Consider the following 265037-nt stretch of genomic DNA (forward strand, 5'->3'; position numbering starts at 1 on the left):
TTTCAGCTTCCCCGTTGCTATGTAGAAAGTGATGAAGACGTGACATGCTTGAATTGGTACTGACAAGCAAACTCTTTGAATTGGTCACTTGTAAACTGTGTACCGTTATCTGATACCACAATCTCCGGTATAACATTACGTGCAAAAGTGTTGTTTGAACACTTCAATTACTCTTACGCTAAACATTTTTTTTTCCGTTTCTGATGATAAACTGGCCAAACTGCATGAGCAAACTAGTCACCTCGATGGATTGGCACGGTGAACCACATGTTTGTAATCATATAGAACAAAATTTGGTGACTTCATTTCATAATGCTATACCTCGAATGGATTCGACATTATTTTTTTTTTTTTTTGGATCACCATTAATGATAATCTGCAAATTTATTACAAGTATATGGGTCAGAATTTTGAACGATGTACAATTGAGCCAAAACAAGGCAAAATTTAAAAAGTAGGAAATTCTCCAAATCATTCATCTTACCTGAAAGAGTATAACCCAAGCTTTAATATGAACCCAATTATACTAGGATTTTCCCAGAGGAACAAGTTTTTATTCACCGCTGAAGTTTACCATGCCCAAAGCAGCGAACGTCCGTGAGGAATAGTACTGCACATACATTTGAATACCATTTAACATAGTTTCCAAAGATCTGATTCAGTTCAAAATCCGAACGAAATATCTTAAGGGACATGTGTACGTGATTGCAGAATATTAAGCTAGTACTCGTAACCTGTACGTAATGGTAGACAACTGATGATTTAACTAAATTCGTCATTTCTGTGAAAATATTGCTCTTCCGCTAAACACTTTCTCCACTTTACGCGCATTTTACAGAAACTCAATATTTTCACCTCTTATTTCACTATCCTATACTTTAATCCTCGCTCCCAAATAATAATATACCTTTTTAAGATGTATCTCATCTGGGCAGTCTCTATAACCCAACAAACATAGCATAGTTTTCATCACGGAGGTTCGCATGTAGCTCACGGACGTTCGGAACAAACAAGATATTGAACAATGCAGCTCTCTTGAGTTGGAAACGTATTCTACTCACAACAAACAGCAATTACATGTCGAGAACAAACTCCTCTGCAAAATCCTGAATAGATATTACCAATTCTCAATTATATAAGCTTGTTTATCTTCTCATACTGAGGAATCAAAGAAAACAATTTTCCATCTCTCGTAAATGAACGTACAAACGTACGTGTAATCTCAGTGACGTATAGTCCATCCTTGAGAACGAATATATTTATCACAATTTCGCTATCATGAATTAAATATTCAGGTCCTAAACTTCAATAAAGTCTACAATGCAAAATTTGTTTTTTATATAACGAACATGGTCACAGCTAAAATTATGACAAAGAATTAATATAGAAAAACAACAGAAATGTGCTCCGTTATAGAAATACGAAGTTTAGCTGGGGAGGGCAAACGAATACGTTAGGAAGAAATCCCTCTGTGTTTGCTCCTTGTGTTACACACTGTTACCGAAAAAAAAAAATTGTGTTATTATATTAGTCAGAAATGATAATAGGTTCGACACTGCGAAGTTTCGTCATAACAAGACACAATAAGTCCATATATCTTGGATGGATGTTTGTGACTTCGATATTATACAATAATGGTTTGTTATAACAAACCTTTTGTAGCGCGTCATTTCGGAGGCACGTTATTCATACAGTTTGCCAATACGAAAATTGATAGAGTTCGTATAATTATGAAGCTTTTTTATTCGGTAAATGATAGGAATCTCCGAAGGTTGACCGAAAGGCTTATTAATTGGAACATGAAAACTTATGTTCGCTTATCCAAATGTGGAGAAACAAGTTAACAACTAAAATCCTCCAATTTCAAAACCTCATAATAACTGTTTTCACCGAAACGAATATCAGGCCCATTCTACTTTTAAAAGAACGGACCTAAAAATAATGATCCTTAATATCTATTTTTCGAAGAACATTTCTAATAACAAACCTCCTGAACTAACTACATTTTTTTTTCATTTTAGAATGACAAACCTTTGGACATCGGAGTAACGAATCTTTGGAAGAGCGAACGTATCAAAGAGCAACCTTAAACCTATTCTTAATCATTACTTTTTTTAACATGTGTTTTCAAAGTAAGCACAAAAGCACAACCAAACTGACGATCTCTCTGTCTCTTAAATGTAAAATGAAAAAAAAAAAATCTTGGAAAAAATTACAAATGAATATTGCTTTTCATTGATGAGTATAAAACAACACCATGTGATGATAAGCGATGGATTTGTGTGTTTTCATCAGACAATGATTGTATACTGCATGATTTTTTGTTCGCTTGTGACGGCATTTCGATGAATAAAAAACATAAACAAACAGACAAAAACTTCTCCAGAGGAATTTGGTATAACGGGAGTGCACTGGCAATTCTTTTCTCTGTGTGTTGGAGCTCGATCCTTTCTCTGTTTCTCAGTCATTTTCATTCAACTGCTTCCACGTCCTTTTGAAACTTTTCCGTTTCTCATTCAACACATGCTCATTACAGACTTCTTCCGTCATTATCCTGAATGTGATTGCGTAGCACTTTTCGGATTTGTTTTGGTTTGTTTTGTTTTGTTTTTGTTTTCTGTTTGGTCGCAGCATGTGCAGGCTATTGAGGAAATGAGAGAAAAATCGTCATGAAGAGAAAAATAAGAATGAATTAAGGCATTTAATATCATGACAATTACAGCGAACGTCCGTTATGGAGACCAAAACTGGATGTGTTCTGTTTGAGACGGCAGCTACCATACTCAAAAGATAAACACTTAGAGCACCTGACACTAAAAAGTGGCACTGATCCTCTTTCTCCTACTATGTAATCCAATGACTTATTCAACCAACGAACATCCGTGAAAAAAACGTTTTCCGTTTGTTATTGCAGGTAAATTGCGTGCTGAACGCTATTCACTTTCGGGTATGAGCGGCTCCGTGATTTGGTAATATTTTCAACTGACATTAATCTTATGTGCAGTGATATATTTGTAATTGTCAGAAATTTCCTTTCTCGGACAGAACGTCCGTGAGCGAAACTTTTAGAACCTGTAACAGTACAAATTGTCTCCAGAACCTCATTAGAAAGAAATATAAACGCACAGAAATTACAGATTACGCAAAGTTCCATTTTCCCATAACTTTGTTTTAAGTGTTTAGCTGTTTTTGTATAATTAGAGGGAAATCAAGCGTAAAATTGTGAGTAAATTTTCAATTGTTTGTTCATCATGATCACATAACGCCTTAAAAATTCTGAAACTACTGCTCTAAACTCATTGTTTACTTTGTAAAACTTTATTTGTCGCTATTCGAGCCAAAAGTTTTAAAGAATACAGGACACTTTCGGGACAAGTTATCCCTATCGGAGGGATTGCATACGTCACGGACGTTCTCTGGAATTATCACGGACGTTCGTTCTACTACTAGGGTCATGTTCCAGGACGGATAACTAATCGGCAGAGAGTACCTAGCCTTCCTAACTCTTTCAAAAATTTGAAAAGGTGTTGTCAATGCAAATTATAAGAAATTTGACATCCTTACAACATATGTATTGCTCAGAGGGGGATCAGGAGGTGAATTTTCAGAGAAAATATCAATTATTTGCTTGGTTTTTGGTGAATTGCATGGTCCAAAAACTGCGGACGAATCTCAGTCCGCTCCAAAAATGGCATGCAGCTCCTCGGCAAGAGAGCCAAAGGTAAAATGCACCTTCGCCATCAAAGCAAGATGGTGTCCCACTCGAAAACGTTTTAATCATCACGGACGTTCTTTTTTTCTTGGAGGTTCGTCTAGAAATACAACTTCGGTTCCTATTTGACAAAGGATGGACAGAAACTCAAAACAAACATATTATCGTGTTGCTAGATCTTAGTTGATTACGACTCAGAACAATATCGCCAACAACGTTTCATGGGCTACGATCTTTATTAGAAAATAGCGGAAGCACGTCCGTGACGAAACCTGAGTATAATTTTGCATAAAAGAATATCACGTCCCATGTAAAGCCAGCAGACGTACAATTTTTGCAGGATATGTTCATTAGGTGGAACACCAAATTTTCGTATACGTTACAGTTGAGACAACAAAGTAGAATTTGCAGCAGCGATAGAAATAAAAGCATCACGGACGTTCGTCTGTTTAGGACTTTGATATTTCAATTGTTCTCTGTAATTTTGTACGTGCTCATAAAGTTCTTATAATTTTGTGGTACATACTCATGATATGTCAGATCCAGAACATGGTCAGATATTCGATGCCACGTACCATTAAAAATGCACATCATTAGTTTGAAAAACAAAAATTATTGTGAAAATAGCGTTTTTACCGTATTTTTACGCTTTAAAGGGGAAGGCTAGTAACTGATCAGTGGGAATCGGTGGAAATGCTGGGAGATGATTGATCTAATCCTTATGGGATTCATTCAAGAGTTAATTGTATATCTTTTGTTGTGTGAAAATGATTTGCTTCAGAACGGTCTCATATTCAAGTAATGTGCAGATTAATGCTCCGTCACTGACCAGGGACGCTAACCTGGAAGCATTAAACTGCACATTACTTGAATATGAGACCATTCTGAAGCAAATCATTTTCACACAACAATAGATATACAATGAACTCTTGAATGAATCCCATAAGGATTGGATCAATCATCTCCCAGCATTTCCACCGATTCCCACTGATCAGTTACTAGCCTTCCCCTTTAAGTCCTTGTGAAATGAAAAATATCCGATAAAAGTCAACCAAACCATATATTTCCTGAAAGGAAATTTACCAATCTTTGAGATGATATGAAAAAATCTGGTTTCTTAGAGCATCCTGGCGTGTTCTAAGGGAAAGAATGTCATAAGGTACGAAAATTGGCAATTGTACATCGTTCAAAATTCTCACCCATATAATATATAAATTGTATGTCTTGGCGTTTGTATAATATGATTAAATTGTAATAACAGGAGATCTTTTTATGACTTTCTTAAGTTGTGCGTGACAGGTCAGAGTACGAGTTCTGATTGCAAACAAAAGAAAAGAAAACATGTACTGTTTCAAAATCAACGGCTTGGTCCAATATTCGACAAGGCACATCTTGTTACTGGCTTCATAACTTTAAATATACTCCAAGCAAAAATTTACCTTCCTCCGCCACGATTTATCAGTGTCCAAGATACAAGATCAAAACTTCCGTCTACCACCTCTCTGGTCAGAAACAGAAACAGGAAATCCAGTGGCAACCGAGTTTCTTGATTTGGTGCTACAGAGTTTACGGTGTGTCCTCATGAACATAATATTTAGCGACCTTTAGATTTGGGACGCTAATGGTTATGATGCACATCCTTGTAGATTGGACCATTGGAATAGCAATGCGCATGTGCAGAACAGTTTTGTGTTTCCTGATAACAGCGTCGTTGGATTGGAGGCGCAAACTTAACGCTCTCTACTGCGATGCCAGCACACCCGAAAGCACTTACTCTGGTTTCACTCTAAATGTCGAAACTCACACACCGGCAGTTGCAGTAAAAATTATTTCTTCTTCAGAAGTATGTATCAGGGTTGTTTCAAAATTAAAGCAGAGCAACTTGTACAGGAAAGTGACAACAGTTAAGCTCGTCTCGCAAAACATTATATGGAGTGACCGAATCAAAGGTATGTGTGACAATAAAACCCTGTCTTATACTGTATATGTATTTTTGTTCTCTTTCATTTTACCAATAAGACTTTGATAAATATGACCGTCTTTGACAAGTACCACTCAAATTATGGCATGCTGATGATTAGGAAAGTTCAAGCAAATCAATTTAACCCCTTTGCTACTTTCCTTAACATACCCGTTTCTTTTTCTCCCTCTCTTCACCTCTTCAATATTTGAAGATATCACCTATTACTTCATGCTGTTTTAAAGTAACATTAAATCTAAGGATGAGATTAATAATCATATAAATAGTATGTTTCGGAAAGAACATTTTGATATATTTCTTCCAGAAGGCCCTGTTTAATGTGGACATTCAATACAACTTTTTTCGCCTAGTCATGTAGTACATTTTACTACTTGTGGACAGACCTTATAGGTGTGCCTTTTGTTATTGTTTTGTTTTCTCTTGCAAGGTTGACTTGGCAAATTTGCGAAAGTGGCTTCTATAATGCAGCTATGAATATCTCTTATTGCAGAGGCGTCGATTTGCTTTAAAGGTAGGGAATCCCATTTGCATGCCTTAAATGAAGAGTTGTATTAAACACAGTGGTATGTTGAAGAGAGTATCATTTTAGAAACTCCCATAAAGTATTGAAAGTGGAAGGTAACATTTAGTACATTTTTAATGACCGTTAGATTTTGAATTGATTTTTTTTTTTTCGGGGCTCACCGTAAATTCCAGTACATTACTAGGCTACCTTTGCAGACCCATGCACTGCATGTGTGTCCATCATGTATATTTTGTGAAGAAAGTTCATCAAAACTTACAAACATTTCTATATATACATTCTTGCCACACACTCTATTATGTTATTACATCAGCTCTTATACTTTTAGATTTGTGTTTATATATAAAAAATACAGAAGACTGCAACAAAAAGGCTTGGGTGTGGCTGACACACAGAACTACAGAGTAGTTGAGTTTTGTGCATTATTCAAATTGTAGATAACTGTTGACTTCCAAATTTCTAAACAGTGGCCTAAACAAGTCTCCCCTGAGGTTCATATTTAATGTTTTGCTGCATTTTGGGAGTTCTGTAAAAGGTATTCCCTACATTTAATACTTTATGTGCCACGTTCGCACGTTCTCACGCCCGACTCAGTTGACAGCGTGCCTACTTTTATGTTCTGCCCAAACGCATAAACCCGCCCAAACCGATCGATAAACCTCCAAAACTAGTGCCACAGTATAATGTAGCTGTTCAATTCCAACGACATGTACCTTGAATTTCTAGTGAGTATCAACTATGTGTGTCCTACTGGATATGGGAGTAATTCTGAGTGTCTTTGTTTTGAGCGGGGAGAGGGTGTGTTACGGAATTATATCCTCCTACCACACGAGGGAATTTTCTATTTTTTTTTTCAGAATTAAAATCAAACGACCTGGGCCCTGTTTTATCAAAACCTATAATCCAGTATAAGTCCCCCAAATTAATGGGAATCTGAGTTGCGCGAACGACAAATTAATCTCTAACAGTGTCAAAAAGGTTATACATTACGACAGATAGGTGTAAACATTGCTTGCCTGCAAGTTGCTTTCAATATTAATGGATTGACTATTGATATGGCGGGAAACGATTCCTGTGTGACTTGTATGACGCGCGATTTCTTGAGCATCGTTATGGTCCTTTTGGTGACGCGACGATAACGTTTCCTAACATGATCCTTAAATGCTTTATCAATCTATGAAAACCGTCTGAGATATGGATTCTGAACAGGTTCTTCTGTTTCTGATGATAAACTGGCCAAACTGCATGAGCAAACTAGTCACCTCGATGGATTGGCACGGTGAACCACATGTTTGTAATCATATAGAACAAAATTAAGTGACTTCATTTCATAATGCTATATCTCGAATGGATTCGATATTAATTTTTGTTGGTTTTGGATCACCAATAATGGTAATCTGCAAATTTATTACAAGTATATGATACATCAATTGTATTTTCTTGGCATTTGTATAATATGATTAGATTGCATTAACAGGAGATCTTTTTATGACTTTCTTAAGTTGTGCGTGACAGGTCAGAGTACGAGTTCTGATTGCAAAAAAAAAAAAAAACCGAAAACATGTACTGTTTCAAAATCAACGGCTTGGTCCAATATTCGACAAGGCACATCTTGTTACTGGCGTCATTAGCTTTAAATATCTCTAAGCAAAAATTCAATTCAATTCAATTCAATTTATTTTCATATTTCTCGATGAAAAATTACATCATATATAACAAAATTAAATGAAATACATGACATACATAGAATATTGCACATAAGGAAAACATAATAGTGGTCGATCTGTTAAGTATGGAATCTGTGAATGAATGCTAAAGAAATATGAAGGAACCTACTTAAAAGCGAGCTTGTTGAGTGTAGGTCCCGGTTAAAAACGAGTTTAAGATTGAGAAGGGGAGCACGGGTACAACAATGACCGTAACATAAGAGAAGAACAAAACAAAAAAGTACAAATATACAGTTATATAGCAAATTCTTCTCTAGTGCAGGTTAGGGGTCGGAAAAGCCACATGCTGTATATAGGCGGATGAACCATTGTCGTTCTGGCAATACAATATGACTTAATATAGTTATAATAACAATGATACCGTTCAGACAGTATTAGAAATGTGTACATTGCTTGTATTAAGAAGGGAACACATGCACCTGCAAATCCATTAAAAAAAGACATTCAACAACCAGTTGCAGTGCAGTGAGAATATGAAATACCAGCTGTTTCCTCGTCCCAGCTATCTTTAAAGAAGGAAAAATATACATAAACACAGTGATAGAATTTAAGGGCGCAAACAGCTGGGCTCTTAAAGTCTGGTTTAACATGACAACAACCCTGGAGTACAGTATAACGGGATAGTCCTGGACAGCACAAAACAGAATTTCAATGAGCTGATGTAGCGTAATTATTCAATAAATACTGTCTTAATTTGCATTTGAAGGATGATAGTGATAAACAACCTTTGAGTTCAGGGAGAGGTCGTTCCAGTATTTCGGTCCCGCATACATAATTGTTTTCATCGCGAAAATTGTGCGAGTACGTGGAAGGTGATAAGCGTCCCGTTGGCGGGTGGGATAATTGTGAACTGAGTAGTTTCTTTTGAACATATGAAAAAAAAAAAACATCAGGAAGATCATTCGTTGAGTATTTATACATGAAAATACCTAGATTGTAAGCAAACAAATCAATCAATTTCAAAATTGTATTCTTGTGAAAAAATTCATTTGTATGAGATAAATATCCGGCGTTATTGATAATTCTGATGGCGCGTTTTTGAAGAAGGAATAGCGAATCAAGCAAAAATTTGGACGAAATACCCCATGCTAAAAAATGTACCTTCCTCCGCCAAATAATTTATCAGTATCGAAGTTACGAGAACAAAACTTCCGTCTACCACCTCTCTGATCAGAAACAGAAACAGGAAACCCAGTACAGACGGGTTTCTTGATTTAGTGCAAATGAGTTTAAAGTGTGTCCTCATGAACATAACATTTAGCGACCTTTAGATCTGGGACGCTAATGGTTATGATTCACATCCTTGTAGATTGCACCATTGGAATAGCAATGCGCATGTGCAGAACATTTTTTGTGTTTCCTGATAACAGCGTCGTTGGATTGGAGGCGCAAACTTAACTCTCTCTACTGCGATGCCAGCACACCCGAAAGCACTTACTCTGGTTTCACTCTAAATGTCGAAACTCGCACACCGGCAGTTGCAGTAAAAATTATTTCTTTTTCGGAAGAACGTATCAAGGTTGTTTCAAAATTAAAGCAGAGCAACTTGTACAGGAAAGTGACAACAGTTAAGCTCGTCTCGCAAAACATTATATGGAGTGACCGAATCAAAGGTATGTGTGACAATAAAAACCTGTCTTATACTGTAAATGTATTTTTGTTCTGATTCATTTACCAACAAGACTTTGATAAATATGACCGTCTTTGACAAGTACCACTCAAATTATGGCATGTTGATGATTAGGAACATTCAAGCAAATCAATTTAACCCTTATGCTACTTTCCTTAACATACCCGTTTTTTTCTCTCTCTCTTCACCTCTTCAATATTTGTAGATATCACCTATTTCTTCATCCTGTTTTAAAGTAACATTAAATCTAAGGATGAGATTGATAATCATATAAATAGTATGTTTCGGAAAGAACATTTTTATTCATTTCCTCCAGAAGGCCCTGTTTAATGTGGTCATTCAATACAACTTTTTTCGCCCAGTCATGTAGTACATTCTACTACTTGTGTACAGACCTTATAAGTGTGCCTTTTGTTATTGTTTTGTTTTCTCTTGCAAGGTTGACTTGGCAAATTTGCGAAAGTGGCTTCTATAATGCAGCCGTGAATATCTCTTATTGCAGAGGCGTCGATTTGCTTTAAAGGTAGGGAATCCCATTTGCATGCCTTAAATAAAGAGTTGCATTAAACACAGTAGTATGTTGAAGAGAGTATCATTTTAGAAACTCCCATAAAGTATTGAAAGTGGAAGGTAACATTTAATACATTTTTAATGACCGTTAGACTTTGAATTGATTTTTTTTCGGGGCTCACTGTAAATTCCAGTACATTTCTAGGCTACCTTTGCAGACCCATGCACTGTGAAGAAAGTTCATCAGAACTTACAACATTTCTATATATACATTCTTGCCACACACTCTATATGTTATTACATCAGCTCTTATACATTTGAATTTGTGTTTATAGATAAAAAATACAGAAGACTGCAACAAAAAGGCGTAGGTGTGGCTGACACACAGAACTACAGAGTATTTGAGTTTTGTGCATTATTCAAATTGTAGATAACTGTTGACTTCCAAATTTCTATACAGTGGCGTAAACAAGTCCCCTGAGGTTTATATTTAATGTTTTGCTGCATTTTGGGAGTTCTGTAAAAGGTATTCCCTACATTTAACACTTTATGTGCCACGTTCGCACGTTTGCACGTTCTCACGCCCGACTCAGTTGACAGCGTGCCTACTTTTATGTTCTGCCCAAACGCATAAGCCCGCCCAAACCGATCGATAAACCTCCAAAACTAGTGCCACAGTATAATGTAGCTGTTCAATTCCAACAACATGTACCAACAACTATGTGTGTCCTACTGGATATGGGAGTAATTCTGAGTGTCTTTGTTTTGAGCGGGGAGAGGGTGTGTTACGGAATTATATCCTCCTACCGCACGAGGGAATTTTCCTTTTTTTTCAGAATTAAAATCACACGACCTGGGCCCTGTTTTATCAAAACCTATGATCCAGTATAAGTCCCCAAAATTAATGGGAATCTGAGTTGCGCGAACGAGAAAATAATCTCTAACAGTGTCAAAAAGGTTACACATTACGACAGATAGGTGTAAACATTGCTTGCCTGCAAGTTGCTTTCAATATTAATGGATTGATTATTAATATGGCGGGAAACGATTCCTGTGTGACATGTATGACACCCGATTTCTTGAGCATCGTTATTAGGTGATCCGAGTATCCTCTCGGATCACCTTCTGTATCTGTACTGATTCTTTATTCTTCTTTCTTTATTTCTTTATTTCTCCTCAAAAGTGCATAAGGCCGAAGCCACGGCTCAGACAGTCATTCGGTTGAATGAATTTTGAAGTATAAACTTAGTTGTATTTTAACATTGCGCTCATAATACGCTCATGTGATTGGATAGCAATGATTTAATATACTGTTCAACAAATTTGCTTTTATACTGACAGGAAGAAAGTGTCTTCCTGATTTTTCCCACATCTTTTCTAATATTCAGCAATTGCAAAACAAAAAAGAAAAGAAATGCAAAACGTCATATGCCTTCTTTTCTAGTCATTGACTTACTATATCCGACATGAAAAAAGAAATGCAAAGCGTCATACGCTTTCTTTTGTAGTCATTGACTACTAAATCTGACATGAAATAGTTCAGTTCGTGTACTTCGTTAAGACTGAATTAAACATAACCTCTGTCTTTTTTATTTCACAACTTCATGAAAATGATATCATATTTCATATGTAGTGAGAAAAGACGTAGATTGCAAATGACGTTCATATTTTGACTGCAAAGGATTTTTTTTTCAAGTTTGGGGAGGGAGGGGGTGGCTGCGGGTAATATCTGGAGAAAACGGTTTATAGAAGACATGTATGTAAGCAATTTCTTTCTGATTATGTATTTTTATGTGTGCTTCGAGTACGCACACGACACAGCGTTTGATCTTCGTTTCTACTTAGATGTTGTTTTGTGCTCAGTAGTGCTTGCTTTTTGCCTTGACATACATTCCCTGTACGCTACACCAAATCGATCTCACCTGTGCGTACCAACAATTTGATTTTTCACAATTATGCCAAGTGCATACTTATGAAAGTACGTATAGCCACATGTATTTTAAGACCTAAACAGAGAACTGGTTTGTCATTTTCATTATGTAAAGTACCAGTACTCCGTATACCTGTCTATATTGCTATTTTCACGCCCACTGTGCTGTCTCTCTTAGCGAAATTCACAAAGATTTACATAACAATGTTAACATGCCGTCAATCCCTCGTTTGAAGCGAGACCCCGCTTAACGAAGCTAACTGGGGTGCTATACCCCCTAACGATTCTTCGTTTGAGAGTTGGGAGTCGAAGTATTTGTCCATTGCAAATTAACTTTCTGCTCAGGCGTGACAAACCTGGAGGCCAAGCCAGGGTTTAATGACTACAGCAGCTGTCGTGTTACATAAGAACATGATAAGGATATCTGCCTGTGGCACACCATTCAAAGTGAACTCAATTTTCTCTATCCTTTCTAAAGTTTTCAATTTTATATTCTATTGAGAAATTCTATGGTCATCCATTTTACATTTCGAGCGAAAAAAAAAATTGACCCCGTAAATAACGAAAATACAGGAATAAGAAGTTGCCGGTGCTGCTCACTGTTGGGGAAAAAGTACAAGCCGTGGATGAGTTGGGGAGGTGGGCTGCAATACAGGCATGCTCTGTCTGCATACGCTGAATGTCTACACTCACACACACACACACACACGTACACACACACGCACCATGGAGCTACATAGCCCATGCCAAAACCAAAACAATCTCCTCCTCTCGCGGTGCCCCCCCCCCCCCCCCCCCCCCGTGGCGCAGTGGCGATGACTGATGCTTAGATTAGGCCAAGGTCAAGAAACAGGTGTTTTATATCTCTGGTTTTTAAGTCATTGATTGCCAAGATATACACTGGCATTATTTACAGGGGTGTAGCCTCTTCAAGCGAGAGATTTGCGTCATGATGAACTTCCTATTGCGTATGCAAAAATGTGTTATGCTGGCGCTCTCCACAGCTACCAACTTGTCAGCTTTCAGCAAGCTGCCATCCTTGTGTATGCAAAAACGTGTTATTCCGGTGTCTTTGACCGCTCAAACCAACTTACTACCTGTTCTCAGCTATTTGTTATTGTATATGCAAAGAGTATTACCACGGTGCTTCCAACTCCTTTTCAGAAATGTGTTATTAATGTTTATGCAAAAATGTGTCACCCTGGTGTATCTGACTCCTCTATGTAAGTTGCCACCTACCCTGAGCAAACTGTTATCCTTGTGTTTACACAAATATGTTTCTACGGTGTTTTCGACCACCCCCAATAATTTATTGTCTGTTTGCCTTTGCAATTACCTCTCTGAACAGTTACTGTTCAGTGCATTTGTGCCCTCCTATAGACTAGTAACAACCACATTCCCTACGCATTATGGTCACGCAGATACCGTTGAATTTTTGACATGCCTTGTTTTGCGTACGGAAACTGAACATTCATTAACCGTCTATTATCAGGGTAAATGGTCTTTCACCTATTTTCCTTTAAAATCCAACAGCAATGTATTTTTGAGCACCTATTTTCTGTTATCAGCCTATTTTTATATTCACCTATTTTGTATCATGCGCAATGATGAATCCAAATACCACTGTTAACTCGAACGCCGCTGCTGTTAGCATGCTTTATCCTCAGTCATTTGCTGATATGACACCAGCCATTTCAGTAAACAGCGAAGATAGCGAAGATTCCGACATCGTCACTTTCTTAAATAAGCAAACTTCTGAATCAAGACTAGATTTCGACTGTAACGATGCCACAGTCCAAAATGTATTCACTCACTATCACACAGAGGATGAACTTCTTTCACTCACTCATAATCCTGATAATGACGTAATCTCCCTGACTGATAATGACGTAACTCAACTTTTTGTTTCACTAAAATCAGAAGCTTAAATAAAAACTTTGATCAATTTCTTTCTGTTGTGAGCACGTTAAAAACTGAATATAATATTATCGGGCTCCGTGAAACTTGGTTAAAGGAGACATCACCCTCTTCGCTGCTTACAATAGACGGCTTTAGACTCATGACAAATAATAGAACATGGAAGAAAGGAGGAGGGGTCGGATTTTATGTGTCACAGAATTAAGATTGTGTTTTTTGGATAAATACATGTATAGCGTGATGTCAGAAGTTTTTGAGAGTGTATTTATTGAGGTCAAAACCTTGAATAAATGTAATATTATAATTGGGGAGATTTATAGACCACCCAGCTCAAACCCTGCTGAATTTTTAGAGTTATTTTGCGGCCTTATTTCGAGCAGTTATTTTGATAGTAAGACATGTTTTGTCATGGGTGACTTTAACCTCAATCTTCTTAATTACAATGATAATCTTATGTGCGCAGATTTTCTGAACCTTATGTTGTCGAAATCATTTATTCCCCTTACAAGAAAACCGACTCGAATAACCGATGATGTATCTTCTCTTATTGACAACATTTTTGTAAATGACTTATTTTCTGACATCACATCTGGCATAATAGTTTCTTACGTCATTGATCATTTTCCAATCTATGCCCTTGTGTTGAATTTATGACTGCTAATTTTTATTACACCCACAATCCGGGTATTCGTGTAATGTCTGAATTCAACCTCAATAAACTTAGGGAGAAATTATTTCAGAAGATTGGTCCACTATACTCTCAAAGCGATACTGATTCACCATTTGAAAATTTTAAGAATATTTTGACCCCTAACTATGAATCTAGTGTTCCTCTCCAAAGGCCTTACCATTCAAATTACAAAAAAGTACCTCGACAACCATGGGTAACAAAATCTCTTTTCAAGTCCATTAACCGCAAGAATAGTCTTTTTCATAAATATCGCAAAGATCCATGCCCTCGAAATAAATCAAGATATACTCGATATCGGAATATATTGACATCCTTAATACGTGTTGCTAAGCGGAATTGTTTTTCGCGACAGTTTGTTAAATATAAACATGATGTGAAGAGTACGTGGAAGGTGATTAACGAGACACTCAAATACAAAACCAATACTGATCTTCCCAAATATAAATTTCAGTGGACGGCCGGCAGATTAACGATCCTGTTATCATGGCGGAATCTTTTGATAATTATTTCGCAAGTCTTGGTCCACATCTTGCCAGTAAAATCCCAAAATCCCCAACTGAATATCATAGATATCTAGGTAATAGGAATCCTCAATCAATATTTTTTGAACCTATTGTTGAAGAAGAAATTGTTGATATCGGAAAGAATCTAAACGCTAAAAAAGTTAAGGATATGATGGAATTACACATTTTCTTTAAAAAAATGTTTTGAATCAAATCATTTCTCCTTTAACATACATTTTTAATCAATCTTCATCCAATTTTAAAGTCCCCAATAAAAAGAAAGTTGCAAAAGTTGTCCCTATCTTTAAGAAGGGACAGAAAGTTTTGGTGAATAATTACCGACCAATTTCTTTATTAACTTCAATCTCTAAAATCCTTGAAATGTTTGTTTACACGCGATTATTGAAATTTCTCACAAATCATAATATTTTATCAGATTCTAAGTTTGGTTTCAGAAGACATTATAACACAACCCATGCTTTACTTACTTTTATAGACAAGGTAGCTCATGCTATAGATAATTTTGAGCATACAATTGGAGTTTTTCTTTTCTCTAAAGCTTTCGATACGATAGATCACGAAATTTTATTTTCTAAACTGTATCATTATGGAATTCGCGGGCCACCTCTCGAATGGTTTGAGAGTTACTTAACTGATAGAAAGCAATTTGTTAACTTTAACGGCTATGATTCGCAGTTAAAATTTATTTCATTTGGAGTTTTTTGCATAACTATTGCGTAATGTGAAAGAAGACCCGCTCTTTCAGAAAATATGAAAAAGTCAAGTTCGGCTAGGTTGACCCATTTCACTTATTTTCAGTCCTCACGCAAAATCAGTGTGTGCGACTTGTTTGTTTGGAGTTGCACAGTCACATATTATATAACTGCCTAAGTGTATGCAGTATGCCAAGTCCACGCACATGCGTACAAAAAACAACTTGTTCATTGATAGTCTTTGCTCAAGTGACACAATTAGCAATTTCGACGGGTTAATGTTACGGAAAAGATAATCGCGTCCGGGGGGCAGATGCCCTAAGGGGGAATTGTCCGGGGGGGGGGGGGGGGGGGGTGGTGGGAGTAATTATCCGGGTGGTAGTTATCCGGAGGGTGGTTTTCCAGTGGGTAGTGTTCCTAGACCCGTCGGTGGCAAATATATGACTGACAGAAGTCAGTCATACGTCCCTTAAAATCTCCTCGTAGAAAACAATAAATATCACGCCGTACGTTCTAGCAATCAACCTTTTTCTTTTATTTTATACATCCTTGCTAATGGCGGCAGGTTGTTGGATTAACCCCATGTGCTCGCGCGTGTAAAACCTCGTTGGTTACGTATCTCACTGGGAATTCCTATCATGAATGCGCTCTGTGGACTTTGTACTTTACCTTTGTACTTCACATCCCTTACGAAAAAGTCCTGTGGTACTCCTGTGGTAACTACCACAGGACGGTACCACAGGACAGTACCACAGGAAAGTACCACAGGAAAGTACCACAGGACAGTACCACAGGAATTGTCCTGTGGTATTTTGGGACATACCACAGGACAGTACCACAGGAATTCCTGTAGTATTTTGGGACGTACCACAGGGCAGTACCACAGGAAAGTACCACAGGACAGTACCACGGGAATTCCTGTGGTATTTTGGGACGTATACCACAGGGCTGTACCACAGGAAATCCTGTGGTATTTTGGGACGTACCACAGGGCAGTACCACAGGACTAGTACCACAGAACAGTACCACAGGAACTGTCCTGTGGTATTTTGGGACAGTACCACAGGACAGTACCACAGGTCGATCATTACCACACAGCATTACCACAGGGCAGTACCACACAGCATTTCGAAAAAAAAAATCTGGGAGAATTTTAGTCACATATCAAGGAATATTCCTGATAGGTGAGTGATGGATTTCAGTACAAACATGGCCCTAGTTGTCCTACTCCTATTATAACCTTGAAACGAGAGTCTAATGGCCAAGTGCCAATCTAGTCCTATAATAGATCTATATAGTAATATTCGATTCCTAGGTAGCCATCGACCGTATCAGTACATATATATATATATATGGCCGTCTATCCGTAAAGCATAAAGCATGGTTTCTAACTCGATTATACTTTATTATCAAGATATGAAATTTTGTACACTTTCATAACAATATTTATGATATTGGGAATAACATAACATAATTAGACAATCTTTCATACAGCTCAAAGTAAGTTCCATCATTAATACTTTGACTTTTTAAGTCATATATGTATTTTCTAAAATCTAGAGTGCTTTTTATGAATATTCATGAGCTATGTAAAAATTTGTACCACAGGAGTACCACAGGAGTACCACAGGAGTACCGTACCACAGAAGTCCTTATGAAATTTCTCATGCTTTACATCAGCACTTTCACTAAATAGGTAATACTGTAGGAGTATAGGACAGGATAAGTAATGGCAAATCAATTGCTATAATTCACAGTATAACTCATCTATCAATTAATTGAGAAATATTAATATGTGCTTTTCTGTTTGTATTTTTGTGTAGAATTTCAGTAGATTACTGCCTTACAATTTTCCTGTGTGGTACTGCTGTTTGATATTCTCCTGATGTGATAGTCCTCTGGTATAAAATGGTAAGAAAAAAAAAGAATATCCTGTAGCAATTTTCTGTGGTACTGTCCTGTGGTACTGCCCTGTGGTACGTCCCAAAATACCACAGGACAAGTCGTGTGGTACTGTCCTGTGGTACTATCCTGTGGTACTTTCCTGTGGTACTGTCCTGTGGTACGTCCCAAAATACCACAGGACAAGTCGTGAGGTACTGTCCTGCGGTAATATCCTGTGGCACTGTCCTGTGGTACTGTCCTGTGGTATGTCCCAAAATACCACAGGACAGTTCCTGTGGTACTGTCCTGTGGTATGTCCCAAAATACCACAGGACAAGTCATGTGGTACTGTCCTGTGGTACTATCCTGTGGTACTTTCCTGTGGTACTGCCCTGTGGTACTGTCTTGTGGTACATCCCAAAATACCACAGGACAAGTCGTGTGGTACTGTCCTGTGGTACTGTCCTGTGGTATTGCCCTGTGGTACGTCCCAAAATTCCACAGGACAAGTCGTGTGGAACTGTCCTGTGGTACTATCCTGTGGTACTTTCCTGTGGTACTGTCCTGTGGTACTGCTCTGTGGTACTGCCCTGTGGTACTGTCCTGTGGTACGTCCCAAAATACCTCAGGACAAGTCGTGAGGTACTGTCCTGTGGTACTATCCTGTGGTACTGTCCTGTGGTACTGTCCTGTGGTACTGTCCTGTGGTATGTCCCAAAATACCACAGGACAATTCCTGTGGTACTGTCCTGTGGTACTGTCCTGTGATACTTTCCTGTGGTACTGTCCTGTGGAACTGCCCTGTGGTACTGTCCTGTGGTACGTCCTAAAATATACCACAGGACAATTCATGCGGTACCGTCCTGTGGTACTTTCCTGTTGTACTCTCCTGTGGTACGTCCCAAAATACCACAGGACAATTCATGCGGTACTGTCCTGTGGTACTGTCGTGTGGTATACGTCCCAAAATACCGCAGGACAATTTGTGTGTATACTGTCTTGTGGTACTGTCCTGTGGTACTTTCCTGTGGTAATGTCCTGTGGTACTGCCCTGTGGTACATCCCAGAGTACCACACGAGCCTGTGACACAGTACCACACAGTTCCTGTGTTAACATATATTTGTGTGGTACATTGTGTAGTACCAACCAGTACCACAGGGAGTACCACATGAGCCTGTAAAACAGTACCACACAATTCCTGTGGTAACATTTACTTATGTGGTACATTGTGTGGTACTGACAAGTACTACAGGGAGTACCCTACAAGCCTGTGGTACAGTACCACACAGTTCCTGTGGTAACATTACAAGTGTGTGGTACATTGTGTGGTACCGACAAGTACCACAGGGAGTACCACAGGACTTTTTTGTTAGGGATTTATCCCTTTGCATCAGTATGCTTGTCGTCGCAGCAGCACTGTGCTTTCACACTCCGATTAGTGCACTGTGACTCGCTTTATTAATTGTGTTTGTGCAAAGTAATCATTCATTTACAATCAACGGTTCTTGTGGTCATGTAGGTGTGCAAAATATGCACGTCCATGGATGAAAATCGCCGTTCCTTGCATTTTTTTTTTTCTGAGACTAGTATTCACAACTGGACTACTTGCTATCTGTGTTTCGAAAGTATAACTGGTAAGTAGGCAACCTACGTGACCCCGGACATCACTAGAAAAAACAAAATGTACTTGATACTTATACTTCTACTTTTGTTCTACAGAAGCCATGTGGACTGTTCACCAAGGGGTTATAGGGCTTGGCATGGCTTTATTTCCAGGGTTGTAGGGGAACTGTTAATCAAATGCAATATTATATATTTTCATTGGTTGCATTGCATAAGGGAGGGGAGTGGGCTGATAGACCCTTTTCAAAGACGAAAACTTTTCTCAAAATGGCTACTCTGTGTAACGAAATGGGATTCCCCGTTGTTTGTATGCCTCCACTCAGCATAACGACGCTGCAGTTTGCATGGCTGCGCACGCATTACGGTAAACGCGACTGCAGCCTGATCTTTTTTGATAGGAATGACCCTGAAGTTTTGTTGTTGTTGTTTTTTCACTCAGGGGCAATCAAGACACTTTTCTTGTCCAAAAATTGTCACTTTCATAACTGATATAACTAGTTTTTCACTTTATTAACAAGCTCTCTTCCTTTCTCTCTCTCACCCTCATCCTGCTAATTGTTTTTTTTAGTTTCATGTTCATAGTGCTGTAATTTTTTTTTCAAAATGTCTATAATTCCCTAAATAATGGTTTGGCAATGCTCTTTAAACCCGACTTTATGGTATATGATTTTGCAAAATGTCCATAGAGTGTTATGCCTCTGGGGTATAACATCCTACCCCGCTCAGTCTCCTTGCTCTCTCGCCGAGGATCTCACAATATTCTCCGGCCAGATTTTGCTCGCCAAAAGCTAAAAGGAATTCTTTAATTCGCTGTAAATGCGACTTCTATACTACATTTTCTTTATAGTCACCCCTCCCATACCCTCACTCCACTCGCTCTCTTCGCTCCCTCGCAGAGGATCTCACACTGTCACATAAATGTGCCCCGTCCAAATTTTGCTCCCAAAAAGGTAAAAGAAATGTTCTAATTTCATACTGTACTAGTATATTAAATTATTGACAAAGAGTCCCTACCGTGGGACGGAGGTATCCACCCTCCCAAAGCTCGGTAGCTTCACTCTCTCGCCGAGGATCCTACACTAGTACATAATGATGTGGCGCGCTAAATCTGGGATATTAATATCAGGGCTTCACAGTAGTTTAAATTTTGATCGAGACCAACTTTCAAATTTGAATGTCTGACGCCTGTTTGATAAAAATTGAGGATAAGTTGCGATCAATCGCAAATTGCGTTTCATAAACAACTTTGCAGTTGATCGGAAGTTACGCTTTATCTATTCAAATTTTATGCGTGATTTTTCATGTGGGTATGAAGTGTGTCTTTATGAAATATGACTTAGGCTCAATAGTGAACTTACACTGGATTCACCAAGTTACGCTCAATAAATCGAGCATAAGATCAATCGTTCTTCTCTATGGAAAAAAATTCCACTGAGAGGATTATTTTCTAACTTAATTGGCAACATAATTTTAAGCAAAATACGTGTTTTTTAATATCAAAGTATCGCCATTCCAAATTCTGTTTAATTTTGGTCGAAACCCACTCGAGAGATGGGATTGCATTGGGATCATTTTCCTAAAGAAATAATGCAATTCATATTATAGAATGAAAATACATGACGTTTCTATGCAGCCATATGAAGGGTTTCCTGGCAAAACGGCCTAATTCCACACCAACCGATTTGTGTAGGTTTTCCAGGTCAAATATCCGCAATATCAGATCAAGCGTCACATTAGCTAATTCGAATGTCAACAGGGAAATCAACTGTCCATTTAGCAAACCAATATCCTGTAAGGTAAGTAAGATGTCCATAGCCATGTCAAATATCCACACAATGTAAATTTTCGCGTCACCTCAGGTCAGTAAGAGCATTTCCTGTCATTCATGGGTGATTCAGATGGCACGTAAGTAATTTAGATATCAGTTGACTCCAAAACACAGCAAAAAGAATTATCATTCTCAAGAATATGAAATATTGATGAACATTATCAGGCGCAGACAATTGCGCTTTCATTCACAGACAATCTGTCATGACTTTATTAAAGCAAAGCGAGTCTCACTAATTTTTTCCTTTTTCAGAAGAACACTGTTTTTCTTTTTAACCAGGGATTTCAAAAGAGTGATGAAGCATATTTTAGAAATTGGAAACTTGATACGCAATTTTGCATTTGCAGTAAAATGACAGGAAAACATTGATGAACTGCAAGAAAATGAACAAAAGAAGTATCATGTTATCATAGGGTGATGCAAAAGAGTGAAGAATCATTATCACGAAGAGTGACCTCCTGTATCTTTTTCTGACCAAAGGAAATTAATAGTCCGACCTTAGAAAGTTCCATTGTCAAAAACTATGAGATATTCGATGGAATTCCTATCACAAGATTCACATATATTTTTTTTTCGGTAATTCTGTGTAGGTGTGCAAAGATTTTCTTGCCACCGTAGTCTGGCATTTGATGTATGATGCTCTGCACGCATAACAATATAGGATTTCTGAATCAAATTCTGTAGCGAAGCAAGTATAATATAGTCATTCTAATGCCATGAAGGGAATCAAATGTCCATACAGGTACATAAGCAGTCCATAGTCAAGTCAAATGTCCACACAATAGAAATTCTTTCGTCATCTTAGGTCAATGAAATTATCGTGTCGGTCATAAAGAATTCATGGTAATTCAAATATCCTTTGACTCGAAAATACGATAATAAGTGTTGCGTGTGGAGACTATGACAACATTATGCAACACGGTTTCAGAAATAACTTCGTTTCTTGTTGATTTTCTATTTCCTATCTGGAAAAACAAATCTAGAAATCCAAAAGAAGGTCTTCCGAAGTGAATTGCAAGGTATCATTTATACCACTTTTTAGCCGAAAAAGAAAAGAGGAGGGAGAAATATTGGGAAGAGAAATGAGAGAATGGAGGGAGAAGAAAAGAGTTAGAAAAAAACACAAGAAAGAAGATAATTTGGATGGTGATAAAGGGTAAATGGTTATAGCCCCGACTGAAACCATCCCACTTTCAAATTCCGTCCGACAAGCCTGAGAGAGAACGCTCTTTAGAAAACTGAAACTTGAGAAATTGACATCAAACGACAGGTTAACAGTTCTGGTCGTTCTGTATATACAAATATATTTAGTCAACTATTCTACTCTATGTATGAGATGATGCAAAATATCACAAAAGAACAGTCTAAACAAAATGACTTCCAGTATATCTTAGATGATAAAAGTGAATAGTCTAATGCTAGAAATGTTCATTCTTTAAACAATGAATTGCACGTAAGGAAGTCACACCGCTATCATGAGATTCATGTCAGTTTAGTTCTATTGATTTTTTGTGTATGCATTAAAAAAAAGTTTCAATAGAATATGTTTTTATCTTGACACCGTAAGGACCTGCGTTTGTGTATGTAGCAAGTACATGCAAGACTGATTACTGAGGAATGCGTTTCTGCATGTATAAGATTATACGATTTATATGGTTTAAATAAACAGTTTTCAAGACTATAGACATTTGAAATCACAATGTCACATTTGATCTCCCTTATGGGATATTGCTCCAGTCATTTGGATACTTATTTGGCCATGCGATATTTAAACTGCCTAGTCTGATATTTGACATGTGATACACGGACAATTGAACTAGCTATTGCTAACCGCATTGTATTGGGGACATACATTCATCTCTCTTACAATTCACATGAACATTTGAACAATGTGTTTGAGCCAGTGGAAATTTCACTTGTAAAACATGTCCTAAACGATACAATTACCTATGTGAAATAATGATTTTTTTTTTTTAATCAAGAAAGCATGTATAGTAGGGAATGGACATTTGAAAACATTATATGACATTGGTTTCTAGGAGCATTGTTCTCTGTAATATTTTGCTACGCAACATTTGAACTGCATTGTTTCTTGTCTGAGATTTGATATATGCTATGCGGACATTTCATACCTAAGTGGACATTTGAGTTGCCTAATTCGATACCATATTCAATCGTGAACATTATTTAGCTGTATGGACATTTGAACTACCTATTTGGCAATGATGGTTTATATCTGTGGACATTTGACCTGGAAAACCTAGAGTACATCATGGTCTATATGTGACAGTGCACCTCAAAACAAACAAAAAGTCGCCAGATATGGATTTTTAGTTAAGTCCACATTCTGAAAGAACAGACTTTAAGCTTTAAAATGATGTATAACTCAAATCAAATGGACTCTCCTAACCCATCTAAATATTGGAAAGAAAGCACAAACTCAGGAAAAGTGTGAACTGAGAAAAGAGGCTCTGAAGTACAGTGTCTATTCAAGTGCTTAATCTTTACCAAACCGTGCTGGCTGTGCGATGAACGGGACAAAAAACAGGAAGTAAACCACCAGAGTAACAACAATGAAGGGATTATCAGATTGAACTGAAATTAAGCATGCCTCATTAACACATTCTGTCCATAATCAATGCCAACTTTCAAAGCAGTAGCACTATCCTTTCAAAAGTTACTAGAGTTGAAAGTGAAGAGTGGGGACAAGGTTTTTCATCAATGAAAAAAAAAGGATTCTAAAGACACACATAACCACACTATTCTACCAAAAATGTTCGAGATAAACTGCTAAAAAAACACACTTTCCTGCCCGTTTTATGATACCAAATTTTAGCATAATGTAAAAGAAGACCCGCTCTTTCAGAAAATATGAAAAAGTCAAGTTCGGCTGGGTTGACCCATTTCACTTATTTTCAGTCCTTACGCAAAATCAGTGTGTGCGACTTTATGTTCGTTTTGAGGTGCACGGTCACATATTATCCAATCAAGAAGTTCTATTATGTTTAACAGGTAAATACTCTGTGAAGGATAACGCCAGAATTCCCTATACAGGATAAAACGGGAGCGAATCTGGCTCAGACCCAAGCGATTTGCTTTCACGTGTAAAGTCTATGGCAACCGATTAAACCGCTTCGACTTACATGCGTTTAAACACTTACTGTATTTCCGCAAAAAGTGCTCACTATCCTAAAGAGTAAGGACTATTAGTCTTCTCTTTTACAGACCCCTTGCAGGATAATTTGCGGCGAGCTAAATTCACACGCTCTCTGTTATAGCACGACATGTTCGAAAATTTTGTACCCCCAGTGAAAAAGTGAAATTTTAACATGTTTACTTGACCTTTTGAACTTTGGCCTTTAAAGGCATAATTTACCATTTGCAGATGAAACGAAAACCCAGCGTTAGTGCTTTAAAATAGTTCCAAAATGTGAGTTTGGGATAAAAACAACCACAGTAAAAATTTGAATCGGTAAAATCGATGTTAAGTATTGTTGAATATACAAAATGTGAACAATAGTTATAATAAAAATGTTTCCAGACTAAACCGTGTACAGTTACGTTTTATTGAGAAAAATACAGATATGTCCTTATATTTTAGGCTTTATTGCGAAAATTTTATATGATAGGATGTTTTGTGGTACAACAGACCTACACATATGCATTAAATGTCATATCTGGAAAAGAAATTTAAATCATTGTTCCCAAAGGTAAACTGGACCTTTAACCTAATCAGCTAAAAATCTTAATTTGAGACAGTACACGTATACACTAAGTTCCAATAAAATATCTTCAAGCATTGCACAGATATGACATGGTCTGAAGGATGCTCTGCTGAGCAACAATCATTCAAGTTCCACGGGGAGTTATGCTGAGTAATCCCCACTCAGCGTTTGAAGGATGCATTGCTGAATAACTATCATCACTTTCTGGGGGGGAACTTACTGAGTAACTACCATGGCTGACAGTAACGCACTGAAGTTGAAACGACGAGGTGCTAAGACCAGGTTCACCAAGTTCGGTCAAGAGGTCAAGACGATAATGGACATGGAAAGACCACGTAAAGAATTGGAAGCAGCATTCAACAAATATGAGCAGGCTTATACTGACTAGCAACGAGCTTACAACATAACTGTCGAAGATGATAACGAGTTCGAGAAAGAAGAGCAGTTGATCATCGAATGTAGAGAGATTTTCTTGAAGATCAAGCTTTCTGTCAACGATTACACCGTGACCGACTCGACTAGAAGCAGTGCTGACGAGATAGTAGAGTCCGCGCCAAAGGTGTCACCAACCCCTGTCACACCTGGTCCCTCAGCATGCGTCATACAGAAACCCAAGCTTCCCAAGTTTTCGGGCAACGTGAGAAACTACAGAGTTTTAAGGCCAGACTTTGCCCACTTAGTCGAGTCAAGATACAGTGAGAGGGATGCCATCGCAATTCTTCGTACAACCCTACAGGGTCAGCCGTTAGACATCATTCGAGGGATTGGATCGGACTACGACGCTGCCTGGGAGCAGTTAGACGCAATCTACGGGGATCCAAGATTCATAACAGATGCTATCACAAATGACATCAATAGATTCAAACCGCTGAAAGAAAGTGAAGATGGCCACTTTTGTGAACTAGTCCATCTACTTAGAAGGAGCTACAACGCATTAAAGGAGACTGGACAACAGTACGAAACGAACAATAATCACATATCATCCTTAGTCGAGAGCAAGATGTGGATTGATGACAGGGAAGTCTGGTTCCGGTATCAAGAAAGCCAAAAGGATCCTGCATCACTACAAATGCTACTTAATTGGATGAGTGTGGAAATAAAGACCAGGATCAGATGTACAGCCCCCTTCAAAGTGATCATCGCACGCAGTCAACAGTGGGTCATGTTGCACGCTCCCTAGACAAGAAATAGCCAGACCAAACATCAACTCAGATGAACAGTTGTCCACAGTCTCTCAAATGTTGGAGCTGCGAGATTTCAACTCACTGGGTTGACCAATTCAGGAAATTATCGGAGAAGACGCCACGAAAACGATGTTAGTACATGAAAGGGCAAGTAAAGACTACAATATGTCTACTTGTAAACGCACAAAACAATGTCTTGAAGTCAAGAATGGGGAGAGATGCAAATTCTACCATCATCTGCTCCTGCACACAGAAGATGAGGCTACAGGTAATCAAGGCAATACCAATGACAACAGAGTTGGAGTAGCATCAGGGAGCCCAACTAGTGCTTTACTTCCGCTTGTGACAATTGAATTGCATGGACCCAGGGAACGATTTTCAGTGGGGTGCCAACTATACAATCACGATAACCAAGATTGGTGAAGAAGAGGAAAGTCTTGAGACACAAAAGTACACTAAATTGTACATAGTGCCCATCCGAGAGATGAACAGTAACAGTAAACCTTTCCTGGTAACTGCAGTCGGAATACCATGCATCAGCGAAAATATTGCTGGAGTTAACATAGAAGATCTGGCCAGGAAGTGTGACATACAACCTGGGGATCTACACAGAGCTAATGGAGCCGTGGATTTACTGGTCGGGATAGATCATGCAAGGCTTCATACCAGAGAAGTACGAGAGGCTGGACGCTGTTGTGCTAGGAAATCTCCAGTTGGATGGGTCATCTTTGGAACACACCAAATGATGCTGTAGACAGTCATGCAGTACTACATGTAAAACTTGCAGGTCCTGTAGATCTGACGGAGTTTTGAACTGTTGAAACCGAGGGTATCCAAATCGAGGCTTGTTACTGCAAGGAAACAGGTATGATTCACAAGGAAGCTGTAGAGGAGCAGCTGATCAGATCGTCTGCTCGCAAAGTCGGGAAGCAGTGGGAGATTGCTTACCCATGGAAAAAGGACCCCAAACTACTGCCAGACAACAATATCCAAGCAGAGCAAGTTCTCCAGTCTACAGAAAAAAGGCTTGAAAGAAACTCAGAGTATGCAGAAGTTTATGATAAGCAGATACGAGAGATGGAGCAGATGGGATTCTGTAAGAAACTTTTTGTTCAGAAAATTAAAGAGTATAAAGGACGGTTCACTACATCTCGACCATGGAGTAGTGAGACCAGAAAAGAAGAGCACGCCTATCAGGATAGTGTTTAACTCATCAGCTTCATACCCCGGCCACTGTTTGAATAGCTACTGGATGAAAGGCCCAGATCTCCTAAATAGTTTGTTTGGGGTCCTACTGAGGTTCAGAGAAAACTAGGTTGCTGTCTGTGCAGACATCTCCAAAATGTATCATCGGGTGCTCATCCCAGAGAGAGACCAACTCGTACACAGGTTCCTGTGGAGAAACGTGGATTGTAAGAGAGAACCAGATGTCTACAAGATGCAATTATGGTGACATTCGGCGACAAACCTGCACCAGCAATGGCACAGTTTGCTTTGCGAAGTTATCTGCCGAACAAGCACAAGGTACTCATCCTGAGGTAACAGTTACATTGAAGAAAAAATGTGTATATGGATGACATTTGCGATTCTGTGAAGTTCGTGGCACAGGCAGAGATTAAAGCAAACGGCAGATGTAGATCAGGTACTGGCTGATGGAGGCCTCAAAAGAAAGGGCTGGTCATTAAATCGTCAACTTGGAGGAGAAGTCCAAAATGGAAAGGTGAAACTTTTGGAGGAAATAGCAGAGGAGAAAGTGCTTGGAGTGTTCTAGGACAAAAAACCGAGATACGTTTTCATACAAGATGTAGCTGTCGGGAGATGTGACATCAGCCGATAATGACCAAGAAACGCCAAAGTTGACAAAGAGAAAGGTATTTGGTCAAATTGCTCACATATTCGACCCAACTGGATACGCTGCACCAACCATAGTCCGAGCAAAAGTTGGTTTGCAGAAACTCTTGCATAGAGGCTATGATTGGGATGATCTTTTGTCTGGAGAACATGAAGCGGAGTGGAGAAATCTGTTTGATGAAATGCAGAATCTAAACGAGGTCACTCTAGATCATTCGGTACCTGTGCTTATAGGAGATGGCGAATTAGAAGTGATGACGACTATGGAATGCGGTTTCTAGCATTGAAGTCAAAGGTTGCACCACTAAAACCATTGACGATTCCTCGTCTAGAGCTACAAGCAGCAGTCTAGCAGCCAGGATGTACAAGACTATGAGTAAAGAGTTGAGACTGCAAATGGAGAAGGTGGTTCTTTTCACTGATAGCATGATAGCACTACAGTGGATCAAATCTTTCGCATGGATTGCCCGGAAAGGTGCGACGCGGCCTTTACAAACGTCCCGTGAGAAAACGAGTACGTTGCAAGCCCAAAATAGCGTTCGATCCCGATACTGGACAGGATTGAGCCAGCCAGCCAACCAATCAGCGATCATGTCCGTCATGTCACGTCCTAACAGGAAAGCGAAGCTGCTTAAGGCCATGTCACACCTTTCCGGGTAAGCTACTCAGGAGGGATTTTTCAGCACGCAGCTGAATTTCCCCAGAAGGACAAGAATGTTAGCGAGTTTCGCATGTTCGTACCTGCGTTGGAGTTGCCTGCGAGGTACTGCAGGAAAGGGTCTCCTCCTGGTGTTCTGCGTGTACCTTTGCGAGTGAACTCCCACGACTCATTCGGATCAAGTTTCGAGTAAGCTCAAGGCCTTGTCATACCATATCTGGGGAAGTTTTGCGGCTTGATTTTCGGGAAACAAATTTGCTACCCGGAGCTCTCCGCAGTTGCTCCGCGCTTGCTCCGCGCCTGACAGTACCTAGCGCGTATCTGACCTGAAGTTGCCCGGAAATGCTCACGCAAGTCCCATTTACCGCAGCCAAGTTTTGAGCATGGCTAAAACATTTTCCAGGTGAGTCGCGGAGTGCCCAGAGAGGTCCACGCAAAACGCCCGTACGATGCCGTTAGCGGCAGGCAACTCCTACGCAGGTAGTTCGCAGTCCCCGTATGCAGCCAAGATAATGACATTCTGTGGGACTTCTGCCATTCCTTTAGAAGACTTCCTTCATTGAGTTGTCAGCATCTATGCGACTGGTACAAAGGTCACACAGTATACTCGCAAGTACAATTTAAGTAGAGCGCCTCCAGCAAGTAAGACACATGCTTGTCCGGTATGCTGGAAAATCCGCACATAAAACAAGCCCGCGTAGCATGCCCAGAAAGGTGTGACAGGACCTAAACATGCTTGCGGGTAAAAAGATTTGCGTGAGTACCTCCCAGCGAATACGAGTGACATACGTGCTAAAAACTGTCATTTGCGGGTGATATGCGGGGAACTCCGGGTAGTAAAAAACTGTTCTGCACAAATCGCAGGCAATGCTTGCCCGAAAAATTTGACACGGCCTTTAGATATGGGGACGGGAATCCGAGTGCGGGGACAGTCACAGATGATTGCTTCCGCGCACTCTCGGGTCTTCTCGTCGTGTACCGAACACTGGGTGGGATTTCACGGAGCACGCGAACGATTTGCGAAGGACGCGAATGACAAAATCCAACATTCGGAAAAGTTTTTCTCCGAATGTTTTCCGACAATGAAGCCGAAAACTATTCTTGCGCAATTTGTGCGAAGTTCCCACGACGTATGTGCGATTGTCGTGTGTATCATTGCTAAAGTACAGCATGTTACGTACACGAAGAAGACGCGACGGAAATGCGAACAACGAAACATTTTCAATAATCATGGGAGAAAATGTAGCAAGGAGAGGTGGAAGCAAGATAAAAATCAACTCAAAAAGCTTTCTTGAGTTGATTTTTTTTTCTTTCCTATATTTCTCCTTTCTTTTTCTCTCATTTCTCTATCGTGTGTTTGCCTACATTTTATTCCCCCTAGGACGTATCTCCACTAGTAAAGCATTTGTTCTTTTTTTTTTGTTGCAGTTCCTCCAACACATAATCTCTATAGTTCAAATGAAATTTACATACTTAAAGGGAAGGTAAACCCAAAGAACAATGTGGAGTGAGTGAAAGCAGCAACATTAGTAGAACACATCAGTGAAAGTTTGAGGAAAATCGGACAATCGATGCAAAAGTTATGAATTTTTAAAGTTTTGGTGTTGGAACCGCTGGATGAGGAGACTACTAGGGGATATGACGTATGAGTGGACAACAATACAAAGAAAATATAAAGGAAATTCAACAAAAATTCACTTTTCTAGAATTACGAAAGAGCAATGGACCAACCGCTTTCAGAAAGCAGGAAGAATAATTGCTACCCTTAACATATGTCAATATCAAGTTGATGGAATTTGTAATTTTCATGAAAAATGGATTTTTGCAGAATTTTCTTTATATTTTCTTGGTATTGTTGTCCACTCATACGTCATAACCTCTAGTAGTCTCCTCATCCAGCAGTTCCAACATCAAAACTTTAAAAATTCATAACTTTTGCGTCGATTGTCCGATTTTCCTGAAACTTTCACTGATGTGTTCTACTAATGCTGCTGCTTTCACTCAATCCACATTGCTCTTGGGGTTTACCTTCCCTTTAAGATTGATTTTAAGTGTATTCTGCGATTTTTTTTTTGTATATCAAATATTCTTTCTCTTTGCTAGTCTTTAATTTCTTTCGTTACTATAGTTGTTAATATTTAATTGTTTGATGTTTAGATGTATACTACGATTTTTATTTGTAGAAAACGTACAGGGCATACATCCCTCAAACGTGCGCTAAACGTTCGCGAGAATGTCTCAAAAGGTACGCGAACAGTTCGCGATTACGTCGTAAAATGATCGGAAAAACTTCGCAGATTTCGCGTAACATACGCGAGACATTCTCCGAAGTTTCGGAGTCTGTTTGGGGTTTCACGAACATTTTGCGAACATCGCGCGTGTCTTGCGAAGGTCTTGCGCATATGACGAAGCTTTAAAGACACTTTCGAGAACAATTCACGAGCAAATCCCGACTAAGTGTGCGGAAAAGGTTCGCAAAAAATTTCAAACTTTTTTGAAATTATCGCCGAAGTAAAAACGACATTCGCGAACAATTGACGACGCTTCCGAACCCTCACGTTTGTTTGGCGATCTTTTGCAGACTAAAATGCGAATGCTGGATTTTGCCATTCGCGTCATTCGCAAATCGTTCGCGTGCTCCGTGAAATCCCACCCTTACGTAGAGTAATACGGCATGTGCTTGTGAGGATTGCAGCTCTCACGTTTCGATGTGTATTGGTCGAAATCATAAAAGATGACTTTACTGTTCTAAATTATCTCAGGATTATATCCAAATTCTTGCTTCTTGACCTCTAATCTCGTCTCTGGACTGCCATTTAAAGGAGATATTTTGTGTACAAAACAGCTGTTGTTATCTCTACATCACGTGTTTTTTCTTCACTGTCCCACTTACTGGAATGTGAACGGTTTGCATGTCGTATTGTGAACGAATTGAATGTGAACGGTTTGCAAAGTAGATTAGATATTGGAATTTTGGACTTACATTTGCTAGCATAAAACTTTAGAGAGAAAAAAAAAACCAAAAACAAACAGACACACCAGATCTGTCTCAATCTCATATTTGCGATTTTTCAGTGTTATAGGATGGCAAAATATTACAATAAACATATAGTCTAGCAGCCAGAAAGGGTCCCCGTGCACCCCCCCCCCCCAAAAAAAAAAAAACAAAATTCTACGATATGTTCGAAGATCGTCAGAACCTGTATTTTCCGAATTCGGTTGTCGCCAGCGGAAAAAAAGGTTGCGCGCGCGTCTTATTTGCATATTTCTAAGATGGCCGCCGCCCGTTGCTAGGAGACGGATCATTTTTTAATAACTTTAGTTAGGAATAACAAATTACCATAAAAATGGTATCATTTTGAAGAAAATTACATTTCCTACAAGCTGATACCCCATTTGATGGGATAAATAGATGTTGTCATGAAATATTAAGGAAGGAATTATGTTTTTTAGCATTTTTCTAAAAAGATACGGAATTTGGTTATAATGTTCTTTTTCATACATTTAATATGCATTTACAAATAACATTTGAATTTTCCTATAATTATCCCCCAAACATAGCTATTATCATGTGAAAACGGCTTTCCAATACATCAATTCCTTTAAAAGTTACACGACATTAAAGGGGATATGGTTCAATAGGTTTTACAGCAATATCTAAGGGTTATAATGTCTCCGCGCGCAATTGCATAGGTTCTGTATGTGGGGTTTGTTGTAGATCACTGCTATCTATTATCAAATTTCATCGAAATCGGCGAAGAAAGAAAGAAAAATTACACTTTCTATTCCTTATATGAAATAAAAATGTTTTTTTTTTCTATTCTGTGTTACCAAACTCAATCCATTCAGCTTCCCATATGAAGAATTTCTTGTCTTTTTGGATTCCCTCCAAGAACGTGAAATTAATCACAACTTATCTGATATTAAAAAGTTAAAGAAAAAAACATTTACGTGACAGTTTCCTCTTATAGGAAGATTAAAGTGAAAAAAGAAGAATCTTATGCTAAAAGCCCTGAGAAATAAAAAACTTGTTAAATGGCCTTTCAGAGTTTAAAATGAAACATGGCTATCTTATTTTTTCATAACAAAATGAAGGGAAGTATCTGTGTAGTTCATGTCGGCCCAGACTGGGTTACATCATAAATTCTTCAGAAATGGTCCCCGTGCACCCCCCCCCCCCAAAAAAAAAAAAAAAATCTACGATAGGTCAAAGGTCAAAGATCAAGTGAAATACATGCTCTCCTATTCATCCAATTAAACCTAGGTCAAGGAAGGTGACCATTCAACACATTTGTGACAAACATGCCATTATAATATTTTGCCAATTTTGTGAAAATGTAATCACACATTGTCCACATGTACTATAGACCTATTAGGAGAATCATGCATTATGGCGGAGGCATACCAGTCGTCATAGCGACATTTCTAGTTTAATATTACAACGAAGATTACGACTATTATTAGCAGTTGGTAATTAAGTGGTGTACGAAGACTAACTCAAACAATACATCATTATATGAGTGGCTATAATGTACAATTGATAAAAACCCAATTAAATCTGGGTTTTTTTTCAGGTTATACAGTGCGTATCAAAAAAAGGTAATCCAACTTTGGCGGGCTACTACTTTACAATTGTCAGCTATGGAGAGCTCAATGTTTTAATTCTAATGATATCACAAACCATCGAAAGCTATGCTGCGCTGCCGGCTGAAAGCAATAACAAATTTACTTTTTGTATATTATAGAAAGAATGGCCACGCGAAAGTAACAAGATTAATGCTCTGTTACTGGGAATTTGAAAACAATAATGACATTGTTTCCATTCCTGTTGTGTCGTTGGTTGTTGGCGTGTTTCCTTTCAAAGAGTGAAAGTAGTAGTAGGTTAATAGATGTCGGCGTTACAGCTTGTACAATATAACAATATTGGTCACAGTTTATTATTCCGAAGGTTCATTTCTTTTTCCCCCAAAGGTTCGTTATTCCGGAGGTTCGTCATGATATAGATAAACGGGCCCAAATTAGTTATTGCTGAAAGCAATAACAAATTTACTTCTTGTATATTATAGAAAGAAAGGCCACGCGAAAGTAACAAGATTAAATACCCTGTTACTGGGAATTTGAAAACGATAATGACATTGTTTCCATTCCTGTTGTGTCGTTGGTTGTTGGCGTGTTTCCTTTCAAAGAGTGAAAGTAGTAATATAGTAGGTTAATAGATGTCGGCGTTAAAGCTTGTACAATATAACAATATTGGTTACAGTTTATTATTCCGAAGGTTCATTTTTTTTTCCCAAAGGTTCGTTATTCCGGAGGTTCGTCATGATATAGATAAACGGGCCCAAATTTGTTATTGCTGAAAGCAATGACAAATTTACTTCTTGTATATCATAGAAAGAAAGGCCACGAGAAAGCAACAAGATTAAATGCCCTGTTACTGGGAATTTGAAAACGATAATGACATTGTTTCCATTCAAAATTCAAAATGGTCACCTTCCTTGACCTAGGTCTAATTGGATGAATAGGAGAGCATGTATTTGGGGATTTTAGGACTTTAACTTGACTTTGGCCCTTTCATAAGTTTATGCATTAAGTAATTTTCAAGAAATTGGAGAAAAGTGCAATTTTTGTATTGTGTAGAAAATTGTTACCATTTTCATCTGGCCTTTGACCCTAAAATTCATAAGAGAATCACCGTCAGGCAGAACATGCTTAAATATGTACTAAGTTTCAAGATGCCATGAGCCACTTTCGAGACATGGAGGAAGAAGCAAGTTCAGCACTTTCTCTTGATCTTTGATCTTTGACCTTTTTGGCAAAAAAAAAAGAAAAGAAATTGCCAGAGAATCTCTATTTTGGGTTATACATGCATACACCAAGTTTAAAAAAAAGTCCTACTGGCATTGCATAAATATGAGGGAAATAGTAAAATTTTAAGCATTTGACCTCGACCTTTTGACTTTTGACCTTGAGTATGTGCACCCAAAAGTTGATAGGCAGAATTTCACCCCCAATACACATACGTGCCAAATTTCAGGTTTTTTTTTTTTTTTTTTTTTGTTACGCTGTCCGCAAAATTCATTACGGACGGAGAGAAGGACGGACGGAAGGACGGACAACCCGAAAACATAATGCCTCCGGCACCACTTCTTGGCGGAGGCATACAAAAGAATCTAGATTACATAGGTGAAGTAATCTTTGAAGATATGTAAACATTGATATGTACGGTATTGAAACTGTCGTGTTGATTATCCTTATGGTACGTTACCACTCTCGTGGAATTCACTAAGCTGGGTCTACTTTCTCGATTCGCCCGAAATCGTGGTCTTACTCGGGGACTAATCGTGCTGATCATCAGATAATCAAATCTTGATGTCAGTCAAAGACATTGTGTTGATTGTAGTAATTTTTCGAACAGTCCAATAATTCTTCTACGATCAACACGATCACCACCATAGACCTCAAGATGTGATAAGCCATGATAAGATCACCACGGTCACTCGTAGACTACAGAATCGATTTGTGGTAGATAGTATACATGTATTAGCATATCGAGACTCGCGACAATGGCAACCTAGTGAAAGTGTTTAACGTGCAATGTCAATAATCTTTTGGGTATCGATAATGCACACTTAAACTTACTCTATCTAAAAAGGACCGGCGGACGAGTAGGGCATGGATATCTGAAAACATTGGATGGTGTATTTAATTCATGCATGAGTTAAAATGTTATTCCAGCGGAACTTACATGCGCTCTAAAAGTGGATTGCACGTCAGATGCGCCTATAGCAGATACACTTCAAATCATTTTAGCAACTAATTTCTGTGGAAAACATGAAAATATTGTATTCGTTGTGGTTAAACATTTACACTCTGAATATGTCTACTGTTTAACACATTAGTCATACACATACATCCTTGAACACAAACACACACAACACAAAAGTATACAAACCTGCATAAATATAAACGTGATATATATATATATATATATATATATATATATATATATATATAGCATCGCCTTTGAGTTGAAGGAAGAAGGATTAATAATCCCCTAACGATTATAACATTATGTTTCAGATTTCAATGCCAGAAACATTAAATTGTCACTATTTTTTGTACACGATCAATGGAAAATGGAGAGGTTATGACATGGTTAGCTCACTCATTTGCATATTCTTATCCACTGTACAAAAACCTTATTTGCAGAAATTGGCAAAAATTCAATAAGGCAGTTAAGTAAGGGTGCAATTAAACATAATTAAGGGTTCAAGTGTGTCCTGCCATTGTTTCAAATTGGGTGCAAATTATTTGAACCTTTACTTCTTAGCGTATAAGCCTCAAATTTCACAGGCTCAAAAGCAAACGTAGTGACGGGCATTAAAAACGGAGTCGACATTATTACATTGAACTAAATTACTCCTTCATTTGGTATTCAATGTCCTCAATCAGTGCATAGTATCGACTGTGTCGCTTGCGACACCTGAAACCGGGGTTGGGAAAGTCATTATTGTGTAAACAGATGGCACCTCCAAGATATCCGTCCGGTCTTGCCAGTATTGTACCACGGCTGTGGTCTGGAACTTGTAGGCTCCATAAACATGACTGAGACTAAAGATCCTAAACAGGATATTCGGAGTGTTTACAATCCATCCGGTCTTCCCATCTTGCTGTAAGAAAAAAAAATAGAGTAAAACTGATATTAAAGTTAACTTGCCATGCACTGGAGCAATGTACGCACAAAATGAACGTCTCTGATCAAAATTATAAAATCAACATTGTTTTTAGATTGCGCAAATTACCTAGAACAATGTATGTATACGAGGGCCATCTACTGTGGAATAATGAAAGATCTACTCCCAATTGTAGTAGTTGAAAATATGTAAAACGTCCCGTATAACGTCTCTGACGTAAACATCTTTGCTTATCAGTACTTAATGGGTTTGATTTTTACAAGATATTAGCATTATATTTGGATTGAGGAACCTATGTGCTACAAACGTAGGCAGCAATTCGCCATGATGGGTCATTAATATTGGTTTGAGAACAGATCTTATTTGTTCAGAGAACGTCCCTGACCTAAACCTGTTTTTCTTACATTTCTGCTTCTCTCACAAAAAATACGTAATTCAAAGTGACTACTACATTATAATTATAGACTACTGACCTATTACTAGTCATAAAACACAGTTTCTGTCCAGGCAATGTGTTTACACTTGCTCAATCAACAGAAAACCTTAAATTTGAAACTCTTCTACATATTTCCAACATCTTTCAGGAAGCTTCATTTTTTCTTAATATTATAACACGCCCGTGTAAACTTCGTTCTTCTTGTTCCTATAATACTGACCGCACCCATCCAGACCTAATTTTACTTTAATGTTCTCATAATTTGTAGAATGGATGTCTTTATTTCATGAAACAGTAATTATCAGAGACATTTTTCATTTTGCTCAGAGACGTGCGGTCTTTGATCTTCATGTAGAATCTTACATATTTACTGTCTATCCTTCTTTAATTTATTTCTAATCCAAAGGTTAAAATACATAAATTCACAGATGACACGAATTGGCAAATCTACGGAATGATAACTGTTATAAATCGGCACAAACACCAGGAAAGTTTTTGTTATTACTCACATTTTCAGGATTTGTGGGCATTTCCGTTGTTGAATTATGCCGACTCGATTCCAGGATGGCGCGTCAGTGCGTAATATAAGCGCGCAAATAAAGTATCATGCAGTGTGTAAGTGTCAGATGAGGGAATATCCCTTTAGAGATTTTCAATCAGAGACATTCGCTTTGATCAGAGACGTTTGCCAATTTGGATTTTCAACCAGAACTCATTTTTATGGACAGTATGTTGCTCTTGTTGCCAATCATCATAATCGCCTGGCTCACACTGACGTACTGATCACCAGTTTTTATCTCAAGCATAATCAACTTTCATTAATGACACTAGTAAACAATCGAACATCTCTGATGGTTATTCAGTATAATTTTCTTTAACGAGCCACCACGCGATTATTTTATACAGCTCACTCACAAATTTTGATGGAATGGTAGTATGGATAAGACGCTAAATAAATATGGCCTTACATGTTTTCATATTCATCCTGGAATTTTGCGTCAAGGAAAAGATAATTCATTCAGAGACGTTCTTTTTCAGACATGAGTGAATTCAAAAGTTCCTGATAAGATAAATAATAAACACGTTCATGGCAGAAGTACTTGATTAAATAGTTGGAGTATGTGGGCTTACTAACAAGGAAAAACAAAGCTGTAGAATTGGATAAGAACCAAAATTGCGACGTCTGATTCTGGGATTTTTTTCATAAAATATGTATTTTTGTCAATTTTTTCAGCTTTAAGGCATTATTTTTTAAGGAAATGCGGTAACAACAATACAAAGTGTATATTTTCTGAAAGGCACAACCTTCCCCTACCAAATGATACATAAAACTATGAAAAACACCCACAGGTGACAATTTTACAAGGGTTTGAATATCGCAAAGCCCGAAAATGGCCAATTGTACATCGTTCAACGTTTTCACCCATACATGCATATGTATATATATATATATATATATATATATATATATATATATATACATGCATATATATATATATATGTGACCGTGCACCTCAAAACGAACATAAAGTCGCACACACTGATTTTGCGTGAGGACTGAAAATAAGTGAAATGGGTCAACCTAGCCGAACTTGACTTTTTCGTATTTTCTGAAAGAGTGGGTTTTCTTTTACATTACGCTAAAATTTGGTATCATAAAACAGGCAGGAAAGTGTGTTTTTTTAGCAGTTTATCTCGAGCATTTTTGGTAGAATAGTGTGATTATGTGTGTCTTTAGAATCTCTTTTTCATTTCTGAAAAACCTTGTCCACACTCTTCACTTTCAACTCTAATACTCTTGACAGGATAGTGTTATTGCTTTGAAAGTTGGCATTAATTGTGGACAGAATGTGTTAATGAGGCATGCTTAATTTCAGTTTAATCTGATAATCCTTTCATTGTTGTTACTTTGGTGGTTTATATCCTGTTTTTTGTCCCATTCATCGCACAGCCAGCACAGTTTGGTACAGATTAAGCGCTTGAATAGACACTGTACTTCAGAGCCTCTTTTCTCAGTTCACACTTTTCCTGAGTTTGTGCCTTCTTTCCAATATTTAGATAGGTTAGGAGAGTCCATTTTATTTGAGTTATACATCATTTTAAAGCTTAAAGTCTGCTCTTTTAGAATATGGTCTTAACTAAAAATTCATGTCTGGCGACTTTTTGTTTGTTTTGAGGTGCAGGGTCACATATATAATCCCAGTGGAAGAGTGACGACGATGCAATATTTAAACAGAAAATCAAAGACTCGGCTGAGCTAATGTGTGAAAATGTGGAATTTTTTAGATGGGAATGCAAATCAAGATATTATTGATATTTGTTACTCACAATTATGCGATATGTCCGTCCATATTGCAGAAGATGTTGGCATTTGTAAGGTAACACAATCTCGTAATAATCTAAACACAAATGAGACTGTTAATAAAGAAAAAACATCAAACCTGGTTTGATGCAGAATAAAGAGTTGCCTGGTGGGAGTATTTGAATGATAAAATGGATTAAAGAGGACGCTAAGATTTCTGGGCAATTCAGAAGCTAGTTGTCTATTGAATCATTATGAATCTACAGGAAAGCCTCATTTAAAGGGGAAGGCTATGTAACTGATCAGTGGGAATCAGTGGAAATGCTGGGAGATGATTGTTCCAATCCTTATGGGATTCATTCAAGAGTTCATTGTATATCTATTATTGTGTGAAAATGATTTGCTTCAGAATTGTCTCATATTAAAGTAATGTGCAGTTCAATGCTTCCAGGTTAGCGTCCCTGGTCAGTGACGGAGCATTAATCTGCACATTACTTGAATATGAGACAGTTCTGAAGCAAATCATTTTCACACAACAATAGATATACAATGAACTCTTGAATGAATCCCATAAGGATTGGAACAATCATCTCCCAGCATTTCCACTGATTCCCACTGATCAGTTACTAGCCTTCCCCTTTAAGACATAAAAGAAGGACATTTCATAGAGATTCAAATGAATCACTCTGTTCGTTGCGGGCATCCAATCCACAAGAATATTGACAATTACTCAACAGTAATAATGAACGCAAGGTGAAGAAAATAGGAACTGTTTCATCAGGAAATTTTGTTGATCATTTTAGCCTCTTAGTTTAAATATCAAAGATGACCAGTCCACGGGCCTGGAAGATATTACTTCAGTTTTTTTTTTCTTTCTTTTTTTAGTCAGATGGTTCCTTGGATGTCCCCGTCACTTTGGAAAGGAGCACTAATTAAAAAAAAAAAAAAAAAACTTAAAAAATTCTAAAGCCTGTGGAAAAGATAACAAGAAATGAATTCCTTCAGCATGGATTGTCCCGTAGAGATGCTGCTTCATGTGTTGGTAAACTTCTTTGATATGGTACTGGACAGTGGTATTGTTCCAACTGAATGGTGCATAGGGATTATCATTCTTTTTTTTTAAGAATAAGGGTATAGACACAAATTGTGATAATAATAAAAGAATAACTTCTGAGTTGTCGAGAAAAATTTTATTTCCATTTTTAATCGTCGAATCTCAGAGTTTTTTCGAAGCTGCTAATATGTAAGGTGAAGAACAGGCTAGCTTTTGTTCATATTATTCTACAATTGGTAATATTTTTGTTTTGAAGATGTTTATTTATGTTTATCTGCAAAATAAAAAACGCTTATACTGTGCATGAATTGATTACAAGGATGCATTTGATCTAATTGATATGTCATCTTTATGGTATAAAAATAATGTTGAAGATGGTACTTACGGGTAAACTGTTTACTGTCATTAAGAACATTTATGAAAGTTCTAAATCAAGTGTGGCGGTCAGGAGGGGGGATGTCGGGGGGGGGGGTTAATAGTAACACTGGTGAACGAAAACTTATCCTCACTTTTATTTGCCATAAACGAAATGATTTTCAAGAGTACATTAGAAAATCATGTGGTGGACTGAAATAGTATTGGAAAGTGAGATTTCTGACCACCTGGATTATGATGTCAAGAAAGCTTTAAATCTTTCTTGTTCAATACTTCATGAAGACGATACAATAATTTTAGCAGAAACTCCAAAGGTGTTGATGCTGTGGATATTTATTGTCAGACATGGCGCTTGACTGTTAATGCTAGCAAGACTAAAATTGTTATTTTCTTCCGTGGGAAGGTTGAAGAATTTGTGAATGTGTTTATGCTGGTGATCCACTTGAGGTTGTAGATGACTTTGTGTACCTTGGAGTAAAATTTGGTTATAATGGTAGTTTTAAAAAGGCACTTTCAAAACAAGTCACACGAGCTAGAAAATGACATTGGTAAAGGCTATTAAAGAAGTTACAGCTCCCTGTGGTCATACAGTGCCATTTACTTGATCATTTTGTTTTACCTGTTTTACTCTATGGTTGTGGAGTCTGGGGTTATGAGTGCATAGACCAAATTGAAGTTTTCCATAGAAAATTCTTAAGAAAAGTTTTGCTTGTGAACAAATGTACTCCTGATTGTATGGTTTGTGGTGAAATTAAACGTGGGGTATTTTTTAAACCATATTATTAAAAGTCGAATGATTGGTTTCCGGTTGAGATTGTAAAGGGAAAAGAAACCAAACACCCATGTACAATTTTGAAATGTCTTCTGCATTTACAAGAAGACATACACTCCGTCAAAATCACAATGGTTATTGTTAACATCGCAAATATTTCTGATTTTGCAGGGCTAGGGAATGTGTGGTAAGCACATGGGGGTGGATTTAGTGATGCATGAATTCCACACACTCCATAAGTTAGACTCTTAGATATGTTTAGTCAACAGTGGAGAGCAGCCACATGGTCAAATAGAATCTGTATCACAGAGAATGTTTAAGGATAATTGGTTTGATGTTTGAGAAGTATTTACAGGTCATGTGTAAGAAAGATTAGTAAATTCAGGTGTCGAGCCAATGGATTACCTGTTAATAAGGGCAAGTTTGATGCAAGCCTGACAGATGAATTGCATTGTACTATATATTCTTTTGCTGATATAGGGGACGAATTTCATTATATTTTTGTTTGTTCCTTTTTCCACAAAGAGAGACTATTGTTTTTACCTAGTAGTTTGACGGCCAGTAGACCGACCAGGTGCATTACATATGGCAAAAGTATTCAATTCAGCTAATGCCTGCCATTTGAAAACTAGCCAAATTTGTCAGAATAATTATGCTTTAGTTTTCCTCAAAACCAAGGAAAGACAGTAGTTTTGCAAAAAAACGATAAGAATAGAAATAAGTAGACGTGAATGTGTGCACACGTAATGGTAGAATTGTTAAACGTCCTTTAAGCCTCGTTTTGTAAACATGTTTATTCATATCTCTTATTTTCACATGTACATGTTCATTATCACTTGCATTTTTGTATTCATATAATTGTAAATATGTTTGCACTCTCATACCCTGAGAGGCTGGGGGTCAAGAGAGTCAATAAAATCTTACAAATCTTACAAAACTGGTGTTGTCAGATGAACAATGCATGCACGGCTCTCAAATTTCTGAAGATGCGCCGGTAACCACCGATGAAAAAAAAAATTGACGAAATCATCACAGCTATGCCTCTTTCATCGAGATGACAATAACTATAGTAGCCACCCTGTTCTGCGAGGTGGTACACCCAAATGAAGTCCACCAATAATGATTATGGTCTGAATTCAGGAAGGTGGTACAATCTTGTCCATAGTTTAAACCGTAGACAACCGTACCACCTTCGTGAATTCGGGCGTATATATCTGAGTTACGTTGTCATGGTCATGGTCTGCTTTAAATAAGCCGCCATGTTCGTATCCAACCAACACTGCCCGCATACGCGCAACAACATACACGTTATTACACACATATCATCTTCAATATTTTTCCTTCACGTTTATACCCTATGGATAAACTGTTAAACAACTTGAAAGTGTGCGTGAAAGCCAATGAGAAACAGTAGAACCAATCAACAATTAATAAAGAACGTTACTCATATCTACTATTTTTTTATAGCTATTGTATCAATTTCTTCAAAAATCAAATTTTTATTTGCTTCATTGCTTTGGTTTTTCTTATTCTTGTTACGATATCAAACCTGATGTTGAAAAAAAAGAGGTTATGATGACTCAAGCACAAATCTGTTGCTATGCACACACCTATACACACAGAAAAAAAACACACACCAAACACACAAGAGAAAAAAAAAACAAAGAGCGTCGTGAATAAAGACAGTTAGCGAATCTCAAAAGAGGACTTATTCATCACCATCATTATCATTTTTTAATCTATGTTATTGTTACTAAAATGCAGATACAAAACAAATGCCTAATCGTTTAATAAGAATATCTCCTCTTTGACACTGTGGAGACAGATACCCCGCACAAATATGAATTCAACCAGTCAATGGCAAATTAAACAGAGTTATGTCTTTTGTCTTTCCAGGTCATAGACTAAAAGCTTATTGCGGTGTGGGAAGTAGTGTCCGGTAAGGTGTGATGATCAGTTCATCCATAAACCGGTCCTAGCCACGCCCTACTTCCGGTCTATTTTGGCTCACCACGTGGGACTGCCCATAACCCTGGACCTCCTCCATCTGTCTCGTCTTCATGCAATCTGGGCATCACTATCTGGGTGACCCATTTTGTCAGCACATAACAAGAAATCATGTCTGAAAAACGTGCGCTGACACCTGAGAGGGAAGAACAGCCGGCCAAGGCTGCAAGGCATGCGGAGCCTCAACCCCAGTCTGATGAGAAGAGGTAAGTCATGCAATTGCAAAAGCGGGATATTTCATTCAGATAGGAACGTCTTATGGAAATCGTGACATGCATATGATGATAACTCTCAATGTTAATGCCTCGGGAGTGGATAAAAGTTTAGTGAAGTGTCCTTAAAGAATAACAAATGAGGAATAGCTAAAGTAACATCAAGTTAAGTTGGGGAGTAATAACTTCACTATTTCACTTCACTTAATCAATAAAAGTGGTTTTGAATTTATATAGAGTTTCACAATTTTCTTTTCTTTTTTTCTTGGTGGGACTAATTCATTGCACAGCTAGCACGGCTTGGTAAAATAAAGCGTTCGAATAGACCCTTTACTTTGGTACCACTTTTCCAGAGTATGTGTTTTCTTTTATATAAATAGGTTATTAAAGTCCTTTTGAATTAAGTTATGCATCACTTTAAAGGTTAAAGAAGAAATCACCCAAAAATCAATAAAATTCTAAAGAAAGGAAATCCGTACAGAATGATACAGAAATAACACACACACACACACACACACACACACATGGATAGGAAATAAGGAAGGTACGACTTTTTTCCCCATTTCCCATTTTTGGGGAAAATATTTCTTGACCAGTCCTTATGAATATTCAAATGAGCGAGCTGACGGTGAAGCACCCTACCAATTTTGGGGTATTTGTTTAATATGAAATTCGGAAAAATTTCTTATTTTTAGCTCATAGAAGCAAAAGCATGTTCTCGTACCAAGATACACATGTATATCAAAGTTAACATTTTTTTCTATTTTGGGTGGCTTGAAGAGAAGTTTTATAGTTATACAGCTGGAACGTGTAAAGGGTCTCTGAGAAATGAAACTGGGACACCAAGGGGTTGTCGGAAATAAAGTGTAATCAATTGCAAATAATTGCAAATTGCAATCGATTCCGTTGCGAAGAAGATGCAATCAACTGCAAATCAATTGCAGCACGCAACTGACTGCAAGCTTGTTCAAATTGCTCTGTCCGAGATAAAAAAGAATCCAAGGAAAAAAAATAGGGTTCGCGATTTCGTGTTACTTTTGTAATGCACGGTCACACATTATTTTGTGCAGAGGGGGAAATGATTTATGAGAAGAAACAAGGCAAGTGCTAAATTGTGTCTCGCCCATTCGCGTACAAGAAATTAATATTTTTCTAACTCCAAGAAGTTCATTGACCAGCCTATGACCTTTGACCTTATGGTGACCTTCACGTCCCCAATGGACATCTACCATCCAAGTTTGGTCACAAAGGGACAAAGGGATCAAAAGTTATGAGCCATAATCAAAACGCGCCACAAAAACTTAACGTTTGGCCCTAAAAGTATGTTGACCCCTGTCTGTGACAGTCTTGCAAGTAAACTTTCACGTATGACCTCAAATGACCTTTGACCTTATCATGTGGCCTCTTACGGCACCATAACATGAAGGTACCCCCAGTGCATCCATCACCCAAGTTTGATTGCCATTGTAGCAACATGCGTCGAGTTACGTGTGATAAGAGACTCTTGCAAGTAAACTCTAACGTACGACCTCAAATGACCTTTGACCTTATCCTGAACCTCCAACAGCACCATATCATGAAGGTACCCCCGGTGCATCTGTGAACCAAGTTTGGTTGTAATCCAAGCATCGTATGTGAAGTTATTTGTCAAAGGAGAGTCTTGCAGGTAAACTTTAATATCGGAAAAGAGAGTCTTGCACGTACTTGTAATAATATATGACCTCAAAATGACCTTTGACATCATCACATGACCTCTGACAACACCATTTAACATAAAGATACCCCTAGTGCTTCTATCACCCAAGCGTGGCTGCCATTGCTTCAACAGTTGCCAAGTTATGCATCATAAGAGAGTCTTGCAGGTAAACTTTAACATTTGTGACGGACGACGGACGGACGACGGACGGATGACGGACGGACGCCATTTGGATCCCTTAGTCTGACTCTCGCCTTCACCTCTGGTGGGTGAGACAAAAAAAAATCTGTCATAGCGCACCTTCACCCACCTGCATTAGTAATATTGCTTTCGTTTAATAATCCTTTTATACCTCTGACCATTTATCCGAATGTCAGAGCCTTGATGTTCCAAGTTAATCGTCGGCAACCAGGAATAACCTGATGGGAGAGTCGCTGCCGAAAAGTTAGCTGACAAGTTCTAATCCCAATCCCTCACCCACGTTTGCTAAAAATGTTGATCAGCAGTTGTGATGGTACAAAATGGATACATTGTCCAGTGTACAGAGAGCTTCAATTGATTAAAAAAAAAACATAAATGTCATTGCACAATTTATTGCAGGAGGGCTGCGGAACAGTCAAGTGATATCGACTCTTATCTGAGAGCTGTTGCCGGTAATATCACTGACAATGAAGTCATCAAGGATCTTGGGAGAGAACTGGGGTTCTCAAGGGGAGATATCAAGAATTTCATACGAACTAATTACCGTGACGATGAAATAACAAGCTATGGTACCTTGTGCATGCTTCGCAAGTGGAGTGAGAGAGTGAGTCAGTCGTCACTTCGATCGGACCTGAAAGAAGCTCTGAAGAGAGCCGAGGAAGGACGGACTGCCAGGGCACATCAGCAATCCGGTGAGTCATCTCACTGTTTTAACCATTAAAAGACTAGAAGAGTTAAAAGTATGTATTTGCAGGGTATCGTTAAGAAATGAGATGTCATGTGATCTTTCTGGATACAGCTATTCAGAAAACAAACATCATATCATCAAGTCAATAGTCCTCGGTAGAATTGCCTTCCGGCCGTTGGAGAACAAATGCCACATTCAACTTTTTTAAAAATCAGTTTTGTGGCATCTTATTGTAATTTATTTTCAAAAGTGAAATTAAAATTTAGCAGCTGACTGTGCACGCTGTCGTAGGCTATTATTTTACTTTGCTGACTAATTAGCCTTGTTTAAGGAAAATGAATAGACTTCCGTTGTGTCACTTTCATTGTTTTTAATAAAGAAATTAAAAAAAAAACACTTTTAGAAGATGTGTAATCGTAGATTGTCAGGATCAAGTATTAAGTATCATAGGTTAAGTATTCAAATACGCAAATACGCACGGGAAAAAAAAATCATCGAGGGCTGAATATTTTATGAACGGTTCCACACACACACACACAAATCAAGCTCATTTTCCTTAAAATACAGAAGGGTTCTTCTACTTGTGTTCAGGCTGCTCTCTACACAGAATAATGGTCCAAAGAGTCAGTACACACTGGTCTATTGTTCAAAAGAAGGTACAGCGATATCACTCTCATTTTGACAAACCTCTTTATTATGTTAAAAAAAAAACTCACTGCATATTTATGTATCTTTTTGTTTATTATGGGTTATGTTTATTTGAAAGCCTATTAAGACTTTATCAAGGGAATCGTGTATCACAAAATTAATTTTTACATACTTTTATAGAACTTTGACCTCTTTCAATTCACTGATTACATGCTATATGGACACAATAAAATGAAGATCTGAATATAAGAACGACCCAAGTCCAATTTGTGGCCAAATTCAGTTTGTCATGGGAAATTGTAGCTTATGCATGGACTCATCTAGTGTATAAATGATAAATCCTAATTACCCCCGGAAGTGCCCGAAATGAATGAGTTCAATCTTATTTTAATGTCAAAATGAAGGACTTGGGTCATTCTTACATTCATATAATAGCGCCCTCTCTCATCCTTCTCTCATCTCTATAGCAGAATATCATGTATATGAATTAAAGAACGACCCAAGTCCATATGAACCAAAGAACGACCCAAATCCACCACATAAAATGGCCTCTCCACAATTAATGTAATTGTTAATTGTCATAATAATATATGTTCTAATTTGTTTATACAATGTTACCTTCCCATCACATTTAAATAGAATATTATTGGACAAATAAAAAAGATATGAAGTTGTTTTTTTAGTTTACTCGAAATAGTCTTCCGTCCTACCCTACTTGGGTCGTTCTTATATTCATATACTCAAATAGTAAAGCATAAAACTTAAACAAAAAACAGACAGGCGTTCTGGGGAGTAATAAAACGGGCGTTTTCAGGCGGTTCAGTTACTGACGGGTCAAATGAGTGGCAAGTGGTATGCTGAAATTAATAAATGAAAAAAATGACGAAACTTTGAAATGCTGTTCAACCGAGGCTATAGTTTGATCTGATCAGATCGACATCATAGATTTTCACTCGAACAAATTTCCAGTCTTTGTTGATTATAGATCGTAATCTGACTATAATCATTATTACATACTCAGCTTCGTGAATACTCTGTTAACTTTTTTTGAGGAACAATTTTCAATTCAGCTTTGTTGTAATATTCATCAAAATGCCTGTAAAGTAAAGATTGAAAATTAGACATGTAATTGAGTAATACACAAGAAGCAAGAATAAAACAGCATGTCATCTCTACGATCAATATTGAAACTGGGATTGAAACATAAACTAGCAATGACATTATCATTCTGCGAAAAATCGGGGAGACTCCGTGCATATGATACGTGGGTACATCAGGGAGAAAGAGGAGAATTATGAAAGGCAAGCAAATACAAAGAATGCTTAAAAAAAGTAACATCAGAAGAGACATGAACGGTTATAGCAAATAAATGGTAGGAAAAAAACAAATTGTTACAACAAAGTCTGGGCTGCTTACGTTTTCTGATGCAGATCTCAGAACTGCAAAATTATGAATGCAAATCCATCACGGAGAAGTGATTATATTGGCTACCCAGACATCTAAAGGATCCCTAGCATAAAATTATTCACAAACTGATAGCTAATAAGCTTTTTGCGTCAAAATAACTAATTCAGGGCAATTCTCAAATTCAAGAGTGGCTAACTCTTTTTCCCTGCATATCAGGGATATTAAAGGCTTCAGAACCCAATTCTTACGTGTCATCTAGTCAGTGGCATGTGCTATTAACGTCAAAAGCATTTTAACAGGCAAATAATGTATAATAATGTATTATGGCCCGTTGAGTTAGGAATACAGGTGAAAATAAAGTACTGTCGCTACTAAACAATATTGTCGGTGTGATTTATTGATAATAAGAATTCAAACAATAAAAAGAGGTTATTTACATGTACAATCTATTACAGACATTAAAGATATTACTTTTTGTGATTTGAATGCCGTTTTTCACCACCTGTTACTTTCTCCATTTTTTTCTGTTAACATACATGAGCATAAAATGTAAAATGTTGATTGAACGAAATGTCAGATATTGTGTGTGTGTGTGTGTGTGAAATAACCATTTTCGATTTCACAGTAGTCACTGATAAAACCGATTGCATCAACACTGATAAACTAGAATGCCTTCCATCACGTAAAACAAAGTTATGTTATACTTATAAAATGTATCTTAATGCGTTAAATTTTCATGGTTTGTGGAATTTCAGAACAGCACATCCATGAACATAATATAGAAGGTAGAGTCGAATAACAAACAAGAAAAACACCAGCTCTCTACTCAGTGTATGACACTTTACCAGTCTTTAGTTACACTTCTGTGACTGTATCAACTTTCATGTCATTTTTGTGCCTCCACGAAGTGGTGCCGGAGGCATTTTGTTTTCGGGTTGTCCGTCCGTCCTTCCGTCCGTCCGTTATGAATTTTGTGGCAAGCGTAACTAAAAAACCTTTTGAGGTATCCTAATGAAACTTGGCATGTGTGTGTATTAGGGGGTGAAATTGTGCCTATCAACTTTTGGGTGCACGTGCTTGAGGTCAAAGGTCAAAAGGTCAAGGTCAACTACGTAAATTTTCATTATTTCCTCCATATCTATGCATTGCCTGAAGATATTTTCTTGAAACTTAGTGTGTACATGTATTACCCAATTAAGATTTTCTGGGGGTTACGCCATTTCCTGACCCACTTTATCTGACACACTCTTTCTGACACACTTTTTTTGCCATTCACTTTGTACACGGGGCAGTTTTCATGAGACGGCGTCTGTTATTGGCTACTGTGCTAATGAATATTCAAGACTATGGTATGGCTTGTCGAACGTCGCGCTCAAGGCCGGCCAATAAGAGGCGGCCAGGAGCTGGTGAGCTGGAGGCGCGCGGCAATTTCTAACCTCATCCACGTGTAGGCCTTGCTACTACGTGGGCTTACAGTACCTTTTTTTTTTTTTAGCTGCTTAACCCATCCACGTACGGGCCTCTGTGTACTAGTAATCTTCGTGCCTGCCTAGTAAGTCGGCAGTGAACTTGGGCGCGATCTTCCCTACGGCGCGATCTACACGCGAAGGGTATTCATGCTCCCAACCCCCCCCCCCCCCCCCCCAGATAGCTCTGGAACATTCCATTCAATGACGGGGGGTTTATTTTGCAATGTTATCAAATAACTCTCATGTAAGCAAATTCTTGCCATAGCTAATCTATTTTAGAATAAAATCGTAATCCATCTATGATTAGATAACCTAATTCAAATTGGCAGAGACATAGAAAAATATTTGTTTTACAATCGTGTTACGTTCAACTACTCATCTGTGCTGAAATCCGCATGTCTGCTCCACACATGTTATCGCTATCGCTCAAACTTCGATCGCGGTGCCGGTGGCTTGTGTGTGTTTACAACATGTGTGCATATGGAGGAAGCATGGGGCTGAAAAAACAGTACCACGTGGTGAGGTAAAAAACAAATCGGACGTAAGAAGTCGTACATTCGAGAGCTAAACAGACAAATAGCGAAAACAAAGTTCACTGAAAAGGTCTTGACACTGTAATGTATGTTCCAAATTCATGTCTGGCTTAGTTTCGAGAGAATTTTCTACACTTGTAAAGGTTTTCTTTGCAAGAGATCAGGAGTGAGATCGGTGAAGTAGCTAAACATGTACTCTATGTGACTGTTGGTGACTGTTGCATGCATGCTTGCACGTGGCTGGGAGAGTGCGGCAAGAACGCTAGGAATGCACCACCAGCACGTACGGTGGGCTGCAAATTCTTGGGGCAAAATTAGACTTCATTGTTCAGCCCGTCTAGTATTTATATATTCATAATAATTCTAATTCTTCATGAAATCACGATAAAAATTCTTCATATTTATATTCATAATACATTTAAGAAGCGTAATATGAAATATTTTGACCTTTTTTTTTAAATCCAAAGAAAAAAAATGTTTTGAATAAAAAATTGATAATAAATAATAGTTCTTGACTCAAGTCTAAACTTCGTGCGTCTTCTTCCAGTTACCCCGCAGTTGCCCATGGATACGACGCATAAATAATCAGCTGTTTGCTGAGTCATTCCTACCCTACTGCCTCTGTTCGAATTGAGAGCGATTGTGATTTTATCGGTGGCATTTATAGTTTCATGACCTAATCCAATAAAACTAGACAAATTTAAACATCAAATGTTGTGACAGTTTTTGTCAGAATTTCCTATCAATATCACTTGTTGCCACGATAGTTTTGAGATTTCACTAGCTTCATTATCGAAGCTGTTCTGAGGCTGTTGGACATTTGAAAGAACTGCTTTGTAAGAAATCACCTTTTATTTATTATCTATTTTCACACACAAGAATTTTGATGACTTACATAATCTTTTAAAACTATTCTAATGTCATAATATTTCATGATGGTATGTGTTCTGTCTTTACATGGCAAGATGGGATTTTTTTTTCTTCCGTCCAGGGTCAAAGAAGGAAGTGACAGGAAGGAAACCAACACGATAGGAAGGAAATGAAAAGGATAGAATGAAACACCTGCTCAGCGGGCTCTTTTTTATTGATTTTTACAATGGTGAATGCAGTACATCAGAATTTAAGTAAATTTACAGTTCTAAATAATTTATCATTTGAAAAATGAGCAAAGAAAATGGGATATAATCGAGTTCTTAAAATGAAAACTAAATTAGCATCGCCATTTAGATCTAATATTTACTAAAGAATAGCCCTGAGGCAACCTTATTGTCAAGCTTTTGGTTGAGTTTCTTTAGAGAAACGAATTTTTGGAGCACTAACCCAAGTGAACAACCAAAAGGTTAAGAAAAAAAACTGATTAAATGCAGGTCTCTAGGTCTAGACCACTCCTGTGCATGAGCGAGCAACAGCCCCCGTGGACAGTGTCACTCTCGTCCTTGGCCTAGGCTAGGCTACTCGTGTCGTTCTCGCCATCATCAATGATCAACGTCATGGTCACACGAAATAAATTGCATCATCAAAAGGGTTCGTATATCATCACCAGAATCATTATGATCATCATCACTATCATCTCAACCACAGCAAAACCCTGAATATCATTCCCACCATAGTCACTCCCAGCTCACAAAAACACATCAGCATATAACTATACACAGCCCAGTCGCTGTACATGGTACGTCGCATAGCGTAACAGCGTCTGGTCGGGCTAATCAGCATACAGACATCGCAGACTTTGTAGCTAACTACGTTAGACTTTATCAATGTTAGTTGTACACAAAATGAAACGGAGGTGGAAAACTAGTAATGAATACACGGAGATCATCAACGATGGCATTTTACCGTAGAAAAAATACACTGAACATCTTGCACCGCAAAAAAAAAAAAAAAAATTGAGGTAAAAAACTACGTTGAGGAAAACTAGGGTGAAAACTCGCTGCTTGGAAGACGAACGATGAAGACACTGTACGGTAAAAATGCACACGGAAACAAACGAGTGGGTACCATGAATGTTCTCGCACACACGTAGATAATCTACATCGTGTTCAATCAAAAAACTCAACAAACACTCGAACAAAAACTCACCTCTAAATTGTTGCAAACGAGATAATCACTTCAAAAAATGGGGGAAAACACTTGTGGTAGTACGATTGTACTCTAAGAATAACAGAGATAAGATGATACGAAAGCAAAAGAGAGAAAAAGAGAGAGAAATGGACAGGAAACCTGCAGAAGTTATGCCACACTCACTGGCACTAAAACGCAATTCAACACACACACGCACACTGGTAATCAGATATCGTCATGGACCCCCCTGAGGAGATCGATATCACGCGTAAGTCAATAGCTAAAAGCCAATCACAAACACAGAATCAGACCGAGTGACTTATTATGAAAAAATTATCGCAAGGCTGATGAATATTCATTAGCACAGTTGCCAATAACAGAGGCCGTCTCATGAAAACTGCCCCGTGTACAAAATGAATGGCAAAAAAAGTGTGTCAGAAAGAGTGTGTCAGATGAAGTGGGTCAGGAAATGGCGTAACCCATTTTCTGGTGAAAGTTTAAGGTCATGAGGTCAAAAGTGAAAGATCAAAAGGTCAAGTAAAAATACTAAAATGTCACTTTTTTCTCAGTACCTTGATGGAACATAGTACATATACATGTACTGACTGGCAGTGATTATCTAGAGAATTTAGAGTTCATGGGTAAATGGTCAGGGGTCAAAGGTCAAGGGCAATACTTCAAAAATTTACTACGTCCCTCCTACTGTATTTATGCAATGCTAGCAGGATTATTTCTTTTACACTTGGTGTATGCATGTACAACCCAATAGAGATTCTCTGTTAAGTTTTGTTTTCTTTCTTTTTTTGCCTCAAAGGTCAAAAGGTCAAAGATCAAGTGAAAGTGCTGAACTGTTTCCTCCATATCTAGGAAATGGTTCAAGTTATCTTGAAATTTACTACATGGTTATGCATGTTCTGCCTGACAGTGATTATCTTAATATGAATTTTAGGGTCAAAGGCTAGATGAAAATGACAATTTATTATTCAATACAGAAATTGCACTTTTTTTCCATACCTAGAAAACTACTCAGTGCATAAACTTATTAATAACATACCATGGATAACATACCTTGGATGTGGGCGTAAAGTTATACTTAACTTATTTGCCCCTCGGTGTCGTGATTACATGATATTAATAACTTTTAGTTAGGCGCTGTGCAGCATAACATGGACAAAAAAATATTGTTGCGACACGGATTGTCGCCCCTACACGGATTGTCGCCTCCTGCTCGGGGCGACAATCCGTGACGAGCGCTGGCGGCACGGATTGTCGCCCCCTACACGGATTATCGCCTGGCGACAATCCGTGACGCTTGTGCAGTTCCCAGCTTTTGACCTCGAAGGCGACAATCCGTGTTGGCAAAAAATTTGTTGCGACACGGATTGTCGCCCCGTCACGGATTGTCGCCCCGGGCTCGGGGTGGTTCCTCCGGTGTTAAGCTTTGGTGGGATGGGTATGACTGGTAAGTTATGCGTATGTGTGTATGTGTGTGTGTGTGTGTGTGTGTGTGTGTGTGTGTATTGTGAGCTGCATGATATGAGACGAGTATGATTTTGTTGTGTGTGTGTGTGTGTGTTTGTGTGTGTGTGTTTGGAGTATAATAATACAATACGTAGAAACTGTGCATGTGTGGTGGTTACATAGTGGTAGTGGTTTGTTTGTCTGTGTGTATACGTATGCCTGTGGCCCATTCTCAGTAAAAGCGTTCAAATACGGAATTTTGGTGTCGCCGACATTCCATGACAGTTTGCGGTTCCCTGAAACCTATTAGATACTATTTAAATGTTTATAATATATCACGAGGACTTTATTTGTTAAAAATAAACACGATCAAATGCGGTTGTCTGCCTTTTTGTATAAAATTTTGCTGTTAAACTTCGTTAAGACCCCCAAAACGCAGTGTCGCTGGCTATTTCAGAATTATGTTTTATTGCTCCTCTCCGTCCACAAACACACTTTCCAAATATCATTTTCATGGACGATGAGCATATCATATGTGCTAATCACAGTACTCAAAAAGTTCCAAAATTTTTATTGACTTCTTTTTTTATAGCCTTTTGAAACCTGTCGCCAAGTTCACCGCCAGATACGTTACCAGTTTCTTTAGTGTTACAGCATTGAGAAAATAACAAGACTATGCAATGCCCCTGTGTATATGAAACCCTGAGGATATACTTCATACATTGCAAGTACTTAGATTTTTTGTGCAACAGCTCTTTATTGAGAATACGGTACAATGTTTGAAATATCGGTTTTCTACACTTTTATTTGGACAGATACGTTACATACTTTTCACGCCACCCACTGCGACAGATATTGCAATGTCAGACAAATGGTATATTATACATTACTCCTCGGAATGACGCATCGATTCAACATTAAAGTTTAGTACAAGTGAGAAATATTTGGTAGATATCGCTCTCATAATAATATGATCGACCATATACGTTACCACAGATACGTTACCCCAGATACGTGACCGAATTTTGCTCATTGGTCTTGTGCTTTCTGGGGATCAAATCTGGTCAAAATTCATCCCTACACATTACATGCTTCGTTTTGTTGGACCTCAGGATTATATTCTTACACCAAAAGGACAGAGAGGTGAAAGAGAGCAGCACTTCCACATGATTTTTCTTTCTACGTCAGTGTCTCACAACTTAATGCCAAGTTTTCCGACAGATACGTTACCACATAATCAAAATGCTGAAAAGAAATTGTAAATGTTTTTACAAACAAATCGTTGTGTGCTAATAAACTCCAAAGTTCTAATCTATAAAACCCAGCCACTTTCATATTCTATGCAACAACTTTGAACGTTTATTTTACAAGACGAAGCTAAGATTCAGCATATCAGTTTTTTGCTTTTAAGATTTAGCAGATACGTTACGTATAATTCAGGGCACCCACGGTAACAAATAATGTTATGTAAAACAAAGTGTTCATAAAACAATTCTGCATAGAATGACGCTTCCATAAAAAATTAAAGTTATGTTCAAAGGAAGAATATTCAGTAGAAATTGCTCTGTAACTTCACCGACAGATTCATTTACGGTACGCCAGATACGTTACCAAACTTTGAAAGAGTAAAAAGTAGTTTATGAAACGCTTCCGAGAAAAGTTTCAGTGTTCTGTTGCATATTTATTCTAGTGTTTTTCAACATATCGTCGACGACCATCCGAACCGTCGTATATGTCAAAATTCGGTAAATTTTTCGAATTTCAGATTTTGCCGTTTTAAGAAAGCCCAGCACACACTCTTTCTACTCACAAAATTTTGGAACCGGATTTTGTGTTTTTAACAGAGAAATTTGATATACGTCATTTTGCCTGAACGCGAATTGGCTGAAGGCGTTCATCCGAACCGACGTATCGCTATGTACGTCGGTTCGGGTGGACGCGAAACTTCGAGTCGCGTTCAGAGGTGTCGTATCGCCCCGGATCAGCCAGAACTGGCAGAAGCAGACGATGGAGCGTCAACTGGACCCTCCCCAGGACCGGTGAGTTTTATTATGAGTAGCTATGAAATCATGCGATTTCAATTAAAATGAACAGACCCAAGCAAGTTCTATCCATAAGATTGTCACTTGTCAAGATAAATACGCAGATTGTCGTGGGTTTCCCCAAATATTTCGTCGTGTTGTTAGGTGTAGTCCTGTGTATAGATAAATATGTGGGTACAAAGGGATACTCTAGTAGGGTTTAAAATCATAGACCCTTACTAATCTAGAAGAAAACAACGTTCACAATGATCTCACTGAGTTGGCTTTATGTGCTCATGGTCCATATATGGACCTCATACGTAGTGGGTGTGGGCAATGCCAAACTGTTAACAATTCAGGGTGAGTTGTTTGGGAATTACCACAAAAAGTACGAGATTACTAGACGAGTCTAACAATTAAGTTACGTAGAGTCGTAGTCACAGCCAACAATTTAGAGCCGCTAATCGCTGGTTCATCATTGAGTGTAGGACCCTAGAGTTCTGATGATAGGTTCTACTTACTTATATTTTTATGGCCGATTGAGCCCCAAGCTTGCAAACACACACAAAGAAAAACGCCCAAATCTGAGTGTAATGTATCTCATGTGAATTTGCCAATGTAAGCCGAGGATCTAGTAGTAGAAGGGCCTAGTATAGGCTATACTGGCTATAGTAAAATGAACGATTATAAATTACCAACGTCTGTAAATTCATCTGATACTAGGATTCCTAGGACTCTAGGAGTAGGATTAAATTATGCTGGCCCATAAATACATGTGTGTTGTTCAGAGATCTAGCCAACTGCAAATGCTTTGTACGGTACCGGTACTGAGTATGAATTTTTATCGCATGCATTTTTATGGCGCTGTGAGTGCCAAGTCTCCATAATATTGAAATCACTGCAATGAAGGCTTTAGTGTGTTAACAGGCCAGAGGGCGGTACTTGAGTAAGCCCCTCCTGTGATATCTAATAGTAATACGTTGATGTTCTACAATTAAAATATATAAATTGAGGTCTTAATGCAATGTTCCAATTGTCAGATCTAGCCTAGCTAGGCTATAGGTGCCCACACATTCTAGAGAGTACAGTTTTGCAGTACCATAAGCACAGGGGATCTTCGCCCTCTATCCGTTTATAATATGAGTTGAATTGTGCTTTTGCATTTTTATGATCAATGTAAAAATAGACCACTAGATAGGCGTGAGGTAAAACATTTCTGCTAAAATTAAAAAATATATTTTTAATGCACTTGTAGTGAATGTTTTTGTTTTTGTTTGTTACAGCTCTTTGTCCTCAGGGAAACCAACAGATGTTGAAGTCCTTTGGGACAAAGATGGTACAAGGAATACCGTACCTGATGATCAGCTGAAATTCAGGAAGGGCATGCTTCCCACGACTTGGAGTTTGTGTGTCAATGCGATGGCACAGGAAACTGTGGAAAGGCACAGTTACTGCTGTACGTGTATGGGGGAAAGAATTCTGAAAGCAGTAGCGATGATGGAAACACAAGCACCGCAGACAGCAGTGACGAAGATGATACTTCTGATTATGACGATGATGACAGCATTTACCTGCCGAAATTAGGTAAGATTGTGCGCACACAAACGAATACATACTTGTAGTAAAAAGTATGGACAGTATATATAGTGTGTGTGTTTATTCAATGCCTCCAATAACTTCATAACTGTGCTGCAATGTTAGAAGTAGCTTACTCCATACTGTATGAATGCAATGAAGTAGTGCCTGGTATATAAGGTTTCCATGGTGTCAACTCACAGACAGCACAACCTGGTATACCAAGTTTTCACAATAAAGACATGAGCCTGTACTTGTGTAGCCTTAATTCATGTTTATTTGTGTTATGCCTACAAAAAAAAAAAAAAAAACTTTAATGAACAGATTAGACCTTCTATCAGTTTCTTTTCTTTTTCTGTGTCACATCTGCTTGTAATTTGTGTTAGTTACTTTTTCCAATTTCATAATGCCTTGTTTTGCTGCAAAACTGAAAATCTATGTGTGTAGCCAGCAAGGCTGAGTTTAAAGAATTTTGGCTTACTGACCCCATTCGGGTGCCCTATACGTAACAAAAGAGTTTGTAAGCCTATCAGCAAATGCTATTTTTGTGCCTCACTTCCAATGTTTTTGTATTCTTCATAAGCACATGCAATTGACTGTGGAAAGAGGATGCATGTACCGCTTGACTGCTTTTGCATTTAATGCAGATCACCACAGTCTGTCAGATCTCTGCTGATGGGCAAAATTAAAACTCTTGTTTGTGGACATTTACATAGGGCTATCTGAAAATGTGGTATTAAAAGGTTAATCTTAATTTTTTTTTTTAAATCATCTTTAAAAAAAAATAGGATAGTAACAGTGTAAAATCTATGCACTATGTATATTTTGTTTTCCTCATTTACAGTTGGCATCAAAAAGGACATCAGCTGCATTCTAGAGATACCAATGCTAGTATTGAACAGTGAAGGAGAACCGTTAGATCCATCCCAGCAGAATGTCAGCTCTGACCAACTTCTCAATGGTGAGTGTTTGTAAAGCCTTACTAGTAATCTTGTTCAGAAACCCAAGCAGATATGGTTGAATCAATCTTGTTGGAATATCAATTAGTAATCCGGATTAAATTATGCTATTGCTGTCATATAATAGCAAATAAAAAGAATGACATCAACTATACACAAGCAAAGACTGTAGCATCCTAGCTACCATGTACCATTATTTTTTGCAGTTGTCAGGGGTGGGTCAAGGAATTCTGTAAATTGGTGGGGGGGGGGGGGGGACACATGCACATCCTCCAGTTTTTCTCTGTTTATTTTTTGTTTTAAAAAAGGGCATCTTAAACCCCATGTGTCCCTGAGCGGATCCACCATGGGTTGTAATCTGGATGACAAAGAAATGATAAAGCCAATCTTTCAATAAATATGATTTTTTTAAAAAATGCAATATTAATGCACCATGTGTATTTTCTTTTTCTTTTTGTTTTCTTCATTTCCAGTTGGCATCACCAAGGACATGGACTGCATTCACGAGATACCAATACCAGAATTGAACAACGAAGCACCAGGAGATCCATCCCAGCAAAATGTCAGCTATGACCAACTTCTCACTGGTGAGTGTTTGTAAAGCCTTAATCTTGTTGGGAAACCCAACCAGATATTGCTGCATTAATCTTGTTGGAATATCCATAATAGTGATTAAGATTAAATGATGCTATTGCTGTCTTATACACTTTAATAGCAATTAAAAAGGATGACATAAACTACACACAAGCAAAGAATGTAGTATCCTGGCTACCATGTGCCAGTGTTTTTTGCAGTTGTCAGGGGTGGGTCCAGGAATTCTGTGAAGTCGGGGGGGGGGGGGGCACACGCATGTCCTCCAGTTTTACTGTTCATTTCTTTTGTTTAAAACAAAGACAAAAATAAAGGGTATCTTACACCTGATGTGCCCCACATGAATCAACCACTGGTTGCAATCTGGATGACATGTTATCCTTCTTGTCATATTGTAGCAAATGCGCAAATGGCTAACACACAACTGGAGAATGTAGCTTGTCTGCAAATTGTACCTGGACCTTCCAAGCAGAGTGATAATTAATCTATGAGCAATTCTCAAATGAGGATGCATGTACCGTTTGACTACTTTTGCATTAATGCAGATCACCAGTCTGTCCGATCTCTGCTGATGGGCAAAAAAACCCCTCTTGTTTGTGGACATTTAAATAGGGCTTTCTGAAAATTGTGGTATTAAATGGTTAATCTTAATATAAAAAAGATAAATTCAATCTTTAAAAAAAACCTGTTAGAAACAATAAAATAAACATAGGCTATGTATATTTTGTTTTCCTCATTTACAGTTGGCATAAAAAAAGACATCAGCTGCCTTCCTGAGATACCAGTGCTAGTATTGAACAATGAAGGAGCACCGTCAGATTCACCCCAGCAGAATGTCAGCTCTGACCAACTTCTCACTGGTGAGTGTTAGTACCGCCTTAAACCTTGTTGGGAAACCCAACCAGATATTGCTGAATCAATCTTGCTAGAATATCAATTAGTAATCCGGATTAAATGACGCTATTGTTGCCATATAATAGCAAATAAAAAGAATGACATCAACTATACACAAGCATAGAATGTAGCATCCTGGCTCCCATGTATCAATATTTTTTGCAGTTTTCAGGGGTGGGTCCAGGAATTCTGCAAATTGGGCAGGGTGGGGGGGGGGGGACCACACGCATGTCCTCCAGTTTTTTTCTGTTAATTTTTTTGTTAAAAAAAAGGGGGGCATCTTTAAACCCTATGTGTCCCCGCATGGATCCACCATGGGTTGTAATCGGGATGATATTTTGTCCTTTGAAAGAAATGATAAAGTCAATCTTTCAATAAATATGATTTAAAAAAAAATGTAATTGTTATGCACCATGTGTATTTTCTTTTTCTTTTTGTTTTCTCCATTTCCAGTTGGCATCACCAAGGACATGGACTGCTTTCACGAGATACCAGTACCAGAATTGAACAACGAAGCAATGTCAGCTCTGACCAACTTCTCACTGGTGAGTATTTGTAAAGCCTTAATCTTGTTGGGAAAAACCCAACCAGATATTGCTGCATTAATCTTGTTGGAGTATCCATCAGTAAGTAAGATTAACTGATGCTATTGCTGTCGTATACACTTTAATAGCAATTAAAAAGGATGACATGAACTACACACAAGCAAAGAATGTAGTATCCTGGCTACCATGTACCAGTGTTTGTGTTGTCAGGGGTGGGTCCAGGAATTCTGTGAAAGTTGGGGGGGGGGGGGGGACCACACGCACGTCCTCCAGTTTTTCTGTTTATTTCTTTTGTTGAAAAAAGACAAAAATAAAGGGCATCTTACACCTGATGTGCCCCACATGAATTAACCACTGGTTGCAATCTGGATGACATGTTATCCTTCTTGTCATATTGTAGCAAATGGCTAACACACAACTGGAGAATGTAGCTTGTCTGCCATTTGTACCTGGACCTTCCAAGCTGAGTGATAATCTATGAGCAATTTTCAAATGAGGATGCATGTACCGTTTGACTGCTTTTGCATTGATGCAGATCACCAATCTGTCCGATCTCTGCTGGGCAAAAAAAAAAAAATCTTGTTTGTGGACATTTACAAAGGGCTACCTGAAAATTGTGCTATTAAAAGGTTAATCCTAGTAAAAGAAATTGTCAAGTCAATCTTTCAATAAATATGATGGAAACAAATAAAATGTTTGTGCACCATATGCATTTGTTTTTCTTTTTGTTTCTTCATTTCCAGTTGGCATCACCAAGGACATGGACTGCATTCAAGAGATACCAATGCTAGTATTGAACAATGAAGCACCGTCAGATCCATCCCGCAGAATGTCATCTCTGACCTGCAACTTCTCACTGGTGTGTGTTTGTAAAGCACTTAATCTAATCGGAAAACCCAACCAGATATTGCTGACTCAATCTTGTTGGAATAACCATTAGTAATCCGGAATAAATGATGCTATTGCTGTCATATAATAACAAATAAAAAGAATGACATCAACTATACACAAGCATAGAATGTAGCATCCTGGCTAATATGTACCATTATTTTTTTTTTTTTGCAGTTGTCAGTGGTGGGTCCAGGAATTCTGTAAAGTGTGTGTCTGGGGGGGGGGGGACCCCACACGCACGTCCTCCAGTTTTCTCTGTTGATAATTTGTTCAAAAAAACAAAAACAATAAGGGCATCTTACACCCCATATGTCCTCGCATGGATCCACCATGAGTTGTAAGCTGGATGACATCTTGTCCTTTCAAAGAAATGATAAATTCAGTCTTTTGATAAATATGATAAAACAAATGTAATATTTATGCACCATGTGTATCTTGTTTTCCTTTTTGTTTTCTTCATTTCCAGTTGGCATCACCAAGGACATGGACTGCATTCAAGAGATACCAATACACACTTTGTACCAGAATTGAACAATGAAGCACCATCAGATCCATCCCTGCCAAATGTCAGCTCTGACAAACTTCTCACTAATTATTGCTTGCCTATGGTGCCTACAGTTGTTTGTGCATACAAAAGCAATTTAGTCTATGTATTCAAATTTTTGATAATTTATCACTCCGCACTATCTCCCCACCACAATTTGCCATGTTATGATTTGTCTATTCTATAGCTATTAAATATTCTATGATATCATAATAAGCTTTGATATTTCTTTAACAATAATTGTCATATTTTTTCATGTGAAAGATGTACATGTAACAGCTTTATTCCTCCTTCCAAATGTGATTTGATTTCTGTAGGACCGTTGCGTAGATATTACCGTTATATCGAAATGAAAGTACAATCACAAACATGCACAAATCATACAATGTACTTTTTTTTTAGCCCTAAGACCTGAGTTATTAGAGATTCACTAATATTAGGAGGAAGTTGGCCTTCTGCTTTAAGCCATTTCCATCTGATGAATGTTTCAGAATGTTTTTCAATATAACTGTATTGTGTACAATTTTCTCATGTTAAAATCGGTTTAACAATTGATTGAGATCAATATCTATTTAACCAAAGACATTTTGATTTGTACATTTAAAAATGTTCGAGGAAATGTAACCATTGTATTAAAGGACATGTTCATTATCAATGAATTTAAATCAATATCTATTTTACCACAGACATCTTGATCATTCTGTAAATTCAAAAATTTTTAATGAAATTTTACCATTGTATTTAAGGACATGTTCATTCCTTTTCTTTTCTTTTTGGATGTGAGATATGGATTGATTTTGAAATAAATATTGCTGCATTTTAATGCAGCCTTGTCTCAAGACTCACTTTCTTTGTTTTGTTTTGTTTTTCTCTTCTATGTACTGTGATCTCATATCGTGAGGAAATCATAATATTATGCTCACTAAAATGTCAGCATATGTAATTGGAAGTGAAATGATATTCATAGTACTACATGTACTTGAATATCATTTAAGTCTGTAGGACAATACACCTTTTATTATTTGTGTGAACAAGTACAATCCATGTTTGTGTGTGTGGATGTTTCTGCGTAGAAAATTAATTTGCATCTGTTTCAGAGTCCTGAACGTATATACATGTATAATTATATTAAAAAAAACAATAATGTGAGACAGACGTGTGGCTAAATAAATTTTTTGCATGTTATTTCTGATGAGGAAGTTGATAATTGAGTTTTACCCAACTGAATGATCATGAATTATGTCTGCAATGCATGTAAGCTATAAAAGAAAATCTTTATTCATGGGTTAAAATGTACAGTATTCATCATGGCAGCTTAGAAAGAATGAAAGTTAGGTCATTGCAGTCATGATTGCGGCATGAATTATCACAAAGAATAGCAAGGCTTGGATGTGTGATTTTGGTTTTTGTTTACATTATTGGAGAGTGGGAGAGAGGGTTAAAGCCTTGCAAGGGAAAGAGAAGAGGTGGAGGAGAGCAGTGAGAAGCTGAAATGAGAGGAAAAAGAAGAGGCAGGCTGCAATGAAAAAGCAATAATTTCATAGGCCCCACCTCTTTCACAATACATGTATAACCACTTTTTGCGTGATACAAATTAGATACAAACTGATCAAAGATAATGTGTCCTAAACATGGAGTGGGTTTTTTGATTGTTTGTTTGTCTGTCTGTTTGTTTGTTTGTTTTTTACATCAAAGGAACTCTCGTCTGATGCCTGAAGCGTAATTCATGTCAAAAAACAAAACAAAACAAAACAAACAAACAAAAAATCTGCAGAGGAATCTCCCCCTCCCCTACCAGTGTTTCATCATGCATGCCAAAACTAGACCTTGGACATACATCCTTGTTGTACTACATCTTATGAAATTATGACACAGAATAGTTGCATGGCACAAAAATATGCACGAAATCACTCGTTTTACAGATAAATACTACGTAACCATGCATATCGCATAGACGCGCGTGTTATAAGAATAGGATACGTCGGTTCGGAGATCGCACTTTCGGTACGCGCGTTCAGCAAACTGACGTATCACCCCGATACGTCAGTTCGGATGACCGCGCGTACTGAGAGTGCGATCTCCGAACCGTCGTATACCTGTTTTTCGACTCTTCCTGTGCGGAGGCCTTTCTTTTTGTGAACGTAGCATTAGTTTTATTCATACATGATTTTAAATACATATATTATACGAATCGTCTGGAATTTGCCTTTCTTTTCATATAAAAAGATCGAGAATAAAAGCAAGAAATTTCTTTACACTATAGACTTCAAAGGACCACCAAACTTCAAACGCGTTTTTCTCGAAAACGTGTTCTCGCACGCCGCTGACAGATACGACGGTTCGGATGGTCGCCGACGATATGAAGAACTACTCAAGATTCATTTATAAGTTGAACAATTATTTATTCATTTTCATTAAAAGGGATGAGCCAAATACGTTACCATAGGTCAAACAACTGTTTAGCATATCGAGTTCATAGAGACTGTACCTACTTCCTTCTAAGTGCCTGCAAAAATATATTTTTTAAACCTTGTTTGCATTATCCATCAAAACTTAATGAATATTTATAGTCAGATGGATAAATACATTCAGACGTAAGATGAGAATATTCTGTGAATGAAGAACTCAGCTTTCACATTTAGGGCTCTTTTCCACTGCATTTCATAGTTTAAATATTACGTACAATGTTTAAAATGGTTAATTTGGGCTTACGTCATTCATTTTTACATCAATTCATGAGGTAAATAATAAAGCAGGTGATATTTATTAATTCATACACAACTAAAATTATTACTTATATTTTACCAGATACGTTACCAAAGGTGATTCGATGTTTTTCAATAGTTATTTCCCCAGGAAAGCAATTCATATTTGTTTCCTGTGGAAATTCCAGATCGGATCGTTCCCTTTGCATGATTTGTGGGATTCGAAACTTTATTTGTAAGCGAAATTTGCTAAAAATACAAAGTGAATCTTAAGGTTATATTTCGTTTCAGCAAAAAGCATATTTCAACCTACCACACAGAAATAATTTCTACCAATTAGCAAGGGATGACAACATCTTTACCTCTTGAAAAACCCCAATATCTTTAGGGGGGACAAAATGTCCTTTCCTGAACAGAAATTGGATCAAAACAATAGATTTAATTCAGAGTTAGGAGTCCATTACAACATGTAAATTTGCGGTAACGTATCTGATTGGTGATCAAAAATCATATATGATGCTCTATTTCAATTCATTTTTACTCAATGAATGGCCATCATTTAGAATGTTCCACTTTTTGTTTCGTATTTGACCGGTTTTGAGATTTCCGAAAACACATCTTTGAATGTATTACTTTGTGGTTGATTTTTCGGTTTTACTCACATGGAATTGAACACTTAATCTGAGAATGGCCCCTGTATGTTTGCGTGTGTATGTGGAATATAGTGGCGCTACTGTGGCAATACAAACGCCTTCAGAGTGTATGAGCACGTATTTAAAGAATTCACACCAGCGTTGATCTAAAAATAGTATGGGTGTGTCAACCAAATATCAGCGGTGAGGCGGGCTAGGCGAGAGAGAGACCGAGAGAAAATACATACGAGGGAGGTACCCTCCCCAAATGTTATTTGTCTTTGTTCATTTTTCCCTGCAGTCATTTTCTTCCATCAGTCTTATAAACTAGAACGTCCATACCACTATTCTTTGTTCCAGAATAGGTTTGGCATGCTTTATGCATGAGCGAATAATTTCCACACGCCGTAAAAAATTTGTCAATCGTTACTTGATTTTAGCACAAACGAACTGCCATTGCACACCGCTAATACATATGTAATACAAACAAACACCAACAAACGCTCAAACAAACCTCATAATGCAAACAAACCAACTCAACACTTTTTTCTTTGATATTTATTGATTTCATTCAAATCATTCATAAATCGACCCATTCTGGGTGCAACATGAACAAAAACAGTTACAAATGGCAATTCGAAACAAAAGCAAATCCATGTGTCAATTTATACCACAAATAATCTCACTTCAACATAGATAACTCGATTATAGACCAACCCTACTAATAATTTCTTCACGAGAAAGTTTTGACATGTATAGGGCCCTACCAAACCTATATTCCTTGAATATATTGGTTTGGATTATGTAACACCTTCTTACTTAAAAGGGCATATACATAAAAAAAACACAAATATATTACACAAATCTAGAATGAAATCAGTCATAAAAAACCCCACCACCCCCTCCCCTCCCAAACCGAAACAAATCTAGGGCCTATATCTATCCTAAATAATAAATCCTACCAACATCCGTCATACCATTTATAACTATCCTTCTTCAAATCCAATCCCCAACCAACCAACCCCTGATTAAACAAAACCTAAATCATCCCACACCCCATTCACCGACCCAAATACATACACACACACACACACACACACACACACGAAGGTTCGTTATTCCGAAGTTTCGTTCTAGTGGTTCGTTGATCCAAAAATGAAATTCGGAATAACGAACCTTCGGAATAATGACCCTTCGGATGAATGGGCCTTCGGACGAATTAGCCTTCAGAATAACAAACTTTTGCAATAACGAAATGTAATCCCCTTCCCACATACCGACGCACACCCGAACCGATACCACATCCTTCCTGATGAAACGATTTCTCAATGTTGATAAATAAGACATAATGGACCGTATGCAGAAAAGCAGCATCCGCCCGCACGCAAGCTCCACTCCGAATTCATATACAAATCTGCCAAACAAACTCATCAAATTCAAAGCTGCTGATAAAATCAATATCAATGTTTATGTCAGCAACAGCTTACTAGGTATCCCTCCCCACGTGCAGCTAAAAAACACATACGCAAAAAACTGACATAATAAACACATTCTTCCATCACACACACACACACACACACACACGCACACGCACAAATGGACACTAAATTATCATGTGCACGCGCACATACACACTTCCTTGAAACCTCACCATGACTTTTTACATGGCATGTTTGCATGGATGTAGCCATGTAAGTTATGTGTTAGTATTTCAATGATTATGTCCAGAACGATATTACCCAGCAAAATGTGCTTCGAGGGCGGGCGACAATCCGTGTAGGGGGCGACAATCCGTGCCGCCAACGCCCATCACGGATTGTCGCCCCGAGCAGGTCAGGAGGCGACAATCCGTGTAGGGGCGACAATCCGTGTCGCAACAAAATATCCCGTCGGGGTTGTATTTGTTCTTGTCTTGACTCCAGAACCTTTCTAAGTTAGACTTGAAACTATTCACGGATGGGCTGTCGACTACAAATGATGGCAACTTATTCCACTCACTAATAACTCTTTGAGAAAAAGAGCACTGTCTCACTTTGGACTTTACATGTTTCTTCAGCATCTTAATCTTATGACCACGCGTCCTTCCTCCAACTGAAAACTCAAACAAATCTGAGGACTTCTTTTCATCAATCCCATTCACAATCTTAAAGATCTGTATCATATCGGCTCTATGCCGTCTATATGCCAATGAAGGCAATTTCAAATGTTTAAGTCTTGCTTCATAGCTCAAAGGTCTGAGTGGACGTATCATTCTGGTAGCTCGACGCTGTACATTCTCTACTTTTACAACATTCTTCTTCCAATGAGGATGCCACACTGATGAACAATATTCTAATGTCGGTCTAACAATAGACTTGTACAGTTGAATAAATCCTTTCTCATTGAAAGTAGAAAATGTACGATTGATAATTCCAATCCTGCGATTCGCTGCAGTACAAATTGTGTCCACATGATGAGTAAAATCTAACTTCTTATCATAATTTACTCCAAGATCTTTTACATATGTAGCTACTGGAATGGGCGGGTTTGTTTCATCCATTGTATAATTGACACATGGGTTATTCCTTCCATAATGGATAACTTTACACTTTTCCTGGTTAAAAGGAAGCTGCCACTTTTTTTGACCATTCCATCACTCTAATTAGTTCAGCTTGCAGATTCAGTACATCATCATTATCATATATCTGTGAATACTACTAGGTGTCATCAGCAAAGAGCTTAACTTCACAACTGCCACTTAACAACACATCAGGAAGGTCGTTAATACATACAACAGAAACAAAATCGGCCCCTAAACACTACCTTGTGGGACTCCACTAGATACTGCAGTTTGTAAAGATGAAACACCATTGACCACCACTCGTTGTGATCTTTCACTTAAAAAAAGACTCGTAATCCACTTCAAAAGATTCCCAATGATCCCATACGTTTCTACTTTCCTAATCAGTCGTTCGTGAGGTACACTGTCAAACGCCTTACTATAATCTAAATACATGCAATCGTCGTTTCCACCATTGTCTAATACATTTGTCCATGTTTCTGATACAGATAATAACTGTGCACCACAGCTTCTTCCTTTTCTAAAACCATATTGGTCCTCTGTAAATAACAGATTTTAGTCCATGTGTTGTACAATCTTATCTCTGACAATGGTTTCCATTAACTTGCAAATATTACTAGTCAAACTCACCGGCCGATAATTTTGGTTTCTTCTTATCTCCTTGCTTGTAAATTGGAGAAACATTAGCATTCTTCCATGCCTTTGGAAGTTCACCTTTTGACATTGACATAGTAAATAAGTCTGTAAGTGGTTTCGAAACACAATCCACAGTTTCTTTCAATATACGATTCTGCACATTATCTGGACCGGGGGATTTTGTTTGATCCAGTTTCAATATAACATCTTTCACAACTTGTTCTGTAAAAATGACTGTATCTAATTGTACATCATGAATTCTGGTATCCAGAACTGGAACATTCGATAAGTCTTCGTGTGTAAAAACAGAGGCAAAAAAGTTGTTCAGTGTTTCTGCCTTTTCTGCATCACTTACTGCTATACCTCCACCTGGTTTCTCCAGAGAACTTAAACAGGGCTTGAATTTGGTTTTGCTTTGCACATACCTCCAAAAACGTTTGGGGTTACAACTTAATTCAGATATCAGTTTGCATTCAAAATCCGTTTTTGCTCCAGATACCACTCTAGTTACTTCATTTCTAGCTTTTCTGTAGCAATCTCTGTCTTTCTGACTTCTTGTCTTTTGATAACGATTCCAAGCTTTATGTTTTTTTGACAATTGCTTGCTTAACAGAACTATTCAACCATAGATGTTTCTCCTTCACTCTTGGTTTGACTTTCGGTACAAACTTATCAGTAAGCATTCCAAGTACATTCACAAAAACATCATTTGCAGAGTTAATATCTCCTTCTGTATCCAACACATCAAAAAGGTCATTGACACAAACATATTTCCTCATACCATCATAATTTCCTCTGAAAAATGCATAACGTTCAGGTTTCTCAGTAGATAAGTAGCAACCTGGCAAATAGAGTTCAAATTCAAGAACAAAATGATCACTCTTGCCTACTGGGGAAGATGTGTGTAAAGATTCCACCATATCTTCTTGGTTAGTAAAAACAAGATCCAAGATGTTTGACCTCTGCCCATCTCTTAATCGAGTAGGCTCATTTACTAACTGCATCAGAAATAGATCCTGAATAACTTGAACAAATGCGTTTGCAAAGTCATTTGCACCTGTTCCCTGTACAGCAGGGATCTCCCAATCAATATTTGGCAGGTTAAAATCACCCACGATAAGCAAATTCTTGTACTGAGAATTCTCAACTTCTCGTAAGAGTTGTAACAACGCTGTATTATTCGCTTCGAGGCTATTTGGACTTCTATAAATGCAGCCAAACAATAACTCTTCATTGTTGTCCTTCAGGGAACATCAGACACTTTCTTCAAAATCAGATTTATCAAAGAAAACTTGTTTACAGTGAAGACTCTTTCTGTAATAAATGACAACTCCTCTTCGACACTTGACAGGTAATAACGGACTGTATCCTGGCAACTGAAGTTCACTCTCTTCTATTGAATACAAACTGTTCTTAGGGTATATTCCACCAATGCTATAATATCTGGATTGGTAATGGAAATCCTTGCTTCCAAAATAGATTTCTTATTACTAAGAGAATCAACATTACTCAATACACATGATAAACGATTAACACAGTTTCTTCCTGAAACATGTGTATTGTCACTAAAAACATGACTATAAACCTTACTGTAAACCCAACCTTTAACATCTGCAGTATTACTGCCTGTACTCTTCTCGAAAGGGCTGGCTTCCCTTGTGGCGGGCAGGATCCTTTCTATACTGGGACCTATATAGTCTCCTTTCTTGACTATCTTGTTTCCTCGTATTGTAAATCCACTCTCCTTCACCTTCACCATGTCTTCTCTTCAGTTCCCTAACCAGATCTCTCCTTTCAGCTCTTTCCTTCTTCGTTCTGTCAGGCTGGATATACAGTTTCTTGAAATCATTTGTAGCGAAGCGTAGTTTGCTTGCCCTTGCCTTAGTAGCGGTACAAGATTCAACAGTTGAGAACTCTACCAGTAGAGGGCGTGGACGGGATTTCTCCGATTCAGACTCCTGTTCAGGGTTCCTCTTGCCTAGCCGCCTGCCGCTGCACTCGCTTAACTTGGTAGTCCACCTCGAGATACTCTAAGACTTGGCAGACTTCGGCTCTATCGTGGTATGTACGCTCCTTTGGATCCTCGGAACTAAACTCTGACAAACCTTGTATAATAATGTTGTTTTCTCTTTTCCCTTTCCCTGTCCTCGGCCATCTTTTCTTGGACGATAGACTCGACGGTGGATTCAAGGGCATCGCTATGGGATTCAAAAACATCGCCATGAGTTTTTACGTCTTTAGACTTTATGGTGTCTTTCAAGTCTTTCATGTCGGATTCAATTTTTTTTTGCACAAGTCTTCCACCTTACACCATTTGTCACTTATAGCCTCCAATTTGTCTAACCTCTCAAGTGTCCCTCCAAGGAATTTCCTGCAGCGTTCCTCCACTATTTGGTCAGTTCTCACCGCTTCCAATGCCTTGGCCTCACAAGATGTACAATACCAGTGTGCAGATGATACACTGTTAAACAGACTGAATTCATCTGGTGACAGAGAGCAACAGCTCATGCAGAACCAGTTCTGCCATCTCTCGCACTCAATACTGTTATCTGTGCCAGAGAGAATTCTGCCGCATACACCACAAGTTGTATCCGTGGTTTGCTCATTCAGAGCGCTCTCAGTAGTGGTTTTAACTACTGGAGTGGACTTCTCCTTACCTACGATATTTGTGCTACCCTTTCTACCCTTACTTCTTGTCTGGGTGGTAATTCCCACATCAAACTTATTGGCAGATTTACTACTACTGGGCGCACTCTGAGATCTATGAACCTTATTTTCTGGGCTCGCCACCATTTTCGTACGACTCCTTTGTCTACCCGTGCTTCTCTGGTCTTCCATGTTCCAAATATCTACTGAATACACAACCGTATACAAATTTTATGTCTGGGCATCTATATCAACTAACACAAAGCTGTTATAACGCTGACTCAAATCATAATAATCTTGTTAATAGTAATACACATACCAGCACTAAGCTACCTTACAAAATACAGGTAAAGAACTTCCCAAGCATCACACTACACCATAAACTGTGTATGTAACAAATATCATTCACATACGTGAGTGTTGTGGCATATACTTGTATAATAATCGTGATAACCGAGATCCATAGTCCTATATTCAATTGTCTATAGCTCAATAAAAACTAAATTAAATTAAATTCAGTGAGCCCGAGTGTCTGAACTACGAAACCAATGTACGGTACTGTTACCGGTACTGTGGGGTGTGTAGACCTATACTAAACCAGGCAAATATAACATCCACAATCCGGTATCTTTAATCCTAAACACAAGACTCATAAAACAGTCCCTAGCTCTTTTAAGTTTTACACAAGAGCCACAAACACAGCAGTGAACTCTACTGTATACACAAAAAACCTTCAATCCTTAAATATGTAATTTCCGAAACTCAAAACCAAACTCACGCTAATTTACTCCAGCCAGCAAAAATGTCAGAATTTCAGAACTGGTAGTGGTGCTGCCGCTGATAATTTATGCTAGTAGTATCATAAACTTTCCATAAATAGCCTATAAATACAATCAATCCAAGCATTGCCAGAAGCAGAGATTATATTCTTTCTGCACTGATGAATAAATCTAAAATAAAATTCAGAACCATAATTGTCTTATACTATGTTCTGAATCATATCCTAATAACCAGTGAGTGGCAATGTTGAATGTGCAGTGGCCAGTACAGTGTTGTTCACACTCATTCATAATAACATTTCTAAAAAAAAAAACCACACACAATATCTAAATTACTGCAGCATACGTAATGTTGCATGCAATTCTAGATTCTTATATAACATCACTTTCAATAAGCAACTTATAACTACAGTATTCCATTTATCGTTACATTACGTCCAACAGTGTCACACATTACACAGCAAGCCTATACCAGACATAGTATGAGGCTACAAATTACAATGCAGCTTCATGGTCATGCTACATGTGTACATTCAGTACCCGTGTGTACCGAGTACATTTACACCACACAATGTACAACGGGTATAAACAACATGCATGTGGATATTATAGTCTAGTGGGATTTCTGAAAAAGGGCTCTCCAAAAAGGTGTTAGAGGCATTTTTTTTAGTCAAAGTTGGGAACCAGTCTCTTTTACCTAATTTGAGTATGCTGAATCCGAAAAACCCAGTTCCCAAGCGAAATTCACCGATCTTGACCATCTAATTTGCATTAAAAAATGGCTGCCCAGCCACAGAAATTGTCAGTTTCAGACACGCATTTTGTAGAAATTCTTTGCAAACGAGCTGGATAAAAGTGATTTGAAATCTTTGTACACAGAATGGAATCATAAATCTAAGGGATAAACGTTTCTCAGGTAGTACGTAGTATATTTTATTCATGATTATGCAAATTAGTACTGAAATATGCAGATGATCATATATATATATATATATATATATATATATATATATATATATATATCCATGTATATTAACACTGGAAGAGTATTTATTTTTTTTTTCTTGAGAGGCAAGTTAAACACTAAGATAAGTAAACTTTATGGTTTGGAGGGTTAGAAAAATCCGTTTCCCAAGTGAAATTCACCGATCTTGACCATCTAATTTGCATAAACAAAATGGCGTCCAAGCCGCACAGAAATTTTCAGTTTCAGACATGCATTTTGTAGAAATTCTTTGCAAACGAGCTGAATAAAAGTGATCTGAAATCTTGTGTTCATATAATGGATTTGGCAATTTGAGGGATGTTTCTCAGATGGTAAATAATATATTCTATTCTTGATTATGCAGATTAGTACTAAAATATGCAGATGAAATATATATGTACATTTATAGTAACACTGGAGGAATAATTTTTTCATTTTTTTTTCTTGAGAGGCAAGTTAAACACTAAATAAGACATGTAGACTTTACGGTTTTTAGAGTTAGAAAAAAAAAATCCGGTTCTCAAGTGAAATTCACCGGTCTTGACCATCTAATTTGCATAAACGACTGCCCAGCCACAGAAATTGTCAGTTTCAGACCGGCATTTTCTACAAAATTTTGCAAACGAACGGGAAAAAAAGTGATTTGGTATCTTTGTACGTAGAATGAAATTAGCAATTTGAGGGATAAACGTTTCTCAGGTAGTAAATATGATCTTATTCATAATTATACAAATTAGTAGGCCTGCTGAAATTTGCAGATAAATACATATTAACACCGGAAGAATTTTTTTTTTTATTTAATTCAAGTTAGAACCCGATTCTTAACCCAAATTGATTGCGCTAGGGGAAAAAATCTGGTTCTTGTTCAAGTGAATGAACTTTAACACCTAATTTGGATAATACATATACAAAATGGCTGCAATATAATTGCAAAACGAATTGATGAAAACTCTCTTTACGCGGATCATGACTCAACTTTTAGGGGGGTGGAAAATAATCATCGATCAATGCATTTTGTTCATATGCAACATATTGTTCCAATATGCATATCTGTGGTATCGGCACGGATATTCTATTTACTAGTGAATCAGAGTATGGTAGTCATGACACAAAGTATTCATCATTATTTTCATGTTTCATAACACACACGTGAGTACCACAAGTGTCATGCAAATAACTTTCGGTTTTAGTGATTATATATATCATATTATATCGCACACATTCGTCTACAGGTTGAAATGGGATATAGTGGTTTTACTCTATTTTCTCTTGAGGCATTTCTTTTTTGCACGTCGAAGAAAAACACCTTTAATTTTGCAACAAACAGTGCTGATGTCCCAATAAATGATGTTGTAAGTCCGTTATATGAAATGATATATATTTTATTATATACACACTGACAAAAGATCAAGAAGTTTAAGATCGCGATCTCTTAGATTTCAAAAGGTTTGTTCAGATTGGCAAAATATCGAAAAGTTTAAGATCGCAATCTTTAAGGTCTTGAGGTTTTACAAGTGCGTATGACTGCAAACTTTTCGCGAATTTCCCACTACAACTAAGGATATTCATTTCATCCTATGCCATCCCAAACTTCTCGATCCTTTGCCAGTGTGACCGGACAACAAAACTTGAGATCGCGAAGATTTCGCGATCTTAAACTTTTGCCTAACTTTTTGCCAAACTCTTTGCCGAACTAATCTTTTGCCACTCTGATCGTGCCTTTTCATAATAAACTTAGATAACGATGTTAGAATAGCAGTGAGGGCGAAGAAATGAAAAAAAGACATGTGGCATACATCTATACAGTAGCTATAGATTTGATCCTTTTATACATCTGTTATAAGAATGTAATTTAGTCAACTTCAAAGATAGTTTGAATTATAAAATTGTCTCGGCCATTGCAATCTGCGAAATAAGGGGTTTACACCTCCATGGTCCTTTTTGCTTTTTTTTTCTTCGATATATGTGGATAACATGCCGCCAGTGATATCCATCACGTATTAATGCATTCAATTTATTCTTAACTGGAGGACGCCACGTTTATTTGTCTGTCCCACTTTTGCTAAATTGGTAGATTAAGAGAAGTGATGTACCTTATAATCCGCTTCCATTGATTTATGTCATTTTCTGTATATAGATCATATAATTTTAGATATCAAGCTTAAGTCCATGCTCCATGTTAGGCTATAAGACACATTTGTGATAGATCTCACCAGCTCTGAATCAGATCATAGAAATGACATTCCTAGGAAATAGGCTGGCTAAGAACTAATGAATACTGAATACTCATAAGGAACGATGTTACATACAGAATATTCCAGTTCGTATAAGAGGTAAATGGTAGCTGTTTTGCCCCTCATTATATGCTTTATCAAGTATAGTTTTTGAATATCCATGTTGTCACTTTAATTTCTGCCCAAGAATTAGGACATGGATCTTTTACGGAGGACCAGGGTTTTCAACCACCTTTATTGCGAACGAAGTTACTTTTGTTCCCTTGAGAGATAACATCGATCCGATAGCTACTTTAAAGGCTTTCTTCCGTAGATACTGGAGTTGTGCTTTTTCTGCCAGACTTATACTGACAGTAGCGCTCTTAGTAAAGCAAATGATCAAGAACTCACAATCATCAAGGATGCTGTTTTTACGAAAAGAAACTAGAGGATTTCAAGAACATGGTTGCCATCAGTCGTCTTTATAAGAATAAACTTATAGTCGATTCAAAAGATGCATCACGCAAGCTCGTTTGGCACAAAATGATTATGTTCCGCCCATTTTACAGACAAAAGTAAACTGAACGCTCACGGAAGCAGCTCAAAGACAATACTCCTGTATTAAAAAAAAAAATAATAAGAAGAAAAACCTGCTCACTGTGCCAGTATACCCCAGACAATGGGTGGGAACGTTTTGACTGGTCTACAGCCTGTGCTGATGTATCTAGCTCCAATCCTGCAGAGTTGCCTTGAGATGAATTCATGTGCATGCGAATGTTTCGATGCAAATGTCACAAATCAGGCCTACGATGTACAGCAGTGTGTGCATGTTAGATTAATTCAGCTCGATTGAGAAATAGACTTTTCGACTCATATTATGTTTCTTCGACAGCCAACATATAAAGGTCTTAATGACTGACGAATTATTAAGTCATTAATTCTTTGTTTCTGTTTCCGAGATTCCAGGATTTTTCTTACAATTTCTTTTCTTTTTTTGTCTTTTTTTTTTGTTGAGTCTGCAGAGTGGGTAAAGAGATGACTAAAAAAGATATAAATCATGTTCGCAGACGAGATTTATGAAAGTTGCCACTTGATTCTACATTCAACTGCAGATTAAAATAAATATCAATTCATCCAATGAAAAGGACAAAGTACAGGGAAAGATAAAGTGACCTTGCACTGATTTTTCGAGCAATGTTGATAGTGATGTGATTACCCAATAACTTATCCTTCTTTCATGACGCCATGATACACTTTGATAGCAAGACCTCGTTTTGGTGGAAATATGCATAGAACATTGGTAAATATTTGCATAATTTATTATACAAATGATATGATAGAGATGTGTTGTTTAGTAGTTGCAGTTAATTTTTGTATCTCTTAATCACACCAGGAATCATGAACAGGTCTTGATGTAATAACTGTTATGAACATATTCGTATATTGCGTATAGTGCATATAGTGCGTTGTAGAATCTCGAAACCCGACTGGTCTACGGCGTCTTGAATACCAATTTGCAAACAAATTTCCGAAAGTGTTATTCAGTCTGTTCTTCTTTATTGATTGATTCCAGTACTAGATTTACCTCGGACCCTGACGACACTATAATGTGCACCTTGTTTGCCCGATAACTTAGATGTTTTTCAGTTCGCCAAGGTACATTTTGATGGGAAGACTGTATTTTAGGGCTAATATTCATATAAATGGCCAACTATTTGGATAATTCATTATGCAAACTAGATTAATACGGTATTTCTAATCGCGTTTTTGCTTGTATCTCTTTATCACAAAAGAAACATGAACTTAGGTGTTGATAATATGATAACTATGATTCAGATTCGCGGAAATTTGTTGTAGAATCTCGAAGCCTGTCGTAGTTTAGCCTCTTGCATACCAATTTGCATACGTAATTGCAAATATTGTTATTTATTTTTTTTTTTGGGTCCGAATTGGTTGATTCCATTACTTGATTTTTCCTCGGACTTTGATGACACCATGTACAATTTGTTTGACCGATAGCTTATCTACTTTTCACAACGCCAAGATACATTTTGACTGCAAAACTTTGTTTTAGAGGAAAATATGTTGCGAAAATGAAAAGTACTTGCATAATTTATTATGCAAATGAGATGCGTGTTTATTTCAATATTGAAGTTGATTCTTGTATTTCTTAATCACGCAAGGAATCGTGGACAGGTTTTGATACAATGATAACTATCATTAGGATTATGATTCAGATTCATATATTGCATCAATGCGTTGTAGAATGTAGAAATCTGCCAAATCTGTATACTCTCGTATACTTATTTGCATAAATATTTGCATACGCGTTATTCGATTCTTTTGAATTCATCAATTGCAGAACTCAATTTTGATTGGACTCTGACGACACCATGTACTTTTTGTATGCCCGATAACTTGTTAAAATGACTAAAAACAGAAGTGAACAAGTACTATACATGTGCATGTGCGGTAATGCATTGCTGTATTAGCGGCAACTCCTAATTTGCATATTTCACTTCTTAATTTGCATATATAAGTGAATGTTATAAATAATCGATGACCTAGCTATTGTCTCTGCACCTTGATGTTTGAAATTATTACAATTGTTGCATTGCTGTGGAGAATTTATGGAAATTAGATCATGGAAACACCTTAAAAAAGCAATGGATTGGCGGCCATTATGTTTATGCAAATTAGATGCTCTTAGACTCATAATTCCGCTTGGGAACCGGAATTTTTGGATTCAGCGTACTTGAATTATCCAAAATAGACCGGTTCCCAACTTTTACTAAAAAATGCCTCTAACATTCATATTTTCCCCAAATCCCACTAGACTATTATACATACAATCTTCCGAAATCACCATGAAATACAGCCCATCCTGTCCTCATATAAATCCAGCCTGCACTACTTGTTTTCTTTATCCTCAATTCCTCCAAATCAATTCACAACTCCAAAGATGGAAAAGTGACAAATAAGAATGAAAATCGTCAAAGTGGAGCACCCCATTTTTTCTTCCTACCAGGTGCACAGCACCCTCTTCAAAGTCATGCTAAAGTTCTTAAATCTCCAAATACATGCTCTCCTATTCATCCAATTAACTCTTTAGATGCCACGTTCGCACGTCCGACTCGGTCGACGGCGTGCCAACTTCGCATATTCTGCTCAACAAACAAAGCCGCCAAGACCGATCGATAAACCGCTAATTACTGCTAATCCCGCGGCACAAAGAAAGCGTTTATCGTGCTTTTGTTCCTCTCATATACGGCTTGCATTCTATGTGGTGATCGACTATCAAGCGATGTTCCCAACTAGATTTGCTCGTGTGTCTAAGTTTCTGTCACAGTTTTATGTGCAAAAGTCATGCCCTTACAGTAATGTAGCAACTGGTCATTCAAAAGAAAAATTGAAAATAGAGTCGTCATACAATACATCGAAACAAAGCTTGGCATTTCCTCTTTAACTTTGCCTACTATTATGCTCATCTTAACAGAAATTTGTAAGAGTTATACAAATTGGAAAAACATAATTCTTTCTCGAAGCATGACTACCTACGTGTCTCGGAATAACGTGGCACACAGGGGGTTTCCACCATGGCACATAAAGAGTTAAACCTAGGTCAAGGAAGGTGAACATTCAACACATTTGTGACAAAATTGTCATTTTAATATTTTGCTAATTTTTGTCTCGCCCACCGGAGGTGAAGGCGAGACTAAGGGATCCAAATGGCGTCCGTCCGTCGTCCGTCCGTCGTCCGTCCGTCGTCCGTCACAAATGTTAAAGTTTACCTGCAAGACTCTCTTATGATGCATAACTTGGCAACTGGCACAGCAATGGCAGCCGCACTTCGGTGATAAAAGCACTAGGGGTATCTTCATGTCATGGTGTTGTCGGAGGTCATGTGATGATGTCAAAGGTCATTTTAGGTCATATATCAAAGAGTATGTGCAAGACTCTCTTTTTTATGTTAAAGTTTACCTGCAAGACTCTCTTTTGATAAATAACTTCACATAAGTTGCTTGGATTACAACCTAACTTGGATCATAGATGCACTGGGGGTACCTTCATGTCATGGTGCCGTTGGAGGTCACAGGATAAGGTCAAAGGTCATTTGAGGTCATACGTTAAAGTTTACTTGCAAGACTCTCTTATCACACGTAACTCGACATATGTTGCTACAATGGCAATCAAACTTGGGTGATGGATGCACTGGGGGTACCTTCATGTTATGGTGCCGTAAGAGGTCACATGATAAGGTCAAAGGTCATTTGAGGTCATACGTTAAAGTTTACTTGCAAGACTCTCTTATCACACGTAACTCAGCACATGTTGCTACAATGGCAATCAAATTTGGGTGATGGTAGATGTCTCTTGGGAAGTTGAAGGTAACCACAAGGTCAAAGGTTACAGACAGGGGTCAACGAACTTTTAGGGCCCAATGTTAAGTTTTTAGGGCGCATTTCGTTTATGGCTCATAACTTTTGATCCCTTTGTCCGTTTGTGACCAAACTTGGATGGAAGATGTCCCTTGGGGAGGTGAAGGTCGTCATAAGGTCAAAGGTCACAGACAGGGGTCAACGAATTTTTAGGACCCAATGTTAAGTTTTTAGGGCGCATTTCGTTTATGGCTCATAACTTTTGATCCCTTTGTCCGTTTGTGACCAAACTTGGATGGAAGATGTCCATTGGGGAGGTGAAGGTCGTCATAAGGTCAAAGGTCACAGACAGGGGTCAACAAAGTTTTAGGGCCCAATGTTATGTTTTCAGGGCGCATTTTGATTGTGGCTCATAACTTTTGATCCCTGTGTCCGTTTGTGACCAAACTTGGACGGTAGATGTCCCTTGGGGAGTTAAAGGTCATCAAAATGTCAAATGTCACAGAAAGGGGTCAACAAATTTTTAGGGCCCAATGTTAAGTTTTTATGGCTCGTTTCGATTATGGCTCATTACTTTTGATCCCTTTGTCCGTTTGTGACCAAACTTGGATGGTAAATGTCCCTTAGGGTGTTGAAGGTCACCACAGGGTCAAAGGTCATAAACAGGTCAATTAACTTCTGGGAGTTATACAAATATTAATTCCTTGTACGCGAATGGGCGAGACACAATTTGGCGATTGCCTTGTGTGAAAATGTAATCACAAATTGTCCACATCTACTATATACCTATTAGGAGAACCACGCGTTATGACGGGGGCATACCAGTCGCCATAGCGACATTTCTAGTCAGTAATAGAATTTTTTTGAACGTTTGGCATTTAGTTCATTGGATATACAATATTACTTTTTTTTTTGCACCAATATCCCTCTTTATGCAGCCAAAGTACATTTCTTTCGGCTTTATTTCCTCGGAGATCTACGTTTGTTTCAATGATAGTCCGGCAGCCAAAAACCATTTTTTGGCCGAACTACTTTTGCTCTGATATATTTTTTTTCTATGTTTATTAATCATCTTTGGGGTATCTTCAATTATATTTAGGTGGATGTGGAGCTCTCACCCTTGGGCAATTTCAATTATTCTAAATGGCGTCCAACATGGCCGTCACACAGCCCTCAAAATAGGAAAATGTATGTTATCATGTGTTTTAAGTGCTAGTATACCAGTGTTTGGATTGGAGCATTTGTCCAAAGGTCAAACAACTTGAATAAGATATTTTTGACATTTGTTGCAAGACAGTTGCCATGGTAAACATTGAATAATTAGCTTAAAATCCCTAAAATGCACAAGATGAATATAAAATAATTATGAAATCGGGTTTGTGTGTGTGATTGTTGCATGAGGGACATGTTGACCTGAATGTTTGGCAGAAAATCATGGAACTATTTTACGTACAGGACCTGAGTAGATGGTTGCCATGGATACTTGCTCTTTGGCTGGTTGCAGACATGATATTTAGCATACGAACGTATAGTCCTGGATGTCTTAGAATGTATATGAGTATCCTGCGTATAGTGGAATCTTATCAATCTGTAAAAGAAACTGACTACATTATGTGACACGGGTCTAGGGCAATTACCACCTGGGCAATTATCCCGCACCCTTCCCCTGGCCCTAATCCTAATCCTAATCCTAAACCTAACCCTTACCCTAACCCAAACTCCTAACCCTAAACCTAACCCTCACCATAATCTTTACTCCATCCTTACCACTAACCAGTATTTGGTCGGGGGGTAATTGCCCTCCGGAGGTAATTGCCCGGATACGTGTGACACTGCACCACAAACAAACAAAAAGTTACCTGACATGTATTTTTTGTTAAGACCATATTCTGAAAGAGCAGACGTTCACCTTTAAAATGAGGTATTACTGAAATCAAATGGACTCTTCTAACCTATCTTAACATTGGAAGAAAGCACAAACTCAGGAAAAGTGTGTACTGAGGAAAGAGGCCCTAAAGTACAGTGTCTATTCAAGCGCTTAATCTTTACCAAACCGTGCTGGCCGTGCGATGAATGGGACAAAAAACAAACAAACAAACAAACAAACAAAAAAACAGGAAGTAAGCCACTGGAGTAACAACAATGAAGGAATTATCAGATTAAACTGAAATTAATCATTCCTCATTAACACATTTTGTCCATAAGTAATGTCAACTTCCAAAGCAGTAGCACAATCCTTTCAAAAGTTATTAGAGTTGAAAGTGAAGAGGGGGAACAAGGCTTTTCAGAAATGAAAAAGGGACTGTAAAGACACAACTAATCACACTATTCTGCCAAATAGTATGTTCGAGATAAACTGCTAAAAAAAAAACACACACACACTTTCTCGCCCGTTTTATGATCCCAAATTTTAGTATAATGTAAAGGAAGACTTGCTCTTTCAGAAAATAGGAAAAAGTGAAGATCGGCCATGTTTACCCATTTCACTTATTTTCAGTCCTCACGCAAAATCAGTGTGTGCGACTTTTTGTTCGTTTTGTGATGCACGGTCACATATGGTTGCCATGGGAACTTGCCTTTTTCTTGGTGTTATACATGTTACCATAAGAGTATCATCTGAAGAGATAATTGCCTTTGATGTCTTGAAATATCATAAAATTCTACACATTTACTGGTACATATAAAGAAAATCCAACGATATCAAGTAGTGGAGATAGGGAGTTGAGCCACTTCTTCTATTTTTGGATATGTTTCCTAGTCAATCCTTGCTCACAACAAATGTTTGTTACCAAATCGAAGTACAACTATAAACCTGTCTTGCAGGTATGAAAATTTCTTCTAGGTCTTTGCCTAATTTTAAAAAAAGTGTGCAATTACCGTTGTACAAATGACAAAAAAAAAATCAACATCAGAGATTTCATTCATTTTTCATCAATTCAGAAATTTCAATCCTTAGGAAAACAAGGCAATCAATGGGTGATTTTTGAGAGCCCATACTTCTATCTAGAAACATTTCCAAACTAAAGTCCTTTTTTGTATGTTAAAACAAAATATCAGATACGTTACCAGAGTTAGCATCTTAGAAAACTGTTGATTGTCTGCTTATTTCTTGCTTCAAAGTGGCAATGATAATTTTAAACTACAAACTTAAACATCTACAAACATCATAGAAATATTTTGAAGTCAGCCTTGATGTAACCGGTGATAGAAAAATATTGTGAGTTATAAATGAAGGCTAAATCAAAATCAAGAACATATACACATTTCGGCTTGAAATATGTTACCTCAATCTAACTTTTTACCTGCATTTGAATTATATCAATAATCTCATCGATTATGTATAGAACTTTGTGAACAAGTATTATACTTCTCATAAGTAGCAAATACCAGGTAACATCTTTGCCAGATTAAATACATTTAAGATCGAAAGAAGAACAGTGTGCGGTAACGTATATGACGCATCAGGCGTTCCATTAGTATACAATTTTAAACCATACAACAATCATGCTAGTATATTCATTTAAACTTGTAAGAACATCACATTATGATTATCTTCGTTAGAAGACCGCACTTCTAAACGTAAAGAATGTTCTCGTCATAGATATAAGATTAGATAACTCTTCAATTAAACTTTGAGATGTACGTGAAATACGAAAGCCAAGCAGGCACAAATTCACAATACTTCTTCTCTCATATAGTTTCGAAATTGTGTTATTATGATAAACGGAAGACAGTAAGAATGAAATTGGAAAAGATTTATCTAAATGTACACATGAATTCAATTTTCCTTTGTTCCTGTTTGTAATAAATTAGATCTCAAGAACTAATAAGCAATTGAAACGTATCTGACAAAGTATTTATGTTTAATGACATAATAAAGTACCGATTTGTATCAAAATCCGATCACTCAAATATGTGATTCAAAAACCTGATGCAAAACATTAGATATCAAATCCTATTGTCATTTCCAGAACTTAAACATGCGACGAAGGAAGTGCTCTTAACTTAAACCATAAACCCCATTTTATGTAGGTAAGATGCAAAATTATAATGAACAAAGGTAGACCGTTTATGTAGTTGCGTTTGCTGTGAAGTTGAAAAAAAAAGTGGATACCACACTTCAGCCTTTAACCATACTAACCCCATTTTATGTAGATAAGATGCAAAATTACATGTATAATGAACAAAGGTAGACCGTTTATGTAGTTGCGTTTGCTGTGAAGTTGAAAAAAAAAGGTGGATACCACACTTCAGCCTTTAACCATACTAACCCCATTTTATGTAGATAAGATGCAAAATTACATGTATAATGAACAAAGGTAGACCGTTTATGTAGTTGCGTTTGCTGTGAAGTTGAAAAAAGTGGGTACCACACTTCAGCTTTTGAAGTATTTCTATGCTATCGTGAAACAAAACACACACACACACACACACACACACACAACAAAGCAGAAGTAAAATGAATTGGTAAAATATATCTGACGACACTTTTTGCAAATGCCAAATTAGGTTTTAACTCTTTGCAAGATAATCGAAATTCACTTATACGAAATACTTTATAGAGCATACAACTCTATGGAAAATTAAGTATTTATTTCATGAAATCGGTTTTGCGATGACTGAGATGTCCAAAATAAAGTACAAGAGAGATGTACAAATACAAATATAGATGAGCCACCACACTTTCTTAGGACCTCTTTCCTTTACTTTATTTCGGATATATCGGCCGTTTCAAAAACCGATTTTCATTAAATGAACTTCTAATTCCTCTTAGAACTATTTGTCCTCTTACTGTCATATAGAGCACGTTGTAAACCAGTTAAATCCAGTTGTAACGTTGTAAACCAGTGAAACCAGTTAACCCTTGCTGCACGATACATTTTACTGGTATTACGTATCTGACATGTTGGATGGTAACGTATCTGATGCGCCGTTACCGTTCTCACACTATTATCTACAAAAATATTCAGTTTTTCCAACAATTTCTGTTGTGTCATTTATCATTACATTAAGTATTAAACAGTGTCTGAGCTTTGTACTTATTTACAACATATTATGTTTAAATGAAGCAAAGTTTAGGTATTGTATCTAATATCAGCTCATCGTAACATTAGGCTTCCGCGGCTTCGGATCAGTATATGTATATACAGGCGCGCCGGAAGCAATTTTGGATTGGGGGGGGGGGGGGGGGGGCAAACATTGGAGGGGGCTCAAGATTAGACCATGCATATGTTACACAATATACACATACACACACACACACATCTATATCTTTCACTTGGGAAATTAATGGGGCGGCGCATCGGGCGCAACTGCTGGCAATTACTGGCAGCAACATTAGGAGAATGGCATAACGATTCAATGCGAGCGAGCAAAGCGAGCGAGCTTGAGAATTTTGACATTTTACAGTCCCAAAACTCCCGTTTGTGGCTATATCTTTCGCTTTGGAAATTAAGGGGGGGGCATCGGACGCAACTGCTGGCAATTACTGGCAGCAACATTAGGGGAATGGCAAAACGATTCAATGCGAGCGAGCGAAGCGAGCGAGCTTGAAAATTTTGACATTTTACAGTCCCAAAACTCCCGTTTGTAGCTATATCTATCTTTCACTTTGGAAATTAAGGGGTGGGGGCATCGGGCGCAACTACTGGCAATTACTGTCAGCAACATTAGGAGAATGGCATAACGATTCAATGCGAGCGAGCGAAGCGAGCGAGCTTGAAAATTTTGACATTCTAGAGTCCAACAACTGCCGTCGTAGCTTTGTTTTTCGCTTTAGAAATTAAGGGGGAGGCGCACCGGGCTCAACTGCTGGATGCGAGCGTGCGAAGCGAGCGAGCTTGAAAATTTTGACATTTTACAGTCCAAAAGCTGCCGTTTGTAGCCATATTTTTCCCCTTTTATTCATATATATATACATACTTATTTTATTTTCTTTGTTTATTTATTTATTTTTATTATCATTATTATAATTTTTTTTTTTTGGTGGGGGGCTTTTTTTTTTTTGGGGGGGGGGGGGCAAAAATGCGTTTTGCCCCCCACTTTTTGGATTGGGGGGGCGGCCGCCCCCCCCCCCCCCCCCTGCCCCCCCACTTCCGGCGCCTATGTGTATATATATATATACATATATTAAGCAAGAGATTCAATGAATAAATGTTGTTTCCATGTATGCGTTAAGTTGACTTTGTTTAACACATGAAATTACACGGCCATGCTGCATTTTCTTTGATCTTCTCTTAAGAGTCTGAAAAAAGGGTAACGTATACCTGACGGCGATATGGCGACATGATATAAATGATCTCTCAGAGTAATATCACATTGTTATGTGATATTATTTTTCATTCAGTCACTTGAGGGACAATGGAATGAGGTACACAAGATTTTATTTGAATGATATGTTAATGAGTAATAACTTGTATATGAACACTTCCTGTCCTGGCGACATGGGGTTTTTAGGGTTACATGAAACTTCGGATCATATTTCTAATATTATCCCAGATGTCCAAATAGCTTATTGATATGCATTTAACAGTTCCAACCTCTCGGATGAATTTAACTAAAAAATATAAATATATCTGGGGAACAAAATGTTAATTCAAACTGTATGAACATGCTGGCGACACGGAAATCACAGTTTTGCACCCTTTTTGGGAGAATGGCCCTTTAGAAAAATAAATGCCAGCACTCTGCAGTGTAAGGAGAGTTGAGCCATGTCTTCAGAAGAGATGAGCCACCATTTAGAAGACATGTGCCACTTGTTTGCGACTTGAACCAGGATGTCAAACCATAAAGATTAGATTAAAATATCGGCTTACAAGTAGCCAGAAATAAATCTTAGCTAACAAAATCGGTTTTATCCTAAATTCACGCATAGTATCATCTTCAAAATAATGTAAGAAGTTTGAATACTCATAATATGCTTTTTATTCTTAAACATCCCTCATAATAAGCACTCATATCGGGGCTGGCGCTATGTTTTTAAAGTTAGGCGGTCCAGTTTATTTTTCTGGTGCCACTTTTGGGTGTTACTGACAAGCAAAAAAAAAGGAGGGGGCAAAGAGGGCTTAACTAACTAAAATCGGTTTTATCCTAAATTCAAGCATAGAATCATCTGAAACTTTACGAAATTCAAACACTCATGATATATGGTCTTTATGCTTAAACATCCCTTATAAGAAGCCCTCATATCTGGGCTGGCGCTAGTATACGTTTTTAAATTTAGGCGACCCAGTTTATAATATTTTTGTGCGACTTCTGAGTGTTACTGTCAAGCAAAAAAGAAAAAAAAAAGGAGGGAGAAAAGAGGCTGGGCTTAACTATTATTTTCTGATGCTACTTCCGGGTTAATTGGCTGAATCAGCTGACAAGAAAAAAAGGAGAAGGGGGGGGGAGGGGCTATCCCACTTTTCCAAAGTGTGGTGATCCTAGTGGTAAGACCCTCTGTATGATTATTCCTATGTATTATGCCCCCCCCCCAAAAAAAAAAAAAAAAAAAAAAAAAAGTGAGGCGAGCCCTCACCCCTTACGTGCGTCGGCCTTGTGTATTACAATGAAAAGTAAAGTTTTGCGTGATGATATTTTGCAATGGAACAACTTCAAGTTTGAGGAAGAAAGGTTTGCGGTGACATCATGTGCATGTAGTCCTTAACCGCATCGTTGCTTGGCAGAAGAGTCTAGAAAGAGGATAATTGAAGAGGGAAGCGACATATAGGGATAGCAAGGAGGGCAAAAAGTGAAGAGCGGGGATAGTAATGGATCGGAAGTTGAAGATGTACTAGTGGAGACGAGAAGGGAACAGAGAGAGTGTTATTAAAGGAAGAATAGAGTGAGAATCAAGTAAGATGTTTAAGATTCTTTAAGTGTATTCATCCCCTCCCTTTGTCTTTAATAGATACTATAATCCCTCGCATAATGAAGCACAGAAAAAATAAGCTACTCATCAGAACTGGAACCTGAATTTTAAAAAGTAACAAGACCTAATTTAGAAACCTGCATGTACTACAGAAATGAAACAAGAAAAGTAAGTCATAATATGTTATTTTGGTTATAGAAAATTATAACAAACACATTATTATTTTTCAGAGTGTTTATGCCTTCGACACTTGTATAATATCAATTTCTGTTAAATTGATATGCATGACTCATGAATAAAAACAACAGGAAGTACTGTAAGATAATCAAAAAAAATCATGAAACAAACTGGGTTATTTCATTCTCAAGGATGGTAGTTTTTTACGAACAATGTATGTATTAATGTCAATGCCATGAATGTGCAAATTATTTCATTAGAGCCTTCACCTTGTACCATGTAAGAAGTCTCATTTTGAAATGTTGTTTTACACATAACACTTAATAAACGATTTTGAGGACATTTATGCAGGTTGTAATATTGCACTGTATGTTCCAATAATCTGACAAAACCATGAAATTATTTCACATTGTATGATTTTATTACAACTTGGAATCAAATGAAACCATACATATCACCAGCTAATTTACAGTCGGTTTATCCACCAATAAGTATTCAATAAAGATGTTAGTCTCTTGCCATCTCACTTCAATAATGTCAAACAATTTTGTTGCAATGTATACGTATGCATGTTATGGGACTGTCCTTGAAAGTGACATTGAGCAGTTACCATGGCAACCAGGACATATCAACTTCATATAAGAGAGAGAGGTACCGGTATATGCAACCAATACAGGCACATGTGGAGTAAAGACCTGATATATGATATGTCACATTTTCACATCATTGCTATGCTGCAGTTCAATCCTTGGTTACTTATTCACAATTGAATTCAAGTCTAGATTGCTATGGCAGCTATGGACATAAATAAAGGCTAGATTAATGGTTACTTCATTAAGACTTTCTTTGTAATGGGGTATGCATGTTATTGATATTAAGTTAGTGCACGTCGCACAAATAACAAACATTTTTTTTGTGTAGTTTGCATACTTTTCTAGCTTTTTATGAGGTTTATTCCTATTATTTGATGGTTACCATGGCAACCAGATTCTGCTCATTAACTAAAGACGATAAGGAAAGCTTTTTGGCCAAAAGTCTGCTAAAATCATTCTACAGCTGAGAGTGCACGCTGCCCGCACACACAGAACGCAAAGGTGCACGCTTTGAATTAGTCATGAGCCCACACGGTCTGCCGTATGGCAAGCCTTTTTTACATTTAAAGTTAATTTCTGATATCACGAATTCCATTTTGTGATATCAAAAAATCAATTTGTTTATATCAAGAATTCAATTTGTGATATCAAGAATTAAATTTGTGATATCACAAATTCCCGTAAGTGTAGCACATGAACTTAATTTGTGATATTAAGAAATCGAATTTGTGATATCACAAAATCCCTTTTTGATATCACAAATTCAATTTGTGATATCCGAAATTCGAATTTGTGATATCAAAAATTCAATTTGTGATATCACGGAATGAATTTGCGATATTAGAAATTCGAATTCTTGATATCAAAAATAAGTTTCACGTGAAAAACCAATGGTAATTCGTGATATCACAAAATAGATTTTTGATATCACAAATTTGAATATGTGATATCAGTAATTCACAGGGAATTCGAGCGTTAGTTTTGCGCTGAAATTCAACTGTGAATTCGAGCGTTAGTTGAGAGCAGAAATACACAGGGAATTCGAGCGTTAGTTCAGTGCAGTAAATCACCCCCATTACACAATGGTGCACTCTTGACTAGGTATTAAATTGGTTGTGCTTGCCGAGAAAGATATGATTATCGGACATCATCGAAGAAGAAAATTCCCGTTTTCTACATCTTCTGAGCAACATTATTATAAAGGCATAACTGGTACAGTAGGTGGTCAGTTAATACAAGGGTTCACCGCTGACTTCAGGAAACTTAGAAATGAGAAATACATATCCAGTTTACGTTATAACTCACGGTATATGAAATCATAACTCGTCCAAATGCAGCCACGAATAAACAGTGACGTCATGTCTCATATGATAATGAGCTTCTCTGTGTCGCTGATTGTACTTGGATTGAGGACGAACCTTCTCAGTTTTTTGCCAATTCCGACAAGACCTACAATACAATCACAATAAGTTTAGAATATATTATAGAGAATTTTTCGGCGCGTAATATGGTAGAAGCTCCAGCTTCATGTGCCATTCGGTTGCGAAGATACAGCCTTTCAAATAGGGAGGTATCACTGCATCACACGGCGAATATTTCAGGAAGTGTGTACAATCCTATGGGGCAATTATTCTGAAGTGAAATCACAAAGCTGTTTTTGAGCAGCCAGTCCGACGTTATTAGAAGTCCATTTATTTTCTGATTTTAGTATTCTATAGAAAAATGTCCTAAGACTAGAAAACCGCTAGCCCCAAGTCCACGGACATTACTTACTTTATGATATTTCTCCATTTATGACAGTATGTCGGGTTTTGCTTGTGCGTCTCCATAAGGTTATAACACAAGGTGCGCACGCGCGTGTTCTGTGCGTATTAAAAGACACAAGCTTTCCAAAAGTTATACCAATGTAACTGGTCTTTTAGATGAGTGTTCTTTAGTGGCCTTTAGGCTTCATGGCGGCCATTTTGGACTCCATTTTGAATAATTTAAATTGCCCAAGGGTGAGACCTCCACACCCACCTAAATATCATTGTAGAGACCCAAAAGATGAATAATCAGCAAAGAAAGAAACTATAACAGAGAAAAGGTACTTAGCCCCCGTCGGCTGCTGGAGTATAACCATATTTATAACAATCTCCACCAAAGAAAAGAGATGCAGGAATCGTGTTCTGCAATATATATATATATATATATATATATATATATATATATATATATATGTATATATAATTTCTTTGCAATGTAAGCAGAATAGTCAGAATAGCAGAGATTTCAAGAACTCTGCCGATGTAATTGGGACCTTAAATGTTTTTGTATCTGAGGAGCACAGAACGAATATCATGGACAAATGATTCACATCAAGGCGGTTTATAGCCAAAATTCGTACTATTCCTCCAACCTCACAAAGTGTGTATGGGGGGGGGGGGGGCGGGGGTATAGTGGAATCACTCTGAGGTCGGATGATCAGTAGGTACATGTAGGTCTGTTGCATAACTTGTACATCGAACAGTTTTACTCCGTTTTCATTCCTCCCCCTTTTTTTTGAGTGATTGAGTGATTTTGAGTTAATTTGGCATGTGTGACCACTATAATAGGTTGAGCAAGACACCTTTTTTTTATCAGTATCGAGTAATGCGTTGCATGTTTACGTTAATGGCAAATCAATTACTGAAAAATCACACAGAATAATTATGTATGAAAATTCTCTCACAGTTTCAAAGCAATTCAGTTGAAATCTGGCACATGCAATTGATGCAATGTTTGTGCAAGACACCTCTTTTGTGATTGATGCAAAGTCTGTGGCCATGGCAACATCGGGTTTTTAAAGAAATCATGTAAAATTAGGCGCATCAGATATCTCAGTTTTTGAGCACTTGCGTTGAAACGTAGGAATCGTAACTACAATATGTTAATATGTAAGACACTTTTTGTTAGTGTCAACGTATCTCTCGCCATGGCAATAACATTTTTCTTACACAAATCATTCCAAAATATGTGTATTGGCCTAACTCTCTCAGTGTTAGAACATTTGACTTGAAGTGTTACACATGACGGTGACTGCAGCTGTAGTATGCCGATGTGCAAACTTTACACTTTGTCATTTTTGTCAACGATGTGTTACCATGGTAACAACTAAAACATATTTTTAAAGAAAATTATGCAAATGACCTGCGGATTTAATTGAACTTTAGCATTAGCCTCAGCTTTGGAGCATATTTGACTTGAAATTTTGCACTTGTAACTAATTTGCGTTTTGGATGTTCAGACGCGTCTGTTGTCAATGTTGAAAATGAGTTGTCATGGCGCCAGCATGTTGTACATTAAAAGCATGCAAAATTATTGGGAATTGAATGAATTTCCTCACTTTTTGAGCATCAGACTTAAAAGTTGGCACATGGAAACGCTATAATATTTTGATGTGGAAACTTTGTCCTTTGTGTATGTCGAACAAGGTGTTGCTATACGGTAACATCGTCTGTGTGAAAATCATACCACTCCCCCAGTTTGTGCGCATTTCATCAATGTCAAGCATTGTCTGGCAATGGTAAGAATGATTTTTTATTGGAAATCATTAAACATGAATTGGGTAAGCTCTTTGTTTGTTATCGACTGCTATTGTATGTTGATGTGCAAATTTAATATTTCGTTAATGTTAGATAATGTATTACCATGGTAGCAACATTTATAAATCAAAATCATTCATGTATTATGGATTTGGCAAACTTTCTCATTTTATGAACATTTGACTTGAGATGGAGGACATTTGATATGACATTAATTGTGCAAAAGCACATCTTTTGTCAATGTTGAACAATACTTTTTCGTGGTAAAAGCATTTTTTCAATAAAAATCATACAAAAAATGTTGATTGGGTTAACTCCCCCACTTTTGAGCATTTCACTTGAATTTCTGCCCATGTGACAGCTATAGTATATGTGACCGTGCACAACAAAACAAAAACAAAGTCGCACCCAATAATTTTAAGTGAGGACTCATAAAAGGTGAAATGGTTCAACCAAGTCAATCTTGAGTATTTCATATTTTCTGAAAGAGCTATCCTTCTTTTATATCATGCTTCAGTTAGGTATCATAACATGAGTGGGAAAGTGTGTTTATAGCAACTTTTCTAAAATTATTTTTAGGGGAAGAGTAGAATGATCAGGTATGTCTTAGAGGCTGCTTTTCATGTCTTGAAATCCTATGCACACTCTTCACTTTTAAGTCTAATAATTTTTGACAGGATAATGCCCCTGCTTTGAAAGTTAGCATTAATTATGGACAGAATGTGCGTATATAGCATGCTTAATTTCAGCTTAATCTGATAATTCCTGCTTTGATATTGGTCCGATGGTTTACATTCTGTGTTTTGTCCCTTTCATGGCAAAGCAGTACGGCTCGGTAAAGATTAAGTGCTTGAATAGACACTGTACTTCAGAGCCTCTTCTGTCAGTTCACATTTTTCCAGAGTGTGTGCTTTCTTTCCAGTATTTTGATAAGTTATGGGGGCCCATTCGAATTGAGTTATACATCATTTAAATGCTTAGAGCCTGCTCTTTCAGAATCTGCCCTTACCTGAAAATCCATGTCTGGTGACATTTTGTTGGTTTTGTGGTGCATAATAGATATTCAAATTTGATCTTCGTCACTGTCTAATAAAATGTCGCTATGAAAGAGCAGTTTTAGTATGTAATCAGGGATATTAAGAATCGGAAGCTCTCTCAGTTTTGGGGTATTTGACTTGAAAGATGGCACATGTGACCCAAACGGCCAAAATGAGCAAAACATTTCCGTTGTCAATGTGAACAATGTTTTCCTTGATAAGAACACTTTTGTCAATTCAAGTATACAAAAAATGATTCCTTTCGGATTACGCTAACTCCCTTAGTTTTAAGGAGGTATTGCAGTATAGTCACACACAGTGATAGTTTTACATTGAATATAGGACGATCAAGCCCTTCGTGTGGTTAAAAAGCGATGATATCGATTAGGAAAATGCATTTCCAAGTCAGTTGCCATGGACGCATTTTATATAATTTCGTGTTTGTTTGTTTGTTTGTTTTTTATATGCATTAGCCAGTGTTTCAGAGGGAAAATCCAATTGCCTTACACATGACGAAGTTCTGCAATTGAAAGATGAACTCCAAAGGTGTTATCAGCGCATGAGTAGCGCCGTGCGCACTTCTCCACTTGATGTCGAATCATCAATGAGTCTAGACGACATTTATACGAATCTGGCGATGTTCTCTAAAGGTATGAAGGGTGAAAAAACAGACATGAAGTACGATGATTTCATTAAGCACTTGGAGAACATTTGCGCTAAAAAAGAGTTGAAAAACGGTACTGTACTATTTGGAGAGGCTGGCGTTGGCAAGACAACTTTTCTTGCTAAACTCACTCTGGGCTGGGCTTCGGGGAAATGCCTGGAGGCAGTTGATCTCCTTTTCTTAATTCCTTTGAGGGAAATCGAGGAAAACACATCCTTTGGAGATATCATCATGGGCAAAATATCTGATGGACTGGAATTTGATGGGCCAAGAGTAGAAGAATACATTCGAAAGAACCAAAGAAAAGTGTTGATTCTCTGTGATGGTCTTGACGAATACAGCAAAGACATGGATGGAAATGCCTTAAAAGATGATATTATTGCTGTGTTAACAGGCAATAAGTACAAATGCGCCCCAGTTGTTGTCACCACTCGACCGTGGAGAGCTAAGGAAATTAGATCCATTACCGACTTGGAAAAGCGATATAAATTTGTTGAAATTGAGGGCTTCAAGGAAGAAGATGTGAAGTCTTACATTGCTAAATTCTTCCCCGACAACAATGAAGCTAAAGACGGTCTCATCAGGTTAATGACAGACGAAGACAGTCTTGTGGCAGAGAATATGACGCCTTATCCAATCTTCTGCAGCATGCTTTGTTTCATTTGGAAGGATGAAGGAAGCCGCAGTGTAATTCAAGGACTCGAAACATTCGCTCAACTCTTTGAAGAATTAATTCAGCATCTGAATGATCATTATGCTGGAAAGGAGAAAAGCCAGGAGAAGCAGGTAGAAAAGTCGAAGCAAGGCAGTGACAGTTTACAGCAGTTCGGCAAAGATGCGTTGTATTGCCTCCTAGAGAACAAGCTTGTGTTTAGGGAGGAGGACTTAACGACAAGCCCAAAAGAACTAAAAACCGTCTGTGAAATTGGAGTGCTTACAAGAGAGAAGCGGCTTGTTCGCAGAAGAGAAAACAACAGGAGAGGGACGGAGGTTGTAGTCGAATATCAAATTCCCCACAAGTTATTCCTGGAGTTTCTGGCAGGGATGCATCTGGCATGGCTGTATGGAAACAACAGGGAAGAGTTCAACCGAATAAATAGCGAGGTGATGGAGGATTTCGAATCGTTTGAATATCTGCTTTACTTCACCGTTGCACAAAATAAGGAAGTCGGAAGGGATGTCATCAAATCCTTGTGCCAGATGTATGATGGAGTTATTACCCAATATAAAGATGATTATGATGATTTCCTCGTTGATGTCGCATTTGAATGCCACGAAAAGGATGCTCTGGAGCCTATGATTCCTCTCCTGAAGCAAGTGTCGGAGTTACATATTGCTAGGGGACACACAGGTCGTGGATGGATCTTCTTGTGTAAGGCATGTGACTCTCTGGTAATTACCCGTCCTCTCGTACAGGTCATTTCATAGATTTTTGTTCTATTCTATGAGCATTACCGATGCATTACTGATGCGCTAGGTATGCAGTATTTAGGTAGTACTTCTTCATATTTTGACCACAATTTCTATTATTACACGATATTGCACATTTCCAGAAAGGGGCCGCCTTACGTCGCTGTGTGTCTAGGTGAATTTGGATATCATCAGGAGATCCATAGTTATGGCATTCAAATGGCTATACCTATATGGCTATACCTATAGTAATGTTAACAAAAACTGTACAACTTTTAATACCCTGATGCTCCGATTTCCTGCTTTACCTCGAAATTTGACCTTTTGGCGTCATATGTTTATGTTTGATAGCTTGAAACTGAACACATTATTATACGCAAATATATCTGGAAGAATTATAATGCATTTTGCTTCTTGCTTCCATTAAAAGGCAACACAGCGTTCAGATAACTCTCGTGTGACAAGCATGGATGGTAGCCTCGAATCTGTCAGTCAAGCTCCTGGTCGAGGCATTAGCTTACTCTCCAACCTCACATCATTGCATTTGGAAGATGCCAGACTGGATGATGACTTCTTTACAACGATGGCTTTATTGGCCCCACGATTAAAGGTTAGGTATTTTGCCATAATAATCTTACTCAATGTATTATCTAATTCGTCTTTTGCCCTTGTCAATGTCAGTTATTTTGTTTTATGTACATGTATTAGCATTTGAAATACGTTTACCATAAGAACTGAAACATCATTATTTTTGTGTGATTGAAGATGTCCGTATCCCCAGACAACACCCATTCATTGCGATGTACTTGAAAGCCTTCTGTAGAAGCGATATAAATCAAATTGATCAAGGGTAAAGGACAGGATGTCGTTTGCTTTTTGTAACCTAGCCATTCTTTTTTTTTTTGAAACCCAGGAATTCGGTAATTAATTCAACCACCTCCATATTTTAAGATAAAATGCTTTGTTGACCATGGAATATAAGATTGAGTTTATGTTTTCCATCTGAACCACTTTCCTGTTACTATACTTCCTAAGATACCTAGATCTAGTATTACTTTCGCGGCATGAAGCTCTCGCGAATTGCCACTAGCGTTCAATGCATAATGTAGAATCACGAGCATTTTGCTTTCGCGACTCTTGGCCCCTCGCAAAATTTGGGAGAAAAATCATGCACGCGAAAATTCCTGATTATGACATTCAGCATTTATACAATAAAAAAGTTCCAAAGTGCTTCTACTCTAATGTCTATGAGTAGGTCCTGAGGAATCATCTCTCCGGATTTGGTACCTTTATCCGCCGTATAACGGTTATTTCACAATCACCCTGACTGATTCTACCTATTGTAAATCTATTACAAAGTTTTGTGTACCTCATGATTCTCTTTTTCTCTTTATATGCAACCAATCAGTAAAGTATTTCGCAAAATTGTGCTGGTTGTCATTGTTATGCGGCTGATATACAACTTCATCTATCTTATAAACCTAACGTGTCTTCATTGTCATCTGCCATTGCAAAACTTCAACAATGTTTGCAAAACCTGAAAATCTAGCTTAGTCATTCAGTGGCCTTAATCCTATAAAGCCCAAGGGGGAGGTGGGGCACATTGTGCCCCCTTCGTTTGCCACTCTTACACCCTTTACCCGATTTCAACCAAATTAGGTGACTTTTCCTAAAATCTTAGAGCAAATATGTTCAAATATAATTTAGCTACCTTTGATATTGCTGGTTGTCGTGGCAACCGTAAACTGGCAACCATGTTCGTCAGATATTGCATGTTTTTCTTGTTTGATTGATTGAGGCCTATTTAGGCCATTTATTCGGCAGAATAAAACACAAAAACATATAATAGTGGCGTTCACAATGAGAGCCAGGCAGCCTTGAAAGCATCTTGTGCTTGTGTTAGTTTGCCTACACATGAAAATACTATATACTTTACAATAGCAACATATTACGACTGATTCTGTGTGATATCAAGTAAATAAACATAAACAAAACACCATCACATTAATACGTACATATCATATACATTCACACACACACACACACACGCACACACACATGCAGTAAACATAAGGATAGAAGACAGGAAAGATAAAAGCACATTGTCTGCTCAGTCATGGCTAACTGTTCGAAGAGAGAACGCTTCAGTAAGCACTTAAATCTAGAAAGAGTTGTACTGCATTTCAAACCAGTACTTATTGAATTCCATTCACTTACACCGGTGAACCTAATAAAATGACATGGCACAGTCAAACGAGTAAAATGATACCGTAAATTACTTCGAGAACGAGTGGAATAGATGTGAAAATGAGTTTGTTTGGAAGATATTATCAAATACAGAAGGGAGCATGCCTCTATGATATTTAAACCGGTCTAGGAACACTGCCCCCTGGAAAACCCCCCTCCGGAGAACTACCACTCGGATAATTACCCCCAAGGACAATTCCCCCCTAGGGCAACTACCCATCCGGACAACTACCCTCCAAGGGCAATTACCCTCCAGGGCAATTAACCCCTAGGACAAGTACCCCCAGACAACTACCCTCCTAGGGCAATAACCCCCAGGGCAATTCCCCCTTAGGACAACTACCCCCTGGATAACTACCCCCCCCCCCCCGGTCGGGATAACTACCCCCTGGGTAACTACCCCCGGAGAACTACCCTCTGGATAACTACCCCCTGGGTAACTACCCCCGGAGAACTACCCCTGGGTAACTACCCCCGGATAACTACCCCCTGGATAACTACCCCCGGCCAATTGCCCCCCGGATAACTACCCCCCGGAAAATTACCACCAGGATAACTATCAACAGGTTAACTACCCCCTCCTAGCTCCCATAACTAGGCCCCGGATAACTACCACCCGATAACTTCCCATGGATGAGTACCCCGGATAAGTAGGCCTACAACTCCCCCTCCCCTATAGCTATCAAGAGGAAAATTACCTCCAGGACAGTGCACCACGTCCATTACCCCCTGGATAACTACCTCCCGGGTCATTGCACCCCCTCCCCCTTAACTCTTACTTTTAATAAAAAAGAATGTTATTACTACAGGAAACGAAGTTCTTTGTATTATTTGCCAGGAATCACGGAGATGCTATATACTGATACTTCATCTTATGAAAAGTAAATGTCAATGCCTTTAACCAAAACTATTTTCGCTAAATCTGTATTTTCTTTTACTGTTCCGAAATTTTGGATTTCTCTTGATAGCAGTACAAAAGAAGTTTTAAGTTTGAATGCCTTTACAATTGAACTAAAGACATTTTGAAGAAATGTTACACTTCAGAATGAGTTATACTTTTTGCAATCTTTTTTAACCACAATCGTCTATCGTTTACCACAACTCCATGTTACACTTCTCTATTTTGAGGAGCTTATATCTCATGCCTCATGTGCCCTAAATTTGACCCATCATCTTCCTCTTCCATTTCGCTTTTCTCTGTCCATGTACCGTGAAGGTAGTCTATTCCTGTCATTCATCACTCACCTATCCTCTTTCTTCATGGGCTTCGACAGGGGGGGGGGTGCGTTGGGTGCGAACGCACCCCCTGAATTTGACCCATCATCTTCCTCTTCCCTCTCTCTTTTCTCTGTCCATGTACCGTGAAGGTAGTCTATTCCTGTCATTCATCACTCACCTATCCTCTTTCTTCATGGGCTTCGACAGGGGGGGGGGGGTGCGTTGGGTGTGAACGCACCCCCCTTCAGACTTAAAACAAAAAAAAAAACTTCAGTCTGCGAGCGACCTCAACTCCGGACGATAAATAATTATTCTTTTTTTTATCTTTTATTTTTTTTTTTTTGCACCAGGGACAAAAAAAAATCGTGGGCAAAAACAATTTGCAAGCCTGGTTCTGGCAGTACTGATTTTATACATATCTACTAGTATACGAATAATTTATGAGTTGTGAGTGCATAGGGCACGAATATCGCACGAGGTGCGACATAAGCCACTGGTCTATTCAACAAGGCGCGTAGCGCCGCGTTGAATAGACCAGTGGCGAATCTCGCGCCGAGTGCGGTATTACGTGCCCCAATGCACGAACAAAATCATAAATTTTTCGTTTTATCAGGGGCGTCACCAGCTTTTTTTCAAGGGGGGTGCGTTTTGACACTAAATGTTTACGAGATTTTTGAACAGATATTTAGAACATAGGAAGCTCTCAATCCCTAGACTTTTACTGGTTTTTTTTTTAAGGGAAACCAAGCGGGAGAGGGCACCGGCGTAGCTAGGATTTCATCTTGGGGGGGTTAGTATGCGAGGGAGCGAGCAAGGGTGGGGGAGGGTGTGGAAGTGCCGGAGGGGGTTGTACCCCCTATAAATGGATTATGGAATGACGGTGTGAAACGACAAATTACTGGCACTTAGTGGCAGCGCTATCAGGAGAATGGCATAACGACTACATGCGAGCGAGGGGAGCGAGCGAGCTTGAAAATTTTGACATTTTACAGCCGTTTGTAGCCATATCTTTTTGCTTTGTAAATTAAGGGGGGGGGGCACCGGGCGCAACTGCTGGCAATTACTGGCAGCAACATCAGGTCCCCAAACTGCCGTTTGTAGCTATATTTTTTCGCTTTGGAAATTAAGGGGGGGGGGCGCACCGGGCGCAACTGCAGGCAATTACTGGCAGCAACATCAGAAGAATGGCATAAAGATTAAATGCGAGCGAACGGAGCGAGCGAGCGAGCTTGAAAATTTTGACATTTTACAGTCCCGAAACTGCCGTTTGTAGCCATATCTTTTTGCTTTGTAAATTACTGGCAGCAACATTAGGTGAATTGCATAACAATAAAATGCGAGCGAGCGAGCTTGAAAATTTTACATTTTTACAGTCCAAAAACTGCCATTCTTAGCCATATTTTTTCGATTTGGAAATTAAGGGGGATGGGCACCGGGCGGAATTGCTGGCAATTACTGGCAGCAACATTAGGTGAATTGCATAACAATAAAATGCGAGCGAGCGAGCTTGAAAATTTTACATTTTACAGTCCAAAAACTGCCGTTCTTAGCCATATTTTTTCGCTTTCGATATTAAGGGGGGGGGGCGCACCGGGCGCAACTGCCGGCAATTACTGGCAGCAACATCAGAAGAATGGCATAAAGATTAAATGCGAGCGAGGGGAGCGAGCGAGCTTGAAAATTTTGACATTTTACAGTCCCGAAACTGCCGTTTGTAGCCATATCTTTTTGCTTTGTATAAATTACTGGCAGCAACATTAGGTGAATTGCATAACAATAAAATGCGAGCGAGCGAGCTTGAAAATTTTACATTTTACAGTCCAAAAACTGCCGTTCTTAGCCATATTTTTTCGCTTTCGATATTAAGGGGGGGGGGCGCACCGGGCGCAACTGCAGGCAATTACTGGCAGCAACATCGGAAGAATGGCATAAAGATTAAATGCGAGCGAACGGAGCGAGCGAGCTTGAAAATTTTGACATTTTACAGTCCCGAAACTGCCGTTTGTAGCCATATCTTTTTGCTTTGTAAATTACTGGCAGCAACATTAGGTGAATTGCATAACAATAAAATGCGAGCGAGCGAGCTTGAAAATTTTACATTTTACAGTCCAAAAACTGCCGTTCTTAGCCATAAATAAAGGAGGGGTGGGGCGCACCGGGCGCAACTGCCGGTAATTACTGGCAGCAACATCAGGAGAACTGCATAACAATTAAATGCGAGCGAACTAGCGAGCGAGCTTGAAAATTTTGACATTTTACAGTCCCAAACTGCCATTTGTAGCCATATTCTTTTGCTTTGGAAATTAAAGGGGGGGGGGCGCACCGGGCGCAACTGCTGGCAATTACTGGCAGCAACATCAGGTGACTGGCATAACAATTAAATGCGAGCGAGCGAAGAGAGCGAGCTTGAAAATTTTGACATTTTACAGTCCCAAAACTGCCATTTGGAGCCATATTTTTTTCGCTTTGGAAATAAAGGAGGGGGGGGGGCGCACCGGGCTCAACTGCCGGCAATTAGTGGCAGCAACATCAGGAGAACTGCGTAACAATTAAATGCGAGCGAGCGAGCGAGCGAGCGAGCTTGAAAATTTTGACATTTTACAGTAAAAAACAAACAAACTGCCGTTTGTATAGCTATATTTCTTCGCTTTAGAATTGAAGGGGGCGCATCGGGCGCAACTGCTGGCAAATACTGGCAGCAATATCAGGAGAGCATAATGATTACATTCGAGCGAGCGGAACGAGCGAGCTTGAAAATTTTACATTTTTACAGTCCAAAAACTGCCATTCTTAGCCATATTTTTTCGATTTGGAAATTAAGGGGGATGGGCACCGGGCGGAATTGCTGGCAATTACTGGCAGCAACATTAGGTGAATTGCATAAAAATAAAATGCGAGCGAGCGAGCTTGAAAATTTTACATTTTACAGTCCAAAAACTGCCGTTCTTAGCCATATTTTTTCGCTTTCGATATTAAGGGGGGGGGGGGGGCACCGGGCGCAACTGCCGGCAATTACTGGCAGCAACATCAGAAGAATGGCATAAAGATTAAATGCGAGCGAGGGGAGCGAGCGAGCTTGAAAATTTTGACATTTTACAGTCCCGAAACTGCCGTTTGTAGCCATATCTTTTTGCTTTGTAAATTAAGGGGGGGGCACCGGGCGCAACTGCTGGCAATTACTGGCAGCAACATCAGGTGAATGGCATAGCAATTAAATGCGAGCAAGCGAAGAGAGCGATCTTGAAATTTTTGACATTTTACAGTCCAAAAACTGCCATTTGGAGCCATTATATTTTTTCGCTTTGGAAATAAAGGAGGGGTGGGGCGCAACGGGCGCAACTGCCGGTAATTACTGGCAGCAACATCAGGAGAACTGCATAACAATTAAATGCGAGCGAACTAGCGAGCGAGCTTGAAAATTTTGACATTTTACAGTCCCAAACTGCCATTTGTAGCCATATTCTTTTGCTTTGGAAATTAAAGGGGGGCGCACCGGGCGCAACTACTGGCAATTACTGGCAGCAACATCAGGTGAATGGCATAACAATTAAATGCGAGCGAGCGAAGAGAGCGAGCTTGAAAATTTTGACATTTTACAGTCCCAAAACTGCCATTTGGAGCCATATTTTTTTCGCTTTGGAAATAAAGGAGGGGGGGGGGGGCGCACCGGGCTCAACTGCCGGCAATTAGTGGCAGCAACATCAGGAGAACTGCGTAACAATTAAATGCGAGCGAGCGAGCGAGCGAGCGAGCTTGAAAATTTTGACATTTTACAGTAAAAAACAAACAAACTGCCGTTTGTATAGCTATATTTCTTCGCTTTAGAATTGAAGGGGGCGCATCGGGCGCAACTGCTGGCAAATACTGGCAGCAATATCAGGAGAGCATAATGATTACATTCGAGCGAGCGGAACGAGCGAGCTTGAAAATTTTACATTTTTACAGTCCAAAAACTGCCATTCTTAGCCATATTTTTTCGATTTGGAAATTAAGGGGGATGGGCACCGGGCGGAATTGCTGGCAATTACTGGCAGCAACATTAGGTGAATTGCATAACAATAAAATGCGAGCGAGCGAGCTTGAAAATTTTACATTTTACAGTCCCCAAACTGCCGTTTGTAGCTATATTTTTTCGCTTTGGAAATTAAGGGGGGGGGGGCGCACCAGGAGCAACTGCCGGCAATTACTGGCAGCAACTTCAGGAGAATGGCATTAGGACTAATTCTTCGCTTTGGAAATTAAGGGGGGCGCACCGGGCGCAACTGCAGGCAATTACTGGCAGCAACATCAGAAGAATGGCATAAAGATTACATGCGAGCGAACGGAGCGAGCGAGCTTGAAAATTTTGACATTTTATAGTCCCCAAACTGCCGTTTGTAGCTATATTTTTTCGCTTTGGAAATTAAGGGGGGGGGGCGCACCAGGCGCAACTGCCGGCAATTACTGGCTGCAACTTCAGGAGAATGGCATTAGGACTAAATGCGAGCGAGAGGAGCGAGCGAGCTTGAAAATTTTGACATTTTACTGTCCCAAAACTGCCGTTTGCAGCTATTTTATTTATTTTTTTCGCTTTGGAAATGAAAGGGGGGGGGGGGGACGCCCGATGCGCCCCTCCCCCTGGATCCAGTGGTAGTCAAGGGTGTGGGTTTATGTTCATGACTGGGGGAGGTATGACCAGCGAGGTGGCGTCAAAGTGACCAAGCGGGGAAAGGATGTCCAAAATCTGCACTTTATAGAGCATCCCCTAAACTAATTGTGCGTGTTTGTTTGTGTGTGTGTATTATATACATGGAAAAGTTAGGAATTACCCCAGGTCAAGTCTTTTTATTGGCAATGCAAGACATTTTGATATAGACTAGTATGTAAAGCAACACTGCAAAGTCAATGAATACTAGCTTTGATAATAACGAAGCGTAAGGTACAAAGGTGTACATTCTACATCACATTGCGCAACATTGTAGCGACTCTTCGTTCGGATGTACTGAGTACACTGCGCACATCCTGCTTATATGCAAAATGCCGACCAGGAATCACAATCTTTTGTCGGGTCCGGGCTTTTTAAACAATGTTTCACGCTATATGCCTATTTAATTATGGTTAAAGGAAATCATAGAAAAATATCTTATTTCTGGATCACCCTTTCATTCAAAAGCATGCAGTTTACTAACACTTGAACTACTATTTTGGTAAATCTTTTTTTTTTTAACCAGCGGATTGGGAGGGGGCGCACCCCCCTCCTCCGTAGTTACCATGGTTACGCCACTGCTTTTGAGTGAAATAATTGGACAGATTTCTTGAATTCTAACAAAAAAGCAAGAAAATCTTTTCATCGCGGGAATTATAATTATGTGGGGTTGGCAAATGGTGCACTTGCCGTCCAATATCTTTATGGGGCCAACATTTTTTTCTTTCAAAAGCAAGAAAATCTTCTCATTTCGGGAATCATTAATTATGGGGGAGGGGGGGGGGCAAAACTAAAATATGCTTGCCCCTCCATTTTTTTTTTTTAATGAGGCTAAGGCTCGCTCTTGGGTTGGCAATGTGGATTGGTCAGTTTTAGTAATACATAGACCCTACATACTTGTAAGTAGCACACGTATATACATGCAAACGTGTATACTGAGTAAGTGCTCCGATCCGTACGGTCGATAGATAGTAAACACTGTAGAATACTGATAGATATGTATAAAATCAGCGCTGCCAGAACCAGGGGTGCGTATTGTTTTTGCCGACGAGCTTTGTGTGTGTGTGTGTGTGTGTGTGTGTGTGTGTGTTTGTGTGTGTGTCCCTGGTGCAAACTATAAAAAAGAAAATAGAAAAGAATAATTATTAAGCATCCGGCGTTGAGGTCACTCGCAGACTGATTTTTTTATTATTATTTTTTTTTTTTAAGGATCTGAAGGGGGGTGCGTTCGCACCCAACGCACCCCCCCTGGTGACGCCCATGTTTATACAACACCTTGTCCACAATCACAGTACTAAATTAGTGACCGCTAACTCAGGAAGGCCCAAAAATAAATGTAACAATTAGGCCGAGAATTGTAAACCACCCTGTGTACTGCTTTCAAACACTCGTCATGATTCGACCACACAGTCACAGGAATCACAAACTTCGCAGGGTCTATACCCATTCTACGCTAACGTTAGATCGAGTTAGGCCTGATCTGAGATGTCGGTAGATCTAGTAGTAGGTCTAGACTTTCTCTATATCCGAAAATGATTTTGTATAAAAACACAGAAAAATAATAAAATTACGGTTTCTCAACTTGAAATGAAGTCTTGATTTTGGGATCACGTAGCAGATCAGAGTCAAAACTAAAAACACAGCAGTAGGTAGGCCGCAATACATGCAACTAGCTAGGTAAAGTAGCTGCGCGTTAACGTTGCAGTACTCCGCCGCGACTGGTCTGTTTACCGGCAGCGCATCACAGCGCAGCCGGCCAGCACGTACAATGTAGTTCGCTGGCGCTTTGCTGCTGGAGCCACAGAACTCAGTGAGCGGCCATGCTTTAGTAGCCCCCCACGAAGCCGTGCTATAGTACCTTCGAGCCGTGCAATAGGCCCATGCCAGGGGCCTATTGTATGGCTGTCACTCTCAATGAGTTTGGTAGGTATTTTCTGTTGAATGTCATGTGACATGTTCTTGGCCAATCACAATTCGACATCATTCTGAGGTGTTGTATAATATTCTATACAGTGCCCCCATAAAAATATTGGAGGGGCAGGCATATTATAATTTTGCCCCCCCCCCCCATAATTCCCAAAATGAGAAGATTTTCTTGCTTTTGAAAGAAAACAAAAATGTTGCCCCCATATTGGAAGGAAAGCGCACCATTTGTCCCACCCCACATAACCATAATTACCGCGATGAAAAGATTTTCTTGCTTTTTTTGTCAGAAATCTGTCCAATTATTTCACCCAAAAGCAGTGGTGTAACTACGGAGGGGGGGGGGGCACAACTGGTGAAAAAAAAAAAGACTTCATTCATGGGTTAGTAAACTGCTTTTGAATGAAAGAGTGATCAAGAAATAAGATATTTTTCTATGATTTCTTTTAACCATAATTAAACAGGTATATAGTGTGAAACATTGTTCAAAAAGCCCGGAGCCGACAAAAGATTGTGATTGAGCATGATTCCTGGTTGGCATTCTGCATATAAGCAGGATGTGCGCAGTGTACTCGGAAAATCCGAACGGCAAAAAGAGTCGCTACAATGTTGAGTTAGTACACCTCTGTACCTTACGCTTCGTTATATCAAAGCTAGATCATTGAGTTTGCAGTGTTGCTTTACATACTAGTCTATATAAGAATGTCTTGCATTGCCAGTAAAAAGACTTGACCTGTGCTACAGTGTAATTCCTAACTTTTCCATGTATATAATACACACACACAAACAAACACGCACAATTAGGGGATGCCCTAAAGTGCAGATTTTGGACATCCTTCCCCCGCTTGGTCACTTCGACGCAACCTCGCTGGTCATATCTCCCCCAGTCATGAACATAAACCGACACCCTTGACTACCAGTGGCGGATCTAGGGGGAGGGGACACCGGGCGTCCCCCCCCCCTTAATTTCCAAAGCGAAAAAGTATAGCTACAAACGGCAGTTTTTGGACTGTAAAATGTCAAAAGTGAGCCTCTTCTTCAACTCAGCGAAAACAGCTTCACACTCATCAGACCATTCATAGGGAACTGGCGCAGCTGTCTTCTTCCCTCTCTTCTTCCTTGGGTCGCCGCTTATCAGACGGTACAACGGGGCCGCGATCTCAGAGTATGACTTGACATACCTGCGGTAGTACCCGCAGAATCCGAGGAACTGCTGCACTTCCTTCTTGTTAGACGGTAGTCTATGCAGAAGCGTAGACTTCCATCCTTCTTCTTGGCGATGACAATGGTGGAGGCATATGGGCTGCTGCTTGGTCGTATAACACCGGCATCATTCATCTCCTTCAACATGTCTTTCACGTCCTGGTAGAGGGCTGGTGGGATTCCCCGGTATGGGAGGCGGAAAGGGACAGGGTCGACGAGGGGAATCTGGTGCGTAATCGACGTCGTATGGCCGTAGTCTGTCGAATGGTGGGAAAAGACATCGCCATTTCTCTCGAGGAATTGCTGGACCTTGCTGTGCTCGTTATCCCTCAGGTGCGATAGGTCGATGTCTTTTACATGTGTCACGGTCTGTGTGTGGCACCGGGCTTGATGTCTGCTGGTTTGCTGCTGCTCTTTTGGTGACCCAATGCTGTAGATTTCCTTCACAGCTCGAAGAATGGCCATGGAGGTATTTGATGTAAGGGTGATGGGTAAGCCGCCAATATTTCTGATTGTCACAAAAACGATACCTCCACTTACCGGCGACAGTGTGTGAAGACAGGTCAGGTTTCCATTAGCAGAGGTTGGTTCTACCAGAGCGCAGCAGTCTGGAACCGGAGTCCTTCCGCGCACGCGGCCGTTCACAGTTCTCTGCTCTCCTGGTACCACCTGGAGAGGTCGCCCATGCAGAGTCACGCGTCCAATGAAGTCTGCCTTCCCACTTACATCTGCCATCCCCAGATGCATGAGAGCTGCTTTCCAGATGGAGTCCCTCTCCCCTACAGCATGTAGGAAAGACTCTCTTCCTTGCACCCTCACGCAGTCCTCCTCTAACGTTCTGATAACATTGGTTCCGACTGGCAAAGGGACGTCACGCTTGTGCTTCGTCGTGGCTGTCACCAGTGTCGGTACCTTTGTGTACTCGAAGCCTAAGATGGATAAGCTTGAGTCGATTACCCCCAGTACACGCACCTCGTGGTCGTCGGCACCGATGACGGATAAATCAGCAGCCCTGAGAGGTTGTCTGCACAGGCCAGGGTGAGTACGCCACAGCTCCTCAGATACGGTTGTGACCTGCGAACCCGAGTCGATGAGTGCGTTGACATCTTTGCCGTTAATTGTCACCAGAGTCTCGTTGGCTGGTCCCACGACGCCCAGGTCATTTGTCCTCGTCGTAGGGGTATGAGTCGTTGAAGTCGTGTTGTTTGGGTGGGTTGTGATTTTGTCAGTCTTTGTCAAGTCAGGGGGTCAAGGTCAGTCTTATTAACGCCCACGGCCACCGCTGTGGGCCTTACCCGTTTAAAGGATGGGCAGGCACGTGAGAAGGGCAACTCCTAGCGAAATGTCCCTCCAGTCCGCAGATGTAGCAGGCAGTCGACCTCTGCGGGGGAGGGGGAGGGGGGCGTGGCATGGACTGCGGAGAAGGTTGTTGCGGCGCTCTAGTTTCCAGCGCCGTCATCCGTCTCCCCAGGTCCGCCATTCTAGACAGATGGGCCTGCTGGTCCTTCCGCACGTCTTTCAGCACCGCTAGAATCTCCCTCATCGCCGGATCTCCACTCTGCCTGTTGCCCTCTGCCACCTTCCCTTGCTGGATGTTGACACCCCGGGGAGCGTGGCCAAGATGACGCCTGGTTGCCCTCTCTCTGGCGAGGTGACAAAGTTCGTCCTTCAGGGCTCGAAACGTCATGAGTCGCGGCCGCATGGTTGACAATCTCGCCCGCATGGGTGACAATCTCGCCCGGACCTCATCATCACGCAGGCCCCTCATAAACTGCGTGGTCAGTTTTGCGTCCCTATCCTCCATCTGTACGCCGTCATACAGTGTCTCCTCTACATTGCATAGAATACCCTCGAGCGCGATCGCAAAAGAACCAGCTTCCTCGTGTTGCCGCTGTACCCTCTCGTAGAACTGCGCCATTGGGTCGCCATGGCAACTCCCATCTGCGTACTCAAGTCTCAGTTCATGGACAGCGGCTTCCGGAGTGCGCTCACTCGGGGGAATGTTCAGGACCAGACACCGTGCTTCTCCGCTTAACCCTAACTAGGCCGGGCTATTCAGGTAGATGATAGAGCCGGGGGGGGGGGGGGCCTCCCAGGCCCCCCTCCGGATCTCGGCCGTTGACCGCGCGATCGTGACGAAAATTGGCACACGCATTGCCTATGATGTAATCTAAAGTACCATGAAGTTAATTTTTTCAAAAATTATCATTTACACTAAATTACAGTGTATGCTAATTTATGCATAATGATGCATGAAATCAGACAATTTGGTATAAATCACTAAATAAAGCTCAAAACAGGCACATTTTTTGTGTAAATATTCTTTTTAGTGTCCTTAGCAAATGTGAGAGAAAGAAATTGCGCAATCAGAAAAAATTTCCTTAGTATTTTATTGTTTTTTGAATTTCTTATGTATTTCTTTGTTTTTTCGAATTTATGTTTTTCATTGTTTTTTCGATGAAATTTGTCCGTGACATTGTTCCGAACAAGAAAATGCATTATTAATTGATTTTAATCCATAAAACCCCAAAATAATCATGCTTTTGTGAAATTTGCCTGTAAACACAGTTTGCATTGAAATTGTACACAAATTCACGTTTTTGAGCAATTTTTGGTCTGACATGCACGTGCATATTTATGCGCAACTTCGGAACCGTATCAGGACAACTCCCCTGGAGGACTACTCCCCCGGGGACTACTCCCACCTGACAGCTCCCCCGGAGGACCACTCCCCCGGAGGACGTCTCCCCATAGTGAAAACTTTCGACTAGATTTGGACAAAAAGTCCATGCGTGTCCGCTCCGTTCACAGCTCCGCTTTGTTCACTTTACTATACGCCCGACTGGCCACGGGCTCCTCGTAAGAGCGAGACGGGATTGCTCCATTGTTGGAAATAGGGGTAACCGTATCATCACATGCAGCGCACCTTTGTCACCCGTCTCTCCCGTAGACCATACGAGCACACACACACACACACACACACACACATTCCACATATATGTAAAATGTAATAAAACACGTAAAGTTGAAATTTGACGCTACAAAAGTACACAATCTTACCGGTTACCAATGCAGTCTTCACACTCATGATAAATAAAGTACATGGTTTTGTACATGTGGGACTATACGCAGCTAAGCGTTTACGCTACTTTTCCACTGCCGAACAAAGCGATTTCGGGATTTTATTTCACCAGTTAACTATAATATCCCTCATAAATGACAAAATTTCGTCGTTATAAGAACCATGAAATCATATATCTTATCTTCATTGTCATGAATATTCTGCTAAAGAAAGAAACTGGAAACAAATCCGTCGATTCACCGAGTCGAAGCAATGGTCATTGTCAGCCTCTTTGCGCGGGAATGCCCAAGAGTTACTACTCCCCCCGAACTGCGAATGGAAAAGTCGCATTACGTCATGGGCGGTTTTCCTCCATTTGGAGGCATTTTACATTTTATGCAAAACTTTTCAGGACAAAAGTGCAACGAGATCTTTTGACCAATCGCAATGAGTTTTACATGGTTGTTAAGCTTAGTATATGCTCTTTCTAAAACCGTTCGCCCCAAGTCGATACGTGCCTGCATTCTCGAGTTATGGCCTTTGGCGTGTGCAGGTGCACGTGAACTTGCTGGATTTGGAATCATTTCCCATAGACTCTTGCCTAAAAAAGTGAATGCGTAACAACTTTGAAACAAAAAGTGCAATATGACTATTGCCCCTGTCATAAACTTTTGAATGTCATCACATAGTAGACAATTTCCGCTTTCAAATGATACTCGCCCCAAGTGAAAAAGTTAACTGGAACAAAGAGATTTTATTAGAAAAGCGAGACATTGTCATATTTTGCCCTTGCAAATTACGTGTTATAGCGACGTACGCGTATGCACACGCGCGGAAAGGTAGCAAATGTCCACTAGTTTTCACTATGCGGAGGACTACTCCCCCGGAGGACGTCTCCCCCGGGGGACAACTCCCCCGGAGGACAACTGCCCCGAGGGACTACTCCCCCGGGGGACAACTCCCCCGGGGGACAACTCCCCCGGAGGACCACTCTCCCGGAGGACAACTCCCCCGGGGGCAACTCCCCCGGAGGACAACTCCCCCGGAGGACTACTCCCCCGAGGACAACTCCCCCGGGGGACAACTCCCCCGGAGGACAACTCCCCCGGAGGACTACTCCCCCGAGAACAACTCCCCCGGGGGACAACTCCCCCGGAGGACCACTCCCCCGGAGGACAACTCCCCCGGGGGGCAACTCCCCCGGAGGACAACTCCCCCGGAGGACTACTCCCCCGAGGACAACTCCCCCGGGGGACAACTCCCCCGGAGGACAACTCCCCCGGAGGACAACTCCCACCTGACAACTGCCACGGGGACGTCTCCTGGGGGACAATCCAATACAGTAACTGAACAGAGATGTTTCTTTTTCGTGTCCTAGAAATTTAATCCTTGTGGGATTCATTTAAGAGTACATTATATATCTATTCTTGTGTGAAAATTATTTGCTTCAGAATGGTCTCATATTCAAGTAATGTGCAGTTTAATGCTTCCAGGTAAGCGTCCCTGGTCAGTGACGGGGCATTAATCTGCACATTACTTGAATATGAGACCGTTCTGAAGCAAATAATTTTCACACAACAGTAGATATATAATGTACTCTTAAATGAATCCCACAAGGATTGGAACAATCATCCCTCAGCATTCCCACTGATTCCCACTGATCGGTTACTAGCCATCCCCTTTAAGATTAAATTCATCTGTGTAAAAACAGTATTCTTTTTATATAAAATTTAAATCAAAGTTAGCGTTACCTAAGACACGTCCATCTTTATAACAAAGTTTTTGAAATCTCAGCACAAAGTTTTTACCATTGTACACGCTACATGTAATGTCGAAAAAAGTAGAAACGCAAGTCCATTTTATCACTGAAAATTGGTCAAGAGATGAACACATTGACGTAAACACGCTTTTGAGGGGAGAGTTCATTCCTTAGCATGTACCTGTTATTCTTCATTATTGTATAATATTTCAAGAAGTCCATTCTTTGATGATTTTCTTTTTCTTTTTGCAATTCATGATTATGATAAGGAGTATGTTAAATGAAAGAAAGATATTATTCAGAGGGTTGAAGGTTCAAGTTTTTGAGTTTCTTCAGTTTGTCTCCCTCTACAAAGGAATATGTTGTTAGAAATACCCTTTTAATCTGTTTAATTCCCAATCGTGAATGAACGTGATTGTTACAATTTGAGTCGTTTTGTACATTGTATAAGTTACTGTATAAGTTACTGTATAATTTGTACATGAAGGGTTTTCTTATGTTCTGAGATTGATTTCGTTATGTATAGTAAGCATCTTGTTTTTGTTTGTATACCATTTGCTATTTCATATGTGAGAGCGCCATGAGCATCATTATTGATGAACTTTCAGCGCTTTATAAGAGGCCACTATTATTATTATTATCATTATTAATGGGGTTATGATTTTTATCTTAGATTCTTATGATAGTTACTACAGTATCCTGTATGTCACTGTCAGTAATACTTTATTGTGCAATTTTCGTTTGTTTATGTTCACTGAGAATTTATCTGAACATCATTACAATTCTTAATGTCGGAGAAATAATTGACAGAAAAAAATATGAATACTCTGTGCCTGAAAAGACTTGAACGTGTAAAAAGGTAATATCTTCCAACAGCCCTGGGAAAGCACACCCGTACGACCAACAGAAATCTCTCAACCACAAAGATTGGATGATTCGAGTTTCAATTAATTGAAAATTGAGTTTTGTTTCACACAATTTTATTTGATAGCGTTTGAACATGAAAAACAAAAACAACAAAAAATGTCTAGCGTATAAAGAGTAATTGAAATATGCAAACAACACTTTTGCACGGAATGGTATACCGGAGATTGTGGTATCAGATAACGGTACGCAGTTTACAAGTGACCAGTTCAAAGAGTTTGCTTGTCAGTACCAATTCAAGCATGTCACGTCTTCATCACTATAATATATGTAGCAATGGGAAAGCTGAAAAGACAGTACAAATCGCAATGTCTAATGAAACAGGCAATGAGAGATGGAACAGATCCAGATTTGGCATTTCTTGACTATCGGAACACATCGATCGATGGGCTAGATGCTAGTCCTGCACAATTGTTGATGCAGAGGAGGACAAGGACCACCCTGCCAACAGCTAGCCAGCTGCTGAAACCAAAAGTAATAAAAAATGTGCAAACAAAGCTGACCAAGAAACAAAAGTGCAGTAAAATTACTTTGATCGAAGCGACAAAAAATAAAAAGCTCTCTCCACTCAAAGAAGGAGAACAAGTGAAGATGCGAATGTAAAACAATCTCTGGAAAGATACTGTTGTTAAAGACATAATTTACCATTTGCAGATGAAACAAAAACCCAGCATTAGTGCTTTAAAATAGTTCTAAAATGTGAGTTAGGAATAGAAACAACCACTGTCAAAATTTGAATCCGTATAATCGATGTTAAGTGTTGTTAAATACACAAAATGTGAACAATAGTTATAATAAAAATGTTTCCAGACTAAACCGTATACAGTTACGATTTATTGAAAAAACCCTGATATCTCCTTATATTTTAGGTTTTATTGCAAATATTTCATATAGTAGGATGTTTTATGATACAACTGACCTACACATATGCATCAAATGTGATATCTTGAACATTTTTGAAATCACTGCTCCCAAAGGTAAACTGGACCTTTAAAGTTTCCAAGAGGTTGCATAGTGGAATGTGAAGGAAAAGTGCTCCTGTCAAAACAGAATTGACATCAGAAGAGGTACAGCGGAAAACAATCCTCAATGCAACAAAGCTAGATGACTCAACATAATATCGTATCACAAGATCAGGTCAAAAATATGGACCAGTGTAAAAGCTGATCTGTTTTATAGGATAGATACCGAAATTTGACGGGAAATGAAATGACAATGATCACGGGATTATGATAATGTTTTAGATGTTGAACTATTCATCCATGGAGAGTAACAGAGTTGGTTACATTTTGAGTGCAATAAAAGTGTTTCATCTAACTTATCCAAAGTAACAGCTCTGTTGATTATTGTAAGAGAAACAATGATTAACGTTTCTTCAAAGACAAAAATAACACATTTCTAAAAGTGAACAAAAGTACAGTTTACAAAACAATCACAAGTATTCCTCCAAGTGTGAAGAACGAGATTGAACTTACGTCGTTACAAGAGTGCGTTGTAATGTGTCATACAAAGCCGTGATATCTCAACATTGAAGTGAGGTGTTACTGACTTTACAAGTAGTAGTGTTTGTGTTTATAAGATGTGTTGCTATTGACTACCATACTCTTAATAACAAGTTCTAGCTATCAAATATTGTGTTTTCTACCAACAATAATACAGCAAGGGTTGTGTCATGCAGATAATACCGGTATGTGGCTGGTGCATTCAGGATGCATGGTAACTGTGCAACCAGTGCTAATACTGTTTCTGCATTGAGTGCCCAATGCCTGTTGGAAGATGTTACCTTTTTACACGTTCAAGTGTTTTCAGGAACAGAATATTCATATGGGTTTTTTTTTCTGTCAGTTATTTCTCCGACATTAAGGATTGTAATGATGTTCAGATAAATTCTCAGTCAACATAACAAACGAAAATTGCACAATGAAATTACTGACAGTGACATACAGGATAGTAACTATAAGAATCTAAGATAAAAATATAACCCCATTAAAAGGGTATTTCTAACAACATATTCCTTTGTAGAGGGAGACAAACTGAAGAAACTCAAAAACTTGAACCTTCAACCCTCTGAATAATATCTTTCTTTCATTTAACATACTCCTTATCATAATCATGAATTGCAAAAAGAAAAAGAAAATCATCAAAGAATGGACTTCTCAAAATATTATAAAATAACGAAGAATAACATTTACATAAGGAATGAACTCTCCCCTCAAAAGCGTGTTTACGTCAATGTGTTTATCTCTTGACCAATTTTCAGTGATAAAATGGACCTGCGTCTCTACTTTTTTCGACATTACATGTAGCGTGTACAATAGTAAACACTTTGTGCTGAGATTTCAAAAACTTTGTTATAAAGATGGACGTGTCTTAGATTACGCTAACTTTAATTTAAATTTTTATATAAAAAGAATACTGTTTTTACACAGATGAATTTAATCTTAATTTCTAGGACACGAAAAAGAAACATCTCTGTTCAGTTATTGGATTGTCCCCAAGGAGACGTCCCCGGGGCAGTTGTCAGGTGGGAGTTGTCCTCCGGGGGAGTTGTCCCCCGGGGGAGTTGTCCCCCGGGGGAGTTGTCCCCCGGGGGAGTTGTCCCCCGGGGGAGTTGTCCCCGGGGGAGTTGTCCTCCGGGGGAGTTGTCCTCCGGGGGAGTTGCCCCCGGGGGAGTGGTCCTCCGGGGGACTGGTCCTCCGGGGGAGTGGTCCCCCGGGGGAGTTGTCCCCCGGGGGAGTTGTCCCCCGGGGGAGTTGTCCTCCGGGGGAGTTGTCCTCCGGGGGAATGGTCCCCCGGGCGAGTGGTCCTCCGGGGGAGTGGTCCTCCGGGGGAGTTGTCCCCCGGGGCAGTTGTCCCCCGGGGGAGTCGTCCTCCGGGGGAGTTGTCCTCCGGGGGAGACATCCTCCGGGGGAGTGGTCCTTCGGGGGAGACGTCCTTCGGGGGAGTTGTCAGGTGGGAGTAGTCCTCGGGGGAGTTGTCCTCCGGGGGACAAGTCCTAGACCCCTTCGGAACCGCACACCCGGGCATCGCAAATTTGGTGTCAAAAGATGCGGGAGACTCGAAAGAAAAAAGTCATGAAACGTCGCGGCGATAGCTTCTCGCGATAGCGATACATCGCGCGAAACGTCGAGGGGGGGGGGGGCTCGGAGCCCCCCCCCCCCCCCCCCGGCCTAGTTAGGGTTAAGTTGCGTACGATTGTGGCAAATGCGATGCTCGTGGGCTGGGGTGCAGCAGCCAGCAAGTAGTCCATGTCCCGAATCCAATCGTCCACGCTGATTTTTCCATCACGCTGGCCGGAGAAAATGGGGACGTTCCTCACCTGCTGGGCCGCCATGAACGTCGGGGGGTTCGCCGCCTGCCTATAGCCGCAGCCATGCCGTCGATGTTGGCGTCCTCCCGAAGACTGACCGACGCTCGCCCGCATCCGCTCATATCAACTGCCATATTTCTGATACCACAATAATGTCGATGTAGTATATAGATAAACAAAAGGTATCCTGCCGACTACGCCAGTTTCGTGTAACGCCCGTGTTTCGTTGCAAGCGCGACAGCTAACAGCGCACTTGCTCTCCTATATGTATAGTCGTAGCCTGCTGGTGGGTAAGGGGATGCAGGGGGCGTTCACTCAACAAAATGGGGGGGGGGGAGGTGACGATGCAACAGGTCCCTAACCTTGCGAGATATGACACCTGTATAGAGAGCAGGGGGAGAACACATCTGGCTTGATCAACACAGTTCTGCAAAGTCTTTATTCACATTCAACATGATACATAATACTTTCAATTTACAAAAACGCAACAATCACAAGTTTCACATACACTATGTACGCTGACATATTACATACAACACATTATCCAAACTACCCCTTAGTACTGTAGGTATTATTGGTACGGGCCTAGAATGAAACACCTAACTATTCAAACTCACCGAATGGCAAACAGGACGACAGGGCTGAAGTAAGATACCACCAACAGGAATGGTCGCCGACCGTATGACAGTAGTGTACGTGTATGGACCGTAGAAAACACCAGGGCACCAGTAGAGGTGAACAGTGTCCTTGAAATGGGTATTGCACTTCCCGAAATGATATTAAACAATATGGACTAACTCCGAATGCACTTTGGGTGTCCGAAGACGACAGTGTCCCATATAAATATGTACAAATGATCCAGCGACAGCGTGGAGTAGCCTCCCGGTGCCGCGGCTAGCACAAGCGAGGGTAGAATCCACCGCTGGAGCGCTGGGTCGGAGAACTGCGAGGTCCCTGATAGAGTCTGCACACCACTGACAGCACGCTAGCAGGACCGATGCAGCGATGTAAGGACGCGAATCGCGTTGAATGCAGCTACGTAGAAAGTCCCCAGGTTGGAGTGTAGAGCATGAAGAAAGGGCGAGTCGCGATACAAAAAGGAGCGGATGTCGCGAGGTATAAAATCCGAGGATAATATTCCGTATGAAATGTAATATTCCGTATGAAATGTAATAATCCGTATGAAATGTAACAATCCGTAAGAAATGACAGTCCACGGCGCGAGGTATCGCAGGAAAAGACGTGGAAAGTAATATAGTCTAGTGGGATTTGGGGAAAATATGACTGTTAGAGGCATTTTTTAGTAAAAGTTGGGAACCGGTCTATTTTGTATAATTCAAGTACGCTGAATCCAAAAATTCCGGTTCCCAAGCAGAATTTTGAGTCTAAGAGCATCTAATTTGCATAAACAAAATGGCCGCCAATTCATTGCTTTTTAAGGTGTTTCGATGATCTAATTTTCATAAAATCTCCCGAGACATGCAGAAATAGTAATAATTTCAGAAATTAAGGTGCAAAGACAATAGCTAGGTCATCATTTGTTCATAACTTTCACTTATATATGCAAATTAAGAAGTGAAATATCCAAATTAGGCGTTGCCGCTGATACAATAATGCATTACCGCATATATATGCACATGTATAGTACCTACGTGTTCACTTCTGTTTTTAATCATTTTAACAAGTTCCCGGGAAAACAAAAAGTACTTTGTGTCACCGGAGTCGAATCAGAATAAATCAATTAAAAATAATTCAATCAATTAAAAAGAATTGAATTACACTTATGCAAATATCTATGCAAATTGGTATACAAGAGGATACATAACTGGCAGGATTCTAGATTCTACAACGCATTGCTGCAATATATGGATCTGAATCATAATTCTGAAGATAGTTATCATTGTATCAAGACCGGTTCACGATTCCTAATGTGCTAAAGAGATACAAGAACCAACCTTATGTATTAAAACAAAACATTCATCTCATTTGCATAATAAATATTATGCAAATATTTTCCATTTTCTCAACATGTTTTCCCCTAAAACAAAGTTTTGCTATTAAAATGTACCTTGGCGTAGTGAAAAATATAGAAATGCTATCGGTCAAACAAAGTGTACATGGTGTTATCTGAGTCCGAGGAAAATCAAGTACTGGAATCGACCAATTCAGAATTTAAAAAAAAATGAATAACAATATTTGTAATGACGTATGCAAATTGGTATGCACGAGGATTTACTACGACAGGCTTCGAGATTCTACAACACATTGCCACGATATATGAATCTGAATCATTATAGTTATAATATCAAGACGTAAGTTGATGATTCTTTTGTGATAAAGGAGATACAAGAAAAAACACAGTTATTAGAAATACCCTAATAATCTAATTTGCCTATAAATTATACAAATAGTTGGCCATTTCTATGGATATATTCTCTAAAACAAAGTCTTGCTATCAAAATGTACCTTGGCGTACTAAAATACAGCTAAGATATCGGGCAAACACGTTGCACATAATGATGTCGTCAGAGTCCGAAGTAAATCAAGTACTGGAATCAATCAATAAAGGAGAACTGAATGACACTAAAATGAAATATGTCTGCAAATTGATATTCAAGAGGCCGTAGACCAGGCAGGTTTCGAGATTCTTCAACGCACTGCCGCAATATATGAATATGTTTCATAACAGTTATAACAATATCAAGACCTGTTAATGATTCCTGGTGTGATTAAGAGATTCAAAAATTAACTGCAACTACTAAACAACACACATCTATTATCTCATTTGCATAATAAATTATGCAAATATTCACCCATTTTCTATACATATTTGCCACCAAAACAAGGTCTTGCCATCAAAGTTATCGAGCAATCACATCGCTATACATTACTCTATGGATTAGTGCAAGGTCGCTTTATCCACCCTGTACTTTGTCGTTTTCATTTTGGTTAATAATTATTTTCAATCTGTTGAATTTAAAATCAAGTGGCAACTTTCATAAATCTCGTCATAATTTATGTTTTTTTTTATCTATCTCTTCACCCACTCTGCAGGCTCAAGCAAAAAAAAATTGTAAGAAAAATCCTGGTATCTCGGACAGTGTCGGAAACAGAAACGAAGGATGAACTTTGTATTATTGTAGTCATCAACACCTTTATATTTTGGCTGAAAAGAAACATAATCTGAGTCAAAAAGTCTATTTCTCAATCGAGCTAAATTGATCTACATTCATGCAAGGTTTGCATTGGGTTTATTTGGATTGGAGCTAGATATATCAGTTGTACAGGCTGTAGACCAGATCAAAACGTTCCCATCCATTGTCTACTGGTGAAGAAAGATCAGGTCTGGCATCAGTGAGCAGGATTTTCTTCCTTTTTTATCGTTTTCTTAAAAATACTGGAGTATTGTCGTTTGACTGCTTCTCGAGCGTTCAGTATACTTTTGTCGGTAAAATGGCGGAACATATTTTGTGCCAAACGAGCTTGTGTGATGCATCTTTTGAATCGAATATAAGTTTATTCTTATAAAGACGACTGATAACAACCATGTTCTTGGAACCCTTTAGTTTTCTTCTCGTACAAGCAGCATCCTTGATGATTGTGAGTCATTGATCACTTGCTTTGATAAGAGTGCTACTGTCAGTATCAGTCCGGCAGAAAAAGCATAACTCCAGTATCTACGGAAGAAGGCCTCTTTAAGGTAGCTATCGGATCGATGTTATCTCTCAAGGGACAAACTTCATGTTCGCAAGGTGGTGGAAAACCCAGATCCTCCATGAAAAGATCCATATTCTAATTCTTGGGCAGTAATTCAAGTGACAATGTGGGTATTCAGAAACTATACTTGATAAAGCATATATTGAGAGGCAAAATGGCGACCATTTACGTCGGATATGAAGTGGAATCTTCTGTATGTAACATGGTTTCTAATGAGTATTCATTATTCCTTAGTTCTTACAATCCACTGGCCCTTAAAGCTATAGAGGCTTGTTTGCTAAGAATGGCATTTCTATGATCTGAATCACACCTGGTGAGATGTATCAGAAGTCAGACAGACGAGGGAGCGTGGCGTCGTCAAGTTAAGAATAAATTGAAATGCATCATACTTGGTGGTTATTACTGGCGGCATGTTATCCAAGTATACTGGAAACAAAAACAAAGAGGAACAGGAAGGTTTACACCTTATTTCGCAGATTGCACTGGCCGATGCAATTTCAGAGTTCGAACTGTCTTGGAAGTTGACTAAGTTACATTCTTATAACAGATGTAGAAGGATCAAATATAGGTAGATGTGTGTCACAAGTCTTTTTTTTATTCCATTTCTTCTCCCTCACTGCTGTTCTAACATCGTTATTTAAGTTTATCATGATAAGGCGCGGTCAGAGTGGTAAAAGATCGCAAAGTTTAAGATCGCGAAGTCTTCACGATCTTTTGTTGTCCGGTCACACTGGAAAGAGATTGAGAAGTTTGGAGAGGACAGCATTATAAAATGAAATATCCCTAGTTGTAGTGGGAAGTTGCGTAGAAAGGTTGCAGTCACACGCACTTGAAAAACTCAAGATCTTAAAGATTGCGATCTGAAACTTTTTAATAATTTGCTAATTTGGCCGCGCCTTTTGAGATTTTGGAGATCGCGATCTTAAACTTCTTGATTCTTTGCCAGTGTGTGATCGCGGCTATTCTACAAACTTAGCTTTCCAATGGATCCTTCTCCAGTCTTATATATATATATATATATATATATATATATAATTTCATCTAACGGACTTGCAACATAATTTTGTTTATTCATTGGGGCATCAGTAATGTTTGTTGTGACATTAAAGGTATTTTTCGTCGACTTGCAAAAAAACACAAAAACGCTTCATAAGAGAAAATAGAATAAAGCCACCTATCCCATTTCAACCTATAGACGAATGTTTGCATATGTAATCATTTTTATATTATCATATACATATGAGTACCATGCTCTGGTTAACTGGGAAATAGAATTTCCGTGATAATGCTACAGATTTGCATATTGGAACAATACAGTAATGGATGTCGCATATGAATAAAATGGCATTGTTCGATGACATCCCCCCCCCCCACCCATAAAAATTATGATCCGTGTAGAGAGAGTTTTCATCAATTCGTTTTGCGATTATCGATGTACTAAAGATATTTTTCGTGATATTAACAATTTTATGGCAAAATTGCAGCTATTTTGTATGTATTATGCAAATTAGACGTTAAAGTTCATTCGCTTGAAAAAGACCCGTTTTTTTGTTTTGTTTTGTTTTTGTTTTTTGTTGGTTTTTTTTGCCCTAGCGCAATCATTTTTGGTTAAGAATCGAGTTCCTAACTTGAATTCTTTAAAAAAAATCCAAAAGGACCATTTTAGAGGATTTGAAAAATAACATTTTACCAGGGTAAAGGCTATTGAATGAACTGCATGCGCATAAAACTCATGAAGCCTACATATAATTTGCATACCAATTACAATACATGTATTTGCATTTATTTTAATACCACTGAGAAGGGATTCTGATTTCATCTAACCCTCCAAACCTTCAAGTGTATATATCTAGTGTTCTTAACTTCCCTCTCAAGAAAAAAATATATAAAAAATCTTCCAGTGTTACTATATTTATCTGCATATTTCAGTACTAATTTGCATAACTATGAAAGAAATATATTATTTACCACCTGAGAAACGTTTGTCCCTCAAGTTGCTAATTCCATTCTCTGTACATAGATTTCAAATCACTTTCTTTTTTCCTGCTCGTTTACAAAAAAAAAAAAAAAAAAATCTAGAAAATGCGTGTCTGAAATTCACAATTTCTGTGGCTGGGCAGCCATTTTGTTTACGCAAATTAGATGGTCAAGATCGGTGAATTTTGCTTGGGAACCGGAGTTTTCCTAACCCTCAAAATCTTAAAGTTTACATCTTTAGTGTTTAACTTGCCTCTCAAGAAAAACATTGTAACAATTACTCTTCCAGTGTTAATATATATTCATCTGCATATTTCAGTACTAATTTGCATAATTATGAATAGAATATACTATTTACCATCTGAGAAACGTTTATCCCTCAAATTGCTACTTCTATTATATGTACAAAATATTAAATCACTTTTTTTTATTCCTGCTCGTTTGCAAAGAATTTCTAGAAAATCCGTGTCCGAAACTGACAATTTCTGTGGCCGGGCAGCCATTTTGTTTATGCAAATTAGATGGTCAAGATCGGTGAATTTCGCTTGGGAACGGGAGTTTTCCTGACCCTCAAAACCTTAAAGTCTACATATTTAGTATTTAATTTGCCTCTCAAGAAATAAAAAATGTCAAAATTACTCTTCTAGTGTTAATGTATATATATATTTATATGCATATTTCAGTCCTAATTTGCATAATTATGAATAAAATATACTTTTTACCACCTGAGAAACGTTTATCCCTTATAAATTGGTAATTCTATTCTCTGGATAAACATTTCAAATCACTTTTTTCCAGCTTGTTTGCAAAGAATTGCTAGAAAATGCGTATCTGAAACTGATAATTTCTGTAGCTTGGCAGCCATTTTGTTTATGCAAATTAGATGGTCAAGATCGGTGAATTTCGCTTGGGAACCGGATTTTTCGGATTCAGCATACTCAAATTAGGTAAAAGAGACCGGTTCCCAACTTTTACTCAAAAATGCCTCTAACACCATTTTAGAGAGCCCTTTTTCAGAAATCCCACTAGACTAATATACGGACGTGTTAGGCGGACGTGAATGACTCCAACGATTAAAACGTGCTCTCTGGATGAAAGCTAATCGTGAAGTAAGGAAGCGTGGAAAATGAAACAGCATGATCGGAGAAAACGTGTCACGGACAGGAGCTTTGAGAGTGGTAATTGATTGGCTGGTGTGGATGCACAGCTCGCCACTAATTGGTAGGTTGTTTCCGTGACAGCAAAACAAGGGGTGTGTTTATGAGGATCCGACCACCGTTGGAATGTGAAATACGCGTACCTCGGCACGATGACAAAGGCGGAGAATGTAGTGCGCACCTGTCTCGTGCCGGCGCACAAAGAAAGTTCGCGTGGCTGTTGACAGACTGCTCGGTTGTCAGACAGCATGATTGACAGCAGGCAGACAATTAAAATACAGCGATATTGGAAACCGCTACCGAAACAAAATGGGGGGGGGGGGGGAGGTGACGATGCAACAGGTCCCTAACCTTGCGAGATATGACACCTGTATAGAGAGCAGGGGGAGAACACATCTGGCTTGATCAACACAGTTCTGCAAAGTCTTTATTCACATTCAACATGATACATAATACTTTCAATTTACAAAAACGCAACAATCACAAGTTTCACATACACTATGTACGCTGACATATTACATACAACACATTATCCAAACTACCCCTTAGTACTATTAACTACATGTTACTCTATCACCAGATGTCCTATTACATTTATTATTTCTCATTAACACAAACTTCATTTCCGTACACACTGACTTAACTTATCTCTCTCTATATACACGACACACACGCTCTCAACTACACTCTACAGAATACTGTACATTGGTAAAAGCCCCGATGCTGAACCCTGCCATGGATTAAGCACTTTGTAAACTCACAAACTAAAATAAAAGCTAAGGCGAGAAGACGCTGGGCACCCAAGCGTATAAAAAGCCAACAAAGCATACAAAAGAAACTTTAACCAGCGTGGGCACTGTGCATGTACTACAAAAAGTTAGCTCCTCTTTTCGCCTCTTCCAGGCCTAGAGAGAAAAGGAGATGGGGGAGAGACTTCCCCCATTAGGACTTTGAAACAAAGAGCTACCAGCACATCTCTCCAGCCTCCACAGAGGTAAAGAAACTTGACAATGGCCCTCCGCCGTAGTGCGGTCTTAAAAAGCCGTGGTCAGCCGGCACAGTCTACTCGCGCAGACCCCATTCACCTACCGTACTATAACATAAAAATGCACACCCTGTCCACTGCCTTGTGCACAAAACTTACTTCAACAGTACAACCACTAATGTCACGACACGTCGAAGATAAAATGTCATAATGACCACTATAATGTCATAACATGTCGACGATAAATGTCAGACTCGGATTAACCACAAATGTCATAACACGTCGACCAAAAATGTCAACATTTCAATTCTTATTGCAAATGTGATAACACGTAGACGACAAATGTCATAACGGCCACTGATGTCATAACATGTCGACGACAAATGTCATAACGACCATTAATGTCTTAACACCTCGACGACAAATGTCATAGTGACCACAAATCACATGGAACAAATATCAAAGTCGGATTAACCACAAATATCATAACGCGTCGACCACAAATATCAGAATTTCCAAATTTACTGCAAATGTCATACTGCGTCACAGGGGAGGATCCAGGAATTCCGTTAAGGGGAGGCACCTTTACAAAATCAAAGGTTGGTGCAACCTCCTCCCTTTTTTTGATTTTATCAAAAATAGAGACGGGGAGGGGCGCCGCGCCCCCTTTAGATCAGCGACTGCGTCAGCCACAGGTTAATAGCAAAACCCAAATGCTTGCATTACAAGGAGGCGACTTTTCAAAACTATACAAGCTGGCGCAACCCCCTATTTTTTCTTTTTATTTCTGTTGTTTTAACAAAAACAGAAAGGGTCATCGAAGGGGGTGCGCCCCCTCTCACCCCGCGATTTCGTCATCCACAAATGTCAAAACTCATTGCTTGCATTTCATGGGCGGATCCAGGAATTCCGTAAAGGGGAGACACCTTTTCAAAATGAAAGGCTGGCGCAACCCCCCCCCCCTCGTTATTTTCCTCTTATTTCTTTTGTTTAAACGAAAAAAGAAAGAGCAGAAAGGAGTGGGTGCGGCAGTCTTTACTTTTGCAAAGGCGCCTCGCCTTTTCGGAATTCCGTGATCCGCCCCTGTAATGCAGCATTCATGGTTTTGCCATTAACCTTTTTTTTGGTCGTGTAACACATCGTGTTATGACATTAATGAAGTATATAAAAATGGAAATTTTGACGACGCAGTCGCGGATCTAGAGGGGGCGCGGCGCCCCTCCCCGTCTCTATTATTATTTTGCTAAAACAAAAGAAATAAAATTAAAAAAGGGGAGGGGGTTGCGCCATGCCTTTGATTTTGTAAAGGCGTCTCCCCTTTACGGAATTCCTGGATCCTCCCCTGTAACGCGTTATGACATTTGCAGTAAATTTGGAGATTTAGACATATTTTGTAGTCGATGTGTTATGACATTTGTAATTAATTCGATTTTAACATTTGTCGTCGACGTGGTATGGCATTCGCAGTAAAAACAGAAATTTTGACATTTGTCGTCAACGTGTTATCACATTTGTGGTTAACCGGATTTTGATATTAGTCGTCGACGTGTTATGACATTAGTTGTAGTTCTGAAATTTGTCGTCGACGTGTTGACATTTGCAGTAAAAATTGATATTTTGACATTTGTCGTCGACGTGCTATGACATTTGTGATTAATCCGATTTTGACAATTGTCGTCCATATGTTATGACATTAGTGGTCGCTATGAAATTTGTCGTCGACGTGTCATGTGATGACATTTGCAGTAAAAATTGAAATTTTTGACATTTGTCTTCGACATGTTATGACATTAGTGGTCATTATGACATTTGCCGTCGACGTGTAATGACATTAGCGGTCGTTATGAAATTTGTCGTCTACGTCTTATGACATAAGTGGTTGTTATGACATTATACAATATAAATACAAATCAATAAAAATTTTCTGCATCGATCATGTATTACAAAAATGCACTGTTCCTGCTGAAAGTACAGCTTGGCTTTGTTGAATCGTGGATTCTGTAATACATGTGATTTGATTTATCATGAAATTGTATTGAATATGGAATCAATAAAAGATTATGGAAAAACAAAAAAGATATAGTCATTTCTTGTTGTTTACAAGAGAATGGAACATACAGTATGTACATTCGAATATAAAACTGAGATATACGTGTACAGATTAAAGAAAAGAGTAAGAGAACACGTCGATTGGAAACCATTCGGAATAAATGATGTCACTGAATGATGGCACAAGATCGGGAGTGTGAATGCAGAAGACTGTCGTCAAATAAGCATATAGCTTAAAGATACGACAGCCACATTAGTGGTCGAATATTGTTGACATTGATGGACTCGACACAATATGGTGACAGCATGATTTTATTTTGAATGAAAATCATACAATAAAATCATACAATGATATTGTGAATTAACTTAAAGGACAAGTCCACCTTCATATAAATGTGGATTGAGTGAATGCAGCAATATCAATAGAACACAACAGTGAAAGTTTGGGGAAAATCTGACAATCCTTTTCAAAAGTTATGAATTTTTAAAGAATCTGCGTAGTCACTGCAGGATGAGAAGACTACTACAGTGTATGATGTCATATGCGTACAACCATATTTATAAAGAAAAATAAAAAGAGCATTTCACAAAACTTTACTTTTTGAATAAAGTGCATATTTCTTCGACTTGTTACTGACATATATGTTAAGGGTAATATTATTCCCCCTGCCTTCTGAAAGGGAGAAGTCAAGTGTTCTTTTGTTATGCGAGAAAAGTGAAAATATGTCAAATTTTCCTTATTCTTTCTTTATATCGTTGTACTCATGTGACATCACAAGCTATAGTAGTCTTCTCATCCAACCTTGAGTGAGCAGAAACTTCAAAAATTCATAACTTTTGATCGGATTGTCTGATGTTCCTCAAACTCTCAATGATGTGCTCTGCTAATATTGCTGTGTTCACTCAACCCACATGTCTATGAGGGTGAACTTGTCCTTTAACTCCCTCAGTTTTTGAGCATTTGACTTGAAATTTGGCACATGTGACAGCTATGATATAGAGCTGTGCAAACTTCATTTTTTTTCTTAATGTCAGACATTGTGTTGCCATGGTAACATTATCTTTAATGAAAATCATAGAAACTGTTGATTCATTCACTCACTTAATAAGGTTTTGAGCACTTTACTTGAGATGTGGCAAATGTCAGTAACTGTGTTAAAGTACAACATTGAGTGATAGTTCTAGTTTGTATTACAATACTTCTTAGATATTGGAGGATCAGATTACATCTGTATACCTTCATGAAAAAAGTGCTTGAACATAAAGAAGTGAATAAAATGCATAATGAATTCCTGCAATAGTGGGGTAATTTTCCTTCGTATATAATTTGCACATGACTTTTTCTAGACAAACCGATCACTGTAGAGAGTTATAGAAAGTGGTCTTGTAAACAAACATTGTAAAGTTCTAAAATGAGAAAGAGAGAAGGAGAGAGAGGGAGAGAGTATGAGAAACAAATCAATTGTATGAGAATTCAAGCAGTGATCGAGGAAGGGAAAAATACACGAGTCTTGCATTTGAAAGAGGAGGAAGTCGAGAGAGGTCGGAAAATGAAAATGCAGAGTGAGTCTTTGAAACTAGTATATGAAGAAAAGACGGAGAGGTCAGTGAGAAACAAAACATACCATCAGTCTGAAGATAAACTTAGGGGCCTTTAATAGCAACAGATATAACAGAGGGGGTTGGGGCTGAGAAATAAATACATGTACATACAATGTATATAGATTTAAGCGATCATGTTATTTCACAACTCTTATGCATGTACATGTACCATTGCATAATAGCCTATTCCATAACTTTCAATTACTCTCCCTTCAAGCTTTCCATCCATGCGCTCCTTCTCCACTCCTTTTCCCTTCAATCTTTCCTGTCAATTTGTCAATCACCAATCTATGGAGATCGAAAATTGTTACATTATACATTACTCGTCAGCATGTGTAGGCCTATTGGTCGATATGCGTTTCAATATCGTGGGGGGGGGGGTGGGGTGGCGGTAGGCAGGATTGGCTTCATCGATCTTCAGTCCCTCCTCACATAACCAATACGTGAATTCACGACATGTTTGGACCTAGACTATAAGCGTTAACTATAATCTTTGGTCACTGTAGCCCATTAGTGGCTTGCACATCCCCATCATATACCAAAAGTTGTGGTCTTCCATGGAACCCGCAATAATATTGATCACTGTTGTGCATGATTGATGAGATATCACCGAATATTCATTGCTTTTTTATCTCTTTTCTTATGATTCTCTCTCTCCCCCTCTCCTTCTTGTCAGATTTTTTGTTTTGTTTTGTATTGTCTTGTTTTTCGCACTCTCACCCGTTTTTATACGTATTTATACATGTACTTCTGTAGTAATTGCACGGATGAGGGTCCACCACGGCAAGCAAAACTTTCACAGCGCGTGCACACACTCACTGCATGCACGTGTACGAATCGAATCGTTGCGAGCGGAGGGTACTGTACCACAGAAATACTCACAGAACTCATCGCAACGCACAACCCGAGCGGAGTAAGCGTAGACGCATCAGGAGAGGTTACATTGAATTTAATTGCCAAAAGCCACAGGCTTGCGTGTAAATAAAAAATACGCAGGCGGGCACTGATACCGTCCAATCCGGTTGATTTGTCAGTCCGAATTGATTGCAACTATTTCATAACAAAACTCTCATCTACATTCACAAAAGCGAAGGTACCTGGAGTGACTGAGTGATAATTATCCCCATGCGCAACTCTGGTTTCTGCAGAAGAGAATTTAGCTACCAGTTCACTACCGATTGACACACAAAAAAAAAAAAACGATTAAATGTATCAGCCACTTTCAATGGATCTGTCTCGCAGCAACCATTTCGACTTATACTGGACGGTACACTGTACGTTGAAGTAGGAGAAAGACTCTTTTAACACTTTCCATAGTTGAGTAGGATTATTTTTGTTTAACACAATTGATATTGGCAATACTCCTTTTTTAGTGTGGTCCTCAGATTATTCACATGATTTCGACAACTTCTGAAATGTCTCCATGCTAAAGAGTCATTGTTCGCTCAGCCCTCGCACGGAGATAATCTCTTTCACGTGACAAATTAATGAACTCCGGGGTAACCCATGGTGTCTTTAACCCTCTTACTCTTAACGAAATAAAAGGAGCATGGGTATCACAGATCTCAGTAAAAGTGTTTCTCAATACTTTCCATCCTTCTTCCAAATCCCCCTGTTTAACAACCGTATCCGTACGGGCATCTAAGAGTGCCTTGCAAAAAGCGTCTACATTCAAACGCTTGAAAGCCCGTGTATGCACAATCCTGGGAGGTAATTTTAGTCTTTAATGCTTATATACTACATATGAGCTTGTGGTCACTCAACCCGTGCGTGGCAACATTTTTTTCACACACATTTGCAGGTCGGTTAGTTAAAACAAGATCAATAAATGTAGAAGAGTTCTCAGTTACTCTAGTCGCTTGCTCAATCACCTGATGCAAATTATATTGATTACATAACTGTTTAACTACCCGAGATTCTCTCATCGTGAACATATCATAATTGAAATCACCAAGTATATAACACTCTCGAGATCGGTATGCGTGGCCTGGGCTATGCTGTCAACCATACATTCATTATATCGTGTGTCTGATTTTGTTAGGAGGACGATAATATGTACCAATCAGAATAGGTTTCATGTTGGTGATTTTCAGTTCTATCCACAAACATTCAATATCAGGGTGCTCAAAATCATATTTCCGTTTGTATGCTATCGCATTGGAAACGTAGACTGCCACACCGCCTCCGCGACGGTTCCGGTCCCTTCTTTCAACTGAAAATCCTTCAAATTGTATTTCTGCATCGTTGATAGTGTTATCCAAATGGGTTTCAGAGAAAGACAAAACATCAAAGGGATTATTCACAAATTTTTCCCTGATATGGTCACATTTTGGAAACAAACTGCAAATGTTTACATGTGCTAATTTCAATCCCTACAGTGTATGTTAACAGAGAAAGTAAAATCAGTCAAATGTTCAGTGAGTTCATTGTTGTCGTCATCGCCTTGAAGGGGATTACAAACAGTTTTCTCTTCATTCTGGTCTGAAGAGCGGTGACCCCTGATGGTAGTAGGCATCTCAGAGTGAGTCTTGGTGGCTCGTCGACCACAATGAGTACGTCTTTTACGTCCGATACCCAGCTCACAGATCCTGTGCCATAAATCCTGTGATAGCATCGACTGCTGGCGTTTGATGTTCAGACGATGAAGTGTGGGAACATCATACCTTATGTTCGCCTGACAGTGGGAGGGCAATTCCATGTCGCGGTGGTTTTGAAGATCGTTGTGACGCTCGTCGCTTGATGGGCCTGGATTTAGTTGGACGTCCCCAGACAACTGGATGGCTAGTTGAAAACATGCTGTAGAGTTGCTGTAGTATGGGAATGGCTGTCCATAGAGTTTTACACGGGAGCCTCTGGATGTACTCTCAATGCATGCAGCTCTCCTCCATTCAATGGCATCAAGAGGATAGTTGCATTCAAGTCCACGGGTCAAAGATACCGTGACTATAGTCACTAAAAAGCACAAAGACCACAGTTTGATCCCTGCCATTCTTGCAGCGAAAGATGCTAATCCTCTCACAAAAGATTGCAGTCTGTAGTGCTGTAGACATTGGTACTGTACATGGGATGCAAGAGTGCAGGTTATGGTGGTTTCCTTCCAGTATTAGCCAAGTGATTTCCAAATCTTGAAAATACAAGGGAACAACTTGATAACTTCCCTTCAAATTTGCCCAGTTGAAGCACAAAAACACCATGAATCATCACTTGCAAACAGAATACAATAACCCTATTTCATTTCCGAAGTAACGGACATTTAGTTGTATTAAAGGACTTCGGAACAAGAAAACAAACCTTATCTGCATTCAGATTATTGTATTACAATAATGCAAGATCCTCTCGGAAACTGTGTGTAATACACTGAGTGAACATACAGTGATGTGAAGCGTTCGCTCATGCAGTGACGTTATAAAATAAGCTTGTTCCGCTACGCATTTTCGAATGCGATCCGCATTTCGTTATAACGGAGCACATTTCTTTGGTGTTTCTTTGTCAGTGGCGCGCAGAAAAGACTTCATGATAACGAAAATTTCGTTATAACCGTCTTCGTTATAAGCGAATTTTGTACCATAGACTTTAGTGGCGATAATTTTGGGACCAGAAGTTTTGCTTTGTTATAACGAAATTTCGTTATAACCGTGTTCGTTGTAACGGGAGTGCACTGTATCTTTATTTGTGTACTTCGTCTCTCTCTCTTAATTTGCTTTCTTTGCATTGTTTCATCAATTTTGTAACTATTTTACTGTTGCACCGTTAACGCTCATTCGGAATTGCCCTGCTGCGTCATTGGGCATTAACAACTAGTATATCAGGGATGTGGGAAGAGATTGTCACCTCCTTCGTATAATCGCCACAGAGCATTACCTCCCTTGACAATTACTCCTTGTTAAGATTAGGCTCCAAAGAATAACTCCTCTTACAATAACTCTCCCCCAGAAAATAACGTCTCTCATTGCTATTTTCGAACAACGTTTGCTATTTGAATTGAAAAAAAAAAAACCCAACATTTTTTCATATCGTCTGATTTTGGTCGAGACCTAACTTCAGGTTTTTAACATCTTTTGGATGAGATAACTAGAAACCCCTAACGAAATATTAAAGAGCACATTATTCCAAGAAGGATTCAAGTTTTAGTGAAAAAAAAAATAGTCTTGAGATGGCTTGGATAAAACAGGGCAGCCCTAATGTAAAAAGGATTTTGTCAACTACAACTTTCTAGATTTATTCAAATAGAGGGTGCAGGACAAAAGACTTCGTTAGCAACTAGGGGTGTTTTGTAAAAAAAAAAAATACCGTTAAACTCGTAATATTTTACTCTTTCTAATCAGACTAACTTATATTTGAACTGGATTTCCCCTTTAAGTATCGAGAACATTTAATTTGAAAACTAGCACAATTCTACTTGAATGTGAAATAAGCTGTAATTATACACTTATATGACAGATTAGGGCACCGTTTGATAAAATTTGCCAGTTATGACATCTTGTTAGTCGCTAATAATTTAAATAAAACCATCGGTTCTGCTTGATTGATAAGCTCTAGTCACTGACTTGTTACTATGGACCTGCTGGGATCAGCCTACAACGATTGGTAAATGTGTGGGACTGACAGCTGGTCAGGACTGATATCTTTCATAAAACCGTGCCCGGATCCTATCAGAAATTATGGCTTTATATCGAAGGGTCCCTCGCTAATGTTAAGGGAATATGAATTGCATTGAAATCAACTCTATTTTTTTTTAGGTTTAATGTCTTATGTGTTATAACGGTAGAATATGACAAGCCAAAAGAGTAAATGATGACAGTGTAAGAGAAAGATGCATTAATGTACATGAGCTTAGTCTTCTGATATGGTGTTATGAACTTACGGAAAAATTACAACGGGTGGTAGCTTTTGGGGAGGGAGGGTTGTCTAGTGGGTAAGTACCCGGAAGGGGCGGGGGGGGGGGGGGTATCTCGTGTGATAGTAATCCGGGTGGTAGTTATCCTGGGGGTAGTTATCCGGGGGTAACTAACCGGGTGGTAGTTATCCTAGGGGTAGTTATCCTGGGGGTAGTTATCCGGGTGGTAGTTACGCAGGGGGTAGTTATCCGGGGGGTAGTTATTATGGGGTAGTTATCGGGGGGGGGGTAGTTATCGGGGGGGGGGGGGTAGTTATCCGGGGGTAGTTATCCATGGGATAGTTACCCGGGGATAGTTATCCGAGGGGTAGATGTCCTAGGGGTAATTGCCCTTGGGGGTAGTTGCCGTAGGAGGGTAGCTGACCGGGTGGTAGTTGTCCTAGGTGGTAATTGCCCCGGAGGGTGATTGCCCTAGGAGGGTATTTGTCCGGGGGGGGGGGGGGGTAGTTGCCCTAGGGGGGAATAGACCTGGGCCCTGTTTCATAAAGCTGTTCGTAAAGTTACGAACAACTTACGAGCGACTGATGATCAGTTCTGATGTGCTATACATATCGGAATTTCCATAATTCAGCACAAGAAGTGATCACCAGTTGCTCGCAAGTTGTTCGTAACTTTACGAACAGCTTTATGAAACACCCTCCTGGGCGGTAATTATCCGGGTGGTAGTTATCCCGGAGGGTAGTTTTCCAGGGGGTAAGTGCCCGGATACCTATTTAAACATAAAGATAAGGATATTCAATCTGACAAGTTCATGCAGTGGCAAAATCTATAATTTAGTAAGCAAAGATATACTGGGGCTATAATATGGGGCATTATTTCTTAAACGTATTGTTCGTTTTTGAAGAAGAACAAGTTTATTAATATGTGCATTATATGTTTTGCCCCAAATTTTATTACAGTAATTCACATGTGGCAATACTAAAGAGTTATAAATGATAATATATTTCTTGGTTTAAAAAAAAATTTTTCAGTTCTGATAAAATCTCAACTGTCCGTGAGATCTTTGAAGAAACATTGGATATATGAAGTTTCCAACTAAGGGATTCATTGAAAAGTATACCTAGAAAAGAAATTGAATCAGTTCTTTCAATTATATTGCTATCTATCTTTAAAGTATCACTATTCAACAATACTCTTTTATTTATAGAATGGAAAATAACATATTTCTTTTTTTGATAATTCAAAAATAATTTGTTACTCTTGAACTATTCATTTAATAACTGAAGTTGCATATTCACTGTCCTTATCAATAAAGCAATATTCTTGTGTGAAAACATAACCACTGTGTCATCAGCAAAGAGTGAAAACTTAAAAACACAAGAACAATTTACTATATCATTAACATAAATAACAAAAAGCAAAGGACCCAAAACAGAACCTTGTGGTACACCAATATTTACAGAGAGATAAGAAGTCTGACACCATCGACCATCACATACTGTTTTCTATAAAACAAATGATCTTCAAACCATTGTAATTGTACACCTCTCACTCCATATAAATACAATTTCTTTATTAGAATCTTGTGGTGGATGGTGTCAAATGCTTTTGACAAATCCATAAATACTCCACAACAATAATTACCATCATCAATTTTCTGCAAAATATAATCTGTGAAGGATATTACGCTAGAACATGTAGAGAAATAATCCGAATTGTTCAGGTATCTATACATTATTTCTGGTTAAAAACTTAGAGAGACGATTGTATATAAGTCTTTCCAAAGCTTTAGCAAAAATAGAAAGAATTGCAAGCGGTCTATAATTTTCAATACATTCTGGATTATCCTTCTTGAATAACGGAACAATTTTGGCTATTTTGAGATTATCAGGGACAACACCAGACTGCACAGATAAATTATGAATATAACAAAGAGGTTCAACAAAACAATGAATGCCTTGGCGAGATATCATCAGGACCGCTTGCCTTTGAACTTTGAATAGATGCAGACATATCTACTATTTCATGAGTAGATACTGATGTACAGAAGAAAGAGTTACTATTTTGACGAGAAAAATAATCAGTAAAATCACGTGAAGAGTTCGGTACTGATGATGAGAGTTTTGCCCCAACATTAACAAAATAAGAATTCAACTGTTGTACAATATCTTGTCTCGATGAAAACTTCACATTATCATTATACATACATTTAGGTAGTGAGATATCTTTCTTCCTTCCAAGTCTATAATTTATACATTGCCATGTTTTCTTCATATCACATTTTATGAAAGAAAATTTATCAGTATGATATCTATATTTTGAATATCATATAGTATTTGTAAGTCCATTTCTATAATTCGTATGATTCTCATGATATGTAACTCTTGAATTCTTCGAACTCAGTTTGTACAGCTTATTTCTATGATGTATAGATTTCAATATACCTTCGTAATCCAAGGCTTTCTACAACGTAAACTATTTGAATTAAAAGGAGTAGATCGCAGTGGAAAACAACTGCTATATGGAGGAAAACATTTCAAGGAAAAAATCATAACTTTCGTTTACACCATTCTGATTGCAAACATTTGTACGATCAGTTAACCTCAATTTTTGTTTGAATAATGATATATTTTCATTTTTTTATTCATCTTTTCCGGACATATTTCTTTCCTTTGTCTACCACAACCATGAATTTTCTTTTAAGTGTACAAAAAACTGGAAAATGATCAGAAAGATCCTTATAGATGATACCAGTCGGAAGCTGATCATTCAATAAAACATTCGTACAAATATTATCAATCAAAGAAGCATGTTTGGTAGATACACGAGTTGGCTTTGTAATCAAAGGGTATAAATTAAATGAATACATCATATCCCAAAAAATATTGTGTTTTATTATGTACGCCATATTTCAATAAATCGATATTGAAATCTCCTGTGAAGTAAATATCTTTCTTTTCAAATTCCAATTTTTCTATTACATTATGCATTTTATCAGGAAAAGGTATATCAGTATTTGGTGGTCTGTAAATGCATGCTACAATTAGACTTTTTCTCTATGACTATTTCAATGAAAAGCATTTCATATTCTGTTGTAATACATGATAACTCTTTGCGTACTGTATGATGACATTCATTCCGGATGTACATAGCAACTCCACCGCCAGCCTTCTGAGTTCTAAACATATAAGACAAAGAATAATTTTCAATATTATAACATTTGAAATTTGTATTTTCATGAAACCAAATCTCAGAGAGAGAGATTTATAACACAAAAACTATAATCAAGTGATAAAATCATCATATTAAACTGATCAAAGTTTTTAGGGAGACTTCTCACGTTTAAGTGAAAAACAGAGAAATCTAATTGTTCATGAGAAAATCAGGAACTATATTGACATTTAGGCCTTGTTATCATTCGATTGTCATCTTTAATATCTGTATCATACAATGTTTCATTATCAAAATTCGCTGAATTTATTTCACAAGGTTTTATCACAAGTGAATACAATTTTGATATATCTATCAATGTTTTTTGACAAATGAAAATACTGATATAGGGTAAATTTGAATTCGTTGTCATCACATATGTGATTAAATGGTACAATTTCTGAAACACAGCGATGACTGAGTAGAAGAAGTACTGAAATGAACACACAGACACATTCACTGAGCGAAGTTATAAACCAATACTAGAAAAGAATAAAAACAATACAATATGCAAAAGAAAATGAGGCTTAAAACATGGAAGTAGCCCCAAATACATAAAAACAATAAGCTCTCTGAGAAAGGATAACAAGAGTATAGGCAGATTACATCTATAGAATGAGGTCATCTTCACTTCGTATCATCTTTTCCAGTTTTTCCACCACTGGCAGGCAGAAGGGCGATAACCTTGCCATCTACTGTCCACGCTGCCAGAACCTTTCTGTTCTCTCGAGTTTTTGCCAGGAGTGCTTGGTTTTTGACTGTCAGATCCTCCACAATGGAAATTCCAGATCCCTTCAGCGTCCTCCTGTTCACAAGTACTTCACGTCCCTTTTTGTAGGCCGATAGCTTCATGATGATTGACCGATGGTGTCTTGTTTGTTCTCGGGTGTTTGGTGTTGTCGTTGACTTTGGTGATTTTCCAGTGCGGTGGCAGCGATCTACATCTCCTGGCGTCAAGGTGATTCCAAGCCGGTCACGGATGATGTGTGCTGCGGTGGCCTCAGTGTCTTCGCCAGGCCTCTCCTCCACACCGAAGATTCGAATGCAAGAACGTCGAGAGTACTGCTCGAGGTCACTGACACTATATTGCTGACTTTTTGCAGTTCACTATTGAGTGTTGACACAGTTTTATTCAATGCATCGATCTCTTTCTCTTTCGTGTGAAGTTTCCGTTGCAGGTCCAGCACCTCACCCTGAACAACCTGGATTGTTTTCATCAGTTCTCCCATTTTTTTCTTCCCTGGCCTCGCGTACAATGGATTTCAGGAGTGAGCTGAACTCGTCATTCTTCACAAGCTCTTTCACTACCTGGCATGTCACAGCTGCAGATTGTCTTGTGCTGGGTCCTCCAGCGGTAGTGGCCATTGTGTCTCGACAATAGGCAACAGGATTAGTGTGAATTGTTCTCTCCTTCAAGGATGACCCAGGCAATGAAGATTGAGAGGACTGGCAGATACAGGGTAGAGGGTTGAACTGTCACAGAAGTGTCAATATGTGGGACCAACACAGTCAAAGTTGATTCATGGAGCTCTCGAGTCAAAGATTTCAGTTCCAGAACTACTCCACTTGAGCGATGAACTATACAATATCGACATACTCACAATGTACTGAATGCTTCATATTATGAAGAGCTCAGTTGCAAAAGGTACTCCATCCATTTTCCATCAAAATTCCCTTTTTGGTCTTGATGTACTCATTTTTAGGACCTCTTTACACCTATACTAACGAAAAGCTGAATTTCCAACCAGAAAGTGTTAAAAATTTACACTTAAAAATCAATTCGGTTGCAAAAGGTACTACATCCACTCCAATGACATCATCGGGAAATTGACCAATCAGAGAGCAGCTTTGGCTTGACCCTCTACTATTATCTACTGATTTAATAATCTGTAAACAAAAGAAGTTGGCCTTTTGGCTTTTTGGCTTTCTGTTAAAATCACCACTCAAATCTGACCAATATCTTGAAAAACTCATAACATTTCGATCAAGCTATGTAGGAAAATGAAGGAGAACTCATTGATAAAACAAACCACCCCAGGAGAAGGATCGAGAATGAAAAGCAGTCGACAAGAGCAAAGGAGAAACTGGAGAAATTACCCAACTCTCACGTAGTCCCACATACTGTTAGTTACCGGTACCGTGGGTTACTGCCAGGGTGTTGAGTTTGAGCCATAAATTGTACCCAGAATAAAGTACAGACATTTTGGAGGTAAGGCCTATTTCTTACATAAATAGCTTAACAGCTAATAAGTGTTTGACAACTAGTCTGAAAGCTCAGTTACTTTGTTAGATGTAAACAATGGAATGAAATTCTGACATCCCTACCAACAGTGCTTTACCTGTGGGTATGCTGTGCTATTCTATGCATGATGTCAAGTACCAGGCCCCAGGGCTTGAAAGTACATAGTGACATACAGCTTTGAACAATAGATATATATTCATTGTTGTACATGACATCTTTTACTTATACAATGTCACAAAGGTAATACCAAATGTGTGTTTAGTATAGGTGTCATATTACTCATCGAAGGTCTTGATTACTGTCAGCTATTAGATTATCAGATTCATCTTACCTGATAAAGAAGATACAAGAATGAAATTCATGTAATGAATTCAATTACACCATTGAGAAAATACAGCACATTCAGATGCCGCTTTTCCACCTTTTCGCTTAGAAGTTACTTTGAAGAAAAAATGAAGAAAAGATAATGAATACAGTATTCTTGAGACATGTGAAGGAAGAATTCACAGAGAGAAAAATGGTCAAAAATTTAATACAAAGAGGAAAAAGATAAGAGATCTTGAGATAAAGCTCGTGAGAGGAAAACAGAAGGAGAAAACGGAAGAGAGAAATCACCTGGTGAGATATTGTGACCCCTCCCCATCTATAACCGTTCTCGTATAATGAATCCCCCCCCCCCCACGCTTATGACCAATGACAGTCATTCATTCAAAATATTCGTCAGCAAGGGAGAAGTGGGGCATTAGCGATGCACATTGGTTTGTTATTCTTGATGCTAAATAGGGCAGGGCATTGTCAATTACCTAGGCCCCCTTGACCTCGTATCCCATCCCCATCAACACCATTGCTGAAAAGAAATAGATAAAAAAAAAAAACATCACACTAAATACATCTCTGGCATGTGAAATTTCGGTTTCAAAAGGTACTACTTCCACTTTCGGTTGCAAATGGTACTACATTCACAAAATATAAAAATGTTTAATTCATTAAAAAAAATAAATGAATGGACCTGGATTTTCTTAGAGAGTGGTTTTAGTAATGTATCATCTAGCAGTATAATAGGGCGAAATATCATTCCAGTCTGAGCTTGCTAAATATGATACTTTAAAAAATCATGTTTTTCTGAGAACTTGAAATTATGGATGTTGTACCTTTTGAAACTCTTCATATATCCAAGATATAGACACAGTTCACAGAAAAAGTCCTTTCACACACGCATTTCAGGAGAGATTTGGAGAGCAGATTTTGATACACAAACACACTTCAGGCAGCCATCAAAAAAAAGTCACAATTTACTGTTACAATTTTAATCAACTTTTAAAGGATGAAATTAGGGTTTTCTTGCCTGTAATTTGCTGGAAGAACCAAAATGTGAAGTAATAATTGTCGTGAATTACCCTGAAATGATTTTCTTGTTATATCCTTCACGTAGGCATAAAACAATAGATATAATTGAAATAATAAAAAATGCAGCATTTTCCAAGAATGCCCGTTTATTTTGTATCATTTTCACATAAGCTTTGCCTGTAATATGATTTGTTGTTCTTTTCATAAATCTGCAAACTACAAATTCCAATATTATGGAAATATCAAATGTGATACCAAGATAATGTACCCATTCCAAGCAATGCATCATAGGTTTAATATATTTCTGTATACTGCAATGAAAAGCGCCCCACATGTTGACATAGATAAATTTCAACCATGACAGATAGTGAAGGTTGACGTGCTTTCCCTTTGTGGTATATATGAAAATGATTGATTTTAAAAAATAGGAGGAATATATACTGGGGATAAAAAATATATGAAGAAAAAATATGACTCTAGCATATTTAATATGCATTTCTTTATATTTTGGTAAATACCGCCCTAATAGGTAACTGAGAAATTTTAGATGTTGGGTCATGTGTAGACTATGAGTTGCTCTATCCATGTGCCAAATAAGTCTGTGATATGTCAAACAATAAAGAGGTTATATAGGGGGTACAATGAGCCCCCCCCCCCCCCCCCCTTGGACCTGGAAAGGAATCAAAATCATTATTTTTAGAAATTTGCATCCTTAGGAATATTGTGGTCGGCATTATGTACAGACTTCCAAACTCCAATATCAAGGATTTTTTAACTTACTTTTCAGATTTGATAAAATCCCCAGTTTTTAAAAATAAGGATTGTTTCTTCCTCGGCGACTTCAATATTGACTTACTCAAGTTGGAAAATGATACTGCCGCACACGAGTTTCTTCAAACATTTTTGTCCTCTTCTTTTCTTCCGCTTATTTCGAAACCTACGCGTGTCACTGATCACTCTGCTACTCTGATCGACAATATGTTTTGTAATACCCTACCCCTTATTAATTCTTATATAATTCTTTCAGATATGACAGACCATTATCCAATTATGACTCATTTTGCGCTTAAAACCTCAGTTAATAATGTTAAATTTTCTCATCTCCTTTATTGAGTCGTAGAGTCTCGTCTGAAAAGCTAGCTAGTCTTGATGCGGTTCTCGAAACTGTTGATTGGTCAAGAGTTTTTGAAAGTGATGATATTAATTTGTCTTTTGATTATTTCATGGAAACATTTAATTATCATTTGGATAATGTAATTCCGAAACAAAAAAAAAAATAAACGAGATTATAAAAAGACACCTAGGTTGCCATGGATTACAAAATCAATTCTTCGGTCGATTAACAGGAAAAATCGATTGTATTATAGATACAAATTGGAAAAAAATGAGCGATCAAAACGTAAATACACTTTATATAAAAATACTCTAACTATGATTCTACGTTCTGAAAAGAAAAGATACTATTTTAAGCAATTGCAAAGATACAAGTTTGATATGAAAAATACTTGGAATGTGTTAAAGCAAGCTATGAATGTCTCGAGTAAAAAATCTGGTTTCGACAACATTAAGTTGAATGATGAAATCATCAGTAACCCTGTTCACATTGCAAATGCTTTTAATTCTTACTTTTCAAAGATAGGTGAAAGTTACGCCCAAAATATTCCTGCGTCAGAGCATCATTTTGCTGAATATTTAGGCCAGCGCAATTCTAATTCTGTTTACTTTACTCCAACTAATAGACATGAGATTATTGATATTGTATCTTCTCTTAAGAACAAGAGGAGTTCTGGGTATGATGATATAGATAATTTCATTCTTAAAGGTGTTATATCTTCAGTTGTTGATCCACTTGTTCATATATTCAATTTGTCAATTTCTAACGGTGTGTTTCCTGACAAGATGAAACTGGCCAAAGTAATTCCATTATTTAAAGGTAGGGAATCCCATTTGCATGCCTTAAATGAAGAGTTGTATAAATACAGTGGTATGTTGAAGAGAGTATCATTTTAGAAACTCCCATAAAGTATTGAAAGTGGAAGGTAACATTTAGTACATTTTTTTGACCGTTAGATTTTGAATTGAATTTTTTTCGGGGCTCACCGTAAATTCCAGTACATTACTAGGCTACCTTTGCAGACCCATGCACCGCATGTGTGTCCATCATGTATATTTCGTGAAGAAAGTTCATCGACACTTACAAACAGTTCTATATACATTCTTGCCACACACTCTATATGTTATTACATCAGCTCTTGTACTTTTAGATTTGTGTTTATAGATAACAAATACAGAAGACTGCAACAAAAAGGCTTAAGTGTGGCTGACACACAGAACTACTGAGTAGTTGAGTTTTGTGCATCATTCAAATTTTAGATAACTGTTGACTTCCAAATTTCTAAGCAGTGGCCTAAGCAAGTCCCCTGAGGTTCATATTTAATGTTTTGCTGCATTTTGGGAGGTCTGTAAAAGGTATCCCCTACCTTTAAGAAGGGTGATAAATCCGATGTCAGTAATTATCGTCCAATTTCATTATTATCATCGTTGTCCAAAGTTTTTAGAGAAACTCATTTATAAGAGAACTATTGGTTTTTTGAAGTTGCATAATATTTTTACTAATTCGCAATTCGGTTTTCGAGAGAAGCATAATACAACTCATGCTCTTTTATATTTTATTGATAAAGTGGCTCACGCAATTGATAATCACTCTCATTTAATTAGTATTTTCTTGGACTTCTCCAAGGCCTTCGACACTGTTGATCACGATATTCTACTCCACAAGTTATCACATTACGGAACACGTGGGAAGGCCTTGGAGTGGTTCAAGAGTTATTTGGAAAATTGAAGACAGTTTGTTACAATCAAAAATAATTGTTCAGTGATAAGAGAAGTAAATTGTGGTGTTCCGCAGGGAAGTTTATTAGGGCCACTGTTATTTATTGTTTATATTAATGATTTTTGTCAGGCATCTAAAGTACTTTCCTTGCATCCATTTTGCTGACGATACCAATGTATTTTTTGCCCACAATGATGCTAATTTTCTTGTTCAAAAAGTTAATTCTGAATTACAAAAAGTGAGTAATTGGGTAAGAGCCAACAAATTATCCTTGAATGCCCAAAAAACGAAATACATGATTTTCAGTAATACTGTTGATACTCTGAGTACAGCTATAGTTTTGAATGATATTCAGTTGGAAAGAGTTTCACATCTTAAATTTCTTGGAATTATTGTTGACGACAAACTTTCCTGGAAGTTACATATTGATTATATATCCAACACAATCTTGCGTAATATAGGCGTTATAAATAGAATGAATTCGTATATTCCACAAAAATCATTACTTATGTTATATTCTTCATTGATATTGCCTTATCTTAATTATGGTGTTTTAGTATGGGGTAACACTCATCAGAATCTACTGGATAGAGTGTTTCTCCTACAAAAGAAAGCTCTCCGTATCATCTGTTATCCTTCCATACCCTCCCACTCAAATTTGTTATTTTCCTCCAATAAGCTATTAAAAATTAAAGATTTGTTTTTATATAATTTGGGGCAATTTATGTACATGTACAGCAACGACTCACTCCCGTCCATTTTTGCTTCTATGTTTCAAAGAAATCAATCATTCCATGAGTATCCCACTCGACGCTCCAATGAATTTCATTTACCTCTTTTACGAACGATGTTTGCTAAGAACACACTTATTTACACTGGACCAACTTACTGGAATTCCCTGAATAATGATATAAAAGATTCCCCCTCTATATATTCATTTAAAAGAAGATTAAAGTTTTCTTTATTGCAATTTTATGATCCCACAGAATTGAATTAGCCTGTTGGCTTATTTCAATTCCTTTTCGAAGAACTTGGCTTACAAGTGATATACCGTATTTTCTCGTCTCTCTTGTCCTGAGACACCTACAGAGTAGGTTTGATTTCATTTATATTATTTCTGCATCTATTTCTCTATACTTTTCTATATAATAGTATCCTTTTCACGCATCCCATCATTTTTTTCAATGAATTCTGTCGAGGATCACTGGATCTGCTCTGTCTTTCTGTCCGTTGTATTGTCTTCCTGTTATATTAGTCTTGTCTCGTTCTGTCTTGTCTATGAGTCCCCCTTTATTAGTTTCGCCGTCCCAGTTTCGTTTTCTGTTTACTCGCCTGAGTATGTATGTCTGTTTGATACTCTTTCTTCCTAGAGGCCTTCCAGACTTTTTTCTTTTTTACTTTATTCCCAGTCTTTCTTCCCCTTTTTGCATCAGTTCAATTTCTATTGACGTTCTGTACTTGAGGGGCCCACATTCTACAAGCATTGTCTTTGTAGTGGGTCCCTCCATTTTTCGATGTCTTACGCATTATGTCGTCTTTATCACTTCAGTCAAGTTTCATTACAACGTATTTCTCATTCCAAGGTTCTTCGATTTTATTTTTCTCAATTTACTTTGTCTTGACTATGCAACCTTATTCTCTGTTACCAAAGAAAGTGAAATGTTTATGTTCTTTTCGAAAAATGAAATAAAGCATGAATTGAATTGAATTGAATTGAAAATATTTTGGGCTTTATATAGGGTCAATCTGAATGATATTAATTTATCTGAGTTCCTATGAAGATCAATTAGTCCATAATGTTATAGTTCCATACATCCCACGAAACACAAGTAACCACCTTTCGTATATACATACAGGCGTAACTCTTACAAGTATAGATGGTAGTGGTTTGTTTGTTACAATTGAATAAAAAAAGAACTGATTGAAGATTTCAAATGTGTGAAATTCAATGGACCACTTTATTGAGGCGATGCCATTTTATCTACTTCCTGAAGAGATGGGTGTTTTCATCTGTGTTTCAAATCACTCCCCCCTCCCTTTCGCTCCACAGCTCAAATCCATAAGTCCACATTTTATGATCTACCTCTTGGTGTCGCCAAGGTTTGTGTAAAAAAAAAAATAAAAAAAATAAACACCTGTTAGATGCCACACATAAGAATCTGAATTCATGGATTTTTACTTGTGGTGTACATTGTTGCTTTGTTCAAACTTACATTTATGTGACCACAATGTTACATTATGTCTTCAGAATGAAAATTGTTACAAGCCTCCATGCCAATCGGTCGGGATCCTTATTCGAAAATATGTACTCTTTGTTTATGTGCTGTTCGTATTTGTTTGTGTCGGAGGGAGGAAAAGGGATGAAAACATGGAGGTATAGTATTCACACTGACAGGATAGTCTTCCCTTAGTATTTTATTTTATTTCTCACCCTCTTTATGTACTGCACAGCTGGAATCAATCAAACACTCTGGAAGACTTGACATTTCTGCTGCTGCATCAGAGGCATATGCCAAGAGTATATGCACCATGCCAAACCTTAAGACTCTGGAGCTAGAGAAAGTCAACATAGCCGACGGTTTCTTTCTTGCCCTGAAGAAATCAGCATTAGAAGCAAGGGTATCTTAATTTGCATTTGTTATATTCCAGTGTAATATCGTATAGTGTGCCATAGAGGAGAGATTCATGTTGACCGTTTTGAATAGAATCGAAAATGAATGGAATTACAAAGTTTCTTTAATACAGAAGGATTGTAATCATTCGATCAGAAACCATTTTTTTTTTAAGGAATAAATGGATGGAATTTCCAAAGTACACACAACAATGATTCCAATGTTAATGTCTACTGAAAATTGAAAAGGAGATGCTGGCATAACCCCATAATCGTATATACCTTTAGGTGTCACTCCTTAGAAGATACATATACTAATATTACAAATGTGGATGGTAGTGGTTTCTTTAAAAGGGTAGAAAATATAGTGAAGATTTTATGTGTAAAATTAAATGGAAAACTTTATTGAGGCAATGTCATCGTATCTACTTATTGAAGTGATGGATGTTTTAATCTGTGTTTTACATCATCCCCCTCTTCACTCCACAGCTACAATCCATAAGTCTTCTTTTCATGATCTACCTCTCGATGCCGGCAAGGGTTGTATTAATGAATATTTATATATGTACATTAGATGTGTGTGTAAGTGTGTGTGTGTTTTACTATACATATACATATATGTATACGTGATATGTATATGCATATTGATATAATAGGGGTATCTCAGCTTCTATGAGCATATGAAATCGTAATCATCAAAAATTGTATAATATTACCTTAAATTCTACAATAGCTGGAATCAATTACACACATTGGAGGACCTTCTATCTCGGCTGCTGCATTACAGGCCTACGCTCAGAGTATCTCCACCATGCCAAACCTTCGGGCTCTCGAGCTGAAGAATGTCATCATAGCAGGCAGTATCTCTATCTCCCTTACATCACCATCAACATTGGTACTATGGGTATATCATTTTTTTTGTGTGTGTGTGTGTGTGTGTGTGTTTGCTTGGTATTAGTTACTTTACAGGAAATCTTTAATACACGTTTGATATTTTTTTTTCGGTTAAAACAAGAAAAAAAAAACATGATAAAGCCACTTACCATTAACTGCCCCAAGAAATAAAAATGAAACTGTTATCAATATTGAATAAAATAGTAATAATGTAGAATGTTCATGTTTTCACGTCAAGTTCGTATTGGTGACGATCACATAATTCTGACTACTGGCTTTCACCATTGAATTATTCCCTGTGGATGATGTCCTCCTTGAAATTATCAACAATTTATGTAATACATAGAGCGGTATTCTATGGGTCGGCACACAAGCTGAATAATATCGCATATCTATTTTTTTTTTGGGGGGGGGGGGTGGGGGAGAGGGTTGGGGCAGATTTGTATTTGGTATAGAGGTTAGCCATGTCTCTACTTTCATACGCAGACATGTATTTATTTATTTTTTTAAGAATAGACCTCTCCATGCTATAAAGTATAATCGTCAAAATTGGATTGATACGTGTTTCTATTTTCTATTTTCCTTTTATGATGTCCAAAATATCAGGGCTATGTAATGACGCACCATAACAAGGAATATAGAGAAATGGGTAGATATTTATGTATTCTTGTAAAAGGGTGTGACATGAATGATTTCAGAGAAAGTCTCTGGGTGGCAAGATTGTAGAAGCTTTCAAAATTTATCAGCTTTGTCTTCCTAAGCTTTTTGTCACAACAAATACATGAAGTGATAAAGAAATAAACATTACAAACATAAATCGAGATGGGGGGCATTTAATGGAAATATTTATGGTGAATTTATATGCACTGTATGACTAATTACATAATGCATACGAACAAAACACGACATGTAAACCCCCTTTTTTTCACTCATAACACAGAAAATAATAATTTTCTTGCCAATAATGTAACATATAAAAACCAGCTGCCCTTATAGATCTGTGAGTTCACGTTTGTTGCTACACGACCATAGAATGAAGGATGGAGAGTATTTGATTTTTTATCGTTTTTATGATTTTCATTTTCATTATGAATTTCATTTTAATAGGGTATTGTAGGACTTAAAATTCCGTTGTTGTATATTCGTAGCGTGGGCATTAAAGGTGCATCATGTGCATACTAGTACATGTTATTACACTTACTGGTACTTTAGAAATAGCACTAACTGCATAATTAGCCAAAGTGCCATTTCATTTCATCTCAATTTGTAGTGAAATAGATGATATGGACTAGAATAGTGCTAGGAAAGAGCAAAATTATGCCAATTGATATGGCGAATTAAATATCCTTTGTGTGTAACATTGTTTTATGCATTAGACTCCCCTCTACAGAACTTCACAGTTACTATCACTGTGTCAACATGAAGGATCTGACATCTCGGCTGCGACATGGCAGGCCTTAGTCCAATTCATCTGCGCAGTTCCACATTTTCAAACTCTTGAACGGGCATATATTGGACACCATCAGCATCAGGCTTATCATTTTCGTCCAAGAGTGAAACGAGGATCGGTATATCTTTTTTTCTCTCTCTCTCTCTGTGCTTCTCTAAATTTACTTCACTTTGTCTTTCAGGAGAGTGGAGAAATATGTCACAGAAATTATTGAACTCATTTTGATTGAAAGTGTAATATGTGACATCAGATTATGGTATTGTGTTATAAAATCATTATACGTACAGTTAAGGAAGAAATATAACGTAACATTGTTCTTCAAGGTATATAATCTATGTCAAAGTGTTCCAGTCGCCTTAGTGATTATCAATGATTTTCTTTTCCCACTTTTATGTCTGCATTATGAGCCTTTTATTTTTTGAGGGGGGTAAGATGTGAATGAGTAGGGATAAAAGACATGCAGTGCATTCACATGAATTTGAATATTAATTCTGACAACGTATACTTTTACCTCCTCCTGTGATGCTACCTAGGAGCTATCAATGGAATTAGCTACAATTTCGATTGTTGGATCAAGAGCCTTAGCAGAAATCATCTGCACCATGCCAACTCTTCGGACTCTAGAGCTAAATGATGTCAGGATCACAGACGATTTCTACCTCACATTCGCCGAATTAGCATCAAGAACAAGGGTATCTTACAATGCATTAATCCCCCCCCCCACCCACACACACACACACACACACACACAAAATAACTGAGACTGAACTAAAGAGCAGATATTTGTTTTCAGTATTCATGAAACAAAAAAAAATAATAAGTCGTTGAACAGACTAACAAAGACTTTCATGAAAAAAAGTCATACCATGCTGAAATTTAATCTGTTATAACAAAACAAAGATTATTTGGTGAACTCATATGAAAATCGATTCGTTCGATGGTATACTGGATTAGCATCACTAGAATTATCCCGTAAAAGTCATAGCACAATAAATCAACCACTTCCATAAGTCCCATTGCGACATTATTACCCCTCTAAATGTCACATCAATTCTACAAAGCAATGGTGATGGTGGTAAGTCCTCATGAAGGTGGATTAGTCTATAATGTCATAGTTTCATACATCCCACGAAACACAAATAACCGCCTTTCTTATATAACTCCTTAGATGATACATGTACTTCTCGTACAATATAATGTGGATGGTAGCGGTCTCTTCACTCGAATTGAATTTAAAGAAAAAGAAACTAAGTGAAGATTTTGTGTGTCAAATCAAATGGAAGACTTTATTTAGGCAATGTCATTTTACATACCTCCTGATGTAATGGGTGTTTTCATCTCCGTTTTACATCACTACCCCCCCCCCCCGATCCACTTCTTACAGGCGTCAAACTTACAGGTATAGATGGTAGTGGTTTGTTTATTACAATTGAAGTAAAAACAAAAACTGATTGAAGATTTCAAATGTGTGAAATTCAATGGACCACTTTACTGAGGCCATGCCATTTTACCTACTTCCTGAAGAGATGTTTTTTTTTTTTCATCTGTGTTTCAAATCCCCCCCCCCCCTTTCTCTCCACAGCTCAAATCCAAAAGTCCACATTTCATGATCTACCTCTTGGTGCTGCCAAGGTTTGTGTAAAAAAAAGAGCACCTGTTACCGACCAAACATTAACTCTTTATGTGACATGGTGGAAACCCCCTGTGTGCCACGTTATTCTGAGACAGGAAGGTATTCATGCTCGGAGAAAGAATTCTGTTTTTCCAATTTGTATAACTCCTACAAATTTCTGTTAAGACGGGCATACTAGTAGGCAAAGTTAAAGAGGAATGCCAAGCTTTGTTTCGATATAAATTTTATGACGAATCTATTTTCAATTTTTCTTTTGAATGACCAGTTGCTACATTACTGTAAAGGCATGACTTTTGCACATAAAACCGTGACAAAAACTTAGAAAGTACGAGCAAATCTAGTTGGGAACGCCGCTTGATAGTCGATCACCACATAGAATGCAAGCCGTATATGAGAGGATCAAAGCACGAGAGACGCTTTCATTGTGCCGCGGGATTAGCGGCGATTAGTGATTTATCGATCGGTTTTGGCGGCTTTGTTTGTTGAGCAGAATATGCGAAGTTGGCACGCCGTCGACTGAGTTGGACGTGCGAACGTGGCACATAAAGAGTTAAGAATCTGAATTCATGGATTTTTACTTGTGGTGTGGATTGTTGCTTTGTTCAAACTTACAATTATGTGACCACAATGTTACATTATGTCTTCAGAATGAAAATTTTTACAAGCCTCCATGCCAATCGGTCGGGATCCTTATTCGATAATATGTACTCTTTGTTTATGTGTTGTTCGTATTTGTTTGTGTGGCAGGGAGGAAAAGGGATGAAAACATGGAGGTATTATATTCACACTGACAGGATATTCTTCCCTTAGTATTTTATATTATTTCTCATCCTCTTTATGTACTGCACAGCTGGAATCAATCAAACACTCTGGAAGACTTGACATTTCTGCTGCTGCATCAGAGGCATATGCCAAGAGTATTTGCACCATGCCAAACCTTAAGACTCTGGAGCTAGAGAAAGTCAACATAGCCGACGGTTTCTTTCTTGCCCTGAAGACATCAGCATCAGAAGCAAGGGTATCTTAATTTCCATTTGTTATATTCCAGTGTAATATCGTAGAGTCGGCCATAGAGGAAAGATTCATGTTGACCATTTTGATTAGAATCGAAAATGAATGGAATTACACAGTTTTCTTTAATACGGAAGGATTGTAATCATTCGCTCAGAAACCGATTTTTTTTTTTTAAATAAAATGAAGAAATAAATGGGTGGGGTTTCCCAAGTACACAAAACAATCATTCCACTATTAAGGTCTACTGAAAATTGAATAGGAGATGCTGACATAACCCCATAATCCTATATAACTTTAGGTGTCACTCCTTAGAAGATGCATGTACTAATATTAAAAATGTGGATGGTAGTGGTTTCTTTAATAGGATAGAAAAAAATAGTGAAGATTTTATGTGTAAAATTAAATGGAAAACTTTATTGAGGCAATGTCATCGTATCTACTTACTGAAGTGATGGGTGTTTTCATCTGTGTTTTACATCATCCCCCTCCTCTTCACTCCACAGCTACAATCTATAAGTCTTCATTTCATGATCTACCTCTCGGTGCAGGCAAGGGTTGTGTTAAAAGAAAAAAATATATGCAAACATATCTATACGTAATATGTATATGTATATAAATATGATAGGGGTATCTCAGCTTCTATGAGCATATGAAATCGTAATCATCATCAATACCTGTATGATATTACCTTCATTTCTACAATAGCTTGAATCAATCTGACACGTTGAAGGACCTTTATTTAGGCGATGCCATTTTATTTTCTGCCGGAAGAGATGGGTTTTTTTTTTCATCTGTGTTTCAAATCCCCCCCCCCCCCTTCCGCTCCACAGCTCAAATCCATAAGTCCACATTTCATGATCTACCTCTTGGTGCTGCCAAGGTTTGTGTTAAAAAAAGAGCACCTGTTACCGACCAAACATTAAGAATCTGAATTCATGGATTTTTTACATGTGGTCTACATTGTTGCTTTGTTCAAACTTACAGTTATGTGACCACAATGTTACATTATGTCTTCAGAATGAAAATTGTTACAAGCCTCCATGCCAATCGGTAGGGATCCTTATTCGATAATATGTACTCTTTGTTTATGTGTTGTTCGTATTTGTTTGTGTCGGAGGGAGGAAAAGGGATGAAAACATGGAGGTTTTATATTCACACTGACAGGATAGTCTTCCCTTAGTATTTTATATTATTTCTCATCCTCTTTATGTACTGCACAGCTGGAATCAATCAAACACTCTGGAAGACTTGACATTTCTGCTGCTGCATCAGAGGCATATGCCAAGAGTATTTGCACCATGCCAAACCTTAAGACTCTGGAGCTAGAGAAAGTCAACATAGCCGACGGTTTCTTTCTTGCCCTGAAGACATCAGCATCAGAAGCAAAGGTATCTTAATATCCATTTGTTATATTCCAGTGTAATATCGTATAGTCGGCCATAGAGGAAAGATTCATATTGACCCTTTTGATTAGAATCGAAAATGAATGGAATTACACAGTTTTCTTTGATACGGAAGGATTGTAATCATTCGCTCAGAAACCGATTTTTTTTTTTAATTAAATGAAGAAGTAAATGGGTGGGGTTTCCCAAGTACACAAAACAATCATTCCAATATTAAGGTCTACTGAAAATTGAAAAGGAGATGCTGGCATAACCCCATAATCCTATATAACTTTAGGTGTCACTCCTTAGAAGATACATGTACTAATATTAAAAATGTGGATGGTAGTGGTTTCTTTAATAGGATAGAAAAAAATAGTGAAGATTTTATGTGTAAAATTAAATGGAAAACTTTATTGAGGCAATGTCATCGTATCTACTTACTGAAGTGATGGGTGTTTTCATCTGTGTTTTACATCATCCCCCTCCTCTTCACTCCACAGCTACATTCTGTAAGTCTTCATTTCATGATCTACCTCTCGGTGCAGGCAAGGGTTGTGTTAAAAGAAAAAAATATATGCAAACATATCTATACGTAATATGTATATGTATATAAATATGATAGGGATATCTCAGCTTCTATGAGCATATGAAATCGTAATCATCATCAATACCTTTATGATATTACCTTCATTTCTACAATAGCTTGAATCAATCTGACACGTTGAAGGACCTTTATTGAGGCGATGCCATTTTATTTTCTGCCTGAAGAGATGTTTTTTTCTTCTCATCTGTGTTTCAAATCTCCCCCTTTCGCTCCACAGCTCAAATCCATAAGTCCACATTTCATGATCTACCTCTTGGTGCTGCCAAGGTTTGTGTTAAAAAAAGAGCACTTGTTACCCACCAAACATTAAGAATCTGAATTCATGGATTTTTTACATGTGGTGTACATTGTTGCTTTGTTCAAACTTACAGTTATGTGACCACAATGTTACATTATGTCTTCAGAATGAAAATTGTTACAAGCCTCCATGCCAATCGGTCGGGATCCTTATTCGATAATATGTACTCTTTGTTTATGTGTTGTTCGTATTTGTTTGTGTCGGAGGGAGGAAAAGGGATGAAAACATGGAGGTTTTATATTCACACTGACAGGATAGTCTTCCCTTAGTATTTTATATTATTTCTCATCCTCTTTATGTACTGCACAGCTGGAATCAATCAAACACTCTGGAAGACTTGACATTTCTGCTGCTGCATCAGAGGCATATGCCAAGAGTATTTGCACCATGCCAAACCTTAAGACTCTGGAGCTAGAGAAAGTCAACATAGCCGACGGTTTCTTTCTTGCCCTGAAGACATCAGCATCAGAAGCAAAGGTATCTTAATATCCATTTGTTATATTCCAGTGTAATATCGTATAGTCGGCCATAGAGGAAAGATTCATATTGACCATTTTGATTAGAATCGAAAATGAATGGAATTACACAGTTTTCTTTAATACGGAAGGATTGTAATCATTCGCTCAGAAACCGATTTTTTTTTTTAATTAAACGAAGAAGTAAATGGGTGGGGTTTCCCAAGTACACAAAACAATCATTCCAATATTAAGGTCTACTGAAAATTGAAAAGGAGATGCTGGCATAACCCCATAATCCTATATAACTTTAGGTGTCACTCCTAGGAAGATACATGTACTAATATTACAAATGTGGATGGTAGTGGTTTCTTTAATAGGATAGAAAAAAATAGTGAAGATTTTATGTGTAAAATTAAATGGAAAACTTTATTGAGGCAATGTCATCGTATCTACTTACTGAAGTGATGGGTGTTTTCATCTGTGTTTTACATCATCCCCCTCCTCTTCACTCCACAGCTACAATCTGTAAGTCTTCATTTCATGATCTACCTCTCGGTGCAGGCAAGGGCTGTGCTAAAAGAAAAAAATATATGCAAACATATCTATACGTAATATGTATATGTATATAAATATGATAGGGATATCTCAGCTTCTATGAGCATATGAAATCGTAATCATCATCAATACCTTTATGATATTACCTTCATTTCTACAATAGCTTGAATCAATCTGACACGTTGAAGGACCTTTATTGAGGCGATGCCATTTTATTTTCTGCCTGAAGAGATGTTTTTTTCTTCTCATCTGTGTTTCAAATCTCCCCCTTCCGCTCCACAGCTCAAATCCATAAGTCCACATTTCATGATCTACCTCTTGGTGCTGCCAAGGTTTGTGTTAAAAAAAGAGCACTTGTTACCCACCAAACATTAAGAATCTGAATTCATGGATTTTTTTACATGTGGTGTACATTGTTGCTTTGTTCAAACTTACATTTATGTGACCACAATGTTACATTATGTCTTCGGAATGAAAATTGTTACAAGCCTCCATGCCAATCGGTCGGGATCCTTATTCGATAATATGTACTCTTTGTTTATGTGTTGTTCGTATTTGTTTGTGTCGGAGGGAGGAAAAGGGATGAAAACATGGAGGTATTATATTCACACTGACAGGATAGTCTTCCCTTAGTATTTTATATTATTTCTCATCCTCTTTATGTACTGCACAGCTGGAATCAATCAAACACTCTGGAAGACTTGACATTTCTGCTGCTGCATCAGAGGCATATGCCAAGAGTATTTGCACCATGCCAAACCTTTCGACTCTGGAGCTTAAAGGTAGGGGATACCTTTTACAGACCTCCCAAAATGCAGCAAAACATTAAATATGAACCTCAGGGGACTTGCTTAGGCCACTGCTTAGAAATTTGGAAGTCAACAGTTATCTAAAATTTGAATAATGCACAAAACTCAACTACTCAGTAGTTCTGTGTGTCAGCCACACTTACGCCTTTTTGTTGCATTCTTCTGTATTTGTGATCTATAAACACAAATCTAAAAGTACAAGAGCTGATGTAATAACATATAGAGTGTGTGGTAAGAATGTATATAGAAATGTTTGTAAGTGTTGATGAACTTTCTTCACGAAATATGCATGATGGACACTCATGCAGTACATTGGTCTGCAAAGGTAGCCTAGTAATGTACTGGAATTTACGGTGAGCCCCGAAAACAATTCAATTCAAAATCTAACCGTCAAAAAAATGTACTAAATGTTACCTTCCGCTTTCAATACTTTATGGGAGTTTCTAAAATGATATTCTCTTCAACATACCACTGTATTTATACAACTCTTCATTTAAGGCGTGCAAATGGGATCCCCTACCTTTAAGGAAGTCAACAGAGCCGACGGTTTCTTTCTTGCCCTCAAGACATCAGCATCAGAAGCAAGGGTATCTTAATTTCCATTTGTTATATTCCAGTGTAATATCGTAGAGTCGGCCATAGAGGAAAGATTCATGTTTACCATTGTGATTAGAATCGAAAATGAATGGAATTACACAGTTTTCTTTAATACGGAAGGATTGTAATCATTCGCTCAGAAACCGATTTTTTTTTAAATAAAATGAAGAAATAAATGGGTGGGGTTTCCCAAGTACACAAAACAATCATTCCAATATTAAGGTCTACTGAAAATTGAATAGGAGGTGCTGACATAACCCCATAATCCTATATAACTTTAAGTGTCACTCCTTAGAAGATGCATGTACTAATATTAAAAATGTGGATGGTAGTGGTTTCTTTAATAGGATAGAAAAAAATAGTGAAGATTTTATGTGTAAAATTAAATGGAAAACTTTATTGAGGCAATGTCATCGTATCTACTTACTGAAGTGATGGGTGTTTTCATCTGTGTTTTACATCATCCCCCTCCTCTTCACTCCACAGCTACAATCTATAAGTCTTCATTTCATGATCTACCTCTCGGTGCAGGCAAGGGTTGTGTTAAAAGAAAAAAAATATATGCAAACATATCTATACGTAATATGTATATGTATATAAATATGATAGGGGTATCTCAGCTTCTATGAGCATATGAAATCGTAATCATCATCAATACCTGTATGATATTACCTTCATTTCTACAATAGCTTGAATCAATCTGACACGTTGAAGGACCTTTATTTAGGCGATGCCATTTTATTTTCTGCCGGAAGAGATGGATTTTTTTTTTTCATCTGTGTTTCAAATCCCCCCCCCCCTTCCACTCCACAGCTCAAATCCATAAGTCCACATTTCATGATCTACCTCTTGGTGCTGCCAAGGTTTGTGTTAAAAAAAGAGCACCTGTTACCGACCAAACATTAAGAATCTGAATTCATGGATTTTTTACATGTGGTGTACATTGTTGCTTTGTTCAAACTTACAGTTATGTGACCACAATGTTACATTATGTCTTCGGAATGAAAATTGTTACAAGCCTCCATGCCAATCGGTCGGGATCCTTATTCGATAATATGTACGCTTTGTTTATGTGTTGTTCGTATTTGTTTGTGTCGGAGGGAGGAAAAGGGATGAAAACATGGAGGTATTATATTCACACTGACAGGATAGTCTTCCCTTAGTATTTTATATTATTTCTCATCCTCTTTATGTACTGCACAGCTGGAATCAATCAAACACTCTGGAAGACTTGACATTTCTGCTGCTGCATTAGAGGCATATGCCAAGAGTATTTGCACCATGCCAAACCTTAAGACTCTGGAGCTAGTGGAAGTCAACATAGCCGACGGTTTCTTTCTTGCCCTGAAGACATCAGCATCAGAAGCAAGGGTATCTTAATTTCCATTTGTTATATTCCAGTGTAATATCGTATAGTGGGCCATAGAGGAGAGATTCATGTTGACCGTTTTGATTAGAATCGAAAATGAATGGAATTAGACAGTTTTCTTTAATACGGAAGGATTGTAATCATTCGCTCAGAAACCGATTTTTTTTTTTAATAAAATGAAGAAATAAATTGGTGGGGTTTCCCAAGTACACAAAACAATCATTCCAATATCAAGGTCTACTGAAAATTGAAAAGGAGATGCTGACATAACCCCATAATCCTATTTAACTTTAGGTGTCACTCCTTAGAAGATGCATGTACTAATATTAAAAATGTGGATGGTAGTGGTTTTTTTAATAGGATAGAAAAAAATAGTGAAGATTTTATGTGTAAAATTAAATGGAAAACTTTATTGAGGCAATGTCATCGTATCTACTTACTGAAGTAATGGGTGTTTTCATCTGTGTTTTACATCATCCCCCTCCTCTTCACTCCACAGCTACAATCTATAAGTCTTCATTTCACGATCTACCTCTCGGTGCAGGCAAGGGTTGTGTTAAAGACCTAATAAAATGGTTTAGGCATTTTTTTCTCAATGATATAATAATATTAAATGTTAAATTCTAAGTAATTCTATGGTTGTGCGGGGTTTTTTACTGTTCTGAATTTTGTTCTATATTTGTTAACATAATGGATGCAATTTCCTCGGTTTTGGAAAACTTGCTATACTTTCGCCGCATGCGGCGCACTATCACTTCTAAATTGTGATGACGTCTAAGAACGGAGTCGTTCACGACCAGTCTAGCCGTAGCCAGCGAGCTGGCAAGGCTATGCTAGCGCAGCGCAGCGACAGCCGGCCGGCGGCTGCACTGGCTAGCGCTGGCGGGGGAGCGAGCTAGCGAGCGCATAGCAGGTGCTGCGCTGCACTATTGTCATTGGCTAAGCCTTTAGACAAAAGAATATTCAATGAACTGTATCGGATTTAATACTGCCAATAATACAGATTACAACTGTGGTACGCTTGGATATCCATTATTTTCGGCAAACTCGTGAAATAGGCCCCACCACTGCGTGTCTGTAATAATAGTAATACTACGGCGACTCGCCTATTTCAGCCCCACCGTGTGGCGTTCATCTCGGTAGGCAAGCACGGCGGTGGGGCTGCCTTCCACAGTAAATACTCTTGAATGCGGCGAAAATGACTTCATAATATGGCCCTCGACTAATTTAACGGCCAATTTAACCATAAATACAACCCTACCTAACCCTAAACCCTAGGAGGACCTACCCTTGCTTGCTATAAACGCACGGGTACGGTGCACGCGCACTGCGGTGGGGCCTATTTCACGATAGCCCCACCACCACTGCGTGTCTGTACTAATACTACGGCGACTCGCCTGCTTTATAGGCCTAGACCTACTCGTGAATCCAGCCCCACCGTGGCATTCATCGGTAGATAAGCACGGCGTTTGGGCTTCCTTCCACAGTATGATTTTTAGCATAAAACAAAAACTACTCGACCAAAATCGACGATAATTCTTGGTATCGTTTTTCTTAGAAAATGGCGCATCTAAATTACTGATAACAAATGTTGCAGAAACTGACTATGGGAAACTGGTTAGGCCTTTTTTTTTTTTTTTTGAGCCATGACCCACCCTGTAACAACATATCCCCCTAACCGTTAGGCGTTTATAGAGTGTAGCCTCTGTACTACTACCAAAGATTCTGCTATTACTACTTACTAGTCTACTAGACCTTGTGCCGTAGTGGTAATAGTACTACTACTAGTAGTAGTACTAGTAGACTACTACTACTAGTAGACTACTATAACTACTAGTAGACTGCTACTAGATCTACTACTAGACTACTACAGGTAGTTTAACTTGTAAGCGCCGGCCGACGGGCCAGGCCACGGCCGGGACGCTCCCGCTTGCTTGCTGCGGCCGGAGTAGCCGCTCACTTTGTGAGCGAGCTGGGCCTGTTCTTCTAATCTACTTACTAGACAAACAGTTACAACTTACAATGTCAATCATGTAGAATACAGTATATCCTTTCTAACGTTAAACTATATGGGGGCATACCAGACATACCACTCTGTATTTCCCAGGCGATCGTTTCCGTGAGGTCTATTCTCGGGCTTGGTGCCATGTTGATACGCTCTTGCACTGGCAGCGGGGGAGATGCAGCTGGTTCATATCGGTAAGGTGCAGCCCCACGATAACGTTCTGGTTCATCGGCCGCCTCTCCCTCCCCATCTTCCCCTTCAACTTCATGTGCCTCCTCTTCTTCTCCGCTATCGTCAGAGCTGCAGTCTTCATCATCATCATCATCAATGTCGAAGTTTAACCATATAGGGGAAGACATTATGCTCGATGTACCAGGTATCTGTGCAAGCTAACTTAGTGATAATGTACGTGGTAATGCGTAAATGTCGACAGTCAGTGGGTCGACCGGGAGCGCACATCCCGCGGGGCCCGGGCCTGGCGGGGCTAGCTATCGTGTACGCGCGTGTACCAAGCTAGTAATCTGAGTGCTTGTGCTGAGCGGCGTCTGCTAACTGAGCACAACTCCGTGCTTATACGTCATCAATCGGTTCAGGGGTGTTGGTCACGTGACTATTTTTTTCGCAAAAGCTGCAACGGGGTCCTCCAAAAATGTGATATTTGGGGGAGTTTCTAGAAGCGATAAAAACCGGAACGACACTGACAACCTATTTACATTGATAATCATGACATATATTTTACATTTCTTTTGCATATTAAAACATTTTGCAAGCATTTTATTAGGTCTTTAAGAGAAAAAAATATATATAAACATATCTATACTTGATATGTATATGTATATAAATATAATAGGGCTATCTCAGCTTCTATGAGCATATATAAAATCGTAATCATCATCAATACCTGTATGATATAACCTTTAATTTTACAATAGCTGGAATCAATCTGACACGTTGAAGGACCTTTATTGAGGCGATGCCATTTTATTTTCTGCCTGAAGAGATTGGTTTTTTCATCTGTGCTTCAAATCACCCCCGCCGGGCCCCCTTTCGCTCTACAGCTCAAATCCAAAAGTCCACATTTCATGATCTATCTCTTGGTGCTGCCAAAGTTTGTGTAAAAAAAAAGAGCGCCTGTTACCCACCAAACATTAAGAATCTGAATTAATGAATCTTTTACTTGTGGTGTAGATTGTTGCTTTGGTCAAACTTACAGTTAGGTGACCACAATGTTACATTATGTCTTCAGAATGAAAATTGTTACAAGCCTCCATGCCGATCGGTCGGGATCCTTATTCGATAATATGTACTCTTTGTTTATGTGTTGTTCGTATTTGTTTGTGTCGCAGGGAGGAAAAGGAATGAAAACATGGAGGTATTATATTCACACTGACAGGATGGTCTTCCCGTAGTATTTTATGTTATTTCTCACCCTCTTTATGTACTGCACAGCTGGAATTAATCAAACACTATGGAGGACTTGACATTTCTGCTGCTGCATCAGAGACATATGCCAAGAGTATTTGCACCATGCCAAACCTTAAGACTCTGGAGCTAGTGGAAGTCGACATAGCCGACGGTTTCTTTCTTGCCCTCAAGACATCAGCATCAGAAGCAAGGGTATCTTAATTTCCATTTGTTATATTCCAGTGTAATATCGTATAGTGGGCCATAGAGGAGAGATTCATGTTGACCGTTTTGATTGGAATCGAAAATGAATGGAGTTACAAAGTTTTCTTTAATACAGAAGGATTGTAATCATTCGATCAGAAACCGATTTTTTTTTAATAAGATGAAGGAATAAATGGATGGGGTTTCCCAAGTACACAAAACAATGATTCCAATATAAAGGTCTACTGAAAATTGAATAGGAGATGCTGGCATATCCCCATAATCCTATATACCTTTAGGTGTCACTCCCTAGATGATACATATACTAACATTACAAATTTGGATGGTAATGGTTTCTTTAATAGGATAGAAAAAAATAGTAAAGATTGTATGTGTAAAATTAAATGGAAAACTTTATTGACGCAATGTCATCGTATCTACTTACTGAAATGATGGGTGTTTTAATCTGTGTTTTACATCATCCCCCTCCTCTTCACTTCATCATCAATACCTGTATGATATTACTAAAACACTGATCAATTCAGTGCTTATTTACGTCGATGTAGGGCAATTTGTCAATCAGTTGCAATGAAAACATCACGACGGAAGAATTTTCATGAATTTGAATAAATTCTTTTGTTTAAACACAAATTGGTTGACAAAACTCAAAATCTAATCAACAGTTTTCCTGTGACTGGCCGGTTGTGTTTTGCTATACTGTTTTTTGCTTTGTTTATTTTTTGCATTCGCTAGCAGTAACTCTGTAATGTATCGGTATACATAACAATATGAATCTTTTGACTCTTTAGGGTACACTGAATGAACTCAAAATAGAAGTGTGCAACTGAAGCACAGCTTTCACTGTGATCTTACACACCACAAATGTTGTATCCTGACGTTTCCTGTAATGTTGGGTTTCCAAAATATCATACAATGCTTGGCGTGTAACACATGAGATTTTTCAAGTGATGTTTTCGAATCGAATATTGTGTACTAGTACTTTCTCATACCTAGCATCACTCACATAAATCATACTGTTTTTCTTTTAAAACAAACATGATTAACATAAATACAATTTCTTCACAAATCCTTGGGAAAGGAAAAACTGAACGAGGATACATGAACACATGTATACGTTGTCATATACAAAAACAAAATCATCAGTTTCTTGCCTGTTTTGAGTCTTGTTTGAAATGTTCAGCTTGATGTAGGTGTTACTGTAGATTTGAGATTGTTATCGTTCGGCAACATTATCAGCGCGTGCACAGTTTCAAACTCGTGACAAAGCGTCTGCTAATTTGTTGTCCTTTCCTGCTATGTGCACAATTCTCAGTGGGTACGGCTGGAGAATCAAACTTCAACGGAAGAGACGCTGATTCTTGTGCTTGAAGCGTTCTAAGAATGCGAATGGGTTATGGTCAGTGTACACCACGATGTCTCGTCCACCGTCCAAATACGCTTCGAAATGTTGCACGGCTAGAACAACACTGAGACATTCCTTCTCCACAGTTGAATACTTTTGCTGATGGCGATTCAGTTTTTTGGAGAAGAAACACACAGGTTTGCTATGTCCGTTGTCGTCGTCCTGAAGTAGCACGGCTCCTACTCCTCGGTCACTAGCACCCGTAGCCAGCTGGAAGCTCCTCTCAAAGTTTGGTGCGATGAGCACGGGATCGTTCATGAGGACGGCCTTCAGCTTCTGGAACGCATCCTGGCAGCTCGCCGACCACTGGAACGTTGTACCCTTTTTCAACAAGTTCGTCAAGGGCACCACCATGTGACTGAAGTTGGGGACGAATCTCAGTTACAATCCGCACATTCCCAAAAAGCGTCCACGATGGCTCTGACCTTGGCATCTCGTGGTGCGACGCTACCTCGGCCTACCTTGTGACCCAGGTAAGTCACTCAAGCTTTCCCAAACTTGCATTTGGCCAGATTCATCGTCCTGCATGTGACAACCTCCGGGACAGCTCTCGAAGATGAGCAACATGCTCCTCCCACGTATTGCTGAAAAACCAACACAGCGTCTATATAGACAACACAGTTATCACGACCAGCAATAACTCGATTCATCATGCGTTGAAAAGTTGCGGGGAAATTTTTCATCCCGAAGGGCATGACACGACACTGGTATAACTCGGAGGGCGTGAAAAACGCCGAGATCTCTCTTGCATCCTTGTCTAATGGCACCTGCCAATACCCTTTCATCAAATCCAATTTGCTGACATACTCAGCACTTCCTACCCGATCAATACATTCCTCAATCAGAGGAAGCGGAAACGAATCAGTCTTGGTTATGGTATTGACCTTCCTGTAATCTATACAAAATATGGACGTTCCGTCTGCCTTTGCGACTAGCACTACTGGGGAACTTCAGTTTGAGTTGCTGGGCTCTATGATTCCATTTGCAAGCATGAAATCTATCTTCCTATCCACCTGTTCTCTCTTAGCAGGATGAATCCGATATGGATGCTGCCTTATGGGTGCATTTTCACCAACATCTACCGTATGAACAGTGTCTTTCGCACAGCCCAATTTATCACTGCAAACCTCCGGAAATTCCTGGAATATGTAGACAACATCTTGCCCCTCTGCATCTCAGATAGATGACTGAGCAGTAACTCTGGATTTTCTGGTGCCTTTGAGTTCTCTACTCGCGGAATCATTCCTGACTTGAAATTCACACTCTGAGAATCTGAAGCATCAGGTTCAAACTCTTCTGTACTTTTCCCAGCACTGTGTAGGACACTCTCACTCACAACTGCATCCAAGTCTTCTACCATCACACGGCTAAATGATTCCTCAAATACCGGAAAAGGAATCAACGGCGCAGGTCTAATGGCATGTTTTGGTTTTCTACCACTTGACAGTCATGACACGTTCAACAAAATTCAGACACATCCTTTCTCATCTTGAGCCAGAAGAAGTGAGTTATGATTCCACACAGAGTCTTCTTGACACCCATGTGTCCGGCCATCGGAATTTCATGTGCAAGACGTAGAATTTCCTTTCGATACGGCGGAGGAGCAACTATCTGGTCGACAACCGTCCAGTCCTCATCTGCGGGACAGTCTGGAGGACGCCATTTCCTCATCAAAACACCAGACTTTACATAGAAACATTATGGCCCTCCCTTCGTCTCATCTACAGTCAATGCACCCTCTCTCAACTTCAACAATTCCTCATCTTCCATCTGTGCTTTGATTAAAGCCGGCTGACTGAACACACCTTCCTCCCAACTTTGTTCTCTTTCATCTTCACTAGTCACCCTTTCAAATAATGTGTCATCAAGAGAAATTTCACTTTCAAACTGCTTTCTCTCACGCTCTGCTTCGCTTGCTCGAAACCTGGCGATAGCACATGTTGGAAATACTTCTGGAAATTCATCAACCAATTTTTAGCTTTCCTGCTCGTACACTGGGACTTCAGAAACAACCGGAAGGACACTCACTCGACCTCCTGCAAGGCCATTACCGAGCAAAAAAGAAACTCCTTCCAAAGGGATAAATGGAACTATTCCCACAATCACTTCCCCTGAAATCAGTCCACTATCCAAATTCACTCAGAATAGAGGGACCGCCTGCGTTCCTCCGTTGACATCATGTATCAGTACTTTTCTACCCGTGTTACAGTCTATGGGCATACTCTTCACATCTCCTACCATGAGGGATTGTGTAGCTCCCGTATCACGAAGGATGACAGCCGGTACTATAAATTCAGCAATGGTAACTGTACCCTTGAAAATGAAGTCCTTGTACTTTTCATCCAAACGACCACTTGAACACGTATCTGTCATTTTTTAGACACTGCTTTTCACAACATTTGGATGACGCTGTTCATCACTTACACTTGACTTAACAAAACCATTGGTGGCTGCTTGGTACTGTTTCTCTTTTGTTTCAGCATCTGAACTGTTCTGTGTACGTGTGTCTGCATGGACTAAACCGTGTGTTGCTTTTTGCTTTTGTATTTCTTTTGCTTCATTTTGTCCAAGCAATCGCCTACATTCAGACTTGACGTGACCTGTTTTTCCACAGAAAAAGCATCTCACCTCTTTGTATATAGGCCGTGGCGATTTCGGGCGCTCGTTTTGATTAGAATCGAAAATGAATGGAATTACAAAGTTTTCTTTAATACAGAAGGATTGTAATCATTCGATCAGAGACCGATTTTTTTTTTAATAAAATGAAGGAATAAATGGGTGGCGTTTCCCAAGTACACAAAACAATGATTCCAATATTAAGGTCTACTGAAAATTGAAAAGGAGATGCTGTCATAACCCCATAATCCTATATAACTTTAGGTGTCACTCCTTAATAGATACATGTACTAATATTACAAATGTGGATGGTAGTGGTTTCTTTAATAGGACAGAAAAAATGGTGAAGATTTTAAGTGTAAAATTAAATGGAAAACTTTATTGAGGCAATGTCATCGTATCTACTTACTGAAGTGATGCGTGTTTTAATCTGTGTTTTACATCATCCCCCTACTCTTCACTTCACAGCTACAATCTATAAGTCTTCATTTCATGATCTACCTCTCGGTGCAGGCAAGGGTTGTGTTAAGAGAAATATATATATATAAACATATATATACGTGATATGTATATAAATATAATAGGGGTATCACAGCTTCTATGAGCATATGAAATCGTAATCGTCATCAATACCTGTATGATATTACCTTCAATTCTACAATAGCTGGAATCAATCTGACACGTTGAAGGACCTTTATTTTATTAACTCTTTATGTGCCATGGTGGAAACCCCCTGTGTGCCACATTAGACACCAAGGTAGTCATGCTTTGAGAAGGAATTCTGTTTTTTCCAATTTGTATAACTTCTACAAATTTCTGTTACGATGGGCATAATAGTAGGCAAAGTTAAAGAGGAATGCCAAACTTTGTTTTGATATGAATTGTATGACAACTCTATTTTCAATTTTTCTTTTAATGACCAGTTGCTACATTACAATAAAGGCATGACTTTTGCACATTAAACCGTGACAGAAACTTAGAATGTACGAGCAAATCTAGTTGGGAACATCGTTTGATAGTCGATCACCACATAGAATGGAAGCCGTATATGCTGAGAGGAACAAAAGCACGAGAAACGCTTTCATTGTGCCGCGGGATTAGCAGTAATTAGTGGTTTATCGATCGGTCTTGGCGGCTTTGTTTGTTGAGCAGAATATGCGAAGTTGGCACGCCGTTGACTGAGTCGGAGGTGCGAACGTGGCACATAGAGAGTTAAGGCGATGCCATTTTATTTTCTGCCTGAAGACATGTTTTGTTTTTTTTTTTTCATCTGTGTTTCAAATCCCCCCCCCCCCGCTTCACTCCACAGCTCAAATCCATAAATCCACATTTCTTTTTTCATGATCTACCTCTTGGTGCTGCCAAGGTTTGTGTAAAAAAAAAAGAGCGCCTGTTACCCACCCAACATCAAGAATCTGAATTCACGGATTTTTACTTGTGGTGTAGATTGTTGCTTTGTTCAAAACTTACAGTTATGTGACCACAATGTTACATTATGTCTTCAGAATGAAAATTGTTACAAGCCTCCATGCCAATCGGTCGGGATCCTTATTCGATAATATGTACTCTTTGTTTATGTGTTGTTCGTATTTGTTTGTGTCGCAGGGAGGAAAAGGAATGAAAACATGGAGGTATTATATTCACACTGACAGGATAGTCCTCCCTTATTATTTTATGTTATTTCTCATCCTCTTTCTGTACTGCACAGCTGGAATTAATCAAACACTATCGAAGACTTGACATTTTTGCTGCTGCATCAGAGACATATGCCAAGAGTATTTGCACCATGCCAAACGTTAAGACTCTGGAGCTAGTGCAAATCAACATAGCCGACGGTTTCTTTCTTCCCCTCAAGACATCAGCATCAGAAACAAGGGTATCTTAATTTCCATTTGTTATATTCCAGTGTAATATCGTATAGTGGGCCATAGAGGAGAGATTCATGTTGACCATTTTGATTAGAAACGAAAATGAATGACATTACAAAGTTTTCTTTAATACAGAAGGATTGTAATCATTCGATCAGAAACCGATTTTTTTTTTTAATAAAACGAAGGAATAAATGGGTGGGGTTTCCCAAGTACACAAAACAATCATTCCAATATTAAGGTCTACTGAAAATTGAAAAGGAGATGCTGGCATAACCCCATAATCCTATATAGCTTTAGGTGTCACTCCTTAGAAGATACATGTACTAATATAACAAATGAGGATGGTAGTGGTTTCTTTAAAAGGATAGAAAAAATAGTGAAGATTTTATGTGTAAAATTAAATGGAAAACTTTATCGAGGCTATGTCATTGTATCTACTTACTGAAGTGATGGGTGTTTTAATATATGTTTTACATCATCCCCTTCCTCTTCACTCCACAGCTACAATCTATAAGTCTTCATTTCATGATCTACCTCTCGGTGCCGGCAAGGGTTGTGTTAAGAGAAATATGTATATATAAATATATATATACGTGATATGTATATGTATATGAATATGATAGGGGTATCTCAGCTTCTATTACCATATGAAATCGTAATCGTCATCAATACCTGTATGATATTACCTTCAATTCTACAATAGCTGGAATCAATCTGACACGTTGAAGGACCTTTATTAACTCTTTATGTGCCATGGTGGAAACCCCCTGTGTGCCACATTAGACACCAAGGTAGTCATGCTTTGAGAAGGAATTCTGTTTTTCCAATTTGTATAACTTCTACTAATTTCTGTTACGATGGGCATAATAGTAGGCAAAGTTAAAGAGGAATGCCAAGCTTTGTTTCGATATGAATTGTATGACAACTCTATTTTCAATTTTTCTTTTAATGACCAGTTGCTACATTACAATAAAGGCATGACTTTTGCACATTAAACCGTGACAGAAACTTAGAATGTACGAGCAAATCTAGTTGGGAACATCGTTTGATAGTCGATCACCACATAGAATGGCAGCCGTATATGCTGAGAGGAACAAAAGCACGAGAAACGCTTTCATTGTGCCGCGGGATTAGCAGTAATTAGTGGTTTATCGATCGGTCTTGGCGGCATTGTTTGTAGAGCAGAATATGCGAAGTTGGCACGCCGTTGACTGAGTCGGAGGTGCGAACGTGGCACATAGAGAGATAAGGCGATGCCATTTTATTTTCTGCCTGAAGACATGTTTTTTTTTTTTTTCATCTGTGTTTCAAATCCCCCCCCCCTTCACTCCACAGCTCAAATCCATAAATCCACATTTTTTTTTTCATGATCTACCTCTTGGTGCTGCCAAGGTTTGTGTAAAAAAAAAAGAGCGCCTGTTACCCACCCAACATTAAGAATCTGAATTCACGGATTTTTACTTGTGGTGTAGATTGTTGCTTTGTTCAAAACTTACAGTTATGTGACCACAATGTTACATTATGTCTTCAGAATGAAAATTGTTACAAGCCTCCATGCCAATCGGTCGGGATCCTTATTCGATAATATGTACTCTTTGTTTATGTGTTGTTCGTATTTGTTTGTGTCGGAGGGAGGAAAAGGGATGAAAACATGGAGGTATTATATTCACACTGACAGGATGGTCTTCCCTTAGTATTTTATGTTATTTCTCACCCTCTTTATGTACTGCACAGCTGGAATCGATCAAACACTATCGAAGACTAGACATTTCTGCTGCTGCATCAGAGGCATATGCCAAGAGTATTTGCACCATGCCAAACCTTAAGACTCTGGAGCTAGTGCAAGTCAACATAGCCGACGGTTTCTTTCTTGCCCTCAAGACATCAGCATCAGAAGCAAGGGTATCTTAATTTCCATTTGTTATATTCCAGTGTAATATCGTATAGTGGGCCATAGAGGAGAGATTCATGTTGACCATTTTGATTAGAATCGAAAATGAATGAAATTACAAAGTTTTCTTTAATACAGAAGGATTGTAATCATTCGATCAGAAACCGATTTTTTTTTTAATAAAACGAAGGAATAAATGGGTGGGGTTTCCCAAGTACACAAAACAATCATTCCAATATTAAGGTCTACTGAAAATTGAAAAGGAGATGCTGGCATAACCCCATAATCCTATATAGCTTTAGGTGTCACTCCTTAGAAGATACATGTACAAATATTACAAATGAGGATGGTAGTGGTTTCTTTAAAAGGATAGAAAAAATAGTGAAGATTTTATGTGTATAATTAAATGGAAAACTTTATTGAGGCTATGTCATTGTATCTACTTACTGAAGTGATGGGTGTTTTCATCTTTGTTTTACATCATCCCCCTCCTCTTCACTCCACAGCTACAATCTATAAGTCTTCATTTCATAATCTACCTCTCGGTGCAGGCAAAGCTTGTGTTCTTAAAGAGAAAATATATAAACAAACCTATACGTGATATGTATATGTATATAAATATAATAGGGGTATCTCAGCATCTATGAACATATGAACTCGTAAACATCATCAATACCTGTATGATATTACCTTTAATTTTACAATAGCTGGAATCAATCTGACACGTTGAAGGACCTTTATTGAGGCGATGCCATTTTATTTTCTGCCGGAAGAGATGTTTTTTTTTTTTTCATCTGTGTTTCAAATCCCCCCCCCCTTTCGCTCCACAGCTCAAATCCATAAGTCCACTTTTCATGATCTACCTCTTGGTGCTGCCAAGGTTTGTGTAAAAAAGAAAGAGCGCCTGTTACCCACCAAACATTAAGAATCTGAATTCATGGATTTTTAACTTGTGGTGTACATTGTTGCTTTGTTCAAACTTACAGTTATGTGACCACAATGTTACATTATGTCTTCAGAATGAAAATTTTTACAAGCCTCCATGCCAATCGGTCGGGATCCTTATTCGATAATATGTACTCTTTTTTTATGTGTTGTTCGTATTTGTTTGTGTGGCAGGGAGGAAAAGGGATGAAAACATGGAGGTATTATATTCACACTGACAGGATGGTCTTCCCTTAGTATTTTATGTTATTTCTCACCCTCTTTATGTACTGCACAGCTGGAATCAATCAAACACTCTGGAGGACTTGACATTTCTGCTGCTGCATCAGAGGCATATGCCAAGAGTATTTGCACCATGCCAAACCTTAAGACTCTGGAGCTACATAAAGTGAACATAGCCGACGGTTTCTTTCTTGCCCTGAAGACATCAGCATCAGAAGCAAGGGTATCTTAATTTGCGTTTGTTATATTCCAGTGTAATATCGTATAATGGGCCATAGAGGAGGAGAGATTCATGTTGACCGTTTTGATTAGAATCGAAAATGAATGAAATTACAAAGTTTTATTTAATACAGAAGGATTGTAATCATTCGATCAGAAACCGATTTCTTGTTTTTTAATAAAATGAAGGAATAAATGGATGGGGTTTCCCAAGTACACAAAACAATCATTCCAATATTAAGGTCTACTGAAAATTGAAAAGGAGATGCTGGCATAACCCCATAATCCTATATAGCTTTAGGTGTCACTCCTTAGAAGATACATGTACTAATATTACAAATGAGGATGGTAGTGGTTTCTTTAAAAGGATAGAAAAAATAGTGAAGAATTTATGTGTAAAATTAAATGGAAAACTTTATTGAGGCTATGTCATTGTATCTACTTACTGAAGTGATGGGTGTTTTAATCTATGTTTTACATCATCCCCTTCCTCTTCACTCCACAGCTACAATCTATAAGTCTTCATTTCATAATCTACCTCTCGGTGCAGGCAAGGCTTGTGTTCTTAAAGAGAAAATATGTATATATATATATATAAACAAACCTATACGTGATATGTATATGTATATAAATATAATAGGGGTATCTCAGCATCTATGAACATATGAACTCGTAATCATCATCAATACCTGTATGATATTACCTTTAATTTTACAATAGCTGGAATCAATCTGACACGTTGAAGGACCTTTATTGAGGCGATGCCATTTTATTTTCTGTCGGAAGAGATGTTTTTTTTTTTTCATCTGTGTTTCAAATCATCCCCCCCCCCCTTTCGCTCCACAGCTCAAACCCATAAGTCCACTTTTCATGATCTACCTCTTGGTGCTGCCATGGTTTGTGTAAAAAAAAAAAAAAAAAGAGCGCCTGTTACCCACCAAACATTAAGAATCTGAATTCATGGATTTTTAACTTGTGGTGTACATTGTTGCTTTGTTCAAACTTACAGTTATGTGACCACAATGTTACATTATGTCTTCAGAATGAAAATTGTTACAAGCCTCCATGCCAATCGGTTGGGATCCTTATTCGATAATATGTACTTTTTGTTTATGTGTTGTTCGTATTTGTTTGTGTGGGAGGGAGGAAAAGGGATGAAAACATGGAGGTATTATATTCACACTGACAGGATGGTCTTCCCTTAGTATTTTATATTATTTCTCATCCTCTTTATGTACTGCACAGCTGGAATCAATCAAACACTTTGGAGGACTTGACATTTCTGCTGCTATATCAGAGGCATATGCCAAGAGTATTTGCACCATGCCAAACCTTAAGACTCTGAAGCTACATAAAGTGAACATAGCCGACGGTTTCTTTCTTGGCCTAAAGACATCAGCATCAGAGGCAAGGGTATCTTAATTTGCATTTGTTATATTCCAGTGTAATATCGTATAATGGGCCATAGAGGAGGAGAGATTCATGTTGACCGTTTTGATTAGAATCGAAAATGAATGAAATTACAAAGTTTTATTTAATACAGAAGGATTGTAATCATTCGATCAGAAACCGATTTCTTGTTTTTTAATAAAATGAAGGAATAAATGGATGGGGTTTCCCAAGTACACAAAACAATCATTCCAATATTAAGGTCTACTGAAAATTGAAAAGGAGATGCTGTCATAACCCCATAATCCTATATAACTTTAGGTGTCACTCCTTAATAGATACATGTACTAATATTACAAATGTGGATGGTAGTGGTTTCTGTAATAGGACAGAAAAAATAGTGAAGAATTTAAGTGTAAAATTAAATGGAAAACTTTATTGAGGCAATGTCATCGTATCTACTTACTGAAGTGATGCGTGTTTTAATCTGTGTTTTACATCATCCCCCTACTCTTCACTTCACAGCTACAATCTATAAGTCTTCATTTCATGATCTACCTCTCGGTGCAGGCAAGGGTTGTGTTAAGAGAAATAATATGTATATGGGTCAGAATTTTGAACGATGTACAATTGAGCCAAAACAAGGCAAAATTTAAAAAGTAGGAAATTCTCCAAATCATTTATCTTACCTGAAAGAGTATAAGCCAAGCTTTAATATGAACCCAATTATACTAGGATTTTCCCAGAGGAACAAGTTTTTATTCACCGCGGAAGTTTACCATGTCCAGAGCAGCGAACGTCTGTGAGGAATAGTACTGCACATACATTTGAATACCATTTAACATAGTTTGCAAAGATCTGATTCAGTTCAAAATCGTAACAAAATATCTTAAGGGACATGTGTACGTGTTGGCAGAATATTAAGCTTGTACTCCCAACCTAGGTACGCAATGGTAGACAACTGATGATTTAACCTAATTCGTCATTTCTGTTGAAATATTGCTCTTCCGCTAAACACTTTCTCCACTTTACGCGCATTTTACAGAAACTCAATATTTTGACCTCTTATTTCACTATCCCATACTTTAATCCTCACTCCCAAATAATAATATACCTTTTTAAGATGTATCTGATCTGGGCAGTCTCTATAACCCAACAAACATAGCATAGTTTTCATCACGGAGGTTCGCATATAGCTCACGGACGTTCGGAACAAACAAGATATTGAACAATGCAGCTCTTTTGAGTTGGAAACGCATTCTACTCACAACAAACAGCAATTTCATGTCGAGAACAAACTCCTCTGCAAAATCCTGAATAGATATTACCAATTCTCAATTATAAAAGCTTGTTTATCTTCTCATACTGAAGAACCAAAGAAAACAATTTTTCCATCTCTCCTAAATGAACGTACAAACGTACGCGTAATCTCAGTGACGTAGCCCATCCTTGAGAACGAATATATTTATCAAAACTTCGTTATCACGAAGTAAAGATTCAGGTCCTAAATTTGTTATCTAAAGTCTACTATGCAAAATTTGCTTATAACAAACATGGTCACAGCCAAATATGACAAAGAATTAAAATAGATAAACAAAAGAAATGTGCTCCGTTATAGAAATACGAAGTTTGGCTGGGGAGGGCAAACGAATACGTTAGGAAGAAATCCCTCTGCGTTTGCTCCTTGTGTTACACACTGTTACCAAGGAGAATTTGTGTTATTATATTAGTCAGAAATGATATTAGGTTCGATACTGCGAGGTTTTGTCATAACAAGACACAATAAGTCCATATAACTTGGATGGATGTTTGTGACTTCGATATTATACAATATGGTTTGTTATAACAAACATTTTGTAGCGCGTCATTTCGGAGGCTCGTTATTCATACAGTTTGTCAATCCGAAAATTGATAGAGTTTGTATAAACATAAGCTCTTTTTTATTCCGTAAATGATAGGAATCTCCGAAGGTTAATCGAAAGTTTCATTAATTGGAACATGAAAAATCAGGTTCGCTTATCCAAATGTGGAGAAACAAGTTAACAACCAAATCCTCCAAATTTCAAAACCTCATGATAACCGTTTTCACCTAAACGAATATCAGGCCCATTCCACTTTTAGAAGAAAGGACCTAAAAATAATGAACCTTAATATTTAATTTTCGGACTAACAAACTTTCGGAATAAGAACATTTTTTAATAAGGAACCTTCTGAATTAACTACGAATATTTTTTTTTTTCATTTTCGGAATAACAAACCTTTGGACATTCGGAGTAACGAATCTTTGGAAGAGCAAACATATCAAATTGCAACCTTAAACCTACTCTTAATCATTACTTTTTTTAAGCATGTGTTTTCAAAGTAAGCACAAAAGCACAAAGAAATTGACGATCTCTCTGTCTCTTAAATGTAAAATGAAAAAAAAAAATCATGGAAAGAATTGAAAATTAACATTGCTTTTCATAGATGAGTATAAAAAAAACACCATGTCATGATAAGCGGAGTTTTTGCGTGTTTTCATCAGACAATAATTGTATACTGCATTATTTTTGTTCGCTTGTGACGGCATTTCGATGAATACAAAAATAAACACAAAAAAAAAACTTCTCCAGAGGGATTTGGTATAACGGGAGTGCACTGGCATTTCTTTTCTCTGTGTGTTGGAGCTCGATCCCTTCTCTGTTTCTTCTCATTTTCAATCAACTGCTTCCACGTCCTTTTGAAATTTTTCCGTTTCTTCTTCAACACATGCCCATTACAGACTTCTTCCGTCATTATCCTGAATGTGATTGCGTAGTACTTTTCGGATTTGTTTTGTTTTGATTTGTTTTCTGTTTGGTCGCAGCATGTTCAGGCTACTTAGGGAATGAGAGAAAAATCGTCGTGAAGAGAAAAATAAGAATGAATTAAGGCATTTAATATCATGACAATTACAGCGAACGTCCGTTATGGAGACCAAAACTGGATGTGTTCTGTTTGAGACGGCAGCTACCGTACTCAAAAGATAAACACTTGGAGCGTCTGTCACTAAAAAGTGGCACTGTTCTTCTTTCTCCTACTATGTAATCCATTGACTTATTCTACCAACGAACATCCATGACCAAAACGTTTTCCGTTTTTTATTACAGGTAAATTGAGTGCTGAACGTTATTCACTTTGGGGTATGAGAGACTCGGTGATTTGGTAATATTTTCAAGTGACATTAACTTAATGTCCAGTGATATTTGTACTTATCAGAAATTTCCTTTCTCGGACAGAACGTCCGTGAGCGAAACTTTTAGAACCTGTAACAGTACAAATTGTCTCCAGAACCTCATTAGAAAGAAATTTAAATGCACAGAAATTACAGATTACGCAAAATTCCATTTTCCTATAACTTTGTTTTCAGTGTTAAGCTGGTTTTGTATAATTAGAGGGAAAACAAGCGTAAAATTGTGAGTAAATTTTCAACTGTTTGTTCATCATGATCACATAGCACCTTAAAAATTCTGAAACTACTGCTCTAAACTCATTTTTTACTTTGTAAAACTTTATTTGTCGCTATTGGAGCCAAAAGTTTTAAAGAATACAGGACACTTTCGGGACAAGTTATCCCTATCGATGGGATTGCATACGTCACGGACGTTCGTTCTACTACTAGGGTCATGTTCCAGGACGGATAACTAATCAGCAGAGAGTACCTAGCCTTCCCAACTCTTTCAAAAATTAGAAAAGGTATTGACAATGCAAATTATAAGAAATTTGACATCCTTACAACATATGTATTGCTCAGAGGGGGATCAGGAGGGAAATTTTTAGAGAAAGTGTTTATTATATGCTTGGTTTTCGGTGAATTGCATGGTCCAAAAACTGCGGACGAGCCTCAGTCCGCTCTAAAAATGACATGCAGCTCCTCGGCTAGAGAGCCAAAGGTAAAATGTACCTTCGCCATCAAAGCAAGATAGTGTCCCACTCGAAAACGTTTTAATAATCACGGACGTTCTTTTTTTCTCGGAGGTTCGTCTAAAAACATAATTTTGGTTCCTATTTGACAAAGGATGGACAGAAACTCAAAACAAACATATTATCGTGTGGCTAGATCTTAGTTGATTACGACTCAGAACAATATCACCAATAACGTTTGATGGGCTACGATCTTTATTAGAAAATAGCGGAAGCACGTCCGTGACGAAAACTGAGTATAATTTTGCATAAAAGAATGTTACGTCTCATGTACAGCCAGCAGACGTACAATTTTTGCAGGATATGTTCATTGGGTGGAACACCAAATTTTTATATACATTACAGTTGGGACAACAAAGTAGAATTTGCAGCAGCGATAGAAATAAAAACATCTCGGACGTTCGTCTGTTTAGGGCTTTGATATTTCAATTGTTCTCTGTAATTTCATACGTGCTCATAAGGTTCTTATAATTTTGTGGTACATACCCATGATATGTCAGATCCAGAACATGGTCAGATATTAGATGCCACGTACCATAAAAAAGGCACATCATTAGTTTGAAAAACAAAAAGTATTGTGAAAATAGCGTTTTTACCGTATTTTTACACTTTAAGTCCTTGTCAAAAGAAAAATACCAGGCAAAAGTCAACCAAACCATACATTTCCTGAAAGGAAATTTACCAATCTTTGAGATTACATGAAAAAATCTGGTTTTGTAGATCATTCTGACGTGTTCTAAGGGAAAGAATGTCATAAGGTGCGAAAATTGGCAATTGTACATCGTTCAAAATTCTTACCCATATATAAACATATATATACGTGATATGTATATGTATATAGATAATAGGGGTATCTCAGCTTCTATGAGCATATGAAATCGTAATCGTCATCAATACCTGTACATGGGCGTCACCAGGGGGGGTGCGTTGGGTGCGAACGCACCCCCCTTCAGATCCTTAAAAAAAAAAATAATAATAAAAAAATCAGTCTGCGAGTGACCTCAACGCCGGATGCTTAATAATTATTCTTTTCTATTTTCTTTTTTATAGTTTGCACCAGGGACACACACACAAACACACACACACACACACACACACACACACACACACACACACACAAAGCTCGTCGGCAAAAACAATACGCACCCCTGGTTCTGGCAGCGCTGATTTTATACATATCTATCAGTATTCTACAGTGTTTACTATCTATCGACCGTACGGATCGGAGCACTTACTCAGTATACACGTTTGCATGTATATACGTGTGCTACTTACAAGTATGTAGGGTCTATGTATTACTAAAACTGACCAATCCACATTGCCAACCCAAGAGCGAGCCTTAGCCTCATTAAAAAAAAAAATGGAGGGGCAAGCATATTTTAGTTTTGCCCCCCCCCCCCCTCCCCCATAATTAATGATTCCCGAAATGAGAAGATTTTCTTGCTTTTGAAAGAAAAAAATGTTGGCCCCATAAAGATATTGGACGGCAAGTGCACCATTTGCCAACCCCACATAATTATAATTCCCGCGATGAAAAGATTTTCTTGCTTTTTTGTTAGAATTCAAGAAATCTGTCCAATTATTTCACTCAAAAGCAGTGGCGTAACCATGGTAACTACGGAGGAGGGGGGGTGCGCCCCCTCCCAATCCGCTGGTTAAAAAAAAAAAGATTTACCAAAATAGTAGTTCAAGTGTTAGTAAACTGCATGCTTTTGAATGAAAGGGTGATCCAGAAATAAGATATTTTTCTATGATTTCCTTTAACCATAATTAAATAGGCATATAGCGTGAAACATTGTTTAAAAAGCCCGGACCCGACAAAAGATTGTGATTCCTGGTCGGCATTCTGCATATAAGCAGGATGTGCGCAGTGTACTCAGTACATCCGAACGAAGAGTCGCTACAATGTTGCGCAATGTGATGTAGAATGTACACCTTTGTACCTTACGCTTCGTTATTATCAAAGCTAGTATTCATTGACTTTGCAGTGTTGCTTTACATACTAGTCTATATCAAAATGTCTTGCATTGCCAATAAAAAGACTTGACCTGGGGTAATTCCTAACTTTTCCATGTATATAATACACACACACAAACAAACACGCACAATTAGTTTAGGGGATGCTCTATAAAGTGCAGATTTTGGACATCCTTTCCCCGCTTGGTCACTTTGACGCCACCTCGCTGGTCATACCTCCCCCAGTCATGAACATAAACCCACACCCTTGACTACCACTGGATCCAGGGGGAGGGGCGCATCGGGCGTCCCCCCCCCCCCCCCTTTCATTTCCAAAGCGAAAAAAATAAATAAAATAGCTGCAAACGGCAGTTTTGGGACAGTAAAATGTCAAAATTTTCAAGCTCGCTCGCTCCTCTCGCTCGCATTTAGTCCTAATGCCATTCTCCTGAAGTTGCAGCCAGTAATTGCCGGCAGTTGCGCCTGGTGCGCCCCCCCCCCCCCCCTTAATTTCCAAAGCGAAAAAATATAGCTACAAACGGCAGTTTGGGGACTATAAAATGTCAAAATTTTCAAGCTCGCTCGCTCCGTTCGCTCGCATGTAATCTTTATGCCATTCTTCTGATGTTGCTGCCAGTAATTGCCTGCAGTTGCGCCCGGTGCGCCCCCCTTAATTTCCAAAGCGAAGAATTAGTCCTAATGCCATTCTCCTGAAGTTGCTGCCAGTAATTGCCGGCAGTTGCTCCTGGTGCGCCCCCCCCCCCCCCCTTAATTTCCAAAGCGAAAAAATATAGCTACAAACGGCAGTTTGGGGACTGTAAAATGTAAAATTTTCAAGCTCGCTCGCTCGCATTTTATTGTTATGCAATTCACCTAATGTTGCTGCCAGTAATTGCCAGCAATTCCGCCCGGTGCCCATCCCCCTTAATTTCCAAATCGAAAAAATATGGCTAAGAATGGCAGTTTTTGGACTGTAAAAATGTAAAATTTTCAAGCTCGCTCGTTCCGCTCGCTCGAATGTAATCATTATGCTCTCCTGATATTGCTGCCAGTATTTGCCAGCAGTTGCGCCCGATGCGCCCCCTTCAATTCTAAAGCGAAGAAATATAGCTATACAAACGGCAGTTTGTTTGTTTTTTACTGTAAAATGTCAAAATTTTCAAGCTCGCTCGCTCGCTCGCTCGCTCGCATTTAATTGTTACGCAGTTCTCCTGATGTTGCTGCCACTAATTGCCGGCAGTTGAGCCCGGTGCGCCCCCCCCCCCCCCCCTCCTTTTTTTCCAAAGCGAAAAAAATATGGCTCCAAATGGCAGTTTTGGGACTGTAAAATGTCAAAATTTTCAAGCTCGCTCTCTTCGCTCGCTCGCATTTAATTGCTATGCCATTCACCTGATGTTGCTGCCAGTAATTGCCAGCAGTTGCGCCCGGTGCCCCCCCCCCCCCCCCTTAATTTACAAAGCAAAAAGATATGGCTACAAACGGCAGTTTCGGGACTGTAAAATGTCAAAATTTTCAAGCTCGCTCGCTCCCCTCGCTCGCATTTAATCTTTATGCCATTCTTCTGATGTTGCTGCCAGTAATTGCCGGCAGTTGCGCCCGGTGCCCCCCCCCCCCCCCTTAATATCGAAAGCGAAAAAATATGGCTAAGAACGGCAGTTTTTGGACTGTAAAATGTAAAATTTTCAAGCTCGCTCGCTCGCATTTTATTGTTATGCAATTCACCTAATGTTGCTGCCAGTAATTGCCAGCAATTCCGCCCGGTGCCCATCCCCCTTAATTTCCAAATCGAAAAAATATGGCTAAGAATGGCAGTTTTTGGACTGTAAAAATGTAAAATTTTCAAGCTCGCTCGTTCCGCTCGCTCGAATGTAATCATTATGCTCTCCTGATATTGCTGCCAGTATTTGCCAGCAGTTGCGCCCGATGCGCCCCCTTCAATTCTAAAGCGAAGAAATATAGCTATACAAACGGCAGTTTGTTTGTTTTTTACTGTAAAATGTCAAAATTTTCAAGCTCGCTCGCTCGCTCGCTCGCTCGCATTTAATTGTTACGCAGTTCTCCTGATGTTGCTGCCACTAATTGCCGGCAGTTGAGCCCGGTGCGCCCCCCCCCCCCCTCCTTTATTTCCAAAGCGAAAAAAATATGGCTCCAAATGGCAGTTTTGGGACTGTAAAATGTCAAAATTTTCAAGCTCGCTCTCTTCGCTCGCTCGCATTTAATTGTTATGCCAGTCACCTGATGTTGCTGCCAGTAATTGCCAGCAGTTGCGCCCGGTGCGCCCCCCCCCCCCCTTTAATTTCCAAAGCAAAAGAATATGGCTACAAATGGCAGTTTGGGACTGTAAAATGTCAAAATTTTCAAGCTCGCTCGCTAGTTCGCTCGCATTTAATTGTTATGCAGTTCTCCTGATGTTGCTGCCAGTAATTACCGGCAGTTGCGCCCGGTGCGCCCCACCCCTCCTTTATTTATGGCTAAGAACGGCAGTTTTTGGACTGTAAAATGTAAAATTTTCAAGCTCGCTCGCTCGCATTTTATTGTTATGCAATTCACCTAATGTTGCTGCCAGTAATTTATACAAAGCAAAAAGATATGGCTACAAACGGCAGTTTCGGGACTGTAAAATGTCAAAATTTTCAAGCTCGCTCGCTCCCCTCGCTCGCATTTAATCTTTATGCCATTCTTCTGATGTTGCTGCCAGTAATTGCCGGCAGTTGCGCCCGGTGCGCCCCCCCCCCCCCCCCCCCTTAATATCGAAAGCGAAAAAATATGGCTAAGAACGGCAGTTTTTGGACTGTAAAATGTAAAATTTTCAAGCTCGCTCGCTCGCATTTTATTGTTATGCAATTCACCTAATGTTGCTGCCAGTAATTGCCAGCAATTCCGCCCGGTGCCCATCCCCCTTAATTTCCAAATCGAAAAAATATGGCTAAGAATGGCAGTTTTTGGACTGTAAAAATGTAAAATTTTCAAGCTCGCTCGCTCGCATTTTATTGTTATGCAATTCACCTAATGTTGCTGCCAGTAATTTACAAAGCAAAAAGATATGGCTACAAACGGCAGTTTCGGGACTGTAAAATGTCAAAATTTTCAAGCTCGCTCGCTCGCTCCGTTCGCTCGCATTTAATCTTTATGCCATTCTTCTGATGTTGCTGCCAGTAATTGCCTGCAGTTGCGCCCGGTGCGCCCCCCCCCCCCCTTAATTTCCAAAGCGAAAAAATATAGCTACAAACGGCAGTTTGGGGACCTGATGTTGCTGCCAGTAATTGCCAGCAGTTGCGCCCGGTGCCCCCCCCCCCCCTTAATTTACAAAGCAAAAAGATATGGCTACAAACGGCTGTAAAATGTCAAAATTTTCAAGCTCGCTCGCTCCCCTCGCTCGCATGTAGTCGTTATGCCATTCTCCTGATAGCGCTGCCACTAAGTGCCAGTAATTTGTCGTTTCACACCGTCATTCCATAATCCATTTATAGGGGGTACAACCCCCTCCGGCACTTCCACACCCTCCCCCACCCTTGCTCGCTCCCTCGCCTACTAACCCCCCCAAGATGAAATCCTAGCTACGCCGGTGCCCTCTCCCCGCTTGGTTTCCCTTAAAAAAAAAACCAGTAAAAGTCTAGGGATTGAGAGCTTCCTATGTTCTAAATATCTGTTCAAAAATCTCGTAAACATTTAGTGTCAAAACGCACCCCCCTTGAAAAAAAGCTGGTGACGCCCCTGCTGTATGATATTACCTTCAATTCTACAATAGCTGGAATCAATCTGACACGTTGAAGGACCTTTATTAACTCTTTATGTGCCATGGTGGAAACCCCCTGTGTGCCACATTAGACACCAAGGTAGTCATGCTTTGAGAAGGAATTCTGTTTTTCCAATTTGTATAACTTCTACAAATTTCTGTTACGATGGGCATAATAGTAGGCAAAGTTAAAGAGGAATGCCAAGCTTTGTTTCGATATGAATTGTATGACAACTCTATTTTCAATTTTTCTTTTAATGACCAGTTGCTACATTACGATAAAGGCATGACTTTTGCACATTAAACCGTGACAGAAACTTAGAATGTACGAGCAAATCTAGTTGGGAACATCGTTTGATAGTCGATCACCACATAGAATGGAAGCCGTATATGCTGAGAGGAACAAAAGCACGAGAAACGCTTTCATTGTGCCGCGGGATTAGCAGTAATTAGTGGTTTATCGATCGGTCTTGGCGGCATTGTTTGTAGAGCAGAATATGCGAAGTTGGCACGCCGTTGACTGAGTCGGAGGTGCGAACGTGGCACATAGAGAGTTAAGGCGATGCCATTTTATTTTCTGCCTGAAGACATGTTTTGTTGTTTTTTTTTCATGATCTACCTCTTGGTGCTGCCAAGGTTTGTGTAAAAAAAAAAAGAGCGCCTGTTACCCACCCAACATTAAGAATCTGAATTCACGGATTTTTACTTGTGGTGTAGATTGTTGCTTTGTTCAAAACTTACAGTTATGTGACCACAATGTTACATTATGTCTTCAGAATGAAAATTGTTACAAGCCTCCATGCCAATCGGTCGGGATCCTTATTCGATAATATGTACTCTTTGTTTATGTGTTGTTCGTATTTGTTTGTGTGGGAGGGAGGAAAAGGGATGAAAACATGGAGGTATTATATTCACACTGACAGGATGGTCTTCCCGTAGTATTTTATATTATTTCTCACCCTCTTTATGTACTGCACAGCTGGAATTAATCAAACACTATCGAACACTAGACACTTCTGCTGCTGCATCAGAGGCATATGCCAAGAGTATTTGCACCATGCCAAACCTTAAGACTCTGGAGCTAGTGGAAGTCAACATAGCCGACGGTTTCTTTCTTGCCCTCAAGACATCAGCATCAGAAGCAAGGGTATCTTAATTTCCATTTGTTATATTCCAGTGTAATATCGTATAGTGGGCCATAGAGGAGAGATTTATGTTGACCATTTTGATTAGAATCGAAAATGAATGAAATTACAAAGTTTTCTTAAATACAGAAGGATTGTAATCATTCGATCAGAAACCGATTTTTTTTTTAATAAAACGAAGGAATAAATGGGTGGGGTTTCCCAAGTACACAAAACAATCATTCCAATATTAAGGTCTACTGAAAATTGAAAAGGAGATGCTGGCATAACCCCATAATCCTATATAGCTTTAGGTGTCACTCCTTAGAAGATACATGTACTAATATTACAAATGAGGATGGTAGTGGTTTCTTTAAAAGGATAGAAAAAATAGTGAAGATTTTATGTGTAAAATTAAATGGAAAACTTTATTGAGGCTATGTCATTGTATCTACTTACTGAAGTGATGGGTGTTTTAATCTATGTTTTACATCATCCCCTTCCTCTTCACTCCACAGCTACAATCTATAAGTCTTCATTTCATAATCTACCTCTCGGTGCAGGCAAGGCTTGTGTTCTTAAAGAGAAAATATGTATATATATATATATAAACAAACCTATACGTGATATGTATATGTATATAAATATAATAGGGGTATCTCTGCATCTATGAACATATGAACTCGTAATCATCATCAATACCTGTATGATATTACCTTTAATTTTGCAATAGCTGGAATCAATCTGACACGTTGAAGGACCTTTATTGAGGCGATGCCATTTTATTTTCTGCCGGAAGAGATGTTTTTTTTTTTTCATCTGTGTTTCAAATCCCCCCCCCCCTTTCGCTCCACAGCTCAAATCCATAAGTCCACTTTTCATGATCTACCTCTTGGTGCTGCCAAGGTTTGTGTAAAAAAAAAAGAGCACCTGTTACCCACCAAACATTAAGAATCTGAATTCATGGATTTTTAACTTGTGGTGTACATTGTTGCTTTGTTCAAACTTACAGTTATGTGACCACAATGTTACATTATGTCTTCAGAATGAAAATATTTACAAGCCTCCATGCCAATCGGTCGGGATCCTTATTCGATAATATGTACTCTTTGTTTATGTGTTGTTCGTATTTGTTTGTGTGGGAGGGAGGAAAAGGGATGAAAACATGGAGGTATTATATTCACACTGACAGGATAGTCTTCCCTTAGTATTTTATTTTATTTCTCACCCTCTTTCTGTACTGCACAGCTGGAATCAATCAAACACTCTGGAGGACTTGACATTTCTGCTGCTGCATCAGAGGCATATGCCAAGAGTATTTGCACTATGCCAAACCTTAAGACTCTGGAGCTACATAAAGTGAACATAGCCGACGGTTTCTTTCTTGCCCTGAAGACATCAGCATCAGAAGCAAGGGTATCTTAATTTGCGTTTGTTATATTCCAGTGTAATATCGTATAATGGGCCATAGAGGAGGAGAGATTCATGTTGACCGTTTTGATTAGAATCGAAAATGAATGAAATTACAAAGTTTTATTTAATACAGAAGGATTGTAATCATTCGATCAGAAACCGATTTCTTGTTTTTTAATAAAATGAAGGAATAAATGGATGGGGTTTCCCAAGTACACAAAACAATCATTCCAATATTAAGGTCTACTGAAAATTGAAAAGGAGATGCTGTCATAACCCCATAATCCTATATAACTTTAGGTGTCACTCCTTAATAGATACATGTACTAATATTACAAATGTGGATGGTAATACAGAATAATTGTAATCATTCGATCAGAAACCGATTTTTTTTTTTCTGTACAATTAAGGAATAAATATGTGGGGTTTCCCAAGTACACAAAACAATGATTCCAATATTGAGGTCTACTCAAAATTGAAAAGGAGATGCTGGCATAACCCCATAATCCTATATAACTTTAGATGTCACTCCTTTTGGGCAAACAAGTTGCACATTATGACGTCGTCAGAGTCCGAAGTAAATCAAGGAATCAATCAATAAAGGAGAACTGAATGACACTGAAAGGAAATATGTTTGCAAATTGATATTCAAGAGGCCGTAGACCAGGCAGGTTTCTAGGTTCTACAACGCACTGCAGCAATATATGAAAATTTTTTTTTAACAGTTATAACATCATGACCTGTTAATGATTCCAGGTGTGATTAAGAGATGCAAAAATTAACTGCAACTACTAAACAAACACACATCTATGATCTCATTTGCATAATAGATTATGCAAATATTCACCATTTTCTATGCATTTTTACCACCAAAACAAGGTCTTGCCATCAAAGTTATCGGGCAATCACATCAATATACATTAGATTTAAAATCAAGTGGCAACTTTCATAATTCTCATCTGCAAACATAATTTATGTGGGTTTTTTATCTATCCCTTTACCCACTCTGCAGGCTCAAGTAAAAAAAAAAAGAATTGTAAGAAAAATCCTGGTATCTCGGACAGTGTCGGAAACAGAAACGAAGGATGAACTTTGTAATTCTAGTCATCAACGCTTTTATATTTTGGCTGAAAAGAAACATTGTCTGAGTCGAAAAGTTTATTTCTCAATCGAGTTAAATTGATTTACGTTCCTGCAAGGTTTGCACCATCACATTGTTGCTAACATGCACACTCTACTGTACATCGTAGGCCTGATTTGTGACATTTGCATCGAAATGTTCTGCATTGCTTTCGCATGCACATGAAATAATCTCAATGCAACTTTGCAGGATTGGAGCTAGATATATCAGTTGTACAGGCTGTAGACCAGATCAAAACGTCCCTACCCATTGTCCAATGGGGAAGAAAGATCAGGTCTGGCACAGTGAGCAGGATTTTCTTTTTTTCTTCTTCTTCTTCTTCTTCTTCTTCTTCTTCTTCTTCTTCTTTTTTTTGATACAGGAGTACTGTCGTTCAACTGCTTCCGCGAGCGTTCAGTATACTTCTGTCGGTAAAATGGCGGAACATATTTTGTATCAAACGAGCTGCATCTTTTGAATCGAATATAAGTTTATTCTTATAAAGACGACTGATAACAACCATGTTCTTGGAACCCTTTAGTTTTCTTCTCGTACAAGCAGCATCCTTGATGATTGTGAGTCATTGATCACTTGCTTTAATAAGAGTGCTACTGTCAGTATCAATTTGGCAGAAATTGCACAACTCCAGTATCTACGGAAGAAGGTCTCTTTAAGGTAGCTATCGGATCGATGTTATCTCTCAAGGGAACAAAAGTAAGTTCATGTTCGCAAGGTGGTGGAAAACCCTAGTCCTCCATGAAAAGATCCATTTCCTAATTCTTGGGCAGAAATTCAAGTGACAACATGGATATTCAAAACTATACTTGATAAAGCATATAATGAGAGGCAAAATGGAGCCCATTTACGTCTGATACGAAGTGGAATCTTCTGTATGTAACAGGGTTTCTAATGAGTATTCATTATTCCTTAGTTCTTACAATCCACTGGTCCTTAAAGCTAGAGGCCTGTTTGCTAATAATGTCATTTCTATGATCTGAATCACACCAGGTGAGATATATCATAAGTCAGACAGACAAGTGAGCGTGGCGTCGTCCAGTTAAGAATAAATTGAAATGCATCGTACCTGCATGGTGGTTATCACTGGCGGCATGTTATCCACGCATATTGAAAACAAAAACAAAAAGGAACAGGAAGGTGTAAACCCCTAATTTCGCAGATTGCACCGGCCGAAGCAATTTCAAAGTTCGAACTGTCTTGGAAGTTGACTAAGTTACATTTTTATACAGATGTAGAAGGATAAAATATTGGTAGATGTTTGCCACACTCGTTTTCCCGTTTCTTCTCCCTCACTGCTATTCTAACATCATTATTCAATTTTATCATGATAACGCGCGATCAGAGTGGCAAAAGATTGCAAAGTTTAAGATCGCGAAGTCTTCACGATCTTTTGTTGTCCGGTCACAATGGCAAGAGATCGAGAAGTTTGGCGGGGACAGCATTATAAAATGAAATATACCTAGCTGTATTGGGAAGTTTAGAGGAAAGTTTGCAGTCACACGCACTTGAAAAACTTCAAGATCTTATAAATTGCGATCATAAACTTTCCGATAATTTGCCAATTTGGCCACGCCTTTTGAGATTTTGGAGATCGCGATTTTAAACTTCTTGATCTTTTGCCAGTGTGTGATCGCGCCTATTCTATAACTTTCCAATGGATCCTTCTCCAGTCTTATATATATATATATATATATATATATATATATATATATATATATATAACTTCGTCTAACGGACTTACAACATAATTCTGTTTATTCATTGGGGCATCAGTAATGTTTGTTGTGACATCAGAAGTATTTTTTCGTCAATTTGTAAGGAAAATGAAAAACACGCTTCAACAGAAAGTAGAATAAAACCACCTATATCCCTTTTCAATCTATAGACGAATGTTTGTTATATATATAAAATCATATGTAATCATATATTCAAATCTGTATACTGTATATGAATATATATATATATATATATATATATATATATATATATATATATATATATATGATTACCATGCTCTGGCTAACTGGGAGCAATACAATAATGGATGTTGCATAAGAACAAAATGGAATTGACAATTATATGGCAATATTGCAGCTATTTTGTATGTATTATGCAAATTAGATGTTAAAGTGCATTTGCTTGAAAAAGACATTTTTTTTCCCCTAGCGCAATCAATTTTTGTTACGAATCGGGTTCCTTAACTTGAATTCTTAAAAAAAGGACCTTTTAAGAGGGTGAATGAACTGCATGCACACAAACCTCATAAAGCCTAAATATAATTTGCATACCAATTAAAATATTTGCATTTATTTTGATACCACTGAGAAGGGATTCTACTTTTTATCTAACCCTCAAAACCTTAAAGTCTTTATATCTAGTGTTTTTAACTTCCCTCTCAAGAAAAAAAAATATGAAAAATCTTCCAGTGTTAATACAATATTTGCATATTTCAGTACTCATTGGCATAATTATGAAAGAAATATACTATTTACTACCTGAGAAACGTTTATCCCTCCAGTTGGTAATACCAGTGTAAGTACATAGATTTCAAATCACTTTTCCAGCTCGTTTAAAAAAAAAAAAAAAAAAAAGTCTGAAACGGTAAGCACTATTTGGGCACCCATCCCGCTTCATCATGAATATTTATCATCTACATGTATCCGTAATACCGTGGAAATACATGATTTTTACATTTCCCGGCAGCGTTTTTACATTTCCCGACAGAACCGAACATTTTTCCATCTCCCGGCGAGACGTTTTAATATTCCCCGTTAATGCAATTTTTCGAGATTTTTATATTTTCCGGCAATACGTTTTTACATTCTATGGCACGTATTCAGCGTTCTGCCATTTTCTAGTACAGTATCTAACTGCCTGATGAATATTCATGATGAAGCGGGACGGGTGCCCAAATAGTGCTTAAGCCCCTTTTACACTTTCACGGATTGCTACACGGATGACCACGGATCGTCGTCCGTGGTGTTCCGGCATGCAAAATATCGATTTTCATCTCAATGACGGTGTGAACACGATCGCAACTGGGTGTTTACACGGAGAAGTACGGAGGCTACACGGACAAGTACGGTGCCTACACGGACAGACAAGGAATGAACGCAGACCAAAGCGGAAACGATACGGAGGCAACACGGATACCAAGGAAGAGCACCGATGCAACTCGGTCCCTTCACGGTCATTACACGGATATCCCTAAAATGTTGACAGATGACATTTGCTTTTGCTTTTGATACTTTATCATTCTCGGGCGACATACCTCCAGAGCTAAATATGAAAAGCACACCAGAAATCTGCAGCAGCGTACAAACTTCTCTGCTTGTCGACACCATTAAAGCATATCTCTTTGTTTCAAACTCTCATTTTCTGGAAAATCAAGACATAAACAAAGTAAAACAAAACAAATCAAAACACACACAAAGAAGAAAAAACAGCAAGGAGGTATGTGTGGGTCACCTAAGCTTCTCCGGTGACCACTATACGAACAGTATGAGGGGTTGATTGCTGTACTGATGGGGGAAGCTGTGAGCAAATTTCACGGACTTTATGAGCTTGTATTGGCAAAATACACGAATATTTCATCCCGGATGGCGCCGATGCTAATACGGACGTCCCGATGTCTTCACGGATTGTCCCAGAACGAGTACGGAGGCAACACGGAGTAGCCGTTGTCTACGAGGAAGGAATAAGGGGGCAGCACGGAGTAGACGGTGCCAACAAGGAAGAGTTTGTATTGATTTTCATCCGTGATGTCCGGGATGAAAAATTAAGCAAGCTTAATTTTTTTCCGCGGACATGCCGGATGACTTGACGGCGTCAATACGGTCATGCCGGAAACAGTACGGATGATCCCGGATCGATGATCCGTGGTCATCCGTGATGCGATCCGTGAAAGTGTAAAAGGGGCGTTACCGTCTGAAACTCACAATTTCTGTGGCTTAGCAGCCATTTTGTTTATGCAAATTAGATGGTCAAGATCCATGAATTTCGCTTGGGTACCAGAGTTTTCCTAACCCTCAAAACCTTAAAGTCTACATATTTAGTGTTTAACTTGTCTCTCAAGAAAAAAATTTTAACGATTACTCTTCCAGTGTTAATATATATTTATCTACATATTTCAGTACTAATTTGCATAATTATGAATAAAATATACTATTTACCACTCGAGAAACGTTTATCCCTTAAATTGGTAATTCTATTCTCTGTACAAACATTTCAAATCACTTTTTTCGGGCTCGTTTGCAAGAAAAATTATAGAAAATGCGTGTCTGAAACTGATGTCTGTGGCTTGGCAGCCATTTTGTTTATGCAAATTAGATGGTCAAGATTGGTGAATTTCGCTTGGGAACCGGATTTTTCGGATTCAGCATACTCAAATTAAGTAAAAGAGACCAGTTCCCAACTTTTACTAAAAAATGCCTCTAACAGCATTTTAGAGAGCCCTTTTTCAGAAATCCCACTAGACTACAACAAGGATGACAAGGACAATAATGGTAGAATTTGCAGCAGCGATAGAAATAAAAGCATCACGGACGTTTGTCTGTTAAAGGCTTTGATATTTCAATTGTTCTCTGTAATTGTATACGTGCTCATAAAGTTCTTATAATTTTGTGATACATACCCATGATAATATTATGTCAGATCCAGAATATAGTCAGATATTAGATGCCACGTACCATAAAAAGGCACAGCAGTGGTTTGAAAAACAAAAATTATTGTGAAAATAGCGTTTTCCCGTATTTTTACGCTTTAAGTCCTTGTCCTTGTCCTTGTTGTAAAGCATGTCTTGAGTCTGATTCTTCCAATTTTAGCAATTCAGTGCTCTTGGTGTGTGAATAATAGACAGAATTTGGACAGAAGAGATTCCCGACATCCTCTACAAAATCTCTTTGAGCACTGAAGCAAATCGAATGGGGTTTTCTGTAAGATTTGGCAATGAGTTATAGTTTTATACCTCGAATTTGTATTTAGATTGATTCACAATTTTTAAAGATATCATTGCTGAGGGCCCCGTTGTAATTTTTTTGGGGGGACATACTGTATAGATATAAATATATATATATATATATATATATATATATATATATATATATATATATAAGATATGAGAAAGGAAGGAGAAATCGGTGCGTAGCTTTGACATCATTATTCCTCTTACTGTTCCTCCTTTTTGGAAAAGCGCAAGAGTTGAAAAATTGGTCTCCGCCGGTTCGATCCCCGGCGGAGACCAATTTTTCAACTCTTGCGCTTTTCCAAAAAGGAGGAACAGTAAGAGGAATAATGATGTCAAAGCTACGCACCGATTTCTCCTTCCTTTCTCATATCTTACATATGCAAAATTATTCAGGAGAAGCCAAAAAGCTGTTGTAGCGGTGACTTCTTTCGCAAATATATATATATATATATATATATATATATATATATGTGTGTGTGTGTGTGTGTGTGTGTGTGTGTGTGTGTACGACTTCTCAGGACTTAAAAAAGCATAGCTTTTGCATCGATAGTCCGATTTTCTTCAAGCTTTCACTGATTTGTTCTACTAATGTTGCTGCTTTCCCTCAAGCCACATTGCTTTGGGGTTTGTGTTCCCTTTAGTATCATATACATTATTAAAAAATCTTATGACATCACCGTACTTTGTCACTAAACGAATTCTATTGATTTAGATTGTGAAACATACGTCATTATCGGATTATTAAACCTTCATATTATTGTAGATATTAACGAACCTTCTAAAAATAATGAACATTGTCCAATTTTCTGAATTAACGAACCCTGCATCACTAGGATAAACAGACAAAACAGGATAAACAAAAAAGTGTAATCCTAGTTGCGCCCAAGCTTAGTTTATACATCCTAACCAACTCTTTTCCCTCTTGTCTTTTACTGCAATGTATTTGAATAATTCAACAAACAACATTATCGTGTATCCCGAAATGTCCTTCCTTGACCCACCAACTGTGTTCCTTCCCTTGTCTTTGACCTTTGAACAACTGGTCTTTGACCGCAGACTATACTGAATCGACAGCCGATTTTCCTAAAAATGTGGCTGATATCATGATCTGCTAATACTGCTACATTCATTCAATCCAAATTCATATTATCATGCTTAGACTATGCGGTTGCCATGCGAAAACTGCGGGAGTATGCGCGTTTTATGCGCAAAGGATATACGCAAGTTAGTCGTGAACTAGTCGTGATTTAGTCGTGACCTTCGTGCCACTAGGTTGATGGACACGCATTAGTACGTATTGGTGCAGCTAGTTTGGGCATAGGTTGTGTATAGTTCACGAAGGGTTTGCGAAACTTGCCCACAAATTTCGTCGTACCAAAATTTTGAACAGGTCGAAAATTTTGTCACGTCTTTCGCGCATTAACCGCATTGGCCAGCATCCTCCCGCAGGTTGCCACGAATATTTCTCGCATTGGCACGAAATGAGACCTGTCAGTGCTGAAACCATACGCAAACCAAAATTCGTGCAAGTGTCAGGGTAGCTCACCGACAAAACATTCTTGGATCAGCACCGAATGAGTACAGCTGTTCACGCCATGTTTGCCAACTCCAACTCTCGTGTCCCGGATGGACCTTTTTAATCACCCCACCCTGGTTGTATACTTGGGTGACCCGCACCTCGCCATAGTAAATGTTTATGCATATTTGAATCAAATTTCGTCACTGAAATTCTATGAAATCCCGCTCGTATACAGAAAAAATTGCTGAAGATTCCAACTGAACCACAAGTTCATTGATCGGTACCGGAAATTTGCAGCTATCGTCCTCAAACGCGAACGATGCGAAATAGTTATGCGTAGGAAGGAGCCCGCAACTCGCCACCCGCGCTCCGGCGTGCGGGTGACCGTAATGATACTTATAACATGAATTCCCAATACAAATTTCAAATTTTCGCGAAAAACTGCTCTTTTTCACCACAGCTTGCTCGTTTGTGGTAATCCTGCCAAGTTTCAAGTTTTTAAAGGGATACTGAACATAGTCCCAGGCATGAATTTTTGCTCAGTGCGTTTGTAACAATAATTTTAAGCAGGGTGGCGGTATTCGGGCCCCTGGCTAGTTGCGGGCACCTCACTATACACTGCTGTTCTCCATCACAATTAATATATAGCGAAAACTTTGAGCAAAGAAAATGGGTTTTCATCGGGATTCGAACCCGAGACCTCCGGATTAGACCGGTGCTCTACCGACTGAGCTATTGACAGCCCTAGATCGGTGTTCGTTTCCAAACCCTTAACCCTCTTTGCTCATGTGGTCAGAAGCTAAAGTGTGTGTATGTGTGCCACACACACACGCATTAACCTGACATAAACCCATAAATAAATTATGATGTAAATCAACTTTGGAATAAAATGTGAGGGTTCGCCGAAGCGATGCAGCTTTTTGTATATAATATATTTGGAAACAAGGAAGGAAAAATTGACCAGAAACAATTGTGATAATAAATAGCGAAAACTTTGAGCAAAGAAAATGGGTTTTCATCGGGATTCGAACCCGAGACCTCCGGATTACTAGGTCGGTGCTCTACCGACTGAGCTATTGAAAGCCCTAGATCGGTGTTCGTCCCAAACCCTTAACTCTCTTTGCTCGTGTCGGTTCGAATCCATGCCAAATCTTCGAATGCTGGAGCTCCATGATGTCGACATGACAGATGATTTCTTTTCTGCCCTTGTAGCATCAGCATTCGATGAGGATCAAGGATATATCAATCATTATACTTGGTGTATGTCCAGTATGATACCGTACGCTGTGTGTCAATTGGAAGATAACTTTTCTTACATTCAATCCCATGGAAGAAGAGAAGAGAAGATAACTAGACAAATGAAAAAGTTGTCGTAAGGAAGTTTAAAAATTATATTCATTTCTACGATAGCTAACGAGAACTGTCTGTACATAAAGGGAAAATTGATCCTCCTGATTTTGGAAACTCGTTACCTTCAGATTTTAGAGGTAACTACGTCATGATGACAGACAGTTGGTCGTTTTGGGTTTCGTTTTAACAGTCGCCTGTTGCGACACGGATTGTCGCCCCTACACGGATTGTCGCCCCCGTCACGGATTGTCGTCTGGCGACAATCCGTGACGCTTGTGCAATTCCCAGTTTTTGACCTCGAAGGCGACAATCCGTGATGGCAAAAAATTTGTTGCGACACGGATTGTCGCCCCGTCACGGATTGTCGCCCCGGGCTCTGGGTGGTTCCTCCGGTGTTAAGCTTTGGTGGGATGGGTATGACTGGTAAGTTATGCGTATGTGTGTGTGTGTGTGTGTGTGTGTGTGTGTTGTTTGTTGTTTGTTGTGAGCTGCATGATATGTGCTGTGTATGATTTATAGGTGCGTACAATAAGTGACTTGTGTATGAGTTTCCGTATTGTTGTTTGTGTGTGTGTGTGTGTGTGTGTGTGTGTTTGGAGTATAATAATACAATATGTAGAAACTGTGCATGTGTGGTGGTTGTATAGTGGTAGTGGTTTGTTTGTCTGTGTGTATACGTGTGCCTGTATGCGTACGTGTGTATGTGGTATATAGTGGCGTATGTGTATATCAAAGGGTATGTGATGGTGCGTGTTTGTGGGCGCATTTTTGTGCCTGCATGAGTATCTGAGGGGTTTGGTGTTCGTGGGCTACGTAGGCCCTACGTATGTGTGTTGTGTGTGAGAGTTCGTGTGTCTACGTAAGGCCCCAGTCACATAATGCTCTGCGTCCGGCGTTACGTCCAAATAAGTCATTTTTCTGCGGACACCCGGGGATCTCTTGCTGTCACCAGAGCATTTTTACAAAACATACGGGAAAAAAATATGCGGGCGATTCGAGGGCGATACGGAGAGATACGACCATAATGCGAATACTTGCGTGCACTTGCGGATATTCTTACGAATTGGCACGTAATTTTGAATTGAATCTACGTACAAGTTGTGAAAAGTTTTCGCATTGCTTTAATTTGCTTAACAGTAATGAAAGAAATATGAAATTTTGAACTTGAAGTTTGAATTTTATTTGTGCAGCTCAAATATGGTTAAGCATCATAAATGTAAAGACTACATAACATAATTATACCACAAATAGAATACTATCTAGGTCGATAAGTTAAACAGAGTAAGAAAATATTACTTACAGTCGTGAAATAGACAAGCTGTGGTTACGCTGTCATTGTGCAGCGATATTCATGACTTCCTGGGTTATGTTAAGGAGATTGTTATAATAAAGCAATGCCTATTACATTTCCGAAAAAAAAAAAACATTAGGACATTCGGACACCCCTCCGACACCCAAATACAATAAAAAATAGAATATTTAAAAATCATATTTAAAAAGATATTACATATTTAAAAAACAATAATACTATAGGGAAATACTAAATTCGTTCTCATTATATATAATATTCTATCGCTGTCCCACGCCTTCCCGGCCAGAAAAGTGAAAAAAAAAAATGTTGTCACCTCATCCCCAACCCAAAAATTGCCTTCCGAGTTTCGAAAAATAAACATTCAAAGAGTACAAGGAAAAATGTGCAGCATCAATGGTCAAGTAATGTCATGCGTATATGGGTGCCACCTAAAATGACCATAAATCTTCTGCTGCAGGCGCTACTGTGGCAATGAAAATGCATTCAGCGTGTATGAGCACGTGTTTAAAGAGTTCACACCAGCGTGGATCTAAAAATAGTATGGGTGTGTCAACCAATATCAGCGGTGAGGCTGGCTTAGACGAGAGAGAGACCGAGAGAAAATACATACGAGGGAGGTACCCTCCCCAAATGTTGTCTGTCTTTGTTCATTTTTCACTGTCACAGTCATTTTCTTCCATCACATGGGCGTCACCAGGGGGGGTGCGTTGGGTGCGAACGCACCCCCCTTCAGATCCTTAAAAAAAAAAAATAATAATAAAAAAATCAGTCTGCGAGTGACCTCAACGCCGGATGCTTAATAATTATTCTTTTCTATTTTCTTTTTTATAGTTTGCACCAGGGACACACACACAAACACACACACACACACACACACACACAAAGCTCGTCGGCAAAAACAATACGCACCCCTGGTTCTGGCAGCGCTGATTTTATACATATCTATCAGTATTCTACAGTGTTTACTATCTATCGACCGTACGGATCGGAGCACTTACTCAGTATACACGTTTGCATGTATATACGTGTGCTACTTACAAGTATGTAGGGTCTATGTATTACTAAAACTGACCAATCCACATTGCCAACCCAAGAGCGAGCCTTAGCCTCATTAAAAAAAAAAATGGAGGGGCAAACATATTTTAGTTTTGCCCCCCCCCCTCCCCCATAATTAATGATTCCCGAAATGAGAAGATTTTCTTGCTTTTGAAAGAAAAAAATGTTGGCCCCATAAAGATATTGGACGGCAAGTGCACCATTTGCCATCCCCACATAATTATAATTCCCGCGATGAAAAGATTTTCTTGCTTTTTTGTTAGAATTCAAGAAATCTGTCCAATTATTTCACTCAAAAGCAGTGGCGTAACCATGGTAACTACGGAGGAGGGGGGGTGCGCCCCCTCCCAATCCGCTGGTTAAAAAAAAAAAGATTTACCAAAATAGTAGTTCAAGTGTTAGTAAACTGCATGCTTTTGAATGAAAGGGTGATCCAGAAATAAGATATTTTTCTATGATTTCCTTTAACCATAATTAAATAGGCATATAGCGTGAAACATTGTTTAAAAAGCCCGGACCCGACAAAAGATTGTGATTCCTGGTCGGCATTCTGCATATAAGCAGGATGTGCGCAGTGTACTCAGTACATCCGAACGAAGAGTCGCTACAATGTTGCGCAATGTGATGTAGAATGTACACCTTTGTACCTTACGCTTCGTTATTATCAAAGCTAGTATTCATTGACTTTGCAGTGTTGCTTTACATACTAGTCTATATCAAAATGTCTTGCATTGCCAATAAAAAGACTTGACCTGGGGTAATTCCTAACTTTTCCATGTATATAATACACACACACAAACAAACACGCACAATTAGTTTAGGGGATGCTCTATAAAGTGCAGATTTTGGACATCCTTTCCCCGCTTGGTCACTTTGACGCCACCTCGCTGGTCATACCTCCCCCAGTCATGAACATAAACCCACACCCTTGACTACCACTGGATCCAGGGGGAGGGGCGCATCGGGCGTCCCCCCCCCCCCCTTTCATTTCCAAAGCGAAAAAAATAAATAAAATAGCTGCAAACGGCAGTTTTGGGACAGTAAAATGTCAAAATTTTCAAGCTCGCTCGCTCCTCTCGCTCGCATTTAGTCCTAATGCCATTCTCCTGAAGTTGCAGCCAGTAATTGCCGGCAGTTGCGCCTGGTGCGCCCCCCCCCCCCTTAATTTCCAAAGCGAAAAAATATAGCTACAAACGGCAGTTTGGGGACTATAAAATGTCAAAATTTTCAAGCTCGCTCGCTCCGTTCGCTCGCATGTAATCTTTATGCCATTCTTCTGATGTTGCTGCCAGTAATTGCCTGCAGTTGCGCCCGGTGCGCCCCCCTTAATTTCCAAAGCGAAGAATTAGTCCTAATGCCATTCTCCTGAAGTTGCTGCCAGTAATTGCCGGCAGTTGCTCCTGGTGCGCCCCCCCCCCCCCTTAATTTCCAAAGCGAAAAAATATAGCTACAAACGGCAGTTTGGGGACTGTAAAATGTAAAATTTTCAAGCTCGCTCGCTCGCATTTTATTGTTATGCAATTCACCTAATGTTGCTGCCAGTAATTGCCAGCAATTCCGCCCGGTGCCCATCCCCCTTAATTTCCAAATCGAAAAAATATGGCTAAGAATGGCAGTTTTTGGACTGTAAAAATGTAAAATTTTCAAGCTCGCTCGTTCCGCTCGCTCGAATGTAATCATTATGCTCTCCTGATATTGCTGCCAGTATTTGCCAGCAGTTGCGCCCGATGCGCCCCCTTCAATTCTAAAGCGAAGAAATATAGCTATACAAACGGCAGTTTGTTTGTTTTTTACTGTAAAATGTCAAAATTTTCAAGCTCGCTCGCTCGCTCGCTCGCTCGCATTTAATTGTTACGCAGTTCTCCTGATGTTGCTGCCACTAATTGCCGGCAGTTGAGCCCGGTGCGGCCCCCCCCCCTCCTTTATTTCCAAAGCGAAAAAAATATGGCTCCAAATGGCAGTTTTGGGACTGTAAAATGTCAAAATTTTCAAGCTCGCTCTCTTCGCTCGCTCGCATTTAATTGTTATGCCATTCACCTGATGTTGCTGCCAGTAATTGCCAGTAGTTGCGCCCGGTGCGCCCCCCTTTAATTTCCAAAGCAAAAGAATATGGCTACAAATGGCAGTTTGGGACTGTAAAATGTCAAAATTTTCAAGCTCGCTCGCTAGTTCGCTCGCATTTAATTGTTATGCAGTTCTCCTGATGTTGCTGCCAGTAATTACCGGCAGTTGCGCCCGTTGCGCCCCACCCCTCCTTTATTTCCAAAGCGAAAAAATATAATGGCTCCAAATGGCAGTTTTTGGACTGTAAAATGTCAAAAATTTCAAGATCGCTCTCTTCGCTTGCTCGCATTTAATTGCTATGCCATTCACCTGATGTTGCTGCCAGTAATTGCCAGCAGTTGCGCCCGGTGCCCCCCCCCCCCCCCTTAATTTACAAAGCAAAAAGATATGGCTACAAACGGCAGTTTCGGGACTGTAAAATGTCAAAATTTTCAAGCTCGCTCGCTCCCCTCGCTCGCATTTAATCTTTATGCCATTCTTCTGATGTTGCTGCCAGTAATTGCCGGCAGTTGCGCCCGGTGCCCCCCCCCCCCCCTTAATATCGAAAGCGAAAAAATATGGCTAAGAACGGCAGTTTTTGGACTGTAAAATGTAAAATTTTCAAGCTCGCTCGCTCGCATTTTATTGTTATGCAATTCACCTAATGTTGCTGCCAGTAATTGCCAGCAATTCCGCCCGGTGCCCATCCCCCTTAATTTCCAAATCGAAAAAATATGGCTAAGAATGGCAGTTTTTGGACTGTAAAAATGTAAAATTTTCAAGCTCGCTCGTTCCGCTCGCTCGAATGTAATCATTATGCTCTCCTGATATTGCTGCCAGTATTTGCCAGCAGTTGCGCCCGATGCGCCCCCTTCAATTCTAAAGCGAAGAAATATAGCTATACAAACGGCAGTTTGTTTGTTTTTTACTGTAAAATGTCAAAATTTTCAAGCTCGCTCGCTCGCTCGCTCGCTCGCATTTAATTGTTACGCAGTTCTCCTGATGTTGCTGCCACTAATTGCCGGCAGTTGAGCCCGGTGCGCCCCCCCCCCCCCTCCTTTATTTCCAAAGCGAAAAAAATATGGCTCCAAATGGCAGTTTTGGGACTGTAAAATGTCAAAATTTTCAAGCTCGCTCTCTTCGCTCGCTCGCATTTAATTGTTATGCCAGTCACCTGATGTTGCTGCCAGTAATTGCCAGCAGTTGCGCCCGGTGCGCCCCCCCCCCCCCCCCCCTTTAATTTCCAAAGCAAAAGAATATGGCTACAAATGGCAGTTTGGGACTGTAAAATGTCAAAATTTTCAAGCTCGCTCGCTAGTTCGCTCGCATTTAATTGTTATGCAGTTCTCCTGATGTTGCTGCCAGTAATTACCGGCAGTTGCGCCCGGTGCGCCCCACCCCTCCTTTATTTATGGCTAAGAACGGCAGTTTTTGGACTGTAAAATGTAAAATTTTCAAGCTCGCTCGCTCGCATTTTATTGTTATGCAATTCACCTAATGTTGCTGCCAGTAATTTACAAAGCAAAAAGATATGGCTACAAACGGCAGTTTCGGGACTGTAAAATGTCAAAATTTTCAAGCTCGCTCGCTCCGTTCGCTCGCATTTAATCTTTATGCCATTCTTCCGATGTTGCTGCCAGTAATTGCCTGCAGTTGCGCCCGGTGCGCCCCCCCCCCCCCTTAATATCGAAAGCGAAAAAATATGGCTAAGAACGGCAGTTTTTGGACTGTAAAATGTAAAATTTTCAAGCTCGCTCGCTCGCATTTTATTGTTGTGCAATTCACCTAATGTTGCTGCCAGTAATTTATACAAAGCAAAAAGATATGGCTACAAACGGCAGTTTCGGGACTGTAAAATGTCAAAATTTTCAAGCTCGCTCGCTCCCCTCGCTCGCATTTAATCTTTATGCCATTCTTCTGATGTTGCTGCCAGTAATTGCCGGCAGTTGCGCCCGGTGCGCCCCCCCCCCCCCCTTAATATCGAAAGCGAAAAAATATGGCTAAGAACGGCAGTTTTTGGACTGTAAAATGTAAAATTTTCAAGCTCGCTCGCTCGCATTTTATTGTTATGCAATTCACCTAATGTTGCTGCCAGTAATTGCCAGCAATTCCGCCCGGTGCCCATCCCCCTTAATTTCCAAATCGAAAAAATATGGCTAAGAATGGCAGTTTTTGGACTGTAAAAATGTAAAATTTTCAAGCTCGCTCGCTCGCATTTTATTGTTATGCAATTCACCTAATGTTGCTGCCAGTAATTTACAAAGCAAAAAGATATGGCTACAAACGGCAGTTTCGGGACTGTAAAATGTCAAAATTTTCAAGCTCGCTCGCTCGCTCCGTTCGCTCGCATTTAATCTTTATGCCATTCTTCTGATGTTGCTGCCAGTAATTGCCTGCAGTTGCGCCCGGTGCGCCCCCCCCCCCCTTAATTTCCAAAGCGAAAAAATATAGCTACAAACGGCAGTTTGGGGACCTGATGTTGCTGCCAGTAATTGCCAGCAGTTGCGCCCGGTGCCCCCCCCCCCCCTTAATTTACAAAGCAAAAAGATATGGCTACAAACGGCTGTAAAATGTCAAAATTTTCAAGCTCGCTCGCTCCCCTCGCTCGCATGTAGTCGTTATGCCATTCTCCTGATAGCGCTGCCACTAAGTGCCAGTAATTTGTCGTTTCACACCGTCATTCCATAATCCATTTATAGGGGGTACAACCCCCTCCGGCACTTCCACACCCTCCCCCACCCTTGCTCGCTCCCTCGCATACTAACCCCCCCAAGATGAAATCCTAGCTACGCCGGTGCCCTCTCCCCGCTTGGTTTCCCTTAAAAAAAAAAAAACCAGTAAAAGTCCAGGGATTGAGAGCTTCCTATGTTCTAAATATCTGTTCAAAAATCTCGTAAACATTTAGTGTCAAAACGCACCCCCCTTGAAAAAAAGCTGGTGACGCCCCTGCATCAGTCTTAACTACAAAGTCCATACCACTATTCTTTGTCCCAGAATAAGTTTGTGGCATGCTTTATGCATTAGCGAATAATTTCCACACGCCGTAAATAATGTGTAAATCGTTAGTTGATTTTAGCACAAACGAACTGCCATATGCACACCACTAATACATACGTAATACAACACCAACAAACACTCAAAAAAATCCTCATAATGCAAATAGACCAACTCAACACTTTTTTGTGTGTTTTTCCTTGATATTTATTGATTTCATTCAAATCATTCATAAATCGACCCATTCTGGATATAACATGAACAAAAAAGTTACAAATGGCAATTCGAACACAAACAAATCCATTTGTCATTTTATACTACAAATAATCTCACTTCAGCATAGATAATTGAGTATATGAATATAAGAACGACCCAAGTCCAATTTTTGGCCAAATTCAGTTTGACATGGGAAATTGTAGCTTATGCAAGGACTCATCTTGTGTATAAATGATAAATCCTAATTACCCCGGAAGTGCCTGAAATAAATGAGTTAAATCTTATATGAATGTAAGAATGAAGGACTTGGGTCATTCTTACATTCATATTATAGCGCCCTCTCTCGTCCCTCTCTCATTTCTATAGCAGAATATCATGTATATGAATCAAAGAACGACCCAAGTCCATAATTATGAATCAAAGAACGACCCCAGTCCATCACACAAAATGGCCTCTCCACAATTAATGTTAATGTTAATTGTCATAATAATATATGTTCTAATTTGTATATACAATGTTGCCATCCCATCACAATTAAATAGAATTATTATTGGACAAACAAAAAAGATATGAAGTTTTTTTTTTAGTTTACTCGAAATGGTCTTCTATGGACTTGGGTCGTTCTTATATTCATATACTCAATTCAATTATAGACCAACCCTACTAACAAGTTCTTCACGAAAAAGTTTTGACATGTAGGGCCCTACCAAACCTATCCCTTGAATATATTGGTTTGGATCATGTAACACCTCCTTACTTATAAGGGTATATACCTTAAAAAAAACACAAATACATTATACAAATCTAGAATGAAATCAGTCATAAAAAAACCGACCACCCCCCCCCCCCCACCTAAACAAATCTAGGGCCTACATTTATCTTAAATATTAAATCCTACCAAAATCTGTCATATTACCATTTATAACTATCCTTCTTCAAATCCAACCCCAACCCACCAATCCCTGATTGACCAAAGAATTAATCATCCCACACCCACATTCACTAACCCACATACACACACACATCCACACACACACAAACACTCACACACAACGCACACACACACACACACACACACACACACACACACACACGAAGGTTCGATATTCGGATGGTTCGTTTTCTTTTCCGAAGCTTCAAGTATCCGAAACACACAATTCCCTGTACCTAGAGGTTCGTTGATCCAAAAATGAAATTCGGAATAACGAACCTTCGAATAAAGAACCTTCGGACTAAAGAGCCTTTAGAATAACGAACTTTTGCAATACCGAATTGTAACCCCCTCCCCACATACACACACACACACACACACACACACACACACCCCCGAACCGATACCACATTCATTCCTGATGAAACGACTTCCCAATGTTAATAAATACATAATGGACCGTACGCAGAAAAGCAGCGTCCACCCCGCACGCAAGCACCACTCTGAATTCATAAACAAATCCGCCAAACCAACTCATCAAAGTCAAAGCTGCTGATAAAATCAATACCAACGTTTATGCCAGCAACAGCTTACAAGGTATCCCTACCCACGCGCAGCTAAAAAACACATACGCAAAAAGCTGACATAATAAACACATTCTTCCATCATACACACACACACACACACACACACACGCACAAACGGACACGAAATTATCATGTGCGCGCGCACATACACACTTCAATTTCAATTTCAATTTATTTTCATATTTCTCGATGAAAAATTACATCAAATATAACAAAATTAAATGAAATACATGACATACATAGAATATTGCAAATATGTAAAACATAATAGTGGTCGATCTGTTCAGTTTGGAATCTGTGAATGAATGCTAAAGAAATATGAAGGAACCTACTTAAAAAGCGAGCTTGTTGAGCGTAGGTTCCGGTTAAAAACGAGTTTAAGATTGAGAAGGGGAGCACGGGTACAACAATGACCGGAACATAAGAGAAAAACAAAGCAAAACAAATAAAAAGTACAAATATACAGTTATATAACAAAATTCTTCTCTAGTGCAGGTTAGGGATCGGAAAAGCCACATGCTGTATATAGGCGGATGAACCATTGTCGTTCTGGCAATATAGTTATGATAACAATGATACCGTTCAGACAGTATTAGAAATGTGTACATTGCGTGTATTGAGAAGGGGACACATGCACCTGCAATTCCATTAAAAACGACATCGAACAACCAGTTGCAGTGCAGTGAGAATGTGAAATACCAGCTGTTTCCTCGTCCCAGCTTTCTTTAAAGAAGGAAAAATATACATAAACACAGTGATAGAATTTAAGGGCGCAAACAGCTGGGCTCTTAAAGTCTGGTTTTACATGACAACAACCCTGGAGTACAGTATAACGGGATAGTCCTGGACAGCACAAAACAGAATTTCAATGAGCTGATGTAACGTAATTATTCAATAAATACTGTCTTAATTTGCATTTGAAGGATGATAGTGATAAACAACCTTTGAGTTCAGGGGGGAGGTCATTCCAGTATTTCGGTCCCGCATACATAATTGTTTTCATCGCGAAAATTGTGCGAGTACGTGGAAGGTGATAAGCGTCCCGTTGGCGGGTGGGATAATTGTGAACTGAGTAGTTTCTTTTGAACATGTGAAGAAAAACATCAGGAAGATCATTCGTTGAGTACTTATACATGAAAATACCTAGATTGTAATCAAACAAATCAATCAATTTCAGAATTTTGTTCTTGTGAACAAATTCATTTGTATGAGATAAATATCCGGCGTTATTGATAATTCTGATGGCGCGTTTTTGAAGAAGGAATAGCGAATCAAGTAAAAATTTGGACGAATTACCCCATGCTAGAATTCCATAGTTGAGGTAAGGGGAAATCATTGTTGAGTATATAATTTGTAATATACGTATGGGGAAATTATATTTCAGCTTGTTTAAAATTCCAATGTTTCTGGACAAAATTTTACTTAAATAGTTAATATGGGTTTTCCAGGATAGATCACTATCAATGTAAAGTCCCAGAAACTTGATACTATCTACCTGGTTTAAATTGATACCATTGATCTTAACATAATCAGAAACAGAGTTCAGAGAATTGCTTAAAAGCATATAATGCGTCTTATCAATATTTAGTGACAACTTATTTGCGTGGATCCAGGACTGAACAAGTTTCAGTTCATTGTTTAACATATGTATAAGCGTGTTTGAGTTACGATGTGAAAGAAATAAATTTGTGTCGTCAGCAAAGCATATGAAAGAAAGAATCTGGGACGAATTTTGGAGGTCGTTTATGTACAGGATAAATAATAACGGGCCAAGTAGGGAACCCTGAGGGACACCACAAGAAGTTGTTTTCAAAAGAGACTCATATCCATTTACATAAACATATTGCTTTCTATTAGTAAGGTAGTCTTTAAACCAATCTTGAGCTGTCCCACGAATGCCGTAATGGCTTAACTTATAAAGCAAAATATCATGGTCTATCGTATCAAACGCTTTCGAGAAGTCGAGAAAAACACCTATAGTATGGGAAGCGTCGTCTAAAGCATGTGCTACTTTATCAATGAAAGCTAACAAAGCGTGGGTTGTGCTATGCTGTTTTCTGAAACCAAACTGAAAATTCGAAAGAATATTGCAGTTGATAAGGAATCTAAGAGTTCGCTTGTGAACAAGCTTTTCTAAGATTTTTGAAATTGAAGTTAAAAGAGATATTGGACGATAATTGCTAACCGATTCTTCAGCACCCTTTTTGAATATGGGAACGACTGTAGCAATTTTCATCTTTTCAGGGACCTTTCCAGTCGACAAAGATTGATTAAAAATATAAGTAAGGGGAGTAATTATTTCAGTTATTATGTTTTTTAACAGAAAAACTGAAATTCCGTCATCACCTGTACTTTTCTTGTTATTTAGTTTGCGAACAATTTCTTTAATTTCTTCCTCAACAATGGGAACAAAAAACAAAGTGTGTGCATTCCTATCCCTTAGAAACGAATGAAAAGGTGTCCCGGAGCGAGGTATTTTCTTGGCAAGATCTGGCCCAAGGTTAACGAAGAAGTCATTGAATGCATCTGCCATCTCCTCTGGATTGTCTATCAGGCGACCCTCTTTCAGAATACGATTTGGAGAATTCGCCTTAGTGCTGGATTTTAAAGCTGTGTTAATCACCTTCCACGTACTCTGTATATCAGATTTGCATCTATCGAACTGTCGGTAAAAATACTGTTGCTTAGCTAAGCGTAACGTAGAGGTCAGGGTATTTCGATAACAAACATAACGAGATTTAGTTGAAACATTTGGGGATTTACGGTATCTACAAAATAATCTGTTTTTCTTATTAATAGACCTAAGAAGAGATTTCGTGATCCAAGGCTGTCTTGGTATTCTTTTATAATTAGATTTAGATCGTTTTAACAAAGGTATATGATTATCACAAGTTTCTATCAAAATTTTCATAAAAACCTCAAAGGATGAGTTTACATTTCCTGCGTTGTAGACAGGAGACCAGTCAACGGACCCAAATCCCTCCCTGAGCCTATCTAGATTGCGTTCAGACATGTCACGAATACCATGGTTAGATGTTGGGAGTTTTTCTTGCTGTAAACTGAGGTACAAAGGTATAAATCGGGAAGTGATCAGAAATGTCAGAGACTACAACACCAGATGTAACATCAAGAGATAAATTATTAACAAATATATTATCGATAAGAGTTGAAACTTCACCATGACTTGAAACCTCACCATGACTTTTTACATGGCATGTTTGCATGGATGTAGCCATGTTAGTTATGTGTAAGTATTTCAATGACTATGTGCAGAACGATATTACCCAGCAAAATGTGCTTCGAGGGCGGGCGACAATCCGTGCAGCCAGCCCTCATCACGGATTGTCGCCAGATGACAATCCGTGACGGGGACGACAATCCGTGCCGCCAACGCCCGTCACGGATTGTCGCCCCGAGCAGGAGGCGACAATCCGTGTCGCAACAGTCGTCCTTTCCGTCAATTTGCTCTGTCGAAAAAGAAAATAATACATTATGTAAAACAGCGTGTTTTCATATTTTGCGTATTACTAACGTTTATGTATCCTTGCCGTCTTAATGTCTCCATGTAACATGATAAAATGCTTATGCATGCACTATGGAAATCTTTGCATTTAGAACAAAACGTGACGAACATTTTTGGGGTGCATTTGTATTATACCTTCAGGGTGGCACACTCTCGCTTTTCCGAGATCTCGAATTATCCAAGAAAAACGGGATTTTGCACAGTCATGAATTATTCATGTGTTGCCGCAGGGTTCGCTGCCTCTCTCTCTCTCTCTCTCTCTCTCTCTCTCCTGTACAATGTGAATAGACTTGCTCTTCCTCTTTGAGACGTGTCGGTTTAAAATAATCACCTTAAAAGATGCGCATGGTAGAAGATTCTTTTTTTTTTTCACGTATGTGTTATATCGATAGTTATAAGCTCTTGCCATGACTCTTTTTGAAGGTGTGTTTTCACGGAGCACGCGAACGATTTGCGAAGGACGCGAATGGCAAAATCCAGCATTCCTATTTTAGTCTGCAAAAGATCGCCAAACGAACGTGAGGGTTCGGAAGCATCGTCAATTGTTCGCCAACATCGTTTTTACTTCGGCGAGAATTTCAAAAAAGTTTGGATTTTTTGCGAACCTTTTCCGCACACTTGGTCGTGATTTGCTCGTGAATTGTTCTGGTAAGTGTCTTTAAAGCCTCGTCATATGCGCAAGACCTTCACAAGACACGCGCGATGTTCGCAAAATGTTCGTGAAACCAAAAACAGACTCCGAAACTTTGGAGAATGTCTCGCGTATGTTACGCGAAATCTGCGAAGTTTTTGCGATCATTTTACGACGTAATGGCAAACTCTTCGCGTACCTTTTGAGACATTCTCGCGAATGTTAAGCGCATGTTTGGGGATTTATGACCTACGTTTTCTACAAATCAAAATCGTAGCATATATCTTAACGTCAAACAATCATTAACAACTATATAGTAATAAAAAAGAAATTAAAGACTAGCAAAGAGAAAGAAATGTTTGATTTAGAAAAAAAAAACGCAGAATTTGAAGTATGCCTAAATTATCTTTGACACTAGAGATTATGTGTTGAAGAAACTGAAAAAAAAATAAATGCTTTACTAGTGGAGATGGGTCCTAGGAAAAAAACTGTTGGCACACACACGATAGTGAAATGAGAGAAAAAGAAAGGAGAAATAGAGGAAAGAAAAAAAAAATCAACTCAAGACAGCTTCCACCTCTCCTTGGGTACATTTTCTTCCATGATTATTAAATTTTTTCTTTGTTCGCATTTCCGTCGCGTGTTCTTGTGTACGTAACATGCCGTACTTAAGCAATGATACGCACGACATTCGCACATACGTCGTGGGTACTTCGCACAAATTGTGCAAGCATAGTTTTCGGCTTCATTGTCGGAACACATTCGGAGAAAAACTTTTCCGAATGTTGGATTTTGTCATTCGCGTCCTTCGCAAATCATTCGCGCGCTCCGTGAAATCGGGGTTAACCCTGCACACTTGGCAGTGAATACTTAAACACAAGCATCGTTAATATCAAGCGGTTGCTAGCCTCGTTTCAAGATTATGTGAATTTGCGATCATACATGTTATTCACACCCCTCCAGCGGGTACGCATACGCAATACGAACACGTTAGCGGCAGTGTTAGTGAGAGCTCGCATACCCCCGTCATTGTGGTCATGTTTCAAACATTGAGCGATCTCGAAAATATAACTGTGATTGGCGAGTAGCCTGCATGTACTGTTGAGTGGTTGAGTGTAGTCGAACGCGTTCGTTTCTGATTCTAAATTAGAATTCTTTTCCGTCAATCAATAGAGATCTTAGGGTTGGTTTTCAACTTTTGATTATGAAAAGATCGTCTGGTGGCAGATTTGTTCAGGAAAAGACATGTTATACCCTCTGCCAGAATCCATAGAGCTTACAGAGGCAACGTAATTACCGGTGCCATGAGATTGACTGGCACTGGTGGAGATGCTGGAGCTCGGCCTTCGTGAAGGTACGAACGAGAGTCTTCTTTTACAATGCCATGCCAACGCTGGCGTACGCATCAGGAATAACCTTTTGGCTTACTAGGGGTGGAGGGCAACGTTGTTTGCGGCATTGCAGTAGTATGGATTAAACAAACTACCGGACAATGACTAAAAGAGTGTTATATTTTCTACTTGGTTACTTTCTAATTGTATAAAAGTGACTCTATCGGCAATTACTTATATCAACAACCAAAGTAATTAAAAAATGCAATTATTCTTTTTGCAATCACCAGATACAGCGATTGGTTCTGTCCGGAATGTCAATTTCAACAAGTATCCTTCACTCGATTTTACATCTGCCTTTTCTGAATTCCCTTACTATACGGCATGTTAAGAATGAGGTAAGATTTAAAAAAAAAAAATCAAAAGTAAATTGGACTTGTTTTGAGACCGTTAAGCCCGTCTGTAATAAGATATCCTTTGGGCCTACATTGTATGACTTTAATTGGTTCAACAACACTATTATCTACACCAGCATAATATGCAGGTTTATAAGCGATAATCTTTGTTAGTCCTCGACTATACCCTTAAAGGGAAAATTGTTGCTTAACTCAATTTTCTTTTTCTTTCTTTTTTTTGACGAAAATTGAAATGGCTCTTCTCCATGTCCGTCCACAGTATACTGTATAGTACAATGTCACTTTGCGACGTGCATTTAGTCCGTCTTAATATTATGTAATTATGCCTTAATATCGGCACTAATTATGGTAATGGGTGCCCTGCTTTAGCCTAGAAAGTGAACAAAAAAGACAGAATTTTAATGATTGCTAAATTTATTCTAGCTGAATTTCTTGATTACCAGAAAATTGATAAGTTGTACATTTACTGCAGAAGTAACAAAGCATCATGTTTCGATACAGCAGTAATATTTGTGTGTACTTGAATTGTGTTGATGTATTTAATCGTACTGACAATGCTTCTTTCATTGTTAGGATGGGTGCAAGTGTGAGATTTTGTATACATGTCTTATCTTTGGATTAGCCCAGCATTTCTGTGTTTATACCACGCACGTAACTTTTCGAGATGTTTGCGTCTACCTGCTGCTTTTCCTCTTTTCTCTCTCCTACTTAATCTGGTCTTCAGCTTTCCACGTCACATGAGGGAAACAACCGCGAAGAACCTGGAAATGAGGTTTGTTCCAGAAATTGGCACGCACTGTTTCAAACTAATTTCATTCGAGATACGTATTTTAATGTTGCTTTAGTATGCATCATCACAGACCTGTGAAAAAAAAAGTTGTGTTTGAATGACAGATAATGTACTATCTTTACATCAATGAAAAAAAAGAAGAAAGTTGCATTTCTATCGTTTCGGATCAATGCTCATGATATGCTGGTGTGCAAAGGGTGCACCAGTGGTGGATACGGAATGGGAGCACTAAAAGGCAGTCATTTCACTATAAATGAAACACCTCCAAGAACGCGAACAGATGATGGCAGAACCTTAGTGCACCTAACACTCAATGTATGTTATTTGTGTGTGTGTGTGTGTGTGTGTGTGTGTGTGTGTGTGTGTGTGTGTGTGTAATATTCAGCTTTCATTTTTATTCGTCTGCCAATGAAATGATATGATTCGAATGTATAAAGGACTTGTGATCATAATTATGTATGATTACATATTTGTGTTTAGCTCACTGATACGCAAAAGATGCAATGACACATGATTGAGTTATTACTATCATAAATGCCCAGCGTTCATCGTGTGCAAACTGAAAAGAAAAATTCCACGACGCACTTTCACCAAACTTGGCATGTAGCATCCTACATGTGTATGATCTCAGATTATTAAAATAGGCGTCATGTTCCATAAGACAGTTTGTACACAAATATCCGGGGATGCCTCTCTTGAGATCTTTTTTTTTTCTGTTTTATGGAGGTGGAGGCATTATGTGTTCGGGTTGTCCATCCGTCCTTCTGTCCATTCGTCCGACGTCCTTCCATCCATTCAGCCGTCCCTCCGTCCATAATGACTTTTGTGGACAGCCACAAAAACTATTTCAGGTGTACAATAATGACCCTTAAATACAATAATCGTATGTGTGAGTGGACGAACTTATGTATATCAACTTTTTCAGTGCACATGCTCAAGTCAAAGATCAGAGGTCAAGATTAAATCCTTAAAATTTCACCATTTCCCCTTATCTATGAATGCCAGGAGGTTCAATTCAAACTTTTCTTTAACTTGATGTATACATCTATTACTAGATAAAGATTCTCTAGGAAAGTTTGGGCAATGGCATCAGAGGTCAAGTCAAAATACTAAAATTTTATTTTTTCCTCCACGCCTCGGAAATTGCTTAAGGTATCGTTATGAAACATAAAACATGATAGTGCATGTACTGCCTGCAATGATTCTCTTGGGAATCGTCAGGTCTTGGGGTCGAATGTCAATAATTATATTAATGATATAAATACAAATACAAATAATCTCTTATATCATTCAAGGCTGAAATTACATGTGCATCACAAAAGCAGCACAAAGTCGCACCCCGTGATTTTACATGGTGACATGGTGAAATGTGTCAACCGAATCAATCTTTAGTTTTTCATGTTTTCTGTAAGAGCTTTCCTTCTTCTCCATAAATGGGAAAGTGTGTTTTCACCAGTTTTTTCTACAATCCTCATTTCTTGGAGAGTAGAGTGATCAGGTATGTCTTAGAGGCATTTCGTTTTTCTTGAAATCCTTTGCACACTCTCCACTTTCAAGTGTAACAACTTTCGAAAGGATAACGCTACCGCTTTGAAAGTTGGAATTGATCACGGACAGAATACGTTGATAGAACATACTCATTTTCTGCCAAATCTGATAATCCCTTCATTGCTGTTGCTCCAGTGGTTTACATCCTGTGTTTTGTCCCTTTTCATTTCACAGCTAGCACGGCTTGGTAAAGACTAAGCGCTTGAATAGACCCCATACTTCAGAGCCTCTTTTCTCAGTTCACACTTTTCCAGAGTGTGAGCTTTCTTTCCAGTATTTAGATAGGTTAGAGGATTCCATTTGAATTGAGTAATACATCATTTTAAAGCTTATTGATACTTAGTAGTCTGCTCTTTCGAATCTGCCCTTAAGTAATGATGAGGGGTCATATTATATTATATATATCACAACCCATAGAATTTTCAAATGAACACCATGCATTACACTTAAGGCTCCCCCCCCCCCCATTTTTCCGAACTTTTCTATGTTCTTTTTAGATGATAATCTGTAATAATGCTTGAAAGTGAACTTGACAGACTCAGATCAGCGCGCGACTTACTCTGCTTTCATGTTCTAACGGAATGGACAAAATTCGTATTATATATTTTTTGTATTACAATTGAACAAAATTTACATAGATTATGTTAAATCATCATCATCTCGTAAAGGCTGTGTCACACCTTTCCGGGCAAGCCTTGCGTGCGACTTGCGAACAATTTCTGCTACCCAGAGGTACCCGCAGATGAGCTGCACAGGACAGTACCTAGCACGTATCTCACCCTTAGTTACCAGTTGTTGCGCACGCAGGTCCTATTCACCCGCAGCCAAAATTGGCCCTGCTCCACCTTTTCGGGCAAGCTACGCGGGCTTGTTGCGTATGGGGATTTTTCAGCACGCAGGACAATTTTTGCGGAAGGACAAGGATATGGGCGAGTTTCGCTTCGCATGCGTCCAAAATGCTGGATCCGTTCTACGTGCATTCCATGCGGCCTGCGTGTCAGGCGCGTGGGTGGCGAGTGAGGGCTGACAACTTGGTGAAAGAATCCCTCTAAAGGTCTGATAACAGTCCTCCTGTCAGCAGAACTCCAATACAATGCCATTATCCTGCATAAATGCGTAAATGCATAGATCCAAGGGCAGCCTACGTACTTGAAGCGGGTCAACTACTTGTGACATGCGGCAGATACAGGCATCCTACTGGCGTTCTCCTCGGACCTCTGCAGGCAATCCCCGCGACTCATCCGGAAAAGTTTTGGTCATGCTCAAAACTTGGCTACGGGTAAATCGAATTTAAAGGCCGTGTCACACCTATCCGGGCAAGCTACGCGAGCTTGTGGCGAGGAGGTAGTTTCCTGCACGTAGAAGATTTTCAGCGGGCGAACAAGAATGTTTGCAATTTTCATTCATGCCTTGTCAAACCGTATGGGGGAACTTCTGCGGCTTGACTTGCGGGGAAACAAATTTACTCCCTGGAGCTCTCCGCAGTTGGTCCGCACCTGACAGTATCTAGCGCGTAGTTGCCCGGAGGTGCTCACGCAAGTCCGATTTAACCGCAGCCAAGTTTTGAGCATGACCAAAACTGTTTCCTGGTGAGTCGCGGGAATGCCCGTAGAAGTCCACGCAGAACGCCAGTAGGAGACTCTTAGCGGCAGTACTTCTCAGGCAATTCCCACGCAGGTACTTCGCAGTCCCGTATGCAGCCAAGATAATGAAATTCTGTGAGATTTCAGCCATTCCATTAGAGGAATTCCTTCACTGAGTTGTCAGCCCACACGCGACTGGTACAAAGGTCACACAGTATACTCGCAAGTATAACGCGTCCAGCAAATAAGACACATGCGCTGACTCGCACAAATCCTTTTCCGCCCTCAGGAATGTCCGGTATGCTAGAAAATCCCTACACGTAACAAGCCCGAGTAGCTTGCCCGGAAAGGTGTGATAGCGCCTAAACACGGTTCCGGGTAAAAAAGATATGCGTGCACACCTCCGGGCGACTACTTTTGAGATACAAGCTAGGTACTGTCATGTGCGGATCATCTACGGGGACCTCCGGGTAGTCAAAATTGTTCTTTGCAAGTCGCACGCAAGGCTGGTGTGACACGGCCTTAAGGCCGTGTCACACCTTTCCGGGCAAGCTACACGGGCTTGTTGCGAGGAGGGATATTCCAGCACGGAGGAGAATTTCCCCGGACGAACAAGAATGTTTGCGAGTGTCGCACTGGTTTCTTACCTACCTACATATCTTCTACTTGGGTGTACTCCATGTGACCTGCGTGAGAGCTTTGAAACCGATCCTTTTTCTGTTACGAGCAACTTACAGGTACTGAGAAGTACCTGCGTTAGAGTTGCCTGAGAGATGTTGCAGTCAAGGGTCTCCTCCTGGTGCTTTGCGTGTACCTCTGTGAGCGGACTCCACGACTCACTCGGAACAAGTTTTGAGCATGCTTAAGGCCTTGTCATACTGTATATGGGGAAGTTTTGCGGCTTGACTTGCGGGAAAACAAATTTGCTACCCGGAGCTCTCCGCAGTTGGTCCGCACCTGACAGTACCTAGCGCGTATCTCGCCTGTAGTTGCCCGGAGGTGCGCACGCAAGTCCCATTCAACCGCAGCTAAGTTTTGAGCATGACAAAAACTATTTCCGGGTGAGTCGCGGGGATGCCCGGAGAGGTCCAGGCAGAACGCAAGTAGGAGGCCCTTAGCAGCAGCACTTCGTAGGCAACTCCCGCGCAGGTACTTCGCAGTCCCGCCAAGATAATGACGTTCCGTGGGACTCTTACCATACCTTCAGAGGGATTCCTTCACTGAGTTAAGTCAGCCCCCAGGCACCTGGTACATAGGTCCCACAGTATACTCGCAAGTAGAATTTAAGTAGAACGCGTCCAGCAAGTAAGACACATGCTCTGACTCGCCCAAATCCTTGTCCACCCTCAGAAATTGTCACGTATGCTGGAAAATCCCTACACGCAACAAGCCCGAGTAGCTTGCCCGGAAAGGTGTGACAGGGCCTAAGCATTGTTGCGGGAAAAAAAAAGATTTGCATGCGCACCTCCGGGCGACTACGCGTGATATACGTGCTAGGTACTGTCATGTGCGGCTCATCTACGGGAACCTCCGGGTAGTAAAAATTGCTCTTTGCATATCGCACGCAAGGCTTGCCCGGAAAGGTGTGATCGACACTGACGGCCTTTACATGCGAACCTCTAGGCAGCTACAATGAGCGAGATATGCACAGTGATAATAATGTAGGTAGGCCTACTGTCTGGAGCGGGCCAACTGTGGACAGCTCCGTGTAGCAAATTTGTTTCCCCGCAAGCTAAGCCACAAAACTTCCCAAGATACGGTATGTCAAGGCCTTGGGCATGCTCAAAACTTTTTCATGGGTGGGTCGCGGGGGGTTGTCGGCAGAGGTACACGCAGAACACCAATAGGAGACCCTAACCGGCAGCACATTGCAGGCAACTCCAACACAGGTATTTCGCAGTACCCGTAAAGCCCTGGTCACAACTCACCGTGCGTGCTTTTCGTCCGTACGTTCTTGGCGGAGGCCACGGCGTTCACGTTTTTTCTAAAAACGTGGGGAGGAAGTGACTAGCGCAGAGAGGAAGTCCGTCAACGCACGACACTCGCACGGTTGCGCAGGATGTAAGTACGTGGCCCGCACGCCACGCCTGGCAATGAGGGGTTCCGTGCATCGTACGTTGTGCACGTGGTAAGTGAGTTGTACGTGCTTACAACTTACAATCTGCGTGAGATTGCTACGTTCTCTTGCGGAGGCTGTAATTACACGTGTTGCTCACGTAAGGTATCCCTACTCTGCCGCATGTTGTAAGTGCGTGCAAGTGCGATGATTTCTTTTTCTCCCCGTCAGATGCTACTAGGGGTAGGCCTAATTATAGGATCACCTTGCAAGGTTCTTCAGATGTATAATCATACTTCTTCTCCATGGATGTATATGGTAGTTTAACCTTCTGTGTGTCATATTCATTTCATGTCTATAGGTTTTTATATATTCTGTTGAAAGAAATGAGATTGAAATAAATAAACTAAGTGAAATATGTGAAATGTGTGCGTATTTGACTCATTGACAGAGAAAGGGTTAATAGGCTATATCAGGTATAGGACCATAGAGCTGTACAGCTCTTTGTATAGGACCTAGGTCACATCACGTATAAAATGGCATTGTATACCTGATGTAGGCTAATAGGCTAATGCCAATATCATCTTCTCCAGTTTCATCTGAGACTAAAGGTGTCACGTTTGCAATTAAGGCCCTATATAAGGTAATACCGTCATAGAACATTCTTCCTTGCTTAATTTCAAAATATACACATTCTCAATTTCAGAGAATGGTGCTGACTTTATCACTGTTATGCATATGTATACAATGATGATCAATGCCTTTTAACCACGCTTGTGCAGATCTTAAATGTAACATTTCTTTTAACTCCAAAAATCCTGTCACTTCATGCATTGACCATTCAGAGCTCAAGATTTTATGTTCTGCTTCTTCAAGAAGTTTTTTACTTTGTCTTATGTGCCACAAAATATGGTACAAGTGTATACAAGTATGTGTATATACATATACACGTGTATATAAATATATTACTAATCGCCTACCAGGCAGAAGGGTCCTATAACATAATAATTTCGATTTGTGACACAATTCGAAAGAGTTTTGAAAGCCCTTTCAAGTGATATAACAATCATTTTACTGTGTAAGCGATTTTTTTCGATCCTATAATCCTTACAGGGAATTTCTGCCCGGTAGGTGAAATAGAACAGTATGAATATATAATTGCCATCATCATGACATCTTGGAGACGAAAATGATGATACTCGTCCGTCGGCTCGGTTCGTGTACCTTGCAGAGATCACTGCGCACAACTTACGTTTTAAGTGCGGAGCAGGTGCTTATTCGGCAAGTTCGGTACAGTCTGCGTGCTCTATTGAACAGTTGAACTCAGGGAAGTGTCGAATAAGCACGGGCTGCGCACTTATTACGTGCTCAACACGTACGTGCTACGTGTGCCGTCAGCCGAGCAAGTGACGGTGGGAAAATGTAAAAAAACGCATCGAGTCAGTGCGTTGTACGCACGTACGCTGTAGAGTGCACGTACGTTGCCCGCACTTAGGGTGAATCCGTAGCCCAAACGCAGCGAAAGTTCCTCGGGTCCTAAAAGTGCTACGGCGTGTCTGCGTGCTCGAAAATTCGTGTGGAGGCGGTACTTACTACGTACGGATCCCCCAATTTGGCCCACGTTTTTGTAAGTAGACAGCACGTACTTGCAAGTACGGCGAGTTGTGACCACGGCTTAAGTCTCTCTTAAAAAACGAATCGGTTTCAGAGCTCTTACGCAGTTCACACAGAATTATTAGAAGGTAAGTAACACTCGTCTCGCAGGTAAGACAAGTGCGAAATTCGCTGAAACATTCTTGTCCGCCTGTAGAAAATTCTCATGCGTGCTTGAAAATCCCTAATAGCAGCAAGATCGCGTAGCTTGCCCGGAAAGGTGTGACACGGCCTTAAGACCAAGAATTTGTACATAAATGTACGGCAGTGAGTGTGAATGTTCTTGTTATCTCTGTCGCTGATCCCTCTACAGAGTGGTTCTGTGAGAAGTCCCATCGTCCATCTCGATGTAGACGTCAAATCCCTCTCACTTCTCAAGCAGCTAAACGTAGCCTCCCTGTGCCCCAATGTGGCGATGGTATCTCTTTACATCGAATGTGACCAGCCTACCTTTTCTTCGGACGTGGACAAGGCATGGCCACTCTATTCTCACAACGTGGAGATAAACCTACAGGGCAACGTATCGCTAGTCGCAAGGGACGATCAATTTCGCCATTCATTGCTAGCACCACCTACAGTAACCAGACTGTCTGTAACAAAGACGCATTTGGGGAAAGAAGAGGCCAAGAAGTTGATCAGATCTGCGAGCTCTTACCCTCATCTCAAGAATATTTCGTGAGTCTATATGAAGCCCAGCACTTCAACGTTATGTTTTGCTTCTAGTGTTTTTAAAAAGTCGTAATGCCCTGCAAGCCCTCTCAATTCTCACAAACTGACATCAGTGGATATCAGCTATAATATGTATAATAAGAGCGCTCTGACACCTTTCATATCTGTGTCATGTTTTATAAAGAGTTACGATGAATCTTACTCTCAATCTTTATGTAATAGGCCTTTGGTTTCTGTATTTTGCATTAATCACAACAACACAAATTTCTTGGTTAAATGATTATGAATCCAGTATGTCACACTATACTAGGAGGAGTAAAGGGAGAAAATATGTGTTATTGTCTCACTGGGATGTGATCAAGTTGTCGGGAGTCTAAGTAATACAAACTGTGCTTTTGATTAAGGCTACCTTCTTTGTTTCTTAGGACTACTAGCATTAATTTTGTTGCAAAATATGTTGTGAGAGTATCTACATTATATTCCAAATATTTTTTTCTATGTCAAAAAGACAAAAAGTAATCACTGTAACTCAACTTTCTTTGTTTTTGTGTGTTTGAGAACACAGTGGAAATAAATTCAAATCAAATCAAATCGCTATAAAAAGTCCAAACTCATATCACATTCTTACATATCTTTTCGTGTATTGATGGAATTATACAGAAGTCAGAAGTCTTATAAATACAAGTGTTCTTTGCTCCTAGAGCTACAATGATCTAGGGGAGGAGAGAAACGTTACATGATTAGGCCTTTACATATAGGGCAAGCAAAGCAGTTAATAGAGATTTTCAGCAATATCTAGCAGGTGAGACACTGTTTGAGCTTATATTCACGGCATCAACCAGGATCATGAACACATTCGTCTTTCATCCAGGCTAATCAGATGTGGGACTTCACAGGATCTGGACCCGTTCTGTGCAGCGGTCAACGCAGAAGGGAAACTCGTCCTTACTATTGAGCATGGGATACCAAGTATGCATTCGAGTTACACAGTATCATGACAAATCTAATTCTGTATGACATGTATAAATCATCTTAAAAGCTTTTTGCCACCATCATAAGCCTTCCCTTCTGATGATGTGTTTTACCATTACTTTATGCCCCTTTCTGTGCATATGAATGACCTTTATGTGCCATTTTTAGGGGTTTAAAAAGTAACCTTAGTAAATTTGAGTTATTACTATTAATTATTCATAACTTTGTGCTCATCATCAGTCATAGGAATAGTTCATGAAGCATCCATTTGATGATTTGATTTTGTAGAAATCTCTGGATGTTAGTTGTCATGTCAAATATAAAAAATACCTTCGTTGACATATCTATACACCGATTAAGGAGTGTTTAGGTAGTAATAGCAATGACCAAAAAAAAAAAATCATGGAGATGATACAGTCGGATAGAATTTGAACCCACGACTTTTTGAGTGCTAGACAGACATCATATCCACGATTTACTATAAACTAACGATCTTTCCACCGGTAGCTGGTGTTGGCTCTGCTCGCTTATAGTCAGGTTGCTTAGCGTCAATTTGTTACCCCCCCCCCCCCCCCCAAAAAAAAAAAAAATAAATAAATAAAATAAAAAAATAAATAAATAAATAAAATAAATAAATAAATAAATAAATAAATAGATAAAAAATAAAAGATAAAAAAATGGAGTGATGATCCTTAATAGCCTGCTCGTTGATAGTAGAGTAGGAGCCCTCTTATCTATTTGTTTGTTTGTTTGTTTGTTTGTTTGTTTGTTTGTTTGTTTTTAATGGTATTGTCATTTACTGGTTCTGGTTCTGGTATCACACAGTAACTAACACTGCATTTATTATTATGAGGGAGCATAGTAAAAACAAAACAAAAAGAAGTTCAGATTTGTTGTAGTTTTGATGATCAGCAAAACATTTGGAACATGGAGGTGATTGAATAAATTACAAATTCATTACTTAAAAATGTTGTTGAGGTGCCGAACCGTGACGTGCTATTTCCAGTTCACAGTTGTATAAATACTTACAGGCGCTGCGGAACTTTTTTTTTAATGTATTGTGTATAGTAATTGAAAATGAATGGCCTTTCTGCAATAAATGAATAAATAAATCAATAAATCAATAAATAAATAAATAAATAAATAAATAAATAAATAAATAAATAAAGTGAATATGTGTACCACTCCCGAGTTCATGGCTGCAATGTTTTAATGGGGATGCAAGAATTATGTTTAGTGCATTTTTGGGACAACACACAAGCCGGTGGAGGACGTGGGAGGGTCTCCCTCCGTTTCTATACGAGAGAGCTTTAGCATTATTTCTAGACGTGAAATTCAACGTTCTGGTGCAGCGTTATGGTGGATTTTTTTTAAATTTTCCATTAAAAAGAGTATGACAATACCTTAGTTTCATGAATCATTTAAATCGCTTGAAAGCGGAAAAAACACATATAACTCTGTAATTGTGATGTAAATTTCTGATAAATACCGACCAACTTTTTTTTTTTTGAAAATGTAATAGGTGAACACACCGACCGAGCTGAGGGTGGGGTGAGATGTGGTCGAAACTATCCTTTTGCTTGCTCATAAATGAAATTCAACGATCTAGTGCACACTTCTGTTCAAATACGTAGAAAAAGTTTTGAGAAGTACGTCCTTACCTCTGATATTTCTCTCTGTGAAATTTTTACCCCTGACTTTGTATACATTGAACCTGCCAGTATTGCAATGGGTATAGCTGCAGATGCAATTTGAATGAAAGAGAATGTTAATGAAATTCCATAGAACTGTGTTTTAGTGTGTCCAGTATCAGAGACTATTCAAATGAAGCTATTATAGATGAAAACAACTACTCTGAAATGAATGAAAGGAATATAAAGATATCTTTTATAATGCATGCGAAGCCTGTCATGTTTTATAACACTTCTAACCATTATCATTGCCTGGATTTGAAGTTGCAGAAGATGATCGCTGGCATCAGCTATAAAGACCTCAACGGAGTCTTATGGAGATCGGTACTGTACACGAGGAACATGCCACGTGAACATTGGTGGGATGCCAACTTTGACAATCGTGGATGCGACGCCGGCCAGAATCTTATGGTCTATTATAGAGTTTTCACGTGTTTCCGTTACATCTTAAAACTTGAATGTGTTCCTCGAATTTAATGTATCAATAACATGATAACTCTGATCATTTTCTTTTGTTACGTAGTGTAATCATGTCATTTAGATATATCCATCTTCCAATGTAAGTATTATCGCACGTTTACAGTTATTCATTTGTTTCATACATGATCGTAACAATGTCAACAAAAAAGGCACTCAAGCTATCCTATTTGTTGCGTGATGTCAATGTCGATGTACATGTCGCAAATTTGATCGTAAATCATTCCTCCCAAGACAAGTCAAGACTCTGCGTTCGGCTTTCCTACGATGATGTTGGCTGTAGAGTCCCACCATCCAACACCTCTGTGCTTTTCAGCTACATTTTTATGATGTTGTTATGTTATTTGTGATTTTTTAATCGTTTCTATTAGACGCTCAGCGCTTAGAAACATTGTAATAAGCGCTTTTTGAATGATATTTATTTATTATTTTTTAAGACATGTTCATTGCATTCAGAGGAAATTGACTTCCCATGCTTTTTGAAAATTTTAATTCGAACGGGTTTAAGTATCAACTCTTTATTGTGTTTTCCTTGTTATGACAAATTGAAATTGGAGAAAAGTATTAATGCCATTGATCATTGCAAATCAGCACGAGTATATCACATTTCTAGCTTCACTTTGCAACGAGTTATTCATGGCTTAACCACTTTATGCGAGGCCTCAAAAGTCACACAATTTGGAGGAGACAAAAAAAAATCGAAACTTCATGTTTTGAATTTGAGTAAGTGCAGTCATAACGCGTATCGTAGGAAAGAGAGTTTATCAATGAATTATCTGTCTACCTGAATCTATGAAAAGTTGTGCTGCTTGGACACTAGACGAGGCAGTGTGTTAGCAAATATGCAATGGATGAGTGATTTGTATTGGGTATCATAGGCCTATGTTTCATAATGCATACTATCTCATAAAGATAAAGGGATGTACGATTGTGTCTGGATATACAGTAAGTAAGTTTGAGAGAGAACAGTTTAGATGTTTTAACGTCCTTTGTGTCATGCTTAAAATTTAATTGACAGCTTATTTACGGGATTATTTTTCACTTCGCTTGGCGGTTGATATCTGCTGGTGATTTCATGAGATATATCAAGGAATATTAAGTGTTTTAAAGTAACCACTTCATGTTGACTCTTACTGCCTGGGTCTGATGTGTGGAGTAGACATTGAGGGTAGTTCTATGTTCGATAAGTATCAAAGTGTATCTTCGAAGTAGCCAGCATTGGCAGTATACATACGCAATGATATACTTTACACAAGTTGATAAAGATGTCACTTTGTAAAAATTGGATTGGAAGGACTACAATCAATGTATAGTCGATACTTCCCAACATGTTTTTTTTTTCTGTAGAATACTTATTTTTGAAGCACCTGTATAATTTTTAAGATTTATGTTTATGATTGTATGTGTAGAAAGAATCCAGTATAATGTATCATGTGTTTGCGACAGCTTTACTACTGTGTTTATTATTGGGGTGAATGGATGCAGATAATGATTGCCTTCATTCACTGGTACTCTTTTATTTCACTGCTGTCAAGAAAGCTTACTCCCTTCTCGCTCCTTTTACAGGGAAAGCTTGAGTGATATGTTGTGATGAAATTAGAAAATCAGTTTCTACATTATATTGGGGTATGGTCTTATGAAATTAAAGGTATGACATTTCAAATATTGTTTTTTTTTTCCTCAATATCATTGATGTCTCTTGCGCCTTTTCTTTCATGTGCCGAAACGACTAAGTAGTTGTTATTCATTAATTATGATTTATGACATGTCTCAGTGTGAAGTAAAACGTAATGTTGTATCATGTTCAAAATATCTCGTACTTTGTTAAGTATGTATTCCACAAAATAATTAACAAAGAATGTATTTCTAAGGTGAAGTGTATGTTTATTGCGAACGAAAATAATTTGGAAATTGTGAACTGCAGATTCTGTGAAAATACATTAAAGCCCACTGGATTCCATGCACGTTATTATACATAATGAAAATATGTTGTGCCTAGGATAATCTAAACAGCTTGTTTTTTCATTGTTCTGATGTTGATCTAAGGCATTCTGTATGGTTCATACTGAGAGCAAACTATGCCAATTAAATGGCTATTGGCTACATATCAGTGAAAGGTGAACTCGAAATACACAAGTGATGATTGCTGCACCTTTTGTTATGTGTTCTACGTATATATAGTGTATGCATTTTGTAAGTGTTGTATTACTTTGTGTAAATACGTGAAATATCAACCTCAGTACAATGTATATATATTTTTCACCTATAATATCGCTTGCATAATCAATGTAGTTTGTTTTCAACTTGTATCATCCCCCATCTATTTGAAGTCAAGGAATCGGATTTGTATTTTTAATCGATGTGTTCTTATGTGCTTTAATACTTTATGAAAGTACACCTGTATCTAACATATCCACGTCGGCCTATTCATGTATGTTTGTTGGTTGTTGTTTTTTTTTGTTTCTGTTTACTCGATTTACTTGCGTAAACGTAGGTTGTTTTCAACATTTATCATTCTCCTCTCCGTGAAGATGAGAGAAGTATAACTGTGTATGACAGTAGGCAACTCAAGTTGAGTTCACCGTGACTCCAATGTAGCAAGTTGTTCTTGTTGTTGTTGTTTTCATTTGGACACAGCTTAGCGTCTGGTAATCCAGGCATATTCGCTTATAATGATTTTACGTTATGGAATGGATTTGGTAAATTAGCTGAGGTCTGTAGAATAGAATGAGTGACTGGATAGAGATGATGGGAATCTAAAAAGTATATGAATCGAAATAGTCTGATGCTGAGTTTGTCTGGCAGGAATCAGTGCTCTGTTTCTAGTGTTCATGAAGTATTTCGTTTCGGTTAGATCGCATTGGGTAATTCTGACAATGTTTTTCTTAATCACTTTTTTTTTACTATTTGAAAGAAAAACCGAAATTGATTCGTGAAATCCTTGTCTCCTTCCGCAAATGGGAATAAGAAGATATGTTTCATTAAGTAGGTGTATTGTATTTTTTGATAAATGTTCATGAATTATTATGCATTTACAGAGTATGTATGTTAAGTTTCTAATTGTGTCTGTTGTTGCCGCTGCTGTTGTACATGTTCTTGCAATTTGTAAAAGTGCAGTGCATTTTTACCGTAGTGTATCTGTCATTTTGGTTTATCTGAACTATCCAGTGTAATATCCCATTTATATATCACCACCGGTGTGGCCTGCTACTGGCTGCATGAGGAGACTCTAATTTCTTTTACTCCTTCTCTCTTAAAGACAAGTGGAGAGTGTGGTAAAAGGTAATGTATAAAGTGACCAGTATCTCTGTGGGATAAGGCACAACCATGGAAGAGTCCACCATAGCTGCATTTAACATGAAAAGAAAAATAAGTGGGCGTTTGTTTGATAACTAGCCGCAGTTACTGTGCATTATAGCTTTCCTTTTTATCCATATACTTTTGTTTATAATCAGTTATCAGTAAGAAAAGTGTTGTTTGATATCGAGTTGAACAAAATAAAGTTTTGATGGAAGTGACAGCATAGAAACAATGCTAGTTTGAAAGGTCTCTAGACTGGTAAAGAGGGATTCTTACGTTAGCTGGACGAATTTTTTTTTTTTTTTTTTTTTTAGTTTGCGTAATTGTCTTTATATTTGATGAAGTATGATGTGAGGCGTTTGCTTTGTCGTGAAGGAAAAAATGACACTATATGGAGAACCAGGCAGGCTCCTTTAAGAGCTCTTGGAATATACAAACAATTCCATTTGCGCACTTAGCAAACGTGTGTTTTGTAGCTTTACTTGTGTCCGTTTATATAATACATAGCCAAGAAACAGACACACCGGTACACATAGCCTGTCTTATGTATCAATAGTGTACAAGTCTGTGTATAATATGGCATAAGTCAAGTTGGTGCTACAGAGCATGAATAAAATGTGTGAAACTATTTTACAACATATGGATATACAATTTACAATACTATGAGGGTCTATATCCATAATTATACTTCATGTTTGACGTGATAAAGTTTATCACAGAATTCCTCTGTCTATCTGAATCTCTGAAACATTATGCTGTTTAGACGAGGCAGTGTCTCACCATATGTTTCATAATATGTCATACAGATAGGGGATATGCGTTGATATCTGAATTTACAGTAGGATTAAAACAGAACACATTTGATGTTTTAACGTCATTTGCGTCATGCTTAAAATTCACTTGGCAGCTTATTTACATGATTATTTTTCAGGCTGTAAGTAGCTCTAGTTATCTTTTTTATTAGTGTTTTCATGGGATATATTGATGAATACTGAGTGTCACATGCATTGCAGCCACTTGATGTTGATTCTTCCAGCGTGCCGTGCTCCGATGTGTCGACTATGCGTTATGAGTAGTTATGAGTAGTATGCTTGATATGTTCGACAGTTTACATTCGGAAGGATTACAGATGTTTGAAGTTATAGATGTCACTTTGTAAAATTGGAATGACTGCAATTTTAAATACTTCCAAATCTGTGACTTTATTTGTTCAGAAATGCTTATCTAAATACTATTATACATGTATTGTCATATGTAAGGAGAAAGAATCCAGTATGATACATCGTGTGTCTACAACAAGTACTGCTATGTGTGTCAATTGTGTGAATGAATGCGGATAATGTTTGCCTTCGTTCAATGATGTTATTTTATTTCACTACTTAAAACTCACTCTCTTCCGGTTGTTTATCAGGTACACAGTGTCTCTTATACATTGTGATGACATTGGAAATCAGTTTACAATGTTCTGTCGTTGTGCAGAACAGTCTATGACATTGTTTGAAGGTATAGTTCATTTTTGTTCTATAATGATGACTCTTCGCGTATTTTGTTTTCTTGTACAGATACGACTGAATATGAATATGAAGTAGAAGACAATGTTGTATTATGATCAAGATATTTCGTGCTCTGTCAAGTTCCACAAAACACTTACTAAACAATGTATTTCACATGGTGAAGGGTATGTTAACTGCATGTGAACGAAATGTATGAATTGTGAGTTGCAGATTCGGTGAAAATACTCACGAAGCTAGCAAATACAGACTAATTATAGCCAGGTGAATTCCACATTATGATACTTATATATTGTAAACATGCTGTTCCTAGGATAACTCGAATGGCTTGTTTATCTACATGAAATTTATGTGCTACATCAAGAAAGGGTCAAAACTGAAAACGTTAAATACCAGTATTTAGTGCATTGACTACTAAGTCATATCAGTCAAAGGCGAACTCGAAATACGTCTGTTGCGACACGGATTGTCGCCCCTACACGGATTGTCGCCTCCTGCTCGGGGCGACAATCCGTGACGGGCGTTGGCGGCACGGATTGTCGCCCCCTACACGGATTGTCGCCTGGCGACAATCCGTGTAGGGGGCTGGCGGCACGGACTGTCGCCCGCCCTCGAAGCACATTTTACTGGGTAATATCGTTCTGGACATAATCATTGAAATACTAACAAATAACTTACATGGCTACATTCATGCAAACATGCCATGTAAAAAGTCATGGTGAGGTTTCAAGGAAGTGTGTATGTGCGCGTGCACATGATAATTTAGTGTCCGTTTGTGCGTGCGTGTGTGTGTGTGTGTGTGTGTGTGTGTGTGTGTGATGGAAGAATGTGTTTTTTATGTCAGTTTTTTTGCGTATGTGTTTTTTTTTTTTTTAGCTGAGCGTGGGGAGGGATACCTAGTAAGCTGTTGCTGGCATAAACGTTGATATTGATTTTATCAGCAGCTTTGAATTTGATGAGTTTGTTTGGCAGATTTGTATATTCGGAGTGGAGCTTGCGTGCGGGCGGATGCTGCTTTTCTGCATACGGTCCATTATGTCTTATTTATCATTATTGGGAAATCGTTTCATCAGGAAGGATGTGGTATCGGTTCGGGTGTGCGTCGGTATGTGGGAAGGGGGTTACATTTCGTTATTGCAAAAGTTTGTTATTCTGAAGGCTCATTCGTCCGAAGGCTCATTCGTCCGAAGGGTCATTATTCCGAAGGTTCGTTATTCCGAATTTCATTTTTGGATCAACGAACCACTATAGGTATAGGGTATTGTGTGTTTCGGATAAATGAAGCCTCGGAAAAAACAAAACTTCGGAATAACGAACCTTCGTGAGTGTGTGTGTGTGTGTGTGTGTGTGTACGTATTTGGGTCGGTGAATGTGGGTGTGGGATGATTTAGGTTTTGTTTAATCAGGGGTTGGTGGGTTGGGGATTGGATTTGAAGAAGGATAGTTATAAATGGTATGACGGATGTTGGTAGGATTTAATATTAGGATAGATGTAGACCCTAGATTTGTTTCGGTTGGGGCGGGGAGGGGGTGGTCGGGTTTTTTATGACTGATTTCATTCTAAATTTGTGTAATGTATTTGTGTTTTTTTTTAAATGTATATATGCCCTTGTTAGTAAGGTGTTACATGATCCAAACCAATATATTCAAGGAATAGGTTTGGTAGGGCCCTATACATGTCAAAACTTTCTCGTGAAGAAATTATTACTAGGGTTGGTCTATAATCGAGTTATCTATGTTGAAGTGAGATTATTTGTGGTATAAATTGACAAATGGATTTGTTTGTGTTTCGAATTGCCATTTGTAACTTTTTTTTTGTTCATGTTGCACCCAGAATGGGTCGATTTATGAATGATTTGAATGAAATCAATAAATATCAAGGAAAAAAGTGTTGAGTTGGTTTATTTGCATTATGAGGTTTGTTTGAGTGTTTGTTGGTGTTTGTTTGTATTACGTATGTATTAGCGGTGTGCAATGGCAGTTCGTTTGTGCTAAAATCAAGTAACGATTGACAAATTTTTTACGGCGTGTGGAAATTATTCGCTCATGCATAAAGCATGCCAAACCTATTCTGGGACAAAGAATAGTGGTATGGACGTTCTAGTTTATAAGACTGATGGAAGAAAATGACTGCAGTGAAAAATGAACAAAGACAATTAACATTTGGGGAGGGCACCTCCCTCGAATGTATTTTCTCTCGATCTCTCTCTCGCCTAGCCCGCCTCACCGCTGATATTGGTTGACACACCCATACTATTTTTAGATCAACGCTGGTGTGAATTCTTTAAACACGTGCTCATACACTCTGAAGGCGTTTGTATTGCCACAGTAGCGCCCACAAACACGCACCATCACATACCCTTTGATATACACATACGCCACTATATTCCACATACACACGTAAGCATACAGGCACACGTATACACACAGACAAACAAACCGCTACCACTATACAACCACCACACATGCACTGTTTCTACATATTGTATTACTAAACTCCAAACAGGCACACACACACACACACACACACACACACACACACAACAAATCATACACATCACATATCATGCAGCTCACAATACACACACACACACACACACACATACGCATAACTTACCAGTCATACCCATCCCACCAAAGCTTAACACCGGAGGAAGCACCCCGAGCCCGGGGCGACAATCCGTGACGGGGCGACAATCCGTGTCGCAACAATTTTTTTGCCAACACGGATTGTCGCCTTCGAGGTCAAAAACTGGGAACTGCACAAGCGTCACGGATTGTCGCCAGGCGACAATCCGTGTAGGGGGCGACAATCCGTGCCGCTCACGCCCATCACGGATTGTCGCCCCGAGCAGGAGGCGACAATCCGTGTAGGGGCGACAATCCGTGTCGCAACATACGTCTTTTTGTACTGTGTTGTATCACTTTGTCATGTTTATGTAAATACGTGAAATATCGACTGCAGGCCAATGTCTATTTCCTTCCTCATATCGCTTTCCTGAGGACATATGATTTGTGATTAAACTTGTTTATCACTTCACCTCTCATTAAAGACAAGAGGGAAGTTATATCATAAGCATGAAAAGTCTTGTTTTGTAGTGAGTTGAAATGTGAGAGAAATACATTGATAGAAGTGAGAGACCAGAAACAGTATAGATTTGAAAGACTTGTGGATTGCATGAATTAGTAGACTGATACTGACTTCAGCTGACGGAATTCAGAAAAGTGATGTTCACTTTTACATTTGTTGTTTTAGTTTGCGTATCTCTCCTCCTTTTTTACTCAATTTGATGTGATGGGTTTGCTTTGTAAAAAGAACAATAAAACGCTACTGGGAATGGACAACCGCTAATTCTCCTTTCGATTTTGGAATGTTCAATTTTACAGCATAGTTCACCTGGAATATACAATCAGTATATTTCGCAGACTTACCAAATATGTAGTATCTTTTGCCATTTTTATACATACACAAGATACAAACACATCGGTGCAATAGCTTTATTGTAGCCATTAGGTTCCGATTAAACATGTGAGGATATAACGTTCATTTCCGAAATGGTAACATGGTAATGGATCAAGTTAGGGTCTACACATAAGGGCATAGACATGATAGAGAAACAGTGTTTGAAGAACTTCAAACTGTAAGAATGTATGAAATATGATAAAGGCTGTAAATATATGTGTTGTATATAAATAATGTGGATATGCGTTTGTGTCAGATGCAGACGATATTTGCTTAGTTGAAGATGACACCCTTGCACATGAGTGTAATGTTTAAGAAAGAATAGGACTACTCGAAAAGTTGAGAGAAATTGCGTTTACATATAAATGTATACATAATGCTTGTGGCTCATATGATTCTCGGATGAAACAAGGCGTATACAATTATGTCATTTGAATAAACTGCAAATACTTCAACATCTTCTTTATGTTCATCTTTGGAAAAAAAAAATAAAAATGTTTGTTGAGAGCAGCATATTTGTGTTTGTGTTTGTGTTTGTGTATGTGTACGTGTATACATGTGAAAGCGTATTCTTCATGTAACCATCCGATTCGATTATCAAAATGAAAACTGTATACTTTCAATGATTAGCTTGTACGGTACATGTATCGTTGTATTGTGTTATAAAGTCATATATAATTAATGTATTGAAGTAATGTAACGTAAGTGAGGGGACTGGAATCTTCAAGTTCGCTTTTTAGCAGCCCCTCAATTTTCATTTCCATGAAGTTCTTTTAAGAACCAATATGTATTATTATGTTCCGATATATGTAATTATGTCAAAGTGTATACCTGTGTTTGATTGGAAATGAAAATAAAAAAAAAACATGCATGTTTATGTGAAATGAAAATGAAAAAAAAACTGTATTCCCTACGTGTTGTGTGTTTATATTTACGATATTGATATAATGTGATTACGTATAAAAGCAGCATGTGGTACCGTTTCCCGCAGGCTGTGTTGGAATAACACAACCCACATATACAATTGTTTCACTGACTTTTTACCTAGATTAAAGAACAATATTGAGGACCAAATTTAATAGAAACATGCAGCATTTATAAAATGTCTCTGAAGACATCTTTAATTAACAGATACTTTCAAACAAAGGAGGAAGAGCACTCAAATAATGGAACAGAGAATATCCAGAGCCAACCACTCCACAGTACAATCGTTTGCTTTAAAAATATAAAAATAATTACTGTACAATATATATATATATATATATATATATAGAGAGAGAGAGAGAGAGAGAGAGAGAGAGTTTAAAAACGGAGCAAAAACTCCTCAGAGTGAAGATTTCAAATTTTTTGGAGTTAATAATTATATCTCGAGGATTTCTAACACATACAGTATGTCTATATCTGTTCTTAACCCGTTCTATGCGGGAACCTGGTGGCCTATTTTTAAAGTCTATGGTGTTCAGTATCGAAGGGGTTAACTAGTAAGATTAGTTTCAACATTGGGCCCTAACTCTCTAACCGAAACCCTAACCCTAACCATATTAAGTAAGTTGAAGCCAAAAGGATACAGGCACCAAAAAATGACACCGTCCGAAAAAAAGTGACACTTGTTTATTACGAAATCTCACAACAAAATTTGATCTACAGATATAAGACATCTATATAGAGCCAACCAGTCAGCAATACTCAAAGCAAGACTGATTAGAAAATGTATACCAAAACCTGAGATGTCTGATTAAAAAAAAAGAAAACAAATGAATAAAGGAATAAATAATCATAATAATTATGACAATAATAATAATGATAAAACATGTAATAAAGAGTCCTCTATTCCTTTGAATTTGAATAACTATATGATTTTCATTTTATTTGAACCGGTATAGTTATGTCTATGAATTCAGCCTCTTTGTAACAATGATACCTTTTTCTAAGTCGTAACAGCAATGAATTGAACTCTGCTTGCCATTGCATGAGTAATTCTAATAGGCTCATCGGCTGTATGTATTTTTTCTATTCTGAATGGCTCAATATGCAAATCAACTTGGAACAACAGTCTACGTATACGGTGAATTCTGTCCTTTTAGACAAACTTGAACACTTACTGTGTCGATTAACCCTATAAAGCCCAAGGGGGCATATTGTGCCTCCTACCTTATTTTCGTTTGCCACTCCTACACCCTTTACCCGATTTCAACCAAATTTGGTGACTTTTCCTAAAATATTATTGCAAACATTTTGGTATATAATTTAGCTATGTCTGATATTGCTCGTTGCCATGGCAACCGTAAACTGACAACCATGTTCGTCAGATTTTGCATGTTTTTCTGTTCTAATTTCAATCAACAATTATAATAATGGATGAAGTGTGGGTTTTCTTGGCTGTAATTTCCTGAAGAACCAAAATGTGGAGTAATTATGGTTGTGAATTACCCTGAAATGGTTTTCTTATTATTTCCTTTATTTTCATATGACGTAGGCATCAAACAATAGATATGATAGAAATGATAAAAAATACAGCATTTTCCAAAGACTACCCGTTTATTTTGTGTTATTTTCACACAAGCTTTGCTGTAATATCATTTGTTGATCATGTTATCAATCTGCAAGCCCAAATTTCCAATATTATGGAAATATTAAAGGTGATACCAATATATTTACCTATCCCAAGCAATACATCAGAGTGTTGATATACAAGTGTATTTCTATATATTGTAATGAATAGCACCCCCATATTATGCTGACCTTGAGAAATTTCAACCATAACAAATAGTGATGGTTGACTTGCTCTTCCCTTGTGGAAAATATGAAATTGATTGATACCACATAAAAGGATAGATACTGGGGATAAAGAAATATAAAGAAAAATATGATTTTAGCATATTCCCTATGTATTTCTTTATATTTTGGTAAATAGTGCCCTCAATAGGTGACATTGAGAAATTTCAAATGTTGGGTCATGCAGAGTATGAGTTGCTCTATCCACGTGCCAAATATGACTGTGATGTACCATATAATAAAACAAAAGTTATGTAGGAGGCACAATGTGCCCCCCTTGGGCCTGGAAGGGGTCAAAATAGCTTGGGCTTTATGGGGTTATCTAACCAGCTTGTATGGCTATAGATATAGAAGACCCTACTGCATTTTTCCTTGCACGGGGAACCCCAGAGTTGACATATGATACTGTTTTTTGCAGTTTAGTACAAAGTTACTTTCCCATATCGTTTTGGAAAAGACTGCGCTTGTCTCATGTGAAGGATTGAGCATTGAATATTTTGCCCCCCCCCCCCAAAAAAAAAGGTGAAAGTGGATAAAAGTCTCAAACTGCGTTTTGAAGGTCCAAATACACGACTCGTAACTATGGTTACAGCAGGCATAATAGGCGGCACGTGTACATGGTGTATGTTTGTGTGTGTGTGTGTGTGTTTTGTATGAGGGGGATTCAGTGTGTAACAAATCTGTTAAACCTTAAAACACTGTTAGCTGCAAACTCAAACGTGATTTCAAACAATTATGCGTACATTATCCTTTGGTATCCCATCTGTGTATTCTGTGTCCAACCTGTTAATCTCTATCTTGCTTGTTCTTGAAGTTATTACACTTTAAATAAGCATGAATATCAATGACTTAAATTGATTTTAATAGCATTTTGGTATTATTGTCATTTACCATCCTGTATGAAGTCAGTCTAATCATAATAATGTTGATTTCAAATATTCAATTCAGCGATCTTGTTATGAGAAATGAGGGGGCACAATTGTTACTTTTTTATTTTTTCATCAAAAATATTGCTTACTATTCTATCACAGCTGTGTAAAAGATCTTTAAATTTCAATTGGAAAAAAAATGCAAAAGTTCCTTGTGCTGGACCTCGAGAAGAATCTCATTCCACATGAAAATCCCAGTTTTCCATCTGCAGTCTATGGTGGGGTCACGGATTTTTAGAAAAAGATAACCACACAGCAACCTTGTTCTGGGACTTGATTAGGTTAAACCAGGGCAGGGCAGTTAAAGAAATGTAGGTTAACACACAATAAAGGTAAAATACAGACGTGATAGTGTCACGTGAGTGACTTTTTTTTTCTCTCTCTCTGCTACTCTGACACCGAAATAATGGAAATTCAAACTGTTCGTATACAGTTATGTTCGAGTTTAATCTTTCAAGTCTTTGTAGCTTTCTATTATTATTATTATTATTATTTATTCGGCATTTGCAAAACAATACAAGTGATAACAGAGAAACAGAATAAACAAACAAAACACAAGAAAACAAAGTGTCAGGCTTTCCCTGTTGAGCTTCCCGAAGGAGCCGGGTTGGAAAAAAGCAATCAAAATCACTATGACCCTTGGGCCTCTCCAACCAACTTAAGGAAGCACATCAGGAAATTGTTGAACATAAAAGAATAGAAATAATACAATTTTGAATTAAGCGTGTACACCAAGGGATTTTTTCTTTATACAAGCAAAAAATATCATTGTGGCAAATGGGTATTCCTTCCACCCCCCCCCCGTAAAAAGAAAAGAAAAAAAATCCAGTATACAAAAAAAAAAATGTTATCAGAGTACATCTCAACAACAAATATCCCCTCTAACTGCACTGCAGTGTATGAAGCCAGCAGGTATCATCAACATCCCCCAAACATCCCCCAAATCTTCAATACACAGTAAATATAAAAATAATTTCAAAACTTTAACTTCATCATTATCCTGAGACTACATTGTACATAACCCAGCACTTTCTTTAAAATTCCCTTGTGTGGTATTACATACACCACTGTGCAATATACATTATATATCAGACGCCAAAAGTCATAAATACAGTAATATCAAATAATACAAAGCATGAATTAAGGCATAAACATCCCCCAGAAAAAAAAAAAAAACTATAAAATTACTAATCAGTTTATGTTATATATGTCTTACACAAAAAACTGAAACCCACAGACAAAGATATAACTGGGTCGCAAACAAAACTGAATATCAATCATTATTCTGTGTTTTATGGCAACCAAGAGCAATCATGGTAAGAAAAACAGCAAAAAAAGAAATCACAATTATCAGGTAAAATCAATCATAATCCTCCTTTAGACATGTCCTGCATCTTCCAGGGATTGAAATTAGCTGAGTTACAATATACTGATGATACAGATCTCGTTCATAACAATACATTGAGCATAAAATATAATATGAAACAAATCACAAATACATAACTTAGGTTATCTTGGATGACCTGAACTCGTGATCCCCTCAGCTTGGCTCAGTCGCCATCAATGCCGGATACACTCGTCAACCTCGGCACAGTCGCTTGGCTTGTCTCTCGGAAGCACCCCTTGACTTGGCCACTCAGCTAGACGCTACCCTATCGGCGGTCCTTTCAGCTCCTCGGCCTTCACTAGTCCCTGCTACCACGCAGACTCATGCCTTGACCTGCGATGCCCGAGCTCAAACGACGGCGAGCAGGCAAATGGAGATTGAGCTCCGTTCCAAAGTTCGGATCATAACTGTCCGAGTTCAGTTTTATCGGCAGCTGGAGCTCGCATCTCACCGACGTGGAAAACCCCCAGAAGAACGACTGCTGCCTAAGCGGAGATCTATGCTGGATGTCTGATTAAAGTGTTTCTCCCCGATCCTCTACATTACTCAGCTTTTTATTAGCTCCCCTAACCATAGATGTTCACACTAAAGTCCCTTACACTCCCATACACTTGCTTTTTCATGCCTTAATTCCTGCACTAAAGAAATCATCCAATTCTACTTCGTACAGCCTAATTTATTCGGAATCATGTCTGGGTTGTACACCTGTCACCGATCAGAGAACGCCACACATTCAAAGTATTGTGTCCTTATTCAGATGCAAATGAGTACCTGCTCATGTAGTGTGTATAAGTAGCCTGCTCACATCCGTACACGTCAGTGTACATTTTGTGGCCGACCAGAAGAACTTTGAGATGGAAGACCTGCAAGGCGATATTGAGCGGCTGCTCAACGAACCGTGCTCCCCAATACCGGGCGATATGCAGCTGGCGAACGAGAACCCAGGAGGCAAGCTGAGAGGTCCCAAGGGCCGGAGCAAGAAGACGCGCCCACAGGCAGGGGCGCATCCCCCCGAAGCATCGGCTGTAACTACAGCGGCAGGCGCTATCCCTGCCCCAACTATTTCAGCAGGCGTGATCCCTGCTGGCTCTCTGGCGGGCGCGATCCCCGCACAGATGACTCCACCGGCGGCGTTGGGCGCACCCCCCAACGAGGCCTGCTCCGCGTCTCGCTTCTCAGAACTCGCAACTGCCGTGTCCACACTGCAGTCCACGGTCATGTCCTTGCTGGACACCCAAGCCCCTCCAGCACCGCAAGAGCAACCACCCCGTGACGACGACATCGACATGGAAATTGAAGATCTGGTTCAGCAGGACAGCGGGGTTCTCGGCGAGTTCTCTGATATGGTGGATCACCAGAGCGAACCCGTTGGAGCAGCAGTGAGCGACAGGCTCGCTAATATTGTGAACAAACTCATTCGGGTGAAACTGAAAGAATCCACTCTGAAATCTAAGCAGGAGTCATATCCAAGGCCTGCCAACTGCGATGCCGTTTCCACTTGCAGGGTTAACCCAGAAGTATGGCACGTACTAAAAACCGAAACACGAGTGACAGATTCGAAACTACAAAAGGTGCAGTCCCTTTTTTTTGACGGCAACGACGCCCCTTGCGAGAGCAGCGGACGAGCTGCTATCGCAAAATACGCCCCTTTCCTCCCGGGCGTCCAAACTCATTCTCGATGGTATCGCCCTAATCGGAGCAGCAAACGTCGAGCTGAATGCGAAACGCAGGGATTTCATCCGACCCGAATTAAGCCCGGCGTTCCCCCCGCTGTGTTCCGAAGAGATGGCGCAGAAACCATCCACGTTTCTGTTCGGGGACGACCTCCCACAAAAGTGTAAAGAACTTCGTGACACCGAGAAGCTGGGACTGAGCGTTCGCAACACCAGTCTCCCTAAGAGGAGCTTCAGGCAGGCGTATAGGGGCGCCTACCCGAGGAGACACCCCGGGCACGCCGGACGATACGACCCGTACCCGCAACGGAGGAGCGACGTTCCCTCCTCTCCGAGGTTTCTACCCAGGCAGCACCCAAACTTCAGCGGCCGACGGGCGCCGACATATCGCGGCCGTCCAGGCAGAGACAACCCGAGGCCGGTCAAGTAACTCGTCCACAGGACGGAGTGAGTAAATTGCCTTCAAAAACTTCGCCTCCCCCGGTCGTGGGAGGTAGGCTGGCTCAATTTGCGGATAGTTGGAAGCTGATTACGTCTGACCAGTGGGTCTTAGATGCTATACAACACCACCATATTGAATTTGACCAATTGCCTTTTCAAAACTTCGTTCCAAACGAAATAAGTTTTTCACCTCGTGAAACTACCATTATCGACCATGAAATTACGAAGCTCCTCAATAAGAACGCTATTGAGCCATGCCTCCACCAAGACGGGGAGTTCGTAGGCCTATCTAATATTTTCATAACGCCTAAAAAAGATGGATCTTTTAGGCCCGTCATTAATCTGAAAGGCCTGAACAAGTTTGTTTCATATCATCATTTCAAGATGGAGACTTTTGAATCGGCACTCCTCCTTGTAGAACCAAATTGTTTTTTCGCTTCTATCGATTTGAAAGACGCGTATTTTAGCATACCGATAGCACCAGAACACAGAAAATTTCTGCGCTTTCATTTGAAGGGCAAACTGTTTCATGCAATTTCGCGTTCTGCCCTTTGGACTGAGCAGTGCCCCCCGGGTGTTCACAAAAGTACTAAAACCCCCAATAGCTGCCCTCCGCAATTCAGGAGATGTATCATGTAACTACATCGATGACGCCCTATTAATCGCTCGTAGCTATGACGACTGTACGGCGAATGTTAAGAACCGAATCGAACTTTTTGAGTCACTTGGATTTGTCATTAACAAGGAGAAGTCCGTGTGCGAGCCCCGCACTAATATTGAGTTTCTCGGCTTCATTATAGATTCAGTAACTATGACAGTCAGCCTCCCAGAAAGAAGGAGCGACACTACTATCCAAACATGCATGTCTTTGATAAATAAACGGACAACGAAGATACGCTCGCTATCTCGCGCTATTGGGCTCGTCCTTGCAGCGGAAATCGCCGTTCCTTATGGGGCTATTTTTCGGAGGGATCTTGAAATTGAGAAAAATACTGCTTTGCAATGCAATCAAGGGGATTTTGAAGCTATCATTTCCCTGTCAGATAAGACACGTCATGCCCTCCAGTGGTGGGCATCAAATTCAAGTAACTCATTTTCGCCTATCATGCGGAACATTGACCTGGAATTCGAGACAGATGCATCTCTCGAAGGCTGGGGCGTCTACTGCCCGACTAACAAGCACAGCACGCACGGACAATGGAGCTCCGGAGAAAGGAATCTCCACATTAACAATCTCGAATTGCTCGCAGTTCTCTTTGCCCTCCAATCACTATGTCCAAACGAATCTGGCATTAACATTCGTGTAAAATCGGACAATGTCTCAGTAGTGTCGTGCATTAATCACTTCGGGACTTGCCATTCCCCCGAGTTACATAATATCTCGCGCACAATCTGGCTCTGGTGTCTAGACAGAAACATCTGGCTGTCCGCCGTACACATTCCCGGCGTTGAGAACTCAATAGCAGACGGCTACTCGCGCACATTTAATTTGAATACCGAATGGATGCTCGCAGCGCATATTTTCGACTCACTCTCTGAACTATTTTTCACACCAGAGGTAGATTTATTTGCATCGCGCCTGAATCTCTCGCATGACTCCCTTTGTTTCTTGGCGTCCTGATCCCAAAGCCATGGCAACCGACGCATTCTGCCTCGATTGGGGGCGCTTTCGCAGCTACATCTTTCCTCCCTTCTGCCTAATGAGTAAAATTCTACGGAAATTGTCTAATGATCAGGCTCAGGCTATCATAGTTTTTCCTTTGTGGAAGACACAAAGTTGGTATCCCAAGCTAATGAGCATGCTAGTAGACCACCCAGTGATTCTGCCTCCTGCTAACCGAATTTTATCTCTCCCTTCCTCCGACAGCCAACATCCGCTATCACATCACCTGACGTTAGCGGCATGTCATGTGTCCGGGAACGCCTACGCATCAGAGGCCTTTCACATGCAGCTTCCGAGATCATCATGCGGTCATGGAGACAGTCAACTCAGAGGTGCTATAACTCGGCATACAGGAGATGGCGTCGTTTCTGTTGTACGTGGAAAAGCGATCCACTTTGCTCGGATGTAAGCATCGTTCTTAATTTTCTGGCGGAGGAGTTTCACGCTGGCGCAGCATACAGCACTCTGAATAGTTTACGCAGCTCATTATCTTCGTTTCTGCTCCCGTGTGACGGCCATCCAGTCGGATCACACCCACTCGTAACGAGATTCATGAGAGGGGTCTTCAACTCTAGACCACCGCGACCTCGATACAACTCTACCTGGGACGTCGCCGTGGTTTTGAATTACCTTCGCACGCTCAGTCCTAACGACAAGATTTCACTCGAACAGTTGTCTCACAAACTCGTCATGCTCATTGCCCTCGTCTCCAGTCAGAGGGCACATACTATGGATAGCCTACATAGTTCCACATGACTCATCGGTCTCGAGTTCATCAGTCACCTTTTCAGTTAACCACATCACTAAAACTAGCAGGCCCGGGAAACTCGCTACGGCGATACAGTTGTCAGCATACCCAGAGGACGACCGTATCTGCGTTCTCCAAACGTTACGCGAATATCTTCGCAGGACGGCAAGTTTTCGAAGCGGGAATCGGTACCTCATTCTCTCTGTCAATCGCCCTCATCGCAACGTTTCCCCCCAAACGATTAGCCGATGGCTTAAAGGCGTCCTTCAGTCAGCCGGTATCGACACAGCTACAAGGGCACAGTACTCGCGCCGCCTCTACGAGTGCCGCTCTAAGAGGCGGGACGGATATAGACACAATACTTTCCACAGCAGGATGGAGCTCTGCTAGAACTTTCGCGAGATTTTATCAGAAGCCTATTGAACTGAAGAAAAAGTCACTTGATATTTCCTCTCTCGAGTAAGAGTCATGTTATTTTTTGCCTTTCTCAATCTCATGAGTCATAAGACGGGCAATGGAGCCCCTGCATGAATAAAGTTTGATCATGCCCGAACAAAATAATTACTCTGCTTGCTGAGTCTCATTCAACCGTCGTCTTTGAAATCCCAGACATGATTCCGAATAAATTAGGCTGTACGAAGTAGAATTAATAGATTAAACGAGATTTAAATGAAATTTAACATTGAAGTTTAATCATAATTCTACGAAGTACTAAGCCTAATATGAGGAATCATGTCCCACCCGATAATACGCTTCATCCCGTCTCCTGACGTGAATGAGTGCTAAGTAATCCATGAATTGCACTGAGTTGTGATTGTGAGAATGAATTTCTTGCCCGCCCCTTCTTACTGTGGTTGAATGAGTCTGACTTTAAATACTGACGTGTACGGATGTGAGCAGGCTACTTATACACACTACATGAACAGGTACTCATTTGCATCTGAATAAGGACACAATACTTTGAATGTGTGGCGTTCTCTGATCGGTGACAGGTGTACAACCCAGACATGATTCCTCATATTAGGTTTAGTACTTCGTAGAATTATGATTAAACTTCAATGTTAAATTTCATTTAAATCTCGTTTAATCTATTAATCATCATGCTTAAATGTAGCCCTATTGAAACTCTACACAATATGTCTAGCCATCGTCTAGACTGCTGTTACATAACATCTTTACTCATGAACTTGTGAACAATAAACTTACAACCAACATCCTACAGTGACACTGACATAGCTGACTCTCGACTGAGCTAGAGAACATTCCTAGCCACCACCTGGATGGGAGCTATTACGTAACACCTCTATTCACTCAATTTCTATAGTCTGAGTTAATACATAATATTACAAACCGGGGTTGCTGTTGCCATGCTATTTCTTTAACTTTTACTTTGTCTCATTTAATGTAAATTTCCAGACAGTCAATCTCTTGCAGTTTGACCTAGTGGCTTTCTAGGACAGCTTTAAAGCTCTAAATCTTTTGCAAACTCAACCAGATTTGATTTCACTTCACCGGCAAAATCAAAGATAAATTTCTCTCCTGACAGATAGGTTATTTCAGGGCAGTGCATGAACGTAGAGAAAATGTAGGTTAATTCACCGAAAGAGTAAAATCATAATTGAGAAATAGGTTAATTGCGGGCAGAGCATGAACGTAGATAAATGTAGGTTAACCAACTTATTGAAATGGTAAGATTCCGTGTTGTGAAGCCATGTAGGCTGACGATAAGTGATTGGCTATGTACGGCAGCCCAATGAAAGATATTTAACAGGCTTACATAGAAAATTATTTGACGCGGGAAATGTTAACAATGATGTATTCAAGGCAGTGGGAATTAGAGAGGCGGAAATTGCGTGTATGGCATATGGTCGTACGCAAAAGTGACCTTTATCCTTACTGTAAACATACGTGTGATATGTATGTATTATCAATCGCTTGTCTTGATTAGTTCATGTTTTCATTTACACACTGACACTGACTGACATTAATTGCATATAATACACTTTAGTATAGGTTGCTCATCGAAACACGGAGGATATCTATAGACATTTAAAATTGATTATCAAATCACCGAGCCTGTCCACTGTGTTGCGTCTTAACAGACACAATCTTCTCAGGGGAAGATTCTTCACCCGAATTTACCCCGAGGCTACCCTGCGTTTTGTGGCCTGTGAAGACGGGGTATAATAGTATTTTATATGGTGTCGACACCGACCCTTTTATCATTTTAAATAGTTTGATGGAGTTTGAGTCCGTGTTAGGTTGTACAATGGCAATAGGCGTCATATGCACAAATTAATTCTTTTTTATGCATTGTTTTATCTTATGAAGATGGTCCATAAACCATGCAGGAATATACATCATACTAGCTTAAATCAGACAGTGATCAATATCAAATGTATAGCTTTTTGCAATATGCTACAACGTAGGACATAGTGTCATCGGACACTTTCGCTCTCCTTTATTTTTATTCATTTATTCATTCATTTATTTGACATCTTTAAAAAAGGGTGGCCCAAGTCAGCATTGGCTGGTTTTTCATCGGGGTCCTTTAAAACACAACACATTAAACATTCCAGAATTACAGTTACTATAACAAACAAAGAAATAAGAATATGTGTGTGTGTATATATATATATATATATATGTATATATATATATATATATATATATATGTAATATACATATATATGTATATAATATGATATATATTACAGTTACTATAACAAACAAAGAAATAAGAATATGTGTGTATATATATGTGACCGTGCACCTCAAAACGAACATAAAGACGCACACACTGATTTTGCGTGAGGACTGAAAATAAGTGATATGGGTCAACCTAGCCGAACTTGACTTTTTCATATTTTCTGAAAGAGCGGATCCTCTTTTACATTATGCTAAAATTTGGTATCATAAAACGGGCAGGAAAGTGTGCTTTTATAGCAGTTTATCTCGAACATTTTTGGTAGAATAATGTGATTAGGTGTGTCTTTAGAATCCCTTTTTCATTTCTGAAAAACCTTGTCCACACTCTTCACTTTCAACTCTAATAACTTTTGGAAGGATAGTGCTACTGCTTTGAAAGTTTGCATTAATTATGGACAGAATGTGTTAATGAGGCATGTTTGATTTCAGTGATAATCTGATAATCCCTTCATTGTTGTTACTCTGGTGGTTTACTTCCTGTTTTTTGTCCCATTCATTGCACAGCCAGCACAGTTTGGTAAAGATTAAGCGCTTGAATAGACACTGTACTTCAGAGCCTCTTTTCTCAGTTCACACTTTTCCTGAGTTTGTGCTTTCTTTCTAATATTTCGATAGGTTAGGACAGTCCATTTGATTTGAGTTATACCTCATTTTAAAGCTTAAAGTCTGCTTTTTCAGAATATGGTATTAACTAAAAATTCATGTCTGGCGACTTTTTGTTTGTTTTGAGGTGCATAGTCACATATATATGTAATATACATATATATGCATATAATATATATATATATGTATATAATATACAATGTATATATATGTATATATATACACTTGATGATTCTATCCTTCTATGAAGAGTGCTCGATATCCTCAAAGGAAGAGCTTTGGACAGAAGTATTGGAACAAGTTCACTCGGTTGACAGCAGGTTCATCCGTTTTTATTGCTACTCGGAGTTTCATAAAATACGGATGAACCTGCTGTCAACCGAGTGAACTTGTTCCAATACTTATATATATATATATATATATATATATATATGCCTAGTTGGCACCTTAGGGAGACACATTGGGGGGAAGTGTCTTCATTAGGGAGACAACTGGTCATTAAGGAGACAATTTTCGTGTCTCCATTGCGTAAACTGCCATTGAACATGTATATAACAAATTTGCATATAAAACAAATGGAAATGTCTTCCAAATGACCCATCTAGGAGTATATATATATGTAATTATGATTGCATACGTATCAATACTACCAAAAATCAAACATATAACGCTTATAGAACAATTTCAAAGACATCATGCTTAAATACAATTGTACTACAACGTTTCTCAATGAACAAAAATGAATTGGCGAATACGATGAACAATGGCATCTTTTGCACATATTAAACAACTGATAAAACTTAGTCATTGAGTAAAAAAAAAATAACAGTGATATAAAAAAGAATTATGGATATTACAACACACATATATCTTAAGCTCCACTTGAACGAACCTAAGTTGAGGGAACATCGTGTCTCCAATGGCAAATTATTCCAGTGAGATACCGCTGTGCATACAAAGTGATCTCCTGTAAAATTCGGTATTACATCTCGGGATCTCAAGTTTGCACAGGTGCGAGTTGCGTGTAACTCGTTGGGCTACTGTATCATGCATAACAAACTTATTTTTTTTTTTTTGCTGGTAACGAGGGTGCAAGGTGGTACACACATTTAAATGTCATACCTTTTTAATACAATTTGTGTAACGTTGGACAATTAAGTTTTATTTGTTGGATCAATTAACTTGCTCGGATGGTGTTTCCCATGAAACAGCCAGCTATAATGTAAGCGGCTCGTTTGTATAACCTCTTGATTGCTTCATATTTTTTTGTGATCTGTTGGTCCATACATTGCAACAATACAAGGCATGTGGTAGGATATAGCCCCAGTATAATAGGCTGAGATAACGAGTGTTGAACGCTCCCTTGTGCCTTCTAAGAATGCCTAATTTTTACTTTACTTGCAGGGCGCGACTCTATCAACATGTGTTATAGTCTAGTGGGATTTCTGAAAAAGGGCTCTCTAAAATGGTGTTAGAGGCATTTTTGAGTAAAAGTTGGGAACCGGTCTCTTTTACCTAATTTGAGTATGCTGAATCCGAAAAATCCGGTTCCCAAGCGAAATTCACCGATCTTGACCATCTAATTTGCATAAACAAAATGGCTGCCAAGCTACAGAAATTATCAGTTTCAGATACGCATTTTCTAGCAATTCTTTGCAAACAAGCTGGAAAAAAGTGATTTGAAATGTTTATCCAGAGAATAGAATTACCAATTTATAAGGGATAAACGTTTCTCAGGTGGTAAAAAGTATATTTTATTCATAATTATGCAAATTAGGACTGAAATATGCATATAAATATATATATACATTAACACTAGAAGAGTAATTTTGACATTTTTTATTTCTTGAGAGGCAAATTAAATACTAAATATGTAGACTTTAAGGTTTTGAGGGTCAGGAAAACTCCCGTTCCCAAGCGAAATTCACCGATCTTGACCATCTAATTTGCATAAACAAAATGGCTGCCCGGCCACAGAAATTGTCAGTTTCGGACACGGATTTTCTAGAAATTCTTTGCAAACGAGCAGGAATAAAAAAAAGTGATTTAATATTTTGTACATATAATAGAAGTAGCAATTTGAGGGATAAACGTTTCTCAGATGGTAAATAGTATATTCTATTCATAATTATGCAAATTAGTACTGAAATATGCAGATGAATATATATTAACACTGGAAGAGTAATTGTTACAATGTTTTTCTTGAGAGGCAAGTTAAACACTAAAGATGTAAACTTTAAGATTTTGAGGGTTAGGAAAACTCCGGTTCCCAAGCAAAATTCACCGATCTTGACCATCTAATTTGCGTAAACAAAATGGCTGCCCAGCCACAGAAATTGTGAATTTCAGACACGCATTTTCTAGATTTTTTTTTTTTTTTTTTGTAAACGAGCAGGAAAAAAGAAAGTGATTTGAAATCTATGTACAGAGAATGGAATTAGCAACTTGAGGGACAAACGTTTCTCAGGTGGTAAATAATATATTTCTTTCATAGTTATGCAAATTAGTACTGAAATATGCAGATAAATATAGTAACACTGGAAGATTTTTTATATATTTTTTTCTTGAGAGGGAAGTTAAGAACACTAGATATATACACTTGAAGGTTTGGAGGGTTAGATGAAATCAGAATCCCTTCTCAGTGGTATTAAAATAAATGCAAATACATGTATTGTAATTGGTATGCAAATTATATGTAGGCTTCATGAGTTTTATGCGCATGCAGTTCATTCAATAGCCTTTACCCTGGTAAAATGTTATTTTTCAAATCCTCTAAAATGGTCCTTTTGGATTTTTTTTAAAGAATTCAAGTTAGGAACTCGATTCTTAACCAAAAATGATTGCGCTAGGGCAAAAAAAACCAACAAAAAACAAAAACAAAACAAAACAAAAAAACGGGTCTTTTTCAAGCGAATGAACTTTAACGTCTAATTTGCATAATACATACAAAATAGCTGCAATTTTGCCATAAAATTGTTAATATCACGAAAAATATCTTTAGTACATCGATAATCGCAAAACGAATTGATGAAAACTCTCTCTACACGGATCATAATTTTTATGGGTGGGGGGGGGGGATGTCATCGAACAATGCCATTTTATTCATATGCGACATCCATTACTGTATTGTTCCAATATGCAAATCTGTAGCATTATCACGGAAATTCTATTTCCCAGTTAACCAGAGCATGGTACTCATATGTATATGATAATATAAAAATGATTACATATGCAAACATTCGTCTATAGGTTGAAATGGGATAGGTGGCTTTATTCTATTTTCTCTTATGAAGCGTTTTTGTGTTTTTTTGCAAGTCGACGAAAAATACCTTTAATGTCACAACAAACATTACTGATGCCCCAATGAATAAACAAAATTATGTTGCAAGTCCGTTAGATGAAATTATATATATATATATATATATATATATATATAAGACTGGAGAAGGATCCATTGGAAAGCTAAGTTTGTAGAATAGCCGCGATCACACACTGGCAAAGAATCAAGAAGTTTAAGATCGCGATCTCCAAAATCTCAAAAGGCGCGGCCAAATTAGCAAATTATTAAAAAGTTTCAGATCGCAATCTTTAAGATCTTGAGTTTTTCAAGTGCGTGTGACTGCAACCTTTCTACGCAACTTCCCACTACAACTAGGGATATTTCATTTTATAATGCTGTCCTCTCCAAACTTCTCGATCTCTTTCCAGTGTGACCGGACAACAAAAGATCGTGAAGACTTCGCGATCTTAAACTTTGCGATCTTTTACCACTCTGACCGCGCCTTATCATGATAAACTTAAATAACGATGTTAGAACAGCAGTGAGGGAGAAGAAATGGAATAAAAAAAAGACTTGTGACACACATCTACCTATATTTGATCCTTCTACATCTGTTATAAGAATGTAACTTAGTCAACTTCCAAGACAGTTCGAACTCTGAAATTGCATCGGCCAGTGCAATCTGCGAAATAAGGTGTAAACCTTCCTGTTCCTCTTTGTTTTTGTTTCCAGTATACTTGGATAACATGCCGCCAGTAATAACCACCAAGTATGATGCATTTCAATTTATTCTTAACTTGACGACGCCACGCTCCCTCGTCTGTCTGACTTCTGATACATCTCACCAGGTGTGATTCAGATCATAGAAATGCCATTCTTAGCAAACAAGCCTCTATAGCTTTAAGGGCCAGTGGATTGTAAGAACTAAGGAATAATGAATACTCATTAGAAACCATGTTACATACAGAAGATTCCACTTCATATCCGACGTAAATGGTCGCCATTTTGCCTCTCAATATATGCTTTATCAAGTATAGTTTCTGAATACCCACATTGTCACTTGAATTACTGCCCAAGAATTAGAATATGGATCTTTTCATGGAGGATCTGGGTTTTCCACCACCTTGCGAACATGAAGTTTGTCCCTTGAGAGATAACATCGATCCGATAGCTACCTTAAAGAGGCCTTCTTCCGTAGATACTGGAGTTATGCTTTTTCTGCCGGACTGATACTGACAGTAGCACTCTTATCAAAGCAAGTGATCAATGACTCACAATCATCAAGGATGCTGCTTGTACGAGAAGAAAACTAAAGGGTTCCAAGAACATGGTTGTTATCAGTCGTCTTTATAAGAATAAACTTATATTCGATTCAAAAGATGCATCACACAAGCTCGTTTGGCACAAAATATGTTCCGCCATTTTACCGACAAAAGTATACTGAACGCTCGAGAAGCAGTCAAACGACAATACTCCAGTATTTTTAAGAAAACGATAAAAAAGGAAGAAAATCCTGCTCACTGATGCCAGACCTGATCTTTCTTCACCAGTAGACAATGGATGGGAACGTTTTGATCTGGTCTACAGCCTGTACAACTGATATATCTAGCTCCAATCCAAATAAACCCAATGCAAACCTTGCATGAATGTAGATCAATTTAGCTCGATTGAGAAATAGACTTTTTGACTCAGATTATGTTTCTTTTCAGCCAAAATATAAAGGTGTTGATGACTACAATAATACAAAGTTCATCCTTCGCTTCTGTTTCCGACACTGTCCGAGATACCAGGATTTTTCTTACAATTTTTTTTTGCTTGAGCCTGCAGAGTGGGTGAAGAGATAGATAAAAAAAAACATAAATTATGACGAGATTTATGAAAGTTGCCACTTGATTTTAAATTCAACAGATTGAAAATAATTATTAACCAAAATGAAAACGACAAAGTACAGGGTGGATAAAGCGACCTTGCACTAATCCATAGAGTAATGTATAGCGATGTGATTGCTCGATAACTTTGATGGCAAGACCTTGTTTTGGTGGCAAATATGTATAGAAAATGGGTGAATATTTGCATAATTTATTATGCAAATGAGATAATAGATGTGTGTTGTTTAGTAGTTGCAGTTAATTTTTGAATCTCTTAATCACACCAGGAATCATTAACAGGTCTTGATATTGTTATAACTGTTATGAAACATATTCATATATTGCGGCAGTGCGTTGAAGAATCTCGAAACCTGCCTGGTCTACGGCCTCTTGAATATCAATTTGCAGACATATTTCATTTTAGTGTCATTCAGTTCTCCTTTATTGATTGATTCCAGTACTTGATTTACTTCGGACTCTGACGACATCATTATGTGCAACGTGTTTGCCCGATATCTTAGCTGTATTTTAGTACGCCAAGGTACATTTTGATAGCAAGACTTTGTTTTAGAGAATATATCCATAGAAATGGCCAACTATTTGTATAATTTATAGGCAAATTAGATTATTAGGGTATTTCTAATAACTGTGTTTTTTCTTGTATCTCCTTTATCACAAAAGAATCATCAACTTACGTCTTGATATTATAACTATAATGATTCAGATTCATATATCGTGGCAATGTGTTGTAGAATCTCGAAGCCTGTCGTAGTAAATCCTCGTGCATACCAATTTGCATACGTCATTACAAATATTGTTATTCATTTTTTTTTAAATTCTGAATTGGTCGATTCCAGTACTTGATTTTCCTCGGACTCAGATAACACCATGTACACTTTGTTTGACCGATAGCATTTCTATATTTTTCACTACGCCAAGGTACATTTTAATAGCAAAACTTTGTTTTAGGGGAAAACATGTTGAGAAAATGGAAAATATTTGCATAATATTTATTATGCAAATGAGATGAATGTTTTGTTTTAATACATAAGGTTGGTTCTTGTATCTCTTTAGCACATTAGGAATCGTGAACCGGTCTTGATACAATGATAACTATCTTCAGAATTATGATTCAGATCCATATATTGCAGCAATGCGTTGTAGAATCTAGAATCCTGCCAGTTATGTATCCTCTTGTATACCAATTTGCATAGATATTTGCATAAGTGTAATTCAATTCTTTTTAATTGATTGAATTATTTTTAATTGATTTATTCTGATTCGACTCCGGTGACACAAAGTACTTTTTGTTTTCCCGGGAACTTGTTAAAATGATTAAAAACAGAAGTGAACACGTAGGTACTATACATGTGCATATATATGCGGTAATGCATTATTGTATCAGCGGCAACGCCTAATTTGGATATTTCACTTCTTAATTTGCATATATAAGTGAAAGTTATGAACAAATGATGACCTAGCTATTGTCTTTGCACCTTAATTTCTGAAATTATTACTATTTCTGCATGTCTCGGGAGATTTTATGAAAATTAGATCATCGAAACACCTTAAAAAGCAATGAATTGGCGGCCATTTTGTTTATGCAAATTAGATGCTCTTAGACTCAAAATTCTGCTTGGGAACCGGAATTTTTGGATTCAGCGTACTTGAATTATACAAAATAGACCGGTTCCCAACTTTTACTAAAAAATGCCTCTAACAGTCATATTTTCCCCAAATCCCACTAGACTATTATATAATGAACTGTAAATTACCATCTATCATAATTCCGAGACATTTATACTGAGAAACATATTCGATTGGAGCTGATCTTATCTGTACATATAATCTGCTGACATTTAAAATTTGGACTTTTTGCCTAGACCCAATTAACATTACTTTAGTTTTATTAATATTCAGAAGCAGTTGTTTTGTTTGGGTTTTTTTTTTTTTGGGGGGGGGGGGGTCCATGTGTAAACTTCATCAAGAGCATTGTTTTGTGGATACTCATGGGTAAATCATTAATAAATATGGAGAAAAGTAATGGCGCTAACACTGAACCCTGTGGGACTCCATGGTGTATTGTTCTAATGGATGACTTTTCCCCTTTACAGATACAAATTGACTTCTACCTTATCGTACACTTCTATTTGTGCTACTTCAATTTCAGTAACAATATTTCGTGGTTCACTGCATCAAAGGTTTTTCTCATGTCAATAAATGCAACACCATCTACGTATCCGTGATCTACATTTTGAGGCCATTAACACTGATCAATCCTAGCAGAATCTTCATCAGAGGCAAAATGACAAACAAGCAGGGAAAGCAATCACATAAGGACTCACACAACAAGAACAGACAGGGACAGGCTAGGGACACAGAACAAAGAAAACAAAGGAGAGTGTGGGAGGTCATGGGCAAGGAGCCCAATAGGTAAAGAGAGGGGGATTAGAGCAGGAGGGTGAACAGACAAAAGACAGAGAAGGGTCAGTAATGATCCTGAGGATCACGGGGGCAACTATTGAAGGAAAAAGATGAATAGAGAGGCAACATCTAACAAGATAAGGAACAACAAAGAAATGGAGAAAGGACAGGGTGAAATAGCAAGGGGAAGTGGGGTCGAGCAGTCAGCCCTAATAAGGTGTACCAAGAGGGGGCAACAAAATGAAAATGAGATTCAACTAACAAATGCAAGTTATCAAACATATCAAAGTATAGGCCTATATACACACAATGATGATAACAATGATAACAATAATAAAATAAATTAAAATAATGATAATAATAATAGTAATAATAACAGTCAGAATTAAAACATTATGATGTAGGGGCAAAATTTTCCTTTCTGACGATGTACACGCTATATCGTCATGTTACAAAAAACAAATGTTTTTCGATTTTTTTTTTTCTGCGTAGAAGTCAAATTTGCGACTTTACAGCCTACAATTGCCATTATAGTATATGTATTGATTCTATATTCACGTCTGTGCGTTTATTGTACATTGTACATGTGTATTATATTATGTGATATCGATTGTTAAGTGTTCATGAATACATTAACAAGCTTGAAATAGCCCATTGCACTATAATGAACGTGTTCTTCTCATCTACGCACCTTCATTAACACCCATAAAAGACACTATAATTCAGTCATTGAGCATTTTTATATCGCTCGTTTTCAGTCTCTATGAACTAATCAAGGTTCTTCTCGCGCTTGTGCACTTATTCGGTTTAGTGAGTTCCATTATGGAGTTATCAGCATTCTCATTTCACGTGATAAATACAACTCTGATATCTAACAATCTAAGCCTTTTGAAGATTACTGCTTCTTTTTGAAGTACCCTCTCCACATTTCAAGGAATCACTGTGCATTGTCATTACTACGACTTGGATATAAGTCTATACAAATAATGCCCATATGACAACAATACAATTGTGTTTTTAACGTCGATCTATTTCAGAATTGTACCTTACTATCAGATCAAGATGAAACTTTCTCTACCTTAAACAGTATTGATTTCTTGAATTGTATAGAACACTTTTTTCACACTTTAATCTAGCTAGCTATAGGTGGCACCCAGCAAATCAATAAGAGCAGATGCATTCAATGGTCTCTATATTAAAGCAGGATATTCGATTCTTTGCCTGAAATATAAGAATAGAGTGGCTTTCAAGACTGTTAAGAGTCTATTCAATGAATAAAAATAAAGGCAAAATAAATGGAATATTTGAAGAAAAAAAAAGATAGCTGTTTGATTCAATAACGGCAGATCCAAGAATAGTGTGCAAAGAAAAATAGGTCTACCAACGATCGTATCAGCAGTGGTGCAGTTTCGTGGCAAATAATAGTATGTATGAGGCGACATCAATACTTCTTGACTTCTTGACTTTCTTCACAGTACTCTGTGATTAAAGCTTCACTTTATACGAAACTAAAATAACGGAAGCTACTTGCCGTTTTTGCGATCTAGTGTATAACTGATTTCAAGCAGCGATGAATAAAAGCTGAAGACACTCAACTGATTCAGTTTTTGAGCTTTAACTTTTACAACTGATGCCCTTTCAGTTTTCAAGAAGTTCATTAAGCCTTTCACAAACAGGTGGATACGTGATTTCTTTTCATAAAAAAGTTACAGTTCAAATTTTGAAACGATTCAAAAGCGTTCATTCCAATGTGTCATTCATAATTATTATGTTTTATAACATATAAGAAAACTCCAGTCATTTCAATCGATTACTGTGCACATTGTGAAACCTTGTGAATGTATTTATTTGACGCCTGATAAATGATTATAAAAATAATAATATTAACAAAAACAATAATTAAGTAAGATGAAGAACAGTAGTAAGGATATAATACTAATCAATAATAATCAAAGTAATGTAATAATAATAATAATAATAATGATAATGATAACAATAATGATAATAATATCAACAATGATAATCAGAATAGGAATAATAATAATAATAATAATAATAATAATGAAAATGATAATAATGTAATGAGTTATGTAATAATGATAAGGTCTTGTTTATCCAGGGTAGCTTCTCACATGTTGCCATTGCTCTACCAGAGGGCCCTGCCGTTATTTTCACTCTAGCGTTGCCAGGTATCCATTTATACACCGTCCTGGGTCGAGAGGGACATAGTGGGTAAAACATCTTTTCCAATGAGGTAAGAACTGGGCGGAAAATGATAGCGGATCCTCTGATTGGGAGTCGGAAGTCCTATCCATTATGCCATAGTTTCTGATATATCATCTTGTAATCTTCTGCGCATGAGCAGTCGATATGATTATTGGAAAGTATTAATACATGAGTGCGCACTATCAGAATTGGTTACTCGTACTTTGAAGCCAAGGGAGCTGGGTATTCTGTTATCTGCAGTCGACGGACGAGCATTCCGCTCAACACTTCATCACTCCGTAAGTAAACGCTATCAATATAATCGAAATGTTTTGAAGATCAAACTTCAAATTTCCTTGTCAAAATTTATCTAGAATCATGAAACTTCATTACATGCTAGAGCTGTCTTTCAACTATAATGCATGAATGCTGTGATGTTTGATTTAAAAAAAAACACAGAACGAGTTGATTCTAGAAGTGATTCTAAAATATAGAGACAATAATCCCGCAATTCAGAAATTTAAATACAAATGTAAATCATGATCGTCTCATTTACCAACGCTGTAGTTAAATAAATGAACTCATGACTGTCCTCAACGCTACAGATAAAACGATCAAATTCTCGTGTATCGAAAGGTTTCTTCTTTCTTTCCTCTTTCATGAATGTTTCGTAAACGCTGATTTTTTTTTTCATGACCAAATTTTTGACAACGCGAAGGAAAAGGTGTCGTTATATCATCCACATCTTGTTTCATTTGCAGATTCAGTTTTAATTTGTTTCATTCCTCCACTTCTACAAATGGAATCATTAAGACAAAATCAATAATCTTAACATCATATTGTTAAAAACTTAAAGCGTAATCATATAACATATTCTCTATCATTCCGTGTATAATAGTATAATATGCGACCGAGCATCAAAAAACCAACAAAACGTCGCACGCACTCATTTTGTGTGAGCACTGAAAACAGGTGAAATGGGTCAAACCAGCCAATCTTAAGTTTTTTATATGTTCTACAAGCACAAGTCGTCTTCTATATATATACATCATACTGAAATTTATGATCATAGAACAAACAGGAAATTCTGTTTCTTGCATTTCTTTTCAAACTTTTTTTTTTAGAATAGTGTGATTAGATGTGTCTCATAGAGTCAACTTCCATTTCTTAAAATTAAAAATACCCTGCTTCCACTCTTATAACTTTGGAGAGGAGCATGCTACTGCTTTGAAAGTTGGCAGTAATTATTTACAGAATATGTCTATAAAACATGCTCATTTCAGCATAATCTGATAGTCCCTTCATTGTGCCTGCTGCGGTGGTTTTCATCCTGTTACATTTAATAAAACGCATAAATATTCCCGTTAATTCAGAGCCTTTTTTTTCTCAAGTTCACACTTTCCAGAGAGTGTGTTTTCTTTCCAATATCAGGATAGGTCAGGAAAATGTATCTGAATTGGGATATACATCATTTTATAGCTGAAAGTATGCACATTCAAAATCTGCTTAACTAAAATCCATGTTTGGCGACGTTTGTTGGTTTTGTGATGCACACGAACATAAATGTTATCTTTTCTTTGGGCACAGAGTAGTAGAGACTGTCACTAATAAGCAGTTTGCCTGACTGGGATAACGGCTTCTGGACGTTATGATATGTTTTCATTCTCCTTCAGTTATTATTCATTGAGCAAACAAACAAAAAAAGCGAAAATGAAATAAAGTTCGTAATTATCCGAAGGTTCGTTACCATCTCGCATGGTTTTCATGGTTTTTAGGCTTTTGTAGTAACGAACCTTATTTTATCTTCGGATAAACGAACCTTCGGAACAAGAAGCCTTCGGATTGTTCGGATTAATGAACTTTTTTTTTTTTTTTTTCATTTTCATCCCCCGAGCATAATGAGGCATGAGGAATATGAACCTTCTGAATATCGAACCTTACTTGATTTTCGGATTAGCAAATCTTCGAAATAACTAACGTCACGCGAAGTAAATAATTTGAAGTCGAGTATTTTCAATAACATTTAGCCAAGGAGGACAAGACAAAGGAGATGTAACAAGACAGAGACGAATATAAGGAGACAGGGATTTAGATAACTGAATAGGGAGAAGTTGAGAGAATAGAAGGTATTGTAAGAGCGTTAAAAATTGTGAAGCTATATATTATGATATACCCAAAAAAAAAGGAGAAAACGTTACCCAATTCTTTAAGAGAAATTGTACCGTAAACCAACGATTTAAATCAGCGATGTTCTTATTTTGTATAGGATAAAAAAAAAGAAAAACAGCGTCTAAGCCCATCAGACAATACATTCCATTCATCAAAATCCATGGCGTCTTATAGAACATAATACTGCATAGCTATGATGATGTTTTACATTTTTCTCTAACGTTGAGTTTGTGAGTGGAGGGTATATTAGGATTTAATTTGGATTCAGAAATTTGAACTAAACGAATCTGCGAGCACAGAGAGCTGGTTCTGTTCATATACTGTGTATGAATTTTCCTGTTTATCACGTATCAGTGATCGAGCGATCATTTAAGGGCTGTTGATATTTTGTAATCAAAATTATAGTTTTTCGCATAATGTCATCACTCACGAAATCAATATCATTGTTTAGGCATTCTGATTTTACTTGATTTACTTCAAGTACTTGATTGGTATTGTGTGATGGTTTTTCTCACTAATTTATACTTTGTTTACCACAATTTGTTTATCTTGAACTTGGCATCTAAGCATTACATATTCTATAGTATTTCCAAAGTAAAACGGAACGACCTGGGGGAAAAAATAAAAACACTTGTTGCCGTCATTGCTTTCACATTCATTTCTGCCTAATTATTTGATAAGATGTACAAGCATAGAAAATTAGTTTTTTGATAAGACGTACAAGCATAGAAAAATTATGCGATATATAGATGTAATATATTATGTGACTATCTCATTGACAGTTACAGTTGAAACATTTGGAAGATCAATCGAGGGAGAAAACAAATCACGAAACAAAACGCAAGAAAGAAAGAAATGGTTTTAACAGCTTAAGGCCTAATAACTTATCTAAAATATAACTAAATAGAACCAGTATTCAAGTCTATCAACTTCATTTTCTAAAGATTAAGATCTGATTGCGAATAGATATAGTTCAGTGCCATGAATGCATCTTACCAACAAACTCTAGTAAAATTTGGAAATTGAATGCATAATCGTGAATAAATTGATTGTCCAAAAATAAACTTCCCATAAATGAAATCAAATGCTCTACTTTCTGAAGGCGAATTACCAAGTTTGTCTGACAGGGGCGTAATAAGAATACATGGTAAATATGTGAGGTTTAATAAATGAATTTGTACAAGTGAGGGAAATAAGCAACATAAATCGAGTTTCTTGTATAGGTCATATAGGTAATATCACAGTCTGGAAATCCCAAGAGATATGCCTGATTTTCTTGATACCGAGACTACATTGATTGATACTCTCTTTAGGCTTCCTCTAAATAAAATGTCTTTGACCGTGCCGTTTGACGAATGCATTACTACTTTGATTCAAAATCTTCTTGCTCTTTTTGCTGTTGTTATTCGTTGCTGTGACATGAAAAGTGTCTTCTTCTTCTTCTTCTTCTTCTTCTTCTTCTTCTTCTTCTTCTTCTTCTTCTTCTATTTCGGTTGAGGTGGAAGAGTTAGCACGATCCGTAGAGAGATATAGTCTTTTATTGTCTTTACGGTTTGGCACTTCCAACTTTGATTCCACTGTAGAACACATCCTTCATCATACACACGTGCATAGTGTATAACCTCGGAAACACATGAAAAAGCGGCAGGCGCCTGACAAAACAACGAAATACATTGTAAACCTTGCATAACCTTCATGAGGTATCAATAATATTGAAGATGTGATGATATTAAGATTCCCTCCTTGTCCTCCTTCCACAGATCTAATCTCAGTGCGACAAAGATTCAGCAACCATGATATCAATCAGGTTTGCTGCCATGGCATCATATGCGATGCTTTTTGCAGCACAACTGATCCTCGTCACGTCAGGTACAATGACGCTAAAAAGGAGCGACTATCCGCAGACGACGGCGGACTATTCAAGCTTGCTGGACGAGGGTGGATTCGAATCAATGACAAGCAGTCTACTTCATGAAACCAGCTCAAAATGGTCGTCCAAGACGGTATCGATAGATCAATCATCGATTTTATTTGATGTATCAACATCCAGTGAAAGCAGCATCGAAAGTACTAATACATCTGATGGAGCTAAAGTCTCTTGGGTATGGATCCCCATAGCTTGGACTTTAAGTCAATACATCCAACTTATATTTGCTATTGCAGGAATTGTAGGCAACTTTCTTGTGATGGCCGTCCTATTCAAGAGACGAGCTAAGAGTCGTTCGACAGACACTTTGATTGGCGGTCTCGCTGGCGCAGATTTTATCACCTCGATTCTTATCATCCCAGTACCAGTTGCATCATCAGTTCCAACATCATTTCTTGGAGAGCTTTATTGCCGGATAGTTTCTACTGCAATCCTTCTTTGGAGTTCAATAACTGCGTCGACTTATCTATTAATGTCCATTTCTGTGGAGCGTTACATAGCCGTCGTTTTTCCACTGTATTTCAATCGGAACTTTAACCGACGACGTGTATCAATGTTTATCGTACTTGTTTGGGTTATGTCTGTTATCTCTGTACTTTTTGGATTTATTGTGAAAACTGTAGATGACGAAACTCATACATGTGAACTGGATTATCATTATCCAACTGGCCAGGTCATTATCGCCTACTACTGGTTTTCTTTGAGGATGGTCATTCCTTGCTTGACCATGGTCATCACCCAAATACTCATCGCTCGTGAGCTAAGTAAGCAAGCCTCCCTCTTCAGCCACGTTTCACGCACTGGAGGGAGGGCTGGCGGGACTCCTTCGTTCCATATTGTGGCGAGAGAACGAGTCATTCAAATGATGTTTATAGTGATCGCCATCTACATCATATGTTGGAGTCCTAATCAGATCGCCTATCTCGGTTTTAACCTAGGCTGGGTCCCTGCCTCCTTCAACCACAGTTCTCTGCAGAAGGTGCTGGTGTTCCTTGGCTTTCTCAACTCTTGCGCCAATCCAATTATTTATGCAGCTCGCTTTCCTGAATTTAGAGCAGCTGTCAAAGAAATGATAACATGCACCTCAGAGAAAAACGCTCCGCTCTTTGAGAAAATCGACATGAAGTCAAGTGAAACAATGAACAACCAACCAATAGCGAATAACGTCTAAGGTAATGTTTTCAGTTCATCAAAATAAATGAGTTATTGTTGGTTGTATCAAATTCAACCCTTAACATTTCAAGTGACATGAGAAAATTTTGAATGAACACATTTCATTCGACTACGATTTAAGACATTTTCAAAATTCCGTTTGCTACTCTTGTCTGACTAGTACAAACATAGAATTATAATGAACAAGTGGTGAAAAATAAGCATTGATTCGAAACAATTTTGGGATTAATGAGTTGTGAGATCCATACAGGGCCGATAGACCATTTTTAAGAGCATTTCTGCTGGTTTTTTTTTTTCCAACAGCAGTGTTAGACTGAATCATTTAGAAAACGTTACGGACATGTGATATTTGCTCATGAATAAAGTCAATATTGACAATGTTATGTGTGTGTATGTGTGAGCGTGTGAGTGTATGTGTGTGTGTGCGCGCTCTTCATTGTTTCTCTATAGCCGTTTAAATAATTGTTTCACAGTTAATGTTTAATCCTTATCAGACTGGGCTTTTGGGGCTATCGACCCCCCTCCAACATATTTAATGGATTTGCGAAATCGGTTCATTTCTTGCTATATATACATAGGTCCTATGTACGCACATTTATGCATGATTTTGATCTTTTTTACTCATGAAATACTCATGAAAGCCATGGAAATTATGTTTGTGGTAAAAAAAAAAACAAGTTGATTCATCAAGGTCTAACATAGATACAACATTAAAACAGCTTTAGTCAAATCAATTATTTTGTATTGTATTATCTCTGCAAGGTCTTAGATACACGTTATATAATAATGTTTCGAAAAAAGACCAAAAATAAAATGTTCACCCACTGTACCCTTGACTGTAAGAACTTACACAAATATTCACAGGAATATACAGGAAATACTTGATTGTATAATTGAATACCAATCTACCAATCATGACGAGTATCTCATTTCATGCTAATTCTGGTGTTTGATTATGAGAAATGTCCGGCAAGGCGCGAGCCCGACTTAGAATTTGCCCCATTGCCTTCTAATCGTATAAGTCCTTTCTTAAAGTTTGGTATTATTAGAAGACGCGCAAGACTGGCTTACCTCAGTCATGAAAGACAAAGTTGCAAGTTTTCTTGATTTATTATTTTTTTCACTTAAGTATTATATTGGTTATCTTTGACCTGAACTTGAGATTTTCGCTTTCAGCCAGCTACGTGTAGATGTTTTTACCCTAGTGATAAAAGCAAGACACGTCTTAATCTGAAGTGAGATAAGTTGTACACATTCACGTAGATCAGAGTTTGATGCAACGCACAAGATTATTTTTTCAATCTATAACTTTGTATTCAATTACCAGGTAATTGTTTTCGATATATGTATGTATTCCACAAAAAGATCGCCTGTTACATGCCTCACTTTACTAACCTTGGTTTAACCTGTCAATAAAAGGAGTAAACATATTACAATTTATTGACATTATGCACGTGTCCACTGTATATAAGCTTGTATATCTTATGACCTACTTTTAGATTGATCTTTGCAAAATCCTCTCACCTTTGACCCCTGATATCAACCAGATTCTCACCTCTATCATATGAACTGTAAAACTAATGTTTAATTGCCATGTGATCACTTTCTGGTCCATAATCACTTTGGTGTGGTTGATTGTAGGTCATAGGTCACAGTAACATACATGGTACTTGAACTAACATTGGACAGATACACAGCTCACATAAACAATCACACAGCATAAGGACGACACAATCTACCACCACCAGCAGCACCTACCCTCGTGAATGTCAACTTCCAAGATACTTAATGAGGTAGCAACGTGTTAGCATCTAAATCTGTGATTTAAAGTAAGTGCAGTCACACGATACAACTTTGCTCTGAGACTTTTTAAACATTTATCGACAAAATTAGTAAGAATTTTGGTGAACATCAATCAGTAAGACGTATACACACATAGCATTTCACTTGCCATCCCATTGCAGTACGACACAGGTAACCTATTGTATTGACATAGAGTGTGTGAACACACTGGATTCCTGCTATTGATCTCGAGTTACAGGATGTGTTGGCAACTGTCTCACTGACATGAAATACCATTGGAAAATCATGCACCTAAGAAACTATACTGAAGTATCCAAACATCCAAACTACAATGAAGTATCCAAACATCCATACACAGTGTAAAACATGCCCACACCTCAAGATGAAATGTTTCGAGTTGCTCTTGGTCTGTTTTAAACAGTTTGACATGATAGAATTATTGTCTATCAAATGTTCAGAATGCAATACATGTATAATAGCTTTTAGAAGAAAAGATGCAGTTAAAGGAAGTGACCAGTTGACAAAATGAAAAGAGAGTTCACTGTTTTCATTTGTAAGATAAAACACTTTAGATAGTCATAACCACTGGATCATCAAATCCACATAACTATAGGTATGTTTCACTTGGGCAGAGAAAATAGCACACGTTATAACCTTTCTAATCTACTAAATGAATGAAATAAATAATTTATAGACATTCTGCACGTCTGTCTTTGTACCTGGGCCTTCGTTTAATACAGCTAGTTGTCTTGTGATGATGTGAGTTACCATGGTATGTGATCTACACGTATACAGCCAATCCTTCTGATTCACCATATCCCATGAAACTTTACAGTGAGGAGTGAAAGATTCTGTGGTTTCATGTGGCATTTCTTACCCTAGCAACAAAAACATTGAGTATCAATGACCAATGTGTTTATTGAGCAGTCTGATGCAGGTCTTAAAGGGACTGTACAGTACTGGTTGAGGTGGAAATTCATGTTTTGAACATTTCTAAGTGAGAAAATGAGAAACCCCTTCTGAAATATGAAAGAGCATGCAGTTTTAAGAAGGACTCAACGTTTATTTGATGAAAATTGCTTTTCAAATTGCTGAGGTATCCAAAAAAGTGATAATATTAAAAGGCAACTGTCACGCCTATTATTGGGATCTCTTTATTTCACCTTCTTTTGGATATCTCAGCCATTTCAAAACCAATTTCATCAAATAAACTTTTGATACCCCTTAGAATTGCATGCTCTTTGACATATCTCATAGAGTGGTTTCTGAATATCTTGCAAAACACTAAAAGCTAAATCCTTGCCTTGACCAGAACTGTACACACCCTTTAATGACTAACACTCTATAATTCTATCTTTTCTAAACTAGTTTATAATTATCATCATGTATACTCATTGCATGTTTGATTACAGGCTACAGATTGTATTATCAAAGATTAGGTAGAAAGACAAGTTACCATCAACTTTACCGACATCTTCACTGTATTTCAAACACAGCCTAGATCCATTCAACCAGTTCAAACTTTCAAACACATTAAGAAAAGCAATGTGCCTGGTAACAAGACTATTCTGCACATTCATAGAATAAATGATAATACCACAACACTAACTGAATGAATTCATTGTAATCAAAGGAAATGAAATGAGGAACAAAATATCCTCCTTGACTTACTTAAAGTTTCCCTTCTACTTAACCTCTCCCATTCTAGTATGTCACAAACAGATTGTTTCAAGGTCCTACGTCAAACAAAATCCTGGAGTGGAGGTTGTTTTGTTGTGATTTCTTTAGATGACTTCACAATTATTATCATACAAAAAGGAAGGTACAAACAATACTACATACATGATTTAGCCTTTGCATGACAACCATGGATTTATCTTGTTTCTTTCTTGTAGTTCTGCATAATACAACCATGAATTTATAAAATCAAATGTTCAAAAGGTGCATATTCTAATAGAATAAGATCTGTTTGATATCATGTCACCACAAGTATACCTCACACTTGCTGTTAGCCCTCCATTCGTTGCAAAATAATGTCACAACATAATTATGCTCCAAAAAGAAGAATAGTTAATAGTTAATTATTCATTATATCCCTACAGTGAGTAAGGAAGGTCAATATAACATTTGTTTCATTTCTTTGTCTGCTCAACACAGATATAAACACTAGATTTCAAAAACAAGAAAGCTATATGGCATCATTTACATCAATAATTTCTCATACTGCAATTTTCTATTCATCACATTCTTTTTTTCAAGCTGACTTTAAAAGTCAAGCTAATGTACAGGCAAAATATAAAAATATATGTTTATGGTAGATCAGTATTTAATAATTTGTCTGACAAATTGTAAATCTGGATTAATAAAAACTAAATTATTAGAGTATGCATTTGTGTAGAATAAGTGAATCATATACACGCTATTTAACACTCACTAAACGTTGAAAGAAAAGGTTCCACTTTGACAAACATAGTAGTAGTTACAAACATTGACAAACAAAATATTTGGAGCATTCTTGGACTACACCTTTGAGTTTCATCATTCACCATGTGCAAAGCTGTCATTCCAGTCAAGATATGCCACTATATACAGAGCTGTCCCAAAGAACAAAGGCTTCCAATCAGCAGATTGCAATAAGCATTGAGTGCCAAGCATCCCTCACTATCACTAAATGATCATTTACAGTAAGGATATGCAGACCTCAGTACATAATACATTTTACAGTAATATCTACATATATAACATAGTTATGTTCACATAAAGACGTAGTGAAGTATGAACATGGTCAGATTTGTGGTTGCTCTACAGAATGTATTTTATTTTTCAGTTCTCATACAAGTCACACTTCCATAGGATATAATGTCATAGATATGGGACCTCTACACCATATTCTCTGATCTATGATCATGATGAAAGTAAATCATAAGTCTGAGGGAAAGGACATATGGAGATTTGATGTGGGATAGTGTTTAAGAACACATTCAAACAAAATGCATAATTGTAGTTTTCATATATTTGCTAGCTTTGCTTTTTGCAATGTCACCTGTAAATAAATGTAGAATTGTGTGCAACACTTTGGTCCACTCAGTTACGTATTTCTATGCGTAATGTATATATGTCTCTACATCATAGCTAATTCATTCAAGTCACATCCACACTACTCCCTGTAAATTACCCTCAAATAAATGCAAATAATTATCGTGATGGCTGACTATATAGAATGCACTCTGCTTGCTGTACCATGTATACTATGCATGGTTTTTGCCACATATTACATTATTCCATGACATCATGTAAAAGTAACACTGTATAGAATGTAAGTTAACTAGATAAAATAGTTTCTTGTTTTTCGTTTTGGAAGATGTGCAGATTCATTTCCAAGACTTTAATTTGGCAGTATTCTGGTCTAGTAACTTTGTTTCAATCTTTAATGTTTGCTGGATGAGCAAAGTGCGCATAATGAAAATACCCACCATCATGAGATGTCAACACTGTACACTCTCAGCAGCATTCTACAATCCACATCATGGGTACTGACAAGCTTTGTAATGGTTGTAACAAATAAACAAAAATCACATAATTGCCTCTACATTAGTTACAGCAGAATATAGAGGAGCTGTTGCTATGGCAACCAATAATCAGTCTACCAGGTAGCAACCATGACCATCCATGATTTCTGAACTTCTACATTCCTTTGACAACAAGATTACAGACTCCAATATTCATATCTTGTTTTGATATTTCATATTCACTTGCCATTTTTACAGCACAGATTATACAGCACATGATGTTCACATCTTGATATAAAAATCCAGTCATGAATGACAAGATATACTTCTATGTAGATATTCAGACTTTAAATAAAATCAGGAAACTAGATATATCACTACGGCTACTGATATGCCTCCGCCATAATGCATGGTTCTCCTAATAGGTCTATAGTACAATGTCTTGACAATGTGTGATGACAGTTTCACACAATTGGCAAAATATTAAAATGACAGGTTTGACACAAATGTGCTGAATGTTCACTTTCCTAGAACTAGGTTCAATTGGATGAATGATTAAAATGTCAGAGTGCAGGTATTTGGGGAACTGATGATTTTTACTTGACTTTTGACCCTTTTATAAGTTTATGCATTGAGTAATTTTCAAGGTATTGAGAAAAAGTATAATTTCAGTATCAAATGGGAAAATAGCATTATCTAAACCTGGCCTTTGACCTTTGACCTCACAGTTCCAAAGAGAACTACTGTTAGGTTGAACATGCATAAATATGTAAGTTTCATGATGATACCTTGAGTTATTTTTGAGATATGGAGGAAAAAGTGCAATTTAGCACTTTCACTTGACCTTTTACCTTTTGAGCTTTGACCTTTTGGCAAGAAACTTCCCCAAAAATATATATTGGGTAATACATGCCATACATCAAGTTTAAAAAAAAAAAAACCCTTCAGGCATATTGCATTTTAAGGAAAGTAGTGATATTTTGAGGAGTTGACCTTGACCTTTGACCCCCCTGACCTTTGACTCATGACCCCCAACTTCCCTAGATAATCACTGCCCATCAGTACAAGCATATATACTAAGTTCCATGAAGATACCTTGAACCATTTGCGAGATATGGAGAAAAACATGAAATTTCAATTCTTTTTTCACAAAATAACCTGTGACCTTTGACCTTTGACCCTGTGACCCTAAAATCCACACAAAGTATTATCCCCCAAGGATATACCCTCATACCAAGTTTGATGTAAAACCACCACACGGTTCTTGAGATATCGACAAAAACAAAACGGGACGTACGGGCGGACGAACGGACGGACGGACGACCCAAAAACATAATGCCTCCGGCCACTTCGTTGCGGAGGCATAAAAATTATAAAACTAAACAGGCAGATATTCAATGAGCTTTGAGCTGGTTTTGAATCACAGCTAAATCTAGTTCACTTCACAAGATTGCTAAACAGTCAATACCTCTGTTATCATGGGTTTAGTCTGTTGACTGGCGTTTGTTTCAAAGAATCTTCACTATCATCTGTACTAGGCTAGTATTCACTGACAAAAACCTCAAGGAAAGGGCAAAGAAATTCATCTTACTTGTTAAAGTGTGAAACCACTAACTGCTCAAAGTTTTCCCACATTTGCAAGTGATGACACCATGTATTATGAAGGGATGGTATAGTACTGGTTAAAGGTATGGACTCGGCCTTTAACTTTTTGCAAGATGCTTAGAAATTACTTTAAGAAATGTGAAAGAGCACTCGATTCTTAGAGAAATTCAAAGATTATTTGATGAAGATCAGTTTTGAAATGTCTAAGATATCCAAAAATGAAGTGAAAAAAAAAGTAGGTCCCATTTTTTATTAGGATCAATTTGTTCAGATATCCAAAAATGAAGTAAAAAAAAAAAGTGGGTCCCATTTTTTATTAGGATCAATTTGTTTTAGATATCTCAGCTATTCCAAAACCAATTACCTTCAAACAAACTTTGAATTCCTCTTCAAATTGTATGCTCTTTCTTATCTCCTAGAAGGTTTCTCATTAACTCACAAAAAAAGGTGAAAACCTGAAGTGCCATCTCAGTCATTGGTGTCAATATCATCCCTAACCTCCTCCAAGTGAGTGCAACATTGTTGTTTTCATTTTTTCCAGTGAGAGTCTCCAGTTGACATTTCAAAAACCTGTTAAAATCCACATTAAAGATTACATCACAATGTTCATTAATAGAATTGAATATCATTATAATGGGCAGTTTTTTCAAGTAAACATTGGTCTTATGGGACAGCTGCACTAATGTCTTTATCCAAACATTCAGTTTTTGTGCAAATAAAGAGTAAATAGTTGACTCCCCAGCTTTGTCTTCAATGAACAGGCAGTAAACTCAGCAATTGAAGTTCATCAGACTTTCTCAGCAACATTAAAAACACAAAATGCACTTTGACAGAATTTGAGCATTCTCCTCATGGAAATTGTGCTTAAACAGATATGATTTCAGGAGTTTGTATCTTACATGTCAAGAGTAATAACTTTTCTTCTTTTCTTTTGCAGCTTAAATAGATAAAGATGTGTCTGCTAGTAAAGAGACAAATGCCACAGAAATTGGATTCCTTAGAAAAGCCACCCTCCTTCAATACACCCACCTTAATTAAACAAAGTCACAAAAAAGTCAGACGCACGTCAGAGTCCATGTTTTATCCACAACTACGTTGACACTTTGTACTGAGGTCAAATGTCAAAATAGGGTTTTGTTTTAAAACACCTCAGAGACAGATCAAGTAAGTATTATGGAATAAAGTCAGCAAACTTCATGGTGTCTGAAAGTGAAACATACCAACATAGAAACATGTCGATATCTATCAACAAGAATAAAATATGAGAAGTAAACACAACCGTTAGAAGAATGAGTGAATGAGACCCAGCAACCATCTTTGAGAGAATCAAGCAATTTTTTGTCACAGAATCACATCAAAGTTTTTAGTCAGTCTGTGAGAGAGGCAACGTCCTCGCCAGGCGTTTTACGCGTGGCGGGTGCGCCACGCGTGAATTGTGGCAGCCAATTTTGCGCCACGCGTGAATTGTGGCGACCAATTTTGCGCCACGCGTAAATTTGGACTACCACGAGTAATTTTCAGAGTTTTTGCTATCTTCCCCATTTTTTCATGTTTTCCATTAAAAAAAAAAAAAAAAATCTTTTGCAGTTTCCTTCGAACGCATGCTCGACAGTTATACTACTTGCTCGGCGCTCGCTTTAGCGGCAAGATCGTCGATCGTGTGCGATGTACCCGCATCGCACGCGGTCGACCTATTACCGATTCCACTTTGCTTGCCAGCATACGCAGGTGCACTTAGTGAGCGCACCACGTTCACCGAGATTCCGGTGCAGAAAATTTACGGGCGCTTCTCTCTGATCATCGTGAGTTGCCACTGTTACTACACGTGTACGCGGGCAATCCCCGGAGCAGCAGATCGCAGATCGAGCCATGTGCGAGTGATCCAGCAAGCAAAGCTGCCAAAGTTTGGAAGCACAAACTAGTATAGTACTCAGCAGCTCTAAAATTTATTTTTTTTTTTATTTCATACGTTTCAACCTCCTTTTTTTTCGGTTATTTGCCTTTACTTTTGGAAATGAACAGCGTTATCAAACAATCGGCTCCGTAAGATGCTAAAATCAATGTTGGATGACCTCTTTGTCGTTCAGAAATGAATAACAATAATATTCAACTCCGTACGATGATAAAACACATGTCTGATGTTTGCTCTCATGTTCGAAAGTAGATAGCAATAACATTCAGCTCCGGAAGATGCTAAAATAAATGTCGAATGATCCCTTTGACCTTCGGAAATGAATAGCAATAATATTTGACTCCGTATGATGATTAAATAAATGTCGGATGTTTGCTTTTCATGGGCGTCACCAGGGGGGGGGGGGGGGTGCGTTGGGTGCGAACGCACCCCCCTTCAGACCCTTAAAAAAAAAAAAAAAAAAAAAAAAATCTTCAGTCTGCGAGCGACCTCAACGCCGGACACTAAATGATTATAATTATTATTATTTTTTTTTTGAAATTTTGCATCGGGGACAAAAACAAAAAAAAAAAAAGAAAAAATCATGGGCAAAAGCAATTCGCACCCCTGGTTCTGGCAGCACTGATTTTATACATAGGCCTAATCATCTAATAGTGCAAGTGTATTCTATACAGTGTTGACTATATACATAGATTTTGGACATCCTTCCCATACTTGGTCACTTCGACGCCACCTCGCTAGTCATACCTCCCCCAGTCATGAACATAAACCGACACCCTTGACTACCAGTGGCGGATCCAGGGGGAGGGGCGCACCGGGCGTCCCCCCCCCCCCCCCCTCCCCGCCCCCTCTTAATTTCCAAAGTGAAAAAGTATAGCTACAAACGGCAGTTTTTGGACTGTAAAATGTCAAAATTTTCAAGCTCGCTCGCTGGCATTTAGTCGCAATGCCATTCTCCTGAAGTTGCTGCCAGTAATTGTCGGCAGTTCCACCCGGTGCGCCCCCCCCCCCCCCTTACTGCAAAAAAATATAGCTACAAACGGCAGTTTTGGGACTGTAAAATGTCAAAATTTTCAAGCTTGCTCGCATTTAATCTTTATGCAATTCCCCTGATGTTACTGCCAGTAATCGTCCAGTTGCGCCCGGTGCGCCCCCTCCCTTAATTTCCAAAGCGAAAAAATATGGCTGAGAAAGGCAGTTTTTGGACTGTAAAATGTAAAATTTTCAAGCTCGCTCTCTTCGCTCGGTCGCATTTAATCTTTATGCAATTCCCCTGATGTTACTGCCAGTAAATGTCTGCAGTTGCGCCCGGTGCGGCCCCCCTTAATTTCCAAAGCGAAAAAATATAGCTACAAACGGCAGTTTTTCTACTGTAAAATGTCAAAATTTTTAAGCTCGCTCTCTTCGCTCGCTCGCATTGAATCGTTATGCAATTCACCTGATGTTGCTGCCAGTAATTGCCAGCAGTTGCGCCCGGTGGCATGCGCTCCCCCCTTAATTTCCAAAGCGGAAAAATATGGCTAAGAACGGCAGTTTTTGGACTGTAAAATGTAAAATTTTCAAGCTCGCTCGCATTTAATCGTTATGCAATTCACCTGATGTTGCTGCCAGTAATTGCCAGCAGTTCCGCCCGGTGCGCCCCCTCCCTTTATTTCCAAAGCGAAAAAATATGGCTAAGAACAGCAGTTTTTGGACTGTAAAATGCCAAATTTTCAAGCTCGCTCTCTTCGTTCGCTCGCATTTAATCTTTATGCAATTCCACTGATGTTACTGCCAGTAATTGTCTGCAGTTGCGCCCGGTGCGCCCACCCCCCCCCCCTAATTTCCAAAGCGAAAAATATAGCTACAAACGGCAGTTTTTTCTACTGTAAAATATCAAAATTTTCAAGCTCGCACTCTTCCCTCGCTCGCATTTAATCGTTATGCAATTCCCCTGATGTAACTGCCAGTAATTGTCTGCAGCTGCGCCCGTCGCACCCCCCTTAATTTCCAAAGCGAAAAAATGTAGCTACAAACGGCAATTTTTCTACTGTAAAATGTCAAAATTTTCAAGCTCGCTCTCTTCGCTCGCTCGCATTGAATCGATATGCAATTCACCTGATGTTGCTGCCAGTAATTGCCAGCAGTTGCGCCCGGTGGCATGCGCTCCACCCCCCCCCCCCTTAATTTCCAAAGCGAAAAAATATGGTTAGGAACGGCAGTTTTTGGACTGTAAAATGTAAAATTTTCAAGCTCGCTCGCATGTAATCGTTATGCAATTCCCCTGAAGTTGCTGCCAGTAATTGCCAGCAGTTCCGCCCGGTGCGCCCCCTCCCTTAATTTCCAAGGCGAAAAAATATGGCTAAGAACGGCAGTTTTTGGACTGTAAAATGTAAAATTTTCAAGCTCGCTCTCTTCGCTCGCTCGCATTTAATCTTTATGCAATTCCCCTGATGTTACTGCCAGTATTGTCTGCAGTTGCGCCCGGTGCGCCCCCCCCCCTTAATTTCCAAAGCGAAAAAATATAGCTACAAAAGGCAGTTTTTCTACTGTAAAATGTCAAAATTTTTAAGCTCGCTCTCTTCGCTCGCTCGCATTGAATCGTCATGCAATTCACGTGATGATGCTGCCCGTAATTGCCAGCAGTTGCGCAAAGCGGCATGCGCTCCACCCACCCCCTTAATTTCCAAAGCGAAAAAATATGGCTAAGAACGGCAGTTTTTGGACTGTAAAATGTAAAATTTCAAGCTCGCTCGCATTTAATCGTTATGCAATTCATCTGATGTTGCTGCCAGTAATTGCCAGCAGTTCCGCCCGTGCGCCCCCTCCCTTAATTTCCAAGACGAAAAAATATGGCTAAGAACGGCAGTTTTTGGACTGTAAAATGTAAAATTTTCAAGCTCGCTCTCTTCGCTCGCTCGCATTTAATCTTTATGCAATTCCCCTGGTGTTACTGCCAGTAATTGTCTGCAGTTGTTCCCGGTGCGCCCACCCCCGCCCCCTTCCACTTAATTTCCAAAGCGAAAAAATATAGCTACAAACGGCAGTTTTTTCTACTGTAAAATGTCAAAATTTTTAAGCTCGCTCTCTTCGCTCGCTCGCATTGAATTGAATCGTTATGCAATTCACCTGATGTTGCTGCCAGTAATTGCCAGCAGTTGCGCCCGGTGCCCCCCCCCCCCTCCCTTTATTTCCAAAGCGAAAAAATACAGCAACAAACGGCAGGTTTTTTTTTTTTTTTTTTTTACTGTAAAATGTCAAAATATTCAAGCTCGCTCGCTCCGCTCGCTCGCATTTGATTGTTATGCCTTTCTCCTGATGTTGCTGCCAGTAATTGCTGGCAGCTGCGCCCGGTGCGCCCTCCCCCTTAATTTCCAAAGCGAAAAAATAAAGCTCCAAATGGTAGTTTTTTTACTGTAAAAGATGAAATCCTAGCGACGCCGGTGCCCTTTCCCCGCTTGGTTTCCCTCAACAACAGTAAAAGTCCAGGGATTGAGAGCTTCCTATATTCCAAATGTCTGTCCAAAAAAAAAAAAATCTCGCTACATTAGGATCAAAACGCACCCCCTCGAAAAAAAGCTGGTGACGCCCCTGCTTTTACTTTCGAAAGTAAATAGCAATAACATTCGGATCCGGAAGATGCCAAAATAAATGTCAGATGACTGCTTTTACGTTTGGAAGTGAATAGAAGTAACATTTGGCTCTGTAGGATGCTGACATAATTGTCAGATGATTCATTTCACTTT

General features: G+C 38.6%; 2 protein-coding genes and 2 pseudogenes across 2 annotated transcripts; all 4 read left to right on the forward strand.

Annotated features, from left to right (window-relative positions):
• The first annotated feature begins 43342 nt into the window (after window positions 1–43342).
• Window positions 43343–180795, forward strand: LOC140245800 (uncharacterized). The gene is given in 19 exon segments (XM_072325314.1): window positions 43343–43441; window positions 45756–46032; window positions 70061–70068; window positions 92875–94443; window positions 94892–95071; window positions 143198–143365; window positions 148185–148352; window positions 149569–149736; window positions 150945–151112; window positions 152322–152430; window positions 152989–153044; window positions 154258–154425; window positions 157878–158045; window positions 163784–163951; window positions 165681–165848; window positions 167060–167227; window positions 168469–168636; window positions 179226–179393; window positions 180619–180795. Coding segments are annotated over 19 exon segments (4323 nt in total).
• LOC140245809 (uncharacterized) lies at window positions 57046–62312 on the forward strand (annotated as a pseudogene).
• A 49920-nt stretch (window positions 180796–230715) lies between the features above and the next one.
• Window positions 230716–231703, forward strand: LOC140245802 (uncharacterized; annotated as a pseudogene).
• A 19554-nt stretch (window positions 231704–251257) lies between these two features.
• On the forward strand, window positions 251258–252481 carry LOC140245801 (QRFP-like peptide receptor). Its single transcript, XM_072325315.1, has one exon. The coding sequence runs from the start codon at window positions 251258–251260 to the stop codon at window positions 252479–252481; it is 1224 nt and encodes a 407-aa protein (XP_072181416.1).
• Window positions 252482–265037: the final 12556 nt, after the last annotated feature.

Source organism: Diadema setosum, unplaced genomic scaffold (genome assembly GCF_964275005.1).
Source record: "Diadema setosum unplaced genomic scaffold, eeDiaSeto1 scaffold_35, whole genome shotgun sequence".
Lineage (NCBI taxonomy): Eukaryota > Metazoa > Echinodermata > Echinoidea > Diadematoida > Diadematidae > Diadema > Diadema setosum.

Bases quoted from the DNA above. Each gene is read 5' to 3' on its own strand.
- LOC140245801 (XM_072325315.1), top strand. From the start codon at position 251,258: ATGACGCTAAAAAGGAGCGACTATCCGCAGACGACGGCGGACTATTCA.